This window comes from Myiozetetes cayanensis, unplaced genomic scaffold, assembly GCF_022539395.1.
Source record: "Myiozetetes cayanensis isolate MyiCay16 unplaced genomic scaffold, myiCay2020 scf32, whole genome shotgun sequence".
Lineage (NCBI taxonomy): Eukaryota > Metazoa > Chordata > Aves > Passeriformes > Tyrannidae > Myiozetetes > Myiozetetes cayanensis.
The window spans coordinates 1,338,147-1,574,339 of NW_026087544.1; the positions used below are offsets into that span (position 1 = coordinate 1,338,147).

Consider the following 236,193-nt stretch of genomic DNA (forward strand, 5'->3'; position numbering starts at 1 on the left):
GCTTGTGAAATCAATCCCAGACCCTCTCCCAGTGCTGGAGGAACGGCCGGGCTTCCCATCGGAGCGTGGGAGTGGGGCCTGCGGGGAGGAAGGAGGGATGGGGATCGAAACAGCCCCTGCTGCCACCAGAGCTCCCCTCAGGGTGGGGTTTATCTCCTGCAGTATTTACCCTAAACATAAAAATAATGCTGAAAAAAAGCTTAAAAATAACCCTAACCCTAAAAATAACCCTAACCCTTACCCCTAATCCTAACCTTAACCCTAACCCAACCCTAACCACTAGCCATAACCCACCCAGCCAGGCCCATGGGGGAGCACGGCCGGAAGGATCCCAAGGCTGGGAAAATGGGTTGAAAACTCAAAATATCCTCCAGTTTGGAAGGGATATCCCTGATGCAGCGTGAAAGGGAGGGAGGGGACGGCACCTCAGGCGCTGTGGTCGGGCAGGTGGGCTCTGGAATGGGGGTTGAGCATCATTCTTGGGCATCAGGAGGAATTTCCTCCTGGAAAGGGCTGTCAGGCACTGGAAGGGGTTGCCCAGGGAAGTGGGCAAGGTGTCCAAGGAAGGCCTGGACGTGGCACTCAGTGCCCTGGGCTGGGGAAAAAGGTGGGGACGGGGCACAGGTCGGCCTCGATCCGGGAGGGCTTTTCCAACCTCGCGTTCCGTGGGCACGGGGCTGAGGTGGAGGGGAGGGGACCACAATCCCGACCGCCCCACAGCGAAGGGCTGCGCACCCCTTTTTGGGGCGCTTTTTTGGAAGGTTTGAGGCGCCGGCGGAGATGACGAAGACGCAAAGCCCACAGCGAACCCTCCCCGCCCCGGCGGGCGGGCGGGGCCGGCGGTGAAGCCGTTCCGGCCGCCATCTTGGCGGCGGGCGGGCTGAGGTTGCCGGAGCGCGAGGCGCCATCTTTGAGCCTGGCGCGGGGGGACGGCGGCGGCCCCGGCGGATCGCGGGGACAGCGCGGGGACACGGCGGGGACACGGCGGCCCCCGGGGGCTCGGTAAAGTCCCTGATCGACCATAAATAACAGCCCCCTCGGTAGCCCGCGGCGGCCGGCGGGATGGCCCCTCTGGCCCGTTCCGCGGGGGCCGCAGGCCGCGTCTCCCCGCGCTCTCCCCACAGGGGTGTCCGCGGCCACCGGGGCGGGGGGGGTCGGGGTGAGGTGGGAATGAGGTGGGATGAGGTGGGAATGAGGTGGGATGAGGTTGGGATGGGGCGGGCTCCCTCCCGCAGGGTTTTGGGAGGTGGGAGCTCCGCGCCCGGGTAGGCCCCAGGCCCTTCCCCAGGGTTCCTCCCCCCCTCAAAGCAGCTGCTTCATAATAATCCTTATTTCCAGGTAAAACCTCGTGCCTCCCCTGCCGTAGCAAAGCCTTTGAGGGGCATCTCCAGTGTAGTCATCTAATTGCCCCTCGTTCGGCAGGATCTGAGTAACTCTGGGCGCACCCCGGTTCTTCATTCCTGCTTTTTGGGGCGTTCGAAACGACTCCGTGGTGGGGGGTGTGTGTGTGAGGGGGCTTGTTCGGTTTTTATTTCTTAAAGGATTGGAGCTGAGAGGTTTCTGTTCTCCCCGTTCGTGGTTTTGTTACGGAAGCGCCAAAAGGGATTTTTTTTTTTTTTTCCCCCCTTGCAGTGGAGCCTCCAGGATGTTCCCGGGGATGGAGCTGTGGGCCGCAATTCCACAGTAAAACTGGGAGTTTGGGCTCTCAAAAAGGGAGATCTCCTGGGGACAGGGGGGTTTGGAAGGAAAACAGAACCACGGGCACCCACTGTGGCTGAGCAGGACTGAGTTCAGAAATGGGGAAAGAACAGGAGTGGAGGCAGCAGCTTCCCTGGGGTTGGGGTTGAGAAGGGTTGAAAAGGGGGGTAAGAACACGTAGTTCCTGGTGCTCTTCCTTCCTTGCGCTGGATAAATGAGGGTTTGAAGCATCAGATATTGTTGTCAGGAATTAAAGGCACAAATAGAGCAGCAGGAGAGACTTTTCCAGGGAAACCTTGGGGGTTTAGAACCAAAAATTCCCCCCGGGGAGCTGCAAGAAAGCTGCTCTCAGGTGTTGGTTGAGGTGCAGAAAGGTTTGTTTCCTTCTTGCTCTTCAGTCCAGGACAGAGGCAGATCAGGAAAGTGGGAGATCAGACAGGGAATGGGGTTGGTTCTGCACTACCAAGAGGGAGAAGCTTCTAAAATACACTAAACAGGTTTTCATTCTATTATTTATCTTCCCTTAAAATATGTAAAATTTATATTGCTTTTGGTCATGTTTTTTCCTGACCCTCAGCTACTGTACCTGTAATTATTTTATTTTATTTTTTAGAAAAATGGGTTCAAAATCTCTTACTGCAAACATTTTACTGGAGTTCTGGGGAAAAAAAGTGTTTAAAATTCTCATCAGCTTGGATCAGAGGCCTGCTGAGTGCACCAGAGTTACTCATTTTTATTCATATTTTCTGGGGTGAATTCGCTTGAGTTTTGCACAGCACTCAGATTGCTACTTTAAAGAAAAAAGGTTTTTAATTAACTTTTCTCATAATTAAATTACCTTTATGGGGTTTAGAACTTTAAGGGTTTTTTTTCCATTGGGGTTTTTGGGGTGGGTTTTGTTGATTTTTTTTTTTGTTGTTAATTGTTTTAAAGTTTTGCTTTATTCCCATTCCTTAAACAAGACCCATTCAAATTCTGAACAGGAATATGGAAATACGGAAACCCAGATGTGGAAAATGGAAACTGCTGAGCTGATTTAGTTTAAAGGAACTCCAGCTGAAGGGATTTTTGTTTTTCCCCCCCCCCAAGGTGGTGGATGTAGGAATGTTGAGTTCTAGGTGTGTCTCACTTCCCAAGGAAAGGAAATGCCACCTTCCAGCCTGGGAATTCCTTGTGATTTGTGTTTGAATGTCTTTGCTCAGCCAAGCCGTGGCCCTTCATTACCATCCATTGAAGTGTTGCCTCCTGCAAACCCAAGAATTCGGCCTTGAAATTTTATCTAAAACTCCCCAAAGAAAAAACACTCAGAAAAAATGTGTCTCCTTGAAACCTCCCCACAGAAGGAGCTCCAGGAAGTTTTAGAATTAGATTCCGAGGAATCTGCATGACACAAAGTCTGTTTTTGAAGGTGCTAAAGGTCAGGAGTGAATAATCCCACAGATATGGAAGAAGGGAAGGAAACCCTGCACTTAACTCCTGTTTTTATTCCCTTTATGAAGCAGACAAAAACCAATAACACGTGTGAGAACCCAACTTTTCCTCTCTTTATTTTAGATTTGGGAAAATTCCTTGCCAAAAAAAAAAAGTATCCTGGAAAATTCACTAGTGTTTGTGTGAGTAAAAGATTCCAAGCATTTATTATTGATCTGTAAGAACAATTTCATTCACCTTTGTCCCCAAGAATCCGAAATCCTTTGCCCAGAAATGTGCAGTGAAAGGGGTAAATCACGTTAAATTGAATTTTACCTGGTTTGGTTGCAGGTTTTGTGGCTTTAAAAAAAACAACCCCTAGAATCCTAAAAATCTAATTTTAGAAGAATATTAAAATAAGTGCATGAGTTCACATAAAAAAAAAAGTGCTGTAGCTCAATAAATCAGGTTCTGGTGGCACCAAAAAATCATCAGCTGGGTTGGACCTGAGCCATTTCCAGATGATCTTGCAGCCATGGATGATGATGGATACACGGATTAGGGGACAGCAAATTTGTAGGACGTGATGGAAGACCAAATTATTTCCCCCAAATCCGAGCGCTTTCGCACTCTGGGGTCTCGTGCAGCCACGCCACTCCCACCGTGGGCATTCCCTGCTTCCCGAGGCTTGCTGTGTCCCTGAGCTGCTTCCCCCTTCCTGCTGCCGATGTGTGTGGTGAGGGTTAGAGCCATTCCCGAGGGATGGCCCCCCGTGTGGATGTGTTTGTGCATGGGGGGTGTTCGTGTGCTGCCCCCAAATCCCCCCTCCCAACTCACCCCTGGCAGCGTCACCTCCTCCTCCTCCTATCCAGATACTACGGAGATCTTTCATTTTCCCCCGGTTTTCTCCAGATGAGTGGCTTTGCCTGCACCTTGCTGTGGCAAAGAGCCAGAAATCCTCGTTTTTGCTCTCGCTCTCACTTTGTTCTGCCTTCCTCCGGTGTGTGTGTGTGTATAAACACATCTGTGCATGTGGGTTTATACACACAAATGTGGGGTTTTTCTGTACAGGAAATAAAGGTGGGGGAAGGTTTTTGTGTTTTCTTAATAGGTGAAGAAATCTTGGAAGACCAGAAATTGCAACTTACTGAATGTTAAATTATTAAAAAAAAAAAAAAAAAAAAAATTAGAAATTGCCCGGCTATGGAAGATGGAGCCTCATTTTTGCAGCCACTTTGAATCCCAAGTTCGTCTTTAAATGCGCTGGGGCTTCTTTTGGTGGTTTTTTTGGTGGTTTTTTGGAAGAGCTAAGTAACCCTGGCTGTCTCCAGGCTGGCAGTGTTCCAATGGACTTGCTTCCTCCATTAGTTGTAAGATGTTTAAGAGCACATCCTAAGTTTGAATTGTGGATGAGAGGTTCCCTTGGCAATGTGAGAAGGAAAATTCTTTCTACCCCTTTGTTATTAATTCACGGACTCAAGTGTTGGTTCGGCCTACAGGAGAAGGGAACTGGATGTCTGGGAAGATCAAAGTCTGTGCTGAAGTTGTCCAGGTGTGTGAACCCCAAAATTCACAGGGATTGGAAAAATGCTTAATGTATCTGTTGTATCTGATAGAAATTATTAGTCAATAATTGATTAATCGTGTAGTAGTTCAAAATTCATATTATTCAGATGTCACTTCAAAAGATGGGATATTATTAAGATGTGATGTTATCAAGTAATATTAATGTGATATTATTGAGCAGTAATATTAAGATACTATTACTATAGCCATTATTATTTATATGTAATTACTAAGGCATAATTTGAAAGGTAATATCAATATCAGTTATGTTATCAATATATCAGTATCAGTTATATTATCAATATAAATTATATCAGTATCATTAATAACTCAAAATTATGACCAATTTTTTAAGAAGTGGCTCACTTCTAGGCTTACAACCACACACTAGTTTTTTCTGTGCTCCAAAATATGTAACTATGATTAAAATAGGACTTGTACTGACAGCGTTCATGCAGTTTTACACAGATTTGACACAGTTTTTGTGATCAGCTGATTTCAACATGTTGCCCCCCTCAAGAGATAAATTTGACTAACAGAGCTGTAAAAATGCTCATTACTCAATTATTCATCACTTATTGATCCCTTTCTTCAGGGTTACTTTTAAAAAGAAGATTTCACTGCTAAGCCAGTAGAAGACTTTGAGTCCCAGAAAAGTGAAGCCAGTTCTTGCCAAGGCTGGAGGAAGACCCTGAGAGCAAACCCTGAGAGCTTATTCCAAGAATTCATCCATTATGTCCAACCAAGGAGACGACTGCTACTTCTACTTCTATTCCACGTGCAACAAGGTGTGTTTGGGAGCACTTCCTTTGGTATTTGGTGTTTCCCTTCTTAGTGTATAAGCAAGGAGGGGGAAGAGCATGAGGAGACACAGATTGCTGTTAATTAAGAGATTCTGCTGCCAGCTCTTGATAACATGAGCATTTTTTCAGGCTGGATGGTTTTATAACCCTTTTTTTCCTGCTTTCCTTTGAATTCCAGGGAGACAGCTGTGCCTTCCGCCACTGTGAGGCAGCTCTGGGAAGTGAGACCGTCTGCACCCTCTGGCAGGAGGGTCGTTGTTTCAGGAATGTCTGCAGGTTCAGACACATGGAAATCGATGTGAGTGTTTGCAAAACAAAGCACCCACAGCGGGTGAATGTGCTTGTACAGCATAGATTTGCTTGCTTTCAAGGGATATTGGTCACTAGGAGGGGCTGGCAGGAAGCTGGGGGAAGGAAAATCAATTTCTGAGGTGTATCTGGGCCGGAATGGATTTTGTTAGATTCTGATATTATTTGCTTAATCAGGGGTAAAAGCAGCCACATGGATCACATGGCTGAAATGTGCTGGAGAAGGATGGTGGGAAACAGCCTCCCGAGGGCTGGGCTGGAAAATGGCCTGGCAGGTTCCTTCTGTCCTGAATTTCTCAGATAACGTTATCCTGACCTCTTGGAGCAGGACAGGGAGGGGAGAAATCAGGTGGGAAGGAACCAGTGCTGTGAAAGATAAATTCAGATAGATTTAATCTGGGCATTTCCCCCTCTGAATAATCCCATTATTTTGGATCTGAATTCCTGTGTCAGGCTGGCCTGTCGTCCCCAGCTGAGTGACAGGAAAGCAAAGCCAGACAATATTTAGTTCTTTCCCTCCCCTGCACAAACTTTGTTTATATGTCCTGAAATATTTTTAGCGAGAAGTTGACCTTTGGAATGATACTCCAGCACTGCAGTGCAGCAGTCCTGTCTCTGACATGTGGGGAGATTGAGTCTCTTTGTAAGTGTGAGCTTGGCTTTGTCCCTTCCCTCAGAAAAAGCGGAGCGAGATCGCCTGTTACTGGGAGAACCAGCCCGGGGGCTGCCAGAAGTACAACTGTGCTTTCCACCACACCAAAGGCCGTTATGTCGATGGGCTCTTCCTGCCCCCAAGCAAAAGTGAGTTTTCTCAGCTCCATTCTCTGTAATTATTAAACATTTAGGTGTGAATGTTGCTTAGGATGGGGTAAAGCTCCGGGAATTGGTCATTCCTGAGTGCAGGGAGGGGTCTGCACTCACAGGCTCTCAGCTGAATGGAATGTAATTCTGGGGTTTAGTCTTTTCTCAGCTCCTCTGTGATCTTTGCCTTTCAGGTTCCTTTCCCCTCATTTAATCCTTTCTGAGTGGGGAGATGGGTGTGGGAGGGAAACCCCCTTCACAGTGTAAGCAGGGGTGGGGAATGAGGAAACTGAATTCAGTAGCCAGGTGGGTTTATCTTATCTGCCTTCTCTGTCATACCTGCAACACTGGGGTCAGAGTTTGACATGGCCAAGTGACAGATGGTCTCCTTGTCCTCAGCCACACTCCCCAGTCCACCTGAGTCTGCAGAAGATGATGTGAAAATGGCTCAGATGTCTCTGCAGCAAAACAAACTCTCTGTGCAGTCCAACCCCTCCCCACAGCTGAGGGGGGTGATGAAAGTGGAGAACTCAGAAAATGTCCCAAGTCCTACACACCCTCCAGTTGTCATCAATGCTGCAGATGATGATGAAGATGATGATGGTGAGCATTTTTTATCTACTGAAAATATTTCTACTATAAGTGAGTATATAAAGCACATAATACCTGAATTTTTTAGTGGTTAAAACTTCAGGTGAGAATCTGGAATCCTAAATATCTTTATGGGTTGAAATGTCATTGTATGAGCTACATAAACATGAACAATTTTGTCTCATCCCTACTCCATAAATTAATAGGTTTATTTTTGCCTTTCAGACCAGCTTTCTGAAGAAGGAGAAGAAACTAAAACACCTGTCCAACAACCAGCCCCAGAAGCCCATAATGGATTGAGGCTGATTTCCACTAGGAAATCCAATGCTAATACAAAGCAAGGTATTCCAGCAGCTGGAGGAGGGTGGATTGGAAGGAGAATTTGACAGCTGAAAGCAGTGTGTTCTAAACACACAATAGAACATGGGGTCACTGAAGGGAGTCATTCTCATTTAATAATGTCATATGTCCCAAGGAGATAAACTCCTCCTGGTTTGCTTTTGTGGAACAAAATAGAGCCACGACATGGAGTTTAAATGCCTGCAGATGTGTCCTTTCAGACATTGTGCAAATGCCAGAGGAATCTTTAATCCCTCTACATTACATTAATGCTTGAAAGTGCAGATTTTACCCTGTAGGATGGAGGAGGGTGAAGGAAGGTGCCAGTTCCTTACCAAAATACCATCTGTTTGGGGAGTGTTGACAGGGTTTATTCGAAATGCCTTTAAGCCTCAGTTTCATGAACTGTTCTGTGCTTTCAGATGACAATTTAAATTTCGGAATAAAAACACTTGAAGAAATCAAATTGAAGAAACTAAAGGAGAAAGCCAAAAAACAAGGTGGTGAGTTAATGTCCCCTCTTTTCCTGTCCTTCTACCTTCTGTTCACCTTGTCTTTGTTTTTAATCCTTCTGATATTACTTGGATAGCAGGAATTTGCAGGCGAAGGATCTTTTTTTTTGCACTGTTTGGCTCAGAATGGGAGATGGTTATTGCAGCTGAGAGCTGCTTGGAGGACTCACTTCCATGTTTTGGTGGGGGCCTTGAGCTGCTTTGGCGTGTGAGCTGTTTTCTGAAGCAGCTGCTGTTCCTGCTTGGAATTCCAAGGACAAATCCGAGGGAAATGGCTCATCTCTCTTATTTACATGCACTGCTGGTTCTGTGTTTGGCATAAATGAGTAGCTGATGTTCTTGGTCTCCGTGATGGTTCTTTGTTTTGTTTGGTTGGGTTGTTTCCCTAAACATCCTTATTTGTTCCCTGCTCTGATCAGAAGGTCCCTCAGGAGTTGCTGTTGATCCGCTCCAAGCTCGGACAATTCCTGTGCCAGAGAAGGAAAACGTAAGGACAGTGCTGAGAACTGTCACTCTGTCCTCAAAGGAAGGTGAGAACTTCCATTTCATGGCTCCTAAATCAAACTGTGAAGTAATAACTAAGAGAACTCACACGTGTGGTGCTGCCTTTTCTGATTAAAACCACTTAAAGGCCCTGGTTGTCTTGGAAAGGGTTGGAATCTGGGGATGCTGGATTTGTTACATTGCAGTAAAGGATCAAGAAGAGGTTTTTCTCATTAAGCCATAACTAATCATATTTTATCACATCCTTCAGACTCTCCAATGTGTTTAATTTCACTTTGGGGTTGAGTTGTAGAAGTGCAGTAGAAGCAGGGAGAGGCTTCTACTAACAAGAGTGAGGATGCAGAGAAGAGGTTAATTAAAAATAGGAGTAATGGAAGGGAAGATCGAGAAGATGGAATTATGCAGGTAACCAGTTTTTGAAGCATTGAAGAGGCTGACAGTGGCAGTTGGGTGATAGGAGTCTGTATGAATTCATTTTAAAGGAAGTCATAAATTCCTTTTAAAGGCAAAAAACACATAGAACCACTTCTACTCACAGTCATTCATTAGTTATGGGGTTTGGCTGCCAAAGGAGTGTCATTTTTTGGGGATGATGCTTTTACTGGCTGCTGGTTTCTGTGCACTGAACAGATGATTCTGTGTTTTAGGAGAGGATCCTGTGATCCAGCTGAATCTTCCTGACAGACTGGGAAAACGGAAAACTCTCATAGGTGAGAGCTTTTTGTGAGCTGCTCTTTGGGTGCCCTCACCTAAACATGGTGATATTTAAAGGTGTTTTGGGGGAGGAAATTACATGATGTGCATTGATTGCAAAACCACCAAATTCTGTTAGCAACTGAAAGGCAAATACTGGAAAATAAACCTGGAAGGACTGAAGTCTGTGGCTGACTGTTGGAAAACCCTCCTGCAGAGAAACCTTCTGAAAGCATTTCCCCCTTTGTGTCTTTCTGAAGCTGGTAAAACCTTCCTTCCTCTGCGGCGTAACGTGGCTGACAGGCTGGGCAGGAAGACAGAGATGCTGGAGAACGCTGAGAAAGCCCCCAGGAGAGGCACAGGTACCAAACACACCTGGATTGCACACCCACATTTCCACTTAGGTGTTCTGTTTCTCCTCCTAATGGTTCTTTCTGCATGTTGGCTGAGGGCTTGAGGTGACTTTGAATCCCGCTGGAATGATGTCCTGTCTCACCTCACAGAATCTGGATTTGTGCAGTCTCCTTAACCTTTCCTGTTCTGTGTTTTAGTTCAAGTGCTGAAGTCCCTGAAGGAGAGGCTGGGACAGCCCCCTGAACAGAGCAGTACAGAGACAGGTAATAATTGCATATTAAATACCCCTTTTTGATTTCCATGGACTTCCATAGTGCCATAAAAGTCAGTTTTCAAAAACTGCTGCCCCTTGCTGGAGGGCTGAGCTGTCCTGACGCTGCTGTCAGAGAGGTGGCTCCCGCATGGGTCTCATCAAAGTTTGATGCTCCTGAACCATCAGAAGCTGCAGTTGCTCACACACAAGTAGGATAGAACCATTCCCAGGAGCAGGGGCATCCCTGGAAGTGTCCAAGGCCAGGTTGGACAGGGCTTGGAGCAACCTGGGCCAGTGAAAGGTGTGCCTGCCCATGGCAGGGGTGGCACTGGGTGATCTTTAAGGTCCCTTCCCACCCAGCCCATTCCATGGTGATGCAGCTGGTACTGACCTCAGATGTATCGTCTTAAAGAGCGCTCAAACCCCCTTTCCTTGGTGCTGTGGCAGATTTTGGAGACTCTTACATATTGCTGGACTCCGTTTGAATGCTGGTCCTTTCTTTTTTCCCTGCTGACAGAGAAGGCTGCCAAGCCCATGGAGGAGATCCGGGTGAAGACCCTGGAGGAGATTCGCCTGGAGAGGGCGAAGCAGAGGCGGGGGGAGCCCCCGGGCAGAGCCCCCGGCGAGGGCCGCAGGGCGGAGGAGCCCGGCACGGGGACCAGACCTTCCCCCCCCGTGCGCATCAAATCCGTCTCGGGAGCCCTGGCTGAGAAGAACCACAAGAGGCTGGAGGAAGAGAAGGAAAAGCCAGAGGAGTTCCCTGCCAAGCCAAAAGCTGAGGGAGAGCCCAGGAGGAGCGTTGCTGCTCCAGCTGTGCCCGGCAGGGTGCAGCTGGCAGAGCCCGGGAGAGCCAAACCAGCGGGAGAGGTGCGGATCAAAACCTTGGAGGAGATCAAGAGGGAGAAAGCTCTGAGGATGCAGCAGAGTGGGGAGAATGTGCCAGCCCCTCCTGCACAGCCCGAGCCTGCCCTCAGAGGGAGGAAACTCCTGCGGGTCACCAAGCTCATAGGTAAGGAGGTACCTCCCTGGGGAAATAAGTCCAGTTTTCTTCAGGATTCCCGTTGCTTTTTCCTTCTGTGGATACCAAGGTCAAAGGGACCGTGTTATATTCCACAAATTACATGACAGTTTTCTGTATTTCCCACGGGAAAATTCATTCCTTGAGGAGCTTTGTGGTCTGATTTCTCTGTTGTATTTTTCTGCCATCGGTTTGTGGTGTGGGATCTTCCCTGTGCTGAATGCTGGGTTACATTCCTCTTTGGAATATGTGTTGTTTATTGATATGTGTGTGTTTGGGAAGGATGTATCACCTTCTTAACATGAGGGGGCATTAAATATCTCATCTTTATATAAACCACATAAAAAGAGATTTATTTTTCACTTCTGCTTGTTTTGAAGCACCTGGAAGAGAAGAAAAAATGATAGTGGAATTGAACAAACCTTCTCCAAAAACTGTCTCTGCAGCTGCAGAGGTGAGTCTGTTGTGAAAACTTAGATAAATACATATGTACCTACGATTTCTGATAAATTTTGCCATGTTTTGTGTGTAAACTCACTTCCTGCTCCCTGTTGGAATGTGTTCCTACCTTTCCTCATTTGGTAATTGCTACAGTGAAGTCCCAACTCCTGTCATTTCCAGTAGCATTTCCAGACAACATCAGGATCCTTGCTTTGAATTAATTAATTAATGAGAACTAAAACCTGGAATTAATCTGATTATACCTCACAATGAAACCTATTAGCACCAGAGGTTAACGTGGGGAGAATGGTTTTGTTGTCAGTGACTTTCTCTGGCAAACTTTGGGGATGTCTTGAAATTCTGAGCTGAGTATTTCAATGACAAAGGCTGGAGGTTTCACGAGAGGACATCAGGCTGTATGGGGGAGCTTGTATGGCTTTATAATCCTTAAAAAGAATGTATGGGGTAGAGCTAGAGTGTTCTGCTCCATGAAAGCAGCTTGCTGTGTTGGGAATTGCAGGCTTTTGACCAGAGCAAAGCAGGGATCTTGTTACAGGCAACATTTTACACAAAAAATCTTGCATTTTAATGGTGCCACATGGAGCCATTTCGGAGGGATTGCCACCCAGATTTTCCCAATGGAATCCCCATAGATTGTTGTCCTAATAATCCTTTTCTTTCCTAACTTTTTTTTTTAGCCCTCTGGTCAGAGTGCAGCTAATTCCACAGTCCAGGTGAAGAGCCTGGAGGAGATCATGTGGGAGAAGCGGCAGCTGAAGCAGCGCCAGGAGAAGCTGCAGAAGGAAGCAGCTGCTGTGCCAACCCCAGTGGAGAAACCAGCCAAGGACAAAACTCCACCATCAGGGAGCCCTGAATCCGCTGTGGTTTCAGGCCCAGCTTATCAGCTTGGGAGGAGGAAACTGGTGAAGCCTCAGGAGGATGGGGTGGGAAGCCCGGAGAAGGACCCTGCTGTGTCCCCAGGGAAAAAGGCAGCCCAACCTCTGGAACGGAAAGCTAAAAGTGAGTGCTGAGTGTCACCTCAGGGTGTGTTATTGAGAGCAGCCTGGGGAGAAGGGCCACGTGTGCTGGAACCCCAGAAACCAACCAGATGTGGCCAGCAGGGCAAGGGAGGGGTGGAACGAGGTGATCTTTAAGGTCCCTTCCGACCCAAACCATCCTGCAATTCTGTGATTGTGGGACTATGAAGAACCTGTTGTTTTTTGACCCAAGGCTCTACTGTCCCTCTCTTCCTTCTATTCCAGCCAAATCCAAGGTGTGCCTGAAGCCTTTGGATGGGAAAGCCACGTCCTCCCCCAGGCAGACCCTGAAACGCAAGGCCACCGAGAGCCACCCCACTGCCGTGGTGGCCGTGAAGCCCCTCAGTGCCACTGGTGGGGACACCAAGGAGCCCTCAGCCAGGAAAGCAGCTGCGGTAAGGACAGTGCTCGAGCCAGCTGGGGGTCCCCAGGAACATTTACAGCCAAATCTTACCCTCCTCTGGGAGAAGAAGTGCAAAACAAATATCTACAGGAGATTTTTACCCTTGTATCATAAAAACTGTCTTCCTTCTCCCCAGGCCGTGGCTCCTGCTTTGTCAGAGGACAGCCTGGTCTCCATACCTCGGAGGGAAAAACCCCAAACCAGGTAACAATCACACCTTTGTCCCTTTTCTTCATCTCTGCCACTTTCTTTCCCAGACTCCAGGTGTTTCTTCATGGATAAATCCACAAACTGTCAACCCTACCTGGTGATCCTGGACTGTAATAGTTCCAGGCTGATTGAGTCACAATCCCTGTGTAAGGCTGAGATGTAGGAGGATTAAATTCCAGGTAAGGAATGACACCCACTGATGTTCCCTCTTTCTTGTTCTTCCCAGCCCTGAGCTCCACACTGGGAAGCAGGCTGACTCCCTGGCACAGTCAGAGGTCTCCAGCTCAACTTCAGCCTCCTCCGAAGTGCCGGTGAAGATGCGCCGGCTGAGCTCCACGGGCTCTGCCAAAGCACCTCTGTCTGTGGAGGACGACTTCGAGAAGCTCATTTGGGAAATCTCAGGAGGCAAACTGGAAGCAGAGATTGACCTGGACCCAGGGAAGGATGAGGATGACCTCCTCCTGGAGCTTTCGGAGATGATTGACAGCTGAACTGCAGTGTCTTAAAAAAAAAACAAAACACAAAAGAAAAAAACAAACACCAAAAAAAATCCATGACCCCCCCCACACAACCCCCAAACCTGTATATTTTGTTGGATACATGGAGGTGATCCTTTCCTAGCTGAGGCTGAAGGCGCAGTTGGATGGGTAGGATTAGACAGGATCTGCACTCAGTTGTCCTGAATTTTTCCGGAACTGTCGTTGGCTCCTTCCACACGGAGAGGACAAAGCACTTGTGTTGTTTTTTTTTGGGGACACACAGATCCCATCTCCAGACTGTGGTGGTTGTGAACTGATCTGCTCGTTCTGTGACGCTCCAAAGGCTTCAAACAAAAGCTTCCACCTTCCCCGCTCCCTGGCACGACCCAACGTTCCGCACATTTCAGCGCTTCGTGTTCGGATCCCGTGGACAGTTGGTACCCAAAGCCTGGAGTTACTATGTCAGCTCCTGAGTTTTACTGCTGTACGCTGTCATTTTGACTTTAATTAGGGGAATTAATGACAATGCTGGGGTGGGGGGAGGGAGCAGATTAATTCGTATTTCGGACCAAACACGCTGCCAAGGGCGGTGGCATGGGGTGTGTCCATCCAGCCTTACTTTGAATTATCAGGGTGCTTTTTCCTAATGGGAACGGGATCCTGGGGTGGGCAGCCAGGATTCCTCTCGTCGTTGGCAGTGAATTGGGAAAGGAAGAATTGGTTTAAGTGCCTCTTGGTTCCAAGGATTGCTCCCCTGAGCTGCCGACCCTTCATCCTGCTGAAGGAATTCCTCACGCCGTGATGTCCGCCAGCATCCGTCTCACGTGCCCATGGAATGACTGGGAGAGAGGAAGAGGGCATGGAAGGTTTCCTCCTCCTCTATCAGCCCATGGAGGTGGGATTTTGGTGTATACCATGGTTTCTGTAAATATTTTATTCTTCCATTTTATATTTGTATTCTATTTAAGGTATTAAACGTAGGCTGGTCACCTCCACCCGCCCCGCTCGTGTCTGTACAGACCTCCTGGTTCTGGTTTCTATGTGTATTTTATTTAAGGAATTGTATTAAACACACTCTGGTCGCCTCCTCCTTCCCTGTAGCTGAGTGTTTATAACTAAAAATAAAGCACAGGAGTGGGGTTTAGGGGCTCAGGGGGATTGACCAGGGCAGGGATTGTCCCCCTGTGCTGGCGCTGCTGGAACCTCAAATCCTGTGTGCAGTTCTGGTCACTCAGTTCAGGAGGGACATTGAGGGGCTGGAGCGTGTGCAGGGAAGGGAACGGGGCTGGGGAAGGGACTGGAGCACCAGGAGAGCTGAGGGAGCTGGGGGGGCTCAGCCTGGAGAAAAGGAGGCTCAGGGGGGACCTTTTCGATCTCACAACTCCCTGACAGGAGGGGGGAGCTGGGGGTGGGTCAGGCTCTGCTCCCAGGGAACAGGGACAGGAGGAGAGGGAACGGCCTCAGGCTGTGCCAGGAGGGCTCAGGCTGGACATCAGGAGGAATTTCTCCATGGAAAGGGCGGTCAGGCTTTGGAAGGGGCTGCCCAGGGAGGTGGTGGAGTCCAAGGAACGACTGGACGTGTCCCTCTGACAAGCAGCACCCTGGTGACAGGGCGGTGATCGGTCACGGTTCGGACTCGGTGATTTTCCCCTCAGGAATCCCTCGGCAGGGATGGTTCCCGGTTCGGACTCGGTGATTTTCCCCTCAGGAATCCCTCGGCAGGGATGGTTCCCGCTTTCCCGCCCTCCCGGAGCAGTAGAGCCGCGGTCCTCCGGGCCGCACAGTCCGCCGCCATCCCAGCGTGCCCCGCGGCGCGGCGCGCTGTGAGGGAGCGGCAGCCATGGCGTACCGCGGGCAGGGCCAGAAGGTGCAGAAGGTGATGGTGCAGCCCATCGTATCCTGCACGGCCCGCGGGGGAACGCGGGGGAACGCGGGGGGAACGCGGGGGCGGGGGCGGCCGGCCGGGAGGGGGCCGGGGGTCGTGGGTGACACCCGGCGGAGCGCGGTCTGCGGGCCGCGGAGCGCGGCTCTCACCGTCAGGGCGTGGGTGCGACCCCTCGGGGGTCGCGGGTTTCATCCCTCGGGGGTCTCATCCCTCGGGACTCGCGGGTTTCATCCCCCTGGACCGAGGGTCTCATTCCTGGGGGTCGCAGGTTTGATCCCTCGGGGTTCCTTCCCCCGAGCACCGTGGGTTTCTCCCCCCGGGCTGTGTCCCCGGGGGTCCCTGTCCGTGCCGTACCTTAACCCTCCGCTCCAGAACCTGATCTTCCGATACCTGCAGAACGTGAGTACCCGGGGGTGGCACCTCTTCCCCGTGTCCGATTTAAATCTACTTTGCTTCAGTTTAAAACCGTTTGGACTGGTGGGGGGAGTGTGTGGCGCTCCTTGAGCACGTGGCCTGTGCTGCCACACCGGGCTGGGGTTGTTAATAATTCGGGTTTTGAGCCTGTTTCGGTGGGACTGAGGAACTCACAGTCATTCAGAGCGGTGAGAACAGCTCGACATTTCCTTCCCTCAGCCAGGAATTACCTGTGTACAGGCGTTGATCCTGCAGTCCGGGTTGTGGGGGGTTTCACAGAACCCCCAGAATGGTTTGGGTTGGGAGGGACCTTGAAGACCCTCCAGTTCCACCCCCTGCCTTGGGCAGGGACACCTTCCACTGTTTCCCTGTGACAGTTAAAAACCTCTGCTCTCCTGTGTTCCAGTATTAAATATTGTTAATTAGTATTTATTAATTGATATTTATTATTATTTAATTATTTATTGACAAAACATCAAAAACTCCAGAGGACATAACACAGAGGCTCCTCTGAGAGCTGCAGTGGCTGCTGGCAGTGACAAGCCCTGGGTGCCCATGAGGGAACAAACTGCTTGGGGTGTTGATGTTCCTGTTTTACTCTCCCTCTCCATGATTTTTAGAGATCCAGGATCCAGGTGTGGCTCTATGAGCAGGTGAACATGAGGATAGAAGGCTGCATCATTGTGAGTATCCCTGTCCCCTCGTCACTCCTCTGATCATCTTTGGAGGGGGGGAGTCAGGTTCATAAATCCATTTTTTCCTTCTTTTTCCACTGTTTTCCAAGAATGGGGGTGGAAATGCTTCATGTCTCTCCAGTAAAGAGCCTTAATTGCAGAGCTGAGGAGGGGTTTGTGTGGTGGTTGCTGAATTTTCCCTCCCTGACTGTGTTTGGTGCTGTTTCCAGGGCTTTGATGAGTACATGAACCTGGTGCTGGATGATGCAGAGGAGATTCACTCCAAAACAAAGTCCAGGAAGCAGCTGGGTAGGTCAGAGTGGCTGTGGGACCTGAGTGAGCCTGGGATCCAGGTGTGGGACCCAAAATCCGGGTGTGGAGCCTGGGATCCAGGTGTGGGAGCCTGAAGCTCGTGTGGAGCAGACACTGGGCTCGGTTCCTGCTGTTTCCTGAGCTGGTGGATTTGTTCAGTGTGCAGGAAAAGGTGTCTGGGCCTGAGACCAGGTTTGGGCTTTCAAACAGCTGTAACAAATCCAGGTTGGACGGGGCTTGGAGCAGCCTGGGCTGTGGAAGGTGGCCCTGCCCATGGAAGAGGGTGGCACTGGATGAGCTTTAACCCAGCCCAGCCCATTCCATGACTCTGTGGTGTCTCCATTCCCTGTTTGTTTGTGTTGCAGGTCGGATCATGCTGAAAGGGGACAACATCACCCTGCTCCAAAGCGTTTCCAACTAGGATTTGTTCTTCACAGCAGTGGCTGGAATGCTCTGGAGTGACTAAAGTGTCAGTGGGAGCAGGACTGGGCAGTGGGGAGGGAGCTGTGATATCTGGGGCTGTGTCAGGGGTGCAAACTGCCCGTTCCTCTGGGGGGGTTTTTTGTAGTTTGATGTATTTCGCAAATAAACATTTTTCACGTTATCTGTAAATGTAAACCTTGTTTTCAGTCTCAGGGTGCAGAGAAGGGGCAGAGTGTTCTCCAGGTGGTTTTCTCCATGGGGTCTCTGATAAACACCTGTGTGTTGTGGGGTGTTAGACCTGGTTTAGGAGGACAGGGTGGGCTTGTTCAGGGTCCTGGAGCTCTTGTGGTTCTACTGAGGGACTGTGGTGTTGATCCAACATTTCCAGACTTTGCTGCTGGGTGTCTTTGCAAAACAGCAGAGAGGGCTCTTGGTTTGGGTTTAATCCCTATAATTTCTTACTTCCTCAAGCAACCTCTGGATTAAACCATGGCCCACTGTAAAGTTCTCTCCATCCCTTCACTGTTACATCAGGGACTCTAAAAATTCAGACCATTCCAGGTGATTTTGAAGTAATTATTTTTCCTGTAACATGCCACTTTTTTACTAAGTGTGTGCTTAAAAAAAAGTTTGTTTAATGCAGAAAATTAAATAGAAAAAAATCAGAAAAAATTAATTTGATTTGCCTCAGTGCTGAGCTCCAGTTTATCCACTGAAGTAAAAGTGGGAGCCTCCCAGGGTTTGTCCTCCCTCTGAGCACGTGGCTGGCACGGAAAAGAGGTGGACACGATGAGAAATGGCTGGTTCTTATCAGCCCTGCTGCTGCCAGCTCCAAATTGAGCACTCTGAGAGTCCCTGATGCCTCCAAAGCTCCTCTGCTCCTTGATATGATCAAATTAGCGCCGCTGGACGTCGATATTGGAGAGGGCTGAGGATGGGAGGAAGGAAGTCCAGGCTAATCAGCGCCCAAGCATCTCCGATAAGGTCCCAAAATAGTCCCTAATTATGTGCGTGGGGGAGCTGCAGGAGAAAAGAGGCTCCCGGCAGGAAGCCTTGGAACTGCACAGGGCCTCCAGGAGAGCCCTGCGTGTCCAGGAGCAAACACAGCCCCATTGTTCCAGCAGCTCCTGGCGCTGGAGCCCTGTGGTCCAACAAGGGCTCCTGGGCACGGCCAGCCCAGGGACGGGGCACGGAAACAATCCCTGCCCAAGAAACACTTGTCTGTCCTCCGAAAAACCGCAGGGCTGACTCATCCAAGGGCTTTGCGGAGCGTTTTAACCCTGAACCCTTCCAGCTCCCGGCGCCTTCCCGGGCTGCAGGCGGGGAGAAGGTGACGGACGGCTCGGGAGCTGCTCAGCCAGGGAGCCGAAATTCCTGCCGGGACGGGACGAGAGAGGCTGCCGAGGAGTTCGCTGGACAGAAGAGGGAGCTGCGGGCTCGGCTGCTCCAGCCCCTCCAGCCGAGCGTCTCAAGCCTCGGCACGAACAGCGAGTTCCCCAGCAGCGTTACCGGCTCCCAGACAAGCTGGAAGGAAGCGAACTGGGCTGACTGGCGCGGGGTTTGCTCTCCAGTGGTCCAGTCCGGGCAGCAGCAGCAGCTTCCCCTGCGGCCGGAGGGGATGAGGAGTGGAAGGTCCTGGGCGTGCTGAGCGCCCCGAGGAGAGAGGAGGAGCGGGCAGAGTGAGTGCTTCCCGCGGGGCTCGGTGTGTAGCAACCCCCCTTCCCTTTGGCTTTCCGCTGCCTTCAGTGCCTGTTGTGTTTGCTTCTGCCAGCTGGACTTTTCCATAACGTGCAAATCCCACCCTTCCATAACGTGCAAAGCCCTTTCCCTCCGGGGCAGGGGGTGGGGGCTGGTGGGAGGGGGCTGTGGGTGGGTGTAAGGTCTCTTTGGGGAGGAGATGCCTTGAGGTGGATGATCAGGAGTGCCCGGAGTGCCGGTATTGCAGTGGGACGTCGTGTTGTGGCACAGATCCCACCCTGGAGTGTTCACACATCTCTAGGAATCAAAATTCCTATGGTGGGACTTGCCAGGGAGAGTTTCCTACCTGTCCCAGCACCTGGATACCTGTCACAAACCCCAAATCCAGCTGAGGGTGCTTTTGGAGACCATCTCACCCTATCCAAATGTCTGTTTTATAGAAACAGAGCTCATTTCTCTTGAAAACTGAGAGACTGAGACCTGTTTCTGCATTCCTGAGGCCCGGGGCAGGGTAGGACAGAGCTCCTGGGCTGCTCCCTGGCTGTGCCAGGCAGGTGAGAGCCCACTCACACCCAGGTGGGGCTCTGCAGTGTTTGATTTTTTTTTCTCTCTTAGCCCTGGAAGGTGCTTTGAGTAAATATTTGTCCCTTTTCTCTGCCTGTGGCGCTGGGGTTCTGGGAAAAGGCTGCTTTTCTTCGCTCTTGCACTTGGGAATTGCTTGGCCTGGCCCAGCCCAGTCCTTCTGGGGGCTGAGCTCGCTGTGCTTGTGAAAGAGCCCCCAGGGAGGAGGCAGAGGGGTCCTGCCTTCCCAGACGGGATCACTTTGTGGTTCTTTGGTAGGATTCCGTGATTTATAGGATGGTTTTATGAGCTTGAACCTCGATGTCTGACCTGCCTGCAGTTGGTGCTCTCCCAAGGTGCCACTGCAGTCCTGCTCAGGCTGTGTGGGAAGCAGTGGGATCCATCCCAGGCAGGGCACTGACTTGGGATGCCTTCAGCAATTCCCATCTTTTCAGGCCTGTAACCCTCTGAGTGTAAAACAAGCACGCAGGGAGGAGGGATGTGAGGCTGTGTGGGGTTTAGGAGGGGAAAATCCCCTTTGCCACCCCCTTTGATCCCACAGAATTCCTTTCTCCCTCAGCCTCTCCACCCCGTGCTTCACCGCACGTTATCTGGGAACGTGTTTCCAGCGCTGGGATGTTTTAGGGATTGTGTGCCTAAAAATAATGGTATGGAGAAGGCAACAGTGGAAGGTCAAGGACTCAGAGGGGCTTAGAAACTGCCCTGGAGGCACCATCTGAGCATGGAAAACCTGTGCTGAGGGGAGAGGCAGGAGCTGGGGGAGAGAGGGGGCAGCCTGAAAGCCCTGTAGTGCTTTCCCAAATTCCCTGCCCGTTGCTGTTCCAGTCCCACACGGGGCTGGAAGCCTTTGGGGATGTTTTTTTGCCGTTTTGCTCCGTGGGCAGTGAAGCTGCTCCTCTCTCCACCTCGGGATCAGCACCCACCACAAGCACATCGGATGCCACAGCCAGAGGAGTTTGCTGAGCAGCCATTTCGCCCTTTTCCCCCCCAGAATCCTCGCAGAACACCCCCAGATCCCCGCGGAATCTCCTCGAAGCAGACGCCCCGAACTGGCTGCAGCGGGTTTTGTGCCGTGCCCTGCGCTGGCAGCCCACACACAAGGTGCCCAGCATGGCAGCCCCCCCGCCGGGGCCTCCTCACATTCAGACCCACCAGGGGCATCGTTCCCATTGTTTGTAACATCTCTTGGAAAAATGAGTCATGGGCGTTGTGCCTGCCCTCAGCGGGGCCACTCTGCCACATGAGCAGCAGCTCCGCCCGCCCCCCGCGCCGCTGCCTCCTCTCCCAGTGCCCGCGGCCCCTTCCCGCTCCCAGCGCCACTGGTGCCACTGGAGCCGCTCCATCTCCTGCTTCCCTCCCTGGGCTGTTGGTCAGGGGTGTCCCCTGATCCCCCCGGGATGCAGCTCAGCCCCAGGTGTCCTGGCGAACTCCATCGCGCCCAAAAGATGACCCCGTTCCCGGAGGATTTTATCCCTCCTGTGCCCGATTTCCCAGCACTGGCCTTTGGGCCGTGTTCCCACCCTGCAGTGCCACGGTGGGGAATGCTTTTAGGGCTTCTCCCACGATCCCAGTGTGTTTGTGGAAGGGCAGGCTGACGTCCACTGTAGGATTTGGGGGGTAGATGTGGTGAAACGAAGCCACGAGACAGATTCAGGCTTGGGCAGTTTATTTTACTCATCTGGGAGTATTTATGAAGACCCAGGAGGCCCAGGTCCTGATCCAGGTCCTAGTCCAGGTCCTGATCCAGGAGGTCCTGATCCAGGTCCTAGTCCAGGCCCTAGTCCAGGTTTTGCCTGGAAGTTGACAGGACAAGGGGGAATTGTTCAAACTGAAAGAGGGAAGGTTAGATGGGACCTTGGGAAGAAATTCCTCCCTGTGAGGGTGGGCAGGCCCTGGCACAGGTTGCCCAGAGAAGCTGTGGCTGCCCCATCCCTGGGAGTGTCAAAGGCCAGGCTGGACAAGGCTTGGAGCAATCTGGCACACTGGAAGATGCCCCTGCCCGTGGCAGGGGGTGGCACTGGATGAGTTTAAGGTCCCTGCCGACACAAACCATTCCATGATTCCACGTGTTTGAGCTCAGGTTTGCAGGAGGGTTTCTTGCTGCAAGGGCTGGAGCTCCAAAATCAGACAGAGCTTCCCTGGCCCAGCCCTGCTTCTGGCTGCTGCTTTTCCCAATGTTGCCTTATCTGCTGTTCCCCAGCCTCTTGTCTGCAGAACAGGAGCAATGTCTGATCGTCCCCAGGGGGTGATGGCTGATGGAGTGGTTTGATGTCCTCAGCTGAGTGGAACAGTCTCTGGCTCTCCTGCTGCCAGACAAGCTGCTCTCTCAACAAACCCGAGTTTTCCGGGGATGTTTCTCTCCTCCCCTGTGCTCCCTGTTGGGGGGTTAAGAGTTAAGGAGATTATTCAGGTGGTTTTCACCTTGTAAACTGAGCTGGGAGTAGCCTGGTGAGGGATCTTACAGGGTTGCCCAACCTTGGTTGGATTTTGTACGTTAAGGTGTTATAAAATAGAGGGGAATTTTGTCCCAGACACCAAAGTCCCCCATGGGGACACCCAGCCTGGTTTGTGGCACCTGCAGAGCTGCCCTTTGTTACCCCACAGAGCACAGACCCCCATCCCAGGCTGCTCTGAGGGTGCTGGGGGGCCAGGAGGGCCGAGGAGAGCCCATTTTGGGGGAGGTGGGCTGGGAGCTGGGGCTGCAGGGAGCAGCATCCGCCCTCAGAGGGGCTTTGTTGTCAGCTGGGGCCGGCAGAGCCTCCTCAGCGCTGCCTCCTCCCCAGAGAGGGTGTTTGGGGCCCGTCCTTTATCGCTCATCAGCAGCACAGCCAATATTCACATCGAGGAAGTGAGATAAAATCAGAGCCCAAGGTGGGCTCCGAGCCGGGGGCACGAGACGGAGACGAGCACAAGTTTTGGGGGGAGAAGGGAAAGGGGGGCTGTGGTGGGAGCTCTTTATCAGAGAGGAAATTGCACTATTTGAGGGGGGAGAGCTCGTGTGTGTGTGTGTGTGTGCACCCAATAACGCTTTTTGGGAGCGTGAAAGAGCTCCCAGCCAGGCTCGTGCCAGCTCTGCAGCACCGGGGCAGGTTGGCATCTGTGTGTGCCCAGGCTGGGGTCGGGGCCCTCACTGCCACCTCCCCAGGCTGGTGGATGCAGCAAATCCCCCTGAGGGATCTGCAGGAGCAGCCAAAGCTGTTGGGAGCTCCCAAATCCATGGGGGATGTGCCCAGGGGATGGATCCTGGGGTACCTGCTGGGCTTGGCCTCTGCAGGCTGGACCTGGGCTCCCAGAGTGGGGACACAACCCCTGCTTTGTGTGGGACCCAGAGGGATTGGCTTGGAGGCAGCAGTGCCAAAATCCAGGCTCTCCTCTCACACCTGACCCGTTTTCCCCAAATAGCTCCTGCTGATCCCCAGACAAATCTTTGGGTGCTTTTTCCACGGATTAATCTTAGGGGCGTTCCAGAGGCCAAGTCCAGCCTCATCTTCTGATTAGAAGCAGTGGGAATTCCCAGGATTAACACATAAACAAACCAACCTGGGTTCAATTATACCTTAATTAGCTGCAGTTGCTTCCCTCTGAAAACCCCTAAATGCTGTTACTTGCTCTTGTGAAGCTGTGCTGGGTCTGGGGCTACTGAGAGCTTGGCCTGGGCTTGTCCCCCTCCGATGGAGGATGGGCTGGGGGGATCGGGTGGTGCCCGAGGGGCACGTGGGCAGTGGGGAAAGATCCTCTGCAGCAGCTGAGCCCAGACCTTGGGCAGCCTCTCAGCCCTGGGGCGGGAGGGCTGCGGTCCAGGGAGCGAGGAGGGGGTTGGGCCGTGTGCTCCAGCTCTTCCAGATGGTCTGGGACCTCTCCTTGGGTTATCCAGAGGGTGGTCGGGCCCCTGGGGAGGGGGTCTGAGCCCAGCTCCACGAGTGGCGCTGAGGAATCTGTACCAGGCTGATTTTTCTGCAGGGTCAGCGTCCCCTTCCCCCAGCTGAGCTTGCCAGCGTGGCTTTTCCCACCCCAGGCCCCTCCCGGGGCTCATCCCGGGCTCCCTGGATGGGTTCCTCCCATCCCAGCTGCTGTGAGCAGCCTCCTGCTGAAGGGGTGTCCCTGGGGACAGCAAGATCTCTTCCCTGCTCCATCCATCTCCCAGCCCACCTCGGGCTCTGGAGGGGCTGGAATGGGCTCCCTGCTCCTTCCCCCTCCCCCAGGCTTTGCACTGCACCCACAGTTCATGTTCCATGGGAAGGAACCATGGAAGTTGGTGCTGGGGTGCTGCACAGCCAGGGTAGGGATCGCCCAGGGCTGTTCTGCCCCTTCCCAAGTCCTCCTGATGGTGCCAAGGGCCTTCTCCTTGGTGATGGAGAAGCCAAACACCCCTGGCCTGGGGGATGTGGGTCCTTGGGGGATGCTGTGTGACCGAGGAGGCAAGAAATCACAGGGACAGTGCAAGGTGGGCACGGAGCTCCAGGAGGCAGATGGGACTTTGGCTCCCACGGAAAATGCTGGATGGGGTTTGTCCCCTCACCCTGGCATGGGTTTGCTGGAGTGCAGAGGGATGGAGGGCACAAACCTGAACCCCCCTGCTCTGACCCCATCCCCGTGGGCTCGGTTGGGTGGTCCCAGCCATGGTCTGGCCTGGGCAGGCTGAGCCCTGGCCGGGGCCTTTTTGGGAAGGGTGGTGGGGAGGGGGTGGGGAGGGAAACATGCCTGCCTCGTTATTTACTGTCCCACACACGGAGCCTGCCTGGCCCTCGGGAAACCTCCATCCACGGCGCGGCTGGGATCTGCAGCGAAAGCAAACAATGGGATCCCCAGGGACAACAATGCCCCATTGTCCTTTGAAGCCATAACAATGAGACAATAGCCCACAGTCTGCTCCCTTTATTCCCAGGCACGCCCCCCCCAGCAGCCCCGGGACCCGCCGTGTCCGGGGGCTCCCCGAGGACCCCGCGCCGCTCGCTGTCCCCCCGGCCCGCCCGGCTCCGGCCCTCGCCCCCGGGGTGAGTCTCGGGGGTCCCCGTGGCCTCCCTGTCCGCGTGGGCTGCGCCCCAAGAGAGGAGGAGGAGGTGGTTGCTTTTGATCCTCGGGGTTCCGTCGGGAGGGAGGGAAAGGGAGGGGAGGGAGGGAAAAGTCCCGTCAGGTCACGCGGTCCGGGCCCGGAGAACAGCGGGGCTTTGTTGTCTCCGGGGATGGCCACTTGTCAGCTCTCCATCACCGCACTCCCCCAAGGTTTCCTGGGGTTCCCTTCTCCTCGTGGCGTTGGGAACAACCCCACCCTGGTCACTGCAGGCCCCCCCAAGTGCTCTGCAGGGGCTGGTTCTGGGGAGGGGGCAGCAAGGGAAGAAGGGCAGGGGTTCCCCACCATCCAGCAGGACCTGGGGCACCTTTGAGCTCTTTGCAGACCCCTCTGCTCTCATCCCTCTGTCTCCAGGCCTCATCCAGCCATCCCCATGGATCAGATCCTCAGCTGCTCTTGGCATCCCTGTGGTCCCCACAAGCTGCTGTGAGCTGAGGGGTGAATCCCTCCCTGCTTTTCCAGCTGGGCAGCAGCAGCTCAGGCCACTGGGAGTTGGCAGAGGGTGGTGGTGCCCACCCTGCAGCCCTGAGGGTCCCTGTCAGAGGGCACAGTCACAGTCCAGCTGGGGGCAGATGCTGGGGGGGCAGTGGGAATGCTGCTGCAAAGCAGGCTTGGTTTTCTTGCCATGGAATGTTCTCCTTGTCCCTTCCCTGGCTCCTGGAAGAGCAGGGATGGGGGAGAGCCAAGGTTGGGTTAACCAGGGACCATCAGGGTCAGGACTGCTTGGCTGGGCTTGGATCTGGGCTGGCTGAGGGATCCCTGTCCTGGGATCCTGTTGGGATTCAGAGCAGGGAGAGCTGGGCCTGGACACGTCCCCACGTGTGTGGCTGTCCCACGGCCACCCTGGTGTCCGAGCCAGCACCCTCGGCTGGGAGCAGCACTGGGCTCCCATTTGGCCTTTCCCTGGTGCTGGTTTGTCACAGAGGGAGCAGAGAACCCCAGGTGAGGCACAGGGGGACTCTGGTGTCCCCAAAGGCCACCCCCAGCCTCCAGCCCCCCCCACTCCTCCCGTTACCTATGGGCAAACAAACCCACCTGAATAGGTAATGAATGGAGTGAGAAAAGAGCCCCGAGCACATTGTGCTTCCAGCGAGCCGGGAACAATTGCTAAATACAAATCACAGAGAGAAAAGGGAGAGAGAGAGAGACAAAAGCAAGAACCCCGGCACAAAGGAGAGGAATGAAATGGTAAGTAAAGTCAAACAAAAAGGAGCCGGGCTGAGACAAAAGGAGGGAACAATATCCCCGAGGCAATAGGCTCCTGAACAATGGGGACAGTGACAGCGGCACAAAGACACACTGTTTGCAAGTAGACGTTATCTCACACAGCCACTGGCAGGCCTGGCCCTGGCGCTTCTATTTTCAGGGATGCTTTTGTGCTGCGCTGAACAATATTCCTTGCATGGCTGCAGATAGAGAGATGAGGGGGGTTTGGGGCTTTTTTTTTTTTTTTTAGCCTTCCCGGTGCCAGCTCTGTAATAGGAGCAGGTTCAGCCCTTCGGAGAGCAGGACAGAGCCGGGGGTGGGTGAACAGAGCGGGCTGAGCCCACCCGGAGATGCCAGGGGAGGCGATGCCATCGGCTGATGGCACCAGGCTGGGACCCTGCGCAGCGGGAGCCCACGGGCTGTGTCCCGGTGTTTTAGGATTGACATCCAGGGCTTATCGGCCCCAAGTTTGCATTTGAACAGCTGCACTTGGAGCCTGACTCCGGGACCGGGCAGACCAGTAGGATGGCTTTTCCCGGCTCCTTTTGTTTCAAGCACTTTAGTTTTTAACCTCTGAAGGTGCCGGCAGGGAGGGAGGTGCCCGCTGGGCTGGGAAGCCTCGGGTGCTGCTGGCAGGGCTCCCTGGCATCCCTTGGCACCCTCGGTGGCCATGGGTTAGGGTTTGGGTTAGTCACTCAGCCCCGAGAGGAGGCACAGTTTGGAGGGGTTGGTCTGCAGGTCCATCCATCCCGGGTGAGGACGTCCCTGACTGTCCCAGCCTTTTCCTGCCAGCAGCCAAGCTCAGGTTTGTGCCCACCTGGAGCCACGGGAAGGGTGGGCAGGCAGCTCCCCTTGTCCCTTGTTAAATTGGGGCTGGCAGGAGCTGGAGGGGGCTGAGGGAGGACAGGGCCCTGCTTTGTGCCCTCCTTGTCCTGCCTCCTGCACGTGCAGTTGCAGGTCCATTCCCTGGCATCCCTCATGCTTGGAATGTTCCAGGGGCTGCTCCCACTGGACAGCTCTTCCCATCCACTACAGAGAGCTTGCTTGCTGTGCCTGTGCTGGTTTGTGTGTTCATGGAGCAGGTTCAGGTGTCATCCAGTTCTTTCCTGGACAATCCTCCTCCAGGGCCTGTTGTCTCCCACTGCTGGGTTCTTCCCAGGAGTGTTGAGGCTGTGTGGGGAGCCCAGGGTCACTGTTACACACTTGTTTGGTGGTGTTGCTGCAGGGTGTGTTACCTCAGCCCCCCCTCTGCAGCATCCAGGCACTTTCTGATCCACCTGGATCCCTCTGTTTGGGCAGGGAGGGATGTTCCAAAGGCGGCCATCCCTCCCTGGAGACCCCGGTGCGCTCCTGCCCTTTTCCCCTCTGGTCCCACACTTGGAAATCCACCCCCCCTACACCCCCACTGCCCCCACGAGCTACCACAAACCGTGAGCACGTCCCCAAGTTACCGAAAGTGAGGCGGGAGAGGAGAAATCGGGGTGTGGTTGTGGAGCCGCCGTCGGAGCCGCCCGGTATCGGGGCCCATCTGAGCCGCCCAGTTCGAGCAGATGGGCTCAGCTCTCACTTGAAAAAGCTGCGTGTTCTGATATCGATCATGTTATCTGAGGGCACATCCTGTTGCTAAGTTTGGCTGTTTCCTTTCTTCAACAGCTGGGGAGCAGCAACAGCTGCTCTAAACCTGAGCGGTGGGATGTGATGGGGAGGGGGGGGTCCTGCGTGAAACTGGAGCTTGGGTTGGGTTTGGCCGTGGGGAGCAGGAGTGAGGAGACATTTCGGCAGTGCCAGGGTGAGCAGGGTCACGTCCTCGCCGTGGTGTGCCCAGGGCACCGAGGCCGTGGTGCTGGGGAGGGTGTTTGGGGCACTAAATCAGAGCAGAGAGGCAGCCAAGCCGTTCTCAGGAAAACGGCTCCCGAATCCCGACCGCCCCTATCTGATCTCGTGGTCGTGTCTGTGCACGTGCTCTGAGCTGTGTCTCGAGGTGCAAAGCGACTGGGGAACGGTTGTTCCCCCCCAGATTAAAGCCTTTGTACCCTCCCTGGCTCTGTGTCCTGCTGACCCCGCAGGCCATCAAACCTGGTGCAAATCCCCATTTCCAAAGGGTGTGTTGGCCCTGTGGGGTGATGGGAACAAGAATAATCAGCAACCTCAGGGAGTTTAAGCCTCTCCATCCTTCCCTGGGCTGGGGTTGGGTCACCCCTTCCCGTGGGCTCTGCCATGCCAGGGAGTCACCAGTGTCTGCCTTCAAAACTCCTGAAGGCTGGATGATGCTTTTTGGTCTTCTTGGGAGAGGTGAGCCCAGTCCTCCTCGCTCCCAGCAGCTCTTTGAGCCCATCACCCACCCCTCGGGGCTCATGTTGCCTCTGCTCATCCTCCGTGTCAGGAATTTCTCTCTTCTCCAAACCCTGGTGGGCGAAAACAAGTCTGGCTCTTTCTGATCGAATTTTGAGAAGTTGGAGCTCTTTGCTGCAATTAGCTGGTATTTAAACCCTCGCTAACCCTTAACATCCTAATGACAATAATAATGATGCTCTACACATCCCGCAGTGCCACGCAGCTAAAGATTACACTCGCTAATTAATTAAGCCCCGACCTCCCCCCTTCCTCTGCTTCCCTCACCCGGGAGAAGAAATCGCTGAGAGTCTCTTAAGAAAGGACATAAAGGCAGGGAAATCCAGGCACCAAAACAAGACAAATGGGGATTTGAAGACAATCCGGGCCGGGTCCATGTGACCCGAGGAGTGGACCAGGCAGGAGAAAGGATAAAAATGCCAAGCACAGAGCGGCCAGGGAAAACAACCGCCAGCTTAAAAACCCGGGGAAAGAAAAGCACCAAGATGAAGGGAGTGACAAAGCATCAAAGGGAAGAGAAACCAAAGGCGTCGGAACAAAGGACAAGCTGGAACAAAGGACCAAAGAGGGGAGAACAAAAGCACTAAATAGAAAACAAAGGCGGGGGACAAGAAAAGCCCCTCTGTGGGGCTGAGCTGGAGGGTCCCGGCCCGGTGGGAGGTGGGTGGCTCGGGGTGCTGCCGGCTCCCCGCTGGAGCCGGGCTGGCGGAGGGTGACGGAGCCTGGGAGAGGAGGCCCCTCGAGCCCAGTTTTGCCTTTGACTCGTCAGCGATGGGCTCAGCCCCCAGAGCTGTCCCGGCTGTGTGGAGGTCGCAGCTTCGTCCCCGCTGCCCTCCGACCGCGGCCCACCCCCCCCCCATCCCCATCCCGCTGTGTGGTCCGGCCGTGCCCTCCCTCCCTCCTCCCCTCCCTCCCCACGCGTCTCTCCGGCACAGGCTGCTCGGCATCACTCCCCGAGCCCCCCTGCCCCGTCTGCCGCCGCAGCCCCGCGGCGTGGGGACCGCTGGGGCGCTCTGGGGACACCGCCGGGCTGGCTGTGCCCTCCCACCCTGTGGCTGTCCCTGCTCTGGTCCAGGCTGAGATCCGGGCAGGACGATCCTCAACCCCTGCAGCAAAAACAACCGCGGCTCTCAGGTAGGGAACAGAGCCACGGAGGTGCCGCTTCGTTCCCTCTCCCCGTCCAATCCCTGTTTGGAGCTGGAAGTCCCTGGCAGGGTTGTTGGCCGGCTGGGATACACGTGCTGCCTCGTGGGGGGATGCAAAGGGAACCCCCAGGGTCCCACAGCTGGTGTGGGGTGAGGAGAGTGGTGATAGTGGTGGTAGTGGCTGGGAACCCCGCTGGAGCTGGAGTGCTGTCAGCTGGAATTGGGGTGCTGGCAGGTAGAACTGGGGTGCTTACAGCTGGAATTGGGGTGCTTACAGCTGGAATTAGGGTGCTTACAGCTGGAACTGGTGCTCTGCTTCTCCCCGAGGGGCTTTGGAAGCAGTGGGCGATTCCAGAGTCCTTTGGAGGTGCCAAAGGACAGTTTGGGAGAACTCAGGGCTTTCTAAAAATCCCCCTTCCAGACCCAAAATACTCCCTCGGTCCTGGGTGTGTTCTCCATCACCCTGTGAGCCGGGTTGGTGGCATGTCCCGTGTCCTGCCTGCAGGGCACAGCCCCCCTGTGCCCCTTGGAGGCTGGGCAGGGCAGGGGCCGGGCAGTGGGATGCAGGGTTTTACCGCCTGCTGTGCATTTCGGTCATTCCTAAGTGTCCCGCCCAGGTATTTCTGCCCAGGCACCGCCTGGAGCTCACCTGCACCTTCAGCCCCCGCAGCCCCAGCCGCGCTTTCCTGCAGTCATTATTTGCTCACTTTTACTTTGAATTTCGGACGAGCCCCCCCTGAGCTGAGGACGGAGCTGCTCCAAGTGCGCTCCCCGCAGAGCAATCCTGGAACATCTTGGCTTTATTATGCCCCGTTTAGAGCCTGTTGCGCTGGGGGCGGACTCGCTCGCTGCAGTAGCCGGGCACTGCCAGCGCCGGGGAGAAGGCAGCACGGAGCTCCCAGCCGCTGGAATTGCCTCCGAAGTGGCCAGGAAAAACTGTGGCATTTGGGTGGAAATAATTAGCAGGTTAATTCCTGGGGCTGTCCCAGCACCCTGCAAGGAGGGCAGGCGGTGAGGGGGAGCAGGGGGAGAAGCTGCTGGCTCAGGGAAGGTTTGGGATGTGCTTTCACATCCCTGCCCTCTTCCTACCTGGAGCCCCCAAACCAGGGCAGCTGTGCCGGGGAGGCAGAGGCAGGAAAAGGCACAGAGTGAGTACAAGACCACCAGGATTAGCTGCCCAGTGCCTCGGGGTGTGGAGGGGTGGGTGAGACAGGTCGCTGGTGAATCCCTGCTGTGTGCCATGTCCCTCATCCCTATGGACTATGAGATCCAGGTGGAACAGGGTGAGCTGAGGACAGCCCCAAAACTGCCACAGTTCAGAGCTTCTCCATGCTATCAGTTTGGTTTTACTGGGCTGCAGATGTCTGTCTGTCTGTCTGTCTGTCTGTCTGTCTGAGGCCACAGTGAGTGTGCCCAGAGTGGCTCCCGTGAGCCGGATCTCACCACGTGGCACGGACAGGGACACGATGCTGGGCACATCCAGCCTTGGACACTCTTGGCCCAGGGCGTGACCTTTTTGGGTCCCCCTGCTTGCTCCAGCAGTCTGGGCATTGTCACCACGGCAGCCTGGGCTGGCTGAGGGCACAGGGGGAACGGGTGGCAGCGACCTCTTGGGCAATGGCAGCAGCCTTCATCCTCATCATCCTTAGATTTTCCCAGGTAGAACGTGAGGCAGGATCATGGGGGTGGCTGGCAGGACCCCACAGCTTTGCCCCCCGTTCTCCATCCCCCTGCAGTTTTCCCAGGCTGGTGAGGAGCAGAGAACATGCCCGTTCCCAAACAATGGGCCCGCTTCCGTGCAGGAAGCAAGGTTGGATTTGTTCTCCCTGCTTTGCCCCCTCCGGCCAGTTATAAAGGGGCCAAGCCATTGTCTGAACCATTTCCATGACTCAGTCCCCAGTATCCTGCGATCCAGGGGACTCTCAGCCAGCACAAAGCTCCGGTGGCAGCGGCACTGTGGGCTCCGGGCAGGGTGGGGGGCTTGGGAAAAGGAAGGCGAGCGCTGGCCGTGCCTTTCCCCTCCATGCCCCCGATCCTGGAGGCAGTGGGATCTTTGCCCCCACCAGCTTTCCTGCTCCCTCCACCCATTGTCCCGGCTTCCTTCTGCTGAGGGAAGCAGAAAGGGTGGCAGTGGGAGCAGTCCTGGTTCCTCACCAAGGTATGGCCAGGTGGGGAGAGACAGAGCAGGAGCCGAGCGGGTCCTGTGTGACCCCACGGGCAAGGACAGGGATTGTCTCTGTGCCATCAGCTCCATCCTGGCACCTTGTGCCCCTGGCCCTGGGGATGCCCAGCAGGTCCTGGGGATACCCAGCAGGTCCCAGGGATGCCCAGCAGGTCCCAGGGATGCCCTGCACATCCTGGGAATGCCCTGTTCATCCCGGTGACCATCCCTGGGTCCTGGGCTTCCCCACAGTGAGGTGGAGAGAAGGAGCTGTGGAAGGAGCTGGGCTGGCTCGGGGAGGACACGGGGAGGAGCAGAGCCAGGATGGTGGATCATGGGTGGTGACCCCTGGGATGGACAGCTGGGCTGCCATCTCCTGGCACTGGGAGGTGATGCCAGACCCAGGGGGCCACACTGTTGGTGGCACCTGGGGGGGTCCCTGCCAGGCAGGGAGGGCCACCACGGCCACTGGGGACACTGGGGACAGGGAGGAAGGAAAGGAAAGTGAAAGTCCGTGGCTGCTGCTCCGGCCTGGCTGTTGCCATGACGACCCGAACAAAGCTCCCGCTCCCTCTTTTTTGGCTCACTAGTGCAGGTCCTCGGCCCCTTTGTTAATTGTTTCCCTGTCCAGTTTGAGGGTCACTCCTCCCACCTCCTCCTGCCCCTGGAGCAGCTCCAGGGCCTTGCTGGGGCAGCAGGAGCCTGAGGGGGGACATGGAGGTCGCTTGGTCCCCAATAACCATCTCCCTCTGTGACCTCTCGGGGTGTTGTCCCAGGTCAGGGGGTGACAGAGAGGGACTGGTGGCTTTGGGGGCACACGAGGCTGCCTGCACTGCCCGTGCAGGGGATGGCACTGTGACAACCAGGCCCCCCAGATGGGGAAGGGGTTCAGGGAGCTGCCTTTGTGTCCTGCCCTGCTGCATGTTTGGTACTTGCTGCCTGACCCCAGGAATGCTGTGTCCTCTCTGGGCCTCAGTCTCTCCATCTGTGGAATGGGGACATGTATCACTGAGCTCCTTTAGGTTTTGGGGTCTGAGGGTGCAGCCCCCTCACCATCTTTCGTGTTTAATCCTCTGGGTGAAGATTCCAGCTGGGAAACTCTCCCAGGTCGCTTCTCGCCTGGCTCTGCCCAGCTCTGCTCCTGCCCCTGTGACAGGAACAGGGTGAGGGGAGGCTGTGTTGGGGTGGCTGTGGGGCGTGGGTGCCCCAACAGCCCCAGAACCCCCACGGCAGTGTGTGGTGTGGGGGAGCTGTGAGTCCCAGGAGCTCTGTCTCTTCTCTTCTGCTCCTGGGTGAAAACAATGTTTGGAGAAGAGAAATTCCCAGGGAAGAAAATAACGGTGTGGGGGAGGAAACAGCTCCGAGTCAATGGGAACTTTCCCGGTTGGTGAAACATAAACAGTCCTTCCATGTTGACATAACATTTTAGAGATTTCATTGCAGAAAAAAGACTGTTTGTCAACATTCATCTGCCCAACCCACCCCCTCTCGCTCCAGCTGCACCGGTTGGATCAGACTGAAGCATTTTTTTTCCCCTGGGAAGGTGGGTGATGGCATTTCCAGGAGAGCCGTTGGTGGGATGACGAGAGTGGGGTGCTGGATGTGGGGCACAGGGTAAGCTCCAGGGCAGCAAAGGCCCTGTCAGGGTAGGAAAGTGGTTTGGTGGCATTCAGTCCAACTTTAATGCTGATTTAATGATAGATTTGAGGCAGTGACGTTCACACCACCCTCAATTCACACACACGCAGGTGAAATATGTGCACACCTATTTCCAGGTGTGTAAAGGTACCCCTCCAAAATTCCCTTCACCAAATCCCTGGCTTCCCAGCAGGCAGAGGCTGTCCCTTGAGGAGCCTGGAGGTGTGTGGGGGTACTGTCAGCAGAGCTGAGGGTCCGGGAGAGCTCTGAGGGGCTCTGAGTGTGCTGGGCACGGGTGAGCTCCGAGGGCCTCACCCTGCACTGCCGTTCACGGGGCTGTGAGATGATTGATTCTGGGCATCGGGAAGTTTCCATCCTGGCCATAACCCAAGCTGGTGAGCGCTGGGCTGGGAAGGATTCCCGAAGTGCAGTGACAATGGTACCGTTCCACCCGGGCTCCAGCTCACAATGGTGCCGCTGCGCTCGGGCCGCCATCCAGGGAAGCGTTTCGCCAAGGCCACGGAGGATAATTGCTCATCCTTTGTTTCCCACCTTGGCTGGGCAGGTGATGTTTCCGATTGTTCCCACCTTCACCACGCAGGAGCTCCGGGCATGATGGGGGAGTGTTCCAAGGCCCAGCTGGGCACTCAAGGGTGAGGGCTCGGCCAGGGCTCACCGGGAGCTCCTGAGATCCTTGGAGCAGGGAAAAGGGGTGGGGGGATGAAGCACCACAGTGAAGGAGCAGAAGCTTGGGGTGATGTGGGAAGGAGCAGCTGGAAGCTGAGCTTTGGGGTCTGTCTCTTGGCATGTTGGGACCCCTCCCGGGGCTGTGGACTGTGCTCTTTGCAGGCCAAGCACTGCTCCATCCCTGGCTGGGAGCTGGAGGGGGGGATTGGTCCCTGCTCGGACCGGGGTGCTGGGGGTCTCACAGGACTCCTCCGAGTCCTGTCTCAGTCTTGTGAGGGTCTCAGCCCCTCCACAGGACTCCAGGGCAGAGCGTGGGAGCAGCGCGGGGCTCCCACCGGTATCACACGTGGGTCTCCCGGAGGGGCAGGGGGTCCCGAGGGGAGGGGACGGGGCAGAGGGGCCGCCCCGGAGCCGGCTGCTGGCTGGCTGGACCGGTGTCCCTCCTCCTCCTCCCCTTCCCCTCCTCCTCCTCCTCCTTCTCCTCCTCCTCCTCCTCGCTCCCTCTCTCCGCCCGGCGCCGGGGCAGCTCCCACCGGAGGCGCTGGGGACATGGAGCGGACCTGAGCCGGGAGAGGCGGTGGCGGAGCCCCCACCGGCACCGGCACCGGCGGCAGAACCGGCACCGGCAGCAGCAGCGGCAGCAGCGGCAGCACCGGCAGCGCGGGCGGCGGGACCGGGCACAGCGCGGCCGCGCCGGAGGAGCCGTGAGTGCGGCCGGGGGGCACCGACACGGCCCCGGGGTGACGAGCATCCCCCGGGACCGGCAAGCATCCTCCGGGGTTGCGGTCCCCGACCCCGGTTGGGCTGAGCGGGGCTGGGGGGACAGCCTGGGAGAACAGCAACCCCCCCACATCCCGCCTAAAACCCCTTTCCTTGAACAGGAGAAGGAAGAAGGGGAAGCGGGGGCGCAGGGTCCGTGCCCCGCACAGCCCCGTCCCCGCCGCAAAGTTCGGGGGCTCCAAACTCTCCTCCGAGATCCCCGTGCGGGGCGAGGGGAGCGCGGCAGGAAAGGGGTTAATCCATGGGCACCCCCGGGACCCCCGTTCCACCCCCCCGGGAGGTTTCTCGCCCCGTCCCACTGGTGACCGCGGCTGCGGGTGGGACCCGTCCCCTTCTGGGCGCTCTGGGCCGGGGGCGCGGGGGGCAGCGAGGGCGGGCGGGCAGCCCCCCAGACGCGGTTTTGGGGGCTCACAGCGCAGCGTGCACGGACAGACGGACGCGCTGCCCTGGCACAGACACGGCCGGGCACACGCCCGTGTCTGCGGGCCTGGGGGCTGTTTGCACCGGCAGGCGGGGGGCATGGCCCGGGGTTGGGGTCTCTGTACCACGTCCCCATCCCTTGTCCCGTTCCTCATCCCCATCTCTGACTCCTGTCCCTCATCCCCATCCCTCTGTCCCCCCGTGGGACTGAGGGCACACTCGTGCCCCGCCGTGCATGTCCCACCGCCCCTCCCAGGTGCGCCCGGCGGGGACGGGGGGTCCCCGTCAGGGTGACAGGATGGCTCCAGCCGGCCCTACAGAGCCGGGATCCGGGAAAGGAAAACTTGCTCCGTGCCGCTCACGGCGGGTGTTTTGCCGGTCCGGGAGCGACCGAGGTTGTTCTAACAAACCGCGGCGACACCGTCGCGACAGCGCGCGACCGGAGAGAGGGGTTGGGAGCAGGGGTGAACCTTGTCACTGCTATCGCGACTTCCCCGTCAGCCATGGCGGGTCCTCCGAGCCGCGTGTCCCACCGGTCCGGGGAGGGTTGGGGGTCTCGGGGGGGCGAAGCTGCTGCACAGCAGAGCCCTCCAGGCAGCGGGACTTGTGCCGAGGGGTCTTGGAGCGGCTGGCGGGGCTGTGGGAGCAGGTATGGAGGGGTTTTCAGTAAACCTCGGCTCAGGGAGCAGCTGGGAGATCACATCGGGGCCGTCCGCAGTTAAACACCAAAGTTGGTGGCGGAAGGGAAAACCGGGAGCTGCGTCGCCCAGGGAGCCATAAAGGAGAGGGTTTAGCGCGAAACGCACAAATAAACACAAAGCTTTGCTTCTTCCCACCTCTGCCTAGTGATTTCCAGGGTTTTGGTGCCAGGGAGGGATGATGCTGCCCAGGAAAAATTACAGACCGTGGCGGTGCATTGTTCGAGTCTCAGTTACATCTTGTGAAGTACCTTCAGCACAGAAAACACTTGACTTCCAAAGCAAATCTGGAGTAATAGATTTTAGGAGTGAAAAAGGACCATTAGCTCAGCTAATGTGATTTTCTCCATAGCACAGAACAGATAATGTCCCTCCCTTACTCTCCTATTGAACCAATAACTCGTGTTTGTAATTCATGCAATTTCCTTTTAGTTCAATTTAATTTTGTGCAGAATCCATTCTGTTGACACTGATACAGTACTTTTTCTCTCTTCTTTTTGAAAGCCTGCGATTTCAGAGGCTTTGTGTTAAAAATAGCAGCTGTCCTTTGACAAACGTGGGCAGGCTAAAGACAGTTTTTCTAAATCATTTGCAAGTGACACATTTTTACCAGCATCTCCCTCCGTGCTGGTTATTTGTTTCCCTCCCGTGGCAGAGCAGCTGCCCTTGGCATCTGAGCTGTCACCTCACAAAATGCCTTTTGGAGCAGACAAATAGGCAGGAGCAGAGCCCCCAAATTTGTCAAAAATCCCTTTCCCTCTCCTGGTGCCACCAGGCAGCTCAGCTCCTCCTGCCTTGCTTTTTTTACCCCCCCGGCCAAGCCAGAGCGCCCAAACCACCCCACCCCGCCAAAATCCCTCTTGCAGCAGGGTTTGTTCCAGGCAGGGTGTGAGATGTCCTGGGGGGAATAGCTGGACTTTTTGTCTGGCTGCCGCAATGTCCATTTTCCGCGGGGGTGCCGGGGGAGCTGTGCCCTGGCACGCTGGGACGGGGGAGATGGAGCAGCTCGTAAACTTGTTATGTGCTGCAGGGGCTTTAATTTCGTTGATGGGCTGCAGAGGAAGGGTTTGTCTCTCCGTGCAGGGGAGCACAGTAAATCTACTCTTTCAGTGGGTTTATTTTTGTATTTGGTGCTTAGTGGGGTCTCCTGAGCCCGTCCGGAGCTGAGACTCGCTGGGGCCGAGCAGTCGTTGGGAGCCTGTGAGCAGCTCGTGGTGAAAGGGGGCTCTGAGAGCTGCCAGAGGTGTGTTTTGCACCCCCCAGGTGAGTGTTTTGGGGAAGGGGGGGTCCATCCCTGCTGCTCTGGGGGTTGATGAGTGCCACCAGCACCGGGGTGAGGGTCAGAGTAGTGTCCCTGAGCGGAGAGAGCACCCTTGGGGCCACAGGGGCTGGTGCTGCAGGAACTGGAAGTTTGCTGGCGAGCAGATGAGGTGGCAGAGTGAATCCCTGTGGGATGCAGTGGGGCACTGGGGAAGCTGGGTCCCCACTGCTGTCCCAGCCCTCCCTGTGCTCGGCGCAGATGGGGATGCTCAGGGATCCTCATGGATCCTCTCGGGCAAACAACAGCCCAAACAAACTTTGGCAGGTGTTGCTGTGGTGCTGCTGTCACAGCAGCTCGGTTTTTGGGGGTCTCTCACCACTGACCCAGTGGATCTGGGGGGTCGTGGACCCTCGGGGCGGGCAGAGCCTGTAAGCCCACGGCCCGTGTGCCTCTTGCCACACGAGCGGGTGAGCCCCGCTTTGTCCGGAGCTGTGTTCCTGCTTGCTCCAGCTTTATCCCATTGTAAACACCTCGGGAGTGTTTTGTGCCGGGCTGGCTTTGTGCGTGCACGTGGAATTGCAGAGATCCAAAAAGCTTCTCTCACCCAGCGACCACCTCCAAGCGCCGTGGGGGACGCGCTGTCACTGCTGGGGCTGCTCCGCTCTGCTTTTACACCCTGCAAGTTCCCAGCCGTGCCAGGAAAATGCCCTCTGCCTGTTTCCCTAAATAAATACGTTTGTTGGAACAACATAAGCCCCTCACAGGCAGGGTAGTGGCTACCTCGAGCCTGTGATGCTGTGGAGGAGCCGGCTGCCCTCTTTTGTTCTCTCCTGCGGCCGCGCTGCTCCACGGAGCAGGACCAGGGATGAGGGATTTCCATTTCACAGAATCACAGAGTCACTTAGGCTGGAAAAGGCCTTAGAGAACGTCACTAACCCAGCACTGCCAAGGCCAGCACCTCGTTTTCCCTCGGCTAGAAAAGAGTGGTGGGTCAAAGCTGCTTCTTTTTGTGATTCTGAGGGCGGCCGGGTCTGGCAGCTGGGCTGACGGAGGAGATGGGGTTGATGGAGGAGCTGGGGGGCTCAGGAGGAGCTGAGGGGGCTCAGAGGTAGCTGGGGGGATCAGGGCTCATGCTGGAAGAGCTGGGGGACTCAGGGATGATGGAAGAGCTGGGCTAGGGGCTGATGGAGGAACTGGAGGGGCTCAAGAGGAGCTGAGGGGCTCCAGGCTGGTGATGGAGGGGCTAGAGGGCCCAGGGCTGATGGAGGGGCTGGGGAGATCAGGGCTGATGGAGAGGCTGGGGGGGATCAGGGCTGATGGAGGAGCTGGGCTCAGCAGGAGGGAGAGCCCAGAAAGACAGGCAGCCCCAGGGTCGGGCATTCCCCAGCTGGGGGTCCCCTGCAGCATCGAGGCCACCCCTAACCAGCCAGGGCTGGGCTCTCCTGGGCTCTGCTGCTTTATTTTTCACAAACTTTGTGGTGTTTTTGGTTTCATTGCACTGCAGGGAGGAAGATTTGGGCCACTGCGAAGTTTTGTGTGATGCATCACTAATTTCCACCCCGTTTTAACCCAGTAGAGAACACGCAGGAGGGAAATAAATTAGAGCGGCTTGTGACAGTCCTGCTGGAAAATGTGCCTGTGCCTTTACCCCATCCTGTGCCTTTTGGGGAGTGACTTCAGGAGTGGAATGTGCTCCCTTGGGTAGAGCAGCCGTGCCCAGGGAGCTCCCCGTGGCTGGGTGCTGCTGGGGCCGGGCTGAGAAGTGCGTGGGCTCCTCCGGCACGAGGAAACTTGGCAGCGTCCGAGGCACCAACTTTTGGAAAATTGTCTGCTGCTTGGAAGCCCTCCTGCCTTCCCTCCCTGCCTCCCACTCCGTGTCCACCTGCTCCAGGACCACATGTCCCGAGCTGGAACCGCTCCAGCCCTGAACAAGGGCTCTGCTGAAACAGCCTCAGCCCCTTTGCCCCCAAACACCCTACCAGCCTCCTGCACCCCAAGTGTCTCTGCAGCTGCTTTGAGCTCAAATCTCTTGTTTTCTGAGGGGAAAAGCCCCTCCTGTGAACACTGCACTGGGGGGAAGCTCCTGTCCCTGCCTCCTGTCCCGCAGCCCTTCAGCCAAAGAATGCAAATTAGGAGATGGGTCTGAAATGTTTGAAATTCTGCCTCTCCATAATTTAATGCTCCATTAGCAGCCAGGCCTGCTCCAGGCATGTGACTCTTATAAAAGCTGCAGGCGGGTGGCCGGGCAGCCTCCTGCCACCTACCCCGGGTCCCTTATCAGGGAGGGACAAGATAATTTGGCTCGTCATTAAAGTCACCTGAAGACCCTCCAGGGCACCCACCAGCCCTGGCCTAAACCTGCCTGGCCCCAGTTATTGTTATTTTCCTTCTGCCTGGCGAAGGCGCCTCGTGGCCGTTCATCCCTGGGCGGAAAGAGGATGAGGTATAAATTAAATACAGCGAAGAGAATTGATAGAGCACAAGGCAGCAGCGAGCCCAGTGGGGTGTTTGACCCTCTTTGCCTGTACAAAATGGGTTTATCAGGAGCTGGAGGCTTACAGGAGAAGGAGGAGAAGGTGTAGAAGCTGGTGGGTAGAAATTCATGATGGCGTTGCCGCAGCAGTGCCACCACCCAAAAATAGGGCTCTTTGGGCCTAAAAGTCAACCTGTCCTGTTCAGTGGGGCTGGAAGGGCTGAGCAGGGGCAGGTGACGTGGTGGTGGGACAGCAGGGACAGAGCAGGGCCATTTCCCAGCAGAGATGAGACATTTCCTGCAGCCACACTTGGCACCCATGTCACAACAGTCCCCTCGGCGCTGTCACCTCACCGGGGTCTGGCTGGCTGTGGGTTTGCAGTGAGCAACCTTCATCCCCTCTAGTCTTCCTCCCTGGTTCTGGCTGGGTGTTTTGGGTCCTGTTTGCAGCCTTGGTCGGAGCCTGGAGAAATCACTTGGTTAAAAAGCTGAGCGTGGGTTGGATGAGTCCTGGGCTCCCACCCCTGGAGAGGCCACCGGGGAGCCAGTGCCCAGTGCTGGCCACCCCATGTCCCTCCTGCCACCACCCCAGGGTGCTTTGTGCCCACTGTGTCCCTGCAGGATGCAGGGAGGAGAAGCTCAGGGTGGGGAGAGGACGGGGCCGAGGTCTGTAAAGGGGCTGGCAGAGGTCACCCCTGGTGTCCCCACAGTGGGGCAACAGGAATTGGGGACCACACAGGGAGATGAGGGGTATGAGGAGTGCAGGATTCCTGAGGTGGACAGGAAGGTCATTCCTCCCCCCCAGCAGCCCCTCTGGGTCACCTGCTGAGGGTTGAGCTGGTGAGAAGGGTTTAGAAAACCCTCTGCCCTGGCCCAGGGGGGCAGCCCTGCCTGCTGCCTGCCCACGAGGGCAGGGCGTAGGGGAATGCCAGAGCCAGGGGAATGCCAGAGCCCGGCTTATCTTTTGTCTGGAACAATGGAGGGCTTGGCCCTATTGTTCTCATTTCACGCCCAGCGGAAAGCGGGTCCCCTGGGGCAGAGGCTTGCACAGGAGCGTGCCTGGCTGCAGGAGGGGATTTATGGGCAGGGACAGGCAGGGACAGGCAGGGCTGGCTGGGATGGGCAAGTCCAGCAGGCTCTCCCTCGCCAAGCTGTGCTGAGTGGCCCTGTGTGGGGGCTGCTGCCCATGGGAAGCTCTGCCAGTGAATTCCCCACCAGGGAGACCCTTTTCTGCCTTTGTGACACGTGGATTTTAGGAACGGGTTATTTGGGGGCAGATCCCCAGTGCTGCCCAGCAGAGGCTGGAGGACCCATCTGTACCTGCACAGGCTGGGCAGGGCAGAGCAGGATTTACTTTCCTTGGAGGCTCTGGGCTTGGATTTCGGGTTCCCAACCTCTGGACTCCTGTGCCTGGTCCTTCCTGCTGCATTTCCTCAGGTCCAGGGGTCCATCCCAGGCACAGGCTTGGGGAACACACATTTCTCCATGTGAGGTTTGTGTGTCTGTGTTTGCAAGTGAAGCTGGTCCTGGGGGCTGGGCACCAGGGGTCCTGGGAGCCAGCTGTGCCCAGGCACGGCGGGATGCAAACCACAGCCCCTCACAGCCCTTCACAGCCTCCTCCCTTCATTTAGGGGGGCAAAGCGGGGCTGACCTCTCCCTGTGAGCTCCCAGGGCCATCTGCAGGGCTCCAGCAGCCACAAGTGACCTCGCCAGGGTGGCATGAAGTGCCTGTGGTGCCTTTTGTTGTGCCCAGGCTGCCCGGGGGCTGCAGCAGTGAGGAGCAGTGAGGAGCAGCACAGTGGGGTGGTGAGCTGCTTGTTCCTGCTGGGAGCAAGTGGGGACATGTAGGGGGCAGGAGCTGCCAAAGCCCCTCGCTGGAGAATCGGGGGGAAATCGGGAGAGAACAAGTGGAGGGGTGACACAGGTGCCACCAGGCACAAAGAGCCCCTTGTGTGCTGCGGGACACAGGGAGCCCCGGGCTGGCTGGGGGCAGTTGGATACTCCCTTTGCAAGCAGGGAGGGCTGGCAGCTTCCTGGTGATGCTCCTGGTCTGGGCTGTGTTTTTGTTGTGCGGCAAAAGCTACCCCATGGGTCGGCAAAGCCTTGTACCCAAATCTCTCTGCTCCCCCAGGGGAAAGGAGCAGGCTGGGAGCTGGATTTCTTGGGATTTGGTTCCTCCAAATCCATCGGTGGAGAGGAGGGATGAGGTGCAAACCCAGCCCGGCGGGATGGTCTCGGTTTGGGGGTCGCTGCTGCTGGATCCCTTGGGTCCTGCAGCGGGATGGATGATGGTCCCCTGCCCCTGGGTAGTGATAAAAATGATAAAAACAGCTCCTGCTCTCTCGTGCAGTTTCTCTTGTGAACGTGAGACCTGCCCCGGTGTCGAGCCGCTGCTGCCGCCGGATGCTCTGGTTCACCCGAGCAGGGATGAGCTGAATCCGCACCCTAAATCACCCCAAAACACCACCAAAACAAGTGTGGCTGAGGGGGGAAGTCAGGCCAAAAGTGTTTTTCTCAGGGGTCTCCACCAGCCCATCTATCCAGTGAGCTGAAGCCCAGTGGGGCAGTCAGGGCTGCCTTCAGTGAGGGGGGATGGTTTGGGGCAGCTGGGGGGTTTGGGGCAGCTGATGAACAGCCACTGGCACCCACACCCGTCCCCCAGGCTTCCTTCTCCTTCAGGAGCTGATGAAGACCCTTGTGGGGCAGCTCCTGACACAACAACAGAACAATCCGTTCTGGAATGTGAAGCAGCACCAGCAGCTGGAGCTCCCCCTGCCCTGAATTTGGGCAGCAGCTGAGGGGGCGAGTGGCTCCACGGAGCCTGTGTCCCTCCATGTCCCTCCACATCCCAGCATGTGGCAGCTCAGGCACAAGGATCTGGTCATTGCAGCTCAGAACCCCAAACAAAGAGACCCTGAAGGTTTCCAGGGCACTGGTGCCTGTGGGATGTGGAGCAGAAGCACAGCCCCATGATTTTTGGGTGCCACGTGTGAGGGGCTCCGAGCATCCTTTGGTGCTCACGTGTGCTCCCAGCTCTCCTGGGAAACACAAGATGGGATTGCCCCCCACAGATGGGAGCCTAGAAGAATGAGGACTTTAGTGGAAGGTGTAAAATGGCACGAGAAGCTCTGGGGTGGGGGTTATGGACACGGGTGATGCCATGGGACAGAAATAGCAGCAGGTCCTGCGTGTGCCCAACATCACCCATGGATCCCCTTGGAGTGACGGGTGGAAAAAGGGTTTGGAAAGCTCTTCCCTCCCAGCAGCCGGGGCTGGGAGGTGCAGGGCAGGTCGTGGCGAGGTGGGTGAGCCCCGTGTTGGTTTTTTTTTCTGAGCAGGAGAGGAAAGGGGTCAGATGTCTTCGCCCTCCGTCATGCGATAGGAAAGTATTGTTTACGGAGCAGCGAGTCAGACGTGCCCCCTGCTCTGCCTGGAAACGCTGAGTGAGTGAAATTACACAAAAAACGACACCGAGATCGGCCTCCCTGATAAGCCCGAGGGCCGCTTTGGGGTGAGGGGAGGGCAGGAACTGTGAAGGAAAGGAGGGAGACGCGCTCAGCACCCCCCTCACCGCGCCAGGGTCACCGCGCCAGGGTGAGTGATTGTCCCCATCCTTCTCCTCCTGGCTCTGCTGGCCTCCTGCATCCCGTGGGGACCTTCCTTTTATCCCGTGGGGTTTTGCTGATTTTTAAAATTTCTTGCCCAGAATTGATTGACTGGTGCAAGCTGGGGAGTGGGGAGATGGAACGAGGTGATGGGCTGGGGTGGTTGGAGGGGGTTTGGGAGCCATCCCAGGGATCTCTGCTGGATTCCAGGGATCTGGCAGCTCCCCTGACCGCCCTCCACCCCTCTGTGGGCACTGGTGGAACTGTGGGGCTGATCCAGCCCCACATTGCTGGGTGTAAAGGCTCAGGGCCCACTAGCCAGCCAGGTTTTCCTGCTGATTTTTGCATCCAAAACGTCTTTTAAAAATTCCTTCTGATGCGGAAAAAAAAAAGGAAAGCAAGAGTAAACACCCATTTTCCAGGGTGCCAGGCTTGCCCTGTGTCTTCCCTCCTTAATCTGCTCTGATGTTTCTGGGTTCCCTTGGCTTGTAATGCAGGGAAGGTGGGAAGGGCAGAGGAAAAGGGAAAAGAAGGAGGAGGGCTCTGGAAATGTGGAGATTGAGGGGGTTGTGCTTTTCCCTGGAGGTTCAGACCTGCAAGGAAGGGAATTTTCTAGGAGGGAGCCTTTTCTGGGAGGGGGATTTTCTGGGAAGGGGAGTTTGTGCTTTCAACACTTCTCCCCCCTCCCCGATATCCCTACCCACGTTGCCGCTCAAATCCCAGCAAAACACTCCCCCTGCTGAACACCCCCTTTTCCTGAAGATCCTTCCAGCCACACGACCCTCCCTGCACACAAACCCATCTGCCTGCAGAGCCGGGGGCGGCTCAGGGAGTCTTTTCCCTGCGGATACTCCTCGTGGAGTGCCAGGACAAACCCAAACCACCCTGCAGACTGCCTGGTCCCCAGGCCAGGAAACGGGAATGACCAGCATGGGCCCGGCCGGCGTGGGGGGCTGTCCTGGGATTGTTCCTGTGCCGCCTTCCCCGGGGCTTTGCACGCTCCTAAATAATCCCAGCGCCGCGGAGTTTCCTCCGCTTCCCCGATGAGATCATTCCCTGGCCAATAAATCTCGAGGCCAGGAAGTTCCACCTGAGGTTCAGTCTGATTTTCCCCCCCACCACCACTATTTAAAGCCTCCCCATCACTCATCCCAAAGCAAAGGAAAAATGTGTTTGGGTCGTGGCTGTGAAGGCGGTGGCCCCGGGCCAGTTTACACCCAGGGAAGGATCCGGATGCCTCTTTGTGTTTGATTTGATTTGGATAGTTATAAACCTGCTGGCTGGGTTTTGTCCGTGTCCTAACGCAGCCAGGCTGGTGGGAGGCGGCATCCCTGGATTTTGGGTTGTGGAGGAGGGCCCCAGCAAAGCTCTCGTGCTCAGGGGAGCGTGGGCAGGGAGAGGCTGAGGAATCCTGGGGTCTCCTGGGTGATGGAGGACATGGAGCATCCATGATGGAGTCACAGAGCATCCATGATGCAGGACATGGAGCATCCCATTAAACAACCCAGATCCTCCTCTTCCCCCTCAGGCTACAGCCTGAGAATTCTTCCTTTCCTCCCTGCTTTGCACCTGAGTGAATTTAGTGCTTGATACTGGGTTATTTTCCCCTCTCTCCTCAAGTTCTGAATAGCAGGATTGATTGGATTCCCCCTCCCCAAACCTCTGGAGTTTTCTCTGCTGGCTGCATGGGGGAGAAAGGCATCTCATTAGCAGTGCTGGGTATGGCCTGGAGGCCTTTGGAGGAGGCAGGTTGGGGTTTTGGGGATAGAATTAGTAAATGCTGGTTGTAATTGCTTTAGGGTTCAGTCTTCCAAGTGCAGTGTGGCAATAGGAGACCTGTGCTGTTGCTTTTCATCTCGGCAGATGGAAAACTGATGCTTCCACCCTCCAAAAAAAAATTTGTCAGTGCTGAGGCTGAGGCACCTCTTCCAGGGGTGAAGGGGGAGAGATCCCCCCATGGGGGCACCAGGATGAGGGTCCCAAAGCCCTGGAAAGGGGACTGGTTGGATGGTGGGGTGCTCAGGGCGGCACATGCAGAGGGGTGACCCCCCTGCTCCTTCCTGTGCTGGTCATTCCTGGGAGTTTCTGGGATGCCAGTGCTGTCCCCGTGGTGTCACCGCTGTGCCCTGACCCCGTGGAGATGTTTCTGGAGGCCGTTATCCTTTGGGGGAGAGAAATTCCTTCAGGGAGCCAATGGTGGATGGAGGTTGGACAAAGCCCTGTCTGTTGTGTGTGGGCAGCGGGAAATCCCAGCTCCTGCTCACGCCACAGCTCTTCCCATGGGATCCCAGGTGGAGAGGGGCAGTTGGGATCTCTCTGGGGTGGTGATGATCCGTTGGATACCGCTGGGCAGGACACGCCAGGCAGTTCACATGGGCAATTCCCACTGCCCTTCTGCCCCTTGGGACATCACCCTCCCCAAAATCCCCCCTGCCCACCAAAGATCTCCCTTCTCAGCGCAAGCTTTGCAGCCCTTCCGGCCCCCTGAGCTCTCGGCAGCCTCTGTGCAGACGGAGGTTGCGGCTTTCCGTGGGAGCACCGTGGGCAGGTGAGATGCTGTGAATGTCTGGGGACGGGGGGGAGAGCGCCAGCCCCCAAATTCAGAGCATTTCCACCACCACAGCACCCTGGTTTGTGGGGCAGCAGGGTGGGGACCTGGTCCTGCAGGGGAACACGTGGAGACGTGGCTCTCATGTGGTGGTGCCAGAGCTGAAAGTGCTCCGGCACATCCAGAGATGCCTTTTGGGTTTAAAACCTGCACTTTCAGAAGTAACCCTGGCATCTCACACTGCCTGGTCCATGTCCCCCATGGATGGATGAGAGATTCCACATCCCCTGTGGCCAATCAGGGAATAACCCCCCCATCATGGGATGCTCTGCCTCCCTGGGGAGGGATGGCAGCCCCGTGAACTTCCCCAGGCAGGGACATCGGCCTCGACCATCCCTGGCCATCCCTGCCCAGGGATGCGGGAGGAAACCATCCATTCTTTCATGTGTGAAGGGACACCGGGCGGAAACGCTTGGAAAGGGCCCCGAAAGGACATTCCAAGTCTGGCAGGAAAGCGGCCCCGTCCGTCTGGCAGGAGATGGGCCATTGTCTGTGCCGGTGGCCGGCCGGGATTCCTCGGGTCCTGCTTGGAAGAAGAAAACGTCCGTGTGTGTCTTATTTTTTCCTCTGCCCCCTCTCCCGGGGGCGGCGGGGGCTGCACGTGGCCGATGTGTGAGCGGTGGCAGTGTTGATGTCTTTGCTCCTCTGGCGTTTCCTCCTCGAGGCCTTTGGCCCAGGTTTGCCCCTGGCTGGGGTGGTTACCTGGGCCGTGGTGGCAGGACAGGACCAGGGGCTGCTGGGATGGGTGGGGGTTATTTTTTTGGGGTGACTGGGAACGACGTTGGGTTCCTGAAGGGAAGCATCCCCATAATCCACGAACTGGGAACTTTGTGCTGTAACAGCTTTTGGAGCTGTTCTGCTCCACTCAGACGGGGCAGATAGGATCAGCACCGGCTGGCAGGCAGGAAGGGTGGCACAGCCACCGGGAGAATTGCAGGACGTGCTGCTCGGGGGCACGAATGGGGAAAGAAAGGCTGTCACCCTCCTGAAAATCTTGGATTTGCTGGGCTGGAATTTGGAGGCAAGGTGGGCACATCGGTGCCCCAGCAGTGCAGGCATTTTAGGGCTTCAGTGCTTGTGAGATGAGCCCTCCAAGGCACTGTGTGGGGAGGAAGCAGCCCAGTGGGCCCATCCCTGAGGACTCTTGGCTCCTCAGTGGGTCTGTTTGGGTCCTCCAGGCTGGTGCTTCACATCCCAATTCCATTCCCTCCCTTCCCCTCCACACTGCACTAACGGGGAACATTAAAGGTGAAGATGTTCTGTTTTAGTTCCCTCCCTTTTGTGTGCCCCAGGCAGCTCCGGAGCTCACACCTGAGCCCTGGGCACAGGGACCAGCCTGTAACAAGATAACGGGGCATTTTCTCCTTTTTCCTTTTTTTTTTTTTGTTCGGCAGACCGTATAATAAATCCTCAATGAGGCCTCTTTCAAACAGGGCCCTATTAAAGCGCTGGCCCCATTTTAAGAGTAAACTTCCAGTGGCACCGGGAGGCTAAACACAATGGAAATGTGACCTGCTGGAGGGTGGGATGGGGCTTTGTGCGTGTCCCGAACCGAAGGCATCGCTCGGTGCTGTGGCGTTGATACCCCCTTTGCTCGGGCAGCATCCCAGCCCCAGGCAGGGAGGGCAGGGATGTGATGAGCGGAGATTTTTACCCTTAAAACCCCAACAAGCCTGGAGGGAGGGAGTGGCCGCACTCTCACACCTGAGGGTCCAAGGTAGGAAAGCCCCGTGGGTGGTCATGCCTGGTTCTCCCCACCTGTAGCACACCCAGAGCAGCCTCCCGAGACAAATCCCAGCCCCACGGGTGGCTGGAGCGGGCAGAGCCCTGGGCACAGCTTCCCCCTCACCGCTGCCAAGCGTGCCATGCCCGGTCCCTCCCGGGGCGGGTGGTGGGTTTTTGGGGGGGCCAAGGTGGGCCGGGGGCAGGAAGGGGCGGCGCGGGCGGTGCAGGATGCGGCAGCCCCCGGGCGATGCCGGGCTGGAGGAAGCCCCCGGGGCCGGCGGAGGTTTGTTCAGCGGAGGGCAAGGGAACTGAGATTAAAAAAAGCCCCGCTAAGATCAGAAAGGCTGGCGCGCACAGTGCCCTATTGTGGAGCTGTCACACTTCCCTTTACTTTATTGCTTTTGTCCAACACCCCATTGTTCCACTTCCTTTTGTCCCCTATTCACAGCCCTGGCTTTTCATTACCCAGCCGGCCTTGTTGTTTTCATTTCTTTTGTTTGAAGTTCCTGAGAGGAAGGTTTTATTTTCAGCGGTTTGATTAATTCGCAGCTTGAGCTGGGCTTTGTTTGTTATGTAATTGCTGCCCTGAGCCCGGCTCAGCCCCCTCCCCATCCCAGTTTGCACCCCCAAACTGGGTTTAAAGTCTCCTGATCATCCAGGGGGGTGTGGGGAGGCGAGAGGGTCCTGGTTTTAGGGTGCCAGCCCCCAGGCACGATGCCATCCCCATCCCACCTCGGCAGGCCCTGTGGTCCCCCAGCCCAGATCCCAGCTCCTGGCAGTGGCCGATGTAAATCCCTTCCTTAACAGCCTCCTTTTCCCATTATTCCTGCCTGAAAGGCGAGCTCTGGGAGGGTGGTGTTTGTTCCCATTCTTGCTGTGTGGTGTGAGGGTTGGTGGCCCTGAGAGGGTGAATTCACGTGGGCACTGCCCCGTGCACAGGGTTGAGCCTGGCACTCACTCTTGGATACCACCCCGACAGCCCTGGAGGGTCCCAAGAGCTGGGGCTTTGCAAGGAACTGTGACACGTGTTTTGGGCCAGACCCCACTGAATGCCAGCTCTGGCCGTGCTTGGGGTCCCTGGGGTGTTCCATCACCCCCCATCACACCTCTCCATCACTTCTGCGGTGCCCATCCAGCAGCACCGGCAGTGGGATTGGCACCCATGGCCGTGCTGGGGAGGTCAGGGAGAGCATTCCCAGGCCCAACCCCTTGCTCTGGCCGGGGCTCAGCCAGTCCCAGCTCCGTGCTGTGCCAGGGACTCCCGGAGGAGCAGTTCTGGTGGCCGTCCCAGCCATTGTTCAGCAGGACCAGGATTTCCATTTCCTGTTGGAGAGGGAAACCTGCCCACTGTCCCACTGGCTTTCTAGGCACGGCTCCTGGGCCGGGGAGGGGAAACCCGGGCACCCCTGGGGTGCTGGAGAGGGTCTGGCACAGGTCTCTGTCTTGGTGAGCCTTGGGTTGCCCCGTGCCAGCTGCTGGGTGAAGCACAAAGGCACGTGCTCCTGTTATCCCTCAATCCTGGGACTCTGGTTTGTCCCCTTTAGGGATTTGTTGCTCCATTCCCTTCACAGCCCAAAGTGTGAAGGCTTTGGTTATTTTCCCCTGCGTTTTGAGCCCCAAATCTGCAAAAACCTGAGCTTGGGAAGCTTTGGGAACAAGAGCTCAGCTCTACCAGGCTGTGGTAAAAAGTAAGACCGCTGTGGGGGGAAAAGCAGCACTGTGGGGCACGCCAGCACGAGGCTGGGCTGGGAATGGGCTGTCCAAGTCCAGGGGTGCCCCTGGCTCTGCTGATGGTCCTGTCACCCCACAGGATGTCCATGAGGAGCCCTGTTTCTCCACACCTGGAGCTGGATGGAGCGGGCAGCATGGTGAACTGCACCATCAAGACGGAGGAGAAGAAGGAGGGTGGCTACGAGTCCCCACCTGGGGCTGCCCCCAGCACTGAGCCCCGTCCCAGCGACCCTCCAGGGCCACCACCGAGGGACAGCACTGACCCCCAGGCCCTGCCACAGGTGGGTCCCATGGCTGTGACAAGCAGGGTCCTGTCTGGGGTCCTGCAGGGCTGGCAGAGCCTCGTGGCCATCCCTGCTCTGGAGCTGGGCTCCATCCCCTGCCAGAGGGGGTGGCTGTTTCCCTGGGCAGTTATTCCTCATCCTGAGGAATCAAAGCTGAAACCTGCAGCTCTCCCAAGGCTTTCTGGCTGCTGTTGATGCTCTCAGGGTCAGCCCTGGGGTTTGAGCACTTCACCTTTGACGTGGAGCCCTCCACAACCCCCTGCAGATGTGCTTCACCCCTTCAGCCTTCCTTTTGCATTGCTCGTGGGTTTTCCCCACCTTAACTGGCAGCCTCTGCTCTCCCACTCCCTGTGGTGCCTTGTGAGGGGAAAAAGCTCAGAGGAGCCGGGCAGGCTGAATAAATAGTAGAAAACCCCAGCAAACAAGTCTTTAGGGTGTGCAGAGCAGCGATGCTCTCAGCCCAGGCAGGGGGAACGTGCCTGGCAGAGTGTGGTCGAGCTGGGCTGGCTCTGAGCATCCCACCAGCCCAGAACCTGCTGCCTGGGCAGCTGGGGCTGTCCCTGTGGGTGGGAGCAGGTGCCCAGTGAGCTGTGTGTGCTGCAGGAATCCCGTTCTCCCGCCGGGGATGTGCCGGAGCCCCGGCGCTCCGCCTTTGAGCCCGCCGGCAGCGGCCAGGACAAGCTGGACTTCAACAGGAACCTGAAGGAAGGTAAGAAAGGTTGATGAGCGGCCCCTCAGGATCCCCTCCTGGCTCCCTTCAGGTTGCTCGGTATTTTTCCAAAAGTGCTGGGTGAGATGAACCCCCCTCTGTGATTCAGAGCCATGGGCTGTGCTCACCTGGTTGTCCTCTCCCCCTCCCTGCCCTCCCAACCCTGCTGTGCCCACACGGACAGTGATGCCAACCATCGAGAAGCTGCTGTCCAGTGACTGGAAGGAGCGGTTGCTGGGCCGAAACTCCGCCGAGTCCAAGGAAGTGAAAGGTGAGGCGTGTCCCCAGCCCCCCACCTCCACCCCCTCCCTCCTATCCCCCCATGCCTGGGCTGGAGACCCTTCACCCTCCGCAATCCCCAAATTTCAGCCACTTGTTTTTTTCCAGGAACCCAGGAGAGCCTGGCAGAGAAGGAGCTCCAGCTCCTTGTCATGATCAACCAGCTGTCCACGCTGCGGGACCAGCTGCTGACGGCCCACTCGGAGCAGAAGAACATGGCCACGATGCTCTTCGAGAAGCAGCAGCAGCAGATGGAGCTGGCACGGCAGCAGCAAGAGCAGGTGGGCTCGGGGGACCACCCATCCCTTCAGGGATCCCTTTGGGATCCGCTGGATGTGGGTGCAGGACCAGGACAGGGACCGTTAGACCCCCCTGGGGATGCTGAGGAGGTGGCTTTGGTGCTGGGGGCAGTGGGGTTTCTGCCTTCCCAGCAACCCTCCTGATTTCTGTGCCCATCCCAAAGAACAAAGGTCTAAGGAGATGGGAATTGTGCTCTTCAAAATAATTAAACCACACTGGCTCCTTCCTGACTGTGCCCACTTTGCCCCTGGAACACCTATTTTTCCTCTCCCATGGCCTGTGCAGTGCTGAGGGCTGGGGAACACCCCTGTCACACCTCAGGGTGGGGGGAACACGTCCTTCCCAGCCCATTTCTCTCCCTGTGCCCCTCGAGGTGGCCCAGGAGCAGCTCAGCCTCTCCTCCTGCCCTCCCCAAGACCCTTGGCAGCCTCCACAGACCCCTTGTCTCCGTTTTGGTGCTGATGGGTGTCTCATCCTGGGCTGGAGCCCAGCTCAGCAGTGCCACTGATGTCACTGATCCCCACTGTCCCCCCCACCAGATCGCCAAGCAGCAGCAGCAGCTCATCCAGCAGCAGCACAAAATCAACCTGTTACAGCAGCAGATCCAGGTAAAGGCCAGGGACACCTCCCCACGTCCCCTTCCCCATGTCCCCCTTCCCGTGCTGGATGATCGCGGCCTCCTCACATCCTTGTGTCCCCTGCTGGGTCCTGGCCAGGGGATGTCACCTTCCTGCAGTGTCCCACAGCAGTTCTCTGGTCTCTCTGCTCCTCTCCCCTCCAGCAGGTCAACATGCCCTACGTGATGATCCCTGCCTTCACCCCCAGCCACCAGCCCCTCCCCGTCACCCCCGACTCCCAGCTGGCACTGCCGATCCAGCCCATCCCCTGCAAACCAGGTGAGTGGGGTCCTTGGGGCTGCCCCAGCCCTGTGGGGTGGCCTTGGCCCCCAACCCTCATCCCTCAACCCCTGTCCCTCCGCTCCCCACAGTGGATTACCCGGTGCAGCTGCTGCACAGCCCCCCTCCTCCCACGCTGAAGAGACCCGCCGGCCCGGGCCACCTCCAGATGCAGGTACAGCCCCAAAGCACCTCCACACCCCAGGCTGGGGGGTTTTGGGTCTGTTCTTCACTCCCCCCATCCCCTCCTCTGCCACAGGAGACCTCGCAGCCGCTGAACCTGACGGCCAAACCCAAAGGTTCCGACCTCCCCAGTGCCTCCAGTTCGCCCAGTTTGAAGATGGGTGGCTGCCAGTCCCTCACGCCGAGTCACGGGGCCACCAGGGACCTGCAGACCAGCCCGTCCAACCTGCCTCTGGGTGGGTTCTCTGATGGGTGCTCCCCTGGGCACCTTTGGAGACAAGTGACACCCCTGCTCCCAGGGGCACCTCCTCCCTGGGGTGACCTGGGTGGCTGCTCCGTGCCACCCCTTGGGGCACAGCTGTGATGGCTGGGGTGGGATGGGTGCTGGGGGGTTGGAGGAGTGGGTGCTGGTGCCGATGGGTGCCCGTGCTGCTGTCCTGCCAGGGTTCCTGGGCGAAGGCGATGCCATCACCAAAGCCATCCACGACGCGCGGCAGCTGCTGCACGGCCACGGCGCGGCCATGGAGGGGTCGCTAGGCAACCCCTACCGCAAGGTGAGGGTCACCTGTGGGGTGCCCACCGCCCCCTCTGCAGCCCCACTGTCACCTGTGTGTGTCCGTGGGCAGGTTCCCGGGCTGGGAGCTGCTCCCTGACCACGCTGTCCCCTCAGGATCACGTCGGGATCGATGCCTCCCCGGTGAAGGAGCGGATGGAGGAGCCCCCTGCCCACCGGCTGGACGAGGCGCTGCTGACCTGTGAGATGGACGGTAAGGGTGGCCAAGAGCACTGCAGTGACCCCACACAGGCTCCTTCCTCTGAGTCCCAACCTCATCCGGGGTGTCCCTCGCAGGCTCCCGGCACTTCCCCGAGTCCAGGAACAACAACCACATCAAGCGGCCCATGAACGCCTTCATGGTGTGGGCGAAGGACGAGAGGAGGAAGATCCTGCAGGCCTTCCCCGACATGCACAACTCCAGCATCAGCAAGATCCTGGGTGAGTGCTGGGGGGCTGGGGCAGGACCCCCCGCTGCCTCCCCCTGGGGGGATGGACACAATCTCCATCCATCTGCTCTCTCTGCCCACCCTCATCCTCCCCGTGCGGGTGATGCCTGATGGACTGTGCTAGAGGGTGCAAAACACCCTGGACAGTGGCACCCAGGGACTCACAGGAGGATTTAGGTGATGGGAAGTTGTTCCCTGGACATCCCCAGCCCGACGGGACTCCAAAGTCCCATCAGGATGCTCAAGGCTGTGTCCTGTTGACTCTTGAGCATCTCCAAGGATGTTGCGGCTCTCCAAGCACCTCCAGCTCTCTCCCAAGCTGGTCCAGCTCCAGCCTCCAGGGAGCTGAGCCGAGGGGATCAGTCCCCGGGGAAGGTCAGGGCTGGGGACCTGTTCCAGTGTTCCTGGAGGGCTGACTGTGGCGGTGTCAATGACTGGCATTAATTAATTAATGCTGTGGCGGGTCCGTCCCAGCGGGGAGCCGGGGTTCCGTCCCTCGGGCAGGGGGTAAGGACACTCCGCCTCCCTCCGCGCAGGTTCCCGCTGGAAATCCATGTCGAACCAGGAGAAGCAGCCGTACTACGAGGAGCAGGCGCGGCTGAGCCGGCAGCACCTGGAGAAATACCCTGACTACAAGTACAAACCCCGGCCCAAACGCACCTGCATCGTGGAGGGGAAGCGGCTGCGCGTGGGCGAGTACAAGGCACTGATGAGGAACCGGCGCCAGGACGCCAGGCAGGGCTACGTGATGGGGTAGGGACCCTCAGCAGGGAGGGAGGTTTGTAGGGTAACACACCCCTTACCAGGCAAGGATAACAGACAGAGTAACAACTCCTTACCAGGGAGGGGTATTTATAGGGTACTGACCCTCACCAGGCAGTGACCCCTTACCAGGCAGGGCTGTGTGATAAGATAATGACCCCTCACCAGGCAGGGATGCTGGATAGGGTAACTCACCCCTTTTGTCCCCCTCAAGGGGGCTCAGTGGGGTGCCCATGGGGTGGGTGTTCTCCTGATGCTCAATGGGGTAAGTGCCCACCCAGCACCCCTGGGGTGGGTCCCCTGGGAGGCAGAGTGAAGGGATGGGACCCCTCCAAGGCCCCAGTTGGTGATTTGCACCCCCTGTCCCGCAGGCCCCAGGGCAGCCAGGTGCCCCCCGGCTCCTCGGACGTGCTGTACCCACGGCCTGTGGGGGTCCAGCTGCCGCCCCCTCTGATGGAGCACTACCTGCCCCGCAGCGTGGACCCCAACATGCCCGTCATCGTCAACACCCGCAGCCTCAAGGACGAGGACGCCGGGGACGACGGGCACTCGGTGGCTGATGGGGACATGTACCGCTACAGCGAGGAGGAGGACTCCGAGGGCGAGGACAAGAGTGACGGGGAGCTGGTGGTGCTGACGGACTGAGGGGGCACGGGGGGTGGTGAGGGGGGGGTGGCAGGGCTGGCTGACACCACCAAGGAGGGTCCCAGCATCTCCTGCTGGGACGGGACTCAGCCGAAGGGAGCATTGCTGCCTCCCCACAAACGGGTCCCGTGACGGTGGGCACTCAGGTTGGGGTGGTGGTGAGTGATGGGGCTGTGGTTGGGATGTGCTGACTGCACTGGCAAGGTGTGGTGAGGGCTGGCTGGGCCTTGCTCCAGAGGCATGGGGAGCTGAGGCCACCCCGCTTGCAGAAGTGGGTGCCACGGCTGCTGTGTTGTTACCCCCGGAGGGCACCTGAGGGCCTTGGGCTGCAGGAGAAACTCCAGAGCATCTCCCAGCCCTCCAGAACCCGTGGCCTCACAGGGAGCCTCCCCTGCAGCAGGTGCCAGCCCACTGCTGGGACACGGGATGGGGACACGGGATGGGGACATGGGATGGGGACACGGGATGGGGACATGGGATGGGGACACGGGATGGGGACACAGGATGGGGACGCGCTTGTCCCTCGCTCAGCCCGGCCTGACCTCCCCTCCACGGTTCCCGCTTATTCTTTCAAGCCTGCCAGCAAATTCCCACAGAGCCATTTTTAGCCCTCGCCTGGCCTGAGCTCCAGCCAGGGCTCCTGGGAGCCCTTTGTGCTCCTGACAGCTCTGGCCCACTTTGTAAATAAAGCAGGGGCTGTTCCTGCTGTGCCAGTCCTGGGTCCCTGCCCTGGCTGTGGGGGCACATGCCCGTCCATCCCTGGGCACCTCTCAGAGGCTGCACCTGAGACCAGCACGGTGAGACCACAGGGGAGGGGAAACAATGGCCATTAGAAGAAAAAAAAAAAAAGGTGATAATCATAAAAAATTGCCTTGTCCCAGTCAGAGCCCGTTCTGGGGGTATTTGGGGTGCACTGTGGCTGTGCATGGGAGGGGCCCACAGGTGAGTTCAAGGTGTCCAGGTGTGTGTGCAGTGTCCAGGTCTGCATGAACAGTGTCTGAGTGAGCATGAACAATGTCCAGGTGTGCATGTGCAGTGTCTGGGTGTGCACACGTGGTGTTTGGGTGTGTGTCCAGGCGTGCACATACGGTGTCTGTGTGTGTGTGTGTGTGCAGTGTCTGTGTGTGTGTGCAGTCTGTGCATGCAGTGTCTGGCTGTGTGTCCTGTCTGGCTGTACACTCACCCTGTCCCTCTGCACAGGGTCCGTGCTCCTCCCTGTGGCCACAGCCAGAACAGTCTGCATGGCTCTGACTCCAGCCTGGCACTGCGGGGACCCTGCTGGGGACACAGAAGGAGCAGTGTCCCCGGGCTCCAGGTTGCAGCAGATAGGGAGGGGACCAGCCCTGCAAGGGAGGGTTGAGCAGACCCCCATCCCCAGGGCGAGGGTCTGGAGCAGAAATTCCGCAGCATCAGGGCCCTGCTGATGCCCCTCTGCTGTTGGGACATCCTTTATCCAAGGAGCATCCTGCCTCCTCACCTGCCCAGCAAACAACTCTCCTCTCTTGCCCTTTGCCAGTGCTTTATTTATTCCCCCTCCCTGTGCTGGGGTCCCTGGGGAAGGAGCCCCAGCTCCCAGGTTGGGATGGGTTGTGCTGCAGAGGGACGGGAAGCAGATGTGTCCCACAGCTGCAGCTCTTCCTGTCTCTTCCATTTTTCTTCTTTTTTTTTTTTTTTTTAAAGATTGTAAATATAGATAGAGCTTTATTTTGTTAATAAGACGATGAGTAACTTAACCTGTATATTTCACATACCTGTTTACAATCGTCCCCCAGTCCCCTGGCACAATAAAGATCACTTTTTGGAGCAGAGATCTGGGCCTGGACTTCACCAGTTTGGGGTGGGGTTGAGGGCTGAACGGGGAGTCCCCCTGCAAGGGGCACTTCCAGCTGCAGAAGAGGCAGGAGCACCCCCAAGCCCCAGGGATGCTGCCCCTGCCCTGGCACAAGCCCCCCCTCCCAGATCCACCATCCCAAATTCTCAGCTACCAGCAGCTTTTATTTTGCACCAAAACAAACAGATGCAACAATAGTCCTGGATCTTGCTGGAGGAGGTTCCTGTGCCCATAGGGAGGGGACAGCCACCAGCCAAGGCAGGTGCAGAGGGATTTGATTCTGCCCAACCTCCTCCCAGGGGGTCCCACGCAGGGACACAGCCCAGAGAGGAGCACAGGGATGGTGGAGGGGCAGGACTGACCCCCCAGCCCTGGGGGAGATGGGGAAAGCAGAGTTGGAGCCCCTTGCTCTGGCAGCACAGGGTGCTACAGGGGCAGTCATGAAGCCAATGGGGGTGTGGGACACCATGGCCTGGGGACAGGCAGGGCCAGCCATGGGCTGAGCACAGGGCAGGGGGTGCAGACACCCAGGGCCCACCCAGAGCACCCTCCTGGCCCCAAACCCACGTGGCTCAGGGCTGGCTCTGCCCACCCCAGCGGGAGCACAGCAGCTCCCACCCCTCATGGAAAAGTGTCCTGTGCCTGGGATCAGTGCTGACCCAGGGAAGGTGCTGGTTTGGGGGTGGGAGCCCCAGTGGCACCCAGGGCACGAGCGGATGGACGGCACAGCAAAGGCGACGGGCACAACGTGAGTGTTGGGAAGCAAAGTGACGGGGCAGCTCTGGGGGCTCCTGAGTGCACAGGGGGACACCCATTTTGCCCCTCAGGGACAGCACAGAGGGAGCAAACCGGGTGCCAGGCCAAGCAGCAGCAGTGCCAGCAGGGCACGGGCCTGCCGGGCACCGGGGCCGAGCGGGGTCGGCGTTAAGGCGATGGTGAGGCTTCCTCGCGTAGGCAGCGGCCTCTCCGAGGCCGTGGGGCCTCTCCAGCATCTCATGGTCCAGTCTTGGGCATGTCCAGGGTCCCCTTTCGTCGGTGGCCGGGTCAGAGCTCCTCTCCTCCCCCTGCCCACCGTCAGGACCTGCCCTCGCCCCCGGCGGGGTGGGGAAGGGCGAGGGGGATGCGAGGGCTGTGGACGCAGCGAGGACAGGAGAGCTCAGGGCTCGGAGCCAGTGGGGCTATTTGGGGGCCTGCAGGGCTGTGACCACCGGCTTCATCTTGAAGTACTGTTTAAACCTTAACTTTGCATATCTGCCAAGAGACCAGAGAGGGGCACACCTGAAGTGTTTGTCCCCCCGGCTCTGTGTTCCAAGCCGTGGCACGGAGGGACCACCGGGATCCTCTGGCTCCGGTGATTCAACACAGAGCCGTGCTGGGAGCAAACGGGGTGGACTCACCTTAAGAAATTAAAGTCTATGGTAGAGTATTTAGCCTGGATCAGGCCCCAGCATGCCCAGAGGAAATGGGATGCCTGCAGCAGACAAAGCAAGGATTAGATACGGGTACGGAGCATCTCTGCCCACGGGATGAGTTGCTCTTGCCTCTCCTGGCCCTGTCCCAGAATTCCCACTGCTGTGATGACAGGAGGGCTGGCAGCCAGATGGGGCTGGCCCACACCTGTATTTTTATACCCTCCAGAGGCTGGTCCCAGCCGGAGGGAGGGATGGCAGCAGGAAGAATGCTGAACACAGCGTGCTCAGGGTACCAGCCCCTGCACTTGCAGGAATGTTTCTCCTGCCAGGAAACCAGATGACATTTTGCTCTAAGCTTCCAGAAAGTTGGCTCAGACTGCCCATGGCATTTACCAAAGAGGATTTCCTCATGTCTGGCCTCTCTGAAGGGATGTCCAAGGCCGTGGCTATCAGACACACGTGGTCCCTTGGCACATGTCGGTGGGGGTACAGGCAGCCAATGCTGTCTGTGACCTTGCCCAGGGCCTCGGTGCCTCTGAGGTGTTCCCAGGCTCTTTAGGGTAGTGTGCCCCAGTTGCCCTCAAACCCCCAGGCTGGTACCTGCACCCCCATCCTCCCCAGGGAAGCTGCAAGCCCAAGAGCAGAGAAAAACCCATCCCCTGGGCTGTGTTTTCACCCCTCGTTCCTCGGTTCCTTCCCATCTCCACCACTCACCAAGGAAAACTTGTTCACTTGCACATAGAGAGTCTCCAGCTCCTCCTCGGACACCCCAGAGCCTCCTGGGTCCCCCTGGGTGAGCTGTTTGTAGGCCTGCAGGTAGGAGTGCAGCCACTGCAGCTGGGTCTCCTTGCTGGGGTAGAGGCCATAATCCACCTCCTTCACTCCTGCGAGGGGGGGGGGTCAGTGAGGGGCACGGGGGTGACAGGGAGGGTCTCTCCACGGCCATGGGTATCCCCATTTCCCAGCACGGCACTGGGGTACAACTCCCTCCTCCACACCCAGAGATGGGGAGACCCCAGGACAGCCACTGCCAGGGCTGGGGGTACCTTTGGTGCAGGGGGAGGAGCCCAACTCACCTGCAAACTCGTTGAAGTGGTTCCCGATGTCAAAAGCCTGGTAGTTGTAGCCGGTGTACTCGTAGTCGATGAAGCGAACGCGCTCTGTGGGGGCAGAGACAGGGGCTGTGAGGGTGGGGAATGGAGGTGACAGCCCCCGGGGGGGTGGGCGAGGGACAGACCCCTCGCTGGGCACACCGAGCTGCTGCCACAGACCTCGTGTCCTGTCGTAGATGATGTTCTTGCAGAGCAGGTCGTTGTGGCACAGCACCACGGGGGAGCCCAGCTGGGACAGCATCTCCTTCATCCAGGCCAGCTCCTGTTCCAGCGCCTCCAGGCTGGGCAGGTCCTGCTGGAGGCTGGGGAAGGGGACAGGTGCAATCACTGCTGCCCAGGGGAGCCTTCCTGGGGGAAGAGGGGCAGCGTTGCCCTGGCTTCCCTTGGTGTGTTTTGTGAAGGAACTCATCAGCGGCACAAAGGAGGGCTAAGGAGGCTGGGTTTGGCAGCGAGGGGGTAGCTTTGGCTGCCTGGTACCAGGAGGGCCTGGCAGACACCACGGCCCAGCCTCAGCCCTTCCCTTCTCCCCAAACCCCCGTATCCCCCCCCAAATTCACCCAACCTGCCCCTGCACCGCCCCAGCACTCACTCCCCGAACACCCGACTAACCCCCGGGCAATGGGAATGTTTTGGACTCTGCCAGGGCACGTAGCCTCCCAGTAACCTCAGGAGTCTCAGTTCCAAGAAGAGAGCTCGTTAATGATTGCCTAATTGGCTGCACGGAAGGCGCGGGCTTGGGTAAAGTCTGCCTGCGGCGAGGGGAGTGCTGAGAAAAGCCCTGCTGCCTCCTGCCGCAGGTTAATGATTCGCTTGCCTTGGGGTTCATTCACCTCCTCCGCCTCTTGGGGCTGCCCAAATCCTTCCCAGACACCCAACACTCACCTGGGGTCAACCCAGCCTCCCAGAAATGGGATGAACTGGTTTGAAGTGCGAACTGGCTGCTTTAATCTATAGTGGGTTTCTAGTATTCATCATCAGCTCAGCCCTGCTGCTCAGATCCACACCGTAAGCACGGCCTGAGCTCCAGCTTATTCTAGGCTTAAATTCCAGGGAGGAGGAGGAGGAGGATTAGTACAGCAGGTGGGAGTCCATGGCTCTGGCTGGATCCTGCCTGGATGCTGCACAGACACATCCCTGAGCTGCCTCTGCTCTAACACAGCAAAAATCACCTGCAGACTGGCAGGAGGAAGGTGATGGAGGTGCCTCCATCCCACCTGCTTCTGGGGTTCAGGGAGGGATCGTGATCCAGATGTGGCCACGTGTCCAGATCCAGCCCCAAACCCATGCCCAGATTCCCCCAGAGGCTTTACCTGTACAGACTTAGAGCTGGGTGGGCAGTGGGTGCCCAAGCCAGAGCCTGGCTCTTTGGGATCCCTCTGCCTTTACCTGGGGTTGGATACCTTTGGGCTGAGCTCTGTCTTCACGAGGGTGAGGTATTTGTGCAGCTTCTGCCAGAGGATGGGCTTGGGGAGGCTCCCGTTGGCGTGGATGGCGTGGACTCGGGCCATCTCCTGAGCCACCAGCCTGGGGGGAGCACAGGTGAGGGGTGTTCTGAGCAGCTCCCAAGAGGAGGGCGCTCCTCAAAATCCCCCTCAGGACATCCCCAAAGGACCCTTGGGATGTGTTGAAGGGGATTCCCCAAAAGCAGTGTTTAAAAACACAGGGTCAAGCATAGCTGAAACCCCCATCACACATTTCAGTGTTCACCTTCCCAGGGCAAGTTCAGCCCCAAGCTGTGGTTCCCAGGAAGTCTCCACTCACCAAAAGCTGACGCTTTAAAGGTCTGGTGACAAATCCAGCTGCCCATTTACCCCCCAGCACCACCCAGGTCCACGCACAGAGTGATGCCCCAGCACCGCTCCAGAGCCACATCAGCGAGGGGAGAGCTGGAAACACAGAGCAGCACCGGAGGAGCTCTGACTCCACCACCCCGTGGCTCCCCTACAGAGGGCAGGGGGGTCCCACCCACCTGAAGATGTGGGGGTCCCGCACGTGGTCGGGCCCCAGCGCGATGCCCGGCAGGAACTGGTAGCAGAGCCCGTTCTGGAAGGCGCAGTACAGGTCAGGGGCGCAGCCGTGGGCACGCAGCACCTGGAAGTTCCTCAGCTCCGTCTCCCGGTCCACGAACAGCTCCGTCTTCCTGCCGTAGACGCGGATCAGCACCGCGTCCGCCATCCCCTCGTCCGTGTAACAGGCCACCAGCTTGTTGGTGATGCCATCCGTGAAGAGCTGCAGGGGCAGAAGGGTGGCCTGTGCACCCCTGCCATGCCAGCTGGGAATGGGGAAACCCCTTCCCCCTCCCCACCAGCAGATCCCAGGGAGCAACCAGCACAGCAAGGGCAGGAGCGGGCAAAGCAAGGTGTGAGGCAGCCTGGCCCCTGCGGGAGGTGACGTGAGTTTGCAAGGCCTCGAGGCCCAGGGGTGAACTGGGGCTCTGCAGGGGGCCAGGGGCATGAAGCTCCAGCAGCGCCAAGCTGGTGTCTTGGGTGGAAATCCTGCTCTCTTTTCACCTGGCAGCTCAGGAACAGCTCAGGAACAGCTGAGGCCAGATGTGCCGCCAGCACTCTTGGCACACGAGCAGCCCCGGGAATCGCTCCCAAAAAAGCAGCGTAAACCATTTGGCACGAAGTGAGGGGGGGGATAAAAAGCCCAGCAAGGCAGAAAACAACCCGGAGCAAACACCACCACCCCATCCCCTCCTCCGACCCTCCCCGCGGGGCCGGGGCGCTGATAGGCGGGGACGTCTCTGCTGGGGACGTCTCGTGTCACTGCTCTGACGGCTCCTCGCAGATGGAAAGGCAGTTTTGTTCTCCCGTCACTCCGGCCTGGCCGCCTGCCCGTGCACATGCCGGGGCTGCTGCCGGGCTCTGCTCCCCATCCCGCCGGGATTTCGGTCACCTCCAGCGCCCTGAGGGGTTTGGGTCTCCGTCAACCCATGGGGAAACCCCCCATCCCAATCGCTCCCAGGTCACCGTGGAACGCTCAGCCCCCTGTGGTCCCCCTGGGTGCTGCTCCCCGTGGGAATGATTCCTTCATCCCTCTGGGATGGGGGAGCCGGAGCAGGTGTGATGCTGGCGGAGCAGGAGGGGGGTGAGGGCTCGTGCTACGGCAGCCGCGGAGCTCGGGGGTGGGACGGATAATTTTAGACATCCCACTCGGCAACCCACGCTCCTGTATGGGGTGCCTATATATAGGGCTCCCCGTGCAGCCTCCCGAGGGAAACTCAAAGCACTGGAACGAGACCCTCAGAGTTAGACGGCGCTCACAGCCCCTGTTCCACAGCTCTGGAGGTGGATTTGGGGGGAGCACAGCACGTGGTGAGGCAGCCACCTCGTCCTGGGGGGCTGCTGGGACAGGCTGAACCTTCTCAAGCTGCTTTTCCCAGGGCAGATAATCTGTGTTCCTACCACGGTGCCATGCTCAGCCCTCCTCTCCTTGTCCTGCCAGGCCCCAGGGGCTGGAAATTCAGGGAGCAGAGTTGTCATGGCCCATCCATGCCGAAAACTGTCCCCTCTGAGCCGCACACGCCTCGGCCGCAGGTGAGCGGCTCCACCTCGAGACGCTCAGCAAAGTCCTTGTGCCGCTTTGGCTTTGCTGCCCGACGGCCCGATCAGCCCTTTCCAGCAGGTTTAATGGGATTACTGAGCCTTATCCCCCCTGAATTCCAGGCCACTAACTTTGGAGACGCACACGTGGTTCCTCAGCAACCTGCACGCAGGGGCTCGCCTGCTTTGGAGGCGGCAGCTCCTCCAGCTCCCAAGGAATGAGTGCAGCTGCTTGGGAGGTGCCTGGTGCTATTCCCCGTGGATCCAGACTGCAGCCACCCTGCTACCAGCCCAAACCCTCGCCTGCTGCAGCTGTGTGACAGCAGGGATGGAGGAGAAGGCGTGTGACAGTGTGTGACTCCACACCAGGAGCTCTGCAGCACTTAAATGCGAAGTGAGACCCGAGCCCTGCGCGGTGCTGAAGGGAAGCAGCAAAATCCAACACCTGGTGCTGCACCTGCTGGACACCCCTCAGCATTCCCAAAGCAGCACCGTGCTGGCTGGCCCAGCACCCCCAGCCTGGGGCCAGGCTGCAGCAGGGCAACTTTTTGCCAAAATCAGGCTAAAAGAGCCCAGCCATGCCCGAGTCCTTGCAGGGGTTTGGCTCCAGTCGCTGCTGCTCTTATCTCAGGATGAGGGATGGAGGAGTGTGTGCTTCCCAGAGAGCATGGAGGGCTGACTCACTGGCACGGAGGTGCCTAAAGGATGAGCAGCAGGAGCCCTGGGAAGTGGGCAAACCTGGAGCACAGGGGGCAAGGAGAGGGCAGGCAGGGGAGGCCGAGCACCCAGATCCTTCTGCTGGTGTTCCACACCCTGCCCTGAGCTCCGGGAGATCTTCCCGTGCCACTGGCACAGTCTGGTACAGCCCCTGCAGGCAACTGTGTCCCAACACCGGGCAACAAGGTGGTGTGAACCGGGCACCACTCCAGGGCACCAGGAAAGGGACCGGGAATGCTAATGGGAACCAGCTGAGGACCCTGCACTGCTCCAGGCCCCTCCCGAACGGCTCCTGCAACAGCAGCTGAGAGAAACGCAACAGGAGGGTTTTCTCTCAACTCCTAACTGGTTTTTTTTCCTTTTTTTTTTTTTTTTAATTAAAAACACACACACAAGCTGTTGCTGAACACTGACCCCTCCAACGCCTGCAGAGCCTGGATACCGGGGTCCTTCAACACCCACCGAGGTCTGTGCTTGGCGCTGCACGGAGCGAGACATTTCCTGCCCCTACAACTCCAGCTCCCAGCTTCCTGCCTATTGCCATCTGCCCTTTCAGATGGATTTTCCTGCAGCTTCTTGTATTTAATTACACTTGGCTATTAATACATTTTTAATGGCACTCCAGGCACACGGGAAGCATGTGCCTTCGGAGGACACACACACACACACGTGCAGACGTTCAAGTGCACCCAGTTCCAGCACCTCCACACTCCAGTGCCCGTCACCAGGAGACTGCTGAGGGCACAGACACCACCAGCCTGTCTCACAGACCTGGTACCCCTGGGCAGAGGTGAGGAGGGGGAAAGGGATTCCCGTGCCAGGTAGGTGCCAGCCCTGCTCTCCCAGCAAAGCCCTGCCAGCTCCACACAGCCAAGCCCTGTCCCGTGCAAGGGATTCAGAGCTGAACTCCAGCTCCCACCTGAACTGCAGCTCAGCCCACGCAACCCGGGGAAGGTGAGAGCCAACAAGTGACCCGAGCGAGAGCAGCTCCCAGGAGTGGCTGCTCCTGTGGGCACCCTCCAGCCTCCAGCCTGCACCTTGGCAGCCCTCAGGGACCCTGGGGACACACTTGCTCTCACAGTCACCGCTCAGTGACCACCTGAGGGATCCCCAAACCTTGTGGGGATGTGTGTGACAGGGGTGTCACCCCTTTGCACATCTGATGGGTCCCACTTGTGCTCAAAGAGAGGAGGAGGGAACCAGAGGTGGGGGGACAGTGTGTCACACCCTCCTTGGCAGGTCCTAGAGCCCCCCATGGTGGGTTCTACAGTCACCCTCCTGTGGACCTTACAGCCCCCCAAGTGAGCCCCACAGTCCCCCTTGGGTGAACCCTGCAGACCTCCTCGGGTAGACCCTGTAACCCCTCAGGGGTGAACCCCACAGACACCCCAGGGCAGACCCTGCAGCCCCGCAGGGTGAGCGCCAGAGCCGCCCCCAGGTGAATCCCTACAATCTCGGGGGACCCTATAACCCCATACCCGCCACCCTGGCCGGGCTCTGCAGCCCCCCGAGCGACCCCCGCGGGGGGTGCTGTGGCCGGTTCTCAGGGTGCGGGGTCTCTGCTCTGGGTCCCCCCCGTACCTTGGTCTTCACCCTGGCCGGCTCCCAGCCGGGTCTCATCTCCCGCACGATCCGCAGCGCCCCGGGCAGCACGTCACGCTCGTCCACCGCAATGCCGAGGTGGGGCACGGCGGGGGTCCCTCCGCCGCCCCCCCGCTCCGGCCCCGGCCCCGGGCAGTCGGGGCAGCGGGCGGGCGGTGCGGCCATGGCCAGCTCCGCGCTGCCGGAGCCGCGGCCCATGTGCCGGGGGCTGCGCGGGGAGGAGCCGCCCGCCGTTGGGAAGCCATGAGTCACCGGCCCGCCTCCCGCCCGCCTCCCCGCCAGCGGCAGCGCCCGCCCGCACCGGCACCCGGCGGCGGACCCGCATCCCACCGCACCGGCACCCGCCGGCGGATCCGCATCCCACCCGCACCGGCACCCGGCGGCGGATCCGCATCCCACCGCACCGGGACCCCGGGCGGCGGACCCGCATCCCACCGCACCGGGACCCCGGCAGCGGATCCGCATCCCACCCGCACCGGCACCCGGCGGCGGACCCGCATCCCACCGCACCGGGACCCCGGGCGGCGGACCCGCATCCCGCCCGCACGGGGATCCCCGGCAGCGCATCCGCATCCCGCCGGCACGGGGACTCCGGGCAGCGCACCCATCCCGATCCGCACTGGCACACCGGGCAGCCGATCCACACCCCACCGGGACCGGGACCACCGCACCTGCTGCCGGTGCCCTCCACAACCATCCCCGGAGCCCCTCAGCCATCCCAAGGGGCCCTCACCCGCATCCTGAGACCCTGCTGCAATCATCCCGCATGTCTCCCCCATCCATTCCCGGAACCCCTAAGTCATCCCAAGGGACCGGGACTGCCCCGCCCCGCACCCGGTGATCTCCACCTCAGTGCCTCCCTGTCCATCCCCCGAGCCCCGCAGCCATCTCGGGAGGCTCCGCACAGCACCCCGCTCCATCCCTTTGGGAATAAAAAGATGAGGATGCCACGCGCGAGATGAGCTGGCAGCATCCAGGGCTCCAGGCGGGATGTATCCCCTCGGGATAACCTCTCCAGCCCTGCTACCATCATGCCCACCAAGTGCTGACCTCTCACAGGGATTTACAGCTGGGCTGGGGAGAGGTTTGGGGGGTAAAGAGAAAGCAGAACTCGCCCAGTGGCAGAGCCCCCGCAGCCCCTGGACACGGCTCCAGCCCGGCTTCATTATCAGAGGAAATAACAACGGCACAGGGCTGGGAGCAGAGAATGCCCCCTCCAAAGTTTACAGCTGGCTGCGGCTGAGATCGGCTAAATGGACCGTGGAGACCTGGGGAAAATCATTTAAGGAAGGGGGGAAAAAAATCCACCAGCCGGGTCCCGTGTTTCTAAATATAGAACGAGCTCTGTCAGTGTTAATAGGATGGGCATAATTGCTCCCGCGCTTTGCTGGGCTGAGCGTGGCCTAATTGCTCGCCCGGAACGATCTAATCCGGGCCATGGCGGGTTAGTGGTGCCTCGCAGCCAGGGCTGCCGCATCCACCGGGAAATTGCCCCTGGAGCAGGCGATTAGAGGTGTTAATAGCCTGGCTTAAGGGGCCGCGGAGCAGCACCACAAGCAGCCCCGGCGTTTTTCCTCCTGCTGCTCAAAACAACCGTGCTGAATAGGAATAGAACTGGATCCACAAAAACATCCTATTTTAGGCCAGGCTGAGTGTTTTCCAGCTGAGGGCTATGGCAGAAGCCAGGGTGGGGGCTGAAATCACCCGGTGCATTTACAAGCTCGCATCCACTCCAGTCTTCTCCAGACTAGAGCCTTTGTGGTGTAGAAGACGGGAAAGGAGGCTTAGTTATTTCCAAGTGGAGCTTCCCTGTGGTAGGAAGGAAAGTGAGACTCTTTCCACCATCTCTGTACATCCAGGAGGTTGTGGAGATGCCAGGCTGATCTGAGCAGATCCCCCCTTGCCGAGGGTCTCCAGGCAGCTCTGCCCTCCCTCCCACCCCGCCCTGCCTGGGCTGCCACCACTCCCAGCTCCTGGGGCTTCCTGTGCTGATGAGCAGCTGCCTGGAGCTCAGGAAATGCTGGATGAAAGGGAGATACTGTGGCTGCTGGGGCCCCTTCCCTGCACTCCAGGAGGAGTTGCCACCGCTCCCATCGCCCCCATGATGGAGCAGTGCTGCAAAGGAGATGGAAAGAAACACATCAACACTTTTGGGTGGGTTGAATTTCCCATCTCTGGAGACCCAGGGTTGCACATCCCAGCATTAAGAGGTTTAAATGCTGCATGGCTGCAGAGACCCTCCCAGGAGGGACAAACATCCGCTCAGCCACATCCTCTCTGCTCCGAGGCTGCCATGGGGCAGGGCAGGGAATGAGGATCCATGGAGGAAGGGATGTAGGGCTGGGAACGGAGCAGAGGCTGCTGCATACCTGGCTGGAAAGGTCACACAGCAACCACCGCTTTGGTGGTGCCGTCCCTCTCCCAGATATCCCTGCAAGCTGAGAGGCAGCTCTGGGACTTCATCAGCACTGGGAACTCATCAGCAGTCACCACTGGCTGCAGAAATGAGGGTGAGAAGCTTCTGTGAGGGGCTGCACTCCCCTGGTGAGACACTGACTCCATCCAGGCCCTGCTCAGGAGCCCAAGCTCCCCTTTCCAGGCACCTTTCCTGGTACTCAGCTGGGGACACGGCCCTCACAGCACCTGAACTGGTCCAACTGGGGCTGAGAGCACTGCACAGCCCTTGGCTCTGGGCAGCACTTGGATTTGCAGCTGCTGGGCTGGAACTGAAAGTGCCACAGCTTCCCCACAGAACTGGAAATGTCAGCCTGCAGCTGGGAGCACTGGTCTGTCCCTCCTTCCAGGCCAGCTGGCACTGGGCTGGCAGCTCCAGGGGGATCTCTGCACACAGCCAGGGCAGAGACAAACCTTTGGTTGTTGGCTGGAACCAGCATGGCCATGAAAACAGAGAGAGTCACGGAGCCAGAGCCACCTTCCTGGTGGGACATAGACCAAAGAGCCATGTCCAGCCCTGTCCCTGTCCCTAGGGGTGCAACCAGTGGTCCTGATTTCCCCCTGGGAAGGCAGGTTGAGGCTTGAGAAGCCCACACAGCATCTCATCTCCTGCAGAAAGAGCTTGTTTGCTGTTGGAAAAAAACCCTGATTTGCCTACAGGTGGCTGCTGTGGCAGTGGCTGGGAGGGTGTTGCACTCCTAGGAAATGGAAGGACAAAAATGCAGCGGTGGGTCCTGGCAGGGGAACATTTGCTGTCCAGTTCCCTTCATAGAGGTGCCTGACCTCTCCCCTCTGCAAGAACAGACCTCCCCTCAGCGTCCTCTTGCTCGAAGTTGTTTAATACCAAAGTCACGGGGAGGGGTAGGAGTTTTAACACCAGCTAAAACTATCATTAAAACACAGATTATTTTCCTTCCAATTAAAGAATCACACGGACTGTAGCAGGTGGTCCCTGCTCAGCCTGCGAGCCCCTCCACGCCAGCGGCAGTTCCCTGTGTGCTGGCTGTACTACTGCACATCACCCTAACAGTCCCTGGAGGAGCAGCTCCGGACGCAGGATCCCGCTTGGGCTCCCAGGCTGAACACTCCCCGGGAGATGCGTGCCAGGCTCAGCCCTCCCCTGGCAGCAGAGGCTCCCGGGAAGCAGCGCGGGGGTTTGGGAGTGGGAGAAGGCGAGGCTTGCAGTTGCTTGAGCGAAGGGAGAGGAGGTGGCTGAGCTGGAAGGGAGCTGCTGTTCCCTTTTGCACTTCAAGTCGCTGCCTCCTGGTGGTTCTCCTGCCCTGCAGGCTGGTTCCCCCCACCCTCTCCCGGCCCCCCGGGGTCAGCGGGCCGTGGCAAAGCCGATGCGGTTGTTGCGCCGGTCGAATTTGGTGTAGTAGTGCCCGATGAAGCTGGCACCCAGGATCCAGAGGGGGCCAGCTGGGGGTGGGATGTCCAGCCCTGAGAAAGCCACCACACAGATGTCCTCCCCGTACTGGGATTGCTGCAAAAAGGAGACCCCAGTGGTGGTGGAGGTGGCAGGAGGGAGATCCCGAGTGAGGGATGGACCCCCCAGCTCCACACCTGCTGCTTGGACACAGTGTTCCTTCCTCATGGAATCACAGAAGATCCTGAGCTGGAATATCCCTTCCAGCTCAGGATGCTCTGGATCATCTAAGTCAAACTCCTGGGCCTGCACAGGACAAGCCCAAAAAAATCACAGAATCACAGAATATGCTGAGTTGGAAGAGACCTCCAGGGATCATCGAGTCCAACTCTTAGCCCTGCACGGGACCATCCCCGGGAGTCACTCCATGGGCCTGGAAACATTGTCCAAACACTCCATGAACTCTTGGTGCCATGCCCTGGGGAGCCCCTTCCAGTGCCTGACCACCCACTGGGGGAAGACCCTATTCCTAATGCCCAACCTCCAGGGAGGATCCCTGCCTGTCTCTGCTCTTTGCTGCTCACCCCAAATCTCCCCAGAACCGCCCAAGGGAGCAGCAACAGGTCGGTCTGGCTCACGTGGACACCTCTGCCCAACAGGAGGGTTTGGGGAAAACAAGGAGCATCACTCTGGGGCTGCTTTTGGCTGCTCTAGGGGAGCCAGGAGGGTGCAGGACACCGCGGGAGGGTGCAGCTTACCCGCAGGACGTAGGCTGAGCCACTGAGCGCGTAGACCTTCCCGCCCAGGTGGAAGGAGATGTTGGGCAGCTGAGGCACCTGGTCACAGTCCACCACGTACTGTGGGAGGGGGAGATGGCCCTGAGCCCATTCCCTGGGGCAGGGAGGGATCGGGGTACAGGTGTGGGGGGGACTCACCTCTCCCTCGGCCATTTCGGCTGCCCCGATGGCTTTCATGAGCACGGACACGGGCCCGGCGGGGCCGGTGATGTAGGAGGCCCCTGTGTCCACGGCCACCGAGCAGCCTTCCTTGCAGAACAGGATTTCAGCCCCTACAGACACCCTGGAGCGGGAGGGCAGACCCTGAATATCCCACGGTGATGCCACAGGTGCACTCACAGGGGTGTGACATCTTCTCCAGGGAGCTGTGGCCAGGCAGAGCATGTGCCGCTCCCACGGGCTGTGCAGCAACCCCAGGAACCCTCCCCTGCAGCTTTCCCGGTGGGAAAGCAAAGCTTCGTCATGTGAGGGGTTTGTTTATTTTCGGTCAAACAAAGCAGAGTTGTTTCAGCGCCTCACGCTCCTCCTGCAGGACTAAAGGGGGTTAAACTCTTCCTCGGCACCTTCCAAGTTGGATCAGCCCACGGTGCCACCACCTCTGCATTCCCAGCTCTCCTGGCTCCTTGCTGAGTGTGTGAGAGAAGCTGGAGGAGCCAACCCCTCTCCTCCCCAGCGGGGAAGAAGCATCTCCCGGCAGTGCCAAGTGAAAGCTTGGCTCCATGGACCACCTTCCCTGGCTCCCAGCCTGACACCGCCCCCTCCCACAGCCACGGACGTCCGTGGGATGCACCCTTGGCAGTGCTGGGCTAATGGCTGGACCCCAGGATCCTAGAGGTCTTTCCAGCCTAAGTGATTCCATGATTCCATGGATCCCCCTGCCCTCACCCCTTCATGCTGATCTGCCAGTAGCCGCTCCTGCTGACGTTCAGGTAGTGGAAGTCCCCGGTGTAATAGGCTGGGTCGCTGCCTCCCAGGATTATCTCCCCCCCGGGTTTCAGAGGAGCATTCCTAGGGCACAAACCACAGTGGAGCGATTCCCCCTTGGCTGCTGTCCCCGAGAAACCAGCGAGGAGGGACCAGCCATGGCCACGGGGCTCTGCTGAGCCGGTCAGAAGCGGTGGAGAGCAAGCTGGAGCAGAGAAACCCCGAGTTAGTGCAGAGGGGCAGGAGGGGGGGCTGCATGCAAGGGTCTCCCAGCAGGTCTGTGCTGGCTCCCCAGGGGAGCAGGAACATGGACAGAACCCAGCGAGGCATCTGCAGTGTGTGAGCTGGACCAGGGCTGGCCTGGGGCTGGCAGGGGCTGCAGGGGCTGTGCCCACCCCAGGCACACAGGAGCTGTTAGTGGGTGCCATCGAGAGCGCTCGTGCTCTGTGTCTTCTTACTTGGAGGCTCTGCAAAGAGAGAGATGCCCCATGAGGCTGTGGATAGGGGACAGCTGTGTCCCCAGGGCACCCAAGTGGCACCCAGATGCCAGTGGCAACCTCAGTCTCTTCCTTAGGATTTGTTTGTTCTTGATGCAACCTTTAGCTGAGGTCAAGAGGCACCCTGGCTGATTTCGGGGTGTGTTTGAGAGTCTGTCACTGCACAATGCCAGGCTGTTGTGTCTGGGGCCTAGGGCAGCATTCCTGCCCTGCCAGGGTGGGCCTTCCCACTGCTCCAGCTGGTTTTGGGGATGCTGGGGGGAGGGTTGTTGGAGCATAACAGTTTGGGGCAAGAAATGAAAGGAGGTTTGGCTGCTGGTGTAGGTTTTTCTTCAATAGAGTCTTTTGGTTTGGTTTTTGTTTGTTTGTTTGTTTTTAATTCTGCCAAAAATTAACCAAAATCACCAGATTAACTAAATCCCCTCCTGGCTGAGATTGCTCCAGCCTCACTCACGGAGCTGGTGACTCTGCTCCCCCTCAGTACTCCCTGCCCAGCAGCTCCAGACAAACCTCCACCCTGCTCTGCCTCCTGTGCTGCCTTGTTCCACCCCAGCTCCTCTAGGCATCCTCCATGGGCTCATCCCTCCTACCCAACATCCCTCAGCCCCAGCCATGGCTCCTTCCCAATCCCAAGATGCCAACGTGGTTCTGCCACCCGTGCCCTAAAAACCAACCCCCCCCCACCCCCATCCCCGGCGCCTGCTCCCCGCGGGACCCACCGGCTGTAGTAGACGGAAAACACGTCCTCCTTGAGGATCTGCTGGGCCAGGATCCTGTCGAAGACGGGGGTGATGCCGTCGATGGCCTGGCTGGGGAAGCCCATCCCCAGCACCCCGTCAAACCTGGCGAAGATGAAGGGGAAGGCGGGGAGCGCCGTGGCCTCGGCGAACACCTGGATGATGGGAATGTCTGACACCTGGGGAAGGGCACGAGGGTCCTTGCAGCAAGCTGAAGGGGGGGTGTGAAACCCCCCCCAAAGAACCTCCCCAAGGTGTGAGCAGCCCCTTGCTGAGCCAGCAGGTCGCAGTGTGAGTGCCAGGCCGCGCTCACCATGACGATGTCCTGGCTCAGGAAGCCCTTGACGCTGCCGGTGCCGTAGCGGATGGCGAAGCCGGTGCCGTTGGAGATGTAGGTCCGGGACTTGGAGGAGTCGTAGCGGCTGTGGGAGACTGGGCAGGGGGACAATGTGCATCAAGGAAAGTGAGAGAGAGGGGGCTGAGGGTCTCTGCTCCCCCAGAATGTCCCCCGTGTGGTGATGAACCCACCCTGCCCCAGTGCCAGGGGACTGGGCAGCAACAGAGAGAACCCCCACCAGTGAAAAGGTCTGTCAGAAACCCAGACCCCACTGCAGCCCACCCTGAGCAGCCCCCGAGGTGGAGGGACTTGCCCACCATCACTGAGCCTGGGGGTTGTTGGGGGGGTCAGTCCCGACCCTGGCTGTGCCCCCCTACTCACCACAGGCGCTGTAGAGGGGGGAGCACTTGTAGGACGGCACCCACAGGTTGGCTGAGCCCGTGTCAAAGACCACCTTGAAGGTCTGTGCCGGGGTCCCGATGCTGATCTCGCCGAAATACTGGGTCTGGAAGAGGCACAGCATGGGGGGCACCACCGGGGGCACAGCTCGGGCAGACCCGAGCCCTGGGGGGGGGGATCCGTGAGGTGACACTGGGGTGACAAACCCCCATGCAGGGAGACACTCACGTCCAGGTAGTTGGTGAGGAGGGTGGGAGCCGTCCCGTTCCTGGGACCGGCCCCGGCGCCGCGTCTGCCCTGGCGCAGCTCCGGGAACACCTCCCACACCTTCACCCCCATCTCCTGCAGCGTCTGGCGGATGGAGGGCATCCTCCGCAGCGCGATCCTGCGGGGCCACGACGGGGCTGGAGGGCTCAAGGAGCACACATCCCCCCTCCCCAGCTCCCTGCCACCCCCATCCCGGCATTCCCGCCTCGGGAGCTCCAGACGGGTGGCTCTAGATGGCAGCAGCTCCCCGCAGCACCCCGGTGGGCTCCGCTCCCACCGCGCCCGCACGGGGCCGATGCGCCCCAGCCCACCCAGGGCAGGGACCCCACGGAGGGTGGGGGCTGCAGGAGGAACCCACCGGCCCCTGGCATCCCTGGTTATTTGGGATGGGGAGGCTCCCGAGCCGTAGAATTATTTAGGTTGGAAGATACCTCCGGGATCATCGAGTCCAGCCATTAACCACGCGGTGCTCGAGGGGAGAGAGGGAGAGGAGCGAGGAAGAGCAGGTGCAGAGCAGCAGAGGAGGAGGAGGAAGGAGTTTCCAGTGTGGCTGAAGCAGGAGAGCCCCTCACCCTCAGCCCCAGCCCCCAGAAAAGAGGGGACACAGCAGGACCCAGCACCGTGTGTGCCACACACGCTCCTGCTACCTCTGCAGAGCCTGGGCTGGCGAGGGGGCAAAGCTGGCACCCCAGGTCAGGGCCAAGACCAGCAGGTACTGCTGCACCCTTCTGCTGTGTCCCACTGCCATCCTGTCCTCCAGAGCAGCCTCCTGCCGTGCCAGCAGCTCCTTCCCATCCCAGAGGGGACGATGCTTTTATAGCCCGGGATTCTGCATCCCTGCGGGTTCCTCCTCCCCTGGCTGGGGGAGGGCTGGGAATCCCACGGGCAGGTGGCTGGATGCTGGCTGTGACACTCCCTGCCGAGGGTGGCACATCCAGGAGCAACACCCGTGCCTGGTGGGAAGAGCTGGCAGGGGGTGCTGTACAGAGCTGGGAGCCCTGAACCCACATTCCTTGTGGTTGATTGCTCCCTGTCAGCACCCAGCCATCACTGCCAGGGCACAGGTACCCGCTGGTGCCAGCTGGGACAGTCTGGCCAGGGAGATGTCCCACTGTACAGAGGAATAATGGGGTTTTCCCCAAAGGCCTGAGGGGCAGAAATGGCAAAGGACACTCAAAGGACACTCAGTCACAGCCCTCCAGGCCATGGAGACACCAACTGCAGATCCACAGCCCTCTGTGCCCTCCCAGCACAACGAGGGGAACCCTCCCAGCGAGAGAGCAGAGCCTGGGGCAGAGAACAGCAGAACTCATTGCAGTTGTTACATGGGGTATTAAATCAAGGGGCAAGCCCAGCCCTGCCCTGTGTCTTGGAAGGGAGATGCTGCTCTAAAACCCTCAGTGTGGGGACTCCCTCATACCAGGTTCATCCCTGGCTCCCAGGTTGTGTCTCCCCCCTGGCAGTGCCCAGTCCAGGGCAGTGGGGGCTGGATCAGCCCCATGGCTCCCAGCCCAGGGCTTGGCCTCGAGGAATGTTGGTGGGAAATGACCGCAAAGGCAATAAAAAACATTCTTGGAAGGAACCTGACCACAGCCTTGCCCCTTCCCCAAGACCCCCAGCTGCACAATCCCCCTCCTGTGGAGGATGGGATTTGTTTAGGGCACCACCGTCCCTGCGCTGGAGCGGGGCTGAGGACAACACCCCACGAGCAACAAACATCTTCCCCCCAGCCCGGGGCTTAAACACCTCCCTCCCCTGTGGGATTCTGGCTGCCAGGGGATGGCTGACCCTGGCAGACACCGAGGGCTCAGCCCCGCGGGTCCCACCCCGCTCCCCCAGCCCTGACGTCTTTTCCCACGCCGGCCCCCCGGCCCTGCGTCAGCGGGGCAGCCTCGTGCCCCGGCACAGGTTGCAGGGGGGTGCAGAGGTCAGGAGGCAGCGGCCCAGCCCGGGAGCCACAGCGACGTGAGAGAGCCTGGCAGGGAGCCACCGGACATAAATCCCCTTGCCGGGCATCCCACGGGCCCTGCCAAGCCCCGCTCCCCCAAGGACAGCCCGTCCAAGGGAAGGGGCCACGTCAGCAGGGAAGGTGGTCCCAGGATGTGGGGCCGTGGGGCTTTCCAGCCCCTCTCTGCCCCAGGGCCACGTTGTCAGGAGCCCTGAGGGGTGTTGGGTGCTCTGGGCAGGGCTGACTCCTCTCCCGTGGGACATCCAGAGCAGGACACAGCTGGGAAGGGGAGACACCCCCAGGCACAGGTCCCAGTGGGAAACGACCCTGCCCTGCCAAGGGAATGGCACCACAACCCCGTGGGAAGGCAAACCAAGGGAAAACAGGCAGAACCAACTTACCCAAAGCCATCAGAGAGCTGAGGGCTGGTGCCTTGCAGTGGCCAGTGCCAGCCCTGAGGTCAGCTGTCCTTGCTCCCAGCTCAAGGATGTTCCAGCACAGGACACGTTTCCCGTGCAAGGAAAACCCCACAAGGCATTTTCCAGTCACCTCTGCCAGCACTGAGCAAGGATGAGCAGCTGGAGCAGCGGGGGAAAGACCTGATGAGAGGCTTTAAATAACCTACAAAGGTGCTTTTGTGCCCAGGCTCAGAGGAACAGAGGCACGGGAAGGACAGCCACAGGGATGGATACAGGACATCAGCCAGCCCTGGGACCATGCTGGTCTTATTCTCAGCCCTTCAGGTGACCCAGACCTGCAGGGAAGATGCTCAGCTCTTCCCACACAGCCTCAAAACATCACTTAACCTGAATTTGCAATGACAGAAGGTGCCAGAGCATCAGGGAAAGGCTGCAATCACCCCACTTGATCCGTGTGCTGCTGCTGTGGGAAACCTGCTGCAGTTTGCTCCAAAAGCATGGGATTTTATCTAATTACAGATCCAATAAAGAGCAGCTCATCTGGAAATAGCAGGGGAATACTCTTCAGTCATTTCCCTGTCTGCTTTCAAGGAGTCAAGTGATTGAGAGAATTGAAGGAAAACGCTTTCCAGAGAGAAACAATTGCTTTCCTGCCAGATAAATTTGTTCCTCTCTCATGTTGGGCTGAGCAATTGCTTTTCCTAAAATAAAATCTGAGATATTAAGTACTTCCCTCTCGAAATGGAATCATTAGGAAGTTTCAGTGGAACAGCTTTTATTTCTTGAGGGATCCTTTAAAGCAGCACAAAAAAGGAGGCACATTTCTGGCCTTCCCACGCATTTTACTCGCTCTCCTAGTCCCTGAGTTTGTTGGTAGTAAAAACACCCGGGGCTTGTGAGGATCCTTATTCCCGGTGACCAAAAAGCTCCAGCATGAAAGCAGCTCTTGGGAAGGGCTTAGAGGAGGCTCTGGATGGCAGCAGCACTGGGGGAATTCAGCACTGACGTCAGCAGAGCCAGGGCAAACCCAAAGCCTTTGCTTGAAACCAGAACTGCTCTGGCACAGCAAAGCAGGGATTTACTGAGCCACAGGGAAAACATTCCCTGCAATGAACTTCAGGAGAGCAGCTCCAGCTTCAGGCTGAGGGAGCTCACAGCCATTCCCTGGGGTTCCTCAGAGCCTGGAAAAGCTGTGGCTGCCCCATCCTTGGAAGTGTCCAAGGCCAGGTTGGACGGGGCTTGGAGCAACCTGGGCTGGTGGAAGGTGTCCCTGCCCGTGGCAGGGGGTGGCACTGGATGAGCTTTAAGGTCCCTTCCAAACCATTCTGGGATTCCATGATCCCTCAGTGCCACCCAGGGAAGATGCCCCATCCTGGCTTGATTTTCCCAGCAGGGTGAAGGGATGGCACTTTACAGCACCTGGGCATGTGCCATGGGGATGGGGCACTAAAGAGTGGGAACCACCTTCTTCTGCACGTGGTGCCTCAAGGACTGTTCCTCTTTCCTCTGCTGAAGGCCTGAAGATGAAGCTTGACCAGGAAAAGTTGCTGTGGAGCCCAAGTGGGAATTCTCAGCTGGGGCAGAGCAAAGATAGGAATAGGATAAAGGCACTGGGGAGGCTGCAGCCCTCACTTACCCGCACCACGTTCCTGCCATGAAGCTCATTCTCCCCTTTTCAAGAGCCTTCTGCTGCAATCCGAGTAAAGACCTACTTCCCAAAGCCAGGGATCCACTTCCCAAAGCCAGGGATCCGTTTCTCCTAACCAGCCCTCCCAGGCACATAAAGCAGCCGTGGGTGCTTGAGGAGCTCTGCTCCTGTTTATACTTGCTGGGAGCTCACCTTCTGCAGCCCAGGGCTCAGCCCGGCTTTGGAGTGGCATTTGAGTGCCCAAATGAGTTACCCCACATCACCTGAACCTCCCCAGCTCTGCTTTCACCTGGTGCCAACCCCCTGCACCCCTGGGCAGGAGGGCTGTACCTGCCGAGGGACAACCAGCACAGCCACCAGCTCCGGGAGGCCTCGCAGGGAACGGGTTTAACTCCAGCTCGTTAATTAATTCCTGCAAGTGAAGAAGGGTTTCTGTGCAGGGACCGGCTTTGATGTGATTGCTGTGGTTTAATTAAACTGCTGCTTGCACCCAGCTTCCCCAGGTGCTCAGGGAAGCCTGGCTGGGCTCTGTTCAGCCGCTCTCTGATCACACGGAGTTATCCAACCAGTTCTCCATCAGTGCTGGCTGCGCTCCTGGACCGAGGAGTTGCTGCAGCCTGGACAAAAGAACTCCTTTAAAATCATCTGAGGGGCGGCTGGGAGAGCTCAGCACTGCCCTCAGCATCCCTCCTGCCGTGAAGTTGTCCCTGGTGTCAGTGAGATACCTCTGGGTGGGCAGCTGGCACCTCACACCGTGGGATGCTCATCCCACAGAGTATCCAGCAGTGTGGGTCCTCCTCAAGTGGGGATGAAAGCACCTGGTACCTGGGCCTGGGCAGGCATCAGGTGCTGGAAGGTGTTGCTCTGGCAGAGCTGCCCCAGTGCCCAGCAGTGCTGTAAATCCCACCATCTCCATCCTGCAGGACCAGCTCATCCCACAGGGACCGGTTCAGAGGGAACCATGAGTCCTGGCTCTGGAACACTGAGGGTTTGCTCCAGGCCCCCTCCCAGCCCAGCATCCCTCATTAATTAATGACCCCAGATGTCATTTGCTGTTTCATGGTGGCTGAGTCTGACTGGGGTGATTTACTCTGCTCCGATCAGGTCAGGGAATGTTAATGTGGTTTAATGGGTGTTTTCCTAACCCCCCACCCGCCCTCTCCCCGTGGCTCCCGGAGCAGCCTCATCCCCATGGGATGCGTGGGAAGGCAGTGCCACAGCCCCTGCCTGCGTGCCAGGGCTGCCCCAGCTGCCTGGGGCTGGTGGCCAGGGTGGGGGGGGAGGCCACAGCCACAAGAGGGTCCCTGTGCCACCCCCAGTCATGGTCATGGGAATGGCCCTGTGCCACCTCCAGCCATGAGAAGATCCCTGTGCCACCTCCATCCATGAGAAAGTCCCTGTGCCACCTCCAGTCATGGTCATGGGAAGGTCCTTGTGCCACCCCCAGCCATGGCCGTGATGCCTCTTTGGTGGCACCAAGAGGTGCCAGAGTTGGAGCCTCAGGAAAGGAGCCCAGTCTGAGCTCGGTCTCAGACACGTTTTTTATTAAATCTCTCACCGGGGGAAGACAAAAAGCATTAAATAAGTGCAATAGTTCCAGAATCCTGCCTGGCACAGCGCTGGGTCCCCGGAGCTGCTCCCGGGAGCTCCAGGGCACAGGGAGGCACCATCCCCACTGTGGGGTCACTCCTGACAGCACAGAGGGTCCCAGGGCAGAGAAAGGCAACCCCAGGGACAGCAGGACCCAGGGCTCACTCACAGCGTCCCATCTCAGCCACTCGGCCTGTCCCAGGTCAGGTCACACCATGGAGCCGCTGTCTCCCACCTTCTGCAAGAGCTGCAACAGGGACAGACCCGGATCAGCAGGAAAATCCACCCGTGCAGCCTCAGGGGGCTGTGGGGAGGCTGCGGTGACCTCCTCTGTCTGATCCCAACTGCAGGATGGGGACTGATCCCACCCCAGCTCTGCAGAGCCCGGGGGGCACACCAGCCCTGCTCACCTGGCTCAGCAGGGGGATGTTTACCAGCGAGCCCAGAAACCCGAAAGCCACCGGGAAAAAGCTCCTGTGTCGACACAAAAGTCCTGGTTAAGCTCCCAGGGGGATCACCTGGCTCCACTCTGCCCCCAGGGCAGGGTGGGTGCTGTGGGACACACCTGAAGAGGGTGATGAAGCCGTAGCCCTCCAGCAGCATCCCCAGGATCGGCCACCGCATGAGCACCACGATCAGCCCCCCGAAGAAGAAGCTGGTGCCCTTCAGCTTGGGCCGCTGGAAGAAGAAGGTGAAGGTCCTCCTGAAGCCGATGATGAAGACCAAGCCAGAGAGGAAGAGGATCTGGGAGGAAGGAGGAAGGGGAGTGGGTCAGAGAAGCTCTTTGCTCCACCCTGGGTGTCAGTGCTGGCCGTGGGGAGCCCCAGTCCCGCCTTACTCACGTTCCCAAAGGCCAGGAGCACCGAGTCAAAGTACAGGAGCACCCCAAAAAGGAGGAAGAAGAGGCCAAAGCCAACCAGTCCCACTCCAATCCCTGTGGAAGATGGGAGGGCTGAGACAAGCGCTCGGTTCCACACCTCAGGTCCCATATCAGGTCGTGGTCACTCCCTTCAGCACCTCCCTGTCCCATTCCCTCCCAGAAATACTCTTGGATTTGTCTCCAAAGCTTAGAAACAGCCTTTGCACCTGCCGAGGCCTTGGGGAGGCTGTTGGTGCCCTAGAAATCCCTGAGGGCTTCTGGGAAAAGAATGGAAAAAATAAATTGGAAGGGCCATCTCCAGCCTTTTCCTGAGCAGTGGCACGAAGGTGCCAGTGCAGGCAGTGACAGGGGAGGATGGAGCCGATCTCCAGATGATCCAGGCACCTCCCCAGTGCTGGTCCCCACATCCCCCTTGCCATTACACCCCTCCCTGCCCCAACCACCCCAGCCAGCAGCTTTCCAGCCCTGACATGGAGCTGCCAGGCACCCCCCTGGTGTGCCCTTGGTCCCCACAAGGGATGGGCATCACCCACGGGTCCCCCCCGTGCCCACTTACGCTGGAAGTCGGTCAGAGACACCATCTTGCCGGTGCCGGTGCCGGGTGAGGCCGGGCGAGGGTGGCCCTGCCTCCACGGTGACCCTTGGAAAAGCCCTTTAGTCCCTGCAGTCCCCACGTCATCCTGCAAATCATTAACGGCCCCGGCAGCGCCCGCCCCGCTGGCACAGCACCTGCCCCGGGGGGCACCGGTGGCCACTGCACCCTGCTGGTCCTGCCCTCCCCTGCCCCAGCTGCTCGGGATGGGCCCTGCCTGGAGACACCCCTGAAATAGGGACAGAACAGGGGGCAGGTGGCTCCTGTGGGGTGTCCCCGTGGCAGGCGGGGGACAGCGAGAGCCACGCAGGTCCCTGCGGCATCCTCGAGATTCCCAACTCACACCCAGGCTGCTCCACGGGAAAGGAGAGTCCTGGGGCTGGCACATCCCCTGCTGGGGAATAACAGCTCAACCAGACCTGCTGGTTGTGGGGTCCCTTCATGGCACATGTCACCCTCGAGCCACCCCTGGGGCCCTCCGTGCCCACCACCCTCGAAGCAGCTCCAGCTCTGCCCAGACCAGCTCCCTTTTTATCCCTTGGTGCTGCACAAAAAGGTGTTTTATTCCTGCACAAGAACCAGCTACAGCTCAGAATAAACTCCACTGGGGAAAATGAACCCCAAAAACAGGGAGAGGGAGGGGAAGGTGCCTCTGGAGAGAGCCATGGGCTGGGGGAGCCCCTTCCCCACTGCCATTCATCTGCTGTTTCTTCACTCTAATATTAAAACCAACATCCAAGGTCATCACTAGACAAAAGACATGCAAATGTTGTCATTTCATAGATACTTTTATTTCTCTAACACTAGCAAAATACCCCAGAAAACAATCACCTCCCATCCCACCCTCCCCAGTGCATAAATAGATTTCCCTCCCGATGCAAATCCTTTCTCGATTACAAGTCACTGGTATATGAAGTGTTATGAAAAATAATAACCAAAATAAAATTAATTAAGGTTGTTTTTTCTTTTTTTTTTTAAAAACAAAACAAAACCAAAACAAAACAAAAAAAACCACAGCTGGGCCCCAAGGGCAGCCCATAGGGCACCTTGGGGACACAGCTTGGGGACAGCTCAGACACGGTCACCTGTCTCTGATGGCTCTAGGAGCAACAGGACAGGAGCACTGGGATGCTCCTCATCCTCTCTGCTCCCTGCAGATGGGAAAAATTGCTGCCTGTGGGCCTATGTTGGCCACAGCCACCCCAATGTGTCCCTATGGTGTCCCCACAGCCCGTGTAAGGGGGGTCTGCCCCAGTTACACAAGTTGGGGAGCCCACCCTGGTCATCCCCTGCTGTGCTCAGGGTAGGGAAATAAACATCATCTCTTAAAACTTACAGTCTCTGTATATTTTATTTTAAATAAATTTGCTTTTAATAAAAGCAGAAAAAATATATATATTTTAAATAGGTTTTTTTCTTTTTTTTTTTCCTTTTTTTTTTTTTTCTTTTCCCCTCTGATAAATTGGCAAAGAATCTGCTTTTGTAACTCATGGGCAGGGCTGATGCCAACAACCCCGCGGAGAGAGAGCTCGGCACAAACAGTTCCTTCCAGGAAAGAAGAGAAAAACAAATATAGATATATATTATAAATGTAGAATTTCCATAAAACATATATTAAGGCATGTAATAGCAAAATAAAGGGCCAGCTTTATGAGCTAAGAGGGCTGAGGGAGGCTCAGGAGGGGGATTCAGGGCTCTGGGGGGTCCTACAGTATTGCTAAGATGGGGTGCATGGAGGGCAGAAAGGGTGCAGGGGTCCTGGGGGGGGTCAGGATCAGCCAGTAGGGAAGTAGCTGTGGGATGGACGGTATCCAGTATCCAGCTCCTCGCTCCATCCTCCCTGCCAGCCCCAGCCCTCTGGGGGCAGCCCTGCCAACCACACATCCTGCCAGGGACTCTGCTTGTCCAGGCAGAACCCGCTTTTTTTTCCCCCACCCTCCAGGACGTTAAAGCAAAGGGTAAATTTGCTACAGGAAAATCCAAACAGCTGGAAGGGGCCGGAGTGCGAGGGGAAGGGTCTGGGGGAGACACAGGGCCAGGCTTTGGGAGGGCTCAGAGGTGATGGTGGGCCGGGGGCAGCCGAGGTGACCCCTCTGCTCCTGCCTGGCCCCTTCCCCTTCTCACCACCCTCCTCACCCACTCTGGGGGCTCCCTGATGACCCCACGGCTTCCCCACCCCACATGGCACCAGGTCCCTGCCCTGCTCCCGTCCCATGTCCCCATCCCTGCTCCGTGCCAGCGGCGCTCCGGTGCCCCAGGCCTGACCCCGCACATGGCACTGCCCCGGGCAGCTCCGTGCCCCCCCAGCCCCACCTCCGCCCACCCTGCTCCCCACACGGCTCCTTCTTCCTCCAGCCGAGCCCCAGCACCAGGAGTGACGGGACAGCCCAGGCCAGGCTCAAAGCAGGGTCAGGGGCTCAGGGAGGGGAAGAGGCACCCGAGGAGCTCGGATGGACCATCCAAGTCTGGTGGAAGCACCACCCGTGGTGGGGACTGGCTGGTCTCCACCCAGAGAGCCCCTTCACAGACCTTCAGGAGGCGTCCCAGGAGTCCCAACGCTCCCCAGGGATGCCCTGGCAGGGAGGTGCCCACTGTGCCAGTGGCCGCTGTCACAGCTGTCCCTGCCCGGCTGCCCACGCGGGCCAGGACACGGTGGATCTGTCCCTGTGTCCGCTGACAGCCCGGGGGCTCCAAGGGGACCACCTCCAGCACCCGCACGTCTCCTTGGGCTGGGGCAGAGCAGCCGGTGCTGTCGGTGCTGCATCCCCCGTGCCGGGTGGTCTCGCCGTCGGAGAGAGGGAGGGGGGTCCAGGAGAACCGAAAACGATGGCGAGAGGTTCGGTGTCATGTCGGGGGGGGCTAAAACGTGGCCCCGTGGAACTTGACGGCGCCGGCAGCAGCCAGGGCTTGAGCTGGAGGGGCGGGAGAGCAGGGCTGAGCGGGGTGGTGGGCGATGGAGAGGCAGCCCCTGCGCCCACCCCACGGCCCCCTGCCTGCCCTGCGCAGGAAAACCTGGCCCAGATTTGGCTTCTGTGCCCCTGGCTCCCCTGGGGGAACCTCCACCCAAGCAGGGGGACACTGTGTGTGTGTGTGTCCCCAGTTTGCAGCCACCAATTTCACGCCAGGCAGGTGAATCCCAGAGACCCCCCTGCCCTTTCCTCCCTGCGTGGCCCCCCTGCCCACGGCAGCCTGCTGAGCCCCCCGTGCCCACCCTGGGCTGACCCCCAGCGCCGTGGGGGACACTCGTGTTGGTCCATGGAGGAGACGGGGCTGACGTGGCTCAGGGGATGTTTGTTAGCTGGAGCAAGCAGCGATGGTTGGGCGTGGGGCGCAGAAGGGACACCCCCGCCCGGCCCCCCGGGCTGGAGAGGGGCTGGCATGGGATGCGGTAGGAGAGAAGAGGTGCTTACGGTCATGGCTCACACGCGCATTAAATGGCTGTTGTCGGCGCCCCGGGGCGTTTCGGCCGAGAGGGGGTTGGTCGGTGGAGTCGGGGAGGCTGGGGAGGTGGGAGGGCTGGGGGTAGCGCACTGAGCTGGAAACAGAAATGGGAGAAGGGCGTGAAGAACGCGGGCTGCGGCAGCGGGGAGGGCACCCAGCGAGGGGTTAGCGGGGAGGAAAGGGACGGGAAAAGGGAAGGAAGAAGGAAGGCAGGCAGGCAGGCAGGCAGGTAGGGGGGAAGCAAGCGCGGGCAGGACAAACAGCCACACGTGAGCTCCCTGCAGGGCTCCTCATGGACACGGCATGGCGTGACACCACCATCGCCCCGGTACAGCATACAACATGCTGACCTGGATGTCACTGCGCTGACCTGGGCGTGGCATGCCACCACAACCCCCAGGGCATGGGGTGTCACCACAATCCCCAGGGCATGGGGTGTCACCACAATCCCCTGGGCATGGGGTGCCACCACGCTCGCTCAGCCAGGGTGCATCACCTCATGCCCACCCAGCCAGGCACTCCCACCCCTGCAAACACTCCCAGCGAGATGCTGGAAGCTGTTCCCTGCTGGAATAGCTGCTCCACCCCGGGGATCTCAGGGGAAGGCAGCCCCAGGCATGGTGGGCAGGGCCCGGGAGCTGTTGGCTCTCCCACTGTGCAGGGATGCCCTGCCCAGGACCAACACAGCACTGACCCCTCTCCTGCCCGCACTGACTCCTTGCTCTTGCTGCCAAACCAGCACCCAGCGTGCCCAACCTGCCCTGGCCTCACCCCTGCTGCCCAGCCGGCAGGTGGGGGTCCCCCAGCCCCCGTCCCTCACCCGAGAGCATGCGGCCGCGGCGCGAGGCCTCGGCAGCCAGAGCGCACGAGATCTCGATCCTCTTCTCCTGCTCCTGCAGCTGCGTCTCGGGGTCCTGGGGGGTGTCCACCTCCCCCTCGCCCAGGGGGATCACGTTCTGCAGGCTGTGTGGAGCACCCGGAGTCAGCACCCGTGCCAGGCCCCTCGGGATGGCCAGGGAAGGGTTCCCCCCTGTCCTGGGATGGCTGGCACGGGCACTGCAGCCCCACCTGGATTTGGCAATGAGGGTCTTGATCCTTTCCACCTTCTTCTGCTTCTCCTTCATCTCCTCGGGGCTGAGGGGTGATTCGGGCTCCAGCTCAACGTACCGCTCAGGGATGAGGACTTTGTCAGGCGTGGAGAGCTGGGGGCAGTGGGAAGGGGTGAGCCCTGCGCTGGGCATGGGGGACCCATCCCCTCCAGCACCCCCTCCCCACTCACCCCAACACCCGCCTGGGCAAGGACAGACCCTGGTCAGTGGCTCCAGGATGGATCAATCCCCCAGGGATGCCCCACGTCCCCGGGACACCCCGTGCTCACCTCCTTGTGGATGTCCACGTCGTAGTGCTGCGGCTCCAGCTCCATCTTGCGCAGCCGGGCGATCTCCTCCTGGGGGGTCTCGTACACCTTCCCGGGGTCGTCCGAGCGCAGAGCGGCCTCCAGGTCGGAGATATCCACCTCGTGGATGCTGCGGTGCCGGCGCACCTGCGAGGGACCCCGGCCCGGCTGAGCCCCCTCGGAGGGCACCCTGTCCCCTCCCCCGGCCCCCAGTGTCCCCTCTGCTCCAGCAGGGACCTGCCAAGCGCAGGCACTCACCACCTTGTAGGAGGCGGGGGTCTTGGTGCCGGGGGGCTCGGGCTGCTGGCTGCTGGGGAGCTGCAAACTGCGCCGCTTCTCCTTCATGGAGCCGCTCTGGTGGCGCTTCATGCGGTCGATCTGCTCCTCCACACTCATCTTCACCTTCGTCTCGGTGGCAAACACGGCGCTCTTCGGTCTCTCCTGGGGACAGCCCAGCCCCGGGTCACCCACGCCTGCCCCATCCTCCCACTGCCACAACCCTCTGCTGTGGGCTGCTGGGCTCAGCCCTTTCCCGGGGTGCCCACTCCTGGGATGGGGCGAGGGTGCTGGAATCACCCCGGAGGGATCTCGAGGAGTTGGATGGTGAGGCACAGAGCCACTCAGCAGCGGCTCCTCTCCACAGGCTGCACCACAGACCCCCCAGCTCACCCAGTCCCCCCACCCTGGCCCCCAGCACCTCAAGCCGAGCCCTACCCGGGAGCTGAGCCCGTTAGCCAGGCCACCAGCACTCCTCCTCGCCACCACCTCCTCCTCCGCCGGAGACTTGGTCCTGGGGGGGACGATTCCCACTGTGGAGCAAAGAAAACACCGGGCTGAGCTCCCCTGGGCACCAAGGACAAGGTCCCAGCGGGGTCCCCAGGGTGCTGCTGTCCCCAGTCGAGCCATACCCTTGTTGAGGGCCGCTTGCTTCTCCGCATCCTGCTCCTGCCGGCCCTGCAGGAGCCCCTCGCCCGGGGGACCGGGGGGGCTGGGTCGCTGCACCTCCTTCTTGCTCTGCTCGAAGCCTGGTTTGGGCTGTGGGAGGGAAGCAGGGCCCTGGTGAGCCCCCTGTCCTGTCTGGGGGCCACACTCTGCCTGGGGACACCCCCTGCTCTCCACAGACATGGGGTGACACGCAGACCACGGACACGCTCCTGGGAGTGGATGGACACACAGACACCAGCCACAGGCCAGGCTTCTCCACGGGAAAAGCTCCCTGAAGGGGTGATGATCCCACCATGGCACCCAGGATCTCTGGCACCCTGGCTCAGGGTGCCCCCTCAATGGACACAATGCACCCAGGCACCCCCTACACCCCCTGGATCCACATGCAGCCACCCCTGTGCCACTCACAGCTGCTGGAAGTGCCACCTGTGCTGGCAGTGTGACCTTCCCAGCCCTGCTTTGCAGTGCCAGCCCCCACGGACACACATCCCAGCCCCCAGCTGCAGGGACACCAGTGGCTCCTGGTGTCCACTCCTGGCCCCTTCCCCATCCCGGCAGGAGCACGGCCGAGGCATCAGCAGGAATTCCCAAATCCAGGTTTGCCCTGGTGGGCAGGAGCTGGGGGTTCACCCCCACGGGCAGAGCCTGCCAGCACCACACAGGGAGTGGTGCCACAGAGGGACAGAGAGAGAGGTGAGGGCAGAGGAAAGCAGAGAGGGCGATGCCAGGGGCTGTGGTAGCCTTGGGGGGGACAAATCCATGTCCTGAGTGAGCACAGTGGGCGCTGGGGACCTGGTGGGGACACGAGGGCTGTGGGGGGGCTGCTGAGGGGACGGCAGGCAGAGCCACACAGTGCTGTCCCCATGCCAAGTGCCACCTCCACACTGTCCCTGTGCACTCGGGGTGGGCAGCTCCACGTCCTGCCTCATCCCAGCCCCTGCCAGGTCTCGGGGAGGAGGAGCAGGGGTGGTGGCTGCCCTGGGGGTTCGGTACCTGTCCCCGCTTGGCCTCTCCACCGCCTTGCTGCCAGGAAGGGGAGGTGGGGTAGGGCCAGAGGCGGCTCTCGCTGGGCAGCGGAGGAACGGCCGGAGGAGACTCCAGGGGGACGTAGGACTTGGGGAGGGGAGGTCGAGGCGGGCCTGGTTCCTGGGGCGGAGCGTGAGGGGGGAGAGCAGAGAAGGAAGAGAGAGTTAGAGAGAGACCGAGACAACAGGCGGTGGAAGCGCCGAGCCGAGGAGGGCAGGAGGGAGAGCAGCGGCTCCAGGGTGTCCGTGTCCCTGGGCAGAGGACACTGCTGGCAGGGACACTGCATCCCACCTTCCACGCGGACCAAACGGTGCCCCCAGGCAGAGCCACGAGGAGAGGCATCTGTGCCTGGTGCCCAGCATCCCCCAATCCCTCTGGTGGCACAGGGGGGACACCCCCACTCACTCACCTCGCCGGGTCCCGGCTTGGTGGGCGAGCCCTGGGAGCCAGAGATGAGGGAGAAGGGGCTGAGGGGGCTGGTGAGGCTGGCAGAGCTCAGGGGGCTGGCAGGGCTGTTGGAGCTGTATGTCCCCGAGGGGCCCAGGGCCACTGTGGAGAGGAGCAGGAACAAGATAATAATAAGATGATTAGAACAGGTAATAATAAGGCAATAATAAGGGCCACCATGTCCCCGAGCAGGAGCTGCTGCCTGCCCAGAGTCAGCAGGGGCACCTCGCTGGGGTCTTGGCTGTGCAGGGACACAGCCCACCCACCTCTGTGCTTGGCAGTGTCGGTGCCACGGGACGGGTTGTTCTTCCTCAGCCCTTCCATCACGTCCTGGATCCGCCAGATCTCCTTCTGGATCTGCCGGTTGAGCATTTCGTTCTGGACGGGCAGAAAAGGCAGCGGTCAGAGCAGGACATGAGGGATGAGTGTGGGGAGGGGAGGGCTGAAGGGACTGAGGAGGCTTCCACCCCCACCAGGGGGACCCCAGGGATGGCAGGGGGACCCCCTCACCTGGATGTCCAGGTTCAGCTGCTCCCACAGGTCGTCGTGCAGGGTGGACACCTCGCTCTCCAGGCTCTCGTACTCGGCGGTGCTGTTTGCCAAGGCCTTGGGGGGAAGGTCAGGGGAGGGGTCAGGGGGGTCCTGGGTAGGTTCCTCCCCTGCTTGGAAGCAGCTCTGGACCACCCAGGAAAGCAGGAGGAGGCTGCACCCAACACAGCCCCCTGAGCTGGGGAGGGAGTGGCAGAAGAGGGGACAAGCTCTGAGGTGCCCACGGGAGCCAACAGGCAGGGACAGGGACAGAACCAGTGGCTGGATGGCACCTCGAGGGTTAATTTGCTTTGTGCCCTGTGAGGGATTTTGGCTCCTCTGGCCCCCAGCCAGTTAAGGGGAATTCCCTTTTTGTTTTCCTGCTGGGAAGGGAGAGAAGGGGCACAGTGGGAGGTTGAAGGTCCCCGAGGAGGAGGAGGAGGAGGAGGAGGGGTCCATACTGTGCTGGCCTGAGACAGCTCCACACGGATGTTGATGAGCTGGTTCTGCAGCGACTCCTTCTTGTGCAGCAGCTTCTCTGGGTAGGCAGGTTGGCTCCCAAACATCTCCAGCTCCTGGTGTGTCCCCATCAGGGCACTCTCCAGGCTCTCCTGGGTGGAATGGGAGGCAGACAGAGCTGTGGGAGCGTGGCCGGTGCAGGAGCTCTGGTCCCCTCCCGAACAGGGCACTAACACTCGGGGAATCCTGGGGCTGTGCATGGCCAGAGCACCTCCCTCACCTCAGAAACATCCCCACTGAGCTGCCCCCAAGAAAGCAGGACGTACCTTCTCCGCTCGGAGCTGCTGCACCAGCCGCTCCTGCTCCCGCAGCACCTTGTTCTGCTCACAGAGCTTCCCCAGCAGCTTCTGTGCCAGGAGGGAAAGAGAGAAGGGGGAGAGGATGAGGAGGGTGAGGGTCCAGCACGGCCTCTCAGCTGGGAGAGACAAGATGCAGGCAGGACACGGCCCAGGGGTTGGGTTGATGGGATGTGTGGCCTTGGGGAGGGTCTCCAGCCTCCTGCTCTCATTGCAGGGACTTCCCCCCCAGCCAGGGTGGCACGGGACAAACTGGGAGATGAAGGATTTGTTCCCTGAGGAGCACAAACCAAACTGGGGGCAGCTCCCAGCTGTGGGAGCAGCGGGCACAGATCTCTCTGTGGGGACACCAGGCCTGCTGGGGGGGTCAGGGGGGACACACACAGGACAGACATTTGCTCTTACATCAGTGTCTTGCTCGCTTATCTTGTAGGGATGCAGAGTGTCCCTGTAGGCCTCCGGGAAGGGCGTCACCTGCAAGCAGAGAGTGGGGTGAGCCCGGCCCTGGGATCCCCAGGGAAGGAGAGGCAGCTCCCAGCCCCTCTCTCCCATCCCTGTGAGCAGGGAAAGAGAGGGAAGAGCTGAGACTCGGAGGAGGTGGATGCTCCCCATCAATCAGTGCTGGAGGGCTTGGATGAAGTCACAACCTCCCTGCCCATCAGCTGGTGAGCCACTGGAATTACCCAGACACAACCTCTCCACAGGAGCCAAGGACTGAGCTAAAGAGATGCCTCTGAGTCATTAACTGCCACCATTCCAGAGGCAGGGAAACAAAGGCAGCGAGATTGAGCTGTAATTCCACTTAGCAGAGTGGAAACACCTATAAATCAGCAGCTGCAGCAGGGCCTGTTTACCACCACCCGGCTTATCCGTGAGTCACTTTCCCTTCCTGGAAATCTAAATTACTAATGGGACCTCAGCAATTAAATGCCTCCAAGATCTGGAGATGAAAGGCAGAAGATAGGAAGAAGGGGATCATTATTGCTAGAAAGCAAGACGCCACTTTAGAGCCATTTAAACTACGGGATAATGCAAATGGACCTAAATCTGGGAAGTGCCAGAGGGGCTGGAGGCAGAGGCTGGTGGATTGGGATGCTGCTGCCTCCAGGCAGGGAGCCCAGCCAGCGAGAGCATCCCAGGGGCTCTGGTTTCGCCCTCCAGCACATCCCTGCTCCCAGCAGATGGAAACAGGTACCTTTTTTGTTGGAAAACCCCAGTGATCCATCTCCGGGCTACTGGCACAGCCAGAAGGTACCCTGGGCAGCACAGCAGGGCCTCAAGACCCCCTGTCCAGGGTGGGTGGCACAGTGGGCTCAAAGTGATGGGACCTGTCTGTGCTGGGAGCTGCAACCCAGCACCAGCAGGAGCATCCTGATGCTGGGAACAGAAGGAGCCAGAGCCTCCGGGGGTAAAAGGCTGTTTCCTCTCCCTGTTGCAGGAGTTACTGCGTTGGTTTAAGAGCCTCGGGCTGGATTCCTGTCTGAAATCATCCCACACCGCCTCCCTGCCTCATCAGATGGCAAAACAAGGACGAGCCAAGCCCCGAGTGCAGCCCGAACGAGGATGAGAGTCCGGCACCGCCGCGTCCCCGCCTCGCGCTCTCGCTCCGCACGAGGTTTGCCGGCTTTTAAATGGCTCATGGATGGATTAGCAAAGCCTGGGATGGACTAGCAGGTCCCCAGAGCGGGGGTGATGTGCCGCGTGGATCTGCATGAGTGGCGATGGCGGGAGGTGACCCCGGATGGCGCGGGGGGCGGCCGGACCCGCGGCCGTGCACGAGCCATGCGGGGCCCGGCGGCCCGAGCCTTACTTGCATGTAGAGCTGGGCCCTAGGGGAGGAGGTCTCCACCATCCTGTTGACCATACTGATCAGGGTCTCGCTCTCGCTCATCTGCGGCACACAGGGAAGGAAAGGGCACAGGTCAGCGGAGCCGCCCGAGCCGCCGGGATCGCCCCGGGAGCCCTCGGGATGCGAAATGCCACCTCCTGAGATGTCCCAGGGCTGGAGACACGTGGGGACAGGACCCCCCGGGGCTGCTGCCGCTCCGTTGGGTGCGCCCAGGGCTGGCTGAGCGCCCTGAACGCTCTGGTGGGGGGAAATCACAGATAAACCGGAGCCGGCCCGGAGCTGCAAACGGCACAGACAGACATGAGCTCGGACACAGATGCCACGGCGGCAGCACAGCGGGTCCCAGCACACAGACGGACACACAGACCCTGCTCTCACGCTGGCTGGTGGCTCCGTGCCCAGCCAGGGCTGTGGTGGCACCGGGGAGGTGACTGACAGCTGGGCATTGTCCAGCCCAGCAGAGCCTCCAGCAGGGTGGAACTGGGAGGTGGCACATTGAGGCCATGCTGCCAGGCACACATGTGATGGGTTTGGTGTCCCTGTATGTCCCCAGAGCCACAGCTGAGCCCTCCAGAGAGTCAGGACAGACCCCAGCCAGGGGTTCCTGGGGTGCACGTCTGGCGGTGACCATGGAAATCGGGTGATGGAGCCACTCAGGTCACCAGCACTGGAGTTCTGCCACTGCCTCTGCCCACCGAAGTGCTGCAGGAGCCCACAGCCCTAAGCAGATCATGCCAGGGAGCCCTTCATGCCCAAGACCCCCAAGATCCAAAGGGTGACGGCACTTTGAGCACAAACCAAGGACTAGACCCCGACTGGGGGCAGCCGAGGGAGCCGTGCCCGCGGCTGGATGAGGAAGGAGAGAGAAAATAAAGCAGCAAGATGTTTGAAAAGAGACACTTGACAGCGTCACTCCCAATTAGTCTCTCCACAGGTCAGGGAGAGAGGAGCAGGAGGAGATGCAGGAGGAGATGCAGAGCCTGTTCAGGGAGGGTTTTAAAGAGCCGGGCAGAGGCAGCGATGCTGCCGGTGGCTGCGAAACAGCCCAGAGAGCTTTTATTGCAGCGAGTGCTCCTGCCTGGCCCTGGCCCTGCTCCAAGGCAGACACAGATCGTGGCGATTGCTGCACCGGTGGAGATTTGCAGACTAATGAGATTGTCCCTGGAGCAGCTCCCTCAGTGCCAGCCTGGCCTTGGTGGGTGAGCGCCTGGGCTGCAGCACTGCCTGGCAGCTCCTGTCCCCAGCTCTGACTGCAGCTCCTGCCTGGACACATTCCTGGGGGTCTCTCCCAGCTGTATCCCCCCACCACCCCATGCTCCTGGGGTGAAGTCAGTTCACCGTTTCGCTCCAAAACCCCCGGTGTGCAGAAACCTGAGTGCTTTGGTGTCAGTTCTGGCGGGCACCTCACGCCCACCTGCACCAAACCTTTCACCTTCAAGCAGGAACGGGGCCACCACGTCACCAAACCCACATCCCCCAGGGGTCACCGGTCCACCCCCTGCATGGGGGACACCAGCCCTGGGTGTGGGGGCACACCCTCCAGCACAGCCACGCTGGCACCGTGCACGTGTCCAGCACTGACCTGGGTGGTTTCAGAGCCGCTGCACCCCGTGGACCCCAGGGCAGCTCCCCGAGACTCCGGGAACGCAGGAAGCTGCTCCACCCTCCCCACACACCCACATCATCACACAGAGGCACTGCCAGGGGGGACTTTCTGCCAAGCAATGAGCGACCCTACGGATGGGGAGGATGGAAGAAGCAAACCAAAGACCACTCGTGCTGCTGGAATGCCAAGAAGGGTGAGGATGGATGGGCGAGATGCTGCGCTAGGAGGGGAGGGGAAGCCGCTGGGAACGGGGAGGGGGGCACGAGGGGACAAAAGCAGCTGGTGAGGTGGGGCTGGCAGCCAGCTCTGCCTACCTGCTGGTCCAAATACTCTAGGTTTCTTTGCAACTGAAGGTCTAAAAGTTCATCCTACCAGGAGCCAGCAGGCACGCGGCAAGAAACGAACGGCAAAACATATAAAAGAAGAAGCAAAAGCAGTTAGGTGAGGGCTATGGAAAGGCCTCCTGGCTGGGAAACGAGGCACCTGCGGGGCACAGAGCCGGGAACGCCGCCCTGGCCGTGCCCTGCGCACCCCGGTCACCCTGCGGCTACGAGCATGGATGGCAGCATGGGTGGCTCATGGTAGCTCAGGCTTCTCCCTCCTCCGATGGTCCTGCCCCATGGTTTCGGGGTTGTGCCCTGCGGGGGGACCTCCTGGTGCCACCCCAGCAGCTCCAGCCCCTCCGAGAGGGAACAACGCAGGAAAATGCAGCAGCTGTCGTCAGAAGGGAGGAAGCAGAGGGGGACAGGTGGGGGGTGCACCAACCTCAGCCAGGGACCACCCTGGGGAAGACAGGGGTCCAAGGGTGTCCAACAGCTGTAGAGCAGGGGCCAGGGGCCCTGCCAAATGGATTTCCTTTGGGAATGGCCGGGAGGGACCAGTAAAAGGACCCACAGTCCCGACCTGGCCCTGAGTGGCCCAGCTGTGACCCACAAAGCTGCCCCTGGAGTGCAGTGGTTCCTCCTTGGCCACCTGAGTGAGGACCCCCAGAAATGCCCCCCTCCCTGGGCCAGCAGCGCACGTACCATTTTGTCATGGATGGTGGGGGATGCCGGGAAGTGGTAGGGATACACTCCGGCCGGGACGGGCCGCCTGTCACCCAGATAGTCGTACTGTGAAGAGAGGAGACCCCACCCCAAAATCAGAGACACGTGAGAGGGGTGTGAGAGCCAGAAAGCACAGGGGAGGACAGAGCCCGGCCCCCAGCAGGGCCAGGCCTGGCTTTGGGACAGGGACACCAGCACTCCCTGCTTGGGAGCACATCACTCGTGGTATCCCTGAGCACCCCATCCCGTTCACCCATCCCTTCCTCTGGAACAACCACAGCCTGGGCAGCTCTGCAGGATGGCCAGGGGGTCCCCAAAGCCACCAGGTGAAGCAAGGTGGCCCTTTGAGGCCAGGCTGTGCACACAGAGGGGACATCCCCTGCCCTGCCCTGCCCTCCCCAGCGAGGCTCTCCCTCCATCCCTGCACATCCCGGCGGGCGCTCACCTTGGGAGAGCTGATGGACCGCCTCATCATGAAGGGGGTGGGGTCGGCGTAGATCTCGTCCCCGCGGGGCGGGAGCCGCTCGAAGCGGGCGCTGGGCGAGCGCACGGGCGAGTACACCCGCGCCCGGCTGTAGGAGCCCTGGCTGGGCGAGCGCGGCACCGAGCGGGACCGCGGCTGCAGCGACATCCTGCGCAGGGAGCCCGAGGCCGCGTCCACCTCGTCCAGGTAGGGCGGCTGCCTCCCGGGGGCCGGCAGCCACAGCGGCACGTCCTGCCGGCCGAACCCGGCGTGGTCCTTCCAGTCCCGCAGCTGGAAGGTGCCCCCGTTGCGGAAGGAGTGGCGCTTGTCCTCCAGCGCCCAGGGCGGGCTCACCCGGTCGAAGGCGGGCATGGAGCAGATGCTGTCGGGGCGCACCCCCGCGGGGTAGTACTGGTACTCCTCGGGGTACTGCGGCGAGTAGGGGGAATAGTAGTCGGGCACCCGGCGAGACACGGGGTAAAACCTGGTGGGGCTGGAGAGGGGAAGAGGGTTGTGAGAGCCAGGCTGGAGGGCAGGCAGTGCCCGTGCTCCAGGGGGCAAGGACAGACTTGGAGCTGGCAGCTCCTACACTGGTGTCTGGAAAGCTGGCTGGTTGGCAGCCCTCCTCCAGGGACTCCATGGTGCCCACCCCTCCTGGCATCCCTCTTCCCAAAAATCCACCTCCCCAAAATCCACCTTGCTTGACTCTCCAGGGTGTCCTGCTCAGAGCTGGCAGTGCAGGGAGAGAAAGGAGAGCCAGAAAGGAGATTTTCTGACCCCAGGAGGGGAGGAAGCAGGCAGGAAGGGGAAGAACGTTCCCAGAGCATCCCCCGAGGTCTCACCTCCGCAGCTCCTCAGGGGGCACATTCCCGCGGCGGGAGTTCACCCACTGCTGCAGCTGCGTCATGGAGCTCTTGCGCTGGGCCGCCTTGTCGGGGTTGGGGCGGGGGGCGGCGCCCCGGCGGGGGTCCCTGCTCTCGCCGTCGGGCGGGGGGAAGGCGGTGCTGCCGGGGCGGCTGGGGGACGGGTACGGCCACCCGTTGGGCTGCGGTGGCCGCTCGGCACTGCCCGGGCCCCGCGGCGCCTCGGGGTAGGGGCTGCCGGGCTCCGAGGGCACCTCCTGCCCGCTGATGCCGTTGGCCTTGGCCAGCGGCTCCTTCTTGCCCTCCGCCCGCTCCGGCTTCCTCTCCATCTTCTCGGAGCCGCGGCCGTCGCCCTCCCCGCGGGTCTTGGCCTCGGGGTCGGCTTTGGGGTGCTCGCGGTGGGCACTGTTGCAGTGGAGGTGGTGGTGGTGTTTGCTGGGGGGGATGTTCTCCGAGTCTGGTTTCTCGTGCCTGGGGGTGCAGAGACAGGAGAGAGGGGTGACCTTCCCTCTGCAACACCCCCAGGGTGGTCGGCAACCTCCTGACCCTCCCTCAGCTCCCTTGTCCAGAGGGTCCCTCACGCTCCCAAGAGTCCCCATCCCCGGGAGAGTGGGGCAGAGGGGTGGCACGGGGAGCTGGTGGGTGCTGACCTCTGACTGGGGGGGATCTGCACCCGGGCGGCTTCGCCCATGGCTTGGATCCAGGATTCCTGCTCCTCCGTGTTCTCGGCGCTGAAGAAGTAGGTGCGGATGCCGGCGTGCTCGGCCTGCGGAGACACGGACTGCCCGTTACTCGCCGGCATCTCCTCCACCCAGCACACCGTCACCTGCAGGGGGGCACACAAGTGGGAGAGAGAGAGAGAGACAGGAGGGTGAGAGCTCCACTTCCACCCCGGCACCAGGTCCTGCCAGCGCAGGGGAAACCAGGAGTGGTCCTTCCCTTCCCAGCCGCACGCACCCTCTCGCTGAGCAGGAGGAAGGCTCTGCAGGCCCCTCACAGGGGGATCCTGATCCCCCCAGGGTCGCTCCCAGGGGTGTTCAGGACCAGCCCTCCCCAGGGCCCCCCACCAGAGGAGCAGCACCCCAGTGCAGAGGTTGCTGCACCCCAGCACCAAGTGGGTCCCCCTGGGGCACAAGGGCTGGTGAAGGGTTTATGTCCCAGCAAGAGCAGCAGCGCCATTGGAGCATCATCCATGCAGGGTGAGGGGGAAGGTGGTTTCTTGGCCCAGAAAATATTTTTTGGAGGGACAAAAGCTTTGCTTTTGCTCCAAGATGTCAGTGCCCGTTCTCCATCCAGAACGTGCTGGAAGGCACGTGATTATTTAGGGCCTTTTCGAAGCTTCCACCTTCCCCCTCTCTGGAAAGGGATGGGAAGATGCAAGGAGGAACAAAAGGGAGGAGCAGGAAGGTTTTCCCCCTGAAGAACTTTCAGGGCTCAATCTCTTTAAAAAAAATAAAATGAAAAAAATAATTGGGGGTGGTTATTAATTGATTAAACCCCTCCCTTGGCTTTCCATCCTCCCCAGAACATGAGCAGTGTGCCCAGCCAGGGGTCACCTCCTGAGCCCCCCATGCACTCCTGCCTATGCGAGCTCTGCAGCCAGAGGAAAAGATGCAATCAAAGGGATTCACCCCCTGGATTAGTGGGAGCAGGGGGGGTGGAGCATGCGGGCGAGCCTGGGGGTCCCTCACCCTCTGCATGCACCAGAAACACAAGAAGGTACTACCTAGGTGGTGGCTGGGTGCTGCTGTGGTGGGTGGTACGAAGAGACCCCTCCTGTCCAGGGATCCTCACCCGCAGAGAGAGGAGGAGGAAACACAGACACGGGGTCAGCGGGGCAGGAACAAACCTCCCCCGGCCCTCGGGACCCTCTCTACTCCTCTCTGGACAAAAACCATCCTCCCAAAGCCTGGGAAACACCAGCATGTGGCTCAGCAGAGCTCAGCTCGTGGGCAGCAGCTTTGCAAGGCTTTTCCCCACTGGTGCCATGGAGACATTTCACAGAATCACAGGATCTTTGAGGTTGGAAAAGACCTCCGGGATCACAGAGTGCAACCTGTGACCCATCCCCTCCTTGTCCCCCAGCCCAGGGCACTGAGTGGCCTTCCTTGGACACCTCCAGGGGTGGGGATTCCACCACCTCCCCGGGCAGCCCCTTCCAAAGCCTGACCACCCTTTCCATGGAGAAATTCCTCCTGATGTCCAATGTGACCCACGAGCAGCTGTGATGACAGACCCTGCTCTGATGCCAGGGGTGGACGTGGGGGAGCAGCAGCCACCCTAAGCTCTCCCTGCTCTGCTCTCCAGCCCCATGGCAGTGACTCATGATGGGCTCCTCCCTTCCAGTGACACTTCCCAGGCAAAAGCTCAAACAGAGCTGGAGTTGGGGACACTCCATGCCCGGCTCTGGGAATGCTGCCAGGAAGCGCCGCAGCAGCCGGTGGGACAGGCTGGTGGGAGCAGCGATGGAGAGGGGAAACTGGGATGGGGAGAGGGGTAGGAGCATCCAGCAAGGCCCTGCACCTGGCTCTGCCCTGGGCTGGGGGGCAGCAGCAGGGGTTGGTGACCTTGGGGATGCTGCTCTGCCCACGTGTGCCTCAGTTTCCCCAGCAGAAGGCAGATCCACACAGCGTATCCACAGGGCATCCTGGGGGTTTGCAGTCAGCCCTCACCCCAGCTTGCTCCAAGCCCCGTCACCGAGAAAGCCAGAAGAGCAGCAGGGACCCTGCCAGCATCACCGCCACCCCAGTGCCCCCCCAGTGCTGTCCCAGTGCCCCCCCAGCGCCCTGTCCCCTCCCAGTCCCTGACCTTGAACGTGTGCTTCCTGCTGATGTTGTCCGAGGGCTGCACGGCCGCCACGCGGAAGCTGAGGAGGGGGATGCTGCCCAGGATGTTCTCCTCCTTCTCATCTGGGGGGAAATGCTGGGGTTACACACGCACAGAGGGGGTGGGAGCTCCGGCTGCCCCCCCAGCACAGACCCCTCGTCCCACTGCTCCTTCCCAGGGGGGCACACAGGGAGCCCACCTGTGGGAATCCACTGCCCGCCTGTTGCTCCCGCAGCTCCGCCTGGCTCACAAACAGCCTCCTCAATTATTGATGCCCGCCCAGGGCTGAGCCCAGGAGCTGCCAGGGAGGCGGGGAAGGCTCTGCATTAACCCCTCAGGTCCCCAGCATGGCAAACACCCCCACAACGGGGGTGCTGGGACTCCAGGCCCCTTCACCCACCCCAGTACACCCTCCTCTGAGCACGGAAAGAGCCTGGATTTACATGGAGGCACCCGGCTGGTGGGCACCGGGTCATGCTGGGGGGGTGGCATAAGCTCTGGGGGGGCGTTGGGACTGGTGCCCATGGCTGTACCTTTGTAGTAGAAGAGGCACCGATCCACCAGCACGAACCAGCGCTTGTTCCACTGCTTCACCCCCGAGCTGGCCTGCGAGAGAGGGGCACTGAGGGCAGGCAGCACCCGGGGGACGGCCGGTCCCAGGGTGGGGGGGTCTGCAGGGTTGAGGAAAGGGGGGGGTGACACCCCCAGTGCCACCCAGCACAGGGGTACCTGCTTGTAGAGCCAGCCGCTCTTGGTGACGGCGGCGTTGGGGTTCCTCTTCATGGAGTTGGAGCGCTTCCCGAAGGCGATGCCCTTGCGGGAGGGGCGCGGGGCCTGCAGGGGGGCAGAGGAGCCGCTCAGGGGGGGTCCCTGGTGCCCCATCCCTGCTCCTCCCTGCCGTGCCCCGCGGCGCCGAGCACCCACCCGGCCTCCGGGGCGCTCCGGGGGCCCCTCCGACACCATGGCGTGGCCGGGGGGCTCGCTGGGGACGGTCGGTGGCCGCTTGCTGCCCGCTTTGCTTGACATGTCCGAGGTGGGCCTGCGGCACAGGGGAGCACAGAGGGTCAGCACAGCCGTGTCTCCCCACCCCACGGGAGTTGTGCCCCGCCATTCCCAGCCCTCCCCCCAAATCCCCCCACCCAGCACGAGCCGCTCCCAGGCCCTGAGAGCAAGAGAGCTGGGAGCCAACTTACTTCTGCAAGTCAAGTCTGGAGTTGTCCTCGGGGACCTGTCCCGTCACTGGGTGCAGGAACGTGTTCCGCCTTTCATTGTGGCTGCAGAGACAGTTGGGGGGGGGTAGGTGGTTGTTAAGAGCCCCCGTGCCCTTCACAGAGTCCCATCCTGCTAACCCCGCACTCTGGATCTTTCATGGAGTCACAGAATCACGGAATCGTGAAGGTTGGAAAGCCCTCTGAGATCACTGAGTCCAGCCATTAACCCAGCACCGTGTTTGCCACTAAACCGTGTCCCCAAGTGCCACATCCAGGTGGGCCATCCTGGAAGTGAAGCCAGACCCCCATCTGGCTCCCCCCTCCTGTCAGGGAGTTGCAGAGCCAGAAGGTCCCCCCTGAGCCTCCTTTTCTCTGGGCTGAGCCCCCCCAGCTCCCTCAGCTGCTCCTGCTGCTCCAGCCCCCTCCCCAGCTTTGTTCCCTTCTCTGGACACACAGAGATTTCACTGGCATTTCCCAGAAAGTGTTCAGCTCACTGGGGGCAAAAACAAAGGCTGTGGTGGCCAAACCCCCCTTCCTTCTGCTGCCACATCCCAGGTGTCACCACTGACCCCACTCAGAAGTCGCTGCAGCAGCAGCAGCAATGGCCCATCCAGGGCTGTGCCTGCAGCAACGTCCCCAATGTCACATCCTTGCTGCTTTTAGAGCCATTTGCCAAAGCACTGCAAGGTTTAGAGCAGGGTCACCTGGACAAAGCTGGCTGTGCACTCCCCAGACCCCAAACACCAGCCCAGGACCCCCAGCACAGGCTGTTGCTGGTTTGGTGGTGCTGGGCACTGCTGGAGGTGGCTGGGCTGGGCCCCCTGGCAGTGCCAGGAGCGGTGAGACAGGGCTCCTGCCAGGCTCAGCTGGCACCTTGTGCCATGTCCATGCCCCAGTCCCACGTAGCTGGTATTGCTGGGCACCCCCAGCACTTGGGGAACCCCCTCCCATGCTGCTTCCCAGGGGCTGTGCCAGGAGGAAAGGACAGGGTTTACCCACAGGTTCAGGGCTCCATCCCAGGCAGTTTGCACTGGACCCCATCCCCGTGACACCCCAAAGCTGCCAGGCACCAGGACAGGGGTGCCCCCCACCCAGCAGCCCGGCATGACACCAAACTCCTGCATGTCAGCAAAACAGGGGAAGTTTGAGCAAGAAAACCGCAGCTGCCAAGACCATCCCATCCCGAGCTTCACCCCAGCCTGGGCTGCTGCCAGGCCCTGGAGGCTTTAACCACTTGCTACCCAAAGAAGCGCTGCTGAGCTGCTCCCCCTTGCAGGTCCCACCCTGTGCCCTGACACGGATCTGATCCCCCCTGCCAGTGCTCCCCACGCTCGGGGGCATCTTAAAAACCTAGAGAATGTGTGTGCACCCCCAATGAGGGGGGGTTCACTCCTCAGAACCCCCCAGCACCTGTTTTGTCCATGCCATGGCCGACCTGAGTTATCCTGCCCAGCCCAAGCTCCAACAGCAGCCCAGGGGGTTCTGCCATTGGGGCTGGAGCTGCGCCCAGACCCTTTTCCCCCAGCAGTGACTTCAGAGGGTTTCAAATCACGGCTACTGGGGCAGGTCCCAGGCCCCCATGGCGCTGACACAGGCGGAGGGGGCAAATGCCAAGCAAACTGCACCCCAAAAGCACCAGATGTGGGAAGTGGGTGCTGCCAGGACCCACCACCGTGCCTGAACCCCATCCAGGTCGTCCCCCCATCCCTGCCCACCTGCACCGCAGCAGGTCTCTGTCCCTGCAGGTTGGACTCTCCCTGCTCCGCTGCCCAGCCCAGGACACCCAACCTTTGCAGCCCCCGCGGCTCCTCCCGGCGCCTCCCCCCGCCCCAGGTCTGCCCCCACCCCCAGACAAGGCGATACCCCAGAAACAGCCGAAGAACCTCCTTAAACCACCGCCCGGCAGCAGCTCCCTGGGCTGACCCCGCTCCAGAAACTCGCGGGTTCCCATCGCCTCCCAAGCACTGCAATGCAGCAGCCACTGCCCGGGCTGAGGGTCCCTCACCGCCGCCCGCCCGCGGCCCCCTCCGGACCCCCCCAGCCCTCCCGGGGCTCCTACCTCACCCGCCGGTCCGCCCGGAACTTCAGCATCGTGCCAGGGGCCCTCCCAGCTCAGCGCCAGCTCCGGGCTCCCGGCATGGCCACGGCGGGCACGGACGGCGCCGGCTGCCACCACGGTGCCACCAGGCTGCGGGGCGATGGCACCTGCCCGGGGGGGCAGCCCGGGGCGGGCAGGGGGATGCAGGCGGCGGGAGAAGGCTCTGCTTGTCCCCCCTCTCTCTCTCTCTCTCTCTCTCTGCCCGTTGTCCCAGTCCCCGTGCCCGGTGGCATCGGCGTTTGCCGGCGGCGGCGGTGGCGGAGCTCCGGTGGCTCCGGTGGCTCCGGTGGCGCCGGGGCTGGGCAGCCCCGGTGTGCGGCAGCCGGCGGGCAGGCGACAGCGGGGACAAACAGCTCCCGCTCGCGTCCCCGCGCAGAGGAGAAGCGAAGGGCAGCGCGGCACCGCCGCCTCCCCCAGCACAGGTCCGGGGCCGGAGAGCCGCCGGCGGCAGGAGAAGGGCGAGAGGGGCAGGTCGGGGGGCTGTGGGGGGCTGAGAGGGCTGGCAGGGGGGTTATCGGCCCCCCGCACCCCGGCAGGGCAGCGGAGCACGGGGGCTGCTGCCTGGGAAGGGGGGGTGTCACGGCGGGGGAGCAGCCGCGCCGAGATGAGCTCTGTGGCTGCCCTGGATTCACAGGCTGCATCCCTCCCCCCTGCTTCTGTCCCCAAATCCTCCCTGTGTGTCCCCCCCACCCCTTCCCCCCGCGGCGGTTCCTTCCCCAGGTCACGCCGGGAGAAAATCCCGGGGAGCAGGACGGGCACAGGCACCGACCAACCCAGCAGTGGGGGCACAGACCCTGCAAGGCATCAGCCCCCCAAATTCCAGAGAGCCCGCACAGCCCAGCAGGTTCAGAGTGGGGAGGAGCTGACCCACACCCTGCCTGGTCTTTGGAAAGCGGATCCAAATCCATCGGGGCTGGTATAATCCTTGGGAGGAGGGAGGGAGGGAGGGAGAGAGAGAGGCAGCGCTGGCATTTCAAAGAAACCTCCAAAGAAGGAAGCGGAGCACGGAAAGGCGCCCGGGCTCCATCCTGCTCCCACAGCACCCTGGGCACTGCCCACCCTGCCACCCCATCATCCACCTGCTCCTCCCAAAACACAGTGCCCTGAATTCCACCCCCTTGGGGTGAGCTCAGCACCAGTGCCCACCTCAGGGATGCCCCCGCTGCCCCTCAGCTGGCACCAGTGGTCCCAGCCAGGAGGGTGAGGGGGAGCAGCCAGGGCCAGGAACCATGTCCCCACCATGTGCCAACACCGTGGCATCGCTGCTCCCAAACCAACTAAATCCACCTTTTTCGGGCTCCTGGGGCATGGAGATGCCCCGCGGTGCCATCGCCACTCCCCTTGCTGGCACAGGGAGAGGCACTTCCATGGAAAAACCACCACCACAACGCCCAGGGGCAGCACCAGCCTCGTGCCAGCAACCACACCGCTGGCAAAACCCCAGCGCTGGTTGTCCCCACGTCCCCACATCCCCACTTCCCTTCATCACCGTGTCCCCACCATGGCAACTCACCCGCTCCTCCATCACCACCTCCTGCCAGTGCCAAGGATCCGGGGTCAAGGTCCTCCAACGGCCTCGGGGACGTGCCAGCTCCACGGAGTGACAAAACCAACGCTCGCCTGGTGGCGTGGCCACCGCGGTGGAAAGGGACCTGCCAGGTGAGGTGTGGCCCCTTTTGGGGACGGCAGTGGCAGGAGCAGGGAAGGAGCCACAGGACCCACCCGTGGCTGCACTGGAGGCTCTGTGCCCCCCTGTGCTGGGTTCCACCCTCTGTCACCCTGGTTTGGTGTCCTGGGGCGCTGTGCTGGGGTTGGGAGCCTTTAGGCCGGGTCCAGCCCTGGTTTTCCAGCCCGGAGCAGGCGCTGTGCTCCCGGCACCAGCTGGGCTGTTTCACAGTCATTAGTGCCGGGGGAGGGCAGGGACAGGCCCGTGCCCGATGGACTGGACACGCTTCAGGGCTCCAAACAGAGGCTGGGGGGTGGAGGCTCCCCCAGACCTCCCAAGAGAGCTGAGGGGGAGAAGAGTCTGTGCTCCTCCTCAGGGAAACATCAAAGGAAACCCCTCTAAATCTCCTCTCGCTTCTCCTCCAGAGCAGGACAAGGAAATAAATGCAATAAATGAGGAACAAAACTTTCCCTCAACGCTGCTGTTCTTTCCCTTCCCAAAAGCTGGAGCCCATTGGGAGCACAGGGAAAACCCCTGGCTGCCCCCACCCTCCCACAGCCCATCAAGCTCGCTGCTTTCCTGCTCTTCAAACCCCACACTTGCTCTGGGCAAGTGGGTGAGAAGTGGCCCCTCAACACGGCCCACCTGGAGGCCAAGCCCTGCAGGTGATGCCAGTCATGCTCCTGCTGCCACATTCCCAGCTGGCACAATGGGACCCCTCCTCGTGGGGAAGGTGGGATGCGCCTGGGAAAAGCTCCTGGTCCCCTCCAAGAGTGGACAGCAAGCCTGGCTCAGCCCAGCAGCCCCTCCAGACCCCCCTGTGCAGCCCACATCAACTAACGGGAACCATTCCCACTCCTCGGCCCTTCCCAGGGCTCCTCTCCTGGGTGTTATCCAGCAGTGGGAAGAGGGGAGGTGCAGGCTCACCCCAAGGAGCCTGCCAAGCCCTAAATCCAGGGCAGGGCAGGGGAGTTGTGGGGACCCCAACCAGCCCTGCCAGGGCTCTGTCAGCCTCTCCCAGGCCAACACCATCCCTCCAGCTCCCAGGCTGGCCCTGTGCCTCCGGGATCCAAGCCCTGAGTCCTCCCACGTCCCAGCCCCAATTCCAGCTCTGGCAGAAGCCTCTCTGCTTCCCTCACAGCCCCTGGCTCGGGGGGGGCAGCGATGGAGGGGTCCCCACCGGGGCTGCTGGGACCTGCCACGCCAGGGGCAGGGCAGGCAGGGAGCCAACCCCCTGAAGTGATAATGAAAACCCTTCAGCAGAAGGTTTCATCCGTTTTCCCAGCATCCAGGCAGCTCCCAAGGAAGGGGCTTGTGTGGCCACCAGCCAAACACGCCCTGCACATTGGCCTCCCTCCTCTGTTTTTCTAGCCCTTTCTTCACCTCTCCCTCTCCTCCCGAGCCACATCCCTCTCCTCTGACTGTAGCCCTTGAAAATCCTTCTCTCCCCATTAACTGCAGCACTCAGCACCCATGGGAAGGGACTGCAGGTCACTCTGTCCCCCACAGTCCCTGTGAGGGCCTGGCAGGGAGAATCCACCCTTGGATGAGCAAGTGCAAACTGCCAAATCCCAAAGTGCAAGAGGAGCCCGGGGTGGGAACAAAGAGATTATAATGCACTAATAAAGGGGACCCCCCACAGCCCAGGTCCACCCCACTCAGCACAGGGGTGCAGGGGCTCGAGATGCTGTAGGGGTGAAAAACCAATAAATGAAATTAAGTTGGGCAGGTGGAGGGCAGGTGCCAGCAGTTCGGCTGCTCCTGAGTCTCCACATGGGGCCATCCCAGCTCTGGGCTGCTGGACTTGTAGGAGTTCCATGCCAGCCCTGGGAGAAAGGCTGGAAAGGAGAGAAGGTTGCAGGGAAGAGGAGATGGGGGGAAAGGAGGGATGGAATGCTGCAAGACACCCCTGTGCTGCCACCACAGTGCCCAGCCAGGGACCACCCCGGCTCACTGGCCACGACCAATACAGGCAAGAGCCTTCCCAGAGCCAAAACAAGGGCTCTGGTGGCCAAGCCTCCCTTCCTTCTGCTGCCACATCCCAGGTGTCACCACTGACCCCACTCAGAAGTCGCTGCAGCAGCAGCAGCAGCAGCAATGACCCATCCAAGGCTGTGCCTGCAGCAACGTCCCCAATGTCACATCCTTGCTGCTTTTAGAGCCATTTGCCAAAGCACTGCAAGGTTTAGAGCAGGGTCACCTGAACAAGTCTGGCTGTGCACCCCCAGACCCCAAACACCAGCCCAGGGCCCCTCAGACCCCAAATACCAGCCCAGAATCCCTCAGACCCCAAACACCAGTCCAGGGCCACCCTCTCCTACGAGCACACCCTGGCCATCAGCTCGCCATCACCCTTCTGAGTTCCCATGGGAGCTGCGCTGGGAGGGGAGGCGGAAAAGCCTGAGCTGGATCCTCCGGGAAGCAGCAGGGCTGTTGTGCCGGGCTTGCCAAGCCGGGCAAAGTCCTCAGGAAGGGCGGGTGGCGGCTCCTGGGCACCTGCAGCCCGCGAGCAGCGTCACCACCGTCACACAGGGCCCTCCCGGCCGGGCAGGGTGTGCGGGGAGGGAGAGCGGGAGAAGAGCGCGGTGTCCCTGCCATGGCAGGGCGGGATGGTCGGGAGCAGGGATGGCTGGGAGCAGGAATGGCTGGGAGCAGGGATGGCCAGGAGCAGGGATGGCCAGGAGCAGGGATGGCTGGGAGCAGGGATGGCCGGGAGCAGGGGTGGCTGGGAGCAGGGATGGCCAGGAGCAGGAATGGCTGGGAGCAGGGATGGCTGGGAGCAGGGATGGCCGGGAGCAGGGAAGGCAGGGGATTTCCAGAGAACAAAGCAGCTCCTGGCAGCCGGCGTGGCCGGCGGCGGGGAGGGCGAGTCCCCCGCTCCTGCGCCAGCTGGGGTCGGGGAGAAGCACAAAAAGCACAAAACGCACCGGGAGTTTGTGTTTTATCTCCCTGGAAACCCCGGCTCCCTCCCAGGCATGGCCCACGGGGGCGGCCGGGAGAACAGGGAGAGTTGGAGCAGGCGCGGCAGCAACCCGGATCCATGGGGCGACATCTGGGAGGGTGACAGCCCCGTGATGGGGTGGCCTGGGACATGGAGCAGAGGGGGTGACAGTCCAGGCCCTGGCAGCACTGGGTGTGTGGCACTGCTGTAACCAAGGCCCTCCATTGTCCCTTCCCAGGGCAGAGCCCCAGCCCGCTGTTTTCCCCGGGATCGCCAGGCTCCCAGAGCCACCATTCCCGCTCACACAACCCCTCAGCCGCCACCTGGACCCGCACCTGGAGGCTTTAAACTCTCACTAAGCTCTTTAAGAAACCACTTCCAGCGGCAGGAATACCTGTCCTGAGCAATCCCTGGCACGAGGCATCAAACCAACCCGGTCCCAACCCCTCCCTGGCCAGGTCGGGTCAGGAGCAGGGATTACGGAGCAGCAGCGCTGGGAAAATCCTGCTGGGACAAATCCCCAGCACCTACATGACCCATCGCACTGGATAATCACACCCACAGCCCGACATGCCCTCCCTGGCGTGCTCAGCTGTGCCAATCACATCCCTGGCTGCCCTCGGGGCACTGGCTGCTCCTGGCCACAGACAATGGCCCATGTGTGCCACGGCTGGGCTGTCTGTGCCACGGCTGGGCTGTCTGTGCCACAGCTGGGCTGTCTGTGCCATGACAGCCGTGATGACACCATGCACACACACACACACACACACACTCTCTCACCGGTGCCACCGCACGTCCCCTCTGTCCACGCCGCCTGCCAAGCCGGTGTCTCTCCCGCAGCCGGCCGGGGTAGATGATTTTCCTTCCAAGCCCATGGAGACCGTCATTGGTATCAATCATTAACAGCCCCGGCAGCTGCCGGCGGCCTTAACCCCCTCGGCTCCGAGCGGCGCGGGATGAGCGCCGGGAGACGTCCTTTGCTCCCGCTGGCAGCGCCTTTAACGGCACCATGACATGGCAGGTCACTGCAGGGCAACAGGCTGGGAACGAAAAGGGGCTTCCAAGGGGCTCCACCTGCAGCCCTTCCTGCAGTGTCCTGTCTCCACGCACTCCTGTCCAGCTGCCTGGGCAGCAGGAGCCCTGGGAGCAGCCCTGTGTGTTCCCGTGCATCCCAAGGGCCGTATCCTGCCTCTGCATCCTGGTGGGAGCTGCAGGAGACCCTGCTCTCCCCACCCTCAGAGACAGCCCCCAGTGTTCATCCCGAGGGGCTGAGCCCCCCGAGGAGGGGGCAGAGGGCAGGGGCTGCTCCCCCCGGCTGCCCATGGAGGCAGGAGGCACATCCACCCCTCAGTGGGGCAGGATCTCAGCTCGGGGGTGTCTCTCTCTCTCCTTCCACCCAGCTTTTCCAAGGAACATCAATGGCTGTAACTTTATCCGAGCATGTTTACAACCCAGCTGCAGCTCTTGGCTCCCTCGGCCGTGCCGGGGGCCAGCTCAGCTCCAGCTCAGCCGGCACAGGGAGCTGCCAGGCCCCGCTGCCGGGGGTGCCCCGCATGCCGCGGTACCCGCAGTGCTGTCCGGATCACCGTGTCCCCATCGAGACAGGGCACCGGCTCCCGGCGCTGCAGGAGGAGCAGGGGGGCTGTCCCTGTGCCTGCGGTCTGGGGAGAGGCTGGACAGATGTCCCTGTCACCCCCCCTGCTGCTGGCTGCGTTACCCAACCTGCCAAGGGGTTGAATGATTAACCCCCGGCTGCGCCATCGCTGGGAGCTGGTGTGGCCCTGCTCTGTCCCTGCTCTGTCCCTGCTCTGGCCCTGCACAGCCCCAGGGTGCAGTGGCACTTGGGGACCAAGCCCTGATCCCCGCTGTCCCCAAGCCCAGATGATGTCACCAGCCCCCAGGACCATCCCACACCAGGCCCAGCCCAGGGCAGCCACCACATCCCCCTGCAAACACAGGGAGGGGCTCAGTCCTCATGCCTGTCCCGGCTCCCATGGGTCTGGAGTACTCACAGCACCGGCAGCACAGCCCAGCTCCAGCCTCCCGACACGGACACACTGGGAATTTCGCCTTCTCCAACCCCAGCTGCAGCGCCGGGGGCGTCCGGGCTGGAATGATCACAAATAGCCTTGGACAAACATCTGCACGGCACCACCCCGTGCGGCTGGAGCGCGGAGAGCGGCTGCAGGATGGTTTCAATCATGATAAAACCCCATCAAACCACTAAAAACCCACAGAGGGGATCGAGCTGCAGACACAGCAGCTGATAAGACCCCTCTGGCCGTGGGGTTCAGCTCCCTGTGTCCATGATGTGCCAAGCATCGGGCACAGATTTTGGAATTCCCATTTCCCACGCCCATGTGGGACACGAAGCCACCAACTCCTTGCAAACACCCTGAACTGGGAGCACTCAGAGGGCACAGGGCCCAGAGCAGGGTGATAAAATCAAGCATCTCCCTGCTCCCATTGGTGAACCCCAGGGCTCTGCAGTGCCAGGCATTGCCATTCCCACTCTAACCCACCAGGACTGGGTGTGGGGTGACCCCTAGCCCGGGCTCCATCAGCCACAGCAGGTTGTGCCACTCACTCCCTGCGGAGCCTCTTGATTCTTTTCATCAAAATTCCCAATTTCCACTGTCAGATCTCCCACGGGCACCTCAGACAGATTAAAACTAAAGTCATGAGGGTGGCACCTCAGGGCACGATCCGGGTACAGCCCCTGCCGGCCCCTGTGTCGCTGCTGCCACCGTGGGATCCCACTTCCCAGTGGCATTTGGGATCGGAGAGGCTCTGGATCAGGAGGCTGGGCAGCCCTGGCTCTGCCCCAGCCCGGGAGCTGCACTGCTGCCAGCCCTCCAAGTGATTCATCACAGGGCTCTGCGCCCCGACCTCCTGCAGTCAAGTCCCGGCGCATTCGGCACATTCCTGGCATAGCCGGCACGGAGCCCCACACCTGCCGGAGCCGGGGGCTGGGGGGGTGCCAGCGCCACGCTCGGGGCTCTGCAAAGAGCCTCACGGATCCCAGGCACGGCCCTGCTGGCCCTGCTGGCCCTGTTGGCCCATGTGCCCGCAGGGACGGAGGGGCAGGAGCGGCTCCGCTCCCCCACCAGGGCCCAGCCGCAGGTTGTCACCACGGGCAGCCTGTCACCCTCCCCGGCAGCACGAGGAGTGTCCCAGTTGCCTTCCTGCTGCAATGCCACACGTCCCTTGCGTCGGCCTGGGTGTGATGTCGGTGGATGGGGAAACTCTCCAATTTTAGCTCCGATCCCGTACCTCTGCAGGGCTGGGAACAGTTTGTAACTGGCTGTGACGCAACGGGCACGGCCGGGGTTGTGCAAGTGCCTTGCACCAAACAGCTCCCAAGGACAGGGAGAGTGCTGGATCTGGGCAGCTCCAGGCTGCCCACGGCTCTCCGACCCCACATCCACCTGCAGTGTGTCCCATGGCCCTGGGAGCAGCCCATGACCAAGCTGTGATCAAGACATCCAGTGTCAGTGACACCCAAGTGCCCACAGCAGACCCCGAGAGCCGAGCCCGACACCCATGGGTGCCTCCAGCTCCTCCTGCCCCCAGCCCCGGAGTCACCTGGGCACATGCCCATCCCACTGGCCTCCGTGTCCAAACACAGCAGGAACCAGGAGTCCCACGAAGCAGGAGGTTTGTTCCTGAGCAAACAGAGCAAAGCAAACACGCACAGGCCCCCTCAGATCCCAGGATCAGGCTCAGGAACTTTGCCAAGCTTTCCTCCGGCTCTGGCAGCGGAGCCATCCCGGTGTGGAGCATCCCAGAGGGGATCACAGCAGTTCCCTCGCTGCCCTCAGCGGGGACAGCCCCGATTTACTGCCACCTCCAGCCCACCACACCCTGGTGTGGCAGGACCATGCCTGGGACGGCCAGGAACAGCTTCCCAGTGAATCACTGCTCGTTCCCAGCTTCCCAACCCCGTCCTCATCAGTGCACGGAGCCGGGAGCAGCCCCGGGGAGCAGCTGCAGGGGCAACGCAAGGAATATGCTGAGGGAAGCCAGAGGGAGCTGGGAACCCTTTCCACCCACCCAACCGGACCCTGCCGGGGTGGCCCAGAGCCAGCGTGGGGACAGGACACACCCCCTGTGTCACCAAACAGCCCTCGCCGTGTCCCTTGTCCCCCTCCCACGGCCACCCCCGCAGCGCCACGGGCGGGTTTAGCAGCGCGGCGCCAGCTCTGCAGAACGAGCTCATCCCCTGAATGAAGTTTAGTCACTGTGGGATGTTTCCAATTGGAAACCAGGACAGTTCCAGGCTGAACGCGCGCCAGGCTTGCACTTCCCAGAAATCCCATTTGCAAGCAGCCTGTTGCCAGTTCCCCCTTCCTTCTCCCCCAGCATCATGTAAATAAATATGGTCCCAGCCCTCCCTGCGCCCCGAAGGAGCTGCAGCCCTCGGGATCTGCTGTGCCTGCGGAGGGAAGCTGGAAGGACGGGATCCCTAAGCCAGGCTGGCGCTGGAGCTGGGCCAGTCCCAGCCCCAGGAGAGCTCCTGGTGGTGCCTTTGCCAGGCTGGATGAGCCCTTGGGATGGTCACAGCATCCCCCTGAGGATGCTGAGAGGGTACCCCCAAGGATCCTCACAGGATCCTCCTGAGGACACTCACAGGCAGCCAGGACCAAGGACCTGCACCAGGGTAACTCAAGAGGACCAAGCACAGTGGCTGCCCCCCACAAGGAACTGGTTTGCTCAGCACTGGGAAGAGCCAGAGGATTGTCCCGAGCTTCCAGAGGGCACAGATGGGATGATACACATGGAGCAGTCGGCACTGGAGAGGTGGGAGATCACTTCAGCAGGTGCCTGTGGCACCGTGGCTCCTGCTTGTCTGTGGGCTTGGGTCTGGGACTTCCAGGAGATCACAGCTGGAATCTGCAGGAGATTCCCAGCCAGCTGGCTAAGGACAGGGACAGCAGCTCCCTTGTGTTCCAGAGCCAGCCCCTGGCACAGGGGCACAGGGACAACCCCCCAGCCACGGCCCACAGGGTGGGCAAGACCCTGCATCCCAGCTGGAAGCAGAGCTCTGTGCAGGCGCTGCCTCTGCCCCTCTCCCGGCCCTGCCAGCCTTATCGTGCTGCCACACCTTCCCTTTAGCTGCTGCCAGCAGTTCAACCCCTGGCAGAGCACAGCCGGCCTTTCCCGCGCCATGGCCGTGCCCGTGCCCGGTGTGACGTGCCACCTGCCCACGGGAATGCTGGAAGTGCCTCTCCCGTGCTGACATCCGGGGCTGTGTTCCCTCCCCATGAGCCCTCAGCCTGGCGAACGGCTCCCAAATCCCACCCCGGGCTGCCCCGGCGCAGCACAAACCTCTCCAGCACCTCCAGCCCTTTCCCTCCAGCCCTCGGACTCTCCATCCATCCCTCCAATCCCCTCCTTAATCCCACCGCGGGCCAGGCTGCGAGGACGGAGCAGCCACAGCTGGCCCAGCCTACCTGCTGCCCCAGGGAGGGCGGTGGGTCGGTGCCAAGGCTGGAGCCGCCGGGGCCGGTGGGGAAGGAGGGAGGAGAAGCTTCCCAAGCGGTCGCCTCCGGGATCCGCCGCGTCCGAGCGCGGCAGGAACAGCCCGGCCGATAAGCCAGGGCTGAAATCTGAACCTGTAGGTTGGCTCCTTCCTATATAAACACACACACACCCCCGTGTGCGCTGCCTCTCACGCCACTCCCGCTGCTCCCGGCCACGCCAGGCACTGCCAGCGCTCCGGCGGGACCTGCCACGCTGCCCGAGCCCCCCGACACCAGCCCCGGCCCCCCCGGTGCTGGCAGCGGCTCAAGGTGAAGCCTGACGCCGGTTTGGGCCGTGCTTCAGGTGCATTTTAACTTTGCAGCTCAAATACCACTGCAGGCAGTGGGAGCGGGCTCCGTGCTCCGGGAAAGGGGGAGGGACCCACCGGCGGGCACCGGGCGGGCACCACCTTCCTGGTGATGTGGGAACGAACTTGCCATGTGGGAAAAGCAAATAGGGCAGTTTTTAACCTCGTAAAGCAGGTGGGAAGGACTTGGCACCTCCCCTGAGCAGGTGACTTGGTCACCTGTGGTCATGGGGAAAAAAATCCCCCTCACCCAGCAGTGATGGGCAGGGATGGCACCCGGGGCAGTGGGTGCCCATTGCCATCCCGGTGGGACGCTCCTCTCACCAGGGCCCCGCTGGCTCAGAGCCAGGCTGTGGCCACACTGTGCCACCCCGGGACTTCCTCGTGCCACCAAGTCCTTCCTTGTGTGGAAAAACTTCCCGCGCTTCCTCCAGCAGGTCAGAACCCTCCGGGAGACAAACCCTGCCCTGTTTGTGCCAGCTCTCCGGGCTCAGCCCACAACCGGCGTGGCCACATGCCAGGAGCAAGGCTGGGCTCTGCCGCCCCAGCTCCAGCCCAGGGACACAGGGACAGTCCCAGGCATCACCCACGCCAAAGGGGAGTCCCACAACTGCTCTCCTGGATGGGGCTGAAGCTGCTCTGTGACAGGGAGAGGATCCCAGCGGGCACATCCATGGGGTGCTCTCTGTCATGTGGCTGCACCTCCACTCGGGGAGCTTGGGGTTGACAAGGGACAGCTCGTGTCCCCGGTGCTGCCAGGGCTGGATCCGGCCAAGGAGTCTCCCTGTGGGGTGCAGGGAGCCCCACGGTGCTCGGAGCCAGCTCCCAGCTCCCCGCCCCAGTTGCACAAGCGGCCCTGGGGCGCACAAACAATCCCAGCCTGTTTACGAGCAGCAGCATCGCCCCAGCCACCTGCCTGCCGAGCTCCCAGCCCTGCCTGATCACGGGGAGGCACAGCAGGAGCTCCTGGGGCACCCTCTGCCATCCATCCCCCTGGGCAGGGCCACCAGCTGTCCCCAGAGCCCCTATGGACATGCCACAGCAGCACAGGGCGTGGGGACCCTTCCCAGAACAGGCACCCCCACGGTGGGTCCAGCCCCTGCAGCACCCTGACCCCCAGTATACCACAAGGGTATTTTGGAAGAGCAAATTTGCCTTTGGAGAGGCTGGATTGACTCAAGATGAGGGGGATGAGATGGCCTGGGGCAGGGATTTCCCTTCCCAGGGTCACCCCGAGGGACTTTGGCCCCCCCGGGACAGCACCCACTGTGTGCCCTGTGAGCACTGGGCAGTGCTTGGGCACCAACACTCCTCCTCTCCAGCTCCTCTGGTCACACCAACATGGCCCCACAGCAGCCAAAATCATCTTCTTCCAGCAACCCATAAATCCCTGGGAACGGAGCAGAGACCACTGACACAGTCCAGGCACAGAGTGAGATTTTGGGGGTCAGGGGAGAAGCTGGGGCTCCTCCTTGGGTGTTTTCAATCCACCTCTTCTACTTAACCATCTAAATGGGCCCACAGCCATCAAGGTGGCTTAAAAATGGGGTTTTCTCCACTTTCTTTTGCTTCAAGGGAAGAAGGGGCAGGGCCAAACCTGGCATGCTGTTCCCACCAGGGCGAGGGAAGGTGCCTCCTCCACCTGCCTGGGGAAGCTTGGAGGCTGCAGGAGGGGCTGCTCTGTGCTCCCACCTGCACACACCGAGGTTTTGGGGAGCCACAGAGGGATCCTCCACTCCTGAGGGGGGGGTCCAGCCCCCTCCAGCACGTCCCTGCTGCCCACAGTGCCCCAGCAGTGGGACAGGGAGCATCCCCCCCCAAAACAACCCACGCCTGAACCCAAGGTCCTGCTTATCTGCAGCACAAGCATGTCTGGTGATAAGCCCAGGGATAAGATAAGGCCCCAGGCAGCCTGGCTGATACCACAAACCCTTCCTCCAGCCCTGCACCCCAAGGCTGAGGGGCGCAGCACCCCCCAAATGCCCCCTGACCCTTCCAACCTCTCACCTTGAGGAGCTTTAAAAGATTCCTTACGTTCCCCACTGCTTGTTGTTCCCAAGTCAGACACACCACTTGATTCAGGGGAAAGGGGAAAAATTAAATTAAAAACCAAACCAAACCAAAACAAAAAACCTCCAGAAACACACACAAAAAAAACCCTGCAGCAGAGAACATAATTTGTCAGGGGAACCCTGACAGCACGAGGGACGTGGGGGGGCACCCCCAGCCCAGCGTCATTAGGCCCGCCATAAAAGCTGGAATTGCTGATCATTGCTGCTCAGCAGAGCTGAAAGGAGAGCTGTGCAAGGAAAACAAACCCCTGGCAGCGAGCAGGGGGTACATGGACTTCACTCGGGACTGGCACACACACCTGAGCCTTCCTCCTCCCTTCTCCTCCTCCTCCTCGCTGCCTATCCCTTGAGGGGCGATGGCACATCCCAGGGCAGGAGGATGGAAACCCAGCCTGGGGAGGGCAGAGCATCTCCCAGGCTTGCCCTGGTGCCCATCCCCTTCTCCCTCCCACCTGAACTCCGTGTTACCCGGCATGGGGTGGAGGGGGTTGGCACCCCATCCGTTCCATACAGGATCTGCCCGTGTGTGGGCATCCCCACCCCTGGCAGAGCCAGCCTGGCCTTTAAAACAGGAGGATTAAGGGAAAAGAAAAAAAAAAAAAAAACACCAAACCAAAAACACCTCCCTCCACGCGTGTTTGCCTCCCAGCACCCGTGCCAGGCTAAAAATACCCGGCACTCGCTGTTCCGCTGCGGGGTGGAGGGGGATTGAACGGGATTGGAGCTTGGCAGGGGAGCAGGGCGCCCACTCGGTGGCACGGGGGGGTCACGGGGTCAGGGTGGGGTGGCTGCTCCCCTGGGGCAGGGTGGGAGGAGGGCACGGTGGCCACGGGTCAGACCCTGCCAGTAGGGCGGCCGTGCCAGCGGGGGCGAGGCAGAGGAAATCCCCAAAGGGCCCCGGAGGCAGCAGGGAGGGTGCCAGGAGGGAGTGAAAGGCAGCGCTGCGAGGAGCCAGGGCAGGCTGCCAGGCTGGCACGGGCATGGCGGGCACACGCCACCGCCCCGAGCCCCCAGTGCCACCCCCTGGCAGGGGACAAGCAGAGGAGACCCCTCTCTGGACATCCCACCCCAGATCTCTCCATCCTGCTCGCAGGAGCCAGCAGAGACCCCACAGCACCCACCCACCCACGGATGGGGACAGGGTTGGGAGGGGGCAACCCTGGGGGGGTTGCAGGGCAGGGGAAGGCCTCTGAAGTGCAGACGTGCCTCAGGACTGCTGCCTCATTAGAGAGCAATTACTGACTAATTATATGATGGCAACACCCAAAACCAATCAGGAAATGGGGCTGCTGGGTGCTGGGGAGGGCACGTGTGCACAGGCACACACACACACACCCCTGAAACCTCGGGAGCTCTCTGGAGCAGGGATGGGACACGTCAGACGGAGCCACGGGAGGTCATGGGCTCTAATTCCCACTGGGCTGGCTCCCTGCCTCAGTTTCCCTATTTAAGGCCTCCTGCTCCCTGCCTCTGCCCAGGGGCATCCCACAGCACCAACCTTGCCCTGCACCCCAAAACCACCGACAGTGGCTCTGCCTCGCTGAACAGCACCCCCATCCCGCCAGCCCAGTCCCACCACCCTGTCCCTGGCAGCGGGATGCCCCCATGGGAATGGGGATTGGGGTCTGTGCTGCTCTGCTGCCTGTGAGCACCCTCCTGGGAGCCTGAGCCTGATCCTACCAGAGCCAGGGCTTGGTGGCACCTGGACAGGGGCCACCCTGCCAGCCCAGGGACAGGCCAGCCCTGCTTTTGGTCACCCCAAACCCCGTGAGCCTGTGCCAGGACAGCTCCTGGGGGCAGGTGAACTTTACCCGCATAAATAACATTCCTGCTGGCTCCTGGTTATCTGTGGTGGGCCAGCGTGGACCTGTCCACAGCCAAAGAGGCCACCAAGGACACTTGGGAAGGGGGCAGATGGCTGGGAGCCAGTGGTCAGGGGCAGGAGCCAGCCCGTTCCCCTGGCACCCATCCCTCTGCCCCATGGCCCCCCATCCACCCCACACTGCCCATCCCAGGGGACCCTCGGGGGGACAGGGGGACGTTTTGCCCCCAGAGCCTCCCGTGCTGGCAGCGGGGACAAGGTCACAGCAACAACAGCTCGCAGGGAGGAGCCGCGGGAGGAGGACGGGGAGCAGCAGCACTGACGGCTGGTGAAGGGCCCGGCATCTCCGGGCACACGGGGAGAGACGGGAAACGAGCTCTTTCCTCCCCTCGGGGAACTCATCACCGCGATCGCAGCTGAGCGTTGGAGCCCCGAGGCCCGGGAGTTTGCGCGTAGCTCCCGAATCCCTCATCTCCCTGACAGGCGGGAGAGCAGCCCGAGCTCCGGGCGGCCCCGCCAAAGGTCACCGCGTTTGCACATCCACAAAACAGGCGTTTAAAAAAAACCCACAAAACTGGAGGGGGAAAAAACCCAAACCCCCTGAGCTCGTGTGGCAGGGCCGGCAAAGATGGGCCCGGCTAAGGAGCCAGGGGACACCCATCCAGCCCTGGGACCCCCCAGCCCCCCGCAGTTGGCATCGGGCAGTTGGCTCCGAAACAACGGCACAGAGGCAGATTTCTATCTCCTGATTTGCCTGAGCTTTCTGGGCCCTGAGGGTGCAATCGCCTCTTCAAATTCTCTGGAAGAATAAAGGCTGGAAAATTAGTTTCAGCACATCAGGCAGATGGCTGGGAGATGGGAGTTTGGGGGTTCTCCTGCACCTCCTTTTCCCCCGAGTGTCACCCTGCAAAGGGGGAGCAGAGCTGAGACCCTGGGATGCAGGTCCTGGCTGTGGGACCCCTTAGGACAAGGGGACATGGGGACAAGTGATGGTGACTCCAGGGACTGTGAGGACGTGGGTGAAAAGGAAGAGCAGGATGTGAAGTGGGAGCTGAGCCAGCCCCGGATGCGCTCCCGGTGTGCCAGGGATGCAGAGCTGCCCAATTCCAGCCATGCTCCTCATCCTGCTCCTGCCTGCTGGGTCCTGAGACACACAAAGTCACAACCCCACCGCTGCCAGAGGATTTTCCACTGCTGGAAGTAGATCCTCGCAAAGCCAGGGAGGAGGGGGATTCACCTCCCGTAACCACAGAGGTGGCGGAGCAGGAGGGGAGGGTGGGATGAGACACCCACCATGACCCTTCAAACCCTCCTGGGTGCCCAGCCCAGACTAGGGGTGTGTGGTCCTGGGGGCGGTGCCAGAGGGGTGGAGTTTTCCTGCTGTTTCCCCCCCGGGATGCTGTGCCCATACCGCCCATCCTCACCTGGCATGGAGCATGGTCCCCAGCACCCACCGCACGGCCCGGACGTGCAGCAGCTCCATCCTGCAGGTGCCCCAGGATGATGGATGAGCACAGGGCTCGTCCCCCCGGTGCTGTGGGACCGGCCCAGCAGGGCTGGGAGGTGCTGCCAGACTGGTCCTGGCTGTTCTGCCGGGAGCCCGACCCACGGCACAGCATTCCCGGCTCCCTGGGACGGCGGAGCTGCCGCCCTAGCTGCACACGGAGAGGCCTCTCCCGCTCAGCCCAGCCTGCTGATGCCCGTGCCGGTGCTCCCACCGTGCCACAGAGGCATCCAGCAGCCACACACCCCTGCCCAACACGCTGCCCTTCCCCGGGTGCGAGGCCCAGGCCTCGGTGCCGCCGAGCTGCCGGAGCCGCTGCCGGCGTTACGTAAGGAACGCTCCGAGTGGAGCGCTGGCTCCCTGTTCCCGGTGGCTGCAGGCAGGAGGAGAGCAACAACAGCCTCTCGCTGCTCTGCAGGAACACACGGCCCTGCCGCCAGCGGCAGCGGCAGCGACGCGGCTGCCGGAGCAGCGGGAGGATGAGGGAAGAAGCAGGAGGATGCGGGAGGATGCGGGGGATTCTCTCTGCTCCGACACTGCCACGACAAGCCCAGTCCCAGTCCCCAGCTCCAGTCACCCAGGGATGTGGGCACGAGGACGGGGAGGGATGGTGCCTGGGATCCTGGGCCCTCACCGGCCGGATCCTGCTCCGAGAACAAAGGGCTGTGCTGAAAGGCTCCTGCGGCCGCGGAATCCCCTGTGGGACGTGGGGGCTCGGAGCAGCTGCACAGCCACCACATCCCCCAGCGCAGGGCTGGGAGCTCCTCTGATCCTCTGGGGTGCTGAGGAACCTCCGGGCTGCCCTCAGCCTGCCAGGCTGGAGCAGCCAGGGAGATGGATTAGTGGGACGCAGCACGGGGGGATCGTGGACACGGCACGGGGGGATCACCAAAGCGCACAGGGGATCGTGGACACGGCACGGGGGGATCACCAAAGTGCACAGGGGATCGTGGACATGGCACGGGGGGGATCGTGGAAATGGCACAGGGGGATTACCAGCATGCACAGGGGGATCATGGACACGGCCCAAGGGGATCATGGAAAAGGCGCAGGGGGATCATGGACATGGAACATCCCCAACCCGCCGGGTGTTTGGAGCAGGGCGTCTGTCGCCAGGCTGCCACGCACACACAAAAGGCGTCTCATTATCCCCTAATTAGTGCCTCGCCAGCTACTGCAATTAACACCCATGTGAGAGGCTGTTGTTGAGGTAAACAGAGGGTTAGAAGCACCCTGGAGAGCAGGGGGACCCTGGCAGGGTGCAGACCACCCATGGGCACACCCAGAGGGCAAGGAGACCTCCTGCTCAGTCCAGAGGGTCCAAACAACTCCGAGCCCCCACTACCCTCATAGGGAGGAATTTCATCCCAATATCCCACCTAACCCTGTCCTCTGGCCATGGGAAGCCATTCCCCCTTGTCCTGTCCCTCCAGGCCTCTGTCCAAGTCCCTCTCCAGCTCTCCTGGAGCCCCTTTAGGCACTGGAAGGAGCTCTAAGGTCTCTCCAGGCTGAACACCCCCAGCTGTCCCAGCCTGCTTCCAGAGCTGAGGTGTCCCAGCCCTCAGAGCACCTCTGTGACCTCTGGACTCACTCCAGCAGCTCCACTTTCTCCCAAAAATCAGCCCATGACTCAGGAGCAGCCAGGGTTGGACTCCAGGCTGCAGGTCCTGCCCCAGAGGTGGCCAAGCCACCTGTCCTCAAGCCCAGCCCACGCTGGCCAGGTGTTTATTCAAGTCGTCTCCCTTGGAAACATCAAAGGAGTCGCCCAGGTCTTAAATGGCCTTTCTCCGCCTGACCCAGAAACACGGATCAAGAGCTGCCTCATCCCTTAATTGAGAAGTTGGTGACTTTGAATCTTTATTAAAGAGCTTTAGCGAATTCACAGATTAAGGGCACAACCGGCCACTGCCATCATCCAACCTGATTCCCTGGATCCAACCTGATTCCCTGCATGCCAGGGCCGCGGGAGCCACCTCACCCCGCAGCCGCTGCTCCAGAGCCCTCACCGGGCTCCAAACAGGGCTCCCTGTGCTGCTGCCACCGAGTGAAAACTGAAACCAAACCCAGTCCCCGCTGAAAAACGACCGCCTGCCTGCACTGAACAGCCCATTGCCAGGGTGATTTACAGCTCGGGATGGTGGAAGGAGCAGGCAGGGCTGGGGGGTGGGACACAACACACATCCCCCCACTCCCTCTCTCTGCAGGTTTCCATCTGCCTGTGCCACATGCAGGGGGCTGCTCTCCAGCAATGCCAGGAAAACAGGGATGCTTGGGAGCAGAGGGCTGGCAGGGCAGGAGGCAGTGGGGCAGTGGGCAGGGGCTGCCTGCAGAGCAGGACTTCCCTGGGTGGGCGTAGAGCTGTGAATCCTGGGGAGGAACGAGGCTGAAGAGGAGACAGCACATCCCTCCATGCACTATTCCTGCCTGCTGCGGATTAGCATGTTTCCAGCTAAGGAAAACAGGAGTGGGGGATGCTACTACCAACGCCTGGGAGAGAGAGAGGAGCGGCGACAGAGCCGGGGCCGCGCTTTCCCTGCCAGCCCGCAAAGCCGGGCAGGAGAAATCCCCAGCCCAGCTGATTCCCGGGGGCACAGATGGAGCAGAGAACAGCCCAGGGCCCTGCCCGGCTGCCACGGGTTCAAAAGGCCTCGGGGGGATTAAACCCCTCGCTGCCCATCTGGGGTGGTGTTTGTGGCCCGTGCCAGGCCTGGCTGCGGGGCAGGGCTGTGATCACACACACACATGTGGGAAAACAACACACTCACAGTGCAAACACACACTCACAGTGCAAACACACACACACTCACCCTGTGGCACCGTGACCCACAGCCAGGGCCCTGCTGCTGTCCCCTCCCCACGGCAGGGAGCAGCCACTGGTCACGGGCAGGGTCACTGGTGCCCTCGCAGCAGTTGGCACCCGGCGCAGCCGCCTCACCCCGGCAGTGCCAGCCGTGGAGCTCACCCTCCTGCCCATCCCTCCTCTCCCTCATCCTCGCCAGCCCAGCGGCTGCTCCCGCCTGTTTCTATGGGAACTCAGCAGGAAAACACGGTTTCCAGCAAGGCCAGCACCGGCTCGGTGCCAGGCGTCACCCTGTCACCACGGCTGCCAGGGGGGACCCCTGTGCCAGGCCCTGCCCGGGAAGGCAGGGACCCCTCCCCACAGCCCCTCTCCCTGAGGGAAGGGGCACTGGGGCCCAGTGCAGCAGGAGGGGGGCCAGGGGCTGGGGGTGCAGGGGCTGCTCCCCGGGCAGGCTCTGCCAGGGCAGGCACAGCCTGGCCAGAGGGGCCTGGCCTTGCGCTTCCCATGGGATTTTTAGCAGACGCCCAAGAATTTTAATGCCTCGGCCACCTCCTCCTCTCTGGGAGTCCTAAACCTGGCTCCGGGTCCCTCAGGGGGTGGCTCGGGGTGGGTGACAGCACCAGGTGTCCCCAAAGCCACAACGCTGCCATGGAGGAGGGAAAGAGCTCCCTTGGGAAGCCTCATCCTCCCCCGGCAGAGCAAAGGGGACACGAGGGACTGGTGCGGGTTGGAGCAGGACAGGAGCTCTCCTTCCCAGTGAGGTAATGCCAGCGGGGTTCAGTGGAGGGAACGGGAGCAGCCCGACGCACACGGAAGCCGGGGAGCGCACACGTGAGCACACGCGTGTGCTCGGCCCTGCACCACGGGACGAGCCGGGGGCTCGGAACCGGGGACGCAGAGTGGGGTGCACAATGGGATCCACGACGGGATGCGCCGTGGGATGCACGGGGGGATGCACAGCGGGGAGGTGAACGCGCAGAAGTGGGAGACGCTGCCGATTCCGGCTGCGGAGCCGCGCGCAGCGCCGCAGCCTCGCCTGCCTGGAGCGACGATTCCCGCAGCAAATGCCACCCCGGCTCCCTCCATTCCCGGCCTCCCCGCTCCCCTCCTCACCCCGGGACGGCCATGCACACCCCCCGCACCCCCCTCTGCAGCGTCCCTCTCACCTCCCCGCACGCAGGGATTACGGAGCGGCTCCCGCGGCCATCTGGAGCGGGGCTCGGCCCCCCTGCACCCAAGGGACCGCGGCACGTCACGGGGGGATGGCAGGGCCAGGTGGATCGCGCAGAGCACAGCACTCGGCCCTCCCGCTCCACAGCCCTCGGAGAGTGGCAAAGACCCCTCACAGAGGTGATGGAGGGGATGGACCCTTTCCCCGTACACGGGGGTCCCGCGGCCAGCGCTGGGGTCCCCCCCGAGCCCCGCGGGAGGGCGGCCAGTCCAACCCCTTCCGCTGGGGTTTAATAGACTCGTGGCGTATTAACATGCCCCATCATGTGATGAATCAGCCCCTGTTCCCTCAGATCTCAGAGCGGCGCAACAAAGCTGCGATTGAGGGCTCAGGGCAGCGGCTGCGGCTCGCGCGTCTCCGGCACCGCCAGACACCCGGAGCAGGGGGGCCCGGGAGCCCAGCACGGCGCGGCAGCGCAGCCCTTCCTCCCCGCCGAGGAGGAGGAGGAGGACGGCTCTCCGCTCTCGGCAGGCAGCGAGACGAGCCACGAAGCCAAGGGAAGGTCTCTGATCCCCGGCAAGCGCCAGACGCGACATCTCAGCTCCATCCATCACATCCCGTCCCGCGCCCGCAGCAAAGCGCCCGGCGCGGGGGTCCAGCCCCGCACGCGGGGTTCGGGGGTCTGGCCCATCCGAGCCCCCTGGCACCATCTCGGAGTTTGGGGGTGCTCAGACAGCGCCCCGAGAGACGGGTCCCGTCCAGACACTGTTCTGCCCGTGCGTGGAGCCGGGTCCAAGCCTGGGGGTCTCAGCCTGATGGGTCCAAACCGAGGGGGTCGCAGCCCGCAGCTGGTGGGGGTCCGGGGACACAAATCAGCGCGCAGCACACAAACACACGGCGGGGACACTCGGGGGGTCCCCACTTCTCCCCGAATGCTCGACAGGAGGATCAGGGGGTGCAGGGAAACCCTGAGGAGGGGGGGTGCAGAGGGTGCTGACCCCCACAGCGCACCCTGCTCTGCCCACGGGGCTGGAGCACAGATACCCTCCCTTTTCCTAAGAGAGCCCCCCATGCACAGCCCGCTCCCCCCACCACGATGAGGGGATGCGCTGCAGCTCCGCGCCCCCCCTGCAGCGCCCGGGAGGAGGAGGAGGAGGAGGAAGAGGAAGAGGAGGAGGAGGAGGAAGGGAGCCGCGCCGGAGGCACTCACCGTGCGGGGCGGGCAGCGGCCGGTCCCCCCGCGCTGCCTACGGGCGCAGCATCCTCCCGGCCACCCCGAGCCCGAGCCGGAGCCGGAGCGGGATCCGGAGCCGCAGCCGGAGCTGGGCATGCTCGGGGGCCACCGAGCGGCACGTGACGCCGGGCTGGCACCGAGCACGGCGGGGGCCGCGCCGCCCCACCGCCCCCACCGCCCCCACCTCAGCATCCCCGGGGCACCGCACCGACCCCCCCGTGCCCCACCGGGGGGACCCGCGACCCCGCGAGGGGGGCTGGACCACGCTCCCCCCACCCCCGCACACCCTCCCCCCGCTTCCCTGGGGAGCAGCCGGGATCGCGCTCTCCGCGGCATCCCGGAGTCAGGGGGGCAGCTGGGATGGCGCTGCCCCCACATCCCAGCACTGGGGGGGGGCAGCCGGAAGAGATCCCCCCCTCCCTGTGTCCCGTCCTCAGGGGGACAGCCAGGACTGTGCATCCTCCTGCATCCCAGAATAGAGGATGGACCTGGACCACGCTCCCCTCTGCATCCCAGAACCTCCTGGGACAGCCTGGCCCAGGCTCCCTCCCCACATCCCAGAATGGAGGGAGCAGCCAGGACTGCACAGCCCACTGCATCCCTGGGGAAGCAGCTGGGACCTCGTTCCCCCACCCTATCCTGCATCCCCTCAGGACAGGGAAGCTCATTTGTTCCCAGCCAGGTCGTGGAACCCTCTGCAGTGGGTCAGGCAGCAATCCCAGACTCTGCATCCCAGGACTGCTTCCTGCAGGGAGAGGATGCAGAGGATGGGCAGCAAGACAGCTCCCAACAGCCACAGCACCCCTGGAGCACAGAGGCCACCCCTTGCTCCTCCGGGCCCTGCCGAGGGCCAGTGATGGCACAGATGGGGCTGGCAGGACCTGCCCCAGCCCTGCTCAGGCCCCCAGCCCTGGCCTGGTGGCAGGGTGGCTCCCAGAGCTGGGCACAGAGGCACTGGGACTGCAGATTCCAGCCCTACAGCAATGGCACCATGCCCTGATCCATGGCACTGCCCTAATTCTGCCTGTCAGAGCTGCTGGGCCCAGGGTGGGACTCTGCCTGCACCCACCTCGGGCTCAGAGCCCTCAGGGACCTTCCATCCTCCCCACTGAGCTGGTGGGGGCAGACAGGGGAAGGAAAAGCTGGAGGCTGCCCTTGATCCTGTAATCCCCCCATTAGGGAATTAGGGGCTGGGGAGGGGGTGGCTTTCACTGCATGCTCTGCCTCCTGCATTCCCCACAGTGGTGGGCAAGCCCCTCCCTCCCTGCCAGCCCACAGCAGGACCCCTGTACCCCCAAAATTGTCCCCTCTCCAAGGCCACTGTCCCCAGCCATTCCCCTGCTCCATGGAAATCAGGGATCCACTGGGGCAGCTCTACCCCCACTGCCCTCCTACCTCTCAGGAGCCCCCTGAGAGCTGAAAAACAGCTCTGGAAGCCCATGAGCAACTGGGGAGCTCTTGGGAGAGTCCTCCCCAGGCCCTCCCAGCAGGCTGAGCACCCCCAGCCAGTTTGGAGTCCAAGTATTCCCTTCTCCCTTGCATGGCACGAGGCACAGGGTGATGCTGGAATGGCTCCCAGCTCAAAGACACAGAGCTGGGGGTAGGTTTGGGGTGGAAAAGATCCCTTTGACCAGCAGTGTTTCCCGTGGAAGCACCTGGACAGAGCTCAGGGGTGGGTGGCGAGGGTGGGAGGGAGCCCAGAGTCACATGGAGCCAGTGGTTCCCTCATCCACAGCTGGGCCCTGGCACCACCGTGCCAGCCCCACTGCCACCCCTGGAGCACAAGGGCCACCAGTTGGCCACGGCTGTGGCTGCAGGGTCAGAGCACGGGGCTGACTCAAGGACACCTTGTCTCTCTGCTCCCAGATTAGACTGGATAATCCCAGTGCTTTGCTCCAGCCCCCGGCCCGCCTCGGGATCTTTGCTCTCGCCGGGTTTATGGCCGTCTGGGCACACAGGGAAACCTCCGGCAGCCAGATAGGGACGGGCTCAAAGATCCCGCCTGGAACACCCTCAGCCGGCAGCCCCCGGAGCGGCACAGCCCGCAGCTCAGCCTGTCTAGACACCACATCATCCCCCACCACTGCAGGCAGGGAGGGGGAAGAGGGAATGGGAGACAACCCCCCGGGATGAGGCAGGAGCAACCCCTCGGGCTGGATCCTCCCTGAGTTACGCTGGGCTCAGCCAGCACAGCCTGCTCTGTGCTCTGCTCCGGGCAGGGAGTGCCCCGGGGACCCTCAACGTCACCCACCCCCTCGCAGAGCTGCAGGGCCCTGCAGAAAGCCCCCCTGGGCTCCAGGGATGTTCCCCCGAGGGATGACGCGGGGTGGAGGGGCCGGCTGGTTCGCCCACACCACCCTGGAGCTCCCAGAGCCCTCAGAGGAGAGTTTTGCATCCGGAATGGGAACTTGGCATGGGAGTGTGTGCAGGGACAGGGTGGGATTCACCCGCCCCAGCAGCCCCAGGGGTAGGACAGACCCTAAAGCTGGGTCTGGGCCCTGCTAATCCCAGCAAAGCCCAGCCCAGGTAATCCCTGCACAGAGCAGCCTCCTCCCGGGGTGCAAAGGTGCTTGGGAGCAGCAGGCAGAGGCTTCTCCTCCCCCAGCCCCTCCCCACTTACTTGATAAAGTAGAGGCCCCCGTGCATCGTGGTGTCCACCTCCCAGCCTCGGGGCAGCCCTGCAAGGACAGGGCAGAGCCAGGGGTCACCCTCCCTCGCCCCACACAGCCCCTGCCCTCCCATTGCGTTTCTGGAGGGTTTCACTGCACACCTCCAGCTCCTGGTCACCCCAGGGCCCAGGAGCATCCCTTACCAGCACAGGAGAAGTGCCCACTCTGGATGGCGTAGCCCGTGCTGGGGTGCACCCAGCTCGTGGACTTGGTGTCGTCGCTGTGGGAGGGAAGGAGAGGGGCAGTCAGGAGCCCCCTCCCATCACCAGGAAAGGGCCTCGGCAGCACGAGTGACTTTTCCAGCCAAAGGAACACAAGGACTGGATTTTAGGGCCGGAGAGAAGCAGAACCCACCAGGGTGGGACAGCCCCAAAACCAGAGGAGTGGGGTGGGAAGCAGAGGCCACCGTGCCACAGGAAAGCAGCCCCATGCAGGGCTCTGCAGAGGGAGGGACCCCTTGTTCCCACCCCAAACTCAGCCCTGAGCCGCCTGCAGCCCCCCAGCCACTCACCCCGCTCCCCACAGCCCCAAAATGTGACCCCATGCCCATGGCAGCCCCAGCCCAGCCCAGCCCAGCCCAGCCCAGCCCAGCCGGTGCCAGGCGGGACGTACTCGATGAAGAAGACGCGCCCGTCCCCGCACACGCCGTAGGTCCACCTGCCCGGCAGGTCCAGCCAGTCGATGTCATCCCCCATGGGGGTGGCACTGGGGGGCTCGGGAGCAGGGCAGCTCCGGGCTGGGCCCGCGCCCGGCTCGGGAAGCGCCGAGCGACTCCCAGCCTGCCTCCCCAGGAGCAAACACTTGCTGGGCTCAGACCTTCCACCCAGACTCTGTTTGCTGCAAATAACCCGGGAGGGAGGGAAAAGGGAAGAAAAAAAAAAAATTCCCGACCAGCCCCATGGAGTTTAACCCCCTCGGAGCCGGGCTGCCACCCTGCCTGCAAGGAGCAGAGGGCACCCTCCCAGCTCTCCTGATGACTCTTCAGGGCCGGCCCCGTCACAGCTTCCTCCACTGCCTACTCGGGGTAATTACCATCAATTAACTCAAGGTGAGTAATTATGGAGTTGTTACTTCCCTCTCCTGTTCATTTTAAACAATGTCAGATTCTTCTGCCCGTCTGATCTCGCAGCCAAGCCGTATGTAGGGCACCCTGATGATTATCTGCGGCACTCCTGGAGCTGCCCAGTGGGTATTTTCTCTCTGCCTGTTCTTAGCCGTCAATTAAATGCCTTTCAAGGGGAAAGGTGGGGTCTGGGAGGCACTGAAGGAAGCAATTGCCCTCCTGTCTCAGCGGCGCCTCAGCAAAGCTTCTCATGGCACAAGGAGGAAGGTGCTGCTTCAGGAGGGGCCTGAGAGTGAAAACGAAGGAGCTGGTTCCCAAAGCAGGGAGGAATCTTGGAATCATAAAGGTTGGAAGGGACCTCCAAGGTCAAGTTCAAGCTTTGGCCAAGCACCAGCACGGGCACCAAAACCACACCGTGGAGGAGGAAGGGGCTGGTCCTGCTGAGCTGCAGCTCAGTCCCCACATCAGAGCAGTTCCCTGCTGGGATTTGGGGAAACCAGTTCCCCGAAAGCTTTTCCCGTAGATTCTTTGAAGCACCGGGTGAGAAAAACACGTCTGGTTGGTCCCAGGGAGCCCATTGGGAGAGCACCCCACGGGACCCTGGCGATGCCACAGCGCTGGGCCTTGGCTCACCTGGAGAAGCTCCTTTCCATGGGGACAGGCTCGGCTGCAGTCCACGGGCCAAGCTGCCACCCTGCCCACGGAGGGCGGGCACGCGCTCAGATCCCCACACCTGCAGGCTCGGAGCATGGCTCGCCAGGATCACTTTGGAAGGTGGGTTGGGCTGAGCGGGGCTGGCCCCGGTCCAGGGTGACACCAGGGAGCCACCACCCTTATCTTGTGACCATCCCTGAACCTGCTGCAGAGCAAACCTCAACCACCGCCCCACTAACGCCCGGCCACGGGAGCTCCCGATGCGCCCCGAGATTGGGGAGGTCACGGCTCTGCTTCCACCCCTCCCCTGCTCCGCTGGGCCACGCTCCAGAGCCAACCCACAGCCCAGGAATCCCGTGGGCAAGCCTCGGGAGCACACCAGCAGCTCCCCGTGGTGCTGCTTCATCCCGGGGCAGCGCCAAAGCTGTGGGAAGATGCGCCACTCATCGACACAGCACACTGCACCGCGGCCCTGGAGGAGGCTCCAGAGCCAGCCCTGGCTGGAGATGGTTTGTGGCACCTGTGGGCTCAGGGCAGAAGTGGTTTTATGAAGTCAGACACAGCAAGAGGCTGTTCCTGAGCTGCCCTAATCCTATTTCGGTGCTGGGGAGGCTCTGTGGGGATAACCTCGGAGCTCCCGGGATATGGCACTGCAGGGATCACCACGGAGCTCCTGGGAACAGAGGCTCCTCCTGCCCCTGCAGTAGCTCAGGGTTGGGGTTTTCTTCATAGAATCACAGAATCTCCTGTTGGAAGGGACACACAAGGATCACAGTCCAACCCCTGGCCCTGCACAGACACCCCAAAACCCCACCCTATCCCCGAGAGCGTTGTCCAAACCCTCCTGGAGCTCTGGCAGCCTTGGGGCCGTGCCCAAACCCTGGGGAGCCTGTTCAGCACCCTCTGGGGGAAGAACCTTCTCCAGATCCGAATATTTTGTCCCTGTAGTGCTGCGTCAGGAGCTCCCTGTGCCTGGTCCTCACCTTCCAGCCCAGGGCTAATCCTCTCCAGTCACCCAGAGTATCCTCACAGGTACCTCCAGGGAATGCGGGATCAGGGGCCATTCCAGGTAAGTTCCTCTGATCCCAAAAGATTTCCTTCCTTCTCTAGCAACCCCCAGGGAGGGATGCATTTCCCTGGCCGTGCATATTCCCAGAGTCCCCCTCACTTCTCCATGGGAATTACTGGGAATGGACTCATCAGACTCATTGGGAAGGAGAAGGAGTGATTCACACTGAGGTTCTTGGAGGGCTTTGTAGGACCTTCAGCCAACAACCCCGAGCAGCTCCAGGCTCTCTCCTGCCAGGTAAATAAATCAGCTTTTATTGCTTTCCACGAGGGAATTTTTTCCCCCCCTATTTCCTTCTATCTTAATCCAATGGAAATTCAAAGGGGAAATACCAGCGGGGCTTTTTGTTTTCCTTTGGTTTAAAGTCCTTTTAAAAGCTCCCTGTTCACAACCACCCAGGTTAGGGAGGAAAAGGGACAGCAAGAGGCACTCACTGAGGCTTTGCCTTGCAAAACCACCCGGATTCCCTGTTCCTGAAGATTCCAGGGAGGCTCCCACAGGTCTGGGCACCACCACCACCATCACCTCTCCCTGTGCACCATGTCCTTCCTTTAGTAGGGATAGGGGGGAATCCCAGGATGGTTTGGGTTGGGAAGGGACCTTAAAGATCATCTCATTCCACCCCCTGCCATGGGCAGGGACACCTTCCAGTGGAGCAGGTTGCTCCAAGCCCCGTCCAGCCTGGCCTTGGACACAGACGCTGGTTTGGGCAGGGTTTTGCTCCCGAAGTTCCAGGAGCAGCCACCTCCTCCTCCATCCACAGAGCGCCGAGCCTTTGCCCGGGGCCACGGCAGAGAACAAAGGGCAGAGGGAGGGAAACACGCGGACAAAGGGGCCGTGTGGGGTGACAGGGCACGGCTGTGACCCGGCTGCGGGCAGGGAGGACAGGCGGTGACCTCCCCGCCGGGGCAGCACACCCGGCCCGGGCCGCTTCCCGGCGGAGCCCTCCGGCTCAGACAGCAGGAATGTGGCAGAACCGGGCGCTTCTGCGCACGGAGGGAGGGTTTGTGGCGCTCGGCCTGGATTCGCCCATCCCAGCGCTCATCCAGGGCGAGGCGGACGAGCACCTGCGGCTGGGAGGGGTGGGAGGGACGGGGGGACAGCCGGGGACACCCTCGGCGGGGTGGTGGCCCCGGCAGCGCCGCTGGCTGCGCGTCCCCTCTGCCGCACGGTTCTGGCACCATCTCCTGGCCGAACGCGTCCCAGGAAAAACCGGGAATGCAGCTGCGGGGAGGGGGAAAGGTGCCTCAGCCGAGCCCAGAGGATGCCCCCTGAGATGTGCGTTGTCCCCATCACCGTCACAGAATCAGGGAATGGGGTGGGAGGGACATTAAAGCTCACCCAGTGCCACCCCCTGCCATGGGCAGGGACACCTCCCACCAGCCCAGGAACTCCAAGCCCTGGTTTCCAGAGCTGCCAGAATCCGGAGAGATGCCAGAGGAACACCCTCCCTGGCCCAGGAGCTGGAATCTTTTTAACCTGGCCCTGCTCCCTCCCTTTGCCAGAACCTCGTTTCACCTCAGACCTGGCCCAAATTACCTCAGGAACACGGAAGAGCCCAGACAGAGATGTGGGGAGCATGACAAGGAATGGGAAGAGCTGCTGAATCCAAATGTCCCGCTGGGCCTTTGTTTCTTCCCAGCACAAAGGCCTTTCTCTTCCCAGAGACCTGGGCCTGGATCCCAGGATCCCAATGTCCTGGCTGCTGGCACCAAGGGCTGTGCTTTGCATGCAGAAAGGGCACAGTTGGCACCGCTTTTCCATTCATGATGAGGTGCCTTTTCCCTTGGGATGGGGAAGGAAGCAGGCTGGTGCTTCCCACTTTCTCATACTGGGCTCACACACGCTGCTTCCACCACCCATATCCCACAGACCCATCCAGCATCAGAGCCCTGTTTTCCCAACAGGACCTTTCCTGGCTCTGGAGCATCAGTGGCAGGTGCCTTCCCTACACAGGTGTTTAAGCTTGGCTTCAGGTGCAACTCCAGGTGTATCCAGCAGGAATTTACCCCCAACAGCTTCCCTGCACTTCCACTTTGTCCTGGGATCAGTGAACTGTGCTGAGAAAAACCTCCTCTGGCACAGCTGCTGGGACATTCCGAGCCCATCCTCCCGGAGCCAGCTGCTCCACATGGCACATTCCCACAGCCAGGGATTTGGCTGGATTAAAGAAAGTAGGTTTAGACAGGATATTAGGAAGCAACTCCTCCCTGTGAGGGGGTGAGGGGCTGGAATGGATTTCCCAGAGGAAAGCCGTGGCTGCCCCATCCCTGGAAGGGCAGGGAAGACAGCTCAAGCCATCCCAAAAATCTGACAAGGACGGAAAGCAACGCCCCTCCAAGGGGCAGGGCAGCCGGGGTTTTATCGCAGCATTCCCCAGGGAGCAGATGGATGCTGCTCATGGCTCTGACACACCCAGGCACCTCCACTCCCAGCTGGGAGGGTACAAAGCCCACCTGTGGCTGCCAGCCTGGTCCACGCAGCACCTCCAGCCTCCTCCTTCCTGCCAGGAATTCTGGCTTCCCTCTCCGAGGAGCCAAAGGGATGGCATTCCCTCTAAAAAACACGGAGTGACAGACCCACCTTTACACAACAATCCATCAAATCCCTGGTTTTTCCAGCCACCTGATGTCCCCCACAAGTCTTTCCAAAGCAACCCAACTATCTTGCAAATATCTTTATTACAATTTACAGATTAGTTCTGAATAGTTTATTATGTACAGAAATAGAACTTTAGATATAAAAACCCAACAAACTCGACACAAATCAAGTAAAATCTGTATAAAGCCAATGCTTGAAGGTTTTTCTAAGTTTTTCTCTAAATTATACAAAAATAAAATCTGCTCATCACAGTTTTGATTTAAAGTCCTACAAGTGTTATTTTTACTGTCTCACCCCAAGCACTGACACATGGACACGGCCTGAACAACCAGTTCAAGGGATCTGATAGGGAAGAAAGGGTGACACCAAGTTCCCAAGATGTTCATGGTGATGAATTTACTGTTAATTCCCTCTCACCTCCCACCAGATACCTGGAAAACGTGAGGCTGGAGCGGGGGAAAAGCTCACCTGAGCAGGTGGGAAGCAGCAGTGGGAGTGCTGGACACACTTCAGGATGGATAAAAGCCATTTTTCCAACGTTTAAGCGCTTTGAAAGCGGCATTTGCTGATCTAATTTACACATAATTTATCAGCTCTGTTTGTTCCCAGCGACAGGTTTTTCCAAGCCTCTGCAAACATTTCCAGGTGTTCATTCCCACTCCTCCCAAGCACCATTGAAATGAGCTGTCCATGAAAAACCAAAGCACCAAGTTCTCCAAGACCAAAGAAACTGGGAAATTCATGGAAAAACGACTGTAGTGTGACCTCCCAGGAGCAGCAGATTTGTACTGATCGGTCACACTGACCAGAAATCAGCAAATCTTCTCTTCTGATTCCACATTTATCACCCCCTTTTCCCTAAGCTAAAGAGCAGATCCAATATGAGACAGCAAAACCAGCTCCCAGAAATTCAGAGACAATTTCTCAGGATGTGAGGGCCTGATTGGAATTTACAATTTCACAACTGCAATTTTTGTAGGAAAAGAGAATCCAATCTTTGGGGGTGGGGTGGAAAACAACGCTGCTGCATTGATTTCATGCAGCCACTCTGAAATGCTGCAGGAATTCTGGCTGGATGTGAAGCTTACACAACTCTACTGCAATCCAGTGAATCCTCTGAATTTTTGTAAGTGCAACACAGCAAATCAGTTTTTAAAAACCTCACAGAACACACTTTGGGTGAGGAGATCAAAGTGTGAGTCCAACAACTCTGGAATTTTGGAGTCAGAATTAAGACGTGGCCAAAATGTAAAGCAGAAAATGAAGTCCTGCAAATTGAAAACTGAAACAATTCATGACAAATTTGAAGTACTTTCAGCTTTCTCCCCTACAAAAGGGAAATGGGTGACCTCACAGCTGCTCAGGCAACAGCCTCACCCCAACCCCCAGGCCCAAACACCCCCCTCCAAGGGTGCTGCTCTGTGTTTTAACTGAATTGAGTAAATATTTGAAGTTAGGAAGTGCTGTCCTTCCACCAAGGACCTCAGCTCTCCATAGGTAGAATGTTATTTGTACCAGGTGACCCAGTGCAGACACACACAGAGTGTTAATACTGGCTTTTGGTAAAGAACACGGTGATTTGCTGCCTTAACATTCCCTTAAATCAGAGATAATTCTCCTTAAAAGTACCAGAACAAGCAGACTGGATACAAGAATCCACCACAATCTCTATTCCAAAGCAGAATTATAGCAAAGTTATTCTTAGATTAAATAAATAATTAGGGACTAGTTCCCTTGCGTGGCTCCCTAAGTTCAAACATCACCCACAGCCTCCACATGTGCTCGAAGCTTTAATTATTGATTGGGATGAGAAATTTCCTCGCCCTAAAAGGCAAGAAATTCGGTGCACAAGCAGACAGAACCCTTTGGAACAGTCCTGGCTCCAAAGGTATTGTTTAAACAAGTCAAACCAAAGGGCCTGCAGTGCACCAGAGCTCCCCCAGGGTGCCTGACTGGAACACTGACATCCAAATGCTACAAAACCACTCAAACACTGCATTCCATGCAAAACTGGCATCTAGGGGGAGGGATTCACACAGTTAAGCCAAAGTTATCAGAGAACAACATGGGAGACTTTTGCACAAGCTGGAGAACAACAGGGAAACGCCACAACTCCCAGGCAACTTTAAATCAAAACTGCAATACCAGGGGCTGAGCCCCATAAATATCTCCTTCAAAATAGGTTTTGCTTTTTTTCAAAGTGCAAAAAAATCCAACTGAACAGTCACCACTTCCCAACAGACGGCAGACAAGGCATTTTTGGAATGCGTTCAACCTCAAGCAGTCTGTTTCTCAGCGTTAATCAAAAGGAATGCAACCGGAGCACCCTCACCCTGCAGGGCACCGGGGGGACTCTGTGGGGACAGCAGAGTGGGACACACAGGGATATTTGTTGGCTCAACACACCAAACTGGGAAACTTCCAATCCCACTTCTCTCCCCACTCCAGAACAGCACGTGCAGCTGCCACGTCTCGTTTAGGTGTCTGTGAGTGTTTTAGGGTCACACGACTACCAGGTGGTGTGAGGGGCTAGAAGAGATCAACCCCCTGGGAGGAGATTTCCTGGAGCCTGTGGAACACTCTCTGCCTGTGCTCTGTGGTGAAGCAATATCCTATGGCTTCCTCTGTTTCCTGGATCCGCTTCTGGAACCTGCAGCCATCTCGTGCCATCTCCTCCCAGGGTCCTTTCCGATCCTCCTCGCTGCTTATGTAATACTCAGTCACTTTTTCAAGGAAGGTGACCTGGAAAGAGCAAGAATTTAGTCAAGAATTCACCACTCGTGCAAAAGGAACTTCATATTTGTACACAGATTGTTTTGGGTTTTATTAAACACTTCAAATAGCAGAAAACCTCAGAAACCTGTTCAGAGGGTAGGTTTAGGTGGGATACTGGGAAGGATCCCCCTCATCCCTGTGAGGGGGATGAGGGACTGGAGGATTTCCCAGAGAAGCTGTGGCTGCCCCATCCCTGGAAGTGTCCAAGGCCAGGTTGGACGGGGCTTGGAGCAGCCTGGGCTCATGGAAGGTGTCCCTGCCCGTGGCAGGGGGTGGAACAAGATGAGCTTTAAGGTCCCTTCCCACCCTCTTGACACGGGGCTGTCACCTCAGCCAGGGCACGCAGGTCACGCCAGGACGTGCCAGGACACCCAAGGCTGTGAATGTGCTCCAGCCTGGATTGCTGGAGATTACACAAGAACATTTAAAAAAAGCAGAACCATTGATGTGTGGAGTAAAGAGTCAGCGTGTGAGTCACCACCGGGAAAAGGAATCACACTGGGCACAGATAAGGAACAACACTCATCCTCGTGTGACTGGGACAAACCCCCTGCTTCCAGCGGCTCTGGAATTCCAGGGTGTTAGTTCATACAGGGAAATCAGCTCACAACTCATGGCACCTTAAAAGACACAGGAAAACTTGGCTCTTTTTAAGAGGCATTCAGCTATGTTAAGAAAATAAACTTATAGAGTCAGGCTCTACACTTGGCAGCGTTTAAACTATGGCTTTAACAGGGATTGAAGTCTTTCTGAGTAAACCCAGCCTGTGTCAGGCTCCTGCTGAACTCTGGGCTGCTCTGCATTATGGAAAGGTGCAAAACCGAAGTGTCCCTCACAGCGTGTCCACCCTGCTCCCTCGTGAGTGAAACAACCACTCCCGGGTTTTATAGACACGAATCCTGCACGGTGCCAGGCAGGAACAGCCTTGAGCTGGATGAACGGCCGGGAGAATTCCCGGGAACACCTCAGCACGGGGCTCGGTTTTCCTGGCCCTAATTAAGCACCTGCTTCAGGAGCTGTTACATCAGCCTTCCCACCTTACAGCGTTTTTACATCAGGCTGAGCCACCCTGGGGCACAACTCCCCGGGCTGTGACGTCAGTGGAGTATTGCAGCCACATCATCCTTCCTTCACCACAGCCTGGGATTGCAGGACCAAGAATTCCTGCTGGCTCTGCATCCCCAGGACACAGCGAGCCCTGGGCAGGGCCCAGTGCTACCTCACAGTGTTATGAACCCAAATTTGGGGAGAAAACAAAGGTCTCTGCTGCAAAAGCACTAAACCAAGAATTATACAGGTTTTCTACTTCGATGACTTGTTACCACAAGCCATTGCTTATATAAATGTTTGAGGTATCAAGACTCAGACATCACCCCTGAAAAACCACCCTGGACATCTGTAGCACCACAAAACTGGGGAGAGGATGAATTACTATTTCCCTGCATCCTGCCACAGGTATTACAGGATTTTTAACACCCAAATTCCTCCAAAAAGCACACTGTATTTCCAGTTTGGGCTCAGAAGTCCAGTTCCTGAATATATCCCTTTACAAATAACTGAATTATAACACAGAATACTCTCTCAAATGGAAATGGGAATATTACTACAATTTCTACTGGTACTTCAGTGGTGAACTGAAGCATGTGTTAACCATATCTCAGCACACATCAACGCCCCTCAGCACACGTGTGGCACACGCGTGACACACCCAGCACACGCGTGACACACCCAGCACACGTGTGGCACGAGCTCTTCCTACTCCAGAACACGTAACAAGCCTGCTCGGGTTACGAAAAAAAAAAAAAAGCCCTAAAATGTTTAAAACGCTTTCAGTTTAAGTTCCTAAATCACTTTATCAAAATTCCTCCCAACAGAAAGCGGTGCTTTCCAGGAAAAGACATCACAGCTCTGGAGTTTCTTCAGGGAAAAAACTGGCATCGCAGCGCTGGAGTTTCTCTGATGACGACACCACGTCACACCCCAGACAGAAAAGAGAAATTGCGTTTTAAAATGAAAATTAAACTTCAAGTCTACAAAGGAAACTTGTGACAGAATTTCCCATCACGTGTCGGGGATGAGGCACAACATTCCAGGGAAATAATTAGCACGTAAGCTCGCAGATCTGGAATGCCGGAGTGACCTCACCCACTCCCCCACACTGCTCGGAGCAATGTGGGTTTGTTGTGAGTTTTTATTTAGCAGCCTCGAAACACACGAACATAAAGCAGGAATATACCTTTTTCCGCTTGGAATTGGCGGCTTTCTCCCCGGACAGAATTCCACGCTGCCCCAGGTCACCAAGCCCACAGCTGTGTCCCTCCAGCTGTACCCGGCACACGGTGAAGTGCTCGGCAGGGACCGAACTCGGCGGCCCTTTTTTCTCTGTCTGAAAGGCTGCCGTGAAATTTAGAGGGTTGTAAGGATCGTCCGAGGTGCAGAACGAGTTCCAAAGTTTCAAGCTTTCCGCCTCATCCACGCTGCCACAGTCCCACTCGTCCTCCTCTTCAGAACTATGAGCAGAGCCTGAGGAGGACTCTGCCCATGAGTCTTCTTCCTCCTCCTCCTCCTCTTCTTCCTCCTCTTCCACATCCGACATATCCCTTCCCGGATCGCTGGAAGATGTCTGAATGGTGGCTGTGAAGTTCTGAGGGTCGTAGGGATCCAAGCTATAGAAGGAATTCCAGAGGTGAAGCCTCTCCCCGTCCTGGCTGCCAGCGTCTGATTCCGAGGGAAGCTCTTCGCTGTCGAACCCGTCATCGTCATCATCATCATCATCATCCCAGTCCTCCTCACCCTCACTCTCCTCCCCGCTGAAAACTCCCCCGATGATATAATCGATTAATTTATTCGCACACGCAGGTCTGGTCGAAACCGGGAGGTTTTGCTCTGTGTCCGAGTCCTCACCATCCCCTTCGGGCAACGCTTCCTCCACCTCAGCCGCATCCCGGAGCCCCTCCTGCTCCACGGGCTGTCTCCCTGCGTCCTGGGGCTGCTCCAGCTGCCCGGCACCGCCCCGCTGGTCCCGGCGAACATCCCTGTGCTGCTGCTCCTCCTCCAGGCTGTGGTAGCCGTGGTCGGGGTCGGGCACGGGCAGGTGCCAGCGCTGGAGGAACGCCAGGCGCTTGCTGCGGAGGAACTCGGCCTCGGGCAGGGGCTCGGCCCGCAGCGGCTGCGGCAGGTGGCTCTTGCTCTGCTCCGTGCCCAGCACGAACCAGTCCACGGGGAGGGCGCTCCGCACCAGCCCGGCCCCCCACAGCCCCGCCGGGGGCTTCTCCGGGGGCTCCTCGGCCCAGCCCGGCGCGGGCTCCGCCTGGGGCAGCAGCACGAGCGGCGGCGGCGCCTCGGCGGGGCAGAGCGCGGTGCTGAGCGCGGGGCCGGGCAGCAGCCGCTGCAGCAGCGCGGGCAGCGGCGACAGCAGCTGCGACAGCACCCTCAGCCACGAGAAGGGCGGGCTCGCCTGGGACGAGCCGCCCGCGGGCGCCGCGCCGGGCCCCGCCAGCTTCGGCCAGGCCGCGGCCAGGCCCAGCCGGGCCCAGCCGGCGCGTTCGCGTCCGCTGTGCTCCATGGAGCCGTTCAGCGCTGCCAGCGGTGCGGAGGGGTGTGCGAGACGGCGCTCCGTGGTGGCGCGGCGGGTCTGAGGGCTCTTCGGGCGACGGGCGGCTCCGGGTCGGGTCTGGGCTCCATCCTGAGGCGGCTTCGGGCACAAAATGGCGGAGCCGCCGCCTCGGCGCTCACGGCACACCGGGGACGGGGGGCGGGGCCAGCACCTGCCACGCCCTCCCCGCGCCGCCGCCGCCCATTGGGCGGTGTCGCTGCCAGCCCGCCCACCCCCAGCGTGGCCACGCCCCCAGGATTGCATCAGCCGGCGGGTCCCGCGTGGCAGCGCCCCTGGCGGCGGAGCTTGGAATTGCAGCGGGGGCGCCCCGAGCGCTCCCCCCCCAAATCCGGGAATTTGGGGGGTCCCTGGGGGGGACAGGGGACATTCCTGGGACAGGGGACATTCCTGGGACAGGGGACATTCCTGGGACAGCAGCCGGACGGGAAGGGTCCCTGGGCTACCCGGAGACTGGGCAAGACACATGTCCCCAGACCTTGCAGAGGGTAGAGGTGGGGATAGATGGGCGGGCAGAGGTGGAGATAGATGCGCGGGCAGAGGGGCAAGCAGATGTGCAGAGGTGCAGGTGGATTTGCAGGCAGATGTGCAGGCAGAAGTACAAATAGATGTGCAGAGAGATGTGCAGACAGAGGTGTGGGCAGAGGTGCGGGTAGAAGGTCAGGTAGAAGTGCAGAGGTGCAAACAGATGTGTGGGCAGATAGGCAAGCAGGGTTCAGGTAAATTAGCAGGCAAATGTGCACGCAGATGTGCAGAGGTGCAGGCAGAAGTGAGGGCAGAAGGGCAGGTGGATGTGCAGGCAGAGGTGCAGGTAAAGGTGCAGGCAGAGGTGCAGGCATCATCCACATGTTGCCCTGTGCCTTTCATCTGTAATTTCCCACTATTGTTCCAGGCAGGAGGGTCCCAACACAAGAGGGTCCCAACACAAGAGGGTCCCAGCTCTCCCAGCCCCAGCAGCTTCCCCAGCCCCTCTGCCGGCAAAACCAGCCCCCCCCTGCCCCCAGCCCTGGCCCAACTGCCACCAGATCCAATATTTAAAACTTTTAATATAAAGGTTAAGTTCATTATTCTCGATCCTGAGAAACATTTCGTCCGTTTACGGAGCTGTCGCTGTAAACAAAGCACCACAGGCACCAAGCCCGCACCCGGGGCCGGGTGGCAGGCGAGGAGATGGATGTCCCCACGGCACAGGGACAGGGAGGGGGGCCGGCTGTCCCCTTCCCGTGGCATCAGGAGGGGGGTCAGCCCCACGGAACGGGCACCCCGCCACACCGCTCTCCTTTGGGAGCGAATTCCCCAGGGTGGGAATTGCCCGGCTCCGGGCAGGCTGGGGCTGGACCTGGAGGGGATACAACACCCCCTCCCCAGCCCACAGCAAACCCCTGCACCGCCTCCCTCTCCCCTCCGCCCCCAGTGCCCGGCTACTCGTTATTAAAAAAAATTAAAATACAGATATCCCAAAGGAAGAAATAAGCCCCCAGACGCCCCCCTGCCCGCCCCTCCCGCCCCGCGTTGCTCCCTTGACACAAGGTAAACTTAAAAAAGGAGGCACCCCCCGCAGCAGAGCCCCTCGGGGACACCCCGGGGTGGGCAGCGCCGCGGGGGCCGTGCCGGGGGTCCTCAGAGGGTGCCGTGGCCGCGGGAGCCCAGGGCGAACCAGCCCATCTTCTCCTGCGCCAGGTCCAGGTCGCGCAGGCGGATGCCCACCTCCCCCAGCAGGATGTTCTCCCAGAAGCCCTCCTCGCTCAGCACGCTCAGCCGCAGCTCCCGCTGCTCCAGGTCCCCCCGGGGGATCCCGTCATACACCAGCTGTGGGGCACAGCGGGGCAGAGCCTCAGCCACGGCCCCCAACCCACCCTGGACCCCCAACCCCAGCCCCAGCCCACCTACCATCTCGTTGTAGGTGGGGTTGCAGGTTTTTCGGGCCACTTTGGTTTTCCTCTTGGTTGTTTTCTGCGGGTCGGGCAGCAGGTAGGTCTTGACGTAGGGGTCGGGGTCGTTGCCATCCTGCAAAAGGGGCTGCGGGCAGAGCGGGGGTGCCCCGTGAGCGCATCTTGGGGAGGGACCATCACCCTGCTCCCACCGGGCACCGGGCACCTACCAGCCCCCGGATGTGCATCACCATGATGAAGAGCTTGTTGTTCTTGTAGGAGATGGAGAGTTTCACCTCCCCGCCGACCTTCCCCAGGGAGCGAGCCCACGTGGCGTCTGGAGAGGAGGCGAGCAGGGGCGGGTGGGATGGCAGCCCCCCACCATCACCCCCTGCCACTGCCCCCACAGTTACCCCCCTCTCTACCTGCCGGCTTTGGGGTCGGGTTGGTGCCAGCTGCCTTCTCGTCCCGGGGCAGGGGGTGGAAGAAGGTGTAGATGAGGTCACACTGCAGGGGAGGAGGTGACATCAGCGGTGGCAGTGGCATCCCCGCGCTTCAGGGCACGGGACTCGCACCAATGTTTCCACGGCGCACTGTCCCACCTCGCTGGTGTCCTTGGCACTGCCCCCCCCTCCCCACAGCCCCCTGCCCCAGCTCCCCACCTCTGCCACCTCGGGGGCCGCGTGGATCAGGTGCCAGATGTAGCCGTTCAGCTCCTCCTTGCGCCGCTCGGCCACCGCCTCGCCCCGCGACCGCCTGATGACGAACCTGCTGGGGAAGCTGCAGGGACGGACCCTCAGCCGAGCCCAGGGGGCTGTGGGGGCTGTGGGGGACCTGGGAGGGGTGCAGGGGTACCTGGGCAGCAGCGAGGAGGGGAAGAGGAGGCGCAGCTTGTTGTGCAGCTCCTGGAACTCCTCGAAGGTGCGCTGCACGAAGGTCACCTCGCCCGGGCCCTCCCGCTGCACCTTCACCACGTAGGTCTGTGGAGAGACAGGGCTGTGAGGTGGGACCCCAGGGTGCCCTGGGTGCACCCTTTCACCTGCACCACCTGTCCCCACTCACGTAGCCCTTGCTGGGGTTGAAGACCCTCTCGTGGCGGCACAGGAAGACGTCGCGGATCCGGCCGGACGTCTTGAGGGTGTGCGTGCGGGGGGCGAAGGAGAGCGTGGGGCGGGCGTCCGAGCCCGTGAACTTCATCTGCGCCAGGTTGTGGATGAAGAAGTTGAGCTTGGTGGCCACGCTGCCCAGGCTGGACTCGATCAACCTGCCAACGAGGCCGCTGTGTGCTCAGCACGGAGCCGGTGCCGCTGCCCCTCCATCCGCTCCTGCCCCTCCGCCCACCCGTGTCCTCTACCTGGTGAAATAGGTGGTGGCGTCGGCATCAGAGTCCTGTGGCCTCAGGGCATCGTAGACGTACTTGAGGTCCTCCAGGTCGGAGAGCTCGGGGATGCCACAGGACAGCATCTGGGGGGCAAGGCAGGGGTGAGGGCAGGCGGAGGGGGGACCTCGGGAAGGGGGGGAAGCTGCAGTGGCCCCCCCCGGCTCTCACCAGCCCCAGCAGGTTGAGGAAGAGATGGGTGTGCTTGCGGATCAGGTTGTAGGCCTGGCAGCACAGGTCCACGAAGTCGTGGAAGCGGCTGGAGGGCTTGTCCCCGCCGTTGATGACGTAGGCCATGTCCGAGGTGAAGACAAACGGCGCCCGGTCCCTGCGCCGGGGAGAGGGGGGACAGAAAGTGAGCAGGGATGGGGGTCCCACACTGCCGGGACGGGGACAGGGCAGGTCACCCACCAGCAGGACGAGCAGAGGGGGCTTCACCCGCCAAACCCCCCCGCAGGGGTGAGCCCGGGCAGAGGGGGAGGAGGACCCCGAGGCGCCTCTCACCTCTTGATGTTGCCGAACATCTGCGCGTGGCCCAGGAACCGGCCGAAGTCGATGTGGAACATGTGGCCCGTGGTCTTGAGCATGATGTTGTCGTTGTGCCTGTCGCAGATCCCCAGCACGTAGGTGGCCACGCAGCAGCCGGCGCAGGAGTAGATGAAGTTTTCCACGGCCTGGGAGGGAGGGAAGGAGAAAGCGGGCATGGAGAAGGCCTGGACGCGACGGGAAGAGAGGGGTCTCATCCCTAGAGGGGGTGACATGAGCAGCAGGGACCCTGCCAGGCTCTTCCTCACCTTCTCATACTCGTCCTCCTCAGGGTTGTGTTTCTGCAGCCAGTCTGCCAGCGGCCGGTCCTTGAAGGAGCCCGTCACGCCGTGCTCCACCTGGATTTTGCGCAGGGTCTCGGCGTTGGGGATCATCTCCACCATGCCTGGCAGCCGGGACACAGGGTGAGACCCTTCCAACCCACCCGGGGGGCACCGAGACCCCAGCCCCACTTTGCCACCCACCCAGGCACCCCCCAGCCATCACCGCTGAGCGACAGCTCCTACGTGGGCCGGTGGGATCAGACCAAAGGTGGATCACAGGCACCCACAGGGCCTCCTGTGCCATCACCAGCCCCACGTGTGCCCCGGTGACCCCTGGCACGTCCTGTCCCCAGCTCACCTCGCCCACGGCCCGTGGAGAAGCAGCGGAAGATGACCATGCGCATGTCCAGCCCCTCCTGCACCCAGATCTTGTTCATGATCCGGATCATCTGCAGCGTCAGCATGTCCTGCCGCAGGTCATCGCCGCACTGCGAGCAGGGAGGAGCCATCAGAGACAGGGGAGAGCCGTCAGAGGCAGAGGGAGAGCCATCAGAGGCAGGGGGAGAGTCATCAGAGGCAGGGTCCAGTGGGGGACGGAGCTCAGGGGATTGGGGTGGTCGTGCCGGGGGTCTGGGCATCACCAAAGGTGCCAGGCTCACCTTGAAGATGACTCGGATGTTCTCCCCCAGGGGATCCACGTTCTGGAAGGAGAGCTTGAGCGGGACGGCGTTGGAGTTGAAGTAGGAGCAGTCCTGCCATGGGAGGAAGGCACAGCCCGTCAGGGCGAGCTGGGAGAGGGCAGGGGAGCCCCCTGGTGCCCTCCTGGGTCCGGCACTCACCCGGGGCACGATGCCCTTCACCAGCAGGCTGGGGCTGAGCGGCAGCCGGCATGACCCGTGAGCCTTGAAGAACTGCTTGACGTCCTCCAGCCCCTCGCGGAGGATGCCCTGTGGGGCGGGGGTGGGCATGGGATGGGTGGGCATGGGATGGGGGGCTGATACCCAGCCTGGCACCCCCTCCCAGCACCGCTGGCACCCACCTGGCGGGCGGAGGGGGCGGCGTCCCGGACCTGCTGTGCCAGCCTGGCCAGCGTGCTGACCAGCAGGCACTGGCGGTCGAACTCCTCCCGCAGCCCCTTCCCGCAGCAGCACAGCAGGGCCGCCAGCAGGTACTGGTACCGGATGCTGAACTGCGAGTCCTTGAGCCCATCCTTCAGCAGCCTGCTCGGGGTAGGGGCATGGGGGATCAGGCGAGGCCCAGGGGCCCCCTCCACCCCCAGAGCCCCCCAAACCCACCAGAAGAAGTAGTGGGTGATCTTGAGGTCGCAGATCGCTCGCTTCATGAGGAAGCGCACCAGGGGGCTGTCCAGGTAGCACTCGTACTTCAGGGCCTGGGGAGGGCACAGCGTTGGGGCACGGTGGGACCGGCAGGCACCCCAGGAAACGTCCCAGTGCCACCACACACCTGGACCAGCTGGGGCAGGTAGTCCAGCAGCTCTGTGTCGGAGATGGAGTCAATCCACTGCACGGCCGTCCTCCTCACCTCCTGGTCTGGGAACCTGCACCCAGCACAGGAGTCACAGAGACAGCACCCTCAGCATCCCCCACAGACTCAGCAGGGCCACGGGGCGCACCCCCACCCGCAGCCCAGGGGTGGCTTACGTGGCATGCAGGAGCCCCAGGGCATCCTGGTGGCTCATGGAGGTCCACTGGCTGAGCAGGGCGTAGATGTCAGGCAGGCAGGCCCAGTCCCAGCTGGGGGCACTGGCCAGCAGCATGGGCAGGGCCCCGGGCTCCGCATGGCAGTGGCACCGCTTCTCCCAGAGCCGCTGCCGGTCTGCATCCGTCAGCCTGAGGGCAAGGGGGGCATGGCACGGGGGGCACGGGGCTGGGGGGCTGGGGAGGGCCATCCCTCTGCCCACCCCAAGCACAGTGCATGAGATAAACCCCCCTGAGCCCTCCCTGCATCCCCACCGTGGCTCTACCCATGGGAAGGAGGGGCTGATGGAAGGCAGGACTCTGTCTCCCAGGGCACAGCCAGGACCCCAAGGCCCATTGATTCCTGCTGCCCAGAGACCCCTGCCCACCCCACAGGTTTCTGTTCAGCAGATCCTGGCCTGGCTGCTGACACCTGATCCCCCATTTACGGACCCTTGGCCGTGCCAGGATGGACAAGGGGCCGGGCAGCTGTCCCTGCTGAGGGGACAAGGCCAGAGAGGGGCAGATGGGCAGGGCAGAGCTCAGGAGGACTGATGACAGCTCCAGAAAACACCAGTTCCAGCCTCATCCCTGCCAGAGGCAGGGGCAGACCCTCAGACACCCCCTGTGCATGCTGGGGGTCTCTCAGCAGTGGTCCCTTCCCTCAGGGTGATGCCATCCCCGTTTATTCACCAGTAGAGCGATTTCTTCTGCATGGCCTCCCTCAGCTGGCGCTGCTCCTCCTCCCCCAGGCTGCCGAACTCGTACCGGGGGCTGAACTCGGCCACGGGGGGGCTGGTGAACTTCACCTCGAAGGCCGAGGTGGGGAAGTCGATCTGGGGCAGAGGCAGAGGGTGAGGGGATCCACACATGGAGCTCGGGGGGTGGGGGGGTGTCCCAGGGAACCCCCCATGCCAGGACATACCTGCAGGATGACACTGTCAGGCTGGTTGAAGTTGGGGGCACTCGACCTGGCCCTGGAGTTGTCCTGGGTCGCCGGCCACAAGCCCAGGAGCTTCCTACCACAGGTCAGGACCCTGGAGGAGGAGGAGGAGGAGGAGGAGGAGGGGTGAGACCCTGGTGCTGGGGGCCACTCTGCCAGGGCACGAGGGTGGCATCGCTGCGGTGGTGCCGTGCCGGGGTCCCCACGGCACTGAGGACCCTCCTGTGCCCCCCGGGGACGCCAGCGCAGCCCCTTGGTGGTGGTGGGACACCCCACGTACTGCCTGAAGTTGAAGAGGGGGGTGGTGACCCAGCCCAGGGCCTCGGGGACCCGCCGCTGCCTGTTGGTGTCGGAGGAGCTGCCCGGGGGTGGGACGGGCACAGCGAAGAGCGTGACACTGAGCAGTGTCTCCCGTGGGAGGTGGTTCACCTGGACTGGGAAGCAGATCCTGCAAGGGAACGATCAGAGAGAGGCTCAGCCACACCAGGGACGGGCACTCCCAGCACCCCACGGCTCCAGCCCCTGCCTTGGGATGCCAAACGTGCCCCGGGACAGCCCAGCCCTACAGACGCCTTTCCTGCTGGCACGGGGGTGCTCCGTGTCCCCACCGTGGGATGGAGGTGCCCTGCCATGGGCAGACACCCCACAGGGAGCAGTTGGGTTTGGGGAGAGCCAGCTGGTCCTGCCCCAGCTCAGCCCTGCTGCTCCCTGTCCCGGGAAGGTGACCGTGGGGACAGGGGGGCCACCACGGACACCCCCACTGCTCACTGACCTTGTCCCACGGCCTGGGGGGGGCCGTGTGGGACCCCAGGGCTGAGATTCCTCTCCGATTCCTCTCCTCCTCCTCCCAGGGAGCCCAGGGTGGCAGCTACATCCCGGGGGAAGGGGATTGCCCCGGGCACGACTCCGCTCGCCGCCGTCCCGCCGGGCGCCTGTCCTTGGGGGCACCGGCACCTTCTAAAATTATCCCGTCCCATCCCCACCTCCCCGCACGCTGTGGATGCCAGGCATGGTGAGGGCTCAGCATGGCCTCCCTGCCTGCTCCCAGGGCTATTTTTGGAGCAGATCCCCTTTCCCGGGTGCAACGGGCAGGTCCGGAAGGGCAGAGCTGGCGCTGGGGCCGCTGCTATTCCAGGGGATGACACAAGAGCTTCCAACACCCAAAAACCAGGGAGAGGCGCAGAGAGGAGCTGCTGGAGCAGGGGAGGAGGAGGAGGAGGAGGAAGGCAGTGTGGCTGGGAGTAGCACCAGGACCCCCATGCCCACCCCCTGGCTGGGGCACTGCCTTACTGCTGGTCCCAAATGATGAGGTGGAAGAGGTATTTGTAGACGTGGGCCTTCCTGGTGAGCAGGGGGCTGCACAGCTCCTTCCCGCCGTGGCTGAGGGAGCAGGAGAGGTAGAAATCTTCATAGCTGCGAGAGGAGAGAGGGGGCCGTGAGCTCTGATGGGGGGATGTCAGAGGAGCTGGTACCCAGGGGGCTGCCCTGCCACGGGGCAAACGCTGCCCCAGCGGGGCGGGAGGATGGAGGTGCTGAACCCAACGCCTTCCCCAGGCCCAGGAGAGGTGGTGGGCAGAGCCAGGAGCCCCCCACACCCCGTCCCCAGCACCATATGCCACCGCGCATACCGTCACACGGGGGGGCGGCGGGGGGGCCCTGCCATGTGGCAGGTGCCGAGCGACAATCCGGGCAGGGCGGCGGGGCGCCAGGGGTCAGGGGCTGCCGGCATTTCCCAGGCTACCGGCTTTGTTCGGAGCCAGCCACCAAGGGGAATACATTAAGGGCAGGACAAAGGCGAGGGGTCCCCGGCGGGGCGGCTGCTGCCGGCGCCGCTGCCTCGCCCACCCGCGCCCCCGCCCGGCCCGGCCCCCGCGCCGGGCACGGGCACCGAGGCACCGAACAAAGGGCCCGTGGGGCGTGGGGGCCGCTCCGTGGGGCCATCTGTCACCTCCCCGGGGCGGTGTGGGAGCGGGGGGATGCTGCGGGATCCGTGGGGTCGGGATGGGAGAGCGCGGCAGAGCCATCCCATCCCTCCCTGCCCGCCAGCACCGGCGTCCCCAGGCTCAGGGTGGGATTTTGGGGTGCCCCGTGCACGGCCAGGAGTTGAACTCAGTGATCCTTGAGGGATCCCACTCAGGATATTCCATGATTCATGGCCTGTCCCTGACACACCCTCAGAGCCCCATAATGAGCCCTTCCCACTCGGGATATTCCAACATTCTCTCTTCCTGTCCTGGAATCCCAATCCAGGAGGCTTGGGATGGCTTAGCCCTCATTCCCTCCGTGCCTGTGGACACCTGGGACAGGAACAGGCTCCCCCAGGGGAGGGCCCCGCTCAGGTGCAGTGGAGCCGCCCTTACCTGGCGGCCCAGGTGATGGGGATGCGGTGGGTGGCATAGACGGTGAAGGACAGGGGGCAGGTGAGCAGCTGAGCCTCCTGAGCCACGCCCAGCTCGCGGCTGCCGTGCACGGCCGGCTGGAAGTCGGCGTTGAAGGTGCTGCAGTAGAGCTCCACCATGTCCAGGATGGCGGCTGTCAGGCTCTCCACGATCCGCTCTGGGGGAACACGGGCAGGAATGAGCCCCCCCGGGACCCCACTGCTTCCCGGGACATCCCTCGGGGTTGGGTGTGGGGTGCTGGAGGGACCCCAGGGCAGGTTTCCCCCAGGACAAAGTAACTACAGGCAGAATTCCAGCCTTCCCCTTTGGAGTTCACACCGAGGAACAACAACCCCCCAGAAACCTTCCTTTTGTTTTTCTTCAACCAGAACGCTTTCAAACACGTTTTGGTTTTGGCCTTGATAATTGAAGGGGGAGGGGCTTGGAGAGATTAAAAGCACCACGAACTGGAGCCCAGAAGGGGAGAAGGAGAACAGAAATACCTCGATTTTCTCTCTTGGCCAGGACGTTTGGATCCTGTTGAGGGGAAAAAAAAGAGAGAAAACCACAGGAGCCCCCTGAGCGCTGCCGGGGCAGCCAAGGCGGCCTTTACGTAACCAGCCATGGCTGCCAGAGCCAGGCAGCTGCCTGTTCCCAGAGATTCAGGAATTTTCCACGTGGTGCAGCAGGAGGAAGGAGGGAAGGCAGTCAGATGTGACAACGTGCTCCCCCTCTGCAGCTCCTCGGCCGAGCCACCCCCCTCCCAGCCCTGCATCCCGTCGCTCACCTTCTGGATTTTGGGCTGCATGCGGGAGGGGCAGGGGGGCATCTGGTTGAGGGCTGCCGTGATCTCCTGGGATTCCACGGCTGCCAGGGCATTGCAGATGGCCATGACTGACTGGATCACCCGCTCTGCCTTCAGTGGGAAGTCTCCCTGGAGGGCAGAGAGGGGCTGATGTGGGACCGCCGGGCAGCTGAGAGGGCAGGGGCTGCTCCCTGTCACCCACCCGGCACCGGGGGATGCACCAGTCTGTGCCTCAGTTTCCCCTATTTTCCCCTGTCAGGGCAGGGTCAGTCAGGTTGGATCTCAGCAAAAGGTTCTTCCCCCAGAGGGTGGTTGGCACTGAACAGGCTCCCCAGGGCAGTGGGCACAGCCCCAAGGCTGCCAGAGATCCAGGAGGGTTTGACAACACTCCGAGGGATAGGGTGGGGTTTTGGGGTGTCTGTGCAGGGTCAGGAGTTGGACTGGATGATCCTTGTGGGTCCCTTCCAGCCCAGGATATTCCATGATATTCCATGATTCTATGATTCACTGACACACCCTTAGAGCCCCACAACAAACGGGGGAAAGAATCCACAGCAAACCAGGCAAGGGGGCCCCCAAACCCCTCCCTCCACCCCTGCCGCTCACCTCGGCTGCCAGGAAAGCATCCACCTCGTTGTGGAAGGTGTCGAAGAGGAGACTCAGGGCCTGCCTGGGGGACAGGGAGCAGAGCTCAGCCCCGGCCAGGTGGGCCCCTGGAGAGGGGGACCGGTCCTGCTGTGCCCCCCCTACCTGCTGATGGTCTGCTTGATGGGCCTCTCCTGCAGGTGGATGTAGTGGTTGAGTGTGGAGGGGCTCTGGTCGTCGCTGGCCTGGGGGATGGAGAGATGCTGAGCAGGGATGTCCCCACCACAGGGGAGGGCCCAGGCACCCCCCAGTGCCCTCCACACCCCGGCACCCACCGTGCGGGCCAGGTCACTGCGCACCCCCTTCCTCCTCATCAGCTGCAGCCGGATGTCCGTGTCAAACTTCCTGCAGTGCTGGATGTGCTCGTGGCTGCCCAGGGCGTGTTTGCTGGGGGGACACGACCTCACACTCACTCATCCCACGCCGTGCCCCGAAATCCCACCCGGGCTGCCCCGTCCCGACATCCCACAGCCAGGCAGCCTTGGATGGGGCTCAGGGCGGCCCCCTGGCCATTAAACCGACCTCTGTGGCACCAGGAAACCCAGAGAATGAGCCATTGTTTTCCCTCCTTCCCCTGTGCCCCGCGCAGAGCCGTGCCCGGCCCTGCCAGCGCGACGGGAGCGGAGGAGCCCGTCGTGCCAGGACGTGCCCGGCGGTGCGTGGGAAGCAGAGCAGGGATCTGAGGGGCTGGGGGATGCTCTGGCTGGCAGCAGGGCTGGGGTGAGCCCTGGAGCAGGGAGTGACAGCCTGATCCCGCTGTGCCCACCGGCACGGGAAGCCCCCCTGGAGCGGGACCCACTCGGGCATCCAGAGCCGCTTCCTTTGCTGGCTCCAGGGAGAATGAGCCGATTGAGCCCTGGCTCAGGCAGTGACAGCAGCTCAGCCCGCTCTGCAGAGCTCAGGGGCCCGGCTGGCTCTGCATGGGGGGGGGTTTGGCACTTCCAGCATCTCCTCTGCCACGGGAAGATGTGGGAAGAAAAGACCTGTGACAAAGGGGCTTTATGTCCTGGGGCTTTCCCAGAGACCCTTTGAGGGCCCCGGGAGATCCGTGGAAATGTTCACCAGGGACTGTCCTGCTCTGTGCCCAGGATGTTCCCTGCTCCCTGCCAAAAAAGCAGGAGCTTCATCCCTCTGGGAATGCCATCCTGGATGGGTGGATCCACCCATCTGTTTGGAAACCCAGGGGCTCAGCACTGACAGGAACAGCCTCTTTGGGTGGCTCTGGAGCCCCTCTGGGTGGCAGGAGCAGAGCTGGGCTCTGCTCTGATGCTGAGCAGCCTCTCCAGGCCCCAGCAATTCCCAGCAGTCCCTTTAGGGCCCAAACCAGCAGCTCCTGGAGGCCATGGCAGAGCTCCCACCGAATTCCCGTGGCAGGGCCAGGCCTGGGGCAGCTCTCCAGCAGCAGGAGCTGGCTCCTTCCTTCCCGGAGCTGTGGCTGCTGCCTGTCCCTCTGCAGGGAGCTCTCCTGAGCCTCCAGCACCCCAGAACCCTCATGGAACCACAGAATTCCTGCAGGAAACGCAGTGAGGCAGGGCAGAAGGGAACCCTATTGCCCACCCCTGGCTCTGCCCACCGCAGCCCTGATGCTCCTGCTCCCCTGCCATCCCTTTCCCACCTTCTCCTGGAATGTGCCCAGCGGGCCAGGAGAAGCCGGGCTCTGCTCAGCGACACGGCTCGTTATTAACGCTCCTCCAAAGAGCTTTTTTGGCAGCTCCCCGCTCTCCAGCCCGCTTTCCAGGCGCGTGGGGGAGCGTGACGGACACCCTGCCACCGGGAAAGATGCTCCCAACATGCTGCTTTTGGCAGGAGCAGCTACACAGCTCCGGAGGCAGCAAACGGAGCGGAGAGGCTCCTGCTGTGCGCGCCGGGATCAGCCCTGGGGCGTCCAGCACACCCTGCCAAGGCCACGATTGGCTCCTGGGGTGCCTGGGTTGGGTTTTGCCAGGTTTTTGCCCCCTCCCTGGCCACTCACTTGTGCAGGAATTCCTCCAGGCCGCAGATCTTGAGCAGGAAGTCCTCGACGTCGACGGCGTGCAGCTCGTCGTGGGTGTAGCACAGCGCCTGGTAGATGAGCAGGTCCACGGTGGAGGAGCCTGGGGGGAGGAGGAGCAGCCTCGTGAGCCCCTCTGGGGTGGTGGGAATGGGGGGATGCCCCTCCAGCCCTCACCGGGGGGGGTCACAGAGGGGGTCCCCAAGTGGCTGGGGCACTCACAGTCGCAGGTGAAGGTGAGGGGCTCCCGCAGGCTGTCACACACCACTGTCACCTTCAGGCTCACGCCGTGGCCCAGCTGCTCCGGGCTGAGGTTCACAGCGTTCCACACCAGGCCCGTGAGGGAATAGTCCTTGGTGCTGGAGCTGGAGCGCAGCCTGTGGAGGCAGGGACGGGTCAGGGACGCTGCCCAGATTTGGGGTTTGCCCCTCCACCCCTCCAAAAAATGCCTGTTTTGGGGCATTTTGCAGTGGGAGGCTCCTGCCCTGGGTACTCACACATCCAGCATGTGGCAGAAAGCAGCCACCTCCTCGTCCCGCTCCTCGGAGACCTCGAAGAGCTCGTAGCCGTTGGTGAAGGAGTGAGGCCGGGGGGCAACCTATGGGGCAGAGCACGAGCACGTCAGAGGGGCATCAACCCCCTGGGGCTGCAGCCCACCGGGATCCCCCCAGCACTGATAGCCTGTGCCCCCCTGGTGTCACTGTGGTGGGGGCAAAGCGGCTCTGCAGCAGCACAGGGGGACGTGGGCCGGCACAGGGGGGGCTGTGGCAGGTGGGCACTGGCCCCAGGATGCATCACTGGCATCTTTCCCATGGCTGGGAGAAGGCAGACCCCACCATCCGCCCAAAAACTGCCCATTTCCAGTCATTTCCAGAAACCCCACAGGGGATATTCCTCAGGGAGACAAGGGATGGGCAGAGACAGGGTTGAGGATGGGCAGGGACTGTCCCCAGGCTGTGGGGGTGCTGCAGGGGACCCCTGCCCGTGCCCTGCCCGCTGCTCTCCCACCACAGCACCAGGGCAGGTGGCACTGCAGTGCCAGGGCCCCCCGATGTGGGGGTCCCGGCGGCTCCATCGCTCTCTGGCAGAGAACAAAGGCCCCACTGTCAGAGCAATTAACCCAGGCAGCAGCTCCTGGGAGGCAGAGGGAGGTGGGGAGCGCTTGCAGCCACTAAAGACAATTTTAATGCTCTTTTATAATTAGGTCCTGGCACTTAGAAAGCCGAGAGTGACTTAGGGAGCCCCCGCTGTGCCCCTCGCCCTGCAGGGGGGCGGGATCCCTGAGGAAGGTGACTTTTCCTGTCATTTGTCTCCTCCTCTTGCTGGAGGCAGGATGAGCTGTGCCACAGCAGCATCCCAGCAGGGACAAGGGATGTGGCAGCAGTCTGACTGATCCCTGGGGATGATGTCTCTGCACACCCATCCCTCTGCCCGTGACACAAACGGGAATCCAGGGAGCCACAGCGATGGGACGAGTAAAACCCACCCATGGCAAAGGACACGCGGCAGCCCCACAGCTCACACCCCAGCGCTGGGTTTCCAGCCCTCAGCTCCATCCCAGCCCCATCCCAAGGCAGGGAGAGAGGAGCCTCTTACCGGGTCGACGGAGATCCTGCGGTTCTTGTTGGGCGCCAGGTTCTTCCTGCTGCCCGGGCGGGTGCCGTACGTCCGTGGGGGCACCTGGGGGGGCATGGTCTTGCTCCGAGCCACCGGCTTGCCGCTCGACTCCTTCTCCAAGATGCTCCTGCCCTCCTTCCAGCCCCGGGAAGCTTCCCTCAGCACCCCGGACTCGTAGGTGGACTTGAGGTTGAGGCAGGTGATGGCGTCGATGCCGCCGTAGCCGCCGATGCCGAAGGGATCCTCCTCGGAGATGCGGCGGCCGAGCAGCTTGTCCTGGGCCCGCTCCTGGGCGGCTGAGAACATGTTGATGTCCCTGGGCTGGGGGCCTTTGGAGGATGGGGGGGACCCCTTCCCCAGGCGCTGGCTGCCCTCGGGGCAGCTCCAGAGCGGGAGCCGGGGGGGCAGCGGGGGTGGCGAGAGCTTCTTGGGGGAGCCACCCCCGCTGTCGTGGGGCGAGGTGGTGCCGTTGAGGGGCTCGCCGAGGAAATCCCCCCCGGAGCCCTCGAAGATGTAGAGGTAGTCCCGGCTCAGGGGGCCCTTCAGCCAGGGCTGGGGGTCCGGGGGCTGGGGCCAGGGGCGCGGGGGCCCGTCGGGCACGGTGGGGCCGTTGGAGCTGAGCGCGGGGTCGGAGCCGGACAGGCCCCGCGCCGCCTTGATCCCGATCCCGGAGCAGCCGTTCCTGTCGGCGGGGTCGTCCCAGGAGATGAGGGGCCGCTCCCCCCCGTGCTGCTTGGCCCGGCTCTCCTCCTTGTCCTGCCGCAGCCGGGACAGGGCGTCGTACTCCATCTGCAGGGCCTCGGCCAGCGCCAGCTCCTTGCGGCTGATCCCCAGCGACTGCCAGCGCTCCCCATTGCCGCGCCGGGCGGACATGGCACCGGACAACCCGCGCTGCCTCCGGCCGGCCGGCCACGTCAGGAGGAGGCCATGCTGCTCCACCGGCCACCTGCAGACAGGGCAGGGCAGGGTGACCCCGGGGCAGCCCACGCCGGGCTAGGGAAGGATGGAGAGGGACCTCGGACACGTGCGGTGACAGGACAAGGGGGAACGGCCTTAAAGTGAGGGAGGGTGGGTTTAGATGGGACACTGGGAAGGAATCCTTCCCTGGGAGGGTGGGGAGGCCCTGGCACAGGTTGCTTGGAGCAACCTGGGCTAGTGGAAGGTGTCCCTGCCCATGGCAGGGGTGGCACTGGGTGAGCTGAGCATCCCTTCCCACCCAAAGCAGGGTGTGATTCTCTGACTCTCTGATAAGGAAGGCCAGGCTGGTGGCACAGCCCTTCCTCTCTGCCATGGAAAGAAGGAAACGAGCAGGGGCTCAGCAGTGCCACGGGGTAAAAATAAAGATTTTGCTGCTTCCTCAGGACCTGATGGCCACCAGCCAGGCAGTGCAGGCAGGGTAGGCAGGGCAGGCAGGGGAGTCTGGCCCCACAGCAGCTGTTGGGGTTATTGCTGGAACCCGACGTGTTTCCCCGAGGACAAAATAAGCCCCAGGCAGGGGAGGGCCTGGGGCTGGTGCTGCAGCTGGGGCTGAGTCACTCTGAAAGCCCTGGGGAGCTGCCCTGGCACGGGCTGGGCAGCGGTACCGATGGTCCTGTGGCACCCCCAAGGAGGGGCTCTGAGCCCCCTGCTCAGCTCAGGACCATTATTGTGCCACTTGACAAAAAAATTTAATTAATCCCCCTGAGCCTCTCCCTAGCCCCCCAAATCCAGCTGCTCCACAGCACGGAGCTGTGCAGGGGAGAGCAGGAAGGGCTGGACTGGGATCTGCTCCCTGGCTCCCAACCCAGCGCCTGCAGAGGGTGGTGATTGCAGCTCCTGCTCCCCAGGGAAGGATGTTACACCTCCTCTTCCCTTCCTAGCAAAATAAATATCCAAGTGGGTGTTAAACAGAAGAGTGGAGCGAGCCCAGAGCCTCGGGGGACGGCCAGGGCTTCAAATCCCTGGAGCTGAGGGACAGCACAGTGTTCTGGGGCTCTGGCCAGGGCTGAGCCTCAGGACACAGGGAGGACATGGGACCCCTGCTGTCCCCCTGGGCTCTCCTCTGCACCACACAGGGCTCTGGCTGATGCTCCAGTTCAGGGTGAAAGGGTGCAACTGCTCCTTCCCAGTGTTTTTGCTGCGGAAGGCACTGCCAAGGGCTTTGGGCATTGCTGAGCCCGCTGTGCCCACGGCTGGGGGGAGCAGGAAAATCCTTAACCACAAAATGCAGGGGCGAGGAGGAGGCTGGTACACCCTGCTCTGGCCCCCCAGGGACAGAGGAGCCCATCTGGCCCCATGTGTGTCCCCCCCACATCCCACCCTGAGCACGGGGCAACCACATCCAGCCCAGGCTGTGCTGGTGACCACCCTCCTGCAGCCCAGAGGAACAGCACCAGTGTCACCAGGCTGCTCCCCTCTGGTGTCACTGTCCCCTCCCAGCCCCCCAGCCACATCCCCCTCCCCACCCTCCAGCAGGCCCCCCTGACCCCGGGGTGTGCAGGACCAGATGGCTGCTAATGAGCACTGGTCCAAGCTCCACATCTCCAGCCTGATCCGTCCCCTCACCGGCACAGCCTCCCCCAGCCCCCCAGCACCAACTCAGCCAGCTTTGTTGTGCTTCCTAACTGGAAAAAAATGGCTCCAGGGGGGGATGGCAGGCTGAAAACGTTCCCTTCCCTGGCTTTTCAGGCCCTGCTGGCGGCTGTGGGCTTTTCCTGGAAAAACAGAAATCCCAAAAGCTGGCAGTCCTGGGCTCCTGGAAGCCGAACAAAGAAAACGGGCTTTTAACCCAAAAGCAATAAACCCGGAGTGATTTTTGTGGCTGACAAAGCCACAGCTCAGCTCTCATCTCCAAGGCAAACATCTGCATCTTGCTGACGTTCTGAGGAGAGAAATGTCCCCGTGGGGTCGAGCCCCGGATCCCATCCCAGCAGGAAGGGGATGGAACTGCACGTGGGGATGGGGACTGGGGTGGGAACAGGGATGGGGAGGCAGGTCCAGCCCCCACGGGTCACAGCAACCCCACAGTGCCAAGGCCAGCCAGAGAAAAGCCACGTGGGACGTGGGAGGAGTCTCCCTGCAGACCAGGGAATGTCACCTGGGCTGGGGGACACCACGAGCAGCCCCAGGCAGGTGGCTCAGCCCCTTCTTCCCTCCGAGCTGGTGCAGCAGAGGTGGAATCCACATGGAAGAGCCCCAGGCTCTCCTGGTGGCCCTCCAGGTGCTCGTCCAGGGGCAGGGCTGATGCTCAGGGGGTTTGAGGAGAACCTTAATGATTCCATCATTAGGCTGGGGGGGCTCAGGGGGGCTCAGCCCCATCTGCAGACACCCCATGCCCACCCCTGCTCCCGGCAGCTGAGCAGCACCCGCTTGGTGTGGGCACACTGAGCCAGATCCCACGGGATCCCACAGGATCCCAGGGCAGAGCCAGCCCTGACTGGGGGCACAGGATCCCAGGGCAGAGCTGGGGGGGCTCCCTGTGGCCCCCCATCCCTCCATCCCTCCCTTCCCCCCTCGCAGGCAGCTGCGCTGGGAGCACACGGACATCTGGGAACACATCAAACATCCCAGGGCCAGGAGGCAAAGCCCTGGAGGGGCACATTCCCGGCAGTGGGAGCAGGATGGAGGTTATGCCTATCAGGGAGACAATTCACTCCCATTTATAATCCAGAGGAGGGAGGAGCGGCCCTGAGAGGGATAAAGCACCAGCCTTCACCTCTGGGGCTGGGGGTCCATCCATCCATCCGGCTGCTCCCACCCAGTGGGGTGAGCCACGGCATTCCCAGCCTCTGGAATGGCCCTGCCTGGCCAGAAGCCCCTGCCTTGGGGACACGGAGCTGCTCCTGGTTGTCCCCAGCCACGCTGTCAGTGGGGTGACAAAGCTCCCTGGATGCACTGGATCCTGGGACATCCCCTGGCAGCAGGGATGCTCCAGGTCCTTGTCCCACAGAGCTTGTGGCATGGGGGGGAATGTTCCCAGGGCTGCCAGCAGCTCCAGCACCCCCAGAGCAGGTGGAATCCACCTCCCACCACCTGCTCTGCTCTCGATTCTCTTCTTCTCCTCCAAAACAGGAGGGAACTGGGGCATTTTGGGATCTCCCTGGCAATCCCAGGGATTGTTTCCAGAGGGGTTTGGAGCTGGATCCCCCCACCAGCAGCTGTCACCAGCACTTTTCAGGAGGGGGATGTGAAGGGCCCAGAGCTCATCCCTGTCTCCCACGATCCAGCCCTGCTTCCAACCTGTTGCCTTTCAGCAGGAGGAGTTTCTTCCTCTTCCAGCTGATACTTCTCCTATTAATAGCAAAGTCCAGCCTGGTCCAAGCTCTCCGCTCTGCAGAGCAGGCAGGATGTGAGGCTGGACGATGCCAAAGGCTCTTCCATCATTTTCTACGTATTTCCACCCTCGGGAGGAAATCCTGCCCTGGGAAGGGGGGTCGGGTTTGGGACGGGAAAGCCCCAACTCGGGGCAGCCAAAGGAGGGAGGTCCTGGAGGCACCACCTGGAGCCAAGTTCTGGATGGGGACAACGGAGGGGACCTGGGGGTGTTGGAGGGGGGATGTCAGAGCCCTGATTGCAGTGAGGTGTGAGACCACCCTCTCAGATCCACGAGGTGTGAGACCACCCTCTCAGATCCACGGGAGACGCTGAACCTCCCCCAGCACCTGCGGAGTGCAGGGATGAGCGAGGTGGGACCTTCCCCAAAGCCACCCCCCACTGCGACCCCACAGTGTCCCCACACACTCCAGACCCCTCACCCCATGGCAGGGCCAAGGCCCTGCTGACACCCACACCCCCCCTGGCCCCTCATCTCACCCACGGCCGGGCTTTCCGGATTACTCAGCCCGTGCTGCTCCAGTGCCCAGCACCCTCCCCAGGGCCAGGTTTTTGGGGTGCTGCCCCCCTTCTGGGGACACTGCAGGTCACGCCAGGCTCTCCCCAGTGCCAGCACTGTCTCTTATGCAAATCTTGGCTTCCTCCCTGGCACCTGCCTGGCTGCACCGGCAGCACTGGGGTGGCACAGCCTACACAGCCTCACAGCAGGGAGAGGAGGGGCTGGAGCCCCACAGGCACCCTGGAAAGCTGAGCAGTGGGAAGCACTCCCTGCCAGGCCAGCACCCATGGGAAGCACCCTGCCTGCTCACGGGAGCTGGGATGAGCTGGGAAGCAGCAGCATCGCCTTCCCTGCCCGCCCTGCCCTGTGTCCCACATCCCAGTGCTGCAGGTCGGCCCTGGGGGATGGCTCCTGCTGCTGTGGCGGCAGCTGTATCCGTGCCACATGCTCCTAAGTGTTCCCTGTTGCCATGGGGCTCTCCCTGACCCAGATCCCGAGCAGGATCCACAGAGGACACGGATCCTCCTGGAGCGCACGGAGGACGAGCAGCAGCGGGGGAGCACCCCCAGCCCACAGCCCCCTGCCAGGCTGCAGGGACCCCACAAACACTCACCAGACCCAGCCCAGTCTGCAGCAGGAACCACCTCCCTGGGCTGCTCATCCCGCAGGATTCCCGTGCTGTGGTGGGAGAGCCACAGCCCAAGGACACGCACGGACACAGGCCGGACACACATGCTGGGATGGGGCTGGGGGTGCTGCTGCTGCTGCCACAGCCCTGGTGGTCCCTCCCTGTTAGACCCCTGGCCTTTGCAGCCCCCCAGCCTCACCCAGCCCTTCCCAGCCCGGGGCATCCCTGTGCTCCCACATCCTGGTGCATCCCGGCAATGCCAGCACCCGGAGCACCCACTGCAGCACCCCCGAGCAGGGGCTGCAGGGCTGGAGGGGCAGCTCCTCAGCTCCTCCGGCTGGATCCTCTGCTGGATCCTCTGCCCGACCTGCCTGTGGAATTTGGGAGGCTCGGAGGTGGGGCAGCGCCTCGCTGGGGCGGTTATCCCGGGAGAGCCGGGCGCCAGGCAGGTTTCCTCGCCCCACAGCTCCCTGTTATCCTGTCCCTCCCGCTCTGGGAGGGAAGCATTGATTTTCCTGGTCACGCTGGTGCTCGCTCAGCCCGGCCCAGATCCCGGGAACAATCCCATATCCCTGCTTGGCCTCGCACACACGAGCAGCTGCGGGCAGCCGATAGAACAGTTCCCACATCTCCGGAGTTTGCTCCTCGTGAGCGTTCCTGCGGTCCTGGAGCCAGAGGGCCGTTCTGCAGGAGCAGAGGGAGCACCCCGACATCCCCCCAGCACCCTCACGAGTGCCTCCTGCCCCCAGCGCCGGGGTTTGCTGGGATGAGCTGACTCTGCCTGGCCGCACACGAGGGTTGGCTTGTGCCTGTCCTTGTCCCTGTCCCCATCCTCTGATCCAGCGGGTGGCACCCCTGCCCATGGCAGGGGGGTTGGAACGACATGATCTTTAAGGTCCCTTACGACCCAAACCATTCCAGGATTCCATGACCCCCATCCCTTCCCCATCCCTGTCTCCATGCCTTTTCCATGTCTGTCCCCATCCTTGTGCCAGGGGGGGCTCTGCCACGCCAGGAGGGGACAGGACCCCCACCCTCCCTCTCCCCTTTGCCGGTGACCAACTTTGCAATTTCTCGGGGATCATTTAATTGCTCTGTTCATACAAACACCCCAACTTCCCTCTCCCTCCGGCCCGAGGGGGCATTCCAAGATCCCCGACCCCGCACCATGCCCTGGGAGAAGGGGGGCACTCCCGGGTCTCCTCCCGCCTCCGCCGCGGGGCTTTTGGGGTTCCCAGCTCTCGAGCAGCACAAGGATGAGCTGGAGGTTTTGGGAAGCGCTGGGAACGCCTCGCAGCAGCGAGCGGGACCCGCATCTCCTCCGGGAGGAGGAATTATTAATATAGATAAACGCATACATGAAAAATTATCTTTTTTTTTTTTTTTTTTAAGGGGACGAGCCGAGCCGCTCCCGGCAGGAGCCCCCCCCGCTCCCCGCGGTCCCCCCGCTCCCCGATGCGGCCCTACCTGCTCCGAGCGGCGGCGGCGGCGGCGCCGGGCGGGGGCCGGGGAGATGCGGGAGGAGCCGGGGGAGATGCGGGAGGAGCCGGAGGGATGCGGGAGGAGCCGGGGGAGATGCGGGAGGAGCCGGAGGGATGCGGGAGGAGCCGGGGGGAGGCGGGAGCACCGCGGCGGCGGAGGCGGTGGACAATGGCGGGCGCAGCGCGGGCCGGTGCGGGGCCATCTCCCGGCCGCTCTCCGCATTGCACAGCACCGCAGGCAGAGCCCCCGCACCACCCTCCCCCGGCGTTCCCCCCCGCGTGTCCCCGGGATACCGCGCCCCCGTGTCCCTCGGTGTCCCACTGCATGGCTCTGGGATGCTCCTGGTTCCCCCCGCCGAGCCCCTCGAAATGATACCCCCGTGGTCCCCCCACCGAGTCCCCCGGTTTCCCCCACATATCTGCGGGACGCTCCCAGCGCCCCTCGGGGAGCTCCGGGGATGCTGCCCCCGCGATTCTGCCCCTGCACCCCTCGTTTTCCCCCTGCGTTTTCCCCGGGACTCCGTGGGAGGAGCTGGGAGAGTCCCGGGCATAATCCCCCCGCAAGTCCCCACCCCGCATCACCCCCGTGTCCCGCACCATCCCCGCGGGACGGTGGGTGGGCGATGAGCCCCCCTGCTGCTTTGCCCTCGCCCCCTCCACTTTCCCCCCAACCCCAGGGCCATCCCCATCAACACCCACCTCCCCTGCTCCCCACGGGCTTGAGGGGGGCAGGCGGGAGGACCCCCAGTGTGGGCAGCAGATGTGCCGGATGGCAGCGCTGGCTGGGATCTGTTTTCCCTGGCTCTGGCAGACAGGGATAACGGTCAGCTCTGGGATCCCAGCTCCGCTGGAGAGCCACGAGCCACGTGGGGGGGGCTGTGGGTCACAGCTGTGGTTTGGGTTTAGTGGCCACAGAGATTATCCCTGTGTTTTATATCCCTGGGTATTATCCCAGCCTCCCCGAAGGCTCCCCAGAAGATGGGGGGGGAGGTTTTGCAGGATTCATCACACCGTGTAAGGGGATGATGGGATTTTGGGGTCTCTCAGTGTGACCACCAGGCCCTAATGGAAAAATGGCCTCAGCCAGCCCCATGTCCGACTGAAAAATCCCGCTGCACCCACTTCTGATGGGAATTGTCACCTGCAGTGTCGGGATGAGCTGCAGCTCGGCTGGAGAAATCCCAATAACCAAACCTGCCCAGCACCCTATGGTGGTGGAATCCCTGTGTCCTGGGATTCCCGTATCCTGGCTCATCCCCTGACCTGGGATTATTCCCTGTCCTTCTCTTCCCGCTTGGCCTGAGCCCCTTTGAGCCCTCCCAGCTTTCCCCCCCCCCCAGCACACCTCACTTTGCTGCGGGGTGAGGAGGCGGGGGGATCCCCCTTCCCAAGGCCGTCAGTGAGGACCCCCCTCTTCCTGCACATCCCACGGGCAGCACGAGGGGCAGGATGAGCCTGTTGTTTGCGTCCCGAGCCGTGCCACAACCACGGCAAGTGTCCGTGGGGCTGGGGGGGGGAGCGGGCAGGAGTGGGGAGACAGGCAGGGGGAGCAGGTAGAGAATGCAGGCAAGGGATTGAAGCACAGGGAGTTCAGGCAGGGGGGTTCAGGCAGAGGGGCACGGGGGGATCAGGCAGAGGTCCAGGCAGCCACTCACGGGCAGACAGCGGGATAAACCACCAGAGCGAGCAGCACCACCAGAGCCCGGATAGCTCAGTCGGTAGAGCATCAGACTTTTAATCTGAGGGTCCAGGGTTCAAGTCCCTGTTCGGGCGTTCAGTTTTTCGCCCCTTTCTTTCTTTTGGTTTTTTATTTTTTTTCTCCTCCTCCGAATTAATTTTCTTTCCCCACCTCAAAAGCCTTTTGTTTTTTTACACCCCCAGCACCGCCGGCGCTTCCCGGTCGGAGGGTCCCGGTTGCGCCCCGGGAGAATCCGGGCGGGAAGTGGAAAAAAAAAAAAAACACGTAAAGGCGAAAACTGAAACCGCCCGAACAGGGACTTGAACCCTGGACCCTCAGATTAAAAGTCTGATGCTCTACCGACTGAGCTATCCGGGCTCTGCGAAGCTGCTCACGAACAGCTTTTATCATCGACACCGCAGGGACAACCCAACCGCGTGAGATCCGCCCCAGAGTCCCCCAAACCCGGAACAACCCCACGGACTTTGCTCTCTACGCGCAGCAGTTCAGGCACTTCCCAAGCACGGCGTTAATTGGGGTGGTTTTTGAATTTCCATCCAGGTTACGCGACCCCAGCTCCCTTCTCCCCCCTGTGCAGGGACAAGGGGTTCTTGACCCCTAGGTGGGATTTTTAGCGTTGTCACGGAATGGTTGGGGTTGGAAAGGAGCTCTGGGGATCCAGTCCAGCCCCCCTGCCGAGGCAGGGTCACCTGGAGCAGGTGACACAGCGACGTGTCCAAGTGGGGTTTATATTGAAGGTAATTGGGTGTTATAATGCCCAAGTGGGATTTATTGTGTCCAGGTGGGGTTTATAATGCCTGGGGGGGGCGGTTTATAAGGAAGACTGTTCAGCTCTAGGGCACAGGAACATCGAGTCTTTTGTCAAGTCAGTAATGTCTGCACAGACACTCATCGACATCCTGATTTACTGCATCCCTAAGGCTTGTTAATTCCAGGATGTCCTTGAGCCTGGGATGGAACTGCTGCCCGTGTCACTGAGGCTTGAAAGTACATAAAGATCTTATGTCAAAGAACACCTTGACTTGAGACAATCTTGATTTTTTAATTTATGTTTGATAGTATTTATAATTTGCTTTAAAATTATGTATGATATATATTACATATATTACACATAACATATATTACACAGCATAATATATATTATATATTACAAATAATAGATAATATATGAAAATTCATACAAGTAAAAATATATTATTTATTTATCCTTACTTATAATAATTATTAATGTTTATTATTTACTATTTTAAACGTCATTTTCATTCTTATTTTACATTTTCCAGCAGGGCTGAGGGGGACGCTGCGCCAGGGTCCTCCACCCCACCGGGGGGCGCCACATCCCCCGCGGCCCCTCTAGCCGCGCGCCCCGCGCCGCTCGCTGTCCCCGCCGCCATGTTGGCCGTGAGGGGAAGCGGCGGCCCGGACCCCGCCAAGATGGAGGCGCGGAGCCCTCGGGGGGTTTAGGGGTCCCGTCCCCCCCCCGACCCCCGGCCCGGGGCCACCCAGGGCCCATGGAGCGGCTGTAGGGTGAGCCCGGGGCCGGGGGGGAGCCGGGGGTCCCGGGGAGCGCAGGGCTGAGGGGGCGGTGGGAAGGGCGGGGGGGGCAGGAGGCGGTGCCGGCGGGAGGGGCCTGGGGCGGTGGGAGCGGCGATAAATCTTATCTCCTGGGAGGGAAGGGCTGGGAATTGGGAGGGTTCGGCCTGCAGGAGGGAGGTTCCTGCGTGAGCTGATTGCGGCCTGAAGGAGGCGACGGGAAAGACGGAGAGAGGCTAATTCCAAGGGCCCGGAGGAGCAGGACAGGGGCAGTGGGTTTACGCTGCCAGAGGGAGGGTTGGATGGGATATTGGAAAGGAATTCCTCCCTGGGAGGGTGGGATGGAGTTCCCAGAGGGTGCCCCGTCTCTGCAAGTGTCCAAGACCAGGTTGGATGGGGCTTGGAGTATCCTGGGACAGTGGCAGGGGATGGGATGGGATGGGCTTTAAGGTCCCTTTCCAACCCAAACCATTCCATGATTCCATGATCTCACCCCCACCCAGCAGAGGAGATTTTTCCTCATTTGAAGCCGAGCCAGTATCAAGGCAGCAAAGGAGAGCACGTAACTAAAACAGTAAGAATTTGAGTCAGGCCAGTCTATAAAGTATGAAATCTGTTAAATTCTGTCATTCACTGCCCAGGTTTATCTTTTCCTGCTGCCCCTTCCCAGCCAGAAGCAGTGAAGGGTCTGGGCAGCTCCTCCCTTTGCTGGGAGGGCAGCTCTCCTCATTCCTTGGCTGGCATCCCAAAGGACGTGGAGGGACTTGGGAACACGGTGAGGGGCTGGGGGTGGTTCCCGGGGGGACTTCCAGGCATGAAAGCACCCAGGGACTGATAGGGACAAACCTAATTATCCCTGATTTAATTATCAAATCAGTGCCTGTTTAGGGCCTCCCCTCCAGGGCTGCTCTGTGTGATGCTCTACACGGAATTACAAGTTATTTTCAGTGTTTTGCTTTGTTTGAAAGCTTGAGAAGGGCTGTTGCTGCATTATCACACCTGAACTCACCATCAAAACGAACCAGTGGAGAGCCCACAGTGTCTGGTTCACACTCCCTGCTGTGTTCCCACTTCACCCACAAGTTAGAAACTATCCTTTCCTGGAAATGAGGCTCTAAAACCAACCCTGAGCTCGAGTCAGTTTAAGTGAGCTTTCTGGGCTGTGCTTGCACTCCCTGGGTCTGGTGAGGTCTTTAATTCTCAAGCATCTTAAAGCTGTGCTTTGGTGGGGTTTTGGTCTCTTGGGAGGGAAGTTCTGCTCCCAGCACAGGCAGACGACTTGTTCCTGTGGTCTGTGTCGAGTTTTCGAGTGGAAAATACGGTTATTCATGACTGCTCTGTGATTCATGGATTCCTCAGGCGTTGCTCCGCTCCAGTGGCATTCGCTGGAGCTCCAGGCAGCTCTGAATCCACTGGGGCTCCGCTCCCTTGGCTGCAGGTTGGTCCAGGCACAGCGCTGGGAGGTAAAACGTGGGATATTTGGAAGCAGAGCTGTAGGGGAGGGTTAAACTTGGCTCACTGAGCGAGAAGCTTCTCCTTTCTTCGGGGATTTGCACCCTGGCTGTGAGCAGGGGCTGGAACCGAGGGGGGGTTTCTGTGCCTGCTGGCCGTGTCCATGGATTCTGTGGGAGCCTGGATGTGTTTCAGCGCTCGGGAACGCCGAGGTTGATTAAAAAAAAATCACATTACTCAGAATCAAACTCGCTGAAAATGTTTGCCCGTAAAACCGGAGGCAAAGTGACGAGCTGCTGATAACGCTGATGAAATCAGTGTTGAAACAGTTAAAGGCATCTCTGATCCCTGCCTCAGCCCGGGGGCAGCCGGGCCGTTTTCCCGGAATGCGGGGGGGAAGGAAATGCAGCGTTTTTAGTCCCCCCCTGGGCCGGTTTCACACCAGCCCGGGCCGTTATCGGGGCTCCCCTCCCAGCCCGGCCCGGCGCCCTTTGAAAGGGCGAGTCAGAGCCCGGAGCATCGGCGGGACGGGGCAGAGCCTTCCGGGGCTGCTCCGGCCGGGAATCCAGGGAGAAATCCAGGGAGAAGCACCCCGCGGGGATCCTGCGGCGCTCGGTGAGTCTGCCCGCGGGGAGTTCCAGCTCAGGGCGGGCACCTCGTGTTCGGTGTTACCGACCAGAGATCCGCGGTAAAGTTGAGGGGGGCGAGAGGGTGGAAGTGCTTCGAGATGCGTTTTGAGTTTGTGTTTTGAGTTACTGCCGCTCTTGAAGTTATTTGCAAACCTGAATGCTTAATATGCTTTAATCGGCCCTTCCTGAATATTTAGAGAGACGTTTGATCTCTGGGAATGATTTTCTTCCTGATAGTGCCTCACTTCAGAGGACTGTAATGCCATAAAAACCATCAGAAGCCTCTAATAAAATCATTAAAAGTCCTTTTTAATAGATGGGCAGGGACTGAGGAGTTGCCAGAGCTCAGGAGCTTGACTTGGTGCTAAAGCTCAGATTTCTGTCATTACTGAGCCACCTTGAGCCTGTTTTGTCTGCACTGGGACCTTTGGTTACATTCCTCAGGCAGCACTCTGGGAATTTTGCTGATACTCAGGCTGATCATGCTGGCCCCCAGTCTTGATAACTGGGTGTAGAAATAAATTCATTTACTGGGGTGGAAAATTCTGGGAAAGTTTCACACCTTCAAATCTGGTGTCTTGATTTTAGAAGTGAAATTGAAATAATTATCATTGAAGTTGAAATAATTAAACTACTGCATGGATTAAAAGTTGAGTCAAAACATTCCCAAGGTTGCAGAGACCCAGGCAAGCTGAGGAGCCAGTCTTGGTAGTTCATCTCGTGCTTTAGCCTTAATTTTACCAAGAAGGCAGTTGCAGGGCTTGTTTCAGTACTGCCTGTAACCAGTTTCGTGTTAAAATTGAGATTTTACTGTAACTCGGTCCGGGGACACATCACTGACTTAGTTATTGGTCTGAGCTTTAGTGCTGAGACTAAAATCAAGGATTCACGTTCATCTCCATTGAGTTCAAGGTACTTTTTCCCAGGGAGGAGTTGATTTAGACCATCCCTTCTCTTCAAAGGTCTCAGCTCTGTTGTGTGGGGCAGATGAAAATGGACTGTGCTGTGAACATGAGTCATTGCTGCTCTTTGGGTGGATTCTGAAACCGAGACAAATTCAAATAGCTGCAGGACTTCCCCTTTTGTTCCCTTCCAGGAAAGGATCTGTCACCTGCTCACACAGAAACTGTTCAAACTGTTCATTTATCTGCAGCAATTTTAGCAGATTCTCATCTCCTGGAAGTCAAAGGAGGTGGGGAATGTGCTAACGAGGGCCATCAGCTCTGGCTGCTACTCCTTTGGGAGTCAGGGCTTGCTCTCCTGGGATTTCCTGGTGGCTGCTGGTGACTCAGCTCCTCGTTCCCCACCTCTGACTCAGGAGTTTCACCACAGTTTGCTGGTGCCTCGTGGGCACTGGCAGGTCCCCAAGTTCCTCACCGTGCTGTGTCACTCCTGGAGAGGCAGAGAATCTCAGAATGCCAAAATCCTAGACTGGTTTGGGTGGGAAGGGACCTCAAAGCTCATCCAGTGCCCCCTGCTGCCATGGGCAGGGACACCTTCCACTAGCCCAGGTTGCTCCAAGTCCTGTCCAACCTGGCCTTGGACACTTCCAGGGATGAGGCAGCCACAGCAGCAGTGTCCCAGTTGTCCCATGGCTGGGACAGCTCAGAATTATGGAAACACTGAGGTTGCAAAAGGCTTCAGCATACTAAGTCCACCATCAACCCAGCACCACCACCATGGTCATCATCAAACTGTGCCCTCAGGTGCCACATCCACACGTTTTCTGAGCACTTGCAGGGGTGGAGGTTCCACCACTGCCCTGGGCAGCTGTGCCAGTGTTTTATAGCCCTTTCCACCATAGATTTTTCTTCCTATCTAATCTAACCCCCCCCTTGGCAGGACAGAGCAGGGGGGGCACAGGACCATCAGCCTTGCACAGCATCATTTGAGATGTGACTGCAGGGCTGATTTTAAACCCTGTTTTCCTGAGGCTTCTGCCAGGGTGGAAGTGGTTGAACTGCAGCCCAGGTTTCTCAGCCTGACCCTTCTCAATTTTAGGTGTGTGCTGTGAGCAGCTATCACTGCCACCATGGCCTCCCCCAGCCCTGCCCAGCACCCAGCAGCTGAGAGCTCCTGCAGGATCACTCTGGGACAAGCTAACCAGGTAATTTGCTGTTATTTCCTCCACTTATCTTTGCTGCTTTCCCCTCAGACCAGTGATTTCTTCCATTAAATCCAAGCTCTCCAGGTATATTTAAGTAAGGAGAATTTACCCTAATGGAGAAGGGGCTTTCATCCAAAGGAGTTGTGTTATCTTTCACTCTCAGATCATTTAGGAATGGAAAGGAAGGGAAAACTGGAGGTAGAAAAATAACACAGTGAATGTTTTTGTGCTGAACCTGTCCTTGGAATATTCCATGCTCACCATTCCTCCTGGAGCTGCACTCTGGGACAGCTGTATTGGAGCTTTGTAACCTTATATGTTAAACTTTGCCTGGTAATGCATCCCCAGGCCTTTTCTGAGTGTGTTCAGGTGGCTTTGGACATGAAGTACTCCTGTTATCAGCTGTTCCTGGAACAAAAGGTATTTGCAGGTACAAGCCAAGGCCAACATAACAAGTGTGTGTTTTGAGTGTGGCTCAATACCAGCCACTCAGAGAAGAGAGATTTGCCAACAACAGCAGAAATCTGGTGTAAAAAAAATCAGAAAGTCTCTTCCAAGCCAGGCATCCAACCTTCCCGAGCCAATTCCTTGTGAAAAAAACACATCCCCACGATGTGAGGGAATGTGGTGGGAGTGGAAATAAACTGATGGGAAGTTGAGCATTTCCCATTTGAGGCTTTATTTAGAAGCTTTGAACTGGAGCCAAGGCCTGTGCAGAATTGATGTCAATGCTTATTTATTCAATTTGCTCTGCATGGGAAAAAAAAAAAAAGTAAATAGGCTCTGATAATAGTGACAAAATATTGATTGTCAACACTCATGTCCCGGGCAGGGTGGAACAAACACTTCCATCAGGACGGGGAGAGCTGAGGGCCCATTTTAGAACAATCCAGCTGACTGGGTTGCTCCTTTCATCTGAAGGAGACTTCTGAGAAGTTCCTTCAAAACCCATTTGAGAGTGGTCATTAGAGAAATGACTGAACAAACACATAATTTCATCTTATTAAAAGCCATGTGCTGGTACAAGCACTTGCTGGAGCTGTGCTGAGCTTTTTCCTACTGCAAAAGCTGCTTTTTTGAGGAAGAGACTTGAGGCTGGACACGAGTTGTTGTGTTTGAGCTGGAAAATGCATTTAAGAAACACCACAGTGAGAAAACAGAGCAGGCACATCCACAGAGGAGGGGAGTTTTAGAAAACAGGGGAATAAACAGCTTGCCAAGGTGCTGCCTGAGAGCTGAGTGACAGATGCTGTCCATGACAAGCAGCCAGACCTGCTCTCCTTTTGCAGGAAAAAGGTGCTGCAGCACAGCTGGCCTCTTAAAAACATCCCAGACTGGGTTGGGTTGGGTTGGGAGGGATTTTAAAGATCCCCCAGTCCCTCTTGAGTTTCCAGCCTTCCCTCCCAGGAGGAATGGCATCCAAGTTAATAGGACTGTGGGGGGGATTAGAGCCTTTGGAGCTGCCTGCCTGGGATTCCTGGGCTGTTTTTTCCTCTTGCCCAGTGGCTGTGCCAGGGTGATGGGATGTCTCTCAGCAGGGCTCTGCTTCCTGTCATTCCAACAAAGCTCTGCTCTGTGTTCCAGGTGAGGCCCACACTGCCACTCCTGAGGATTCTGCAGGCAGCAGGAGCCCAAGGAGACACCTTCACCCTCAAGGAGGTGGGCTCACATTCCAGGCTGTGCCTGGCCCTGCTTTTCTGGGAGTTGGGATGGGACTGGCTCCTAATTTTTCTCTACTTTGAACCCCTAGCTGTGAAGTAAGGATGCTTCACCTGTAGGACTGTTCTGGCTTGATTGATCATAATGCCCCTGGAGGAACTGGAATAAGAGTGTGAAATATTATTTATCCCTGAAAATCAGAAACCTCTGTAGAGAAAGGAGAGATGGGATAATCACATTCCTGAGAGAGTGTAGAAGATTCTGTTCCATTGTGCTACCCTCTGCTCAATGTACCAAAGCCTTAAAAATTGGATTCCAGTTGATACTTTTTAACTTTCCCTCGAAATGGCTTGTCAGCTTAACCTGAGAGACCCTGTGTTTTCATTTATTTTTAGATTAAAATGCAATATATGTACACGATTAAAAAAATGACAGGGTGATTTACAAGAAGATCCTGCCTGCAAAGAATTAAATGCAGTGGTTTTTTATTATATGTGTCAAATCTTCCTGCAGAGCCCTGTGACTTAATTTAACACTTATGCATTTAAATAACTTATTTAGCTTCTAAAAATTTGTGCAAAAACAAATTGGATGGTTTAAATGGGCAGAGCTGAGTATTAAGTGCAGGTTACCTGTAGGGATTAACACTTCAACTCAGCTGGGTTTTCTGCAGGGAGTGGAGCACTGCTGGCAACTTCTTGGGGACACTTCGGGGTCACTTTGGTGGGTGTTGGGGGGTGGAACTTGCCTGTATTGTGCTTAATGCCCTCTGCTTTCCCCTGGGGAAATTCCAGAGGAATTACAGTACTTTGGATTGTAGCTGGAGGATGTTTCCTCTCCATCCCTCTTTGTGATACTAATGGGGTTCATTTTACACCTGGCAGGCTGTGTCCTGAGGGGCAGCACTGGAAGTGTGGGCAGCCTTTGGGAACAGCTCGTTCTTTTGACTGGGGTGGTGCTGTTTTTCCATCCTGGCCTCAGTTTTCCTCCTTGTCCAGGGCTAATAGTTCCAAACCTTATAGCAGAGTCATAAATCATAACTCTCCCTTGGCTGGGAGGCACAAGAAGCCAGGTATGATTTGGCTCACACTGCACAGAGCAGCAGGAGGCCAACATTGTGAGTTCACTTAAACTCCCAGGGGTTTTTGGTGGTTGGGTTTCAGCTGCAGGTGGGGCTGAGGGTGTGCTCTGTACCCACAGGTGATGCATTACCTGGGCCAGTACATCATGGTGAGGCAGCTCTACGACAAGAGGCAGCAGCACATGGTCTATTGTGGAGGGGATCAGCTGGGAGAGCTGCTGGGCCTGGACAGCTTCTCTGTAAAAGATCCAAGGTAGGGGAAAAAGTCACCTTGAACCCAGCTTGTCTGAGCGGGGCTCGCTGAGACACGAACTCCTGGTGTCACTGTCACTTAAACCTCCCTGGTGGGGACGGGTGTGACACGTGGGAGCTGAGCCCCTTGTTCTGAGGAGCCAGGGAATGGTCCAGGCACTGAGCTGCTTGAGGGGACATCTCTCCCCCTCTTATTCCTGCACCTCCTCAAACCCTTGGTCTCACTCCAGCAAAATCTGCATCTGCAGCTGAGCCCTGAGCTGAACTTTGTAACAATCAGTGAGGAGTGGCCAAAACCCCCCCTGCACTGTGTTTCCAGTGTCCCTCTGGGTAAGGAAAGGGAATTCCAGGCCCCATCTGAGCAGGGTGAAGGTGGTTTGTGCGGGAACACTCACTGTGCCTCCCTCCCACAGCCCCCTGTATGAAATGTTGAAACGGAACCTGACGGCGGCTGCGCTCACAGGTAGGTTGGTCACAGTCCGGGCAGGGCCTTTCAATGTAGTGTTGCTATAACCTGGTAAGTAATGAAAACCAGACACAGAAATGTTTGTCAAGCTGGAATAAACTGCTGATGAAGGTTTTGAGACAATCTCTCGGAGTATGTGTCTTTTCTGTGTGTCAGTAGCTGTGATGCCAGAGCAGGGAGCTGTTTGAGTGATGTGGCTGCCTAAAATGGCCAAATCTCAGGGAGCTAAATGCTGTGGATAAACAAATCAGCATGGCTGGAGTGTCCCATCCAAATCATTATTGATTTTCTCAGTATTTTTCAGTTTCCTAGCTGCAGCTCCTCCTTCTCACCTCATTTTATACTTTCATAATCTATAACAGCACTAGAAACCCAGCGAGTCCAGAAGTCTGGACTTTAATCAGACACTTGAACCTTTAAAGGTCACTGTTGCTTTCCCAGCTCATAAGAGAAATCAAATCTAGCTCCATCAGAAGTCCTTCAGTCATAAATGGAAATTTATTCTTAAATTAATCCTGGCTGATGGCTTCCTTGCAGCCAACTCCCATTGTGGGGCTGGTAATCTCCACTGGAAAAAACCAACCTGTGAGAGAACTGCACTGGGAGAGCTGTGGAGTCTTGTGCCATATTTCCTGGGTGCTCTAAGCAGATAATATGGACTGAGTTCTTTACAAAGGCTCAGGCTATTTTTGCACAAATGCATAAAAGCTTGTGCAGATTTAGAAACTGAAAAAACATGGCCCTGAAGTGCTTAGTCCATATTGGTGCCTCTGCTTCAATCCTAAAGAAGGCTCTTTTGAGGTGGACTCTCCTAAAGCTGTAGAATACCTGTGTGAGTGCTGTTTGCCTCCCTGCTGATGTGCTGGCTCTTCCCTAAGGCAGTTTGTGTGGAGAGCAGAGGATCCCAGCAGACACTGTTTGCTGGCCTGTCCCCTTTCCCTGCTGTGTGCCTGTGTGTGTGTGTGTGGTGCAGTGCTGGGGTAACCTTAAAGCTGCCAGAGGAGGTCCTGTTAGACCTGTGTGTGTGTGACTGAAACGAAACAAGCTTGGCAGACCAGGCCCTGGACAGATCCCCAGGGAGGGCCACTCCAGGTGTTACTTTTCCTTCATCCCAGCGCAGGAATAACCGGAAGTGCCTTAGGACTTAAAGGGCTCTTCATGTGTCACGTTCTGCAGTAGCTGCTTGAGTTCACTGGCCAAATCAGGGCTTGTCAGCTCATCATTTTGCAGATTATTTGACCCCTTTTAAGTGCACTTGGAGAAGGAAAAGTGGCTGCAGCACATCTTGAGAATGAGGAATGAGCTCTTACACAGGGCTCTTTATCAGACCACCATCTGATCTCACACCTTCCTTGGCCAGCTCTCCCCCAGGTGTGACTCCCCCGAGGTGTATTTAGGAATCCCTCACGTCAGGGACATTCTGTGTGGGATATGTTGGCTCCTAAAAGGGGAGCCTTCCAGTCAGTGCAGGGTTTTTCACACAGTGAAAATTTATAAAGTGGTAGAAGGGTGAGTCTACATCTGTTCCAGTGTCCCTGCAGAGCCAAAGCAATGATGGATGAGCCACTTGGCTTCTGTTTTCCTTCAGGTATTAAATAACCAGTGGCTGCAGGAGCTGTAGGGTGATGGCAGCAGGAAGGGAAAGGTGAGCTGAAGCAATGAGGGACAGAGCCATGTCATCCTGTCCTGGGTTTTGCTCCATTTGATGGCCACTTTGTGGTCTAATTTTTGCCTGTAGCAACAGTTTTGAGTGTCTTCATGGCAGTGCTGTGATTCATGGTGTGAATCAGACTCCTCCTGTGTGCCTGGCGCTCAGCAGGGAATTTCTCTGCTAAATTGAAAGGGGAGCAAGCAGGAGCCATCCTTGGAGCTTTTGTTCTCTAGCCAGCCATTCTGTCTGAAGGACAGGCTTCCTAAGTGCACCTCCTGTTATGTAGAAAGTTCTCTTAATTGGATTGTTCTTGCTATTTAGCTTGGTCTTTTAATTAACTCTTGGGGCCAGCAGAATCATCTGGATTAAATTGTGTTAGGGATGTGTCCACTGCTGCCCAGGAAAGAGCTGGCTGTGCATGGAATTTTCCCTTCTTTAGTCTAGTCTTTGTTCTTCATGCCCACACCCTTTAAAAAGGTGTTTTTCCTGCCTGAAAGAGATGGAATCCTCAGGTAGTTATAAAAATCTTGCTCTGCCCTGTTCCCCTTCTTCAGCATGGATCTGATCCCGGTGGGATTCCCCACGCTCTGGGTCCCTGCCTTTGGCAGACCTTGTGTCGTGTCCCTGGAGCTCGTCATGGCAGGACAAGCTGTAGGCACAGGAGCAGTTTTTCCCTTTGGGAGGAAGACTCTTCCCTGCTGTGAGTTTTCATCTTCTCCATGGGCTGGCACAGCCTGTATTCCATGGGCTGCTGCCTCCTCGTGCTTTCTGAGGAAGGAAGGGCTTTGCTCCCCAAGGGTTTCTCGCAGGTCTGCCAAGCCTGGCTCGTTGGTTGCTTGTGAAGGCCCTCTGTGTTGTGAGAATGGTTATTACTGGGGAAGGTTTTTTCTCTTGTTTTACCTGCCATCTAGATGCTGCACAGACTCTCCCAAAGGAGCAGAGCGTCGATAAGCCAAGCCAAGACCAGCTGAAGGTAAACCCACTGCCGGGTGGTTTCTTTTGTTGTACAGAGTGCCCCTTCTCTGTACCTGTGCATGGTGGACTGCCAGAACTTTGTGCTGCTTGGCTGCCAGGTCCTCACCTTCCTGAAAAAGTTCTTGGAGTCCACAGGCAGGGACAGAGTGACCCTTCTCTGTTCTCCTCATAACAGAGTTCCAGTCTCTGAGCGCGTTTCTCTGGGGTGTAGCACTTCTAGTCCTCAGTTCCTCCAGCCTGCTCTGCTTTTCCACATCTTTCCCCCTCTCTCCCATCCCTTCCCCTGAGTAGGAACTGCCAAATAACTAAGCTTCCTAAAACGTGTGACCAGGTGTTTTTGTGTTTAGTTAGGATTGTTTTTCGAGCTTTCAGGCAGAATTGGAAACCTAGGAAAAATCTTGGCACCTTCAAACTCGTCTCCAGGTGTGATTTGGGGTGAGGGCAGCCTGGTCTGGGAGGTGTCTGTTCACTCTGGGGGCCAGAGAGTCACAAATACCACGGTTTTACTGCATGAAAGATGGCAACTTTGGGACTTCTGCCAAGCTAAAGATTTTTCCTAGGTTGGAAGTACGTGTGTGTGTGCTGATTACAGGTGCCTTAGGCTTTGTCAAGGGTAAATAGCATGTAGATTTTGCTCAGAAACTTTTTATTCCTCTTCATAACTGCTTGGCCTTGTCCTGCAGCTGGTGACTCGGAATGGAAGTGCTACATCCCCTTGTCCCTATAAGCTCTGGTGGACTAACACCTGCATTTTCCTCCCTGCAGCTCAGCCAGGAGGAAGGTTCTGGTGCTGGGAGCACGGCGGGGGAGGAGAGCAAGGCCTCTGCTTTGTCTACCTCGGAGCAGAACTGTGACACTCGTGAAGGTGAGTCCTGGCTCTCCTGCACCAACACCACGTGCACCAGCCCTTCTGCTCCTCCTCTACCTCAGCAAACACCGGAGGAGGATTTTGGGACGCCAGTAAAACCCTGGTTTGGAGTACAATCATTAAAACCCATCAGTTTATGCTAAAGACTGAGAGAACACAAATGTTGACCAAAGGTATTTTATGATAGATGTGTTTTCTGGCTGGGCTCTTTGGTCTCATAAGCAAACAAATGCTTTGAAGGAAATGGCAGGTTAAACCCCAGGAGCACATCAGTCACTGAACAATGCCAAGGAATATCTTACAGACCTTGCTGAAGGGTATTTTAAATGCTGAAATTACACTTGTATCCATTTATCTTCCCAAGGGACTCTCCTGATCACACAGAGCCCAGACTGCACTGTCTGCAGTCATTACCTGCAAACCAATCAGGGAACTGAACAACAATAGGGGTTTTTTTTGTATCCAGCACAAGTGTAAGACACTCCTTCATATTGAGACATTTCCTCTGGTGTAATGGCTGGGGATTTCTGCCTGGGTCACTCATTCGGATTTCAGATGTTTTTGGAAGCAATGCTCCTGATTTTTCTGCTTTCTATTCTCAGGTTGTTTTCATATCAAGGAACCTAATTTGTAAAAGCAGGTCTTTGTGAGTGTGGGTATTTCCAGATCAAATGAGAGTGGGAGATATTTCCTTTATGTACAAATGAGGGAGAAGCAGCCTTGTCTGTGCCTTTGAGACTCTGGCACGGAAGGGAGAGAGACTCAAGGTTATCTTGAAACTTATGCTGAGTTTGGGATCACAGACTAAACTGCACAGGCTAAAAAGGAGGCTGGATGGGGAGCATGGATTCCTACCTTCCTGCTCCCTGTGTGAGCCTGGTTTGGGAATACAGGAATTGCCAGATCCACCAGGAACAGACAGTCCCCAGAGCCCTCAGCAGGAACTGGGGGAAGAAGGAGCAGGAAGGGTTTCTAAAATCAGATGGGGCCATGTTTTTCTCTGCTGGTCTCTTAACAAATGTAGGTGTGGCATGACTTAGACTCTACTTGGCTCTTACAGACAAAGACTTAATAGAAAACCTCTCTAAAAGCAAGAAGCCTAAACTGGACCTAGTGTTTGAGGAATGGGATGTAGCTGGTCTTCCATGGTGGTTTTTAGGCAACCTCAGAAGCAATTACAAGTCCAGAAGTAATGGATCAACAGATATTCAGACTAACCAGGTGTGTAGACGTTTGGAACAGGTGCACTGTGTCCTCCTCCTCTCCTCTTTTGGGTTCCAAGGCAATAAAATATTCTTGTTCTTTCTTTCCCCTTCCCGCTCCAGGATTTTCAGCCTCTCCCTTGTGTGTTCCTGTCCCAGCCTTTCACACCAGGTGGTTGGTTGCTTGAGTGGTTTTGAGTGAACCAGACTGTCCCTGAGGCCCTGCTGGGCCCTCACAGGTCCCTCTGCACTCCAGGAGCTGCCCTTCTGCTGGTTGTGGGGTGGTGGCCAGGCAGAAGGGGAAGGAGCACAGAGCTGGAAGTTGGGAAAAGGGGGTGCCTGCGAGTTGGAAGATGGAACAAGGGGTGTGTGAGAGTAGCAAGGTGCCCTGTTCTGTCCTGGCAAAGCTGCCCGGGGCTGAGGAGGTTGTGGAGGAGGAAAAGGGGAGAGTGCTGGTTGTGGTGCTGCTCCTGGGCTGAGCTGTGAGTGGTTTTCCCTGTTCCTTTCCCCTCAGGACATTGACACTGCCATTGTTTCGGATACTACTGATGACCTGTGGTTCCTCAACGAGTGCCCCTTGGACCAGGGCAGTGCTGGGCTCAAGGTGGAGGTGCTTGACTGTGAGGAAGTGAAAGAAGGTGACACAAAGGTACCTCTTCCAGGGTTTAACTGATCCCCTGGTGCTGTGCTGATACTGGAACCACCCAGAGCTTAAACTGTGTTCACAAAAGGTGATGCCTATCCTGCTCAGGCTTTGGGTTAAATGTGTGTTTTCAAGGCATAAAATTAATTTTAAATGAATCAGACCTCCAGCAGCAACTTTACTAGATTTCTATCAAGTATCTTCAAGAATAATAAATCACAGAATCATAGAATTAAGGTTGGAAAAGACTTCAAGTGTCATCAGTTCCAGCTGTCAATGAAAAGACTCAAAGAGGAAAATCTCAGTTTACATTGACCACAGTCAAGTAGGACTAAGCCAATGCAGCAACAATTATCAACATTCTGGAATAAAAACACCACAATAATGGCTTTTCATTCACATATAGAAGTAGCTTGATTAGCATGGTGATTATCCAGTCATTTAATCTGGGTGTGCAGTGCCAGGCACGTGATAAATGGAGATCACTGCAACATTTCCACTCTTTGCAGGTGACTGAGGATGTGTGTTTGAATGACTTTGAGGACTCTCAGTGCTTGAGTGATGACACGGACACAGAAGCTGCTTCTGAGGTGGGTGATCCCTCAGGACAACATTCCCTGCTGGAGCAGCTGCATCCCAGCTCCAGCTGGGCCAGCTCATCCCACACCCACTGCTGGCTGTGGCAGGAGAAGCTGATTCTTGTGACGGTTTCCAGGCCATAAGAAGGGGCTGGATGAAGTTAGTGCTGATCTCCATGCAGGTTTTAATCAGGTTAATTCCATGTGGAATCTGGAGGACAGTCCTGGGCAGAGATCTGGAAATCTCAAGTAAGCACTTTGCAATCACTCAAGTGCCTCACCCTGGAAAAACCCCTTGCCATGGGAATTTCTGTGTCAGGATCAGGGATCAGGATCAGGGATCAGTCCTGGCTGTCCAGCCCTGGAGCTGCCCCTCGTTTTGTGTTCCCTGGGATGGGGGCAGAATTCCCGGCTCAGCCCAGCCCTGCTGTCCTGTGACTGCCATGGCTCTGGGCAGGAGGGTGGCGTGGCTGGGCTGGAGTCTGTGCCCTTGTACTGCTCTCAGAGGACACACCACAGCTTTTCCCTGCTGAAACAAAACAAGGTGGGAGGAGAACAAGCAGCAATTACTGAGCTGTCACCGCTCCTCTCTACCCCACTGCCCCAAAACCCCTCAGGGTGGGTCCTGAGAGACATCAAATCTCTGTTCCTTGAGCTGTCCTTCTCTTCTCCCAGTCCTGAGGCTGCCTTGGAGGTTTGTTCTAAGGCAGCAGAAGTGGATCATGAGACTCTTTGCAGCTGATGACACAAAAACAACCTGATTTTAGCATCATTTTCTGGCCTGTGCTGGAATAAATGGGGACGTCCCTGGCACTGGACAGCTGAATTGTGACTCTGAGCTTGGGCAGCTCCTGCCCTTGCTGTGTGGGGTAATCAAGCAAACCTCTATTAACTGTGCAGATTCAACAGATGCCCGGTGATCAGTGAGCCTGGGAAGTGTATTCCTGATTCCAGGAGCTCTACCCTGGAATTCCCAGTGAGATCCTGAGAATTCAGTAAGCTGCCCAGCAGAGAACACTGTGTTCGTGCAGAGTGCTGAAGGCTGGCAGGGAGGGAGGGAGGACAGAGTTTAATGTTTGAGATCTGCATCTGCAGAACACACAGGGGGGCTCAAATCCTCATCAGGCTTTCTGAGGTGCTGAGAATCAAACTAGAAAACTTAGAAATGAGGCAATAAATCTTTTTTTTTCCATGAGGCTTCTTTGCTGCTTTTCCCACATAGAGGAGATGAGCTGTGCACCAGAGCACCCTCACTGACTGCTGTTTTCTGGCCTCCCCTCCCCCAGGACTGCTGGCAATGCACCAAGTGCAAGAAGTTCAACTCCCCGGGCAAACGGTACTGCTACCGCTGCTGGGCCCTGCGCAAGGGCTGGTACTCAGACTGGCCCAGGCTGGCCCACTCCCTCTCCCTGTCCAGCATTGCTGCCAGGAAGAACAAGGAGGAAGAAGAGGAGGATGAGGGCATAGACGTGCCAGACTGCAAAAGGACCCTGTCGGCTCCGGCTGGGCAGCCCACCCGTGTCTTCATGGTGGAGACCAAACCCCCCTGCGGCTCCATCGAGTCTCTGGACCTGGCACGGGCCCGTGAGAGCCAAGAGTCTCTGCTGAGCTTCGCTGAGAGTAAAAAGGACGAAGAAATCGAGTCTCTGGAGAGCATAAAAACCCTGCTGAACCCCTGCTTCCTGTGCCAGCACCGGCCCCGCGACGGCAACATCGTCCACGGCAGGACTGCCCACCTCGTGGCCTGCTTCAGGTGTGCCAGGATGCTGAAGAAAAGGAGATCCCCCTGCCCAGTGTGCAGGAAGGAGATCGAGATGGTCATCAGGATCTTCATGGGGTAGCTGGGCCGCTCCAGGCCTTTCTCCTCCAAGGAGGAGCCAGCAGGTTTCTTTGCACTTAAGCCCCAGTTTCAGAGCTCAGCCAATGAAAGCCAAAGAGAATTAAGATTGCAGCCTGCCCAAGCACGCTGAGGAGTCTCTGCAGTGTCCCCCTTCCCGTGCCCCTGCAGATTAAAGCCTGTAGGGAACAGGGAGGGACACTCTGGTGTCAATGCCCCAGCCTGCAAGTGGCCAAAATCTTCACATTTCAGCCCAGTGGTGCCACTGGGATTCCCTGTCCTGCCAGCTGGTCCTTGAGGAGGACAAGTTTTGGGGAAGAGCTGTGACTTTTGGAGTGCTGTTCTCCAGTAAGTCACAGCTGTGCAATCAATGCCTTCTGAGGGGGTCTGATCTGAGATAGAGACAAATATCCAGGGGTGGGAAGGGTGGGATTCCAGGTGTTTGCAGCTCAGATAAGCCCTTTCTCCAAGGATCAGTTCTCCTGAGGGCAGTGTGAAGTAAATAACCCCATTTTTGATCTTTTTTGGTTGATTTTTAAGGTAGGCTTTTGAGGCAAGGTGAAGGTCCTGTTGCTCCCAGACAGGAAACAAATCCTCCCAAACTCTGAATCCAGAACTGTCTCAGGTCACGTAGAGAACACAGTGATGCATTTTTGCTTTCTTATTGGCTCATTTAATTTACATTGATTTTTTTTTCATTTAAATATATTTTCTGTCAGCTTACATGGCTTTCAAGCCTGTCCAGCATTAGCTCAGCCTTTGCTCTGCCGGTTGGATTCGATTCCAGCAGCTCTGTGCCTGTTTTGGGATGTTCCCAGTGCACCTTCCAGTGCCTCATCTCATCAGCCTGCACACAATACACTCATTTCTGAGTGCAGTGTGGCTTTAAAGGCAGGACATGAGCCTTTGAGGGGAAAAGTGACTCCTTTAAAGCACCAGTTGCACTCTGGGGGCTGTGCTGGGTGTCAGGTTTTTAATTTTCTCCTGCTCTTTTTTATCCCCCCCCCCGCTGTGATTTAACACTCCAGCTCTGCCCTTCAGAGCTGGCTGCTAAAACTTAGTTAAAACCTGCCATTGAAAGAATCTCAGCCTTCCCTGAGGCGATACCCAAGGCTGGGCTCCATTCCCTCACTTTTCCCTGTTTCCCAGACCCTTTGGGGGACCAACAGAACCTTCACCTTCCAGCTCTTCAGCAGTTGGGAGCTCGTGGAAACACGGCAGGAGAAGTTCCTGCTCATTCCCTGATGCTTCCTCGGGCTTTTCCTCCTCGTTTTCCGCTCTCCACGTGCTGGTCCAGCCCCAGCAGGTCCAGGGGGGGCAGTGGGAGCCCTCCCCCCAAAAACCTGCCCAGCAGAAGGCTCCGGCAAACCACGAGTTGATGTTTCCTTGCAAAATCCCAGAGTAGGTGCTACCAAATCCCTGCAAATCACTGCCAAAACCCCCTCATCCTCCCGGAGCCCTGGGATGCTCTCCCTGGTGGCTGTAATTGGGATTGCTGGTGGCAGCTGTGCCCGGAGCACCTCGGTGCACCATCCACGGGAATCAGTCCCCGTGGAAAAGGTGATTTATTGTTTCCTTGAACTTAAGAGTTGTTCAATTGCTGGCCATGCACTTTAATCTCGATGGGATCAGCAGCTTTACCCCTGCAGTTACCCGAGGGAGGGCCTGACAGGTGGTTTCTTTCCCCTTTCCATGTGGCTTTTTCCCCTTTTCTGGTGTTGTGTTTTTTTTTTTTTTTTTCCCCTTTGCAAGTGGGTTTTTTTCCCCTTTCCAGGTGGGTTTTTTCCCCTTTGCAAGTGGGTTTTTTCTCCTTTTCCAGGTGGGTTTTTCCCCCCTCTTAATTTTTTTTTTCCCTTTTCAAGTGTGGTTGTTTTCCTTTTCCATGTGGCTTTTTTTCCCTCTTTTCAGGTGGGTTTTTCGACCTTTCCACGTGTTTTTTGCCCTTTTTCAGGTGGGTTTTTTTTTTCCCTTTTCAGGGCTCAGCAGGGTGCACTGTGGCACTTTTGGATACTGTGAATTCCCCTTTGCCACAATTGCTTCTGAAAGCTCCCATGTTTTGCTCAAAGCAGTTGCAGTGAATCGCCCACATCTGGCCACGCTGAAAGGGGTGTGATTTGAGTTGACCAGAACAAAAGTCACGAGGGTTTTGAGCTGAACATCCCTCCCAAAATCCCACTGAGATCCCTGTGCATCTTCCCCAGTTCAATGGGATTTCAGTGGGGCAGTTTGGGGTGAACCTGGGGGTCATTTTCAGTGCAGTGCTGTTCTGTCTCTCTGATTTTTGTTTACAGCGTGCATTTACCATCTCCTTAGATGTTTTTAAATGGAGTTTCCACGCCCTTAAGGCACCACAGTCTTGAGTGGATGTTGCTGTCCCAGAAGAATAAGCTATTGCAGTGCCAGTCCCTTTGTGGAGCTCTGGCTTGCCCAGGTTGGGGCGTGGAAGGAGAGGAGGAAAAGAATCTTTTATTGCTTAAAGTTTAATCCCAGTGTGTAGCAGTTCACCAGGAGCCCCTTCTGCCAGGGGGTGCCACTTTTAGGGGGTGGAGGAGTAGCTCAGAGCACTCAGCTGTGGTGCTGGGAATCCCTTTCCCACAGGAATTCACCTGGAGTCAGAAATGCTCTCCTTGGGGGATCCTTTACCCGTTGGTGTCTTTGCTCACAGCAGGTCCTCCCTCTCCGGTGGTTTTGAAGTGCAATAAGAGACAAGAGGCCCTTGGTAGCCCTCAGTGCACCCCTGTGCACACAAGTTGTGGGCACAACCATCTTTTCAATGCCCAAACTAAAATGTTTGATCTGTTTTACTGCCTTTTTTTTCCCCTCTGTGACGCTGTTTGCTGTTCACAGGAACCTGCTGCCAGGGCTGTAAGGTCAGGTTTTTCCTTTACAGGAGTTTTGGCACCGGATTTCTGCCTTTGTTGGGTATTTAAATAGAGCATGGAAGCTCTGAAGCTCTCCAGTGTGTGGGTCTCGTGCTCTGCAGCGTGAAAATGTGTTTGTAAACTGTGTCTTGACAGCCAGAGGTCAGCACAGCCAGAGTATTTCCAGCTGAAGTGCCTCTTCTCAGTTGCTCAGTGACTTGTTCGCAGCTCATCGGCCTTCCCTTCAGCTCTCCAAAAGTCCCTCCTGTGCTCAGGGGTGTTAATGAGCCGGTTCAGCCCAAACAAAGCCTCTGCACAGAGGGAATCCTTTGGAGCTGTGGACTCCCTGCCCTGTGTCCTGTGTTCGTTCTGGGCTGTGGTGTGGAGCACAGCACAGCTCTGCCAGGGTCTGCTCCACCCTTCTGCTCCTCAGAAGCTGTGCCTGCAGAGGGGAAGTGGCACTGGGACAAATGGCAGTGGAAATGGAGCAGAAACCAAGTGTCCCGAAGCCCCTTGGGGTTCTGCCTGTTCTGAGCTTCATCTTCCAGGAGAAGAGCTCTCACTAGAGGCCTTCCATTCTGGAAGGTTCCATGAGTGAAGAAGGAGCCAGGGCACTGCTCTGCACCTCTTTATCCATAAGCTGACTGAGGAATCCCTCGAGTCCTGTGAATCCTCTTTGCCCCCCCAGCATGAGCAATGTCGGGATCCCTGAGAGGGAGATGCTGCCCCAAGAGTGAGACCCACGGGTTTGGCACAGCTCCAGAAGCACAGCTGACCTGCAGACCAGCAGCTCCTCAGCTCTGCAAACCCTTCATGATCCGTGCCCAGTGCCTGGAGTGTTCCCTGCTCCTCTGGGGACAGGCCTGGCCCTGCCTGTGCCCTCCTGGGAGCCACAGTCCCCCTCTGCACCTTCCCCTGATGGCCACGGGCAGCTGTGGTGGCTGCACTCCTGTTTCTGTGTTGTTTTACCCCAGCCAGGTGCTCTTGCTGCCCACACCTCTGTGGGGACACCCCTGCCCTGTCACCTGAGCAGCTGCTTCAGGAAGATTCAGCTCCTGGAACCCTGAAAGGATTTTGGGGGGGTCTTCCAACTCCCAGAGGGCACAGCCACGGCTGAGGAGCAGCAGGAGATCCACGAAGGCAGCAGGAACACCTTGTACCTCTGGCAGAGGTCAAGTCTGGCTCTTCTGGGAAGAGTGGTGCCCTCCTGGATCTCCCCATGTCCCTCTCCCACAGCCTGGTGTTCCCAGGCACATTTTCCTTGTCGAGGAAAACCCCCCCCCCCATCCCACTGTGCCCCCACCAGTGACAAACAGCAGCTCTTGCTGAACATCACCTGTGTGTTTGCACTATTTAAATAAGGCTTGTACCACAAAATTGACCCTATTTTTTTTGTGTCCTGCAGAAGATGAATTTAATTAAATCGAGCTCATTCTCCGATCCCGTGGGTTTTGTTTTCATTTGTTCTGCAGTCTGGGGGGAAACTTTCCAGGAGCAGCCTGGGATGGAGCAGCCTGGGATCCTCCTGTGTGTCCTCTCCAGGGAGGGGGGGACTGTCCTTCCTGGGGTGTGTCTGCCCTGCTCCAACGTCTGTGTGTGCAAAATCCAGCAGGAACAGCAGCAGCTCTGCATTCCCCTCCTGGTGCAACCCCTGCTGGGTGCTTTTCCAGCCCATTCCCAGTCCCTCTCCTCTGACATCCAGTTTCCCAGGAGGGGAACCAGCACCTCACTGTCCTGTGGCAGTGCCAGGGGTTTTTACCCCTTTTCCTGCTGTTTTATGTTATTTTCCAGAGCAGGGTGGCAGCAGCCCTGGAGGAGGCAGGGAGCTCACTAGATGGCACCCACTGGCTGTGCGTGGCACTGGCAGCTCCCTGCAGCCCTCCCTCCCTCCAGGCTCCACAGACCCCCAGGAAAAGGCACTGAGGGACAATCCCATGGCTGGGGCCTGGTTTTCCCTGTCCCCTCTCTTTGTGGGGACCAGCAGGCTGCAGTTCCTCAGGCTCTGCCCCCTGTTTAACCAGCCCCACACCCCCCTGAGCCCGGTGGGTGCCAGGGCAGAGGGCTGGTGCCTTCCCCACCACTTCCTCCTGCCTTGGCAGGATATTTTATTTATCCACTTTGATGACTTTCCCTGGATTTAATGCTCTGTAGGTGCCACTTCTATCTGTCTTCTCCCTCCTTCCCCTTAACCTGGTCTGTGCAATCAGTGCCCAGATTAAACATTGATGGTGTTCTCTGTACTGGTGAGCTCCCAGTTCCCTTCCAGTGCCAATTAAAGATTTACCAGGTGGGCATCAGCACTTTGCAGGGCCAGGGCAGCCCCCATCGCTGGAGTGTGTAAGTGCTTCGTTGTCAGGGCTGAGCAGAGCTCACCACAAATTCCATCTCCAGCACCCCAGAGGCAGCTCCTGCTCTCCCTGCAGGGCTCAGCCCCACACAGGGAGGAGGAATTCCTTCCCAGTATCCCACCCCACCCTGCCCTCTGTCAGTTCAAAGCCATTTCCAGGCAAAACACAGGAGGAGGGGGCAGGAGCCCCCAGCCCCTCTGGCTTCTCCAGCTCACGCTGCATTTTGCTTCAAAAAACAGGAGAAAAGGCTCTTTTATCCCCCACTTTCTCCTTTTTTTTTTTTTTGGGGGGGGGGAGAGCCCAGGGCTCCTCCCCCAAAACCAGCCATTTCCCCCCTCTCAGCAGCCGGGCCCTGCATTATTTATCTGCTCAGGAGCCGGGATCTGGTGTTTAATAATAAACTGTCACTCCCATCTGCCCTCCCCGAGTCCCCTCAGATCCGGGGCTGTGGCAGTTTGAAATATTCATCAGCCCCTCACCGGTGGAGGCTGCAATTTGCTTGTAATTAAAGATTTACAAGACACTGCTCGAGGTTTAGGGAGGATTGGCGGGGATCACAGCTGTTTGCTACCCACACTAGAAATTCCCAGCTCTCCAGGGGTTTTCCAGGGGACCCCAGCAGAGCAGTGACAGCGCAGACCTCCCTTTACGTCTGGGGTGAGGTTTTTTTGCTGTTGTTTTTAACCGTTTTGGCTGATTCTCCTTGCAGGGGTGGCAGCTTTGCCCCCCTCCCTGTCTCCCATCTCCTGCTGGAATGGCTGGATCCCTGCCAAATTCCTTGGGGTCTCACCCAGCTGCTTCCAGGGTCCTAGAAAGGGAAGTTTCATCCCACGATCCAACAGGGGCAGGGAACAAACAACCTGGAATTCCCCTTCCCTCGGTCCTGCCTTCTCCTCCTCCCTGCCCTGGGGACCCCGGGGTGTCACAAAACAAGTCACAGCTTTGTGCCTCAGTTTCCCTCCCCTGTGGTCTGGGGTGGGGGGCAGAGCTGGGGCACCTGGAAGGAGCTGATTGCTGAGCAGATTGACTGACAGGAAGATTCCTCCTGCAGGTCTCGGGAGCTGCACCTGCTCCATCCTAATGGCATCATGCATATGGATAACGCTGCTGACATTTCCCAGGGAGGTCGGGGCTTAATTTAAATCATCCTTGAGGAAGTGCTGGAGAGAGAGAGGAGGAGGAGAAGAGGCCTGATTTGATTCCCTAACGAACTAATAAACCCGTGGCAGCTCCTCCCAGGGCCTGGGAGCCTCTGGAGCAGGCAGGGATGGAGCAGCAGGAGCCCAGCAGTGCCCTGTGGTGGGTGCTGGGGACGTGGGACCTTGGCAGGTGCCAAGGGCTGCGGGAAGGAAGGACACAGTGATGGAGCCACTCCAAAAATCGGTTTTATTGGGTGCTTAAAATAGAGCCTGGCACACAATGTTCCCGTTGGCTTTGCTGGGAGAAGCTCTGTTGCGTGAGATCCACGGTGCTGTTGGGGAGGACAATGAGGAGGAAGAGGAGGAGGAGCAGAAAGGAGGACTTTAACTCCTGTTCTCAAAGTCAAGGTAATAAATTAAATCAAAAAATTAAAATTTAAAAAAAAAAGGAGAAATCGAACCTGAAGAACAACCAAGGAATGGTGGGGGATGGGGGAGAAACCAGTGCCTGGAGGTGAGGAAAACCATTTCCAAACAAACCTTCGACATCCCAGATGGATGGAGACGACCAGGAGGTGCTGGAGGCCAACCCTGCTCACTCCCCCAGCCCCACTGAGCCCCCCAGGCCTCCCAGGCTCGGCTGAGGGGGTGTCTGGGGTCGGTGACCGTCTCTTTGCCTTGAGAAACTCGGGATCCTCTTGTCCAGAGTGTCTGTGAGAGCTCAGGAATGGGAAGTGCCATCCCCTGGTACCCCCAAAGCTGCTGGCTGGTTAATTGCTGCTGCTGCTCCAAGGGAAAAAGCACAACATGTTGTTTCTATTTTGGGCTGCCCTGTGCTTGCCCTGCCCTTGGGGGGCCGGGCACAGAGCCCTGGAGTCGGGAGCATCCCGGGTCAGACCCTGCTTCCCTTTTTCCAGAGCATCCCTGGCTTCTGCTGCATCCCTGTGCTCTGGGCTGGCAGCTGAGCCCCTGCACGACCCCTCCTCAGCACCCAGGGGGCTGCTCCCCCTGGAAGGGAATAGAAAATGCCTGAAAAATCCCTGTTCTCCCTGCTTTTCACTCCGAAATCCTGGGCTTTGCACCCCAAAACATCTCTGATGTGCTCCAGCAAAGCCCCCTGGGTGGAGAATCCAGGCTCCCACAGCTTGGCTGTGCTCTCTGCAGGAGGAAGGGCCTCCCTCCCATCCCTCTGGATAACAGGGATGGTGCTGGTGATGCTGTGCCTGCAGCTGCTCCAGCTCCACGTTCCCCGTCCCGGCCTGGGAGCAGGGAATGGTTTATGGAGCGTTTCCCTCAGCAGGGGGCCTGGGAAAGGCTGGTTGGGGCTTTAATAATAAATAACAACAACAATAAATAGTGGATGAGGCACCTACGGTGCTCTCAGCTGCTGCCCTTGGAGGGAGGGAGGGAATAGGGGGGGACTCACAGCATTTTGGGGGTGTTTTGGGGGCAATTTGGCCCCTCCTGTCCCATGGGGAGCCTGGGAGGACACGGTGGGGAACCCCCCTGGGAGATCAGCCCTGCAGGGAGTGGTGGGTGCCTCCCCCTGCCCAGAGCTCCTCAGGCTGCTCCAGTTTCAAAGGAGATCAGATTAATTGCCCATACCTGGAATGCCAGTCTGGGACTGCAGGAGCAGAGCACCCAGCTCAGGCTGAGCCGCCCCCTCCCCTCCCAGTGATGGAAGAGGCTGCTTCTCTACACCTACAAAATCACAGTCTTTAAGGGGCTCGGTCCTTGGGGGTTTTTTAGGGGAATGCTGATGGTTTTTGCCGGGAATGGGATGGTGGAGGGGGTGGGAGATGCTCTGGGGGCTCGGCCCTTGGCAGGATCAAATCAGGGCTGTGTTCACACCACGGGAATCAATCCACGACCACTCCCACGTGTTCCAGCATCAGCTCAGCTGAGCCACGGGGGAACAATGCATTGTGCATCCACTTTTCCAAAAGGCAGAGGGGAAAGGCTGTTCCAGGCCTGGAATCTGCAGGCACAGGGAGCTGCTCACCTGAGCAGGGGCTCAGATCCCCAGCCAAGCACCCACAGCAGATCATGGCCCGAGTTAAGCCTGGTGTTTAAGCCTGCATTTAACTTCCAGCTCGTGCTCAGGGCCCTGGAGATCTCCCTGGGTCCTGAACACATGCTAGGAGGGCTGAAGGGGGACCAGGGAGAGCCATTTCCCTCCGAAATAATCAGCCAGCCAAGGCACAGCAGTCGTTTCTCGTGCCTGGCTGAGCCCGAGCGTGTCCAGCAGGGACCCATCTCGCCTGGGCTGGGAGATGGATGGGAAGATGGAGCAGGTTTTCCACTGTGCCTTTAGGTTCTTTCTGGTCCTTTCTGAGCCCTTTGCACACAGGGGCTGTGGGGGTACAACCTGGCACCTGCACCCCATGACCCCCAGGCGTGGCTGGGGTGCCTTTCCCTGGCTCTGGATGCCCCTGTGCCCACCCTGGGGGTGTTTTTTGGGGGCCACACGTGTGTTAGAATCATGGAATGTCCTGAGCTGGAAGGGACCCACAGTGACCATCCAGTCCAACCCCTGGCCCTGCACAGACACCCCAACAATCCCCCCTGTCCCTCAGAGTGTTGCCCAAACACTCCTTGGGCTCTAAATTTGGGGTCCCTGCCATGGAGCCCTCCAGCTGCACCCCAGCATTTCATTTCTTCCCCTCATTTTTTTATAGACAAAACCAGAAAACCAAGAACTTCCTCCCCTTTTTTCTTCCTATTTTCCCTCTTTTTTCCCCCCTTTTGTAACACTATCCACAAAAGTTTACAAAACAGCCTTGAGGCTGCACCTGCAGGACAAGGGAACCATCCAGCTCTGGCAGGAGGTGCCCAGCCCTGAAGAGATGCCATGAGGCTTGTCACCATCATCATTTCCATTATTTTTACCCCCAAAATCCCCTCCTGTGCCAACAGCAATGACAGGGCAGGGGATGGCACTGGGGGTGGTTTGGGACTGATTATCCAAATGCTCAAAAAAAAAAACCAAAAAAAGAAACCAAAGCCCACCATGGATCCCAAAGGGAAAGGCTTTTTTTTCTCTTGTATCTCCGAACCAGGGACAGTCCAGCGAAGGAGGTGATGTCTCTGGTGCCAGGGGGACACGGGGAGAGGTGATCAGCTGATCATCCTTATGGCTCTTCAACTGCTCGGGGCATCATCCCCCTGGGGCTTGGGCCCCTCCGAGCCCTCCCAGCGGGTGCTTTTGGGAGCCATGGACACATCCCGAGCCTGCACACGGATCCAGACCCCGCCAGAGCCAGGGGGAGGCCCTGCCAGCCCCCTGGGCAGCTCTGCTCCTCTGCCCCCCAAACCCCACCTCGACTCTGGGTCAAGTCCACAAAACCCCTTTTTTTGTTGTTGTTTTGTTTTGTTTATGTTGCCGTTGTTCAGTTTTGCAGTTCGGTTTTCCTTGGGGTTTGTTTGTTTGTTCATTTGTTTTTTTGGTAAAAAATAGTTTCTCCCTCCTCTCCCCGCCCCGCCCTCATCCCCGCCCACCCCTCCAGCCTTTCAGCAGTCCGGGGACGCCGCTTGCACCTGCACGGCCAGGAGGTGCCCCCCGCGCTGCCCCCGAGCCCAGGGCTGCCCCAGGGCGGGGTGGACGGGGTGGACCACCCTGACTGCCCGAGCGCCGCGGGGCAGCTCCCCGGGCCCCCGCGCCGCGCGGCCAGCGCGGCCCCGAACAGCAGCATCAGCAGCAGGCACAGCCCCAGCGCCGCCAGCAGGGCCTGCCGGGCCAACACGGCCCCGCGCCCCGGAGCGGCCTCCTTAGTCCTGGCGCTCACGCAGGCCACCTCGGCCGGAGAGTCCGCGAAGGCCACGTGCAGGCAGGCGCGGTACGCGGTGTCCTGGCGCAGCCGCGTCACGTTGTAGCTGTGGGTGCCCGTGGGCAGCCGGGCCGCGCCCGCGCCCGCCGACGGGCTGGACCACGTGAGGTTGGAGGAGACGGTGTTGAGGCGCGGCTTCCAGGCCAGCAGGATGTGGTAGGGCTGCACGTCCGCCACCGCCAGCTCCAGCCCGTCCTGGCCCAGCGGGAAGGAGTGGTTGACCAGCAGGCGCACGCTCCTGGTGTCGGCCCCCAGCAGGTTGTGGGCCACGCAGGTGTAGAGCCCGGCCTCGGCCGGGGCCACCCCCCGGATCTCCAGCGTGCCCTCCGAGTGCACCCTGTAGCGCCCGCCGGCCCCGAACGGCACCAGCTTCGCCCCCGACGGCGTCACCCAGTAGATCTCCGGGTCCGGCTCCGCCAGCGCCCGGCAGTGCAGGGACACGTTGTCCCCGTGGGCCACCTCCAGGCGGGACGGGAAGCTCTGGGCAGAGATGAGGGGCAGGCACTGGTCCGTCATGTCGCGGAAGGGCACGTCCCGGATGTGCCGCCGGCGCAGGTCGGGGGGCTCGGCGCAGAGCGTGGACTGCGGCTCGATGAGGCGGATGTGGGTGTCGGTGCTGTTGACCCAGCGGATGACGCAGTCGCAGCGGATGGGGTTGCTGTGGATGCTGATCTCCTGCAGGTTGGGCAGCGACTCCACCGTCTGCTTATGCAAGGCACTTAGGGCGTTGTTGTTGAGCATGAGGGTCTCCAGCTGGGGCAGGTGGTGGAAGGCGTTGGGGTGGATGAAGGACAGCTTGGGGTTGTTGGTCACGTCCAGCTTGGTCAGCTCGGGGAGGTTGATCAGGGCGAACTGGTCGATGGACACCAGCTCTTCCATGTTGTTGAGCCCCAGCTCCTTGAGGTGCAGCATGTTGGTGAAGTCGCTCTGCTTGACCCTCTGCAGCGGGTTTTTGTTCAGATCCAGGAATTTGAGGCCGGGCACCTGCTGCAGGGCCCGCTTGGGGACGTCTGCCAGCCTGTTGTCGTAGAACGAGAGGCTCTCCAGGCTCCGCAGCCCCTCCAGGGCGTAGTCCGAGATCTCCCGCAGGTTCATCCCCGCCAGCACCAAGCTCCGCAGGTTGGACAGGGGCCTGAAGTTCATGTCCAGGATGGAGTCCACCCTGTTGCCTCCGATCATGAGGATCTCCAGGCTGGGGAGCATCTGGAACCAGCGGCTGTCGATGCTCCTGAGCAGGTTGGAGTTGAGGTGCAGGCGCAGGAGGCCGCCGAGGCCGGCGAAGGCGCGGGGGGCGATGCTGCGGAGCTGGTTGTGGTTCAGGTACAGCTCCTGCAGGTTGCCCAGCCCGGGGAAGCTGCCGTCGGGCAGCTGGGACAGCTGGTTCTCCTCCAGGTGCAGGCTGAGCAGCTGGGGCATGTCCTTGAGCCTGAAGTCCCGGACGTCGGAGAAGCTGTTCTGCGACAGGTCCAGCTCCGAGAGGTTCCTCAGGTAGTCCAGCTCGCTCTGCTCCAGCCTGGCGATGTTGTTGCTCTGCAGGAGCAGGGTCTGGGTGCCCTCGGGCAGGTCCCGGGGCACGGAGGAGATGAACAGGTCATTGCAGTCCACCGTGGCTGCCTCCCGGTACACGGAGCGCGGCGTGTACCAGGGCCGGATCTGGCACACGCACTGCGGGGGGCACTTCACCCTCCAGGGCACCGTGGGGATGGCAGCGGCGGCCACCACCCACAGCAGGAGGGAGCTGGGCTGGAGGCAGCTCATCTTGGGCCGGTGGGAGCAGCTCCTGCCGGGCAGGAAAGGCTCAGAGGAACAGCAGCCGAGGGAGGAGACGCTCCATGGGAGCCCCCGGAACCGTCAGCTCCGGCTGTGCCCCCCACACACTCCTGCCCAAACCCAGAGCACAGAACAGCAGGGCTGGCACCGCCTCAGTCAGAGCTTCACCTCTTCCTCCTCCCCAAGTGATTCATCTCTGCATCCTCAAGGTCGTTCCTGAAAGACAACAGGTCATGTTAGGGGAGGGCTCTTGGTGAGGAAAACGAGCGGGACTGAGAGACTTGAATCCGACTAAAGGCTCCTTAACCCCCTCTGTGCCGGCTGCAGTCCCAGCCCTGCCCCCTGGCCTTGGCCCCTCTCCAGGGATGAGGGCTTGGGGTTCCTCACTGAGGTGTTCACTGAGAAGCTGGAGGGGGTTTGAACCCCCCCAGCCCCTCCTGCCCCTCTCCCCATCCAGCCCCAGTGCCCAGAGGAGCGGGATCCACCCCCCGCTCCACCTCTGACTCCTCTCTTTGCTCCAGCCCTCCTGGCCCCCGCTGACACCAATCAAACCCAGCCCCAAAGCTTCTCCCGCTTAAAAGACTCTCCCGCAGCAGGAAAAACATTAAAAAGCCACCGGAGCGGGAAAGTTTCTTCACCAGCAGCTCTGTGTTATCACCACGCTGCTCCCCTGGAAAGGGCTTCCAACCAAAGTTTATTCGGCATCGACTCATCCCAGCCTTGCTCCAGAATTGATCCCTCGCTCTTCCCTCCCTTCCTGCCGAGAGGGCACTGGCTTTTAAACCAGCTCCTGGAGAAGCAGCATGAAAGGAGAGGACAGATCTATTGATTTCTGCCTCCTTCTGACGGACCCACGGCTTTCTTTTTAAGTGCTCGGGCACTTCAGTGACTGCGAAACTCTCCAGCCATTAAGATATCACAGAACCTCCTCTCCTGAAAGAAACAATATGGAGGAAGGGGATTTCTGCAGTTGTTTTCTCAAGGATCTGAAGCAGGGACCAGAAAAGAGGCCTTGTTCCAACCCCCCCTTTCCAGGGAAGGTCCCCCAGCTCTGCTGGTTTGTGTCTGTGATTGGGTTTTATCCCTTTTTCCCGGCACAGGACTGGGCTGCAGCACTGATGGCTGTGAAAAGTCCGGGATACAGGATGATGCCGTAACAGTCCAGGTGTTTGTGTGAGTCACAGGATCAGAGCTTGCAGGAAAACGGCGTTTTTGTGGGAAAATCTGGGGGCTAAACTTACATTTCATGGTTCCAAATGACAAGGAGCGAGCTGGACGGGGGGAGCACCGGCAGTGTGGGGTCCCTGCTGCGGGGAACAAACCATTGACACCCTGGGAGCTGCTCCCTGCACTCCTGGGGGGTGGCACAGTGACAGGGATGGAGAGGGCAGGAACCTGCTGCGTGGTTTTTATCCATTATCCAGCAAAGTCAGGCTCATTATTCCTTAATGAGGCTCTGGAGCAGCCTGCAGGTAACGACTGCAAACCCGTTTAGCCTCTCATTGTGCTGCTCCCGAGATGGATGGGGGGATGGAGCAGGTGCTCCTGCAGCTCCACAGCTAGTTTTCATTCCATTGGGTTTCCATTTGGGCTCAAAGGCCTCGTCCCGTGGAGCTGCATCCCCATCCTGAGGGTTAGGGATGGGGGTCCTGAGGGAGAGCCAGACCTTGAGGGGGATGGTGGGGCCATGGAATCAGAAGATCATGGAATGGTTTGGGTTGGAAGGGACCTTGGAGCTCATATCATTCCATGGGCAGGGACACCTTCCACTGGACCAGGTTGCTCCAAGTGCTATCCAACCTGGACTGGGACATTCCAGGGGTGGGGCAGCCACAATCCCCACGGATCCATTCCCTGTGTGTGACTCTGCAGCGATTCCCATGCACATCCCCCCCCCTCAAATTCCCACCCTGCCCATCCATCCCTGGCTCTCCAGCAGCAGCAAAGCACCAGCTGTGCCCCAAATCCCTCTATTTTCCCCCCAGAGAGGCTCAGAGCAAGGCAGGGAAGCGGAGGGAGCCGGGATTGAGGCAAATAAATGGAGAGCTCAGGCTGGAGCCGCGGGGTTAAGTGGTGCCTCCCAGGGAGCCCAGATCCCATCTCCTCTCCGAGACAGATGGATCTGCCGCCCGTGCAGCCGGTGGGAAGACACTGCCTGGGATGACAGGAGCCTTGGGGGAGCCAGGAAGGAGAAGGGGACGGTGGGGACAGGGTTGCAGGAAGGTCTGTGGGAACAGGGAGGGACCAGGGACCCCCTGGAGGCCGCGGGTGCCACATTCCCTGCCGGCTCCGGCAGCTCCCGCCCGCTATTCCCGGCTCTTCCCGGCGTGGGCTGCGGCACGACGGCAGCGACAGCAGGGAGCCGGGGACGCTTCTGCTCCCAGATTGTTTGTCTCCGAAAATGTAGATTCAGGAGACTGAAACATTTGCTGCATGGAAGTGGAAAACACCCCAGTTTCCTTTTTTCCTCCCCCCTCCCACCTCCCCACCCCAAGCAGGGATGCCACGTCTCTTCCATAATTTCCCAGTGTTTACCCAATTCCCTCAGCTCCCCGTGGTATTTCTGTGACTTCTGCCTCCATCCAAGGCTGGATTTCACCCCCCATGTACAAATGCTGTCCGTGGTGACACTGATGATGCTCGAGGAACTTCTTTCCATCCCACCCAGGGAGGGAAAGGGGGGATACAGCAGGGAAAGATGGAAGGAGGAGGAATAAAGGGGAATGAAAGTGCCACAAGGAGGTAAAGAAGGGGGATCAGAGGTGAAAAGGAGAAGGAAAGGGTCAAAGGGACCAGCAGAGAACGGGGCCAGGAGATGGGGAGCACAAGGGAGATGGGCTGTGCAGGAGCTGCAGGGAAGGGAACAGAAACCCAAGGAAAGGGTGGGGGGGGAAATAGAAAAGCGGCGAGAATGAGAATTGATGAGGCACAGAGAAGGGAAGAGTCTTTTCATCAGCAAGTTTGCTGGATGAAGCCAGGAGATAAATCACCCAGGGAAGGAGCCTTGGTCTGCGCTCGCTCCGGCTGCCTCTCTCCCTCTGTCATCTGTCTGATAGCCTGGATTCGGGAGATAAATGGCTGCAGCTGAGCCTGGGAAGGGCTCTCCTGCCCTTCCCTCTCCCTTCCCGCAGCCACAGGAGCCCGATGCCCCCCTGGCACTGCCAGGAAGGGGGCGATGGCACCCACCCCCCATGGGCACGGGGAGGGGGTGCCCGGGCCAGGCTCTGCCCGTGGCTCCAGTGGCTCTCCGCAGTGACATTCCCGAGGGATGGCATCTCCCGGGGGTCCTGTGCTCCCGCCAGGGCCCTGTCTGTTCCGGGTGAGCGCTCGGAGCTCTGACACGGCCACGGCTCTGCGGGCGCTGAGGATCCTTCCTGTCCCTGTCACCCCCGCCGGGAGCGGCGCGGGAAGATCAGACGTGGCACTTGGAGGCTGTGGGAGAATCCTCTCCCCCCCCCTCCAGCCCATCCCCAGGGCCTTTTGCTGTTTCCAGTCCTCAGCCAGCCGGTGGGAATGTGATGGCAGCAGGATCCAGCCTCACAGTCCTGCCTGGGGCAGGAGGGTGGGAATCATGGAATCCCGGAATGGTTTGGGTTGGAAGGGACATTAAAGCTCATCCCCTGCCCCAGGACACCTTCCACTAGCCCAGGTTGCTCCAAGCTGGCCTTGGATACTCCCAGGGATGGGGCAGCCACAGCTTCTCTGGGCAACCCATGCCAGGGCCCCACCACCCTCACAGGGAACGATTCCTTCCCAATATCCCCTCCAAACCCACCCCCCTTCCCGGGAAATGCAGGCTGGGATGTCTCAGCAGCCCCCGGCTCCCAGCAAAACACTCTCAAAGCCCCGGGGTGGAAAAGCAGCTGCTTCTCCCGAGAGACACAACCCCTTGGCAGGGAGTTTGCTGCCAAGTCAGAAAACGAATGGGCAAATAAAGGAAGGAGAGGCACCGAATCTCCCCGTGCCCCCCCTGCCCAGCCCCAGCGTCCCCCTCATCTGTATGCTCGGGCACCGCCGCGCCAGCCGCGGGTGAGCTCCATGGCAACACCGCGGGCTTCAAACACGGCAGTTTGTGCTGCCACCGCAAACAGCATTAGGCAATTTAATTAAGCAGCTGGCAAAAGGAGAAACTTTTGTCTGTTTGAGGCGTTTTTATGAAATTCAGGCGTACTGCGCCGCTCCGCGCGTTCGAGGGACGGGAGGATGTTCCCGGGATGGGAGGATGTTCCTGGTCTGGGAGGATGTTCCCGGTCTGGGAGGATGTTCCTGGGATGGGAGGTTGTTCCCAGGATGGGAGGGTGCTCCTGCCTCAGCTCTCCAGTAGCTTCACCCCTGGCTAAAGCAACCAGCCCACCCAGGGTGATGGGGTGACGTGGGAGATCCCCACACGTGTCCCACCCTGTGCCGCCTGTCCCCTCATCCTGGCCACGACAGCAAAGCCAAGCTCTGGCCTCCAGCTGGAATTTTAGGATCTTATCCCCAGGAAAAACATTTACACAGGGTGGGGAAAACGTGGCAAACCCCTTACCAAGGTTTGTTGCAATTTGTGCTTCCTTGGAGTAGGAGCTGCTGAGACATCCCAGCCCCCTTTTCCCGGCAGAAGGAGGGTGGGATACTGGGAAGAAATCCTTCCCTGGGAGGGTGGGGAGGCCCTGACACAAGTTACCCAGAGCAGCTGTGGCTGCCCCATCCCTGGAAGTGTCCAAGGCCAGGTTGGAGCAACCTGGGCTGGTGGAAGGTGTCCCTCCAAACCCAGCAGCACCAGGATGCTGCTCCAGCTTTTCCAGTGATTTCTTTCCTCGTTTAAGCCTTGTTTTGTGCACAGAGACAGAGGGATGGGGTTTTTTTTGAGCCTCCTGCATCTCTGCTGGCAGGGAGGGCGATAACATTATTCCTGCTTGTCTGGGAGGAAGGCAGGAGATAAAAAGCTGCCGGGAGCAGCAAAGCTCGGCTCTGGCATCTCGCTATCGCCAGGAGCCGGGGGCAGGAGCAGCCTCTTATCTGGGTGCTTCTCTCCCTCACTCGGGATGGTTTTTAATGAGGAGGGCTGGGAAATAAGCCTGTTCTTCTTCTTCTTTTGCTTCCAGGCTCTGGAAGGGTTGTGGCAGCTCTGGCTGCCTCCAAAACGCTCCCACAGGTTCCTGTGGCTTCCTGGAGATGCTGCTTCGGTCACAGCCTCCAGCCTGGAGTGTGCAGGGCCTGGCCCTGCTCAGCCACAAACTGCCCACGCAGAGCTGGGCACATCCCAGAGCTGTTTGGGATTGTCTCCCAGGGATATCCAAGGGATTGGGTGCCTGGGTGGTTGGGGAGATGCTCAGGGAGGGGTTGGGGTCTCTGGGCTGGGGGTCCCTTTCTCCAAAATGCAGCTCAGCACCACCTGTGGGGTTTGGGCTTTCTGAAGGTTTATTCCTCTTGGGGTTAATCCATAGGGACTCTCCCTGCCCTTCACCTCCCTCCTTCCCTTTGGTTGCAAAAACTGGGAGCACGAGACCTCATCAGGGAGCAGGGCTGGGCCTGAGTGGTCCCACACAGTGGCAGGGCCCTCTCCTGAGGTGGCTGTCAGCTCTCCCTGTGACATCCAGGGCCACGACCAGGATCATGAGTGGATCCAGGAGTCAAACCCATCGGCACAACCCTCCCTGCCTGCTGCCAAAGCCGATGGCACAAGCTCCAGAGGCAGCAGGTTTGCCCCCTCCTTTGCAGCATGTTCAGGGCTGTGGGAAGCCTCAAATCCATTATTTTTAAGCCAGGAAGGCCCTGGGGCATCTCATATTTTATCCCTGGAATCACAGGGCTGCTCTGCAGGCCAGGGGTGAACCGGGGCATTTGTAAATGTCCTGCAAAAGCCAACTGGAAAAGCTGGCTGAGCTCTGCTCTGGAGAGCCTGGAAAAACACCAGGCTGGGAACACGGGGCCTCAGATGGGAGCTGGATTGTCCTTCCCTCTGCAGCATTTGTGCAGTGCAACAGAACCTGAGCTGTGCTGGGCTGCAACTCAGGGTTGCATTTTTGGAAGCATCTCTCGCTCCTGGCACCGGCTCTGGGCTGCAGCAAGAGCTGAACTCCAGCTGTGCCTGCAGAGCCCCCTCCCAGCACCCCAGAGGTCCCTTTTCCAGTGCCAGAGTCAAGAGCACCCCAGGGAGAAAGGGGCTGGGGAAGGGGGGAGAGGGGTCAGTGGAAGCCTTGGTTTTTGGGCACTTCCCCCCTGCCACCGTCTCGTTCATGACCTGAAGAGCCTTGGCCTGTTTTTCCTTTCTCACAGGGCCTGTTTTGCAGCTCTGGCTGTGGAGTTTCCCTGTCCAGCCCCTTCCTGTGGGGGCAGGTGAGCCTGCAGGTGCTGCTCAGGTCCAGATGTATCCCTGGCTCTGTTTAATCCCTGATAATCCCCCTCCTGCCACGTGCCCTTCCCAACTGTTGCTGTGCAGCGTTTCCAGAGCTATCGCCAGCATCTCCTTCCTGAGTGGAAAGAGCTAATTTAAAGCCCTTCAGCCTCTAAAAGCCCTCACCGAGGCTCTGAAAGCCCAGAAAAAAAAGGTTTCAAATGCCATTTGCCTCCCTAATCACCCTGAGGCTTTGGAAAATCCTGTGCCTGACCAACACCCCTCCCAGTCCCTGCACTGGGAAGCTGTGGGGAGTTGTGTGCCCCAACCCCAGCACCCACAGAGGGGTCTGGTGATCTGAGCATCCCAAGCCCATCGCAAATCCTGCCCTTTCCCTCCTGCCCTGCTCAGTTCCCACCCTCCAGCCCCGCAGTGACCTCCACGCCTTCCTGGCCAGGCTCTGCTCCCCCCCTGCCCGGCTCAGAGGCACAAATCCCAGCTCCATTCCCTGTCGTTGCCGGCAGGAGGGAGCCGTGCCCGAGGCACAGCCTGTGCCTGGCACCGCCGTGCCGTGGCCGGGAGACAAAACCCCGGTCACTAATGAGCTCCCCCGGTCCCTCCTCCCCGCCCTGCCGGAGAGCCGCGTGCTAAATAATTCAGGAGAGCTCCTGAACTGCTCGGAAAACACCTCCAGGTGTGTCTTAATGAGCCTGTCCAGACCTGGAGAGCTGGAGAGCCAGTCCCTGCCCGGCACAGGCGGACACAGAGCACGTCCAGGCCACCCCCGTGTCCCCAAACGCTGCCACGCGTGGGCTGCGACCCCGCAGAGCTGCTGCCCCCGCCTGAATTCACGGCCAGCCTGCACCTCGGGGGGATCTCACACAGTCCAGCTCCTCTGGGCTTGGGGAAAAGCCCAGGAGCTCGAAGGGGCTGCAGGAAAATTCCCGGCTCCAGAGGCACCAGCCCTGCTCCTGCAGATGGTCCTGCCTGGCAGGACCGCGGGGTGGGCGCACCCACGGGTGACGCGGGTGGCTTGTCCCACTCGTGGTTTCGGGTGGAGGAACAGATCCCCTGGGCTCAGCCCGAGCCCTCTGACCACCAGAATCCAGAAACCGAGCCCAGGCTCGTCTGCAGAGCCAAGGCCTCGAGCGCGGGTCCCAGACGGCCCCGCCAATTCCCGCTAATGAAAAGGCTATTTCACACATCAGGCGCTGCTCAGACGCGTTAATGAGAGCAAACAAAGGCTCCGGGATGCAGATCAGGGCGTGCAGGGAAGCGGCTCCCTGGAGGGGCTGTGCTGGCCACAGCCAGCCGGACCGCGGGCTCTCCCATCCCGCTCCCGGGGGACAGGCGGGAGCATCCCGGGGACACGGGCGGGCGCTGCCCTCCGGCTGCTCCTCCCACCTGGAACGCAGCTTTGGAGGGGGTATCGCTGGGCTCAGACCTCCCCGAGCCCCCTGGCAGCTCTGGCTGAGTGCTGGGCAGAGGGGTTAGGCAGCCCAGAGGTCCCAAAATCAACGCCGGGGCTTAGGAGGGGATCAGTGGGATGCTGGGGAAGGGATCGGTGGAATGGGGAGGCAGGACACCAAGGAGACACATTTTCCACACATCTCTGAGCATCATATTCACAAGGGAAGGTGGAGAGGGAGCCCAGATCACCTCTCTCCCAGTCCTGCCATGTATTTGAAGTGTGGAGGGAGGACCAGTGGGACACGGAGCTGCCTGGGATGCTCTTGGCTGGCCAAGAGATAAAGCCCAGGTCTGTCCCAGGGATAAAACCAGGGCTGACCCCACTCAACAGCAACAGGAACAGCCCCGAGCCAGATGGATGCAGCAGCTCCATCCTCACCCTGAAGGAGCCAGCAGTGGCACTCAGAGCCACGTGTCCCGTCCCTCCCGTGGGTGACAAGGACAGAAGTGGCTGCTCACACTCACTCCACGTCCCAGGGCTGTGAACCCACTGTCAGCTCTCATCGGGCCAGCACTACCAGAAGTGGACTGTGATCCAGGGCCTTGCAGTTCCCTGGACTCCAGTGACATTAGGAGCTCTAAATGTCACCTCAGAGCCTGATTTCTGCAACTCCCTGTGTGGACTCCCCGGACAGGGGAGGCGTTGCTGGAAGGGTTAATCCCTCCCCTGCCCCTTCCCCTCCCCTGAGGGAGAGATTCCATGCCCTGCTGAACAAATGCAATAATGTGATAGTACAAAAGACTCTGTGCAGTGCATTAGAGAGCCCAGCTCTGGCGCAGGGCATCTGTCAGCCCCGATCACCCAGACTGACGACTCATCAAAAATGGACCTGACGTTTCCAAATGAGCTGCTTTGATGGAGTTGTCATTCAAAGGGGATGTGAAATCGAGTAATAATAATAAAAATAATAATAACACAACCCCCAGATCGCAACAGGGAAGAGAAACAGAGAACTTGTGCCACTTCTGTCCCACCTGTTTAAGGGCTCCCAGCTCGGCAGCAGTCAGGGTTTGGCACAGGCGGGCTGGGAGGGACGAGCGTGGAAATGGGTGAGTCTGGATGGTCAGAGGGAAAGCAGCCCAAAGCTTTGCTAAGGCACCTCTTCACCCTTTCACATCCAACCCACGGCCAGGGTGCAGAGGGACAGAGCCCCAGCACCCTTTTCCATGTGGGGAGGCAGGATGGGGCCACCCGGGCTCGCTGATGGAGGATGGGGGGGTCACAGCACTCGTGTCCCTTCCCTCAATGGCCTCCAAACTCTCGGGTTTCAAAGATAATGAGGCAGCCCCAAGTTCTGGGAAAACAGGGAGCTGGGGAAGGGTGTTAATGAGCACAGAGCCCAACTCGTGCACCTCCAGCCTCACCAGCCAAGCAGCACCACTGAGCACCCCCTGTGTCTCCAGGCTGGAGGTGGCACCTTTCCCCAGGAGAGCAGCTGATGTAGGTGACATTTAATATTCATCCTGCTGATACAGTGATTTCTCCCTCTCAGAACCTGCTGCTTTTAACAGGACAAGCTCTCAGACAGCTCCCAAAACCAGGGTTCTGCTCATCCAAGGGTCACAGAAATGACATTTTCCCTTTAAGGCAGAGGTGGGTGGGGTGGGCAGCGGTTGCAGACAGATGGACCAGCAGCAGCCAGTTAAAATCAGGCCAGGGGAAGCGATGAGAGCGTTATTTGGGATGAGGATGGACTGACAGCCCCTGCTCAGGGGGCAGGCACGCGAGGCTAACGGGCTGTGACAAAGCAGGATGCATGGACACAGCCCGGCTCTTCCCTTAAATAAAACTTTTATTGGCCCTGAGATGTGAAACCCAGCCGCCTGCAAGGGGGATTGATGGCTCTCCCAGCCTCCCCTGGAGCTCTGCGTGCCGGGCAGGGCCAGGCTGAGCCGGGAATGCCAGGGGGCCGCGGGGCCGGGGGAGGAGGAGCGCGACGGAACCACTTAGCCTTCATTAGGCCAAATTAAAATCAGAAGTGAGATGACAATTACAATTTGTGACCGGCTAATTGTTCGCCTCAGAAGCTGATCGTTGTGCAGATTGGGGAAATTAATTGTTCTCGGTCCCAGGTGGGTTGGCTTTGAACTCTGCCCAGGCAGCCGAGCTCCGGCTGGTGATGCTGCCCGCTCCCGGCCCTGGGAATGATGTCCTGGGGTTGGCCTGGCCGGGGGTCCCCAGCCTGGCTGCAGAGCCCTGGGGGGCTGCCAGGCCTCCAGAGCCCCTCAGTGCACTCCAGATTCAGCACCTGGAGTGGATCAGAGCCCACCCTGGCCTAAAGATCTGCTCATCCAGCTGTACAATGGGAGCATCCACCACCCTCCCCCTGCACGGAGACAGCAGGGACACACCTGGGAACATCCCCCCTTCCCTCCCACAGCGAGGGGTCTCCCCCGTGCTGGGCTGGGAGCCCTCAGCCCTTGCTGCTCCATCTCACCCCCCCCAAACCTGGTGCTGTGCCAAGCCCGGCTCCCATCAATCAAACCTCCCCCTTCAGAGCATCCTCCTTGATTTCCATCCCCAGGGAAAGGGCGTTGTGAACACTTGGGTGTATTTATAGCTTCTCGTGGGGCTGCCAGAGAGGGGGAAGGTGCCAGATTTCAGCGGAAACAGAGACCTCCAGCTCCTGCCCGCGCTCCAGCTCTCCCACCCCCCGCATTCCCGGCAGGATCCCCGGGCACGACGCTCGCCCGGGGGCTGCAGGGCCCGGGCTCACCCCGGCCGTGTGTGCTGGGGGATGGAGGGATGGAGGCTGCAGCAGGATGGGCTCTCCTGTGGGAACACATCCCCCTGCAACCCTCTGGCACCAGGGACAGCCCAGCCTGGTTCCCCTCCCCTGTCACCAGCACCCCTGGCTGCGGGGCCAGGCTGCTGAGGAGCGGACAGGTGAGCAGAGCCAGGTGAGCAGAGCTAGGTGAGCAGCATCTGCCTTACGCTTCACCCCAGCACAACCATTTAAATCCCCTCCCAAGGCTGCCCCACGCTGGGTCCCTGCGAGCAGAGCCGGCGGGAGCTCCTTTCCCCGGGGAAGCTCTAACACAGAGCTGGCTCCCACAGCTCCAGCAGCTCCAGCAGCTCCCGCAGCTCCAGCAGCCCAGGGAGGGGCTGTGAGCACGCAGTGAGGAGTGTGGCAGCTGCCAGGGGCTGACAGGAGCCGGGCACGGGGCTGTGATAACTCCTGTGGCTGTACACGCCTGTTGAGCTGCGGCAACACGACAGCGAGAGCAGCTCGTCATCCGCACGGTGTCTGTGCCCGGCAGCGCTGAGCCGGGGCTGGGGAGGCAGGTGCACGCCAGCAGAGGATGATCTGCATTGCCATGACATCCCCATTCCCTCTGTGCTACGTGGGAGATGCAGGGAAAGGCCCCCCTGCATGGCTGGGGTGGGAGGAAAGGCCGGCAGCTCCCCCAGCAACCGCTCGGGACAAGATGTTCCAGGGGCTCCTCTGCCCGGAGCCCGTCGGGAAGATGAGGAGAGCTCTGGACACTGAGTCCTTTTGAAGAACGCAGTCAGTCCTGCAGAGCAGCTGGCAGTGAGCAAGGATGCTCAGATCGCTTCCCTTTATCTCTCCCTCTCTCTAATCAGACAAACAAGCAGCTCGCCCGGAGCTGCGGCGCCAGGCGGGGCCACCCCCACCTTCCTCTCCACAGATGAAGCCCAGGGCAGTGTCCGTGCCTGTGCCACCCCTGGCTGCTCAGAGACCCCAGCCCAAAGGTGGGCACCCCATCTCGTGGGCCCCTCGTGCCCTAAACCCGGCAGGCTGACGGCCAGGGCAGCGCTGTCCTGGCAGCACAAAGGATGCTGCGGTGCTGCATCATCCCCGGTGACCTTCCCGAGCAGATCGGCTTCCAAACGGAACGATCGATACCCCCGGCACGGCCTGGGGCTGGGGGTGGGCATTAAATCTGCACAGCAGCCCCCCCCAGGCCTCCCTCCCTTCCTGTGCCGAGGCCAAGGGCAGCTTCCTTTGCCAGGGGATGCCCCGGGCAATGTCAAAGGCTTTGAGCTCCCATACCCACGTGGTGTTCCACAAACCAGCCGTGAAGCCGAGCCCAGCTCGGGGCTCCAAAGGGCACAGAGACCACGAGGAGCACATCCATGCCTGTCCCCTCCCAGGGGGACAGTGGAAGCACCGGTGAAGGTGGTTCACGGCAGCCCAGATTCCCTGGATCAGGTGTAAAACCTCAGAGCCCCCAGCCCTGGAGGTCCTGTCCTCATCCAGAGCCTGAGCACAGCCAGAGGCTGCTCCAGCATGTCCCCTCGGGCTATTTTAGGAAGAAATATTCTTCCACCACAGTGTTTGGATGTTGGTCCCTTCAGAGGGATAAATCCAGGCTCTTTAAACTTCCCTCAGCAAGGGAGGGGCGTGTGGGGAGGACCAGGTTATTAAAGCTTAAAAAGCAGGAATGAATTCCTGGGTGTAATTAAAACCTAAACCATAATGGGAGCTCTCCTGTTATTTCTCCAGAGGTGTCTGTTGTTGGAAACAATATTTCTTCAGCTGAGCAATATCGCTGCAGGCGGGAATGCTGCACAGCCGGCGCCAAGGGAAGGGGCTGGAGAACGGGAACCTCGCTCAGACACGGATGTACCCGAGGCTCCACAGGTGCCTTCCCCCCTCCACCTCATTTGTCCCTTCATTCATGGATTAAACTGCTCTTCCAGCAGCGAAGGGAGCCGGGAGGGAGAGCTGAGGTGGCTCAGGGCAGGGGCACAGGGAGGGGTCGGTGCCACGGGTGATTCCAGCCTTGGGAACGGGTCACGGGGTGGGGATAAAGGGCTGCAGTCACCAAACCTGAGGGCTGGGTGAGCCCAGAGCGGTGTCTGTGGGATCAGAGACAGTCCTGGGGGAAAGTTCAGCCTGCCCTGTGGATCCCTGGATCCCCTGGCTGCTTCCCACCGTCCTGCCGAGCTGCTGCTCCGCTGCTGAGATGCCTCTGGAACTGCCATAAGGACACCAGGCCCTGGCAGACCCCTCAGGGGACAGCAAGAGGTGGCCCAATCTCCCTTCCTGTGCTGCTGGCAAATCCAGCCCAGGAATGGGTGGCTGCAGGACGTGGCAAAAGAGCAGCGAAGCTCCAGCAACAAAAAAAAGCAAGGACAAGAGCAAATCCAGGCTTTGTCTGCTCCAGACAAGAGCACATCCAGCAGATCCAGCCCCATCCAACAAGGGGAACAACCTCTGGCAGCCAAAAAAGCTGCAGATTAGTGCAAATGCCAATAAGTCATTAGGAATCATAAGAAAAATGTAGGGTTGCCATAGCAACTGCCAGGCACGGCTTTGGGGCTGCTTCCCCCCCTGCCTGGGCACGGAGAGGATCCTTGGGATGGAGGCAAAGCCCTGTGGAACCACCACAGCCGGGAAGGGCTCGGAGAGCTGGTGGGGGGGATGGACCAGCACCGTCCTGATGGGCTGTGAGGGTGCTGGGGGGCTTTGCCACCAGCAGAGACCACGGAGAGGGATTTTCCAATGGGATGGGAACCCTGCCATGAGAGCCAAGGGAGTGGCACATCCTCCCCCTGCACCCCTGAACTGAAGGGGATGGAAAAAACCCTTCCTGGGTGAGGAATGGAGCTTGTTCTCAGTCAAATCCACTCCCAGCCTTATTTGAAATAAAATCATCCAAGTGACACTGGGAGCCAGGAGGGAATTAACCCCTGGGGAGCAAGAGTGGGATGAGCTGGAGTGACCTGGCCCCTGGCACTGCTGGGTTTGGAGGCTGCTGGGCTGGAGCTGCAGTGGCTGAGCCAGGACATGCCCCTGGTAGCCCCTCCTGACCTGCTCTGGGGCAGGAAAGAGGAGCCTCAGGGCTCCAAGGTGCATCCCTCACCCATCCCCTCCTGCAAATCCCAAATCCCTCGGTTTTCAAGGACACTGAGCACCAGGAAAAGCACCTTCCTGTCCCCAAGGCACCGGGGGCTGCTGTCACCTGGTGAAACTGGGCTCCCCACAACCAGCGGGAGAGTGTGGGGTGCGGGCACGGCGGTGGAAAGTCCCACTCTCCCATCTCTCCCATCTCTCCATCCTCTCCTGGAATTGCACCCTCATTGCCCCCACACACATCCCCCCCACCCCCCCAGCTGCACACAGCTGGCGGAAATGTCACCCACTTTGCCTTTAATTCACAACCATCATCATCTTCCCCCCCGGCGAGGAGGGTGGGTTGTGGGGTGGTTTTTTTTTTGTTTTTTTTCCCTTTCTCTGTTTCTTTTCCGGTTTATTCACAGAATTAGATCTTTGCTGAGTTTCCAGGAGTGGCTCATCCACTCTTAGTCATCCCAGGAAGCTGTGCCGTGGGCAATCCTGCCTGGATTGGGCACGGGCTGGGGGCAGGAGGGGGGTGAAAGGCTGGGGGGTGACCCCCGTCCTTCAGGTTGAGCACAGGGAGGATTCATCCCTTGGGGAGGATCCAGCAGGAGCCACGTGGACCCCCTTCCATTGCCTCTGGATGCAAAGTCCCCTCAGCCTGGATTTGAAACCCCCTCAGCTCGTTATTTATTCACAGGGGCTGCCCAAGGAGAGCATCAGCACCACCAAGGACACCAGGAAAAGTGGGATGGCACCAAGCCTGGCACGGGGAGGAGGGAGCTGCTGGGCCTGGATGAGTGGGAGTGGGATTCCATGCACCTGGGAGTGGGATGCCACGTGCTGGGAACAGGATGTCACACGATGGGAGCAGGATTCCATGTGCCAGGAGTGGGATTCCGTGTGCCAGGAATGGGATTTTGTGTGCCAGGAATGGGATTTTGTGTGCCAGGAATGGGATTCCACGCTCTGGGAGTGGGATGTTGGGGGATGGAAACACGATTCCACGTGCCAGGAGTGGGATGCCACGTGCTGGGAGCGGTTACTCCACGAGACCCGAGTGCCTCGTCCTCTCCTCTGTTTTCCCAGGATAAAATTGCTTTGGCCTCCCCTCCACTCCCTTAAAAATCCCAACCAAAGGTAAAGGCAGCTTCTGGTTTCCCTGTGCTGGGATCCCTGGATCCCTCAGCATTCCTGCTGCCAACCCTGGAGCAGAGATTCCAGCAGGGTGGATTTGGGATGTAAAGAGCCCTGAAAACATCCCTGTTCATTGAACTCCCCTTAAAACCTGGGCAAAACTGGGAAAATCTGTGAGTCTGCCAGGCCAGGGAGGGCCAAGGAAGGGGGACAAGGGCTGTGTCTGCAGCTTCCCAGGAGGATTTAACCAGCAAAAAAGGGAGTCAAGGAAATATTAAATAGCCATAAAAGTGGCTGGAGAGTGTCCCTGAAATCCTGTTTGTCTCACTGAACAATAATGTCATGGAAAGGGAAGCAGAGCAGGTGGTTTCAGGGTGGAGCAGGTGACACAGGGGTGTCAGGGCCCTGGAATTCCAGGACTGCTCCTGACCCTGCTCCTTGATCCTTTCAAACACGGGATGGAGGGATGAATCCCGCTGCACATGGGGAATCAGGGAATTCGAATCCAGGAGCCGCTGGAGCTGCCCAGAGCCAGGCTCGGGACAGCCCTCCCGGCTCCATCGCTCCTCAGAGCAGCAGCGACAGCTCGTAGGAGTTGGGAAAAGTGACTCAGAAACGGGACTCGGCAGGATTTTCCATGGGAATAAAAACCTTCGAGGGGAAAAGGCGGCTCCGGCTCGACCGCAGCGATTTGCAAATTGGGATCAAGCGACGCAGCCCCTTTTTAGGGCTTTTTTTTTTTTCTCTCTTTTGGGCTGACTGTGAAGCCCAAATGGGTTTTTCAAAGCAAGTGAGCGGCTTTGATGAGGCGTCAAACGGCGGTTCGAGCACCCAAAACGTTGCGTTAAATTTAATAATCACCCTGTGAACGGGGACGGACACGCGAGTGAAATCTTTCTTCCAGCACAAACCAAATGGGTTCGGTTTTTAATGGCTCATAAATAGGGAAAACACCATTTTTTTCCCTTTTCAGCTGACCTGATATTTATATTTTTTATTATATTCTATTCCTCCCCCCCCCTCTATTCCCACTGCTGGGAACGAGGATTGAGGAGGGAGAGAAGCAAAGATGCTTTTTTTCCCCCACCACCTTCCAAAAAAACAAGAGATCTGGAGCCGGCTCATCCCTTCCTTTGGGAAAAGCTGGTTAAAATGCAAAACCCCTTTTATGCTGATTACAAATTCCTCACTGATGAAGGCTTTTAAATTCCGAGCGAGCCGTTATTAAGTCTCACAGAAGCACAGTGGCCTCTCTTCACGCCAAACAATTTTCTCAGCTTGAACCCGCAAACAGATTCTCCTCAGCTTTGGTCAACAGGAAGGACAAAGCTCGGGCCTCGCACGCCAAATTTAATCTGGGAGCGATTTTCTTTTTTTTTTTCTCCCCTTCTTTTTATGACAGGTTATAAATGCCACGAAATATGGTTTTATAATAGAGGCTGGGAGAGGCTTTTAAAGCCAACGAGTGGCTCCAGAGCCCCGGAGAGGGGTCAGGAGGTATCGGAGCGATTCGGAGCTGCTGGAGGGGGGAGAGTCGGCGTTAATTCCGAGCAGAGTCGGTGAATAATTTATCACAAGTAATTTATTGACCAAGTTTGTCTCTTTTCCCCGTCTGGGTGAAAGGCACCCCCGGCGCGGAGAGCCAGCACAAGACTCAGGCACCACTTAAGTCCCAATTAAGCCCTTTGTGAATTGTCTGGGAACGGATCCCAATTTTCCCATATTTATTTGTTATTCGGAATTGCACACCAAACAGAGCCGGCAGATAATTCCTGCCCCGCCGAGTGTTTGCAAACAGCTCCTGGGGGGGTTACTCACGGCCCCCCCCTCCCGCCCTGGATGGGAGGGTGTGGTTTTTGGGACCCCTTTTCCCTCATCAAAGAGCTCCAATCCCCACCGGGAGGGATGGGGAGGGCACCTCAAGGGGTGCTGGGGCTGCACCCGCTGCTCCAGCTGCAACCAGAGCAATTTTCTCGGCCATTTATCGCCTTTCTAAAACCCACCCATCGGAACAGCCTTTTTACAAACCCCACCATAAATATATTTATCACAAAACACCTCTCTGCCATCACCAGGCACTAAAGCTGCCCATTTATTTCGCTGCCTATGAGCTGGTTGATGTCCTGGAACGGTGTCGGGCATTCCAGCCGCTGCCTCAGCCCGGGATGAAAGGGATGCTGGAAGGGGCAAACGGCTTTGCAGGGAACAGCAGGAGGACAAGGGGGGCTGTCCTGAGCCCCACGACCCCAAAACTCAACCCCAGAGTACCAGTGCAGAGCTTTATCAGCAGGGACTGTCTGACTTCTAGGGAGAAGTTTTAAACTCATTTAATGTTAACGTTTTTCCTGCTACCTGTCCTGTTCCCTGGCAAAGGGATGTGGGAGCAGGAGAGGAGGGTGGTGGTGATTTCCTGTGTGCCAGGGGATCCCAGGGATCCCAGGCTGGCACCTCTGCTCCTCAGGGCACCAGCTGGAATGTTATCCCTTGGGAGCTCACAGGACAGAAGGGAAAAGGGGTCAGTGGCCAGGGCCTACCCTGCAGGGAGGGGTTAGGAGATACATCTGGGAATAAAGAAAGGGAGACATTTGGGGAGATAAAGCTCCCAGCCTTCCAGATGCCCACCTGGAAAAAGCTCCTGGCACCGATTCATCCCTGTCCTAGCCGGGATGAACTCCAGGATCCCAGCCCTGAGTGGCAGGGAAACGTCTCTTCCAGCTCTGCTCCACTTGGGGAATGGGAGCCTCCCTGGCAGCTCCTCTGCCCCCCGGGGAGGTCACTGCTCAGCTTCAGGTACAGTGAGTGCTGGGGGCGGGGGGAGAATTCCTGCTGCTCCCACAGCCCTGGCCAGGTGGGGTGGGGTGATGTCGGGGTCCTGCCTAACCCCCCAGCCCTTCCCCTGAGCCAGAGGGGTTTTGCAGGCCCTGCCAGGGGTGTTGGCACAGCTCAGCCCTGGCAGGGGACGCTCAGCCCCCGCTTTTGCGCTGCGGAAGAAAAGAGAGGTCCCACCCAAAGGAAGGGGGTTAAGATGGCTGAGGAGCAGAGGCCCAGCCTGGGTCTTGGCCCTCAGCCCTGCTCTGCTCAGCCACTTGCACCAGTGCCAGCCCTGTGCCAAAGCAGCCCCCAGTGCCCACAGAGAGGAGCCAGGATCTTGGGAGAGCCACAGGGATGGGAGAGCCAGGAGAGCCGTGTCCCCAGCACAAGAGGCTGTGCCAGCAGGACCAGGGTCCTCTGCCTCGGGAAGGCAGGATGGGAGCTGGATGATGATGCTCCAGGTGTGAACACAAGGGACTGATGGACACCCTGGGCAGGGAGCAGTCAGAGCGCCACAAACTTGCCCTGAGCCACATCCCATCACTCCCCGTCTGCACCAGGCTCGGGCTGGGAGAGACAGCGGTGACACATTTGCTTCCCAGCCTTTCCAGGAGCTCCCCTGCATCCAGGCTGCGGGATCGGGGCTGCCCGTGCCTGCAGGGCAGGGCTGGGTCCTGGCTCAGCACCAGCACAGCATCCAGAGGAGGGGGAGACGGGCAACACCCCTGTGTGGCTTCCGACCTCCCAGCCTCCTTAGACCAAGGCTTGAGGAGCCAGACCCTCACAGCCAGAGGCGATGCCAGCACATCCCCACAACTTCCAGCAAAGGGCTCCCTGGAAACACCGCTCCAAGGGTCCTTTTCCCAGCCCTATTTCTCCCTCCTCCCCTGCGAGTTCTCACAGCCATGCTGGGACAAGCCCTGGGTCTCCTCATGGGAGAATGGGGCATTGCTGACAGGTGCCAAATCCCTTTTTCCAGGCTCTGGCAGGAAGCAGGGAGAGGTGGAGAGACGAGGACAGCAGACGGCTCAGCCACACACGGACCCTCCCAGCCCTGAGCCCCCTGCCCGGGTGGGTCAGCGCAGGGTCCCTCCCTGCACAGAGAACCCTGGGACGATCCCACAGCCCCCCAGGCCGGCAGGGCACGGCCACACACTCGGGTGGGTGTTTGGCACGGGGATTGCAGGGGGGGTGAGTGGCTCCTGTGCAGCTGCGGGAGGAGGAGCAGGGAAGGGGGGAACAGCACCGAAATCATTCCAGCGGGCCCAGGGCGGCTCCTCACGGGGTGTCCTTTGCCATCTCCTTCCCCTGTCCCCTCCCCTGGGCGGCCGAGCCTGGCGCCGGCAGGTGAGGGTGGGAGGGAGACAAAGCAGCGGGTTGTTTATTTAACAGCCCCTTTTCTTCACTTCTCTTCGTTCCTGTAAGGTTTTCCGCGCCGCTCTGGCGCCGAGGGGTTAATGCTGTGGGAGCGCTGCTCCCGCCCGGATCGCATCCTGCCAGCAGCCCTGGGCAAGGCTGGATTCCAGCCCCAGGCACCGCCGCCGTCACCCCACATTCCCATCGGCGCCGCGGTGAGGATCGACTCGATCACAGAGGAGTTTCCAGGACCGGGAACCCAGCTCCCGACCAGCAGAGAACCTTCCTCTCCCTCCCGCACCCCCTGTCCCCTCCTGGACCACGCACCGATGCCTCTGCATTTCCTGCGTTATCACCTCCTTTCCTTCTTTTTATTTCCAAATACACCATTTATCCTCAAACCCGCCTTTGATCAGGGAAAGCAAAGCTCTCTGGAAAGAGGGGGGGAAAAAAAAACCCAAACCAAAACCCAAACAAACTGCCAAGCAGGCGGCTCTGTGATGCAGAACCCCCAGGCACAGGAGCCCTCCCCCTCCCCACCAGAGTCACACCCGACGGACAATACAATTATCGGGGCTGGACCCCAACTCACCCTTGGAGTCTGTACCCGTCCCCCGGCGCCGCTGTCATCGCCTGCCGCTCCCCTGCACAGCTGCCCGCACATCTGGCTCGGGCAGAGCCCCGCCGGCAGACAAAGGGCCGGCTTGCTTTGGACCTGTCAACGCTGGGGGGTCCTTCCTTGTCCCTCTGGGAGTGTGGGGACAGGGGCAGCAGGACCCCCCCTGCCAAGCTGGTCCTCAGCGCCCGGGCTGGAGGCGGCGGCGAGAGCCCTCCATCCTTCCCTCGCACGGCTCCTTTGCAGCCGCACAGTCCCCGCTGCCTGCAAGCGCTCCCCCCTCCTCCTCCTCCTCCTCCTCCTCCTCCCTTCTCCCCTCCCTTTCCCAATCCTCCTCCTCGCTCCAGTCCTGTCGCCACGACGTGCCACCCACCCGAATCAGCTCCTGCCGGCCTCCCGCTTAACCCCTGCGGCTCTGGCGGCACCCGGGGGGCTCCCGGCACCCCCAGACCCTCGGGCTGATGCTCCCGAGGACCAGGGATAGATAAAAATCTCCTGCAAAGGCTCGGCCGGGCCGCTCGCACCCCCCGGTCCGCAGTGCATCCCCCTCCCGCTGCGGCACCGGGACCCCTCCCCGCGGGAGCCCCGGGGTGTGTGGGGGGTCTCCCGTGGCCCCGCGTTCGGAGGGAATTGGGACACTCGGGGGGGTGGGTTCGTGCCCCAAACCCCCTCCTGCTCACCGGGATTTCTTTGCCTTTTGGGGAGATCTGGGTGGTCCCGCGAGCCCCTGGCAGCGCCCCCTCCCCAGGGTGAGCGTAGACCCCCCCGCGGGGGTTTGAGGCACCTCGGGGTGGGGGGTCCCCAGGCAAGACGTGCTGCCAGCGGCTCGTTTTGCCCTGGAGAGGGACGTTCAGGGACTCTTAACCTTGAAAAACACTGGGGGACAGCTGCCTTCTGCTCTGCTCTGACTCGGGGGGGGGAGATCTGGGGTCCCAGCTGTGCCATCCACTTAAGGGGTGAGGATGGAGACCCCCACCCACCCCCACACCCACGCGTCGTGGGGAGAAGGGTCTGTCGGACACAGCAGTGGGGCTCAGACAAAGGCAGCATTTGGGGTGGGGGCAGCAGAGCGACCCCAGCTTTTGTTTCTTTCCCAGCGACGCTCCCTAGAAATGCCTTTCCCAGCCCCATCCAGCGCCTGTCAGAGCCCTGCGGATGCCACAGGCCCCGGGAGTGACAGCGGCCATTGAAGCCCCGTTTCACGCTCAGGAACAGGAGCCGAGCCGGGGGTCTGGCTCGTTCCCAGAGCCTTGGCCCGGGCGGGGGGCTGGACCGAGTGTGTGTGTGTGTGTGTGGAGGGGGGAGAACAGCCGCGCACACGCGGGAGAGCCGGGGAGGCAGGAGAGAGACTGGAGTGACCTGATTTAATTGGCAGGACTTCAATAACATAAAATCCCTGCCCGTGTGGCCGGACCAAATGGGCGATGCTGTGGCACGTTGGCCCCCATTCAGCAGAGCGTTTATGCAGACGCTTAATGGGAGCACATGCTCGGCGTTAGCCTTGCTTCAGCGCTCTGCAGCACAACCCCGGGGTCACAGAGGGGTCTCAGCTGCACGGGCCCCTCAGGGGAGGGGGAAGGAAATCTGATGTTTTACCCAGCCCTGGGGCACGCAGGGAAATGCCCCTTCGTTTTGCATAAACCCCAGAAGCACCCTGTGAAAGCCGCTTCTCTCCTGAGGCTGTGGAGCTCCCGTTCCGCTGGAGAAGCCCTTCCAGGTGGTCTTTGTGTCGATGTTCATGCCCTGCCGCTGATGCCAGAGCCACGGGGGCTTGGAATGGGGGCTGGTGTGCAACCCCCCCGTGCTGTGGGGCTGGCAGGGTGAGCCCCTCGCTCCCGCTGACCCCAAGGCACAGGGGCCGAGCTGATTCACCCCAAACCGCTCCGTGTCCGCTCCCAGCGCTGCATCCTCGTGTGCCTGTGACACAGCACAGCCGTGAGGAGAAAAGGGAACGGCTGCCTCGCCCTTTGCAGGGAGTGGGAGGCACGTCCAGCCAGCCCAGGAGCCCCCGAGGGCTCTGTGATCGCTCAGCGCTGCCACTTGACCCCTGTGCCCCGGGGCGTCACCTCCTGCCTCAGCCACGCGACACGGCCAAAGGGCTCCGGCCCCGGGGGGACGGGGAAGGATGCGCCCGGTGGATGCTCCTGCTCTCGGCCAGGTCCCCCCGCAACGCCCTGCAGCGCCCGGGGAAGGTTTGCAGGGCACCTGGAGGAGGTGGGGAGGCGGCAGCTCCTTGCCGAGCTGCCAGAGCTCCATCGATCGGCTCCGCCGGCGCTGCAGAGACCTCGCCCGGGGCTGGACCGACAGCGAACTCCATAGAAACGGCTGAACCCGCTGAGCTGCGCGGGGCTCGCAGCCAAGGCTGGGGGAGCTCCTCCAGCGCCGCCAGCCCGGGTCGTTTAATCACTCCTCGTTCCGGCCTCGGGCAGTTCAAAGGTGCTTGTTTGGTCTTAAGACTAATTGAGTTTCTCCCCCTCTGCACAGACGGCCTTTTGAAGTCCCTTAATCCGTGATTCCCGCCGGCGGGAGGGGGACACCGGTGCCACCCCTCTGGTGCCGGGGGACATTCCCTGCCTGGCACAGGGGGGATCCTGGCCCACGCCGGCGGTTCCCCCGCGTGCTTTGGGTGCAGCAGATGCAGTTCTATAAACGCACTCACAGTCAGCCCGAGCTGCCCCCGCTCCAGGCAGGGGAGGAGGTGGAGACAGGCATTCCCACTGCTCCAGACACAGGCAGAGCCGCTCCGGGGAGGGAGGAGCCGGCCCCGGGTGGCCTGGAGCCTGCTCCATGCAACACCTTGCTTGGGAAGAGGCTCCTCCCGTGCAGCTTTGTGCAGATGGTGACTAATACATGTCCCTCTCTCTCTCTCCAGGCGGATGAGAACAGCCCGATCCAGGTTTTAATTGCGTGGGATTTTAGCCGAGATGGCACTAATTTATTTTCTCTGCTGCTTCAGCACTTCTCCTGCCTCTCCTGCACTTGAAGTCACCTGGAGCACATTCCCCTGGAGAAGGGGTTAAAAACTTTTCTTGCTGGAGAAGCAGCTTTCAGTCTCAGGGTGATCTTTTACCAGTTACACGTGTAGGGCTGTAAGGAGCTACACATCCTCCCTCTTATCCCTTAAGACACAACATTATCTCCTCGGGGAGCTGCCCTAAGACATTCTTGTAGACAACCAGTAGATTTGGAGGGCTAAGCTTTGGAAGCCAAGCCTTAAGCTCCAGCAAACCTGGATGATCCCTGGTGGCTCTTATTCCCTTCTGGATCATCAAGAACTTGCCAAACCTCATGGATGGAGAATCCTTGCAGGCCCTATACCCACCTGGGGGCACGTGGAGGGCAGGGGGTGACATCCCCAGTCCCTGGTGCACCATGGCAGGGTTCTTTCAGGCAGGATCCATTCCCAGCAGCAGTTTCCTCCTCTCCTCCCTCCCAGGCACTGCATAAGTCAGGTCCAACTCTGGAACCTCCCAGATGCTGGGCAAGAATCTGGACCCCTCCCAGGGACTCGTGTTGGTGTTATCCACCTGTGGGAAGCGGGTTTGGTGCCGTGGCTGTTATTCTTCTGCAATGATTTAAGGACACACCAGCAGCACGACGGAGCCATAAACCCCGGAGGTGCCGGGAAAAGCTGCCTGCAGCCCTTCCTTGGAGCCAAGGAGGAGGCTCCCCTTCCCCTCCTGCATCTCCCCAGTGCAGAATAAACCACCAACCCCTCCTACCTGAGCAGCAGCCGTGAGTTACAGCCGGTGCAGGGCAGGGCTGTAAGTCAGGCGGGCTCCGGCTGTTCCTGAGTTACGGCCGTGCCAGGGCATCCCTCCCTTCCCCCGCTCCCAGGCCCTCCCGTTGTGCCGTGCTGGAAGCAGGGATCCATCAGCCAAGGAAAGCCAGCTGGGTAAAAGCACAGCCCCAGAGCAGCCCTGCTCTGCCTCGGGAAAAGAGGTTTTCAAGGAGCCACGAGGTGTTTTCCTCCCACTCCCTCTTTCCCTGCCGCTGCCGCGAAGGCAAACACCGACCTCGCCTACCCCGGGGCTGCCTCCTGTCGTGATCCAGAGCCCCAAATCCTCGTGGAGCAGCTCAGAGCCGGGGGCTGCAGTGCCAGGGGGAGGTTTGGCACTGACTGAGGCCCTGGAGCTGCTGTGACACCAGGGATGAGTGACTGGATAATTACCACTTACAGGAGTAACATATATTTGAATTTAGGAGGCAGGAATCTCGGGGAGGCTTCGGGAATCTCGGGGATCATGTTCTGGCACTGAGCTTTTCCAGGGTTATCCGTAAATCCTGGCTGTGGCCATCAGGCACCATTAACACGCCGTGATTATTATGTTTCATCGTCGTATTTTTATACATTTTAGTAGCGTCTTTTAGTGCTTGTTTTGGCATAATTTCCAGATCCCTCCAGATCGGTCCACGCATGTTAAACACTGCCTAGGAACAACCCCTCCACCCCCTCCCAAAAAAGGGGAGCCAAGCTGCAGCAGGGAGAGGGGATGTGCCCAAGGCCGTGGGGGCAGCAGGGTTGGGTTCAGTGAGCCTCCCACACACTGCTCAGCCACGGACACGAGGCCAGGCTTGTCTGGAGCTGGGAAACGAGGCCCAGCCAGGCCAAGGGCTGGATCGATAACAGCATTTAAAGATCCACCTCCAAGCCCCCATTGATTTTGGTATCTATGCACACTTGGAGCGCTGGGTCGAGCCAAGGTCGCTCCAGAGCCTGTGGCAGCGAAGGGAGTTGGACTCCAGCCCCCTTCCCAAGCCAGGGGCGAATTCCCGAATTCAAACCCCAGTTCTGAGTGCCCTCAACTATGGGCTGTCCTTCTCCATTCCCACAGGGGCTCATCCCAAGCTGACTAAAGTCCATCCTCACAACACCCTCGAGGGATCGATGCCAGCCCCCTCATTTTCATCCAGCCCCGATTAACCCCTCTCACACCGTCTCACGTTAAAGCAGCACCCCCAGATTGCCCTGTCCTGGCTGCTCTCCTGGAGGGAGCAGGGGCTGCACCCTTGGGTGCTGCAGGGGACCCTCACCCTGGAACCCCCCACCCTGCAGGGGCCTCTCTGGGCGGGAAGGGGGAACGTTCTGCCGCTTCCTTTACTGCTCTGCTTTGGGGCTGCTTTACAGCCGCTATAAAAGCTGCTTGTAAATCAGGGGTGATACCATAAAATCCAGGAACAACCACTGTTAGAGCCCAAAAGAGACCAGCTCCCCCCTCCAGCCCTGGCGCCGCGGGACGAGCAGCCCAGTTTATCTTTTCCCACTCCTGGCCTTTACAGCCACCCTGGGAAGGGGGTTCCGAGGGGGAGGGAACAGGGGGGGCAGAGCTGATGGAGTGCCCTGTTAGATGAACCCTCTGTCAAGCCCTGCTGGATAACGTGGAGGGGGGGGTTGGTTTATGGAAAGAGCTTTGCAGTGCAGAAATTTTACACAGCTCTCTGCTCATCCCTCTCTCGCTGCCTTCGCCCACACCCACTCTCAGATTTAGAGGCAGAAGATTGGTCCGGAGGGAAATAAACTTCCTAAACAGCACAGCGCTGGCTGATAAAGAAAGGGAAAAGCAGGGAAGAGGATGGTAACGATGCCTCGTGTATTATGTGCTGCTTTAAGAGTCAAATTTGTTTCTTTTATTGCCAGACAAAAATGTAATTAAAAGTCTGCAGAGTCAGCCGCTTGCAACTGAACTTGTTGCTTTGGTAGAGGGACCGTCAACACCTTCTGTGTCTGGGGTTTTATCTCAGGATCAGATACCCCTTCCTTGGCCTCCTCCTGGGGCTGACCAGTCCTGCAGGGATGCACCTGGAAAATGGCACTGCTTCCTCCCCATCCTCAGGGCTGGAAAACCCAACTGTGTGCTTTGGGTTCCACTTCCTGAGGGTCTGCAGGGGGCAATGTGAAAGTGGGGATGCCGAGGGGGGGAAACCACCAGCCCCTTCCCCATCCCTGGGCTCCCACCCTGGAGAAATCCTGCAGGAATGTGAGGGGATGAGCGGGAGGGAGGGACAAACGGGGTGGGCAGAGCGGGAGGGCTAATGTAGGGGTGTCTCCTGGTACAGCAATGTCCCCCCAGCTGCTGGACTGTGCCCCACTGCCCCCCCTGGGTGGGGGGACACCCCCTTGGTCCCAGTTCAGCCCAGTGGGCATCCAGGCCAGGCAGGGGCCTCGGGTTGTCACCGTGGGATGTCACCATCCCAGGTGACCCCTCCCCACCCACCCACCCCCGGTGTGTTTTGCTGCTCTTCCCTCGGAGCTGCTGCTCGGGGAGATTTTGGGTGGGAGGCAGAGCCAGTGGAGTGTTTGGATGTGCAGTGTCAGCGTTTCCATGACAATGGGAGCCACCTTCTCCCCCTCCTCCCCCAACCCCCACGCTCACACACGGGCACAGCAGGGCCGTGGGGACACTCAGGGGCCCTGGGGACACATCTGGGCTCACCTGGGGGTGCACACACGTGCACAGCTGGACACACACACACGTGTGTCCTGCACCCCCACACCTCCTGCACGGGGCACACACAGTCACATGCTGGGTTTGGACTGGATATTGAGAAGGAATTTTCCCCTGGGAGGGTGGGCAGGCCCTGGCACAGGGTGCCCAGAGAAGCTGTGGCTGCCCCATCCCTGGGAGTGTCCAAGGCCAGGTTGGAGCAACCTGGGCTGGTGGGAGGTGTGTGGCAGGGGGTGGGATGGGATGGTCTTTAGGGTCTCTTCCCACCCAAACCATTCCATGACCCTCAGCCCCCCTGTGAGCACACACAGAGCTCTCCCCCCTCTCCTCTCCCCTCCCCTCCCCTCTCCATTTGAAGGTTCCACAGGGCTGCAGGCTCCACTCGCTGCTCACAAGCACTAAGTGGTGTCTGTGCTGGAGGCTGAACACGGATAAAATAAAACTACAGAGGCAGAAGCTGCAGTTACAAGATGTAGCATTTATTTGTTTCCCTCGCCGGGCCCTGCCCTCCCTTCATTCCCTGGTGCTGCTCTTTGGATGCTCCCTGTGACTGTCACTGCCCCAGGTCACCAGAGAGTGGCTCATTACTGGCATTTGCAAAAAAAAAAAAAAATTAATAAAAATCATCCTGTTTTTTTTTTATTATTTTGGTTTTTTATTATTTTTTTTCCCCCAGTGCAGGTTCCAGCAAAGGAACTAATTACTGGGAGTAGCTCTGGAGAGCATCACAGAAGCAGGATCCTGCTGGGGCTGTGGCACGTGGCAGGAGGTGAATACTTGGCCTCTGGGGTTTGCTGCTGTAAGAGCTGGGGCAGGAGGGAGGAGAGGGGAGTGGTGCTGAGCTGGGGGGTGCAGGGGGAGCTGGGGGTGCCTCTGAACAGCCAAGGATTGGGGGGGGGATGTTAAAGCCAGGTGCTGCTGGCTGCCAGGGCTGGGAATGCCATGGGATCCCCTGTGCTGGACACCTTGTCACACTGTGACCCCCTCCCCAAAGCAGGCCCCTCACCACCCATCAGCCCCCCACGCTCCCCAGTCCATCCCAGCTCCTCTGGGTCCCTCAACACCATTGCCAGGAGCCCCTGGCAGGGCTGCTGTGCCCCTCCACACCCCCTGCTCCCCAGCAGGGCTGCGAGGCAAACACAGGCCTTTCTTCCCATCTCCTTTCTCTTCTCTTTTTAATTGGAATCTTTGCTGAATCCGCTAATTAAGTTCTTCGCCTGCGACTAATACTGTGCTGCTCGTTCCTCCCCGGAACAGCTCCTGCAGCAGTGGCAGGGGTTGTGTTCACTGGCATCCTTCCACAGCTCCTCCAGAGGGGGAAGAGGAGCCCTTTTTAATCACTGGGAATGACTCATCTGTGAGCAGCTTCAGCCTCATCCTTGGCCTCATCCTTGGCCTCGTCCTTGGCCTCGTCCTCCCCGTGGCCGTGGCCCCTCGGCCTCTGGACTGGGCTCTGTGGACCCCCATCACTGGGATGTCAACAGGACTGGGCTCTGTGGACCCCCATCACTGGGATGCCAACGGGTCCAGGCTCCCCTCAGCCCCCCGTGGGGGCCGTGCCAGTGGTGCTGAGCTCCACATGTGTCCCTGCCAGTGCCAGGTTGGGGGTCTGTGCTCCCCACGTGGCACGAGAATCCAAAAGCCCTTTGATATTTTGCCTCTCCCCTCCCCATTTCTCCTGCCCTCTGTTTTTACAAACAATACCTGGTCCCACCCCAAATCAGGCCAGTTAAACCCCCCGGGGTGCCTTTGAGGGGGGTTTGGGGCGGCTCTGCCCTGAACTGGACACGGATCCAGGGCTGATCCAGGGGGGTTTGGAGCCCTGGAAAGCTGCTGGGAGATCAGGGATGCTCCTGGCCAGAGCCACAGGCAGCTCCCACCGCTGGCAGCTGAGGAGGAGGAGGAGGAGGAGGGTTGTGGGGTTGCCATGGCGATCAAGCAGCTACAAATTCTCGGATTATTTATCTCCGGGTTTGTTTAGGCTCAGGGAAAGATAAGTCCTGCTGCTGGGCTGAGGGTGAGCAGTGGGCTGGCAGTGAGGGAGAGGAGGGTGGGAGCACAGGGATGCTCATCCTGGGGGAGAAAACAGAAAATTCCAGGTGTGTTGCTCAGCTCCACAAAGGAGACCTTTACCAAAGAGAAGAGTACCAAAAAAGATGTTGAGTTTTGGATGGTTTATTGGCCTTTTACCTTCCCAGGGACCCTCTGGCCCAAAATCTCACCCCAGATCGACACCTCCCTGGCACCACAAGGCCGTGGTGTTGAATCTGGCAGGTGAAATACAGGTTTGGGCTTCTTGAATTAGGATTAATTTCGGTGTCTGGGTAGATTTGGACTGGGCCCTGGCTCTGCATAGGGGCCCTGAGCTGCTGCTGGATGTGTGGCTGCTCGGAACGCTTCCCAAGGCAATTTCCCAAATTCAGGAGGGGTGACTGGCTGATACTCTGATTTATGGTATTTCACACCCCTCCCTCAGCCCCTTGTTGGAGCACTGGAGCATCCCATGTGCTTTGAACCGTATCCAGCTGCGAATTCCCTTGGAAAGGCTCAGCCTGTGTCCCCTCCTCAGGGCTCAGCCCCTCGTGCCGGGCTGAGGGTGTTTGCAGAAATGAAAGATGCTCCTTCCAGATGTGGCCCTGCACATCTGCTGCCACTCAGAAGGAAAACAAGGGGACCCTGGGGAGGTTTGGAGCTGGCAGTAGCTGGGAATTTCTTGGTGAAGTGTAAAACAGGGTCATTGTCACCGACAGAGCTGGGGGAGCATTTACCAGCCCATGTCCCCCTCACTCCCCGTGTCGACTCCCAGTCTCCTCCCCTCCACAGGAGCTATAATTGCTCCAAAATCTAATATCCAATTCTTTCTGATGCCTTCAGCGTCCCTGTTATGTAAATCCCAGTCTGAGGATGCTGTATATTTTATGGATGGTGTGTTTGCTGCCATCCCTGGGCGTGTTTGCAGCTGAAGGGACACCTTTGATTGTCAGATCAAAGGATGGCGGGGAACATTAACATTAGAGGGAGGCTCAGGGAAATCAGGAGCCCGTGGTTAAATCGATTCCATTTGATTTTGCCAATAGAGGTCGGTGGGAAGCATTAAGGAGCCCGAAATTGCACAAAGGAATCCCATCACTGGAGGAACAAGACGGGATATTTTCCGAGGGGAAATGATGGGGAGGGAAGGAGAGAGGGGAAGGTGGCTTTGAGCCAGGGAGCTCAGGCTGGGGCAGGAGGAGCTTGGAATGGGAATGTCCTGCATCCAAACTCCAAGCTGGGAGAGCTGGGAGCCCGAGGAATGCTTTGCTCAAAGGGGACCCACCTGTTCCTGTGAGGTCAGGTCAGACCATCATCGGTCTCACTGGAGGAGCTTCTCAGGGACAGGAGGGAGAGGAGAGCCTCAGGAATACAGCAGGAATGTGGGATTTGGGCCTAGGAAATACAGCAGGAATGTCAGATTTGGCTAAAGGACTGGCAGGCAGAAACAACCTTTAGAAAGCCCTTCCTGGGAGGGCAGGAAGGGAGGGAATGTTTTCCAAGACTCGCCGCCCCCCGCGTGGGGAGGACAAGGACAAGCGAGGGGAGCTTGGAGGCTGCGGAGAAAAAGTTGGCAGAGTGTGGAAAATGTCCTGCCAGGTTTGGGGGAACTTTAAATGGCATTTAATTAGCGGCATTCAGGTGGTCACAAGGCTGTTGAGGCACAGTGGCAGCAACAAGACAGCGCCGCAGTTCCTGGCATTTGTTAATTAAAGCCACTCCTGACAGAGACTAATGACTTTTTAATGAATCTGTTGTCTTAATGTCTTATTAAGTTTTGACTTTCCCTTTCTCTCCCCGTCGAGATGCTCTGCCCAGTCTCCCCCCTGCTGCCAGGCTTTTCCTGGGATCAGCAGCTCCCAGAGCTCCCACTAATCCAGGAGGCTGGAAGGGGGCATGGAATGGCTGGAGGGGGACATGGAATGGCTGGAGGGGGGCATGGAATGGCTGGAGGGGGGCATGGAATGGCTGGAGGGGGGCATGGAATGGCTCTCCCTCCCCTCTCTCCTGGGCTGGAGCAGAATCACCTCGCTCTGTCCTCAGCTGCAAAGGAGGAGTTAACTACAAATCATTTTTACAAGTGCCAGGCTGGAGAAATCTCTGGACAGGTAATTGAGGCCAGAGCCACTCCACGAGCTTCCAGCCCTCCCTGCTCCACGGGCAGCTGCTCGCTGTGGGTGCCACGACCCTAATTGAGAGGGAAATGTTTAGTGGAGTGGATTGCAGGGGAGGGAGGAAGGGAGAAAACGCAGCAAGGACTCGGAACAAAGGTACACACAGAGAATAAAAAGGGCTCGGAAAATGGGAATGGAATGAGGAGAGCAAGGACTTCTGCTGGGCTGAGACTCAAGGAACGGATGATGGAGAGGGTTCCATGCGTGGAGGGGACGTGGTTGCAGCACTGGGCAGGACTGAGCCGCTCTTGGCTCAGCTCCTGCCTCTGCCAGGATTTCCTGTCGTGCCTTTGGACGAGGCGCTGTTGGAAGCAGGTACCGGGCAGGCTTCCCCCAAAAAGCCGAGCGTGAAATGGAGCAGGATCCTAATTGTTCTCATTTGTCAGGAATTGCTGCAGCTGAACAGGCTCCCCAAAGCTCTGGGTGGGAGCTCCCACGGCCCCGGAGCCGGGAGCTGCTCCGCCAGTCCCCGCTGTTGACATCCCCGGGAAGAGCAGGAGGCAGAACCCGCTTCAAAGAGAGCACAAAACCACAAAAATAGCTTGAGTTTCTGCATCTATATTTAACACTCTGTGTTCTCCTTGGAATGGACTCGGGCTACAGCAATTAGCTAATGATGAGGATGATTAAGGAGTGCTCCTGTGCTTTACATTTATAGAGCCTCTCCCACTTCTTCTCTGAATAATAATTCCTTTCCTTTGCAATACCAGCAGAGCATTCCCAGGAAACCCAGAGGTAAAAGGCAAGGTAAATTAGGAAAGTGGCCCACTAAATGGATGAGGGAGATGAACAGACCTGGTGTTTGCCTACCCCCAAAGCAGGAGGAGGTGGGTGCCAGGCAGGATGTCCCTGAGCTCTCAGGTGAGAGTAAACGACTCTAGCACGGGCTGGGCCAGCCCAGAACCTTCTGTGCTACTCGGGGAGATGAAAAATAAACAACTGGGACCAGCCCAGGAATGTGGGGCTGTCCTGGCTTTATCACAGCACGCTTTGGGTTGGGAGGGACCTTAAAGCCCACCCCTTGCCATGGGCAGGGACACCTTCCACTAGCCCAGGTCGCTCCAGGTTTATCCAACCTGGCCTTGGACACTCCCAGGGATGGGGCAGGCACAGCCTGTGCCAGTGCACGACCCAGTTTACCCTGCCCTGGCGTGGGCAGAGAGCACTGGCTTGCCATGCAGAGGCGCCAGTTTGTTCTGTAAGGGCGACACGGGAGAAAGGAGGAGGGAAAAAAAAACCCCACAGAATCGCCAGAATAAAAATAGAGGTGAGATAAAAAGGAGGAAGGAGCCAGGAGGGATATATATCAGAGCCACACTTCTGCTGCCCCGCTCGGCGGGCAGGGGATGAGCAGCCAGGGCTGGGGGTGCCTGGGAAGGAGGGGAGTGACCACCACTCCTGGGAGGTGCTGCCAGACCCCCACCCACTCCAGCCCATCCAGCGCCACTTCACAGGGAGAAATATCCCCCCTCGCCTCCCTGAGAGTGAAAACAAACAGAGCATGAAATAAAAAAAAATAAAAAAAGAAAAAATCCACTAAAATAATTACAGGTTACAACAAATCAATTGGAGCTGTGTAAATAGCCTGCAGGCAGGCGTGAGCAGCAATGCTCCGTGCTTAACACGATCCCTGCTCGCTTCCCTCGGCTCCGGGGAGGGGATGGAGCAGCTTCCAGGGCTCCCCAAACCATCACCCTCCCAGTGCTGCACCCTCCTGGGCTGGGGGGTGGGGTGGGTGTGACTGGCACGGAAGGATCCAACCCCCTGAGTGGTGCAGGATGGAGGAGACACAAATCCCAGCCAGAAATTGTGCTGCTCCTGCCAAAAATAAAAACTGCTGGAGAAGAGGGGCTGCCCCTGGACCCTCAGAGCCCTGCTGTGGGACCCTCAGAGCCCTGCTGGGGCACTGGGGGGGGATGCAGGGGGGGCACATCCCTTCTCCTGGCTGTGCCAGGGCGGGTGGCAAAGCCTTGTGCCCACTGGGGTGGCTGGGACTGCATCCAGGAACTTGGAGTGACTTGCTCCTGGTTCCTTCAGGGCCATGAGGTGTGGGGGTGACCCCGCTCCCAGCACCTGCAGAAGGTCCAGGATGGGTCACTGGTGGTCCTGGGCTGCCTCTGGCCACGTGTGGGATGAGGGAAGGGAGGAAGGAGAAGCTCTGGGAGGGAGGAAGGGCTGCAGTGGCACTGCCTGTGCGTGGGCAGGAGCTTTTGGGGAGGAGCAGCTCCCAGAGGGTCCCCCTCAAGAGTGCCCAGGTTGTGGGTGCTGGCTGGGTTTGGGAGGGCACAGCAGCCACCAGGTCCTGCTGGAACCTCCCCAGAAAGGGAAGGTGGGTGGTGTACAGCCAGTTCTGGCTGGGAAACATCACCCTCAGCAGGAACGAGGCGGACTGGGGAGGGAGGGACCCGGCGGGCGACACGCGAGGGTTGCCGGAGAAGAAGTTGTAAATGATATTCCACGCTCAGATCCCTCCCCTGCACGAGGTGGGGGGCTCTGTGGTTGTCTGTGTTTGTGCCACATAAATATTTATGGCTCCTAATGCAGAGGTTTGTCACAGGTAGTGCCGTGGAGCCACGGGGATGTTGTCTGTGGGTGACATGAGGGGAGGCAGCTGAGGCCCTTCCCAGCGCCCATGGAGCTGCATTTTAGGGATGCTGCCCGTGCAGCTGCAGGCCCAGGGAGCTGGGAGAGCCATTTCCTCCCCAGGAGACACTGAGAGATAAGCGAGGGGAAGATCAGAAATCCAGTTCAGCCTCTGTGCTGGCTCTGAGGTGGGAGCTGATGGGAAATGACCCCCACACACACACAGGCAGCAGTGCCTGTCTCTGAGAGGGGACACTGCTCTGGTGGACACTTTGGAACCTGCCAAGAATGTCCCTGTGCCTCCTCCTCGTCCCCCCGGTTTTCTTTCCCATTGTTCCCAGCGTGGCAGCTGCTGGAGGCTCTCAAACAGCCCCTCTGGCAGCCCCACCATCCTCCTCCTCGCTGCTCTGAGTCACTGCCACCTCACAGCACCCAGCTTTGGGAGGCACTGGCTGCAGCTCAGCCAATATTTGCCTGTTTAGTTGGGGTTTGGTTTGGTTTTTTTGTTTTGGTTTGGTTGTTGGGTTTTTTTGCATCTCAGATCCATCTTCAGAGAAGTTAAAGGGCTGGGGGAAGGGAGGGAGACTAATAGGATTAATCCTCTGAATTCATTATGCAAAAACTTGGTGCCCAGCCAGTCCTTCTCTTGAACAAATGGTCAAGGCTTTGCTTTAATAGCATTAAGCAAAATTACAAATAACAGCGTTGCTTAATCAATCTTAATAGGTTTCTCTGTAGAGATTTTTTTCCAACTGTCTCCTGGAAAAGGCTGGAGCAGCAGATGCTTCTCTTCTCCCGGTGTTTTTTTGGCATTAACGGGCGTTTCCAGAGGGATCCTGGTTATTTTTTGCTCCTTCTGAAGTCCTGGGCTGCGTGGCCAGAGGTCTCAGTGCAGAAATAAAAGGGACTGTGTAATGTGCTTGTCTGAGCACCGACCCTGGTGGGGCAGGGAGAGCCAGTCCAGCCCTGGGGCTGGGAAAGGCACCAATCCAGCACTGCCAGCACCTTGGGCTGAGCTGGGCACCCCAGCCATGGAATGGGCCTTGCAGGGACTCAGGGGCTGCAGCGACTGTTGGAGCTGCTGCCCAACAAACACAATATTTCAGAAGCAAATCTACATTTGAAATGCTGATATATATATTCTTTTTTCCTTTTTTTCTTTTTTTTCTTTTTTCTTTTTTTCTTTTTTTTTTTTTTTTTTTTTGTGCTAGGCAACAGTTGGGAGCCAAAGCAAGGCGTGCTTTGGTCTTGTTTTTATTTCAATATTGCTTTTTTTCTGCGAGCATATGTATCTATGTGCTAATAGTCAGCGCTGGTTTGCACACAGAGCGTGGATCTCTCAACCAAGTGGGAAAATACGACTCTCTGGGTGCGTGTGTGGCTGCACAACCAGGCTGGGGAGGGGCTGGCTGGCCCAAAAAAATGATAGAAGGAGCAGCCCAAGCTGGCAGGGAAGGGATGTGAAAGCTCCAAGGTCCCAGGGCTGAGCACGGGGAGCCACAGACAGCACAGGGGACACCCAGAGCAAAAGGAGCCTCCCAGACAGCTCCCTGTCTGGAATAAAACTTGGAAAACTGGGCTCTGAACTACCTGCTTCCTGAATTCCTGGAGAAAGGGCTCTGGTAATGAGCAGCTTTGCTTCAAAGAAATGTCCTTTTGCCACCTACTCCCTGTTCTGGATGGAGGAGCCAAAACCCTCCTCTTAGGTCCAAAGTACTAATTATGTTTAAGGTCACTCTCAGCTTATTTATGGGTTTTTCTGGCTAAGGGGTGCATGTTCCCATCAATTAACAGTTGGAGTCGAGCTTAAAGGTCTCTTCCAACTTAAATGATGCTCTGATATATATATATATATATATGATATATATAGGTGGGAGTGCTGGGCTGGGACACGGCTTTCCCCAGCCATGTGTTTTTAAAGGCATTTTTGACACCTTTATAATGCACCAGGAGAAAATCACCCCAGTTCTGTGCAGAGCTGGAAGGGGGGGGCCAAGTCAGCCCACCTGGGTCAGAGACCTCCCCGGGAGGTGAGAAACAAAACCATCTGCTTTCTGCAGGGAGTGTTCCCAAAGCTGAGGGAGGGAGGGAAGCTCTGGAGAGGGTTGGCTGCAGGAGAGGGATCCCAGCAGCAGTGGTGGGTGCTGGTGGCTCAGAGGGTTTGTCACAGAGTCACTGAGGTTGGAAAAGACCTCCAGGATCGAGTCCCCCCTGTGCCCCATCCCCACCCTGTCCCCCAGCCCAGGGCACTGAGTGCCACATCCAGTCCTTCCTTGGGCACCTCCAGGGGTGGGGACTCCAAACCTCCCTGGGCAGCCCCTTCCAATCCCTGACCACCCTTTCCAGGGAGAAATTCCTGCTGATGTCCAACCTGAGCCTCCCCTGGCACAGCCTGAGGCCGTTCCCTCTCCTCCTGTCCCTGTTCCCTGGGAGCAGAGCCCGAACCCCCCAGTTCCCCCCTCCTGTCAGGGGGTTGCAGCTCCAGGCTGAGCCCCCCCAGCTCCCTCAGCTGCTCCTCAGGGGACTCTCCAGCCCCTTCCCCAGCTCTGTTCCCTTCCCTGGCCACATTCCAGCCCCTCACTGAGGGAGTGAAGGACGACTCTTCTCCTAGGACATGGATGAACTTGGTAGATCAGTTGGAACTCGGTGACCTGGGGTCAGAAGGAGCTCTGGAAGGTCCCTTCCAACCCGAACCATGGGTTTGCATTAATGACTGCATTAATAATGCAGTTTAGGAGGCTGCTCTGGTGCAGGGATCCTGGAACCATCCCCCTTGGGATGTGTGAGCACTGGGGAAGGACCCAGCAGGCAGAACCATTTCCATTAGGGAAGCTGAGAAGAGAAATCTCAACACTGAGCCTCCCTTGGTGCACCAGCTTCCTCCTCACCTAATCTAAAATTAACTTCACTGTTCAGCTGCATTTAAGCAAAACCAGTTGCCATGGCCACGCCAGGGGCTCCCAGATATAGCAAACGAGGTAATCAGTTAAAATGAATAGCCACAGAGCTGCTGCTTTGCTGTGGGTTCCACGGGAAGTTCATTCACTTGTTAAACCTAATGGACTGCATTGCCCACGAATTGGAAATGTAAATTCTCCCTTTCGGTGGCTGCGGCTGGAAATCAGGCTGGGGGGAGCTGGAGGAAAATGTCAAATTGAAAAGAGCCACTGCTGTGGATAATGGGAGCCCAGAAGTGATCAGAGGGGATTTCTGGGTCCGCTCAGAGCCCGGGGTTTGCTGGAAGGCAGGGGACGGGGAGCTGAGCCCCCCTCGCCGCCTCTGGGAGGGACACTGATATTTATAGTGCCTGATTAATGCTTGCTTTGCTGGTGCTTATTAGCTCTGCTGCCCTGCTCGGAATAAAATCAGCTCTCCAGTCCTGTTGGGGGCTCTCATGGCTCGGGGAGAGGCAGGAAAAGAGCCCCGTTCCTCGGGCACCATCGGGGAGCCCTCCAGGAGATGGGGACGGGCTGAGATAAATCAGCTGTGACAGGTCCTGTCTGCTCATCATCCCCCCCTGCCAGGCCTGGGGGACACACAGAGGCTCCCCCAGGACCCAGAGGGGCTGGGGAAGGACGGTGGGCAGAGCCCAGCGTGGGGATGCTGAGTGGGAAGGCTGCCCACACACGGGGGGGGCTGTGGGTGCTTTGACAGGCTCAGTCCCGTGGGCAGATCCTCAGGAACGGTGCAGACATCCATGTTGGGGCTGAGATGGAACTTGGCAAGTGTCCTGCTCTGGAGCTCTGTCCCTCTGGGGGTTTCTGTGGCCCTGGGGGTGACAGTTCCTTGCAGAGCTTGGAGCAAGGGGCAGGAGGGGCTTTGTGGTCCCTGGACAGTCACAGCCCGGGGGGAGCTGCCCCAGGCTGCCCTGGGGCTGAAACAAAGTGGGTTTGGGTTTGAGATCAAAATTCCTGCTGTCCAGGCCTGTCAGTGATGAGGATGCTCTGTTCCCTGAGGGATAACCAGATCCCAGGGCCTTGCCCAGCCCTGTGAGCAGCAGGAATAGGAGCATCCCAGCTTTGATGGGATCCCTGGGCAGATCCAGCCCAGCTCCCCTGAGCTGCACGAGGGCCCTGTCCCCATCTGCTGTCAGATTGAGCTGTCAGTCCATCTGGAACCTCCTCCTTGCAGCCTGACCCCGGGATTTCTGGAGGATCACCCCTAAATCCGTGTGTTTGCTCCCCCCCCAGCATCCTGCACTCCCCAGGACTCCCCTGAGGAGGCTGTGAGCTCTCAGGTAGGCACAACATCCTGTGCCTGCTCCAGGGGGAGGAGGCTGAGTCATCCCTGTCCCCACCTCGGGAGATGAAGGATTGGCAGCTCCTGGAGGGGAGGGGAAGCTGGTCCAGGCACTGGAGTGGCTTTTGGGAGCTCTGGGTTCAGCTCTCTGTGTTTCTCCCACATTAAAGCCAGGCTTTGCAGAGCCTCTCCTAATCCTAAACCCGGGTTTCCATCAGCGTGGGGCATTTCCAGTGTGAAGTGTTGTATTTATTAAGTTAATTTCTCTCCCTAATTCAGCTTCAACCAACCTGCCAAGCAAAATGGACATTATTTTGCCTACTTAGGGCCTGGAGCAACTGGAAAATTTTCCTCTCCTACTGACCTGGGACTTTTGATGGGCATGTAACACACCATTAGGCCTTTTTATTATCTTGAATCACGAGTGTAGCAGGCACAGGAGTGGCTTTGTGCAGATCTGTGTCCATATGGGTAATTATAGACCCATATGGGCATTATGGACTAGTTCATCACCTGCCATAAATCAGAGCTGCCCCATTCCCTAACAGAGTTACACTGATTTACATCAAGCCAGAACCCGCTTCTAACTCGGCTTGTGACATTGAGTAATCAGCCCTGTTGCAAATCCAGGAGAAATTAGCTTTGCTGTGACATATGGCACAACCTCCAGGTCCTAATTGTGCTGGCTCATGCATTCATAATCCCACCAATTATTTATATGACGAGGCAAGGTAGTGTTTATCCGTAATTTTCCTCTGTGATGGGCTGAGCAGCACCCTTTGGAATGCTGCAGGCAATTAGGCACTCTGATGTGCGTGGTGTCATCAGATGGGGAGCAGAGACACCAAGGCAGAGGGAGTTTTACACCTTCCAAGGGGGCTGCCGGGTCAAAACCCCACCCTGAGCGCTGTGACAGGCGGGCTGTGGCAATTTGTCATTTCTGTGCCTCTTGTGGGAGCTGCTCCATCTCAACATCAACTGCAGCCACAGAGCCGCAGCCTGAGCCTCGGGGTTGTCCCGTGCTCCGTGGGTTTAGGATTTGCTGCAGCAGGTGAAGTGGATCAGTCCAGCTCCAGAACAGGGAACCAGCACAGGGCACGCAGGTCCTGCCTTCCCTTCAGGAGAGGGTTTCATCCAGCACGTGGTGCTTGGTGCAGCTCTGCTGGACACAAACAGAGGTGCCCCCCTGCTCCCCCAGCCCTTGGGGGTGCCAGAGAACCCCTTCCCCGTGTTCAGTGTGTAAAATGCAGTTGCTCTTTGGTCTGAGCTGGGGCCTGGGGGCTCCCTGGGTGGGTCACCCCCCCCCCCCCCGTGCAGCTCTTGGTGCCTCTGAGGGAGTGTGAGAGGGGTTTTGTAGACACACTTCCCTGTCTCCTGCAATCTGTGGAGAAGAAAGCAGTGCTGACTGACGCCGCTGCTCCCGTGGAATCTCCTGTTCACCTGTCAGGATCGATGTGGATCTGCACGGCCCGCTGAACGCGCGGACGTTCCCGAACATCTGCGCCACCTGGGCAGGGGGGATGCAGACCTGTGTTATCCCTGGACCCCCTGCTGTCTGACCCCTCATCTCCTGTGGCTCCCCCGGGGGGTGTCAGTGCTGATCAGCCCCAGCAGGGCTGGTGGTGTTTGGCCAAGGACTGGACTCTGTCATCTTGGAGGTCTTTTCCAACCTGAATGATCCCATAATCACCTTAAGCAGCTGGTGGCCTTTCCAGTGCAGTTGCAAGGGGAGAGTTCCTGCTGATCTCCTGCCCAGATGGCAGCTCTGCCCTCAGAAGGAGGATCAGACCCCCAGGAATAGCAGGAATTGCCCCTCCAGGCCCACATTTAGAACATTTCCCCTTGGACAGGTGCAGACCTGCTGAGATTCTTCAGTGTGATATCATTATTCTGCCTGGTTTTGTAGCTCAGCCTCTGTATGTGTACAATAAATTGATTTTCTTCCCATGAAAACTCGCTGCAATTTGGGTCTGGGAATTCAGGGGGAGGTTAAATCTGCAGCCCAGGCCCTCAGCATCCACAACAACAAAAAGCCCTGGGATGTAATTCTTTTGGAGTGAGGTCTGGCTGTCCCTGGGCTCCTCTGCCTCCCTCAGCAGCCCCTCAGCTAATCAATGGGGCTGGGCACCAGCAGGAATTTTAATTAAAGATGTACTGGAAATGGGGGCTGGGAGGGATGCGTGGAAGTTGTTGTTATTGTTCCAGGAGGAGGCTCTTTTCCTGCACAGGGTAGATAACATTTAAACCACATCAACAGCAGGTTTAGAGGAGGGGAATGACAACACGCAGCTTTATGCCCTGACAGCAGGAGCCAGTGCTGGAATATCAGGGGATAGAGATCTATTTTAGGAAAATTCAGCTTTCCTAAAGCCTGCAGCTGGGTTTGCTGGCTGAGCAGGGAGATGGGCACGTTCCCAGTGCTGCCCAGGGAGCAGGGAAGGGGAGAGGGCAGCTCAGCTCCTTCCTCTGCCCCCAGGCTGCTGCCGTGCCCTGAGCTCTGTCCCTTCATCTCTTGCCGCGCAAACCGAGCTGGATTTAGAGGAAAGTCATCCTATTAGTTTCAGCTCAGCCCAAAACCTTGGGATGCAGGCGGGGAGTGACCTCTGGGCTCCTCAGCAGGAGCATCCTGGCACCAGGCTCTCCTTCCCTGGGGTTTTATTGCTGTGGCTCGCTGGGGGCGCAGGGACCGGCTCGTTTTTGGGGAACGTCCCCGGTCTGAGGGTCGGGGAAGGGGGGGCTGTGATTAGCAGGATGTCCAAAGCCAGCCCGGGCTCCCCGCCACCCTCCAACCCATGGAAAGCTGCCTGTCAGGGGACATTTGAGGGAACCTTTTAGTCAGTGTTGCCTCGAGGAATTCTCGGGTTGAGAGCCTTAATGCCTCATCATCCGCAGCGAGCGGGGCGGGCCGGCACGGACCGGGAGGCACCGACACATCCTCCGAATCCTTCATCTTCTGGCTGAGTGGAAGGGGAGGAGGAACATCCGAACTCTGCTGCTGCTGCTGCTGCTCGGAAAAGTAAATGGCTTCTCCCTGGGGGAGAGAAGGGAGATTTCTTTTCTTTTTTGAGTGCTGCTATGTTTTGCTTTCCCAGGGAGAAGAGGATTGAGATGGAGGAGGGACCCTGAAGTGCTTTGTAAACTTTGGATGGTGTGTGAGGGGAGTGAGCACGTCCAAGTTTTGGGCTCTGTTTGAGAGTTTTAATGCCCATTCAATTTACATGATACACATTCCTGTAAGTGGCCAGGATTTGGTGCCTGGAGTGTGGCCTGAGATGCTGAGAGAGGGGCTGGGGGGGCTCCTGGGCTGTCCCCCAGCAGTTTAACTTGCAATATTTTAGCCCCTCTTTGCTTCCCAGATCTCCTCCTGTGTGCAGGTCGCTTGGAAAAGGGAAGGATTTGGGATGACCTAATTGTGGCCTTTCAGTGCCTGAAGGGAGATGACAAAAAAGATGGAGAAGGGCCTGGAGGGACAGGACAAGGGGAAAAGGCTTCCCACTGCCAGAGGGCAGGGATAGATGGGATTTTGGGAAGGAATTCTCCCCTGTGAGGGTGGGCAGGCCCTGGCACAGGTTGCCCAGAGCAGCTGTGGCTGCCCCATCCCTGGGAGTGTCCCAGGCCAGGTTGGAGCATCCTGGGCTCGTGGAAGGTGTCCCTGCCCATGGAAAGTAGGATTGGATGATCTTTAAGATGCCTTCCAACCCAAACCATTCCATGATTCTCCAATTCCTCCAGCCTGTTTCCAGCCAAGCTGCTCTGCCAGAAGCACAGGGGCTGAGGTGTGGGTGTCAAAGCTGGCAGGAGCAGTGGCTGGGGGGGTGGGGGGATGATCCCAGGGGGACACACTTTGACAGGCAAGGAGGGACAGGAAGGATTTGTCTGTCACTCCTTCCTGGCAGGGCCTGTTCCCCTGGAGGGCTGTTTCAGGGCTCCAGGTGGGAATCCTTCCTTCAGCTGTCGGTGCACAGAGCCCTGCTGAGCATAAACAAGGGAGAACAAGTTGGCTTCTATTTTTACACAGACTTTTTATTTGTCTCTTGGTCCTTTGTGTTCCCTTTTTCTTCCCAGTCCCTCCCCCGCTCTGCCTCTTCTGTGTCTTCTCCTTCATTTTTCTTCACTTTGCAGCATCACACTAATTAAGTCTGCTAATTAGTTCATGTTTGTGCATACAGCAAATGAATACACCATGCTAGGAGTGCTAAATATTAGATGTTGTCATTTAAGTCTTGGGCACAGAAGCTGCCTGTGGGAATAGGTGGGAGTGATGTGCAGGGAGGAGGGTGTTGGTGCTGGGGTTTGCCCCTGGGTGCAGGTCCCAGGTGACTCTGAAACCCCTGAACACGTTGTGGGGCCCCTCTGGGCCAGATAATCCCAGAATGGTTTGAGTTGGAAGGGACCTGAGTGATCCCACTCAAGGGAGGGAAGAGCAAAGTGGATCCCTGGACAGGTTGAAAGGGCAAAACTCCCAAAGTTTGAGGCTTGGGTTTTCCCTTCATCACCAGCCTGAAAAAAAAAAAAAAAAGGAAAAGCCAGAAGGTGATTGACACCTGAACAATGAAAGATTTCATCTGGAAACTCAAGCTTTTATTGTTGTGTTTGTTTTTCTAATGAAAATCAGGCTTTACCTTTCTCCCGAGGAGGGCAAATTCCATGAAGATTTTCGCTGAGTCGAAAATCGAGAGAGAAAAGTTTAGATGAGCCTTATGGGAAAGTTCCCAGGGAGACTTCAAAGGAAGCAAAGCAATTTAAAATTGAATCCAGCCAGAGGAGAAAAAAACCAAACAAACCGAGTTCTGGGCACCACCCTTCCACCAGATCCCTGTGCCTGCAGAGAGGAAGATGCTTTCCCAGTTCTCCATCCTTTTGGTGCTTGGAGGAGCTGTCCCACATCCAGCTCTCCCCTCCAGCTCAGGCTGGGAGTTCCTTCCAGGAGCAGCCCTTGTCACCAGCCACCCAACCTGTAAAGGCTCAGATGCTCCGAGGGAGCGAGTTCTGCCCTCCCCTCTCTGCCTCCCTCCCCAGTGCCAGTGTCCCTGTGCCTCATCCTCTCCTGTGCTCACCAGAAAACCCCATCCCCAGGAAATCTGAGGTGCAGCAGGGCCAGAACATCCCTCTCCCTCTCCAGGGAAGCAGCAAAATCACTCTGCACGACAGCAGACAACCAGAGCCTGAGCCAAGAGCAGCCTTAGCTTTGGCAGGAAAAGGCTGTCTAGCGATTTTTCCATGATTTATTCCTTTCTGCAGGTTCCTGGTGGTAATTGTGGTAAATAAAGAGCCCTTTTGCAGGACTGTGAACAGCTTCCTGCTGCTTTGAGGAGGAGGTTTGGAGAAGAGCTGCTGCAGCCCAGGACTCCAGGTATTGAGATGTTTCTTCTGCAACCAGCTCTGAGGTCCAGCCCTCCCTCCTCTGGCGTGTCCATCTGCACAGAGGAGACAAATAGGAGTGGAAGAAATGTCACATAAAGCAGGGCTGTGGGGAGAATAAAACCCAACAAGTGTAAATCAGGAGTAATCCATAAATCCCGTGTTGCTGGCAGGCCCTGCGAGGCGCCGGGTGAGGAGCTGGGCTGATTTTAGTGAAGAATGGGGGGAAAACAGTTAATTTGTCTGGGTGAAGGGTGTGTGGAGCTGTGGCCCTGCTGGAGCTCGCTCAGCAGAGCAGCTGGCTCTGGGGTGAGGAGGTGTTTTGCCTCTTGAGCTGCTGTGGATGTTCCGGGCAGTTGTGGGATCCCCGGGGTTTGGGGTGTCCAGAGGGACCAGGAGAACACTCCCTGCTGCTGCTGGGGGAGACTCAGAGCCAGGTTTAAACTCGGGTTTAGCTCCTGATCTACCTGAGGCTCAGGGTGTGAGCAGAGCTGAGCTGGGCCCTGAGCAAAGCAGGGTCTGGAGGGAAAGGGGAAATGAGGGAAGCAGATCCAGGGGAGGGGATCCTGCCCTGCTCAGGTGAGACCCCCCTGCAGAGCTGCTCCAGCACAGGGAGGACAGGGAGCTGTTGGAGCCAGTCCAGGGGAGGCACCAGGATGATCAGAGGGCAGGGGGTGGGATGGGATGGGCTTTAATGTCCCTTCCAACCCCAACCATTGCACGTTTCTCTGACTGGGAGCAGCAATCAGAGTGAGCAGATGGGTGTTTGTGATTCCAGGGGGGGAGAGAGAGAAACAGAAACACTGAAGAGCTGGAGCCACAAAACCTCCCAGGGTAGATAATGACACAGTGGATGGATGTGCTGCTGGATTGTGACAGGGCAGAGGGGTGAGCAGGGGGAGAAATGGGTTTGAAGAGAGGGAAGGAGACTCTTCTCTTGAAGGGAGGAATCTCTCGTCTGTGTAACTCCTGTCAAGCAAAACACTCAAGTCAACACACACCCACGTGTGTATACAGTTGGCAAATTTTGTGAAAAACCTGTTAAAACCTCGGAATAACTTTATAAATAAAAACTTTTGCCGTCTTGGTGTTCAGCGCTGAGGGAGCAAACGGGAGTTGGGAAGTCTTGACCCTCCTGAAGAAGTTTCTGGGGAGACAGGGACATGCCCAAAGCTTTTACTGCTTAAAACTGTGTTTTGGGGATTGTATGAGTTGCTCAGGAAGGAGCCAGGGATCTTGGGGTGTCCTGTGCAGGCCAAGAGTTGGGCTTGATGATCCTTGTGGGTCTCTCCCAACTCGGGATGTTTTGACAGGAGGAGAGGGAACGGCCTCAGGCTGTGCCAGGGGAGGCTCAGGTTGGACACCAGGAGGAATTTCCTCATGGAAAGGGTGGTCAGGCATTGGCAGGGGCTGCCCAGGGAGGTGGTGGAGTCCCCACCCCTGGAGGTGTCCAAGGAAGGACTGGTCATGGCACTCAGTGCTCTGGGCTGGGGGACAAGGTGGGGATGGGACACAGGGGGGACTCAGAGATCCTGGAGGGCTTTTCCAACCTCAGTGATTCTGGGATTTGGTCATTCTACTCTATTCACCCCTGTTTTTGAGCTGGCACTCAGGGAGCTGAGCTGGGGCCTTCTCCCTGGGTGCACCCAGAGGAGCAACAGGGCTGGTTTATTCTGCCACAGCTGAGGGCAGATGGGAGGGAAAGGGATCCCTCCCCCAGCAGGCAGAGCCCAGTCTCCTGACTGTTCCCCGAGCTCCAGGGACCTGCCCAGCAGACCCTGGGTGTCCTGGGAGCTGCCCATCAGTCCCTGGTGCCCCCAGCCTGGCTCCCAAAGGGTGACAAGGACTCTGTCCCACCCACATTGCTGCTGTGAGCGGTGCTGGGCAGGATTCCATCCCGGGGACCTGCCTGGCAGGGAAACCCCGTTCTGGGGGCTGTTGACAGAGATGAATTCCTCATCAGAGCTCTCTGTGATTGCACTGAGGGGAGGGCTGAGGCCCCTCACAGATTCGCTGACCCGGTGCAGGCTGTTTGCCTGTCACTCACACTAATGCACCCTGGCACTTCCCAAGTTAATTTGCTGCCTAAGCCAGGCAGCCTTTTGAGCTCTGGCACCTTATAAATCACGGGCCTCGAAAGCCAATGTTTGCATACGTGTATTAACAACAGCACAAAGAAAAAAAAAAACCTCCTCCACGGGCTCCCCGTGGGCTCCAAACGTGAGGAGGAGCTTTGATAAGAGGCAGGTTTGGGAGAGAAAGAGCCAGAGCTGTCCCCACGTGCTCCAGGGGACTCCAGCAGCCACCTCCAGGTAAATATTTGTGCTATCTGTGCACTGCTGGGGTCATCCCAACAAATTCCTCTAATTCCCTTCCCCTGTCTTTTATGAGACTGCCCAAACAGCTCCATCCTGAGCTGCAGCAGAACGAGGAGGTGCCCGTGGGAACTCTGTTGGGAGCAATTACTACTGATGAGTTTAGTCTTAATTTGTTGCAAAGAAGGGGAGGGGGGGGTGTTGAAAAAAGATCAAAAGGAAATTTTTTTGCCTTCTGCAGGAGAAGTGATATAAAGGCTGGGAGCTGGGGGGGGAAAGAGCTATTTTGGTATTCAGATAAATCAGCTTTTTAAAGTGCAGCGATGGGCAGAGCTGGGGATTGATCATTGCTGGAATGGCAGGGCTTTGGGATGGAGGAGTGAGGGTGCTGGGAGCTCTGGGGGTGGATTTAGAGCTGGTCCTGGGGCTGGGCAGCCCTTCCTATACATAGACAGAGGACAGGAGTTTCCTACTGTGGAAAAAAAAAACCACTCCAGAGGCTGTAAGAGAATTTCATCAGAGCTCTTTGCTTCCCTCTCGCCCTGTTTGCGCTTGTGATCAACATCAAAGCAGCCCAGAGCTGCTTGTTTGCAGCTCCTCTCACTGCAGTGAGCTGTTTCCATCCAAAGCAGAAACCTGGAGAAGCCTTTTTCTCCCTGCTGGAGAACCCAGCAGGTGCAGGGAGGCACTGGGGGCAGCCAGATCCCACTGGTGTCCCCCTCTCCACGGGGCAGGGCACCCCAGGAGAGCCCATGCTCAGCCCCTGGGCCTCTCTCCTCCCATTTCCAGGAGCTGAAAACCCTTGGCCATCCCCTGCTGGATGGAGTTCCTGTCCCTGGAGGTGTCCAAGGAAAGGCTGGACGTGGCCCTCAGTGCCCTGGGCTGGGGGACAAGGTGGGGAAGGGCCCAGGGGGGACTGGATGGTCCTGGGAATCATTTTCAATGACTCTGTGGCTCCTCTTGCCCTGAGGGCTCCTGTCCTCTGCCTGTGTGCAGTTGCAGCATTCTTTTCTGATTTTTTTTTCCTGGAAAAACCAGAACAGCTCCTTTTCCAGGAACCTCCTGGGCTCTGGGAGCCGTTTCCTACCTGTGGGCTGTGACCCCCCCTCCTCGTGTCCCTCTCAGCGCTGGTCCCTGCGAGCTCTGCGTGTGCCACCCCTGCGAGGGCTGCCTGAAAACACCCTGGCTGTCCTTCCCCTGTGGCTCCACCGAGCAGCAGCACTCCCTGCTCCACAGGTGGGAGTGCTGGGGCAGTCCCAGGGATGCCCTGGGGCAGGAGCTCCCACTTCCAGGTGCCAGAGGGGGAACAAACCCCTGGCTGTGCCAAGGGAAGGGGGCATTTCATGACCCCAGTGCCCCAGCTCTTCCCCCCTGGGGCTGAGCTCCCTGCCCTTGCAGCCCATCCATCTCCCCCTGGCAATGCCAGGCACACACCAGGACCAATTTCCCTGATAAATTCCGCTGCGTGTTATTTGAGGGCTCGGACAGGCCTCGTGCTTTTGGGAGATTAATTTTTGATTTATCGCCGGCTCCAGTGATTTATTCTGATCCTTCCCCAGGGAAAAGACAGGGCTGTAAATATTTTAAATGCCGCTGGCTGGTGACAAGAAGCACTGCTGGATGGTAACGGGGTGGATGGGGGATTGGAATCACGGCAGCCTTTCTACTAAATTACTTAGAGGAGACTCCAAATGTCTGCTGGTCTGTTGGAGTGGAGGCAGAGGGAGAGGGAATGAAACCCCAGCACATGTTAAATTGTTATCTTATTAACTGAGGGGACGTTCTTGGCTTTCTCCCTTTGCCCTGGGCGCTGCTGCCGATTGCAAGGAATTGAATTTCCGAGTGTGCTCCGAGCACAGGGAGCTCCTGCTGAGGGATGGAGGCAGCAGATGGGAGCTGCATCCTAAACTAGCCCCAATAACCCAACAGAGCCCACCAGGCAGGGATCCCCGAGGCCCTTTGGGGCCTGTCAGAGACCTCCACGGGTTCTGCAGCAGGAGGGGAGCACCCCATTGTGCCCATCCCACCCCACTGTGCCCATCCCACCCCACTGTGCCCATCCCACCCCATTGTGCCCATCCCACCCCACTGTGCCCATCCCACCCCACTGTGCCCATCCCACCCCATTGTACCCATCCCACCCCACGGGCCAGGAAGGACGGTCAGGAGGCCTCGTAAAGAATGAGCAGCAGAGCCAGGACAGGTCCTTGGGTGTTCTGGGGTGGTGGCCACTGTCCTGGCCACTGGGTCCCACCACTTTGGAGGAGAGAATTTCTTCCCATGGAGGTGGCAGAGCCCTGGAACAGGGAGGGTGTGGAGTCTCCCCCTCTGGAGACATTCCAAGCCCCCCCTGGCTGTGTCCCTGTGTCACCTGCTCCAGGTGACCCTGCCTGGGCACGGGGTTGGACTGGAGGATCTCCAACCCAAACCACTCTGCTGGAGGGGCACAGGGGGATCCCAGGAGGTCCCAAGCAGGGGTAAGTGCCTGTGGTGTTCCCAGCTCCTCCAAACACCACATCCCCCGTGGGTTTTTGGATTCTGGGCTTCATCCATGCTGGGAGGAACAGGATCAAAGCAGAGCTGGATGTGGCTCCCGGGGGAGAGTAAAAACACACAGTGTCTCCTTGCTAAGTTATGCAAAACATGCAAATGGCTTTCTTTTCTTAAAAGAGATGCTTCATGCCCTTCTCCAAAAGTTTGAGGCGCGGGAAAGCGTTCAGAACCTGGGGGATTCTTCGGGATCCCTCTCTCCTTAAGCACGAGGAGGGGGAGGAGGAGGAGGCAGCTCCCCCACCCCAGTGCTGGGGATGGAACTCGTTCCGGAGGATCCCTCGACGTGCCGGGAGAGCTTTCCCCGGGATGGTTCTGCCCTCCGCGCTGGTTTGCGGAGCGCTGATCGGCAGCGATTCCCGGCTCCCAGCTGCGCTCCCCCATAAACCTAACGGGCTGTGGAGAGGGAACACGCGCGCCACTCCAGCGGGGCTGCGTGGGGGGGAAAACCTTCTGTTCCCCTGCCCTCGGCTCACTCCACCGCTAATTCCTTCCCCCCTTTCCCATCGCCGCCTCCAAGAGAAGAGATGGGAAGGGGGAATTTTGGGGAAGCTTTACCGGTGGCACCGCCCCTGTCCCGCTGTGTCGGTGCCGGGATGATGATGATGATGATGATGGTGCTGATGCCGCTGCTGCTGGGGGGATGCAGTGCCAGGATTTGCCTTCTCGTGGAATCCCAGACTGGTTTTGGCTCGGAAGGGACCTTAAGGACCGTCTCATTCCAAGCCCCCCCGCCGTGGGCAGGGACACCTTCCCCTCGCGAGTGGCAGTTCCATTTCCCCCGGGGCGATGCCCGAGGTGGGCAGGGACAATCCCCCCTCACCCCCCACGGGCAGCGGGATGAGGAGGAGGATTCAGTGCCCATCCAGCATCCCCTCCTCCCAAAATGCCGCTCAGGGCGGGGCTGTGCCGTCACCTGCACAGAGGTGATGGGTGAGGGTGCAGCATCCAGCCCGTGGAGAGGGCTCGGTGCCAGCAGCCACGGCGGTGCCTCCTTTCCTTCCCTCCCCTTGCCCTTTTTTTTTTAATTCTTCCTGCCTGAAGAGCAAATAAAATCATTTCCTCCCGCTGCTAAATTAGAAAGAAAGAAAGGAAAAAAACCCACAACACAAAAAAACACCCCAAAACAAAACAACCCTCCCCTCCCCGACCTCACAATAAGAATCTTGGAGGGAAAAAAAAAAAATGAACTGGAGCATTGAAGATAAAAGAAAGGCTGTTAAATGAACGTGTTGAGGCAGAAAAGCATCAGACAGCACTAGTAATTGTTAATTTGTACTCAGATTTAGTACGAGAGGGCTTTTATTGCTTCAAATATGCATTTATTCTGGTTTTCCATTTGGAGCAGTAACATGCAGATGAGCTTTCAACCCCCCAAGGTATTGGGTAAAATAAAAGAATAAAAAATAAATCCCTTAATGGATTTTCGAGTCTCTAGTCCCAGCTACCATTTATTTTATTTTTTTTTTCTCGTCTTTTGGCTGCTGTTTGGAGCATTATAAGGTGCAATTACAGCAGCACGGTGGGCGCTCTGTTAATTGGCTGAGCTCCCTGGGGAAGGGGAGGCACTGCTGCTGGGGGTCACAGCCCAGGGCTGCCTCCAGAGGGAATCCTGGGCCATTGTGTGGACAGCAGAGACCTCACTGAAGAGCTGAGCTTGGCAGTGCTGCCCCAGTGATGTCACGGAAGGCTGGAATGGTTTGGGGAGGAAGGGACCTTAAAGCTCATCCAGTTCCCCCTCCCACCAGCCCAGATTGCTCCAACCTGGCCTTGGACACTTCCAGGGATCCAGGGGCAGCCACAGCTTCTCTGGGCAACCTGTGATATCCTGCAATACATGCCAAAATTAGGGAAAACCCCCCAATTATTCCCACTTTATTCCAGGTGGGGAGCGTGGGGGTGAAGGCAGGAGCTCACCTGCATTGGAGCAGCAGGAACCCCAAAACTACTGAACCAACCCCAAATCCCAGCCCACTGTGGCTCCAGGGCTGTTTCTCCCCATCCACTGGTTTATTTTTGGCCCTTCCCCTGAATCCTTGGCCGTGCCAGCTCATCCCAGTGAGGGCAGTGGGAGCCCTGGGTGCCCCTGCCATGCCCTGCTGTGGCTGGGAAGGGCTGGAGCCCAAGCCAGGGATGTTTCAGGAGAGTTTTCTGCCATGCACAGATGGGTTTTTCCCCCCTCCTCTGTGAGAAATACTCTG

General features: G+C 58.9%; 11 protein-coding genes, 1 long non-coding RNA gene and 2 other non-coding genes across 39 annotated transcripts; 6 read left to right on the forward strand and 8 right to left on the reverse strand.

Annotated features, from left to right (window-relative positions):
- The first annotated feature begins 917 nt into the window (after window positions 1–917).
- On the forward strand, window positions 918–14,517 carry ZC3H11A (zinc finger CCCH-type containing 11A). Of its 5 annotated transcripts, XM_050326957.1 has the most exons (18): window positions 918–1,002; window positions 4,608–4,660; window positions 5,270–5,462; window positions 5,656–5,775; window positions 6,464–6,587; window positions 6,987–7,190; window positions 7,404–7,520; window positions 7,940–8,020; window positions 8,449–8,559; window positions 9,181–9,243; window positions 9,487–9,588; window positions 9,778–9,843; window positions 10,351–10,842; window positions 11,232–11,305; window positions 11,991–12,312; window positions 12,555–12,724; window positions 12,869–12,936; window positions 13,169–14,517. In XM_050326957.1, exons 3-18 carry the CDS (start codon window positions 5,409–5,411, stop codon window positions 13,431–13,433), a joined length of 2,433 nt encoding a protein of 810 aa, XP_050182914.1. In that variant the 5' UTR covers window positions 918–1,002; window positions 4,608–4,660; window positions 5,270–5,408; the 3' UTR covers window positions 13,434–14,517. The 5 variants fall into 5 exon arrangements, with proteins under 5 accessions (XP_050182914.1, XP_050182913.1, XP_050182916.1 ...); XM_050326956.1 differs by lacking the exon at window positions 918–1,002 and having other exon boundaries at window positions 1,182–4,660; XM_050326959.1 differs by lacking the exon at window positions 918–1,002 and having other exon boundaries at window positions 1,182–4,660; window positions 8,452–8,559.
- Window positions 14,518–15,222: 705 nt separating this feature from the next.
- On the forward strand, window positions 15,223–17,295 carry SNRPE (small nuclear ribonucleoprotein polypeptide E). Its single transcript, XM_050326972.1, has 5 exons — window positions 15,223–15,315; window positions 15,679–15,705; window positions 16,341–16,403; window positions 16,625–16,703; window positions 17,072–17,295. The coding sequence occupies exons 1-5, from the start codon at window positions 15,262–15,264 to the stop codon at window positions 17,125–17,127; spliced, it is 279 nt and encodes a 92-aa protein (XP_050182929.1). The 5' UTR covers window positions 15,223–15,261; the 3' UTR covers window positions 17,128–17,295.
- A 1,373-nt stretch (window positions 17,296–18,668) lies between these two features.
- SOX13 (SRY-box transcription factor 13) lies at window positions 18,669–54,030 on the forward strand. 3 transcript variants are annotated; one of them, XM_050326963.1, is made up of 14 exons: window positions 18,669–18,808; window positions 49,050–49,251; window positions 49,858–49,963; window positions 50,148–50,234; window positions 50,351–50,523; window positions 51,082–51,150; window positions 51,324–51,438; window positions 51,531–51,613; window positions 51,698–51,857; window positions 52,066–52,175; window positions 52,292–52,388; window positions 52,472–52,615; window positions 53,160–53,376; window positions 53,757–54,030. In XM_050326963.1, exons 2-14 carry the CDS (start codon window positions 49,051–49,053, stop codon window positions 54,028–54,030), a joined length of 1,836 nt encoding a protein of 611 aa, XP_050182920.1. In that variant the 5' UTR covers window positions 18,669–18,808; window position 49,050. The 3 variants fall into 3 exon arrangements, with proteins under 3 accessions (XP_050182920.1, XP_050182918.1, XP_050182921.1); XM_050326961.1 differs by lacking the exon at window positions 18,669–18,808 and adding an exon at window positions 34,271–34,373; XM_050326964.1 differs by lacking the exon at window positions 18,669–18,808 and adding an exon at window positions 34,271–34,373 and having other exon boundaries at window positions 51,327–51,438.
- A 1,688-nt stretch (window positions 54,031–55,718) lies between these two features.
- ETNK2 (ethanolamine kinase 2) lies at window positions 55,719–64,494 on the reverse strand. The gene is given in 9 exon segments (XM_050326965.1): window positions 55,719–57,112; window positions 57,259–57,332; window positions 57,988–58,157; window positions 58,350–58,433; window positions 58,545–58,687; window positions 59,772–59,909; window positions 60,355–60,614; window positions 64,229–64,464; window positions 64,467–64,494. Coding segments are annotated over 9 exon segments (1,206 nt in total). The 3' UTR covers window positions 55,719–57,039.
- A 2,670-nt stretch (window positions 64,495–67,164) lies between these two features.
- On the reverse strand, window positions 67,165–72,144 carry REN (renin). The gene is made up of 9 exons (XM_050326974.1): window positions 71,989–72,144; window positions 71,743–71,866; window positions 71,338–71,456; window positions 71,007–71,203; window positions 70,249–70,257; window positions 69,752–69,874; window positions 69,005–69,149; window positions 68,828–68,926; window positions 67,165–68,186 (listed from the first exon to the last, which is right to left on the reverse strand). Exons 1-9 carry the CDS (start codon window positions 72,127–72,129, stop codon window positions 68,025–68,027), a joined length of 1,119 nt encoding a protein of 372 aa, XP_050182931.1. The 5' UTR covers window positions 72,130–72,144; the 3' UTR covers window positions 67,165–68,024.
- A 5,421-nt stretch (window positions 72,145–77,565) lies between these two features.
- On the reverse strand, window positions 77,566–79,181 carry GOLT1A (golgi transport 1A). Its single transcript, XM_050326969.1, has 5 exons — window positions 79,069–79,181; window positions 78,475–78,566; window positions 78,198–78,376; window positions 78,043–78,106; window positions 77,566–77,879 (listed from the first exon to the last, which is right to left on the reverse strand). Exons 1-5 carry the CDS (start codon window positions 79,091–79,093, stop codon window positions 77,841–77,843), a joined length of 399 nt encoding a protein of 132 aa, XP_050182926.1. The 5' UTR covers window positions 79,094–79,181; the 3' UTR covers window positions 77,566–77,840.
- A 1,321-nt stretch (window positions 79,182–80,502) lies between these two features.
- PLEKHA6 (pleckstrin homology domain containing A6) lies at window positions 80,503–120,811 on the reverse strand. Of its 18 annotated transcripts, none has more exons than XM_050326932.1 (27): window positions 105,052–105,799; window positions 97,549–97,629; window positions 97,280–97,394; window positions 97,085–97,189; window positions 96,889–96,961; window positions 96,338–96,438; window positions 94,180–94,355; window positions 93,509–94,000; window positions 92,649–93,159; window positions 92,183–92,269; window positions 91,472–91,525; window positions 89,513–89,593; window positions 88,108–88,176; window positions 87,673–87,753; window positions 87,349–87,498; window positions 86,870–86,965; window positions 86,626–86,737; window positions 86,322–86,461; window positions 85,880–86,032; window positions 84,850–84,976; window positions 84,656–84,750; window positions 84,200–84,382; window positions 83,924–84,088; window positions 83,614–83,747; window positions 83,366–83,508; window positions 82,515–82,639; window positions 80,503–82,016 (listed from the first exon to the last, which is right to left on the reverse strand). In XM_050326932.1, the coding sequence occupies exons 1-26, from the start codon at window positions 105,156–105,158 to the stop codon at window positions 82,524–82,526; spliced, it is 3,747 nt and encodes a 1,248-aa protein (XP_050182889.1). In that variant the 5' UTR covers window positions 105,159–105,799; the 3' UTR covers window positions 80,503–82,016; window positions 82,515–82,523. The 18 variants fall into 18 exon arrangements, with proteins under 18 accessions (XP_050182889.1, XP_050182891.1, XP_050182893.1 ...); XM_050326934.1 differs by having other exon boundaries at window positions 94,180–94,295; window positions 105,052–105,798; XM_050326936.1 differs by lacking the exon at window positions 105,052–105,799 and adding an exon at window positions 99,626–99,654.
- Window positions 120,812–125,986: 5,175 nt separating this feature from the next.
- LOC126646104 (uncharacterized) lies at window positions 125,987–127,749 on the forward strand. Its single transcript, XR_007630221.1, has 3 exons — window positions 125,987–126,122; window positions 126,201–126,396; window positions 127,665–127,749. It is a non-coding gene; the product is annotated as an uncharacterized LOC126646104 (long non-coding RNA).
- A 1,097-nt stretch (window positions 127,750–128,846) lies between these two features.
- Window positions 128,847–135,265, reverse strand: PPP1R15B (protein phosphatase 1 regulatory subunit 15B). The gene is made up of 2 exons (XM_050326981.1): window positions 133,772–135,265; window positions 128,847–131,502 (listed from the first exon to the last, which is right to left on the reverse strand). Exons 1-2 carry the CDS (start codon window positions 135,098–135,100, stop codon window positions 131,290–131,292), a joined length of 1,542 nt encoding a protein of 513 aa, XP_050182938.1. The 5' UTR covers window positions 135,101–135,265; the 3' UTR covers window positions 128,847–131,289.
- Window positions 135,266–136,660: 1,395 nt separating this feature from the next.
- On the reverse strand, window positions 136,661–156,205 carry PIK3C2B (phosphatidylinositol-4-phosphate 3-kinase catalytic subunit type 2 beta). Its single transcript, XM_050326988.1, has 33 exons — window positions 156,187–156,205; window positions 149,261–150,227; window positions 148,162–148,262; window positions 147,887–148,041; window positions 147,647–147,767; window positions 145,950–146,061; window positions 145,780–145,859; window positions 145,636–145,699; window positions 145,012–145,158; window positions 144,728–144,761; window positions 144,207–144,402; window positions 143,137–143,259; window positions 142,127–142,294; window positions 141,829–141,940; window positions 141,597–141,739; window positions 140,868–141,056; window positions 140,671–140,764; window positions 140,502–140,596; window positions 140,246–140,426; window positions 140,046–140,153; window positions 139,866–139,958; window positions 139,565–139,694; window positions 139,192–139,328; window positions 138,902–139,071; window positions 138,569–138,725; window positions 138,374–138,483; window positions 138,082–138,283; window positions 137,875–137,999; window positions 137,682–137,799; window positions 137,445–137,526; window positions 137,250–137,356; window positions 137,039–137,167; window positions 136,661–136,957 (listed from the first exon to the last, which is right to left on the reverse strand). The coding sequence occupies exons 2-33, from the start codon at window positions 150,152–150,154 to the stop codon at window positions 136,769–136,771; spliced, it is 4,866 nt and encodes a 1,621-aa protein (XP_050182945.1). The 5' UTR covers window positions 150,155–150,227; window positions 156,187–156,205; the 3' UTR covers window positions 136,661–136,768.
- A 1,695-nt stretch (window positions 156,206–157,900) lies between these two features.
- Window positions 157,901–157,973, forward strand: TRNAK-UUU (transfer RNA lysine (anticodon UUU)). Its single transcript has one exon. It is a non-coding gene; the product is annotated as a tRNA-Lys (tRNA).
- A 210-nt stretch (window positions 157,974–158,183) lies between these two features.
- Window positions 158,184–158,256, reverse strand: TRNAK-UUU (transfer RNA lysine (anticodon UUU)). The gene has a single exon. It is a non-coding gene; the product is annotated as a tRNA-Lys (tRNA).
- A 1,032-nt stretch (window positions 158,257–159,288) lies between these two features.
- MDM4 (MDM4 regulator of p53) lies at window positions 159,289–179,133 on the forward strand. 3 transcript variants are annotated; one of them, XM_050326736.1, is made up of 12 exons: window positions 160,637–161,499; window positions 163,515–163,620; window positions 165,205–165,279; window positions 166,480–166,613; window positions 167,026–167,075; window positions 169,641–169,702; window positions 170,470–170,569; window positions 171,633–171,793; window positions 172,289–172,423; window positions 172,927–173,007; window positions 174,282–174,748; window positions 177,723–179,133. In XM_050326736.1, exons 2-12 carry the CDS (start codon window positions 163,546–163,548, stop codon window positions 177,760–177,762), a joined length of 1,380 nt encoding a protein of 459 aa, XP_050182693.1. In that variant the 5' UTR covers window positions 160,637–161,499; window positions 163,515–163,545; the 3' UTR covers window positions 177,763–179,133. The 3 variants fall into 3 exon arrangements, with proteins under 3 accessions (XP_050182692.1, XP_050182693.1, XP_050182691.1); XM_050326735.1 differs by lacking the exon at window positions 160,637–161,499 and adding an exon at window positions 159,289–159,426 and having other exon boundaries at window positions 174,282–179,133; XM_050326734.1 differs by having other exon boundaries at window positions 160,639–161,499; window positions 174,282–179,133.
- A 4,814-nt stretch (window positions 179,134–183,947) lies between these two features.
- LRRN2 (leucine rich repeat neuronal 2) lies at window positions 183,948–206,552 on the reverse strand. The gene is made up of 3 exons (XM_050326674.1): window positions 206,270–206,552; window positions 184,679–186,993; window positions 183,948–183,972 (listed from the first exon to the last, which is right to left on the reverse strand). The coding sequence occupies exons 2-3, from the start codon at window positions 186,763–186,765 to the stop codon at window positions 183,948–183,950; spliced, it is 2,112 nt and encodes a 703-aa protein (XP_050182631.1). The 5' UTR covers window positions 186,766–186,993; window positions 206,270–206,552.
- Window positions 206,553–236,193: the final 29,641 nt, after the last annotated feature.

Bases quoted from the DNA above. Each gene is read 5' to 3' on its own strand.
- SNRPE (XM_050326972.1), top strand. From the start codon at position 15,262: ATGGCGTACCGCGGGCAGGGCCAGAAGGTGCAGAAGGTGATGGTGCAG. The intron at 15,316-15,678 runs GTATCCTGCACG...CCTCCGCTCCAG, and splicing joins AGGTGATGGTGCAGCCCATC to AACCTGATCTTCCGATACCT. The intron at 16,704-17,071 runs GTAGGTCAGAGT...TTTGTGTTGCAG, and splicing joins AAAGTCCAGGAAGCAGCTGG to GTCGGATCATGCTGAAAGGG.
- LRRN2 (XM_050326674.1), bottom strand. From the start codon at position 186,765: ATGAGCTGCCTCCAGCCCAGCTCCCTCCTGCTGTGGGTGGTGGCCGCC. The intron at 183,973-184,678 runs GTGGGCGGGGAT...CTTGTCCTGCAG, and splicing joins ACTGCTGAAAGGCTGGAGGG to GTGCAGCCTCAAGGCTGTTT.
- ZC3H11A (XM_050326957.1), top strand. From the start codon at position 5,409: ATGTCCAACCAAGGAGACGACTGCTACTTCTACTTCTATTCCACGTGC. The intron at 7,521-7,939 runs GTATTCCAGCAG...CTGTGCTTTCAG, and splicing joins CAATGCTAATACAAAGCAAG to ATGACAATTTAAATTTCGGA. The intron at 8,021-8,448 runs GTGAGTTAATGT...TGCTCTGATCAG, and splicing joins GAAAGCCAAAAAACAAGGTG to AAGGTCCCTCAGGAGTTGCT.
- GOLT1A (XM_050326969.1), bottom strand. From the start codon at position 79,093: ATGGTGTCTCTGACCGACTTCCAGC. The intron at 78,377-78,474 runs GTGAGTAAGGCG...CCTTCCTCCCAG, and splicing joins TGCTCCTGGCCTTTGGGAAC to ATCCTCTTCCTCTCTGGCTT. The intron at 77,880-78,042 runs GTGAGCAGGGCT...TCCCTGTTGCAG, and splicing joins ACATCCCCCTGCTGAGCCAG to CTCTTGCAGAAGGTGGGAGA.
- PLEKHA6 (XM_050326930.1), bottom strand. From the start codon at position 105,158: ATGACGGTCTCCATGGGCTTGGAAGGAAAATCATCTACCCCGGCCGGC. The intron at 94,356-96,337 runs GTCAGGGACTGG...GCCCCCCTGCAG, and splicing joins GCAGGAAGCACACGTTCAAG to GTGACGGTGTGCTGGGTGGA. The intron at 84,977-85,879 runs GTACCGAACCCC...TCCCTCCCACAG, and splicing joins GAGAGGCCAAGCGGGGACAG to CCCAAACCAGGCTTCGAGCA.
- MDM4 (XM_050326735.1), top strand. From the start codon at position 163,546: ATGGCCTCCCCCAGCCCTGCCCAGCACCCAGCAGCTGAGAGCTCCTGC. The intron at 163,621-165,204 runs GTAATTTGCTGT...TCTGTGTTCCAG, and splicing joins CTCTGGGACAAGCTAACCAG to GTGAGGCCCACACTGCCACT. The intron at 173,008-174,281 runs GTGGGTGATCCC...CCCCTCCCCCAG, and splicing joins ACACAGAAGCTGCTTCTGAG to GACTGCTGGCAATGCACCAA.
- PPP1R15B (XM_050326981.1), bottom strand. From the start codon at position 135,100: ATGGAGCACAGCGGACGCGAACGCGCCGGCTGGGCCCGGCTGGGCCTG. The intron at 131,503-133,771 runs GTATATTCCTGC...TGCTCTTTCCAG, and splicing joins CCAATTCCAAGCGGAAAAAG to GTCACCTTCCTTGAAAAAGT.
- REN (XM_050326974.1), bottom strand. From the start codon at position 72,129: ATGCCCTCCATCCGCCAGACGCTGCAGGAGATGGGGGTGAAGGTGTGG. The intron at 71,457-71,742 runs GTGAGTAGGGGG...CCCCCTGCCCAG, and splicing joins CCCCCTCTACAGCGCCTGTG to TCTCCCACAGCCGCTACGAC. The intron at 68,927-69,004 runs GTGAGTCCCCCC...CCCCTCCCACAG, and splicing joins CCGAAATGGCCGAGGGAGAG to TACGTGGTGGACTGTGACCA.
- SOX13 (XM_050326963.1), top strand. From the start codon at position 49,051: ATGTCCATGAGGAGCCCTGTTTCTCCACACCTGGAGCTGGATGGAGCG. The intron at 50,524-51,081 runs GTGGGCTCGGGG...CCCCCCCACCAG, and splicing joins CACGGCAGCAGCAAGAGCAG to ATCGCCAAGCAGCAGCAGCA. The intron at 51,439-51,530 runs GTGAGTGGGGTC...CGCTCCCCACAG, and splicing joins GCCCATCCCCTGCAAACCAG to TGGATTACCCGGTGCAGCTG.
- PIK3C2B (XM_050326988.1), bottom strand. From the start codon at position 150,154: ATGTCCGCCCGGCGCGGCAATGGGGAGCGCTGGCAGTCGCTGGGGATC. The intron at 141,057-141,596 runs GTGAATAAACGG...CCTTGCCCTCAG, and splicing joins CAGAAGAAATCGCTCTACTG to GCTGACGGATGCAGACCGGC. The intron at 136,958-137,038 runs GTAGGTGGGCTG...TGTGCCCCACAG, and splicing joins ACCCCACCTACAACGAGATG to CTGGTGTATGACGGGATCCC.